This window comes from Lutra lutra, chromosome 4 (assembly GCF_902655055.1).
Source record: "Lutra lutra chromosome 4, mLutLut1.2, whole genome shotgun sequence".
Taxonomy (NCBI): domain Eukaryota; kingdom Metazoa; phylum Chordata; class Mammalia; order Carnivora; family Mustelidae; genus Lutra; species Lutra lutra.
In genome coordinates this window covers 164541610-164828781 of record NC_062281.1, presented here as the reverse complement: position 1 = coordinate 164828781, position 287172 = coordinate 164541610, and the positions used below count along the sequence as shown (strand labels likewise).

The window sequence follows — 287172 nt, the reverse complement described above, 5'->3', positions numbered from 1 at the left end:
CTTGTGTCTCTTTCCCAGCGTCTGTCTCTGTCAAATAAATACAATTTTAAAAATAAATAAATAAAAAATAAAAATAACACAGTGGGATAGGAGTTATCTCTTTCAGCTTCTATAATAATTAATAAATTGCCATATTTATTTTTAAATAAATTTTGACACCAAAAAATGCACCTTTACTTTTTTTTTTTTTTTAATTAATACACTCTTATAGGGTGCCTAGGTAGCTCAGTCAGTTAGGTATCTGCCTTTAGCCCAGGTCATGATTCTGGGGTCCTGGAAGCAAGCTCCGTGTAGGGTTCCCCTCTCTCTCTTGCTCGTTCGCTCTCGCTCAAATAAAAAAAGATAAAATCTTTAAAAAAAAAAAAAAAGTAATGCACCTTTAAACAGAATAAAGACATTACAAATAAGGCCATGGTTTCTTTTACCACCATCCCAATGCTAGTTCCCTCTCCCCACATATATTTTTTAAAAATTTTAAAGATTTATTTATTTATTTGAGAGAGAGAGTGGGGGTGGGGGCAGAGGGGGAGAGAACCTCAAGTAGACTCCCCACCGAGTGTGGAATGTGATGCAGGGCCCCATCTCATGACCCCGAGATCATGACCTGAGCTGAAAATCAAGAGCCAGTTACCTAACAGACTGAGCCACCCACATATAACCAAAGTAATATGGGTGCCCCTCCCCTTCCCCACACATAACGAAAGTTAAGACCTATGGCTATGGAGCGAGATTGTCCAAGTTCAAATCTTCTGTTTGGTTGGTTTGGGTTTGGGTTTTGATTTTTTTCTCTTAAAAAAAAAAAAGAACCACTTTATGGATGTATGATTAACATGTAAAAAGAGATATATATTTAATACATACAATTCAATGAGTTTGGAATTAAATATATGCCTGTGAAATCATTGCCACCATCAAACCCATAGATGTTTCCATCCTCCCCCAAAGTTTTCTCTTCCTTCCTCTTATTATTTTTGTTTTGTGTTAAGAACATTTGACATAGCATCTACCCTCTTACCAAAAACACTCTTTTTAAAAGATTTTATTGGGGCGCCTGGGTGGCTCAGTGGGTTAAGCCACTGCCTTCGGCTCAGGTCATGATCTCAGAGTCCTGGGATCGAGCCCCGCATCGGGCTCTCTGCTCAGCAGGGAGCCTGCTTCCTCCTCTCTCTCTGCCTGCCTCTCTGCCTGCTTGTGATCTGTCAAATTAAAAAAAAAAATCTTTAAAAGATTTTATTTATTTATTTGACAGAGAAAGAGAGAGAGAGACGGCAAGAGAGGGAATACAAGCAGGGGGAGTGGGAGAGGGAGAAGCAGGCTCCCTACCCAGCAGGGAGCCCGATGCAGGGCTCGCACCTAGGACCCCGGGATCATGACCTGATCTGAACGAAGGTAGATGCTTAATGACTGAGCCACCCAGGTGGCCCCTCTTAGCAAAATTTAAGTGTAAAATACAATATGGTGGGGTGCCTGGGTGGCTCAGGAGGTTAAGCAATCAATTCTTGGTGTGGTTCTCTGAGGTCCCCAGGACCCCATGATCTCTGGGTCCCCAGGACTGAGTCCCATGTAAGGCTCCACGCTCAGGAAGTCTGCTTCTCTCCTTCTCCCTCTCCCTCTGCCCCTCTGCTCTCTCTCTCAAATCAATCAATCAGTCTTTTAAAAATAAAATAAAGGGGCGCCTGGGTGGCTCAGTAGGTTAAAGCCTCTGCCTTTGGCTCGGGTCGTGATCTCAGGGTCCTGGGATCAAGCCCTGCATCCGGCTCTGCTCCGAGGGGGGCCTGCTTCCTCCTCTCTTTCCACCTGCCTCTCTGCCTACTTGTGATCTGTCAAATAAATTTTTTAAAAAATCTTAAAAAAAAATAAAATAGTGCTAGCTATCGGCACTATGCTGTAGAACAGATTTTCAGAACTTACATATCTTGCATAACTGAAACTTTGTGTTCTGTGACCATCACCTTCCAGTTTCCCTCTCCCCCCAGCCCCGCTAACCACCGGACTACTCTCTTCTATGAGTTTGACTACTTTAGATTCTACATATAAGAGACATTATTTACAAATTCAAATCTTGATTCTGCAACTTACTCATGACTTGAAAAGTCATTTAACCTCTCTCAGCTTCAGTTCACCATCATGAAGAAGATAGTGGTACATATCTTAGAGGGTCATTGTAAGGATTAAATGAGGAAAATCTTTCAAAGGGCTCAGAGCAGTTTTGTTGTTGTTGTTTTGTAGAAAGCACTCAATAATATACCATTATTGGTTATTATTTTCAGTTTGATAGGATCTCAGCCCTTACTCTTATGTTTTAAATATACACATTGCAGATAACATTGTTTTGTGTGAGGTTATTTTTACTAAATGATATCATACCAACCCTATTGGTCAGCAACTTTGTTTTGTCACCAAAAAAAAATTCTGGAAGTCATTCTCTGCAAAATCAACCTTTTCTTTAAAATTGTGCATAGGCAATCCACTTCCGATAAAACTTAAGACCTTTAAATTTTTTCCCAGTTTGTCCTATGATAAGCAATGCTGCAATGAACATTTTTATGTGAGCAGCTTGTCCACTTGTTTTTTTTTTAAGATTTAATTTATTTGAGAGAGAGAAAGATTGCACAAGCAGAGAGGAGCAGAAGGAGAGGGAGAAGCAGTCTTCCTGCTGAGCAAGGAGCCCCATGTAGGACTTGATTCTATAGACCCTGAGATCATGACCCAAGCCGAAGGCAGAGGCTTAACCAACTTAGCCACCCACGTGCCCCTGTTTTGTTTTGTTTTAAAGATTTTATTCGTGGCACCTGGGTGGCTCAGTCCGTAAGCCTGTGCCTTTAGCTCCGGTCATGATCCCAGGGTCCTGGGATTGAGTCCCGAGTCAGGCTTCTTTCTCAGCCAGAAGCCTGCTTCTCCCTCTCCCACTCCCCCTCCTTGTGTTCCCTCCCTCGCTATCTCTTTCTCTGTCAAATAAATAAAATCTTTAAAAACAAATAAATAAAGTTGTTATTCATTTATTTGAGAAACAGAGAAAGTACAAACCAGAGAGGGGCAGTGGGAGAGATGGGGATGGGGAGGGAGAGAGGGACAAGCAGACTCCGTGATGACCGATGACTGGGGAGCCACACCTGGGGCTCCATCCCAGGACATTGAGATCATGACCTGAGCCAAAGGCAGATGCTTAACCAACTGAGCCACCCAGGTGCCCCCAGTTTGTGCACTTGTAAATGCTTCACTATGGTAGATGCTGAGAGACGGAGCTCCCAGGTCATAGTATACACACATTTAAAATTTCAGGGAGGTCTGCCACTTGGCCTCCCAAGTAAGTGGCTGTGCCAATTTACATTCCTATCAGCAGTCTCTATGAAGATTAGGCATTTTAACTTTGTGAATGCTTTTCACATCCTTTCTAACACTTAATATTAACAATCTTAAATTCTGATCTAATAGGTGAATTTTTTTTTAAAGATAGGGCCCTAGTGGCAATCTAATTTTAATATCTTATATTTCTTTTTTTTTAAGATTTTTTATTTATTTCTTTATTTGACAGATGGAGATTACAAGTGGGCAGAGAGGCAGGCTTTGGGGGTTGGGGGGGAAGCAGGCTCCCTGCCGAGCAGGGAGCCCAATGTGGGGCTCTATCCCAGGACCCTGGGACCATGACCTGAGCTGAAGGCATAGCCTTTAACCCACTGAGCCACCCAAGTGCCCCTAATAGGTGAAAATTTTTTAAAAAGATTTTGCTTTTAAATAATCTTTACACCCAACATGCGGCTCGAATTCACAACCCTGAGCTCATGCTCTTTTAATGGAGCCAGCTGGGTGCCCTTGAAATTTATTTTAAATTAAATTTCCCTGATTCCTGGAAGACTCGGTCAAATGTGTGTTTTAACATGTATATTGGCCATTTGTGTTTTTCCATTTGTAAATTGTTGGTATCCTATTTTCTTGTTTGTTTATTAAATATAGGAGTTCCTTATACACAATGAGTCTTAATTTCCTAACAAATATACTACAAATATTTTTTTCTCAGTGTGCTGCCTTTAGCTTTACTTATGGTATCTATTGTTTTACAGAAGTTTTTACTAGTGATATAGTCAATGTATCACTTCTCTTTGAAGGTTTTTTTTCTATTTGAATCTCCCTCACCAAGATTTTCCTTACTCCTAAGGCCAAGAACATTTTTCTATAATTTGTTTTCTAATAATTTCATAGCATTTTTTTACATTTAGGTTTTTAATTAATCAAAAATGTATGTTTTTTGTATGCCAGGCTGGCTCAGTCAGTAAAGCATGCAACTCTTGATCTCAGGTTTGTGAGTTCAAGCCATGTTGGGTATAGAGATTACTTAAAAATAAAATCTTAAAAAAAATTTTGATATTTAAAATTAATTATTTAAATCTAATTTAACTTAAATTTAAATTTAATTTAAAATTAAAAATAAATTTAATTAAAAATTTAATTAAAAAATAAATTAAATGCACAAGTCAATGGTTTTTAATATATTCACAGAGTAGTACAATCATCACACAATTTGGGGAAATTGTCATCATCCCCAGAAGAAACCTCATCCCCTTTTCACTCCAGTCCTTCTCCCAGTCCTAGACAACTATTAATTTACCTTCCTTCTCTATAGATTTGCCTATTCTGGACAGTTCATATAACTGGGATCATACATGTGTCCAACATACTTTGTGTCCAACTGCTTTTACTTAGCAGCATGTTTCAAGAGTCATCCAAGTTGTAGAATGTATCAGTATTTCATTCCTTTTTATAACCCCAAAATACCACATTTTATTTATCTATGCATCAGTTGATGGACATTTGGGTTTTTTCCATTTTGGGGTTCTTATGAATAATGCTGCAAGGAGCATCACGGCCCCAGGCAATCACTAATCTGCTACCCGTCGCTGCAGGTTAGTATTCCCTTTTCTAGACTATCATATTAATAAAATCATATAGTATGTATTCTTTTGTCTCTGGCTTTTCTTGCTGAGCATAATGTTTGTAAGATTCATCCATGTTATCATACGTATCACGAGTGCATACCTTTTTATGGCTGATAAGCATTCCATTGTGTGGATACACCACCAAATTTTTAAATGTTGATGGGACCCAATGTACCAATTTTTAAATATTCCATGCATTTTGGATCTCACTCACAATCTGCCTTTAAAATTGATTCATTGGGGAAGCTTTCCACGCTGGTCCTGATGAATCTCGGGCATTCACATGACTCTTAGATAATAAGAAGATCCCATGGTCACAATAAATGACAGTGTTACTTCAGGCATGGGAATGCCCAGTTCCAGATAATAATCAAAATGCCAAACTTTATTAAAGGCAAAACTCCTCTCCTCTAACTTGGACTTTCTACATGAACACTTAAAACAGGACCTGAGGGAGGAAAGGAGGGGCACGGTTCTGCTCTCTTTTCCTGTCTAGGTTATCACCTCCTTTTCCAGGTGGCTCTCTCAGTTTTGGAACAGTCAAGTAAGAACTTTCTCTCAGGTTTGGGAAAGAAACACTTTCATTAAATAGTTTCAAGTTCTTCGGGACTGGCAAATAGTCAAACCGACCCTTTCCTTCTCGGCTATGTTTCCAGGTTGTGCAGAGGTCCCCAGTAGATACCTTCTGTTGTGCTTGCCACAGTGCAGGCAATACCATTTTCTTCCATTGGCTTCTCCCATCTCAGCTCTTGTGGTGGCCCTCTTCATCATGGCTCTGTCTTTTTTTTTTTTTTTTAAGGATTTTATTTATTTATTTGACAGACAGAGATCGCAAGTAGGCAGAGAGGCAGGCAGAGAGAGAGGAGGGGAAGCAGCCTCCCCACTGAGCAGAGAGCCCGATGCAGGACTCGATTCCAAGACCCCAAGATCATGACCTGAGCCGAAGGCAGAGGCTTTAACCCACTGAGCCACCCAGGAACCCCATCATGGCTTTTTCTGTTGGTGTCCCATGACTCTTCCAAGCCATTCTCTTGGGCAAGATTTAACAGGGGTTAAGCCAGCTCTCCTTCCAAAGAAATCTTCCACCCTAACTCTTGGAATGTAGACCTCTTGACATAATCATTTCCCCTCCTCCCGGGTGGTCTGAACAGCCAGCCAGCCCATCTCCGCTCTTCCCATATTGCAGACACAAGGCAGACACTGACCTACTACCTGGAGGAGTTATAGATCAAGGTCTCCAGGTAGTCCCATTGAAATGGTTCCCTCCTGACTTGAGAAGGGGAAAGGATCCCCTAGCCCTGCTCCCTGTGAGGGAAGGAGAGATAAAGCCTAGCTCTCTTCAGAAAAGTCCTCTTCACAAAGTTTTACAGCAACCTTTATACCCTGAGGGTGAGGGAGCTGAAAATGTGCAACTCATTTTTGACCATTTGCTTTGAGACTCCTACAAGATGGCCTGCTGACAACTTTGTTATCTAACATCTATTGCCTTAGGGTTTCTGGCTGAAACTTCCAATTTAAAATCCTATTAACACATGCATTTGTGAGCTAAATGCTACTTGGATGTGATGTATTATTCTTTTTACTGTCCTAATGGATTAAATTTGTCAGTGTTTTATTTAAGATTATGGAATCTCTGTTCATAAATGAAATTGACTATACTTGTGCTTTTTTGGTACCGACCTTGCAAGTATCATGCGGCAGGATAGAAATTTGCATACTGTGACTCAGATGTGAAAAAGAATACAATGTTCATTATTTTCTACAACTAATTCTGTCTTAGACTCAAGCCTCTACTTCTGCTAATAGCATGGGAAAAAAAACCTTTTAATTATGTTTATGTCTCTATGAGTTCAAATTGAATTTAGTCAATTCAGAATTATACTCCCTGCTGGCTGTTCCCCGCCCCCCCTCCCCCCCCACTCATGACAGCAGGGGAGGAACCCCACACTATCCTGTGACCTTCCCTGATCCCACTATTCAAGCCCGCTGAGGAAAAGCTGGTCCTACCTTATCTTTTGCAGAACTGTTCTGATGTCTACTACTGAGATCCAGCATCTCTGTGTTCTGGACTTCCCTGTGCCAGGACTTACCCCAGGCAGGGAAATAATCTAAATTATTAAGAAGAGAAAAATGCATCAGGAAGTATTTTCTAAACATTCTAACTAGCATCCTTGCATTTAAATCCAAGACATTCGGGGCGCCTGGGTGGCTCAGTGGGTTAAAGCCTCTGCCTTCGGCTCAGGTCATGATCCCAGCGTGCTGGGGGGATCGAGCCCCACATCGGGCTCTCTGCTCCGCAGGGAGCCTGCGTCCTCCTCTCTCTCTCTGCCTGCCTCTTTGCCTACTTGTGATCTCTGTCTGTCAAATAAATAAATAAAATCTTAAAAAAAAAATCCAAGACATTTATGGTTCTTATGCTTTTGTTGCTAAATCAAGAATCCAATCACACAGAATAGTTCCCAATTAGACTGATGGGGAAGCAAAGCTGCCGATTTCCTCCAAGTGCTATCCGCAGCTCCTCAGAATCCTCTCATGAAACCTATGCTAATAACCCTTACTTCTAAAAGCCCTGCCAGGTGCCTTCCTTATATTATTTTTTTTAAAAGATTTTATTTATTTTTTTGGCAGAGAGAGAGAGAACACAAGTAGACAGAGCAGCAGGCAGAGGGAGAGAGAGAAGCAGGCCCCCCACTGAGCAGGAAGCTCCCTGTGGGGCTCGATCCCAGGACCCTGGGATCATGACCTAAGCAGAAGGCAGCCGCTTAACCGACTGAGCCACGCAGGTGCCCCTTTATATTATTTTAAATTCTTGTTCTATAACCCAGTGGAGTACATAATGCCATTGGCATTTTACAGAAAAATAAATTGAGGTGTAGAAAGATGGCCTGTATTCCTTAGGATACAGGCTAACTTGTAACAAAGAGACAACAAAATACAGTGGTTTGAACAAGCTACAGGTTTATTTCTCTCTCACAGAACACAACAGAGACAGGCAGAAAGTCCAGGAGGGCGGGCGTCTCCGCTTCCCTCAGTTATCCAGGGACCCCGGACCTTCCATCTCGTTTCTCCACCGTTGAATCATCCAGGGTTCTGTCCTCACCTATTTGGTAAAAGCTGGCTCGCCACTACACACGCACGCCCCAGCCTGTGGGAAGGAGAAGGAAAGGATGAAGGACAGGCAGTTCCTTTAAGGAGAGTCCACACAAAGCCTTCAGTGTGTGTCCTGCTGTCCAGAAAGATCATAGTCACACGGCCACAACTGACTGCTGGAGGGGCTGAAAAATATAACCTCTACTCAGTGGCCACATGCCAAGGGGAAACTAGTGGTAGAGAGGTATGGTGGGAAATCCATTACTAGAAGAAGTTCGGAATCATGGACACTGGGAATGGTTTAGGGCTCTCTACACACGATCTAATATGACTCTTTCCTTCCAAATTCCGAGCAGCGTGTGCAGAGCAGAAACTACATTTCGCATTTACCCTGCAGATGGGAGCCACCAATGAGATGCACACAGAAGTCACTGTGGGGGGCTTCCAGGAAAGCGTTTGTTGTCCTTCTGCCTTTCGTCCTTCCCACTTTTTGGAAAGCAGATCCGGTGACCAGAGCTTCAAAAGCCATATTAGACCATGAGTGACCTAGAACATGCTAAAGATGATGGCGGCATGCCAAAAGGAAGAACCTAGAAATGTAATGATCAGGGAGCCACCATCCCCCTCCTGAACCACCTAACCCTGCACTTCCTTATTTTGAGGGAGAAACCAGCCTCTTTCACATTTCAGCGGCTTTATGACCTACAAGCAACCAAATATAATTCTTAACTAACTCAAATTGTTCAGTTAAGGAATGTTTTCACAGTCATGCAGCTAGGAAGATGTTGACACTCAGATTTACTGAGCTCTATAGCCCATATTCTTGCCCGTCCTGGATTAAATTAGTCTTTTACAAGACAAAATGGTATGCTTTTGTTAAGATTCTGCAATGCAATGAAGAAATAGTGGTAGGGTCCATCATAATTTAGCAAAAGATATTTATCCTTTACATCTAGAGTCCTTGATGTGATTAAAAGGGTCCGTAGACAAAAGGATGAGACTGATACAAAGCAAAGGTCAAGGAAAGCTTTATTTCGCGACAAGCATCGAGAATCAAACTGACTGGCCAGGGCCGTCTCTTGCAAAGAGGCGACCCCTCCCAGTCTTGCAGATTAACTTTTATAGAGTAAAGGCCATGTGGTTGAGCCTGGCCACACACAGGTGGCCAATTGAATTACATTCTACCCCATGATAGTCATCTAATTCAGCCAATGACCTTGTCTAGAATTGGCGCCTTTGTCTGGTGCCCCAAAGGGGGGGGGCTCACGCTCTCTGGCGGGTAATACCTGCGCTTTTACTTGATTGGCCGTCTCCACCTGGCCGGACACGTCCTTGGTGGGTAGGGAGGTAATACGTGCGCTTTCCCTTGATTGGACGTTTCCATCTGGCCGGACACGTCCTTGAATCTGGATTCTGTTATCGGGGGCTATTTGGCCGTATTTCACCAATTCTGTTTCTAAGCGCTTTCCTCTTGGGAGAAGGGGCAGGTTCAATCTAAGTTTACTGCATAAACAACAAAATGGCTCACTCTGTCTAAGTAGGCCCTTACAGTGATAAGGCATTTGGTTAGCAAAATGTTCCTCTGTTCGATGTATGGAACATACAATTACAGAAGAGCTCCATGAGCTGTCGAACCAGGCATGATCTGTTATTCTTTTTTTTTTTTAAGATTTTATTTATTTATTTGACAGGCAGAGATCACAAGTAGGCAGAGAGGCAGGCAGAGAGAGAGGAGGAAGCAGGCTCCCTGCTGAGCAGGAAGCCCGACATGGGGCTCGATGCTAGGACCCTGGGATCATGACCTGAGCCGAAGGCAGTGGCTTTAACCCACTGAGCCACCCAGGCGCCCCATGATCTGTTATTCTTATCTCTGACTTTTTCTATTAACTTTATTTTATTTTATTTTATTTTAAAGATTTTATTTATTTGACAGACAGAGATCACAAGTAAGCAGAGAGGCAGGCAGAGAGAGAGAGGAGGAAGCAGGCTCCCTGCAGAGCAGAGAGCCCGATGTGGGGCTCGATCCCAGGACCCTGGGATCATGACCTGAGCCGAAGGCAGAGGCTTTAACCCACTGAGCCACCCAGGCACCCCTCTATTAATTTTAATTGGCTTCCTGTTCATTCCTTTTGTTGTGAGCTAGCATGTGCTGACAGGCAAGCAGTAGGAGGCACCAGTGTTAAGGAAGATGAATGGGGAACATTTTTGAAATATATAATAATCTATTCATCACTGTAACTTTTGTTCCTATTTGGAAAAAGTCCAAATTATTTAACTTTAAGTCTAATACGGTGGGCGCACCTTATGGGACACAGAGTTGGAGAGTCTCTGATTGACATAATTGACTGATGGGCCTTATACTGTCAGGATGGAAAAGCACAGAAAAGGAACAGGTTATGAGAGCCATTATGGCCCTGTGAACCTGGATAAAGGCTAGGAAATCAACTACATGGACTATTTAACCCACATGTTCCAAATTGCTCCTAGGAATAATAGCTCTAAAATTAGTGAGGAAAATTTTGCTCATTTTTATGGGCAAAATACCAGAAAGTTGACATAAGTTGCTTAAAAGGGCTTATTAGAGAATTTTCTTATTATCTTCTTTTGAGAAAGGGAGAAATGATTGTCTGAGGCTGTCAAAATGTTTAGATTCAGAATGTCCTGTGTAGTATAAAGAAAATAGGTAAGACTGTGATTTGTCAGCAGATGTCACTTTTTCATCGTAGGGGTTTGTGGTAGATGGAATAACGAATGACCGTCCAAAGATGTTCATGTTCTAACCCCTGGAACCTGCGAGTACGTCGCCTCACATGGCAGAAGGGGTTTGGTAAGTGTGATTAAATGAAAGGTTTTTTTTTTTTTTTTTTTAAGATTTTATTTATTTATTTGTCAGAGAGAGAGAGAGAGAGAGCGAGCACAGGCAGACAGAGTGGCAGGCAGAAGCAGAGGGAGAAGCAGGCTCCCCACAGAACAAGGAGCCTGATGTGGGACTCGATCCCAGGACGCCGGGATCATGACCTGAACCGAAGGCAGTGGCTTAACCAACTGAGCCACCCAGGCGTCCCTAAATGAAAGGTTTTAAAATAAGAATAGTTTAGGGGGGTAGGAAAGGAATAAATGAAACAAGATGGGATCGGGAGGGAGAGAAACCGTAAGAGACTCTTAATCTCATACAACAAACTGAGGGTTGTGGGGTGGTGTTGGGTGATGGACATTGGGGAAGGTATGTGCTATGGTGAGTGCTGTGAAATGTGTAAACCTGGCGATCCACAGACCTGTACCCCTGGGGCTAATAATGCATTATATGTTAATAAAAAAATAAAAAATTTTAAAAATAAAAAAAATTTACTATAAAATAAGAATAGTTTAAAGGTTGTAGTGGTTGTTGTTATGCCACTGTGGAGGCCATGAGGCAAGGAATGTGGATTGCCCCTAAAAGCTAAAACAGGTCAGGGACTGATTTTCCAATGAGTTTTCAGAAGGAGTGAAGCCCTGTCGGCATTTGATTTTGGCACCATAAGGCCATTTTTAGACTTCTGACCTCCAGGACTGTAAGATAATGAATTTGTGGGGTACCTGGCTGGCTCAGTTGGCAAGGCATGTGACTCTTGACCTCAGGGTTGTGAGTTCGAGCTCCACGCTGGCTGTAGAGATTACTTAAAATAATAATAATAATAATAATAATAATAATAATTAATTTGTGTTATTTCAAGCCACAGAGTTCATGTTAAGTTTATGGTCATTTGTTACAGCATTAACAGGAAATACTACATGTTACAGCTATATTTGGAAACTAATATAGGTGTCAAACTTTTCTTGGGGTTAAGCATGGTAAAATAGTCGAATCAAGAAGTGGAGTCCATTCATTCTACTCCCAGCCTCCCTCAGCACTTTCTTTTTTTTGTTTTTCAAGATTTTATTTATTTATTTGATACAGAGAGAGAGAGAGAGAGTACAAGCAGGGGGAACAGAAGGCAGAGGGAGAAGGAGAAGCAGACTCCCTGCTGAGTGAGGAGCCCGATGTGGGACTTGATCCCAGGACCCTGAGATCATGACCTGACCCGAAGGCAGCTGCCCAACCAACTGAGCTACCCGGGTGCCCTTTTTTGTTGTTGTTGTTTTATTTGTTTGTTTTCTTAAGGTATAAGTAAAAAGGACTACAAACTTTATTGAAAGTCAGTAAAGGTAACATATAGTATGTACAGATGGCCCACGGTGTCAATTTCATTTGCAGTTATTATAGTACTCCAAGGCATGTTTACAAGTTACACCTTTGCCACAGCCTTGACTAAATCTTGAACTAGTGCAGAATTTAGCTGTGGCAGAGTGCCAACCTTCGTGTGCTTACATGTGGCATACTTGTTCTTGATGGTCATGTGCTTTGTAAGCCCACCATTCACCATGACTATCTTCTTAGCCAGGTGTTGTATAACACTTAGAAAGGACTCTTCAGGGTGTAATAGATAATGCTGTAGAGTTGGTGTCCATCACTGTTATTGAGAATTTTCAGTGCTAAGCGAAAAGCTCCTGCTGCCATCTGAGAAGGAAGAAAGTGCCCCGTATCATGGCCCAACACAGTTAGCTCCATCAGGGATTTGGCCAAAGGATGTTGCTCAACATCAACCTCTCTGAGCTTAGATGCAAGGGTAGCGGGCGGCCCAGACCAAAATTTAAAGATCTTAGAGTCTTCATTTCCATCTGTCTGATTTGGTGCTTAGTGTTAAGTGTTGTCAGTCACGAAGGCAAAGTCACCAGTTTCGGGGAGGGTACATTTCTTCATACTTGCTTGCAATAATCATGGCAGGGACACCAACCAGCTGCAGCATCTTCTTGGGCACACGATTATTCTGCATGAACCGATCAATAATGGAAACGGTCATGTACATGGTCTCCTGAAGGAACCTGAATTTCATCTGAACCTGTACTACCCAGTCAATAAGGAAAGCTCTCATGTTTCCAGTGACTTTGTGACCCGGTAGGTATTGTGATCTGATGGCTTGCTCTTCCTCAGGTTGTCTCAGATGAGCATAAATATCTTTCACATACTCGCTATAAAGATTTGGATCAGCTCCATCTTCGGCACTCACATCATTCACTGCAAGAACTACATCAGAGAACACCTGACACAGGTATTCTTTTTTTTTTTTTTTAAGATTTTATTTATTTATTTGACAGAGCGAGAGATCACAAGTAGGCAGAGAGGCAGACAGAGAGAGCAGGAAGTAGGATCCCTGCCGAGCAGAGAGCCTGTTTCGGGGCTCGATCCCAGGACCCCGGGATCATGACCTGAGCCTAAGGCAGAGGCTTTAACCCACTGAGCCACCCAGGTGCCCTGGTATTCTTCTGCAGGGGCACATCCAGATGTTTCCATTGGGCTTGGAGAGGGAGTAGAAACCAAAATAAGCTCAGGTGAAGGTTTTTCTTCTTTAACGGGCTCAGGTTCTGGCACAGGCTCGGGTGCCTTCTCCAGAGATTTAGGTATTTTTTTTAGCAATAACTTTTCCAGGAACCAAAGTTTTTGCTTCCTTTTTCAGAGGCAATTTGGCCTGTGTTTGTTCGCTGCCTTTGTTACCAATGTCTCCGAGGGCTGTTTTGGCCTCAGCCCGGGCTTGGAGGCTGCAGTCATGGCCAGAGGCATGCACTTTGGCCTGCCATGCTGATCTTTGCCGTATTTTCCCCAACAATAACTTTTGTGTTCCTGGTGACCCGGAGCGCCATGGCTTCTTCTTCACCAGGCAGCAGCTCAGTGGGGAGAAGCATGTTATACCCGAGTTTTCACGTCTGAGAGACCACCAAGGAGTCGACACCGATGCAATCACACGAGGGTTTATTCGACAAGCTTAAGCTTGGGACCAAGTACACCCGACACAGCAGAGTAGGGACTTGGAACCTGAGCTTAGTTAAGGCAGGGGTATTTATGGGTTCCTGTTACTAAAGCAGGGTGGGGATCCTTAGAACTAAAGTAAAGTAGGGGAAAGTTCAGCCCTTGGGCACAGGGGTCTGAGATGGTTGCCAGAAGCTAAGATGGCTGTACTTATGCTAAGGCTAAACCTGAGGTGGGATGGCCTTAATTTTTCTCGGCCTCCACATTTTCCCCTCTCAGAGGAACCTAAGGAAGGACCCAATCATGGGTCCAGGCTGATCTCAGCAACAAGGTCCGGTGGTTGGTATTGCTGTTTGAGTATCATGAGCTGAACTGTACTGACTCCGTCTTTGACAAAGGTAAGCAACATTAGTGGGGCAAGTGAGAATGGCGCAGTCTTAGCTTTAGGGGATTGTCTTTGTTGGGCTGACTTTTCCATTCTGGTGCGAAGTCCTTGAGAACGCCGTGTGGGTCAGCTGGCCGGACGTGGGTGTAGTGGACCCAGGGAGTAATCCCGTTGAACTTGAGAGCGGTGGGAGTGGTCAGGATTATGATGTAGGGTCCCTTCCAGCGTGGTTGAAGTGTCTGGTGTTGGTATCTCTGGACATACACCCAGTCACCCGGCTGATATCGATGGGGGCCTGGGGGGTGGCCCAGTCTTGTAGAGGGTCCTCAGCTTAGGCCACATCTATTCATGGGTTCGTTGTAACATTTGGAGGGAGAAAAGGAGTTGGTGATCATCAAACTCAGCAAGCACCACAGATTTTTTTTTTTAAAGATTTTATTTATTTATTTATTGACAGAGAGAGATCACGAGTAGGCAGAGAGGCAGGCAGAGAGAGAGGAGGAAGCAGGCTCCCCACTGAGCGGAAAGCCCGATGCGGGGCTCGATCCCAGGACCCTGGGATCATGACCTGAGCGGAAGGCAGAGGCTCAACCCACTGAGCCACCCAAGCACCCCAGCACCACAGATTTTAAATTGGGGATAATAGGTGGAGGAATACCGAACATGATCTCATAAGGGGTAAGTCCCATCTTATATGGGGAGTTTCGCACCCTATATAGGGCGAAGGGGAGGAGAGTCACCCAATCCCCACCAGTCTCCAAGGCTAATTTAGTCAAGGTCTCTTTTAATGTTCTGTTCATCCTCTCTACCTGTCCTGAGCTTTGGGGCCTATATGCGCAATGTAATTTCCAATCTGCCCCAAGTACTAGTGCCACTCCCTGTGTTACCTTAGAGATGAATCCTGGTCCATTGTCTGATCCAATCTTAACAGGAAAACCATACCTCGGTAAGATGTCTTCCAGCAGTTTCTTGGTCACGGTCTGTGCAGTTTCATGTTTGGTGGGAAATGCCTCTGTCCATCCTGAAAAAGTATCTACAAATACCAGTAAATACCTGTATCCGTATTTTCCAGGTTTTATCTCGGTGAAGTCCACTTCCCAGTAGGCTCCTGGGTGGTCCCCCTGGAGCCGGGTGCCTGGGTTAGATCCATGGGCGGTGGCATTAGTTAATTGGCATGCGTGGTAGCTTGTCACAATCTGTTTGATCTTTGATTGGCAATCTTTGATAGTGATCTTTGCATGTCGCACCAAGTCTTCTATTATTTTTGTTCCCATGTATGTACTCCTGTGCATTTTGGATAGGAGTCGCCGTCCCAGTTCCTCTGGTAGGATTATGCTGCTATCTGCAGCTCTCCACCAACCATGTAGGCATTGTGTTCTGGGCAGACGCCTAATCCATTGTAAGTCTGCGTCAGCGTAGTTGGGGTTGTCTGGCAAGCTCGGTGCTTCCGGATGGGGCAGTGTGGTCACTAAGACATGGTCCACTGAAAGAGCTGCCTCTTTTGCCTTTAAGTTGGCCAGCCTGTTTCCTCTGGCCACAGGTGTGTCTGCTTTTTGATGTCCTAGACAATGGATAATGGCCAGTGCCTTAGGCAGCCAGAGGGCCCTTAGGGGCTCGAGGATTTCTGCCTTGTTTTTAATAGTCTTTCCTTCTGCTGTTAAGAGCCTTCTTTCTCTATAAATGGCTCCGTGGATGTGGGCTGTGGCAAAGGCATAGCTGCTCTCAGTAAAGATGCTTATCCGCTTGCCTGCTCCCATTGTTAGCGCCTTGGTTAGCGCAATCAGTTCTGCACGTTGGGCAGAAGTCCCAGCCGCCAACGGTTCCGCCCAGACAGTCTCTGTCTCTGTGGTCACAGCTGCCCCCGCATACCTGATTCCTTCCCAGACAAAGCTACTGCCGTCTGTATACCAGGTGTCACCAGCATTCGGCAGCGGTTGGTCCTGGAGATCGGCTCTGACTCCGTGCACCTGAGCCAGGATTTCTTGGCAGTCATGTGGGGGGGGGGGGGGGTGGTGTGCTGTCAGGGTTAGGGAGCAGTGTCGCTGGGTTTAGGGCTGTTGGCACCTGGAACAAAATTCTGGTAGGGTTCAAAAGCAAGCTCTGATAATGGGTCAAGCGGTCATTGCTGATCCATTGGTCCAGGGGTTGTTTGAGTACCCCTTCAATGGCATGTGGGGTAGTGACGTATAGTTCCTGCCCCATAGTCAGCTTATCTGCATCTTTAATCATGGTGGCCACTGCAGCAGTAATTTTTAAACATGGAGGCCATCCAGCGGCCACGGCACCTAATTTCTTTGAGAGTTATGCCACCGGTCTCTTCCAGGGGCCCATGTATTGAATTAGGACTCCCTTTGCCACCCCTTCCTTTTCATCCACGTAAAGATGGAAGGGCTTAGTCAGATCAGGCAGCCCGAGTGCTGGGGCCGAAAGCAAGGCTTGTTTAAGGTCATTGAAGGCTTTGTCCATGGCCTCAGTCCATACAAAGTCCTGTTTTTGTCTCATGGCCTCGTAGAGGGGCTTAGCTATGTCAGCGAAACCTGGGATCCACAATCAGCAGAACCCAGCCGACCCTAGGAATTCACGTACCTGGCGGATGTTTCGAGGCTGTGGGATTCTCATGACAGTCTCCTTCCGTGCATCCGTTAACCATCTTTGTCCATCTTTTAATTTGTACCCCAGGTAGCTCACCTCCATTCTGCAGATCTGGGCCTTCTTAGCTGAAGCCTGGTATCCCAGAGTTGCTATCATTCGGAGCAAGTCCTTGGTGTGTTGTAGGCATGTTTCCTGGTCTTCTGCTGTCAACAGGATATCATCTACGTACTGTAATAGAGTCAGACTAGGGTGTTTGGCACGGAACTCACCTAAGTCTTCATGCAGTGCCTCATTGAAGATGGTGGGCGAATTCTTGAATCCTTGCAGTAGTCGAGTCCAGGTGAGTTGGCCATGGATGCCCTTCTCCGGGTCTGCCCATTCAAAAGCGAAGAGGTCTTGGCTCTTTGGGGCCAAGGGCAAGCTGAAAAAGGCATCCTTTAGGTCTAGCACTGTATACCAAGTCTTGTCTGGGGACAAGATGGAGAGGAGGGTGTAGGGGTTTGGGACTGTAGGGTGCATGTCCATCACCAGTCGGTTAACGTCCCTCAAGTCCTGGACCAGTCTATAATCATTAGGGTGTGGCTTTCGTATCGGCAGCAGGGGAGTGTTCCATGCCGACTGACAAGGCCGCAGTATGCCTGAGTCTAGCAGTCGCCGGATGTGTGGGGTGATCCCTGTCCGTGCTGTGAGAGGCATAGGGGTATTGGTGGACTCTGACTGGTTCTGCTCCTGGCTTTAATTCAATGTATATCTCTGGCCGATGTTGGGCCAATCCCATTCCCCCGTTTTCTGCCCATGCTTGGGGAAACTCCTGCAACCAGTGGTCAATGTTGGTCATTGGTTCCGGGGGTATTTGGTGAAGACGATATTCGTCCTCCAGGTTCAAGACAAGCACCTGGATCGGGTGTCCCTCTTTATCCAGGACCTTGGCCCCTTAAGGGTGGAAATAATTTGGGCTCCCATCTTGGTGAGTAGGTCCCGGCCTAAAAGGGGGTAGGAGCACTCAGAAATGACCATGAAGGAGTGGGTTACCGGGCCCACGCCAAGATCCACTGTTCTTCGGGTAGTCCATGAATATTGTTTAGTGCCTGTGGCCCCCTGTACCCATGAGGTCTTATTTGCCAACTTCCCTTGAGGTTGTAGCAAGACAGAGTGCTGTGCCCCGGTGTCTACTAGGAATTTAATTGGTTGCCCCTCCACTTTAAGGGTTACCCTGGGTTTGGGGAGGGGTGCCAAACCCCGACTTTCCCCTAGTCATCTAACTCTTCGACCTCCAAGATAGTAGTGGAGGCCTTTGGTCTTTTGTCGGGGGATTCCTTTAACCAGGGGCAGACCCTTGCCCAGTGGCCTTCTTTCCTGCAGTAAGCACACTGGTTTCTATTCAGTTTGGGGTGTTCTCGGTGGGGGCCGTCCCTCTTACCTTCTCCTGAAGCCAGCTTTTTGAGACGTCTCTGCTTTTCATGTGGGTCATCCGTGGTCATGGCCAGTAGGATCTTAGCCAGGTTCTGGGTCTGACGGTCACTTATCCTAGCCTGTTGCTCCTCCAGGGTCTCTCTGTTATTGTACACTCTTTCTGCCACCACTAGCAGATCCTGTAGGCTCTTCTCTCCTAGTCTTTCTACCCTCTGTAATTTCCTTTTCATGTCTGGAGCAGCTTGGTTAACAAAAGCCCTAACTATGGCAGCTTTGGTCTCTGGGGCCTCTGGATTCATAGGGGTGTACTGTCTGAACACCTCTATGACCCTTTCTAGGAATGCCGCCAGACTCTCATCTTTACCCTGTCTTACATCATATACCTTGGCCAGATTGGTGGGCTTGTGTGCTGCAGCCTTGAGACCCGCCATTAGAGTCTGGCGGTAGACCCGGAGCCTCTCCTTACTTTCTGCCGAGTTGTAGTCCCAAGCGGGGCGAGACAAGGGGAAAGCTACGTTTATGAGATCGGGGTTCTGAGCCGGCTGTCAGTCGTCATCCAGGATGGACTTCCGGGCTTCCATCTGGATTTGCTCTTTCCTCAGCGGTAAAGAGAACCTGCAGGTGCTGCTGCCCGTCATCCCAGGTGGGCTGATACGTGAGAACAGTATCCAAAAGACCAATCAGAGCTTTTGGATTATCGGAGAACTTTGCATGTTGAGTTCTCCAATTGTATAAATCACTAGTAGAGAATGGCCACTATAACATTGGTTGTCCCCCTGTTTCATTGGGAGGGTCCTATGGAGCGGAGGGGAAGGACAGTGGAATCGGCCGGTCCCAGGTTTGAGGCTGGGGCCGCTCGATGGGTCCGTCCACATGTCCCTGCCGCCGGCCCATGCATGGGGGCCCCTCCATCTGGGAGGGGGGTGGCACTCCCTCGACAGCTCCTGATGCCTCTGCTGGAGGGGCAGACGGGGGCTGTGAGGGGAGACCTGGTAGGAAGGCGGAAAAATCAGGTCCTCCATGGGAGTGTCCTGGAAGACCGGGTAAAGCAGAGTCTTTGGTTCAGACTCCGCTTTCTTGTTAGACTTAGGAGTTGGTTTCCGCAGGGCCAGGATCTTGGGTGTAGGTCCTGCTTTGGGAGGGAGAAAAGGTTTAAGCCAGGAGGGAGGATTCTCTATCATGTCTTACCAGACCAGTATATAAGGTATTTGGTATTTGGTTTTTCTCTGAAGGTGACGGCCTTAACCTGTAGGATAATAGGCAGTTGAAAGGTTCCCTCCTGGGGCCATTTTACATTAAAAGTTGGCCACTCAGACATGCAGAAAGTCTGAAACTTTCCCTTTCGTACGTCTGTGCTCAGCTTATGAGCTCTCTCCTTGACGTCGGAGAAGTGGTTAATCATCAGGGACAGGGGGGTAGTGTCTGTGTCTGTCCCATCACACCTTCAGTCCACATCAAGGCACAGACACTTACAACAATTAACAAGAACACACTCACACAGACAAACGATCCGGCGCGGCCGCGAAGACAAAACTGAAAGGAAGTTAAGGGAGAATCCAACCGCAACGGCAGCCAGCTTTCCTCACAGATGAGGATCTTGTCCTCCGGCGGGGGTAAGGGACACCTCTTCCAAAAATTCCCATAAACTTAACAACCGGCACAACAGACAAAATTCCCATACATTGAACAAACAGCACAACTGACAACAAAAACAAGACGCCTGACCGCCTAGGGGGACTCGAACCCCCTGGCTGCCTTGGGGGACCACAAACCCCCTGGTGACCGCCTAGGGGGACTCTAACCCCCTGAAATGGTGGGGGACTCGAACCCCCTGCAGCGGCAAGGGACATCTCCCAAGACCCCAGGTTGATGTCCCGCCACGCGTCCCCTTGAGCCAATGTCGACCCAGATACAAGTTGGAATTCCTACGGGTAAAAATGCAGATTGGAGCTCCCAAAGTATGCGTGCAAATAGATAAAAACGAGTCCACTCACCAGCTGGCGCAAGACCCTCCGGGTTGGGGTCCTGGGAGTCTCCCAGGTCTCGGTGGAACTTCCAAATGTTATACCCAAGTTTTCGCGTCCAAGAGACCACCAAGGAGTCAACACCGATGCAATCACACGAGGGTTTATTCGACAAGCTTAAGCTTGGGCCCAAGTACACCCGACACAGTGGAGTAGGGACTTGGGCCCTGAGCTTAGTTAAGGCAGGGGTATTTATAGGTTCTTGTTACTAAAGCATGGTGGGGCTTCCTATTACTAAAGCAGGGTGGGGGTCTCTGGAACTAAAGCAGGGTGAGGCTTCTTGTTACTAAAGCAGGGTGGGGGGTCCTCAGAACTAAAGTAAAGTAGGGGAAAGTTCAGCCCTTGGGCACAGGGGTCTGAGATGGCTGCCAGAGCTAAGATGGCTGTACTTATGCTAAGGCTAAACCTGAGGTGGGATGGCCTTAATTTTTCTCGGCCTCCACAAAGCAGAGCATGGGAGTCACCAATGAGCCGGGGACCTCAACCCAGCGCAGCTCGAAAGCCTCCTCAGCACGCCCTGTTGTTTGTTTTTAGTTAAAGATCTTATCTATTTATTTGAGAGAGAGAGAGAGAGAGAGAGAGCACAGAGGGAGAAATAGACACCTGATGAGCAGAGAACCTGATTTAGGGCTCCATCCCAGGACCCTGAGATCACGACCTGAGCCAAAGGCAGACACTTAATCACCGGAGCCACCCAGGTGTGTCATCGGTCACCACTTTCAAATGAGTTGATTTTAGATACAAACATGCAAATCAGGAATGAACTCTAGCTCCTTGGATGAACCGGTTGATCCCACCTAGCACTGGGATAGGAAATATTCAAGATGAACCTGAAGCATCTTAAAAAAAAAAAAAAAAGATTTATTTATTATTCAAGATGAACCTGAAGCATCTTAAAAAAAAAAAAAAGATTTATTTATTTTAGAGAGAGGGAGGGAGGAAGAACGCATGCACACAGGCTCTCGAGTAGGGGGAAGGGCAGAGGGAGAGACTCTTCAGGCAGACTCCTGGAAGAGCGCAGAGCCCACACTGAGCTCAGTCTCACAACCCATGAGATCATGACCTCAGCCAAAACCAAGAGTCAGATGCTTAACCAACCGAGCTACCAGGCACCCTGAGCCTGAACCATCTTGGTGCCAGAAAGTAATGAAGTGCTAACAGACAAAACAAAACAAAGAACAGTAAGATCATGATGGAGACCCATCAAAGAGACACAGGAACCACCTGAAAGAGCTTCTAATGGCCAAAGCTGGAACAATTTAAGCAACAAAATAAACAAATTAGTGTTGGGTTATAACCCAATGCACAGAATAAATATCCATGAGAATCCAGTGTGATTCTCTCCTAAATTCTGAGCATGTGACCAGAAAAAAAACTACATTTCCATTTCTTTTGCAGATAGGAATAGCAGTGGAATATAAGAAGTCCCTAAGTGATACCAATGATTATTGAATAAACAGGTTAACAAGGGGGAGAAGGGACAAATGTCCTGGGCAAAAAAAAAATCCAAATAATTTATGTAGATGTTCTGTCCTTCAGGAGGTAGAACTAAACTCCCCCTGAGTGTGCTGCACAGAGTAACAGCCTTCCAAAAAGTACAATATGGAAAGGGAGGGTAAAGAGTAATTTTACAGTAGAAAACCTGACAAACACTATCTCAGGTGACCAAGGTCAACATCAGTAGTAACAAGTCATATTGACAGTATATTCCCTTGATTTAATGTGATGAAAAATGGCATCTGTTAAAAAGAAAACCACAGGGGCACCTGGGTGGCTCAGTTGGTTAAATGTCTGCCTTCGGCTCAGGTCATGATCCCAGGATCTTGGGATCAAGTCCACATCAGGCTCCTTGCTCGGCGGGGATCCTGCTTCTCCCTCTCCTGCTCCCCCTGCTTGTGTTCCCTCTCTAGCTGTCTCTCTCTCTTGAATAGGTAAAATCTTAAAAAAAAAGAAAAAGGAAAAGAAAAAGAAAACCACATACCCCAAATGGTGTTACTTAGGCCAATTCACCAAACCCAGGCTTAATACCTAACCTAATTGCAGTTTCAACCTCCCCCCAGAAATGTAGTCTTAACAGGCAGTCAGGAATCTTCTGGGGCGCCTGCCTGGCTCAGCCAGTAGAGCATGAGACTCTTTGATCTTGAGATTGTGAGTTCAGGCCCCACGTTGGGCACAGAGCTTGCTTGAAATTTTTTTCTGATAAGCACCCTGAGATAATCTGTCACCTGGGCCTCTCCATCCTCCTCCCCACCCCCCAAAGAAAGCTGGAGGTAACCTGCATGATAAGACTACCTACTCTACCCTGAAGGAAAGTGACCTAACCCAAAACACTCTTTTCTTTCTTTTGCTAATAACTTCCTTGGCCCACCCTCCTTCTTACAAAAATCTTCTCTTCTACAACTCCTTCACTCCACCTAACACTCCTACTTGTTAGGTGGGATGCTGCCCAACTCATGAATCAGTTAATAAAGTGAATTAGATCATCAGATTTACCCAGTTGAAGTGTGTGTCTGTGTGTGTGTGTGTGTGTGTTTTCAACAAACCTTACCTCTGTGGTCTTCCTCCCAAAAGGCAATAATCTGGCTGGCTCAGTTAGTAGAGCATGTCACTCCTGATTTTGTGGTTGTAAATTTGAGCCCCATGTTGGGTCCAGAGATTACTTAAAAATAAAATCTTTTTTTTTTTTTTTAAAGATTTTATTTATTTATTTGACAGAGAGAGATCACAAGTAGACGGAGAGGAAGGCAGAGAGAGAGAGAGAGAGGGAAGCAGGCTTCTTGCTGAGCAGAGAGCCCGATGTGGGACTCGATCCCAGGACCCTGAGATCATGACCTGAGCCGAAGGCAGCGGCTTAACCCACTGAGCCACCCAGGTGCCCCTTAAAAATAAAATCTTAAGAAACAAAAAACAAAAACAAAAAACACTGACCAATTGTCCTGAAAACAGTGATGGTCACCAAGAACAAGGTAAGTCTGAAAAAGTGTCTCTTTTTTTTTTAAAGAGATAGAGCTTGGTGGGGGTGGGGGGGGTGGGGGAGTTGGGGGGTGGGCGGGGCATTGGGAGAGGGAGAGAGAGATTCTTAAGCAGACTCCATGGCCAGCACAGAGCCCGTCGTGGGACTCAGTCTCACAACCCTGAGATCATGACCTGAGCTGAAATCCAGAGTCAGACCCACTGAGCCACCCAGGCATCCTTCTCCTATTCTTGAGACAACTGTGGGGGCGTTTGGAACCCAAGCTGTGCTATAGGATCTGTGCAAAGTACAGATCATATCTTATGAACAGGAACAGGACCACAGATCAAGCAAGGCTGGGAGGTAACCAGTAACCTTTGGGCCACATTTGGGTACGTCTAGAATGGCTACAACAACACAATTCTTTATGCTGGTGTTAACCACTGGTCTGTTATGTTGTGTACAACCTCAGCCTCCATAGATACATGAAGAACTTGACTGTGTGAGTATGTCTTTTTGGACAGATTTCTCTAGAGAGATAAGAGACAAAAGGCAAAAAAAGCAAATCACAGATAATATTTAGATGTATCTTAATCTCACACCTAGACGGAAAGGAACGTTTAGTTTAGTGAACCCGGGACTAAGTATTTTCCCACTACCATCTGTCATGGCCACTGTGTCCAGCCATCACACTCCTCCCAGGAAAACAAGGGCAGACTTTGTGGCTGTCTCTCTGTTCTTCAGTAACTTGGGCTTGTTTCCTCCTTGTAGTTGGCCCAGTTCAGTTCATTTTCTCTTGGCTTCTGGTGTTTATCTATGAGTTTCTTGAATACCTAGTGACACTTCCAATGACACTATAGAATTATAATATTTTATTTTATTTTTTAAAGATGTTAAGTCAGAGGCACCTGGGTGGCTCAGATGGTTAAGCATCTGCCTTCAGTTCGGGTCATGATCTCCAAGTTCTGGGATTGAGCCCCATACTGGGCTCCCTGCTCAGCAGGAATCTGCTTCTTCCTCTCCCTCTACCTCTGCTCATGTGCTCTCGCTCTCTCTCTCTCACTCTGTATCTGTCTCCAATGAATAAATAAAATCTTAAAAAAAAAAAAAAGATGTTACATCATCTCTACACCCACTGCAGGGCTTAAACTCACAACATTGAGATCAAGAGCCCTGTACTCCAACGACTGAGCCAGCCAGACATCCCTAAATATGCTATTATATAGTATTTTAGAGCTGGCTTTAGAGGTTATTAATTAATTAGTTAAAATTTTTAAAATTAGTTATTTATTTAAGAGAGAGAGAGAGAGAGCACAGGAGAGAACACAAGTAGGGGGAGTGGCAGGCAAAGGGAGAAGTAGGCTCTCCGTTGAGCAGAGAACCCGGGCTGCATCCTAGGACCCTGGGATCATGACCTGAGCCCAAGGCAGGTGCTTAACAGACTGAGTCACCCAGGCTCCCCATTAATTAATTTTTCTAAAGATTTAGTTATTTATTTTAGAGGGGGAGGGGCAGAGGGAGAGAGGGACTGTCCCGCAGACTCCCCGCAGAGCCCAGAATCCGACATGGGGCTCCACTTCCATCCTGAGATCACAACCTGAGCCAAATGAAAAGTGGGACTCTTAACTGACAGAGCCACCCAGGTGCCCCAGAGGTTATTTAATTTAAATTAAGGGGTCTCTAATTTAAATTTCTTCATCTTGCACATAAGGCTAGTGAGGATGTGGTGACTTTTCTGACATCCCATTGCTGGCTACTCAGCAGTACTAGTGAGGTAGGACAAGAACTTGGGTCTCCTAATTTAGTGGTTTTTTTTTCCCTCCTCCTGGTGCTGCCTCCATATATCCCACCTCATATCTGCTGTGTCTAGTACTCTCTCTTCTACTGAACATGACTAAATTATCTGATGCATTAGCTGGCATCAAGATTTAAAAAATAATCCACAAGGGGTGCCTGGGTGGCTCAGTGGGTTAAGCCTCTGCCTTCGGCTCAGGTCATGATCCCAGAGTCCTGGGATCGAGCCCCGCGTCGGGCTTTCTGCTCAGCAGGGAGCCTGCTTCTCTCTCTCTCTCTCTCTCTCTGCCTCCCTCTCTGCCTACTTGTGATCTCTGTCAAATAAATAAATAAAATCTTAAAAAAAAATAAAAAATAATCCACAAGACACGACAAAATAAATACTGCACAGTGTGCTGCCCGCTTCCCAGGCAAGAAGGGACAGAGGCCATGACCCTTAGTTTTCCCAAGTCATGGGTGTGACTCATGCCCCTTTTGCTTTTCACTGCGGGTTCAGTTCAGGAGATATAGGACTGTTCTCTGCGGGCAGATCAGTTGGAAAAGGAATTATTCACAGCTGTGCCTCCCGTGCTGCCTGACTGCGGAGGAGCCTTCCAGGAAAAGAATTTGAGCCATAGCCACATTTTCTACGTCTGAGGGGCTCGGGGAAAGCAGGCGGGACTCCAGATTCCTAGGAGAGCTTTCTTCACGACAGGAAGGATGTGGGGTCAACAGCCACCTGCAGCATCAGGGCTCCACGTCTGGTTAGTATGGTAGTTCGGGGACCAACGGGCAGCTATTACCGACACTTGTCAAACGCAGCCAGTCGCCATCGGTGTCTTCCATATGTTCTGGGGAGCCGGAAAGGGGCACGTTTAAGCTGCATGTCACGTGGAAAGGCCTTCCTTGGTACATGGGAGAGCCGACTCAATGCGAATGTGTGACTAGATGTGAACATGGCTTACTCTGACGTGGTGGTGGTGGGTATCACCATGAGATGGTTCTCACAGTCTTTTCCTTAGGCTTTTCTTTTCTTTTCTTTCCTTCCCTTAGGTTTTCTTTTCTTTTCTTTGTTTTTAAAGATTTAATTTATTTATTTGACAGAGAGAAAGTGCACAAGCAGGGGGAACAGCAGAGGGAGAGGGAGAAGCAGACTCCCTACTGAGCAAGGAGCTCCTTGCGGGGCTCAATCCCAGGACCCTGGGATCATGACCTGAGCCAAAGGCAGACGCTTAATCGACTGAACCCAGGCGCCCCTAGATTTTATTTTCTATCTTGATAAGAAGTGTGCCTTTTTCAGAAAACATGGAACCCAAAATGCTTTATAATTTCCATAGCTGATGTCTGTGTGCTTTTGACAACTCTTGTCACGTTCGTGATGGTTTTTCATGATTTTTCGCTCTGGCATATTTGAAGGGCGTATGAAGATGTTATTGCTGGATGACAGGGTGGGGTGGGCCTGTGATCCCTGCGGATCCTGTGACCTTCCCACCCCCATTATGTTTAAGATAGTGGCATCTCTCTGATATGCTGACAAATGAGAGAGGGAGCTGTTTCTCTGCTTTTCAGAGGAAACCTTTGGAGCTGTGCTTGTGCTGGCCTAGGGGCAGTCACAGCTCCTGGGGGCAGGGCTCCGCACCCTTGCAGAAATAGAAGAAGCACTTCTTCCTCCTGGGGAACACATGTGGGTGGGTGGGTAGCTCAACTGGAGTAAACTACATTTCGTGCTAGACTTTGGTCCCCATGTGTGCCCTCACCCGGTGCCCTTGTGCACTGAACAACTTAGACAATGGCGCATAACTGCACAGCCCCATGCACTGGCCCCTGTCAAATCATCTGGGAAGCTCATGGGCACATCTCCAAACAGAGTAGTGCGAGGAGGTCCCGGAAAGAAACACAACACAGGCATTGGCCTGAGCAGCAGAGTGTGGCCAACCATGGTCAAGCTAAGTGGTATCAGCATAAGGGATAAGCAGTCTGAGGGAACCATGGAGCAGGGATCCACACAGCAGGCAAGCAGCGATCAGTGTGGAACAATATGAGTAGAAATGTCAGAAGTATGAAGTGAAGCCTGGATTGTTTGGTGGGAACCCTTGAAATATTTACAGCGGACCCTCAAGTGTTAAAAAGAAGAGTGTGGTGGTATTTCTTGTTTTGTCTGCCCTGTGTGAGTCTGGTGAGGCTGCCAAGGACCGCAACCCCACTTCACAGCCAGAGGACCTAGCCAACCAAGGAACCCCATGGCCTTAGCCATGATTAGCCCAGGGGTCAGTCAATCAAGTTCTTCTGGAGGATTGTTTTTTAATTAATTAATTAATTTTTTTCAAGATTGTATTCATTTACTTGACAGAGAGAAAGACAGCAAGAGAGGAAATACAAGCAGGGGAAGTGGGACAAGGAGAAGCAGGGAACCGAAGGCAGACACTTAAGACTGAGCCACCCAGGCGCACTGAGGATTGCTTTTTTATTGAGAGTAGAAGAAAAGTCATCTGGCCTTCCAGATAAAGGGCATTAAGAATGTGAATGGGGGCCATCTTCTCCACAGTGTAGAGGAATCTCTTGTAGAAGAGAATGGGGGTCAATGTAAGAAAGAAGCAGAGCGAGAGTGAGAAAAAGGAAGGGAAAGGGATTGCAAGAGTGAGAAAGACCAACCCAGAAAATATCTTTTTTTTTAGTCCCCTAGATCTAGCCATGACTGACATCCACTCCTACACTTCCAAGGGTTGTAAGCTGCAGCACATGCCCTTTTCGCTTATGTTAGTTTAAATAGAATTTCTGTCATTTATAAATGAATGACTTCTAACAAATATGGGCAGGGAAATTTGGAAGGGTTCTGAGCACCAGACCTATGCAGGTGAGACCTATCTCTAACTCTCAAGTGACCTTTTAGGGTTGGGAACCTTTAGTTCATTACAAATCAAACTGCCAATGCATCTTCATCTCGAGAACAATGGAGTTACCTGCTTCTCTGTTCCCTGGATATTACCAAGGTCTTTGGATGATTTGACCAAATTCCTGACTTTTCATGGTTCAATCTCCTTGCTTCTGACCCATTGCTTTGGTATTCAAAAGTGATGGTATACCAAAAAGCTTCGGTATACAAAAAACCCATCCATCTGAACTGGGAATTCTTCCTCACTGAACAGTCACTAAAGTTCTACCAAAAGAGGGACATAGTAATTCTTAGGATTTTACTGGTAAATTCTTTTGTAAAATAAAACATGTTTGCAAAATGAGTAACCTGCTCAATACACTGGTTTTGCATACTCAAATATTTATATATAAGCTATGTGTATATATATATATATATATATATATATATATACTTTTAAAAATATCTATTTATTTTATAATGTACATTATTTTATATAAGGTATGTAAATTATAAAATAAATAAAAAATATATTTTTACACTTGGATTTTTTCTTCCAAAGAAAGTCTGTATAAAGAAAAGTATATATCATTTTGTGCCAGTTATCGATATGCTACAAAGCTAAGAATCCATTCCTATCTTGGACCAGTTTATGTCAACAGAAGGTACCAAAAATACTTATTAATTCTTTTTTTAAATGATTTTATTTATTTATTTGACAGGCAGAGATCACAAGTAGGCAGAGGGGCAGGCAGAGAGAGAGAGGGAGGAAGCAGGCTCCCCGCTGAGCAGAGAACCAGATGCAGGGCTTGATCCCAGGACCCTGGGATCATGACCTGAGCTGAAGGTAGAGGCTTAACCCACTGAGCCACCCAGGCGCCCCTTATTAATTCTAACATGGGCAGATTCATTCATAGGTCAGGCATAACAGAACTTTACCACGATGACCAGTGTTGAGGGGAAAGTGGCCACAGCCCACTAAGAGCAGAACCGGGGAAAACTGACATAACTGAAGGGTCATTTGTCAATGTCCTGAGATAAAAAATATGCCAGGACTGGTTCCAGCTGGTCATGGTATCAAAGAGGTACATAGCAGGTGAAGCCTAGCAACTGAAGGGTCCAAGATCAATGGCAGGAAATGGCAGTTATACCCTGGTTCTAGGTTGGCAGTCAGCCCCTAGAAAGTAACAAGAACAGGTCCTGGGCTCCCCAGAAGGAGTGCAGAGAGCTAAAAGAGGATCAGGGTCTTAGGCCAGCAGGGGTTTCAGGCTAGTACTTTGTCCAAATGGGAAGAAGAAATGTCCACTTACCCAGCCTGGCCATTACAGATGAGAACTATAACTCAGTGGGCATGCCTATGGGGGGAGGTGGTCAGGCGATGGTGCAACTTACTTCATCCACCGGCAGGCAAAAGGAATTCAGCTCAGTTTAGGTAGTAAGGGTACAAATACGACTGAGACACAGCACAATTGCTCTCAAATTGCTTATAATCTAGATGGAGAAAGAGCATAAAGAGATGATCTCAATTGTGTGCAGATGCTGGAGGACTTTGGTGAGTGCCAAAGGAGAGAAATGCATCATGTGTTATGGGAGCGCAAAGAAGGGTCACTGACTCTAAACAAAGGGTTAGGAGGACTTCCTGGAGAAGACGTTAGTTGAGCTGATTCTAGCCAGCATGGGAAAGTGAGAACAATTTACCATGAACAGTCATGGAGGTGGGACATGGAGAAGCACATTCAGGGCATTTCAAGAAACTGGGTGTTACCTGAGTGGTAAGAATCTCCTGTGCCGGGCTTAGATGTTTTTCCCACAAGGGGGTAGGGAGGTATGGTGGGAGCTATTAACCATGTGCATGTCTATTTCTCCTCTTCCCTCTAGTGATAGAAACCCTTCTCTCCCCACACTGAGTTTTAGCTGAAATATACATCCCCAGTTAGGAAGTACAGTCTCCAGCCTCCCTTGCAGTAGATGCGACCATGGCACCAAGTTCTTGGGATGGAAGTTTGTGTGAATGGAATTTAGGAGTATAACATTCATGTTATAGCATTCAAGGGAAGCCACTCTTTCTCTACTTTCTTTTTCCTCTCTGTCTCCTTCCAGAGGTCTAGAACACAGATGTGGCCAAGAGAGCCAGCCTCAGACATGCCAACGATGACCACGCCCTGGGGTAGGTGGCACACTAAAGATGAACGGAACCAAGATCCTGGGATGAACCCGTAAAGCAGAGCACCCTCCTCATCCCAGACATCCCCTTTACTGAACTACTGAAGGAGAGAGAAATACATTTCTTATTGAGTCACCATCTTTGGGGTCTCTTACTACAGCATAGTGTGTACCCTAATGTGAGAGGGAAGGAAAGATGGTGTTAGGTTTTCTAATAGAATTTCTTATTTAGTCAGTAACAGCTAAGGAGCTAGGAAAGGCTGTCTTTAATGATGAGAGCTGAACAAGGCTGGGGCTGGCGGACAGCGGGATAAGCAATTGTGCAGCCTTGTCGCAAGAGAGAGAGAGGGAAAGCCCCTTGAGAACTATGAACTTCTTTTTTTTTTTTTTTTAAAGATTTTATTTATTATTTATTTGACAGAGAGATCACAAGCAGGCAGAGAGGCAGGCAGACAGAGAGGAGGAAGCAGGCTCCCTGCTGAGCAGAGAGCCCGATGCAGGGCTCGATCCCAGGACCCTGAGATCATGACCTGAGCCAAAGGCAGCGGCTTAACCCACTGAGCCACCCAGGAGCCCCGAGAACTATGAACTTCTAAACCTGGCTCTGAGAGCCAAGTTCATCCAGAACAGCCAGCAACCGGCAGTCAGTAAACTCCTGAACGTACTCTGCCTTGCAAAGCTGTGTCCGCTGTCATCTTCAAAAGCTGACTCCCACAAGCTTCGCCGGAAGCCTTCATGGACAAACCCCACTTAGTCATTTTGTGTTAATGATGTTTGCAGAAGAAAAATATTATTTATAATTGCCTTCTATTTCCTGAAGAGGATGCGTCCTCTAATTGGAAGAATTTCTGTTTTGCTAAACACGGGTGATTTGTCAGGCACAGGTTTGGAAAGTAGAAACTAGGATAAAAGGCATTTCTCTGCGTAATAAAGGGTTGAGGAATTTGCAGAGGGCTGGGGGTGGCCATGGTGAAGAGCAGCAAGGCTGGAGGCTGATGGGGGGGTTGTGGGGGGATGATGGGAAGAGACCCCTGTGGCAGAAGGAGAGAGAAAGAGGTATGTCCTAGGGGGTCTTCAGTCCCTGCAGCCTACGTGATGTAAATCATGTCTCCCCTTCAGCAAATTCTGTCTTGTTGGTATGAGAGGGCATAAGGGGGTGAGTCTGAGTGAGAGGATGAGGGAAATGCTGATGTCTGGATTACACACAGCAAAGAGAGAAGAAACTAGAACACAAAAAGTGAGAGTCAAAGCTGGTGATTAACGGTTCTAGAATTTCAGATAACTTCTGTTAGTCATTAATCCTGTGATTTGCGGGGCGCCTGGGTGGCTCAGTGGGTTAAGCCGCTGCCTTCGGCTCAGGTCATGATCTCAGAGTCCTGGGATCCAGCCCTGCATCGGGCTCTCTGCTCAGCAGGGAGCCTGCTTCCTCCTCTCTGTCTGCCTGCCTCTCTGCCTGCTTGTGAACTCTCTCTGTCAAATAAATAAATAAATAAATCTTTAAAAAAAAAAAAATCCTGTGATTTGCAATTATGTGTCCTGGACTGTCTTAATCTGAGTTACCATTCACCCAGTGCCCATTACTGGAACACTTACTCATTGCTAGCACATATTAATTGATTATGAAAATTCAGAAACAAAGAGCTTTCCTCTAGCTGAGGGTAGAGTGAATTGAAGAAAGGCAACATGACAGGAGTTGCATTTGAGCTGAGCCTTGAAGAATGGATAAGAATTGGTCATGCAGAGGCTTTTCAGAGGAAGGCAAGAACATGGACAATCTGACCAAAGGCAAAATCACACATTTTTTTTTTTCAATACATATTTAACAATGTCCACCGTGTGCCAGGCGTAGCTATGCAAGGTCCCAGGGATGTGAAGATGAGTTTGGCTACATAGTCTTCTGTTAATATATCCTGCTATTTTTCTGTTCATTCTGTTACCAGTTTTCCACATCTATCAGCTCTCTTTGGCTACATTTCTGCCAGACCAGTTCTTTCAGTGTATGATGCTTCTTTTGCTCCCTGGTGCATTTTAACCTGCCATTGATGACCATTTCTCTAATTTACTGAGGTCAATTGCATTTTGATCTTCTATATACTTGGCACATTCATCTGCTCGGGGTCATATGTAATATTTATGAAGACTATCACTTTCTTTCCATTGTCCAGACCCACATCTCAATATCCTTTTGTGCCAATATGTACTGAAGGTTAGAAGTAAGATGAGAAATATAGCTCCAGAATCCCGGGTTACAAGACCTAGTACACTTGACCCTTGAACAACAGACTTGAACGGTATGCATCTATTTATACATGGATTTGTTTCAATAAATATAATATAGTACTATAAATGTATTTTCCTGCCCTTTTGGTTTTTTTAAGTTGCCTTGAACATGGGGTTTGAACTCATGACCCTGAGATCAAGAGTCAGACACTCAACCGACTGAGCCACCCAGGCATGCCTCCTTTTGATTTTCTTAATAACACTTTCTTTTCTCTGGCTTACTTTATTGTAAGAATATTGCAGAAAATACATAAAATATGCAAAATATCTGTTGTTTACATTATCAGTAAGACTTCTGGCCAATAGAAGGCTATTAGTAAAGTTTTTAGGGAGTCAAAAATTATATATGGACTTGTGATTATGCAAGGGGTTGGCATCTCTAACTCTCATGTTACTCAAAGGCCAACTGTAAGGACACCTGGGTGGCTCAGTCAGTTAAGCATCTGCCTTCGGCTCAGGTTATTATCCCAGGGTCCTGGGATCGAGTCCCACATTGGGCTCCTTGCTCAGCGATGTGGGACTCGCTGAGCAAGGAGCCCAATGTGGGACTTGGCTTCTCCTCCTGCCTGCTGCTCCCCCTGCTTGTGTTCTCTTTCTCTCTCTGACAAATAAACAAATAAATCTCAAAACATACACATACACACACACACACACAAAGGCCAATTGTATATCTGTAATTGACCACAGTTTTGTCAACTGAAATCACAATGATGTCTCTTAATGACAGTCATCACTATTATCAACAGATACCCGAGTACCTACTACAGGTAGAAACAATGATACATGGCATCATGATGCACTGGCCCCAGTTCTTAAGAAGAGGCTTACAGTTCGGATGAGAAAGCAAATAGATGATGCCTAGTGGACTTTTCCATTCCTCTTCCTAACAAAGTAAGAGAGAACAGAATTGAGAATGTGGAACATAGGAAGGAATTCCCTTCTTTTCTGCCATGTCTTTTTTTTTTAAATTTTAAAAAAGATTTTATTTATTTACTTGACACACACAGAGAGAGAGATCACAAGTAGGCAGAGTGGCAGAGAGAGGGAGAGGGGAAACAGGCTCCTTGCTGAGCAGAGAGCCCGATGTGGGGCTTAATCCCAGGACCCTGAGACCATGACCTGAGCAGAAGGCAGAGACTTAACCCCACTGAGCCACCCAGGCACCCCATGTCCTGTCTTCTTAATGGTTTTCCTCAGAAGGAAGAACTTGTTAATCGGATTGGTCAGAGCCCAGGATATCAATGAATGCACGTTTTACGTAGCTGGTGTCACTTTGGGTTGAGAGGTCACATGGTCATGTGTTGCCTTGCTCCCCATTTCCTGCTGAATAGGCCCAGCTCAGTCTCCAGAACATACTTAGAAGAGTAAATCTGGTCTGCTTCGCAGATCTGATCATCTCCTCCCTCTTTCTGCAGGCACGCCCACACATCCTGGCCCCAAAATGTAGAGGGTGGAAGGGGAACAGGGAATTAGGAAGCAGCCTGAAACCTACGCCATGTCATTCAACCTCGTCTTCTGGCAGAGTTCTATTCTAGAGGTTACTGGGTGCTAGCTCAGGTATGAATAAAATGATCCTTTGGTTTCAATTCCAATTTCTTTCTCATGTAAGGTCCCCTTGGGAACCATAAGGAGAGGAGACACGATAAGCAGAGCAGGGTTTGACGATTCCTGGTCCTTGAGTATGGAAGACTCTATTTTTGGTTATGGTGGTTCACAAATGTTTGTGGTCCTTCTCTGTGGATGTCAGAGTTGGCCCGGTGAACCTGTTCTGACCAAGAAAATGTATCAGTTCCAGGCAGAGGTATGAAGAGCCAGTGTGTCATTCACCATAATCACTTTTCTTTCACGAGACCAACATTGTCCCGGATAAGGGTCACTTGATAAGCCTGGGTCACAGCACAAAGACAAACTAGAATGTAGTCAAGCTGACCGGCCATGAACATGTAGGGTATCTCAAGAAAAACAAAACAAAACAAAATAAAACACTTTCTTGTTATTAGTCACTTTGAGATCATTAGTTACCACAGCCTAACTTACCTGGCATGTTTACCCTATTACCATCTGTACCACCCTATTACCCTATTACCATCTGTGGTTCTTCTAACATCTTTTCTCCCTTCATTTCTCATAAGAAAACTCTCATTTTGCCCAGGTTGTTCACCTAACTCTACATGTGCTTGGGGGAAGGGATTCTAATTCCAAGCCACAGGGGCAAATCATAATTAATTTAAGCCTTTCATGATAGTTTCTTCCTTCTTGATGGCGACTGGTTTAGATGTGGGCATAAGAGACTGTGGGAAGTTGGCTTGAGGTCTTCCGAGACAGGTTTTCCGTGGCAATAAAAAGGGGCACATGGGAAGAAATAGTCTCTCTACTTCTGCCAGACATTATGTGGATGGATGTGTTAGGTGGAATTGTGGCAACCATTCTGTAACTATGAGGGACACTAACCTAAGAATATCAGTGTGAAAAGATGTAAAGAATCTGGGTCCCCTGATAGTGTTATTTAGCTGTTAAATGTTAAAAGCTGACCTATCTCTAAATTTCTTGCTATGTGAGATCATATATTTTCCTTATTGAGACAATAGAATCTAGAATGGAGGGGAAACAAATGAGTTTAGTATTAGGGATGTTGAGATGATGTCAGGACAGCATCCTTTCACATTGCTGAAGCTCCAGAGATGTCAAAATTAAACTTGAATTTGGGAGTCATCTACAGAGAAATATTATATAACAACACATCTGGGAAGATAATCCTATACCCGAAACAGTATCTCCGTGCTTGAGGAATTTTGGTAGTATAACAAAACATTATACCTGAACAAGTGTAGCCATCTCCTAACTGGATATGCCACTGACCCAGGTCCTCACCTGTCACCCATCCTGGGAAAGGAAGACCATAGGGGTGGTAGGAACCTGCTAGCAAGGGAGAGCAAAGACACTGAGGAAGTAATGACACCACCTGGGTCCTCAGACCCTGCTCTCCTCAAGCCTGGATATGGACATGCTTCTGCCTATGACTTACACATTCTAATTTTGCATAGATGACTATGAACACGGATTATAAGCAACTTCTAAATTTACTTTTTGTTTTTAAGATTTTATTTATTTGAGAGAGAGAGAGAGAGAATGAGAGAGACCATGAGAGGGGAGAAGGTCAGAGGGAGAAGCAGACTCCCTATGCAGCTTGGATATGGATGTGGGACTCGATTCCGGTACTCTGGGATCATGACCTGAGCCGAAGGCAGTCACCCGCCCAGCCAAGCCACCCAGGCACCCTAAATTTATTGACTCTTATCTAGCTTTTAGTAAACAATTGTTCCAGCAAACTATGGTTCATCCTCTCATAGACATCCTATGTGTGATACTGGGAAAGCCCCATAGGGAGCCCCAGAGTCAACAAAATGAACACCATGAAGTACCGAGGAAATGGTCAATGTAGCAGATGGAGTCTCTAGTGCCCAAGGTGATCCGTGGTTAGGAGATAGTTTTGGGGGCGCCTGGGAGGCTCAGTCAATTGAGTGCAGGGATCTTGATTTAGGTTCAGGTCACAATCTTTGGTTGGTGCCCCCCACCCCACACTCAGGTGGAGTATGCTTGAGATTCTTTCTCTCTCCCTCTGCCCCTCCCTTCACTCATGCGCTGGCGCTCTCTCTAAGATAAATAAATAAAATCTTAAAAAAAAAAGATTTTTAAAAATCTGATACAGAGAAAGAGAGAGAGCTGCAGGGGAAGAGGGAGAAGCAAACACCCCGCTGAGCAGGGAGGCTGGTTCCCAGGACCGGAAGATCATGACCTGAGCTGAAAGCAGATACTTAACCGACCCAGGCACTCAGACACCCCTAAATTAGATAAATAAAATCTTAAAAAAAAAAAAAAAAGAAGATAGTTTTGGAAGATACTATAGGGCACTAGTTTATTGATACTTTAAGAAAATATATGGGGATACTTAAAGAACTAATTTTTGAAATGCCGTTTAGATATAACTTTTATTTTTTAAAATTTTTTTTATTTTTTAAGATTTTTTATTTGTTTATTTGACAGAGAGAGACACAAGTAGGCAGAGAGGCAGGCAGAGAGAGCAGAGGGGAAGCAGGCTCCCTGCTGAGCAGAGAGCCCGATATGGGGATCGATCCCAGGACCTTGAGATCATGACCCGAGTTGAAGGCAGAGGCTTAACCCTCTGAGCCACCCAGGCGCCCCTAGATATAACTTTTCTAAAGGCATATCCAGTGGGTAAACGCACACATCTGCTTAATACTTACAGTGAAACCTATACTTTACCTGAGACATCTTAAAATGGGTTTCTAAGTTGTCACTGCTGGGCCTGCATTGAAATTACTCTTGCTTCCCTAAGCCCCCCCAAAAAAGACATTTTCATGAGCTGGAAGAGCAAATGCAATCTTAAAGATGGCTAACTTCAGCCTTGCAGTTATTTAGAAAGGATCTGGCTTCAAACATTGTTTGCAGGCAGGATTTGAAATTGGCTAGGACCAAGGCCGGTATTTAAAGATGACTCAGTGGTACGGCCCGGGGCGGGGGATGGTGGGGAAAGACCAGGCAGTGGTCTCTCTAAAAGAAGTCTTAGACCCGTTTTCACCATATTGAGGGTCTGAGGTCCGGAGCCGCCGCAAACTAGGAGGTGCTGTCCAGTGTAAGAATATCTGAGACCCTGAGAAATGCACCTTCAAATGATCCGAATGGGAGGCGGCTAAAACCCAACTCCCCTCAACCCCCACCCCCAGCTCCAGGCCAGGATTTCCGCCAAGAATTCCAAAGCCACGGTCCAACTTGGGGCCTAGCCGGGTGACCTTCGCCAGGCCCCAGAATTCCCCTTGGGACGTCCCGGAGGCCCTGGTTCCGGACTCTGCCGGGGCTCACCGGTGCCCTCGGCCCCGGATGCTCGCGACCGCCTTCGGGACGCATCCCGCAGCGCATCATTAGTCCGGGAGTCAGGGCATCCTCTCAGCCCTGCGGGACGCCGCCCCACCCAGGCCGGCGGCGCCACGCCCACCGGTGGGGGTCCCGGGCGGGGCTGGGGATGCCCTCCCGCGGCCGCGCCACCCCCAGCCGGCGGCCCGAGGGCTTCCCGAGGCCCGGAGCCCCGCCCGCCGCCCCTCCCCCGGCCGCCGCAGGCCCCGGGCCCCGCCGCCCCTCCCCGGGCGCCGCCCGCCGAGGCCGCCTCTGCAGCTGGCCGCGCGGCCGGCCCGCGCCCGCCGCCGCGCGCTGATTGGCTGACGGGGGCCGGCGGCGGCGCTGAGTGGCCGGGCAGATTCGCTGGGTCAGGGCTGCAGAGGCGCCTGGCGCACCGGCGGGAGCGGAGCCGCGGCGCGCGCTCGCCCCGGACGCCGGCCGGCCGGCCGCCCGCCAGCCCGAGCGAGCGGCCCGGGGCGTCGAGGGTGGCCGCGCGGCGCGCCGGGCGCCGCCGCCCTGGCCGCCATGTGCTCCCAGCTCTGGTTCCTGACGGACCGGCGCATCCGCGAGGACTACCCGCAGGTGCAGATCCTGCGCGCCCTCCGGCAGCGCTGCTCCGAGCAGGACGTGCGCTTCCGGGCGGTGCTCATGGACCAGATCGCCGTCACCGTCGTCGGCGGCCACCTCGGTGAGCGAGGCGGGCCCCGGGAGGGCGGGGAGGCGCGTCGGGGTCCCCGGGAGTCGGCCGGTGGGCGCGCGCACCCGGGCCTCCTCCAGCCAAGTCACCTTCGGGTCCCCCAGACCAGCAGCCCTCCCCCGCGAGCCCTCCTTGGGTTAGAGAAAGCCCCTAACCTTGAGAGCTTCCTTTGACCACCGCCGTCCGCCCTGAGGCCAAGATTTGAGAACGGGATTCCGCGTACTGAGGGGACTTTGTTTTGGGAGGAACTCAAATTCGCCTGAAGCTGCCTGGAGGTCCGAGGAAAATCAAGCTGCAAACCCCATATTTGCAAATTCTGCTCGCATTTCGTGCCCTGTCAGGATAGCTTTATAGAAACCCTCACCACATTTACGAAATTGCCATTACAATGAATGTTTTTAAAAGTTTTGCAGGAGTGTGTAAGCATGAGTAATGCACTATAGAATTATCATTCCCAAACTAGGAACCTACATAGGGGGAGAAATTTACAACTGGAGTCCCCTCTTGAGTGTGTAAGTGGGAGAGTAGACCGTTGATGGGTTTTTTAAAACTCATCCTCCTTCCTAAAAGTGTTGAATTCTGATTCCAGAAAAGCCAAGATTTCAGGTCCAGACCATTCTGGCCTCCTATTTCTCCACTGCTGTGTCCAAGAGACATTTTTGGGTAAGACATGGTTATCATTTGTGACCCTGACCTCAAAAGGTTAACTATGTGTTTTAGATATTCTTAACTATTTTTAATACAAGCAGTCTCCTCCTGGAACCGTTGGTTTAGGAACCCCCTCTAACCTGCAGTTTGAGTGGCTTCAGCCTCTACTCTGGAAGTAAGCCAGCTACTTCACTGGAAATCAGATGTGGGACTGGGGGCGGGGGGAATTTGGGCCCAGTTCAGGGTGCTTTTTTAACCATACCTAGTTAAATAAGCTTATAATTTGTTACTCTTCTTTAGCAGAGGAAAGGGATTCCTTTCCCTTTTTGAACAGGTGACTTAAAGGAGTTTCGAATATGTCCTGTGTATAAGGTATCTATTCTAGGTGTTTTATCCATAAATTTATCTAAACCCTTCATAAGTAATATCAGACCGTATAGCCCCCCTGATAAATATACTACAAGCTTTAGGTGTCATACGTTTAGTCTAAAACAGTGCGTCATCTGTAAGGGGTACTGTCTGTCGATTCTTGATTTGCTAAAACTCTTACAGTTAATGTAGAACTGGATTCCAGAACAAGCAGTCTGCAAATCTGGTTTCTTAGCACAGCTTTGCTGCTAACAGGTATCTTGGCTTTGCCTTGACGAGGTCACTTCATGTCTTTGAACCTCAGGTTTCTTGTTTATATAAAACTAAGGGTTAAGGTTGTTCTAGCTCTAAAATTGTTCAGTGGAATTATGTTATCTTTTACTGATCTAGATCTAGGATATACATCTTTGTACCCCCAGCGTTAGTTTGTTTCCTCTTCATTTTATTGATTTATTTTGCAGCAGGTAAAGATGCCATTTTTGAGGTACAGCAATTGAAGTTCCACATCATATTTCTGTTGGAGACCCATCCGGCATTCTGTGAAGGAGTAGGGAAAATTCTCTCTGTTCTGTGTCTAAAACCCCATTTGAGGAGCGCCTGGCTGGCTCAGTTGGTAGAACATGTAGCTCTTGATCTTGGGGGGGGGGTCGTGAGTTTGAGTACTATGTTGGGCATGGAGGTTACTTTTTAAAAAATTTAAAAAAACAAACCATTTTAAAGAATCGGTCCTAGAGAAAGAAAATTATATTCTTTTTCTGCAGGAAAACCCTTTAAACCCTTTTGTTTAGTGTCTTAAATTTTACAGGAATTCATGTGAGAATGTGTCTCTCTTTGCAAACCAGAAGTTACTTCTTTCTAAACTATGAGAAAATATAGTCGCTGGAGTAACTGCAGACAGGGATTTTTTGAAGGAGTTTTAATCTTTTGTTAATTCAGAGATACCCAGACACAATTCATGACACATAAAACAAACCTATCAGATCACTCTTCCTGCCATCCAAAGCAGTGATGAGATTTATTTGTCATGGGGGTGTGTTAATCGAAGCCCAAGGAGGTAAGCTCTGTGCAAAGAGTGAGCTCCTTTGCTTGTTCATTGCTGTAATCATGACTTGAACAGGGTCTTGCAGTAATAGGCACTCAGTGAATATTTTTTTGAGTGAATAAAGGTATGCGCTCTATTTCCCAGTTTCTTCTATCGTCAGACTACAGAAAAGCCTTGGCAATTTGCTGAGCCAAGTATTCCTCTGGAGTAAACTCCAGAACTTACTGGCTTTGAAATGCAGAAATAGTTACCGATATTAATGACATTTCCCATTCGCAAATTATTGAGGGTGAGAGCTGGGAAAGCCTTTAAGATCATCCATCCTGACCCTTTCATTTTATTAATGAAGGACCCGACGCTCAAAGATACTCAGTGCCATCCAGCTGGTTAGTAGCTGACTACAGTTCAAGACCCAATCTAATTCCTGTCTCTGGATACAGAATAAGCATGTGCGAGGGCATTTGCAGCCCATGGTACCTTTTTCCGTGGATGTGGAATTGAACTGAATTGAATTACCCTGAGGCTAGACAGTGACTTTGCAAAGTGATTTTAAAACTTAGGAAGTTAAGGCACCCCCTTTACCAAGTCTCCTTCTCGAGATTAGTGCAAGGGGGTCCATGCAGGAGTCCCTTTGGGACAGTTGGAGCAGGACATCAGCCAATTACTTAAATTCTTTCCTGAGCTTCCCTCTGTGGAGGCTAGTAGGACCCCAAATCCAGAAACCAAAATTTCAGGTTCTGTCTGGAAATAGGATTCATACAAGAGATGCAAAGTTTGGGATTTAAAGATTGCAGTTATTTAAACAAGGTAATACGAGTAAGCTGAAGATGTCGTGCACATGCAAGGTTTTGTGGTGAGTGATGTTGCTGCCCCAGCGTAGGTTTGCATGGGATGGGTGGGAATGGCCTCTGGGAAGAGTTAATGACCTTCGGGTGGCTGAAGCAGTCCTGCATGGAACTCTTTCCCTTCACCCTTCTGTGGGACGTGGCATAATGAGAGCCATGCCCATCTCCATTCCTTCTTGGAAACCGCAAGTTTCATTCGTTCAACGGATATCTCTTAATTACTCTCTACCGTGGGCTAGTGTGGTGGTGCGTATGTCACCCAAATACACAGTCAGAGTCAAAGCAAAAAACGCATGGTGTTTATCATGGACCAGGCAGAGGTCGGGGTTCTTTCTACAGATTAACTCTGTAAACATCAGTAAGGTGTCTGGCACGTAGTACTGGCTGGCAGGACCAGTACTCAGGAATTGTAGGCTCAGCAAACTTGGTTTCCTCCCTTCCACTCCACCCCATTGGTGCACCGCCTGCCCTGACTTCAATCCCCACGGTGCCCATGGGGTCTGCTCCCTCTCCCTCACCCGGCGCTCGCATTCCTCCTTCAGCTCAGCTCACATCCCTCATCTCTCCGAGGTCTTTCTTGAACTCCCTCCCCTCCCCTCCCCTCCCCTCAGGCAATCCCTTTCCCTTCTGCTGCCAAGTAACGTTGTTGAAAATAGCGTCCGTCATATTTTATTGTAATTTATCTATTTACAAAGTTTATAGTCTCTCTCTTTCGCCCTCCCTCCCTCCATGCCTGGGAATCCCCCAGATGCGTGCTCCGCAACTGGTACCCAGTAGGCCTCCAGTTAATGTTTGGATGGTTGAGTGAAGGGCCTGAGAGGCTAACTGGAAGCATAGGAGACTTTTGCCGTAATTGGGTTCTGTTTGGGAAATCATGTTTGGATGTCTGAATGTTTTTGTGATGAGCCATTCTCTGAGGGCACAGTCCCCCGTGCAAATTAAGTTCTTTGACCACCCACGGGCCTTTACAACGACAGTTTCTGGTCTCAGGAAACAAGTATAGTCACAAACTCAGGGACAGGCATCAAGACCGGAAAAATGCATCTGACCTGGAAACGAGGGTGTGTAGCAGTTTGTCTCTGAGGAGCAGAATGATTCAGCATTCCTTGCCTTCCTTTCCGAGCTGAAACCTTGGTGGCCATATGGTGATTTCTAGGTCAGGTTCTTTGTTATTTTTTTTACATTTATTTACTTATTTAATATTTATTTATTTATTTGGGGGGGGGTGGGCGCCTGTGAGTGGGGGGAGGGGCAGAGGGGGAGAGTCCTTTCAAGCAGATATCCTGCTGAGCGTGGAGCCCTTTGTTGGGGGTTCAGTCCCTGGGAGATCATGACCCTAGCTGAAACCAAGAGTCAGACACCCAATCGACTGAACCACCCAGGTGCCCCTAGGTCAGGTTCTTTAAATTAAGGTGTCTGGGATACTTTTCCTTGGTTCCTTGTAGTAATCAGCTGAGTAAGATTGAAATATTTGGGTGAGGGGAATCCTAACTGAATTGGAGGAAAAGGTCATATTGCAGACTTGCAGAAGACAACAGAGGCCTCATGGAGAATGGAAGGACTCCCGTTGCTATGTAAGTAGGCACTAGCAGACAAGGATACCATGCTAACCTAGGGCACAGAGGTGGATCTTTGACCTCGCTCTCTGCCAAAGGCCTGTGCCTGACACCCTGTAATCTGAATAAACCACCATACGGGACTAGTGGATAAGTCAGAGAGCGGATGCAGGCACCTACCGTGTACTGTTTCTAAGCGGATGTGAGCACTGAATGGATAATCTTTACCCCGAGCGTCCTCGTTTATATCCATGGGCCAATCTCAAGGACTGAATGAAGGTGGATTGGATGTGTAGTTTATGATTCTTTTTTTTTTAACAGTTTTTTTTTTTTTTAAGATTTTATTTATTTACTTGACAGAGATCACAAGTAGGCAGAGAGGCGGGTAGAGAGAGGGGAGGGGGAGAAGCAGGCTCCCCGCTGAGCAGAGAGCCGATGTGGGGCTCGATCCCAGGAACCTGGGATCATGACCTGAGCCGAAGGCAGAGGCTTTAACCCACTGAGCCACCCAGGCACCCCTCGTTTATGATTGTAACAGTAGTTTTTAGGGATACCTCATAAACTGTGTTGGAAAGAGTTCTAGAGCCAGTAGACTAGGATCCTGAGTAGATCTCAAAGCCTTACTTACAGATTTCTGGACTACCTCTTGCCGCTACCATCACACTTCCACCAAATTGGTTAGGCTTGCCTGGTGGGAGGGGTGGAGCCATCATCAGAGACGTCCGTGTCTTGCCCATCCATCTACACCTCCTCCTTGGCCCTCCCATTAGCAGGGAGTCCAGTGACATCCCGGTAGGGCACTGCTAGCTCACCACACTCCACCCCCTTCTCCAGGGGCTAAGTGTGCCACCTTGCCCACTTTGCTGAGAGACTTCACCTTATTATTTTAACACAAACCTATAGCGTGGTCTGAAGTTTTCCATCTATTTCTATTTGATCCTTCATTATCAAAAAGTAACTCAAGAACCCCCCCCCCCATACACACACCAAGAGAAAGTGATAAATTTAAGTTACTTTGCATTGAGGAACTAACAAGAATAATGGTTCTTTATTTCTGCAACTCTGTTATTAATGCTCCAATATCTTTTATGTGCCTTGATCTTCACAACCATCCTACTTGTTCCACAGCTGTTGCCTGCCCATCTCTGCCAGGCACTGTGCTAGGTACTGGAGGTAGAATGAAGAGGACGAACACAACCTCCATCCTCATTGTTAAGATTTCCTTCATTCACTTGGTCAGCAAATACCTGCTGATTACCTGCTGTGTGTAACATATCATTCTAGGTACCAGAAACTGACACCTGGAGAGACCGGGTGCCTCTCCAGGAAATTACAGTCTAGATGGGAGAGAGAGGATATAAACAAGATAAGTCAGATATATAGTATGTTGCTGAAAAGGGCTAAGGAGGAAAAAGCAGGGAAGGGGAATGGAAGGACAGGATGTTTCTGGAGGTAGAGGAGGGGATATAGTTTTGGATAGGGGGGCTGGGGTGATCCTTAGCTAGGAGCTGATGTTTAAGTAAAGACCTGAAGGAGGTAAGGAAGCAAGCCATTTAGGTGTCTGGGATTAGGGGCGCCCGGGTGGCTCAGTCAGTTAAGTGTCTGCCTTCAGCTCAGGTCAGGATCGTGGGGTCCTGGCATTGGGCCCCAGTTCAGGCTCCCTGCTCAGTTGAGAGCCTGCTTCTCCCTCTGCCTCTGCCCCTGCCCCCACTTCTGCTCGCTCTCTTTTCTCTCTGTCTCAAATAAATAAAATCTTTTAAAAAATTGATATCTGGGATTAGAGTAGTATAGGCAAGAGGGAGCGACAAACCAGCCTGTGGCCAGAGCGGAGTGAACCACCAAGGGCAAGTATTAGGAGAGAAGGTCAGAGAAGTAGAGGATAGGGGGAAAAGTGCCAATGTATAGGGCCTTGTGGGTCATGGAAGGATTTTTATTTTTTATTTGTTTAAGAAGGCTCCATGCCTAGTGTGGACCCCAACACGGGGCTTGAACTCACAACCCCAAGATCAACACCTGAGCTGAGGTCAAGAGTTGGACACTTAGCTGACTGAACCACCAGGTGCCCTGGTCATGGAAGGACTTTGTATTTTACTCTGGATGTGCTGGGAATCTGTTGAAGGGTTTTGAGCAGAGGGGTGACATGATCTCCCTTATGGTCACAGGGTCATTTGGGTCACAGTGTTGAGAACGGACAGATGGTAGTGAGGGCAGAGGCAGGGAGATCACTGAGGTCATTGCTACAATTCAGGTCTGGAGAGATAATTGTTGGATTAGAATGATTTCAGGGGAGGAGGTGCATAGTGACTGGATTTTTTTTTTTAAGATTTTATTTATTTATTTGACAGAGAGCGATCACAAGTAGGCAGAGAGGCAGGCAGAGAGAGAGGAAGGGAAGCAGGCTTCCTGCTGAGCAGAGAGCCCGATGCGGGGCTCGATCCTAGGACCCTGAGATCATGACCTGAGACGAAGGCAGCGGCTTAACCCACTGAGCCACCCAGGCGCCCCTAGTGACTGGATTTTGGATAGACTGAAGACGAAATTGTCAGGACTTGCCTACTGAATCAGATGTTGGATGTTCAGGAACGACTAGACAAGGAGGACTCCAGTGTGTCTGTCCTGAGCAGCTAGAAAAATAGTATGCCATTTACACGTATGGAAAGCGTGTAGGAGTAGGTTTGGACAGGTGGTGAGGATCAGGACTGAGTCCGAGATGCCCATGAGACATCCAAGTGGGAAATGTCACATAGGCAGTTTCATCTTGCTGGGGATACAGGCGCACGCCCTGGCCTGAAGATATCCAAAGTAAAAGCATCTGCAGACACCTGGCAAGGGATTGACTCCAGAGAGAAGAGAGAAGAGGTCCAGGGACTGAGCAGCCGGCGAAGAATCCTCAGTATATGGGCTGAAGAAATCCAGGAGTGAGTGGCATCTTGGAAGCCAAGTGGAGAAAGTAGTCGAAGAGGGAAGACGTGATCAGATGGTGTCAGGTTTTGCTGGTTGATCAAGTCAGATGAGGGGTGAGAATGGACCACTGGATTTAACAATGTGGCCTTAGCATCGGTGTCCCTGAGAAGTCTCATGACGTAATGGAAACCAGGGAATACACACTGTCTTAAAGAATCTTATAAAGGGAAGGCAAGAAATGCGTTGATAGCCAGCTGGAAGCTGAATTGTATTTCTACCCCCAATTTTCTCTCTCACTCTGCCTTCTGAGGTTAGAGCAAGAAAGCAGCTGTCTGCAAGCCAGGAACAGGACCCTCACCAGAACCCAGTCATGCCAGCACCCTATCAGACTTCCAGTCCCTAAAACCAGGAGGAATAAATGTCTCTTGTTCAAGCCACCCAGTCTGTGGTATTTTGTTATAGCAGCCTAGCTGACTCAGACCTTGCTCAGACGGGATATGGGTTTGGGAAGTTTTTCTTGAAGACGAGAGAAATAACAGCATGTTGTATGTTTGCATGAGTGATCCAATGGAGAGAAATTGATAATTCAGGGGAAAGAGGTGAATTGCCCAAGCAGTGTTTGAAGTGAGTGGGAGGGGTTGGGATCTATTGTGTATTTTCAAGGAATTAGCCTGAGCTAGGAGCAAGGGCACTTCAGCTGTTCTAAGAGAGAAGGTAACCTATAAGACCCAGGTGGGGGCAGGTAGGCAGACATGCTTGTGGGAGCTTGTAGAGAAGTTCCTTTCTGATTGCTTCAGTTTCTCTCCTCGCAGTAGGAAGAGGGGAGGGAGAAGGAGAAGGAGGGAGGAAGTAGCAGGATGAAAAGTGAAATAGTTGTCTTGGGTCAGGGAGAATGAACGGACTGGGGAAATAGGGTGCTTGCCAGGCGGTGGGAAGGATGCCCTTGAGACCAGTCAGCAGGTCTGTGTGTTTTCTCCGTATTCCATTGCGCAGGAGGGCACACGAGGTAGGCTGAGTTGGATCGGTCTAACCAGGGACATGGTTTAGCCAAGCAAGGAACAGGTACAGGATCTGAGGACGTACCGTCAGTTTGCAGATGCGTGCTGTGGTGTCCAACTGTGGACTCGAAATAGGTTAAGAGGGGAAGTGAGGGACAGTGCAAAGGCGGGGACCCATGCACGGTAGTTCCTGGGGTCAAAGATAGTAAGCCAGAAAGGGAGGAGACAGTGACTAGAATTATGAGTGCATGAAGTCTAGAATCACTCAGAGTCGTGGCTGAGGCGGGGTGGTAGATAGCGTCCTTGGAGGAAATGAGGTCAGGAGACGGGCCTGGGCATTGGAAGAATTCTGCCCAGGGAGATATATATATATCTGTAGGTATATATATACACACACACACACACACATTTATGATTTTGTTTATTTATTTGACACAGAGAGAGAGACAGCGAGAGAGGGAGCAGAAGCAGGGGGAGTGGGAGAGGGAGAAGCAGGTTTCCTGCTGAGCCCGGAGCCCTATGCGGGACTCCATCCCAGGACCCTGGGATCATGACCTGAGCCGAAGGCAGAGGCTTAACAACTGAGCCACCCAGGCACCCCTGCCCAGGGATATTGAAATCACCACCAGCTGTGACAGCGTGGGGGGCCTCTGAGTCAGGACCTAAAGCTCCAGGGACGGAGGTGGGTGGCTGGGGTTCCTGATGACCTGCACAAGGGGAGTGATGACAGCGTGTTGAGAGTCAGGCCAGGAGTTTTAGGGGAGGGAGAGCAGGATAATCTGGAAGTCACGGTGAAGAGCAAGGAGCATCTCTCCCACTGGCAGGCTCAGGAATCCCAGCGGCCAGGGAGAGAGAACAACCACAACTGGGAAGGGACATTGGGGAAGCAGCGTTACTGGGGAGAGCCGGGGTCAGCTGCACTCAGGAAAAGAAGGCGAAGGGAACACTCACTAGAAAGGTCAAGGATAGGGGATTTGCTGCCCCTTGCGTGCCAGAGGAGAGTGCAAAGGGGAGAAAGAGTGGAGGAAGGGAGCAGAAGAGACAATGTCAGACCAGGTGGGGTTTAGCATCTAGCGAAATGAGGCTGCCTTGGAGACTGGAGTCTTGGGTTATCGATACACGAAAGGGATAAAGGGTTTGCTGAGCTTTGTCTTCATGGTTGCAAGGAAGCTGGTGTTGGTAAGATGGGGGGTGGGATGGGGGTTGGGCGACGGTTGCCAAGTTCTGGGACTCTTCCATTTGACAGAAGAGGAATCTGATCCCCGGAGAGACGTGTGTCTTGCCAAGTTGTTAAATGACAATAAGGAATTAAGTCAAGTCTCTGACTTGGAGGCCAGTGCTTTATCCATTTCCCCATAATTGGCTTTCAGCTCAAGTCAGCCCAACCTCTTGCAATGCCTTTATAAATACATGCGCCCTGAGATATCCCTCAGCTCAGGGCTTTGAAGATGCCACGCCTTGACTGTGGATTTCTTTCCGAGAGGTAGACGTTATGCATTTATTTGTTTTACATATTTCTTCTGAGCCCAGAGGCACCATGAGTCAATATCTCCTTTCTGAAACTTTCTGTGGTTCTCTCTCAGAGATTATCCCTAACTGTTTCCTCCTCCTCTACCATCCCCGTACCCTGATTCATACGCCTGTTAGACCACTTCTCATAATGTGTTAGAATCAGTTGCCCCCTCTCCCCACCCCCTGCCCAAACCAGACTGGTAACTGCCGAACACCCAGGTGCTCTGCACAGGTCAACAGCATTCATCACAATTGTGTGTGGTCTTTCTTCTTCAATTCCAGGGATCACCCCTCCAGCCCCATGCCCAGCCTTCAAGATGGTGCCTGTTCCTCAGCTGTCATGGCCTTCTCATGTCCCTGTTGCCCTTACCATTTGGTGGCCCTGGGGCCCACATATGCATAGCAAGCTGGAGGGGCCAGGAAATTAACTACCTCACCACTGGAGCAGCTTTCAACCAAAGACAGTGGCTGTATAAAAATTACCGGTGGCCGGCTTCCTCTCCCCTCGTGTGGGATGGCTGAGACGTGTGCCCTAAACCATTGCTTGTTGTCATGAGTAAACCCCAGTTGCCAAGGGGGTCCCTCACTTGACAACACCTCCTGTCTTGGCCACATGTCTCTTCCACCCCCCACCTGGGTTTGCTGAAATTACCACCCTAATAATAAACTTCCTGTACTTGTCTCGGGGAGTGCTTCTGGCTGACCCTGGACTTGGCCCGGAGTAGGAGCTAGATAAATATTTGCTGAACAGATGTGTTGAGCGATGGACTGAATGAATCTTTAGGTTGTGTCTATATGTCCGTAAGGAGACAAGTTCCTCGTAGGTATAGATCACCTCGTTCAGCCTGGTATCCCTGCTTAATAGTGTGTCTGACTCATCCCAACAGTTCAGTAAAGGTTGAAGTGAATTAAATGACCTGAAAACAGCAGTTGGTGGGGAACAAAAGGGGCCACGTAATGACTGTGGGTTTTAATGAGGTGGAGGTAAGATTTCTTTGGGCAGTGAAACAAAGAGCTTTAAAAGGAAGGAAGAGTGGTGATAGCATGTACTCTCTAAAAATAAAAATAACTTCCTTATGAGAAAGTGGTGGGGGTAGGGTGGAGGGAAACCAGGGAAAACCTGGAACATCCCTGAGACGAGAGCCAGATCGTGTTTCAAATGACACATCTTCACAGCGCAGCAAGGTAATGCTGAGCTGTCCTTGCCTTATCCATTTACATTGTTTATTCTCTCGCCTCCTTTCTGACAACTTGCAGAGTGTCCCTGCCAGCCACTGTCGCGCGGTCCTGTGAGAATACAGGGGTTCTAAATGCTGCCAGGAGTGCGGTTCTTGCTGGCGTCATGCCATCATGTCCTGTGATTTTCTTACTTCTTTTTTTAAAAAAATATTTTATTTATTTATTTGACAGGCAGAGATCACAAGTAGGCAGAGAGCAAGTAGAGGCAGAGGGGAAAGCAGGCTCCCTGCTAAGCAGAGAGCCCAATGCGGGGCTCGATCCCAGGACCCCGAGATCATGACCTGAGCTGAAGGCAGAGGCTTAGTCCACTGATTTTCTTATTTCTTCCGCTTGCTCTGTACATGAAGGTTTTTTCCTAGTGCACTAGAAACTGGTTTGCTTTTGAAGCTTTCTCTTGTGAAGCAGGGGTTGTGTGTGCGCGTGCACACGTGTGTGTGTGTGCGTGCGTGTGCAGGCACAGGGGTCGGGAGGACAGTGACCCCTCATGCATCAGTTCCTCGTTAGCGTGGAGACTTGCAGACTCAGATCTGTTGCAGGGATCCATATGACAAGAAATCTTTCGTTTATTTATTTACCTAATTTAATAAAAAAAGATTGATTGGAGAGAGAGAGCAGAGCGGGGAGGGACAGAGGAAGACGAAGAGAGAAACTCTAAGCAGACTCAGAGCAGAGTGTGGAACCTGATGCAGGGCTCTGTCTCCCAACCCTAAGATCACAACCTGAGCCGAAACCAAGAGTTGGGGGCTTCACCAACTGTGTCTCCCCAGTGTCCTCTAAATTTTTTTTTTTTTTAAGTAATCTCTACACCCAGTGTGGGGCTCAAACTCACAACTCTGAGATCAAGAGCCACGTACTCTACTGACTGAACCAATCAGGTGCCATGAGAAATTTTTCATTTAAATGAGGTAAGACATGTGAAAGGTCTCAGCAAAGTACCGAAAACACAACAGGTGCTCCATAAAAATTCTCTACCAGATTCCATTCTGAGTGTCTGCATTGTGGATTGTCTGTATATTTTCTATTTCCCTCTATGGGTATGAAGGATTGAGGATGGTTCTTAATTTTTAGAGCTCTACTTTCTAAGAGTGATTTGCTTCTTTCTAAAGCTATTTCTCAGTATTACAGAGTACATTTCTTTGCTGTTGTACGTACAATGTGAAAGTCCAGTTTTGTAGAATTAATTTAATCTGATACATGAGTTAGAAAAGAAGAGGCCCAGTTCTTTGAGAAAAGTCCCATTTTTCTGGGGCACTTGGGTGGCTCATTCATTAAGTGTCTGCCTTTGGCTCAGGTCATAGTCCCAGGGTCCTGGGTTCGAGCACCATGTCAGACTCCCTGCTCGGCAGGAAGCCTGCTTTTCCCTCTTCCATTCCCCCTGCTTGGGTTTCTTCTCTCTCTGTCTCTCTCTGTCAAATAAATAAATAAATAATCTTTTTTTTTTTTTAAATTTTTTTTAAGATTTCATTAATTTATTTGACAGAGATCACAAGCAGGCAGAGAGAGAGGAGAAAGGTCCCCCGCGGAGCAGAGAGCCTGATGTGGGACTCAATCCCAGAACCCTGAGACCATGACCTGAGCAAAGGTAGAGGCTTTAACCAACTGAACCACCCAGGCACCTCCAATAAATAAAAAATCTTAAAAAAAAAAAAAAAAAGTCCCATTTTTCTATCTTGTTTTTAATGTAGTAAAATATTTCCAAATATAAGTAACACTCCAAAATGACATGAGAATATAATGAACCATGAAAGTAGATTATTCTTTTTAGAAGTAATACAGAGAAAATATTGTTGTGGCTTTAAATGGTTGATTTCGACTGGGTTGGCCATTGGTCACTGTACTAATTAGTTTATGGTCTGATATTTTTCATTGTCTTACTGACCTGTTTTGGAACAGAGTGATATAGTTAAAAAAAAAAAAAAAAAGAGTGGTTTGAGGCAAAATAGTACATTTCAAGCCCAGTGTAGGAGTCTGGGAGACCCCAAATAATATTCCAGAAGTAGCTATGCTCCCTTCCTCTTACCCTGTTCCCCATGACAAGGTGATGCCCACTGGGCACTTAGTCACATGAAATCCCTTGTTCTCTGAGGGCACGAGCCTCTCTGCTGAGCGCTTTCCCTACAAGCAACTGCAGCCAAGCAGAGCCCTGCCCGCCCGCTTGGCCTGCATCAGCTCTTCACTCCCTTGGCTTAAGGCCTATAGACGGCAGTGAAAATGTTAAGGACTTCAGGAAAGGTGACACATTTAAGCCGCATCCCGTATTAAGTTTACCAGGTCCTTTCCTGAGAGCAGATACGGATGGGACGAGGGGGAGCCATTACTAAGTGGCTTAAGGTCTCAGAACTCAGCAGCGGGTTTGCCAAGAGCCAGCCTCACACCCAAGTCGTTCTTGGCCGTGGCCATGTGGATCTGCAGTTCGTGTGGGTGCCACGGAAGAGTGGCCGCCTTTGGTCCCCTACTTTTAGAAGTGGTGATTTCCCTAGGAGTAGGTGGCAAAGAGAACGGGGATGAACGGGGCAGGCGAAGATACCCACGGATGCCGGCACTGTGAACATGGGTAGAGGAGGACTGTGCAGATCTGTTCCTGGGCCTCGCCCGGCCTTCAGCTCAGAGCTGGAAGCCGGCACGGTCAGAACCCACACCTGTCTGCTTGGTGTAGAGCCTCTTCGGCCCCTCTTTAACCCATGCCATTCTTCATTTATTGAAGGCTTCAGTTGGAATGAGCCAGGCCCAAAGATTTACCTTTGGAGGAGAGAGATGAAGTTCTGGTAAGATTTCCTAGGTGTCTGTGAACCTGCTTGGGGCTGAGCTGTCTCCGTCCACCTGTGGCTGGTATTTCCCGAAGCGACTGAATTCTTCTCTTCCCATTTAGAAGTTTAACTGTTCGTCTGGGGCCTCATGTTGGGATTTGAAAGCCACACATTTCTGCTGCTTCTCATTTCTCTAGGTCACTTTTCTGTTGCAAAGCCATCTTTCTCATCAGGTGGTGCAAGCCTCCCCAAGCTCTTCCCCCCATTCCCCTCCCCTGCTCGGTGGAGTGTGTGTGCCGTGGCGACGCCAGCCCCCCACATGTGGACGGCTCTGGAGAGTTTTCAGAGCAGATTTGCATATATCCCTGCATCCCTTGATGTCGTCCTGGGCTGTTGCTTCTGCCCTGAGTGTTTACTCACCGTTCTCACCCACTGGACTACTTTTCTTTCTTTCTCTGCCTATCAGTTTTGAGGATGCTAATACAGGGTTTGCTTTTTTCTCCTTTTATATTTTTTTCCCCGGGGGCTGTCATTGGCAAAGGAACAAAGCCCGTACACATGATGCTGTTTTCCGATGGCAAAGTGAAGATGACCTCAATGCTTTCTATAAGTCATCCCTGAGAGTTACGTTCCAGTCCCTCAGGTGCACACTGTCCGCAGAAGTTCTGGAAACGGCGTATCTTAATGATGACACCTGCCCCCTTGGGTTGAATTGACCGGAACATCTAGAATGGGAGGAAAGTGTGCAAGTTACATCCATAGAGTAGTTTTGTGATTTTGGTTTCTTTCTTTGCTTCCTTTTGTTTTGTTTTGCTTCGTGTTTTTGTATGGACATGATTCATCCCCCCAACCCATGGAGAAATAGTAACTTTTCCTCTGTATTTTTGTGTTCTCGGAATTTGGTTGCGTAGCCCATTGCTTATGGAATAGAAGACGCTGAGCTTAAAGCCTATCTATAAGATGGTTCTGACACGGTTTAAAAGGTTTTCTTTAAACCTTTTAAAGACTTTTAAACCTTTTAAACCTTTTAAAGACTTTTAAACCTTTTAAACCTCTTTAAAGACTCCTTTAAGGTTCCCTGAGTCCAGCCAAATCATCCCCTGAACTCACTTCTCATTACCCTTCCCATCCCATTTCTGGTCTCCATGGTTCCAGATCTGTCTCCCTGTGGCTTCTAGACAGTTCAGCAAACATCAGGTGCCTGTCGTGCCCCAGGCACTGTTCTGGGGGCTGGAGACGCAGGAGTGAACTGACAGAGAAAATCATACTCATGGATAGCTGTGTCTCTTGGGGTCAGAAGACAAGCCAAGTAAGTCTTCTGCATGGAAGCCCTACAAACACTTAGAGACTGAACTCCCCGGTCCTCCAGGTCTTCACTTCAAGCTCATGCTCCCAGTTTACCAGTGAAATACAGCTCAGGCCTTTCGCCACAGGGGCCGGTTATCTTTGGATGCATTCTACTTTTGATTGATACCAAATTGATTTTTAATAGATTGATTTTTTTTTTTATTGGAAGATTTTTGTTGTAGTTATAAAGGCAAATGCACTCGGAGATGTTTTAGAAACTACAGATAAGTATAAAACAGGAAATCACCTATTATCCCATTACCCTTTGTTAAGATATTGGTCTGTTTCCTTTTAGTCTTTTCTAACTTATATTTGTCATTTTGTGGGTTTTTTTTTTTCTACTTATCATTGGCATTTTTGCACTCATTATATTCATAGAAATCATTCAAGTGGTTACATAATTTTCCAGACCAATTTTTATCCTTTTTTTTTAAAGTAGAATCTCTGTGCCCAGCGTGGGGCTGGTACTCAGGACCCCAGGATCAAGAATCTCCTGCTCTACTGACTGAGCTAGCCAGGCGCCCCTCCAGACAGACTTTTAAAGGTTAAGTCCTAAAAGACTAGTAAGGAGCCCTTAAGTGAGCTGCACTGCTTCCTTTTCCTGACGTCTCCAGCCTCCTGACTCCACTACCCTCTGAGTAATACTCAGGCTCCGTGGAAGGAAGGTGCGGGACTCTATTACCTATTTCCTGTGGATTCTTCTGACTTGGATTATTGTCGATACGCTGCTTTTCCTTCTTCCCCCTGTTCATTCTTTTGTGTTTCCTCATGATCGTGCTCTGCCCGTCTGTGGGGAGTGTGGCATTGACCGTGGCTTTCTCGTTACAGCAAGATTTCCAGGGCCACCTTCAAGGCTGTCTTCTGCTGGGTTCAGTCTTGACGAGTCGGCTGGAAGCAGTTCTCCTGGCGGGACTGGCCAGTGGCCAGCACGGAGCTCACTCTTGTCCTTCGATTGCAGGCCTGCAGCTGAACCAGAAGGCGCTCACCACCTTCCCCGATGTGGTGCTCGTGCGGGTGCCCACCCCCTCAGTGCAGTCGGACAGTGACATCACGGTCCTGCGCCACCTGGAGAAGCTGGGCTGCCGCCTGGTCAACCGCCCGCAGAGCATTTTGAACTGCGTCAACAAGTTCTGGACGTTCCAGGAGCTGGCTGGCCACGGGGTTCCCATGCCAGACACCTTCTCATACGGTGCGTGTCCTTGGGATTGGAACGGACCTTCCCAAACCATCCTGTCTCTCTTGCTTTTCTCTCCCCAAAAGCCCTCTAGGGTATTGTTGATTTGCAGCAGGAATTGGCTCATCTCGGGATTCAGCGTCTCAAGTCCTTAACATGGTCATTCCCTCTGTCTTTAACTCACCGAGGCTCTGTGTGTGGGGTACGCACCATGTGCCCGGTGCCATGCGAGGTGCTGGGCTAGGGCGGTAAGTGACAGTGTCCTGCCCTGGAGGCACTCCCCACTCATCAGAGCCCGGGGTTGGGGGTGGTCAGTGAACAAACAGGCAGTGTCAGGGCAGTAAGTGCCATGATGCGTTAGTGCAAGGTGTTATGGGATATATGGACCGTATACACCATATATACAGTATATATCCTGCATATACGTATGTGTGGGATGTATGCAGCTTCGGAGACATCGAGGGAGGCTTCCTCAGAGAGAATAGCAAAGCTCAGCTGAAGTTATCCCGGGGAAGCAGTGGGGACAGGGGGGTAACCCAAGCAGAGAGCGGAATGTAGATCAACCTAGAGTCAAGTGAGAACGTGACTGATGGGTGGTATTTTTTTTTTTTTAAAGATTTTACTTATTTATTTGACAGACAGAGATCACAAGCAGGCAGAGAGGCAGGCAGAGAGAGGAAGAAACAGGCTCCCTGGTGAGCAGAGAACCCGATGCGGGGCTCGATCCCAGGACTCTGAGATCATGACCTGAGCTGAAGGCAGAGGCTTTAACCCACTGAGCCACCCAGGCACCCCAGATGGGTGGTATTTTGAGTAGTTTGTAGACAGATGGGAGGTGGAGCCGAGATGTAAGAGGAGCTTATATGGTGCGTGAAGTAGATAGGGCAAATCCAGAGACTTCAGGGTCGTGGCCTGATCAGAGTGCAGGATATCGCTTTGGCTGCCCAACGAGGAAGGAATCAGATGGGGCGGAGTGGAGACAAGGTATGTGGCGGCAGGCTTTTTAAGCTGTCCAAGTGAGCCATGACAGTCTTAACTGGGGGGGTGGGGGTGTGCATAGTCAGGATGAAGATAAGTGAAGAGATCCAGGAATTACAAAGGAGATCGCAGTAACAGGATGTGAAGACTGGCTGGATCTGAGGGTGTAGAAGGAATCCAGAGTGACTCCGGTTTCTGGTTTGGGCAGCCAGAGGGGAAAGCAGTCAGTCACTGAGAACAGAGACACGGGAGAGGAGAAGCAGGTTGGTGGGCAGGGCATGAGGGGTTATCCGGCAGAGATGATTTCAGTTTGGGGCACGTTTTTTTTGAGGCATCTATAGGATAAGCAAGTAAGACTGTTCCTTAGGCAGCGGATGAGTGGATCTGGAGCTCCTGAGAGAGGGGTGGCCTAGGGAAGTGGTTTTGGAAACGTTCATGACGTTAAGTGAAGTCGTCGAGAACAGATGAGATTGCTCAGGAGAATATATAGAATGAAGAGAGGGCTGAACTGGACACCTTTTCAGGGCGAGTTTTATGTACATTTTACCACAGTAAAAACGAAAACTCAGTGAGAGGGTTCAAGAGGGAACCCTGGAGAGAGTGGGTCAAGGAAGAGGAAGGTATACAGGAAACCAAGCAGGAGCAGTTGGAGAGGTGAAGAGGGAAAGGAGAGACGACAGATGCCAATGGAAAGAACATTCCAGGGAGGATGGTATAATTCAAAGTGTTGTCTGGTTCTGAAAGGACAAGGAACATAAGTGTTGGGATGTGTGTTGGATTTAGCCACAGGGACTCGGCGAATACAGCTGCGGTTTAGTGATGGGGAGATGGCCCAGACTGTCAAGGGCGAGGGAATGAATGAGAAGTGAGAAAATGCAAACCTGTTTGAGTAGCTTGATGGTAGGGATACCGCTTGTGGTTAAGGGATGAGGCAGGGGCAAGGAATAGGGATTTTGTTTGTTGACGATGGGAGAGAACGGGGCATGTTTAAAATGGCCATGGTGGGGCACTTAGGTGGCTTGAGTCGTTCAGCATCTGCTTTCGGTTCAGGTCATGATCTCGCAGTCCTGGGATCAGCCCCGCATCAGGCTCCTTGCTCAGCGGGGAGCCTGCTTCTCCCTCTCCCACTCCCCCTGCTTGTGTTCCCTCTCTTGTTGTGTCTCTATTTGTCAAATAAATAAATAAAATCTTTAAAATAGATAGGTAGATAGATAATCGCTTTTCAGCCTTTTGGCTAAGATCAAGTGTAGATAGGCAATTAAAATGGTGATGGAGGGGTGCTGGATGACACAGTCCATTAAGCATCTGACTCTTGGTTTCAGCTCAGGTCATGATCTCAGGGTCATGAGATCGAGCCCCATGTCAGGCTCCATTCTCAGTGCATAGTCTGGTTGAGCCTCTCTCCCTCTGCCCCTCCTGCTCATGCTCTCTCTCATAAATACATCTTTAAAAATAAATAAAATGGTGATGAAACTGGGAACTGGGAGGTTGAAGACCCATCAGAGAGAGCACACTTAATGATGCAAGATCCCCAGGGAGATGAGAGGAAAAGGGGTTTAGGGCACAGGTGCAGGGACAACCTAGGATAAGAAAGACCCCTCCTTCACTTTTATAGGGAAGGGAAAAAGGATAGCTGGAGATCAGGAAGCTGGGAGTGCCCTTTTCCTTGTTAAAGATTTATTTATGGGGCACCTGGGCGGCTCAGGTGGTTAAGTGTCTGTCTTCAGTTCAGGTCATGATTCCAGGGTCCTGGGATTGAGCCCTGCTTCGGGCTCTCTGCCTGGCGGGAGGCCTGCTGCTTCCTCTCCCACACCCCCTGCTTGTGTTCCCTCTCTCGCTGCCTCACTATGTCAAATAAATAATAAGATCTTCAAAATATATATAACTATTTATTTATTTATTTGAGAGAGAGTAGGGGGAGGGGCAGAGGGAGAGCATCTCCAGCAGCCTCCCTGCTGAGCGTGAGTGCAAGATCTCAGGGCCCATGACATCCGGGCCTGAGACACTTAGCTGACCGAACCACCCAGGCACCCCAGGAGCTCCCTTCTGATCATGTGTACTCTTTGTGCAGATGCCCCTGATGATGGACACAGCCTCATTGTGGTTGAGTGTCCGTCATTAACACTTTGCTGAACCGCAGCCATTTTACTGGGGAAAATTCCTGCCCTGCCTGTAGGGCTGGTAGGAGGCTTACATGAGCTAGAGCAGGTGAGGACTTTGCCACAGTCACGTACTTGATCTGTGTTGTTTTCCTTATCTACTCCCACGGATGTTACAGGTGCAAAATCCATGTCTGCCAGATGGCACGGGTCTGAGTTGCTTTAATCAGAGGAACCTGAGGCCCTCAAAGAGTTCGCACAGAGAGGCCGCGCCGGGCGGACATCAGCCTGACCTTCCCTGACTTTCACCTTCTCTTGGCAGGTGGGCACGAAGACTTTTCAAAGATGATCGATGAAGCTGAGCCCCTGGGCTACCCAGTCGTGGTGAAGAGCACTCGAGGACACCGGGGTCAGTGCCGCGCCTCCTGGCTTCCCTTGGGGCCGCTCCCCTGCTGGCCTCATCAGGCATGGCCCAGCGCTGCTTAGAGAAGTGGAGCGTCTCCTCGCGGGGCTTGCGGTGTTGTCTGTCCCCCGTTCCCTCCTCACTGCCCCCACTGTCCTTGCTACCTCAGACCCTTTTCGTTTACTCCCTGGACTCCTGACTTGACTCTGAGTGGTCTCCCTAGCCCCTGCCAGTGCGACCTCTTTTCTTAGGGAGTCATTTCTCTGAGACATCTGTCCTCCTCACTCCCTCACTAAAAAGCCCTTCCAAGAGCCTTGTTGCCTCTTAGACAAGGTCCGTGTTCCTCGCCATTGCCCTGAGGCCCGGTAGCTTCATCCTTCCTTTGCAGCCTTCTCTGGCCACGTGCACTCTCCGTCGTCCACTGTCGGCTACTTCACTAGCTAGACCACGTATTGTCTTTAAACCTCTGCCCTCTTCCCTTTGCTGGCAGTGCCGTCTTCCTGTGGCCTCTGGTGAACCTCTGCTCCCCCATGAGGGCCTGCTGGCCTCCCCCTCCGCTGTTGTTTCTTTCCGCTCCACGTGCCTGGTCCTCCTCCCTCCCCACCGGCTCTGCCTTTGTGTTTCCGTGGTGCTCGGTCCACGGCTCTAGCACAGCACTGCCCGTTATGACAGTTACAAGTGCATGCGCGTCTCCCCCTGGCTGGCAGGGCGCTGCTCAGGGGCGGGAATCCGGTCCGGGGCCTCTTGGTCCCGGGGACCCGCTGCAGAACTTGGTGCGGAGCAGGGACTGGTGATGGAGAGGAGCTCGCATGCAGTAGGAAGCTCTCCCGCAGCCTGGGGGCAGGTCCCCCGCCAGCCCGATGCGACTTCCACGCTCAGGGTGTCTGCAGTGAGGGGAGGCCCCCAAAACAGACCCGTGCTGAGCAGTTCCTGTGCCGTAGGGACAGGGCAGTGAGATGAACTAGACCTGGTCCCTGCTCTCAGAGAGCTGCAAGCGTGCAGGGAGTAGAGACGGTCGCGTCACAGGGTGATCACCCCCCTGGCAGGCTGGTCCAGCACCTGCTTGCACTGGACAGAGGCCACGGGGCAGGGAAGGCCTCCCTGGAGGAGGAGGAGACTGAAGTTGGAGAGTGGAATTCAAACTGGAGGAAGTGAGTAAGCGAGCATATGGAGGCAGGTGGGAGCCAAAGGGTCCCGTTGAGGAGAGAGGAATGAGTTTGGGGGCAAGGGGGGGCCCTTAATGCTATTCGGTAGATATGCTACAGTGCTGAAGTTCAATGTCTAATTTTTTTTTTATTGTGCTAAAGTATACATAATTGAGAATTCAACTAATATTTATTGAGTGCCCACAGAGTGCCGGGCACTGTTGTAGGCCCTGGGGATACAGAAAGGAACAAAATAAAAACTGTCCTCAAGGAGCTCCCATTGTGGAAGGGTAAAACAGACAATAAATGGAAATTAAATAAAATACGTGGTATTTTCAAACATTAAAAATTGAGCTGTAGGGGCGCCTGGGTGTCTCAGTCAGTTAAGCATCTGACTTTTGATTTCGGCTCAGGTCATGATCTCAGGGTCATGACATTGAGTCCTGCGTCAGGCTCGGTGCTGAGTGTGGAGCCTGCTTAAGATTCTCTCTTTCCTTCTCTCCCTCTGCCCCTCCCACTCCCACTTGCTTGCTCTCTCTCTCTCTCAAAATAGAAAAATAAAAAAAAAAATTAAAAATTGTGATGTAAGTCACATAACAAACAGTTCACCATTTTTAAGTGTACAGTTTAGTGGATTTTAGTATATTCACTATCGTGTCCAATCGTAGCCATTATCTAATTTCAGAATATTTTCATCCCCCCCCAAAAACCCCTGTACCTAATAGGGGCCAGTCGCACTTGCCTCCCCTGGACCCTGGCAACCACCCATCTACTTTGTGTTTCTATGGATTTGCCTATTTTGAACATTTCTTATCAGAGAATCGTCCAGTATGTGACCTTTTGTGTCTGGCTTCTTCTACTTAGCGTGATGTTTTCATGGGCCGTCCATGTCGTGGTGTGGATCAGTTCGGCATTCCTTCTTATCCCTCCGTAATAACCTGTTGTATGGCTTGCCCACATTTTGTTTATCTGCTCGTTAGCTGGTGGACATCTGAGTTTTTTCCATTGTGGCTTTATCAATAATGCTGCTGTAAACATATGTTTTCCTTTCTCTCGGGTATCTACCTAAGCCTGGAATTGTGGGGTCCGACGGTAACCCTATGTTTAACCTCAGAGGAGCTGCCGGCACTGTTTTCTACAATGGTTATGTCATTTTACGGGCCCACCAGCAATATATGAGGGTTCTGATTTCTCATCATTCTTAGTAATCCTTGTTTTATTCATTCACTTCTTTATTTATGATTGGGGTTTTTTTGGAGTACTAAATAAAACTTTTTTTTTTTTTTAAGATTTTATTTATTTATTTGAGACACATAGAGCACAAATAGGGAGGCGGAGCAGAGGGAAAGGGAGAAGTAGGCTCCCTGCTGAGCAAGGAGCCTGATGCAGGGCTCACTCCCAGGACCCTGAGGTCATGACCTGAGCTAAAGGCAGTCACTTAAGTGACTGAGCCACCTAGGGCGCCCCTAAATAAAACTTTTTGACTGTATATATTTGAACATTTATAGCCTGAAAAGTGGGCAGGCCTAACTCTTAGAATATACATATACGAATGTCCTCTTTGCCTTGACAAATTAAGCAAATAGTCACCATACTTCTACCATAAAAGCAAGCCACAAGCCAAAATACATGTTTCCCAAGCATTAGTAATATAGGGGCTCACTTCATTTGTTGATTTTTAAATGAATTCTTAAAATCTTTTTTGAGATCTGATTGGTTACAGTATAATGACTGAATGTATACATTGAAGAATGGTCAGCACAGTAAGTCTAGGTAACATCCATCACGTACAGAATCTTTTTCTTATGATGAGAATTTTTAGCAACTTGCACATTTGTGTTTTGTTTTAATTCTCACCATCCCAGTGAGTGGAAGGAGGCATCTAACTGTGGTTTTGCTTTCTATTTCCCTAATGACTAGTGATGTCGAGCATCTTTTCATGTGGTTATTAGGCATTTGTAGATCTTTGGACAACTGTGTATTCAGATCCTTTGCCCACTTTTCAGTTGGGTTATTGGTGTTTTGATTGCTGAGGTTTGTTTTTCTGTTTAAAGTTTATTTATTTATTGGGGGGGAGGGGCAGAGGGAGAGAGAGAGTGGATTCCACGCTGAGTGCAGAGCCCGCTCAGGGCTCAGTCTCATAACCCTGAGATCAGAGTCTGAGCCAAAGCCTGGAAGAGCTGGATGGTCAACCAACTGCACCACCCAGGGGCCCCTTTTTTATTGCTGAGTTTTTTTTTTTTTTTTAAAGATTTTATTTATTTATTTGACAGAGAGATCACAAGTAGGCAGAGCAGCATCAGAGAGAGAGGTGGAAGCAGGCTCCCTGCTGAGCAGAGAGCCCAAGGCAGGGCTTGATCCCAGGACCCTGGGATCATGACCTGAGCCGAAGGCAGAGGCTTAACCCACTGAGCCACCAAGGCGCCCCTATTGCTGAGTTTTTAAGAGTTCATAACATAACGGACATAATTTGAACATGTTTCTTCCCCACCCTGTGTTGTCTTTTTACTTTCTTGATAGTGTCCTTGGATGTAGAGAAGGTTTTGATTTCAATGGAGTTCAGTTCATCTGTATTTTTCCGGTGGCTTGTGCGTTTAGTTGTCATTTTGTGGCTACCTAATCCAAGGTCACACAGATTGATACTTAGGTTTCCTTGTGAGCGTTTTATAGTTTTAGCTCCTTCTTTGGGTCTTTGATCCCTTTGGAGCTAATTTTTTTATATGGCGTGAGGTAGGGGTCCAGCTTCCTTCGTTTACGTGTGGATATCCAGTTTTCCCGGTATTATTTGTTAAAGACAATTCTTTCCTTGATGGGATGCCTTTATAACTCTTGTCAAAGAGCCCCTGACCTCTGTGTGAGGCTCTGCTCTGGGCTCTCAGTTCTATTCCGTTGATCCATGTGTCTGCCCTCCTATGCCAGGCCACACTGTCTTCATGACTAACTTTGCAGTAAGTTTTGCAGTTGGGAAGTTGGACTCCCAACTTTGTCCTTTTACTCTTTTTTTCAAGATTGTGTTGGATATTTGGGATCCTTGCCTTTCCGTATGAATTTTACAGTATAATGTAAAATCTGCTTGTCAACTTCTGCAAAAAAGGAAGTCAGACTTTTGGTGGGGACTGTGTCAGATCTGTAGATCAGTCGAAGTGTTGCTGTCTTAACAATATTAAGTCCTCTGGTCCCTGAACAAGGGGCTTCTTTCCATTTATTTAGCTCTTTAATTCTCTCAGAAATGTTTTTTGTTTTTTTCTTTTTTTTAAGAAGCAGCTTTTTTTTTTTTAAAGATTTTATTTATTTATTTATTTGACAGAGAGAGAGAGAGAGAGAAATCACAAGTAGGCAGAGAAGCAGGCAGAGAGAGAGGGGGAAGCAGGCTCCCCGCTGAGCAGAGAGCCCAATGTGGGGCTCCATTCCAGGACCCTGAGATCATGACCTGAGCCAAAGGCAGGCAGAGGCTTAACCCACTGAGCCACCCAGGTGCCCCATCTCAGAGATGTTTTATAGTTTTCAGTAATAAGTCTTGTTCTTCTTTGGTTAAATTTATTCCTAATGTTTTTGTTCCTTTTTGATACGCTGGTAAATGGGATTGTGTTCTTATTTCGTTTTCAGGTTATTCATTACTGGTGTAATATGTCGTATCTTAGGGAAAATGGACGGGGAGTAGACAAATGATAGCGGTAGTTAGACCCTAGTATATGGAAATAAATCTAAAGAAAGCAGTGGAATGGTAGAGCTCTGCCACTGAGAAAGCTACTAATCTTGTAGACTTTTATTTCGCTCTACTGTAAAACAAAAATAACTATCCTGTCCTAATGGCTTCTTAGGGCTAGTATGAGGTGTAAATGAAATAATGAAAAAACAATGTGTTTGGCCCAGGGTGGATGATTAATCTTGGTCCTCTTTCCCACCCTCCCCCCCCCTTTTCCTCTGTGCCTGAAAACTATAGCTCCTTTATTAATTTTTTAAAAGATTTTATTTATTTATTTGACACAGAGAGAGAGCACAAACAGGGGGAGCAGCAGGCTCCCAGCCTGAGGGAGAGAGGGAAGCAGGCTCCCAGCTGAGCAAGGAGCCTGGCGCAGGACTCAATCCCAGGACCCTGGGATTGTGACCTGAGCCGAAGGCAGCTGCCTAACCAGCTGAGCCACCCAGGCGTCCCACTAAAGCTCCTTTAGTAACTGCAGACTAAACCTGCCACCTGCCAGGAACCAAGGAACCAAGTCCCTGTATCAAGCCCCCATCTCTGTGAAAATCATACTTAATGTCCAGGGAACCCCCAGGGCCCATACTTGAATCCCAGCCATCTGTGGTCAGATGCCAGATCTCCTGGTGCCAAGTGTGCAGTGATGGAGACGTGTGTTAGAGGTTACTTCTCAGTCTTCTGTACCACTAGAGGCTGATACCCATCACTCTTGTTACTAAGACTTCAGAAGGGTCCCACTCCTTTTAGTGTGGTGACACAAATCTTAGGAAAACCTTCTCTTTGTTCCATAACAGGAAGGCACAGACTGGGTGTGCTCGTGTCGGATTTGCAGAGCAAACCTCTGAGGAAGTCCTGCTCCGATCTGTCAGCTAATATGCAAATGGGAAAGCAGATGTTAAGTAATGATAAAAGCACTGGTGATTCAAGCAGAAAAGAAAGGATTTGGAGTCAAGCAGGAATTCTATCTCCAGATAGCAATAGAAGTATAGATCATTCCATTTAGAATTAAAACAGGTATAGCCAGATAGTTTTCTTACACTTTAGAGGAGGAGGGAGTCTGTCGGGGGCTCCCTCTTTGAACCCCATAGTGTCGGCATAGATCTCTGTTAATGTTCTATCATGTTGTATTAGAGTTCCCTTTTGTGGGTCTCTCTCTGCCTAGCCTTAGAATTCCTCTAAGTGTGTTCAGTTAATTATGTTCTGTAAACATGGATTGACACCTCCTTTGTTCTTCAAGCCCGATGTGAGGTTTGGGGGATTAACAAAGTGGGTTAGAGACGGACTCTGCCTCATCAGCATCCTGGAGTGATAGGAGATGCTGACTGCTTTTGGAACTGAGCTGACTAGATCCTCAGGTTTTTATTTTGGCCTTGCCTCTGTGTTTCTGGAATAACCTCATTATTCCATCCTGGAAAAAAAAAGGGTTGTGGTGAGGGGAGAGAGGGACGTGAGTAAAACCAAGAGAAAACAAGGTTCCGTGGCCATTTGGTAAGAACCAAGAGTCTGGTCAGAGAAACAGAAGGGGCCGAGGAAAGGCAGGTTCAGAAAGAACCGACAGCTGTGTGGGACAGGGAGACGGGAGGGCAAGGACTTGCCTCAAAGGCTTCTCTGACTACTCCTCTTGCTCTTTATCTTTCTTTTTAAAGGAAAAGCTGTTTTTCTTGCCAGAGATAAACATCACCTCTCCGACATCTGCCATCTGATCCGCCATGATGTGCCCTACCTGTTCCAGAAGTATGTGAAGGAGTCACACGGCAAAGACATCCGGGTGGTGGTGGTAGGGGGCCGGGTGATAGGCTCCATGCTTCGCTGCTCCACTGATGGACGGATGCAGAGCAACTGCTCCCTCGGTAAGGGACAAAAGCTCTCAGTCCATTTCCTCACTACGATTTTTCCTTAGGGTATTTGCACCCGTTCGGCACATGTGGATCCAGCCCTCCTATCTTGACAAACCCTCTGCTAGGCTCCAGGATCACAGATAAGGATTAGAAACAAGCCCTGTCCTGTCACAGCAAGCAGCCCAGGAAGGGAACAGATGGGTGTAGGTGCTGTGACAGAGGTCAGGCCTAGGTATCAGGGCACTGAGATGGAACCCTCTCTGGTAGGGGTTGGAACTCAGCAGTTGGGTTTCACCCAGGGAGTGACATGAGGATCCATGTTCGAGAAAAACCGACACGTGGGTAGAGAAGGGACTGAAGGCAGAGACAAGGCAGAGGAGTTCGGAAGATTTTTACAGTTGCTCGGGCAGGAGGTAATGACCGTCTGCACTGAGGCAGTGGCAGAAGGCAGAGCGCATTCTGCTTTTGCGTTGTCATCGAGGATTGGGTTTTCCTTACATGTTTGATACAGTGAGAAAGCTGCAGTTTATGTTTGGATCAGAAGCATAACCCCGTCTCATGAACCTCTTGTTCACCTTGTTTTCTGTCGTGGTGAATGGAGACATTGCAGGAGGGATGTAAATTCTTGTCCCCATCACAGAAAGCTTCCGTCCTCCTCACTGAACGAATGTGTCTGTTGGTAATACGATAAAACACATGCCCAGGGTTAGATCCTAACTGGCCCTGTGGGTGTACCAAGGCTAGTGAGGAACAGAGGCTGAGACGCAGTTCGGTCCTTCCTTCTCGAATACCGGTCGAGAGCAGTCGCCACCAGTGGACTCCATGAGAGTGCACTTAACAGAGAGAGTCCCTGCCCTGGGACAGCTGCGGTCCCACAGAGGACAAGACCCGAAAGCAGGTCATTGCAAGACACCGTGATGTAGTGTCGTGATGGGGACAGATGCCACGCTCAGGCTGACACAGTGATGTCCTTTCCAACATCTCCTTTTCGTGTGTGGTACCACCCCATGGAACCTGGTGTTTTATGTTGTCTTTTTTAGTCACCATATGATATGCATTCTTTAACGAGGTAGGAACCAGATGGTTTTGCCATTTATCCTTGTTGCTTTTCCTGGTGAGCTAGTCTGAAACTCTTTTATAGCCTTTTCCTTATGCATTCGAACAGGTGGGGAAGGGACCTGTTAAGGTGAAGGCATTAGTTGTTGGACCTTAGAATATAGGTCTTAAGTCCTTCCAAGGAGACTATTGAACCTGAGGTTAGCTCTGTCGTAGGTGAGGGCAGTCAGACTCTCTGTCTTTGGCATAGGATTTTGTCTCACAAGCCTTTCCATCCCCCTCTTCCTAAAACATAATGTTAATTTTTTTTCAGATTTTTTTTTTTTAGAGGTGGTGGGGAGGGGCAGAGGGAGAGAGAGAGAGAGAGAGAATCCCAGGCAGATTCCATGCTGAGCGTGGAGCCCGACATGGGGCTCAGTCCCACGACCCAGAGATCCTGACCTGAGCTGAATTCAAGAGTCGGACGCTTTACTGACTGAACCAACCAGGCACCCCAACATAATGTTAATTTTGCTTTTTCTGTACAAAAGGAATCCATTTTCACATAGAAAATTTGGAGAACATGGCAAAGTCCAATGAAAAAAATACTTATCATTAATCCCACCCTTTAAAGACAGGCGTTGTTAACATTTGTGTATTGTTCTTTCCGGCAAGATCTTTTGCACAGTTGTGGTCATGCTGCAGAGTCTTAAATCCTTCCAAGTATTTTTCCATGGGATCACCAGTGCTCTACGAGCATTATTATTCATGATTGTAAAATATGCTGCTTTCCTCTGTTGCGAGAGATTTGTGGTTTTTCATTTACTTACCAACAAATGTTTAGTGAGTGCCTATTATGTCTTGGGATTTTGATTTTCCAGTATTTTAAATAACCCTGCCATCAACATCTTGGTGCATAAAGCTTTTTTCCATTACATAAGATTATTTCCTTAGTGGTAGGTCAGAGGAAATAAACATTTTAAAAACTCTTAGATAAGAAATGGCCCTATTGTCTTCCCAAAGGGCGTCCTGATTTCCAAGCAGATCTTCTGTGAGTAATAAGAATGGCTGTCTCCCTGCCCCCTCTCCATATGGCCCCGTCTCTTCTTTGAAGGGTCATCATGTCCCTGGTGTTTGACGTCACCATTATGTCACTGTGCATTCCCCACAGGCGGTGTGGGTGTCATGTGCCCGCTGACAGAGCAAGGCAAGCAGCTGGCTGTTCAGGTGTCCAACATCCTGGGCATGGACTTCTGTGGCATCGATCTCCTCATCATGGACGACGGCTCCTTTGTGGTGTGTGAGGCGAACGCCAATGTCGGCTTCCTAGCCTTCGACCAAGCGTGCAATTTAGATGTGGGTGGCATCATCGCAGACTACACCATGTCCTTGCTGCCCAATAGGCAGACTGGCAAGATGGCCGTCCTCCCAGGACTGTCCTGTCCCAGGGAGAAGAAAGAGCCAGATGGCTGCGCTTCAGCTCAGGGAGTTGCAGAGAGCGTCTACGCCATCAACAATGGGTCTACCTCTAGTGAGAGTGAGCCTGAACTGGGAGAGATCCGGGATTCCTCAGTGAGCACGACGGGGGCCCCGCCCCCCATGCTGCCCGAAGCCGGCTACAACATTAACAACAGGATTGCTTCCGAATTAAAACTTAAGTGAATTCCTGCTTTTTGGCAGCATTTAAACCAAATCCTACTGCTTCCCTATAGTTTTGAGTGAATAAAATCTGGACTAATGTGATTTCATTTGCACAGAAACTAGAAAATCCCATCTGGGCACTCAGCATTCTTTCTAACGATGATTTAAGCGAACGGCTTAGCTTTGTGGTTTTTACAGAGACTAAAAAAACACTCACCAAGAGCAACATCCCGAGCTGTCGGCTGGAGACCGAGGCCTGCCGCGAGCACTTGGATGCTACGGCTGCCTCCGAAGGCGCTGTGCTGCTGCCTCTGGCTGTTACCAGCAGAGCCCAGGAACTCGGAACGGGTCCCGGAAGCGCTGCACTCAGGAGCCATCACCCGGTGGAGGGGGGGTGCAGAAGAGACGCAACGCGACTGCGCTAACGAGCTCTTCACCAAGTGTGTGTGTGTGTGTGTGTGATGCTTGAAGAATACGCAGTTCAGTCTCTGCTCCCTGTCAAATCACCATCTTGGCCATATTTCTCTGACACTCAGGATATGGTGTTTTAGGGAGCTTCCTCATTAGCATTTTCAATGAAGCACTTTGTAGAAAGTTTGAGAATGAGCGTTATCTGACGTCACCGGTTGGCAGATCTCCTGCTGCAGAACTGGGGCTTTCTACAAATTGCTTTGCCACGCCGAACTTACAGACCCTGCTTCAACTAATGCCAGCCCAGCAGCCTCTTGCACCTTTGCTGCCTTTGGCCTCAGCTGGAAATGCACTTCAGTGAGCTAGTGGCCACACACTTTATTTCTTAAACGTGCACTAGAATCGAATGCCATGAACTTTCTTGTCAGTGGACTCTGTTCATTTGTCATCCAGAAGCCGGTGGGTTTTTAATCACAGAAAGCTACTGGAAGATAATCATTTCCCCCTTCTCTCCTAAACTTTGCGTACTGCTTAGCTCTAGAAGGTTTCCTTGAATGTATTGGTGTAGTGGGCCTGTTGGGTAGATAGAGCCATTGGAAACACACTCTAATCGCCTTGACATTCTAGTCCTGGCCAGGTCCCTGAGACCTGTCTTTACCCACTTTTTCCATACTGGGGAGACTCAGGAATTACTCACTGCACCTTCAGGGGGAGGGCGGTTGGATAACGTAGGCGGGACACCAAGTGCTTTTCATTTCAACTGTTTAAGCAGTAGATAATGATCCTTCCCTTGGGTGACATCGTGGAGATGGAGTTTTCCATTTCTGCCTATGTGAAGTATGAGAATGAACAAGACTCCCTTTTCAACCAAATACACTAAAATGTAAGCACTCAAGAGTTACCATAATCCTTGTCATTTCCTTAGGAGACTATACTCTTGAGCTGTGATGTTGCATGTGCCCAGGACAGATAGAAGTCCTCTTTGGAATTATCTCTGAGGTCTTGCAAGGCAAGAGGCCTCACAGCCTTATAATCAGACTTCAGTTCTCACACCAACCCTCCCCAGAGGTGGTCCCAAACTCTGTCATCCTTTTTATTTTTCAGACTTACCTTCTAATGCTCTTTGGCTATTAAAAAAAAAAAAAATCATCCCTCAAAAAATAAGTCTACCCATAAAGGATAACAATGAGAAAGCATACAAGTGGACAGTTTCCAAGGAAGGATCTAGAGATAGTCACGGACTAAATGTCCATCTTCCCCAGGTGACTAGTTTGAAGGCAGCAACACCCATTTGGGTGTATAAATTCCTGTATTTACTCTGCTGTAAGTATAAAATGTGTATAAAGTCAAAACTATTAACATTTTTTTTCACAACACATTTAAATAGAAATTGGCTTTTAAAATACTGTGGCTAAAAGCACATCTCACCAAGTAACACTTAGACAATTGAAAAACTTTCAGCTCCATGTCCTGGAGATCCCGCCCTACACAATTGTAGTTCAGATGCTCCAACATAGGGTGCATGCCACTCAGTTGTAACTCTAGTAATGTGTCTTGTACAGTTGACAAATAATAATACTTCACTTTTATGCAGGTTAAGACATTTATTTACCTTACCTCTACCACTCAGGGTGGGTTTAGAAGGATAGTTCTAGTTCTGTTCTTGTTGGAATTGTCCGAATACTTTCTGTGTAAACATCTGAACCAAGTGATGACCTTCTGGAAGCTGCATTCACTCATTCCCACTGTTCAGTGTAAGCCCAGTCTCCCCACTTGATCTAAAAGAACACTAGAAGGCCCTGTCCTGAATGGAGCACCAAGAGGGTGCTTCCGGATTGACTTGTCAAAGGGGGCCCATTTTCCAGCTGCTAGTGACATCTATAGTCATTGGCACCATTGCTTGAAATCTAGCCCAGCCCGGAAGCAGAGATAGCTAGATCACACCTGGATCACAGCTCCTGCTTCCCTACACACCCGCCTCCCCCTGGATTTCCCAGACCGGCCATGGGCCCTGTGAGCCTTGGTCATGGGTCTAGGCCACACTCATTCCAGCTGTCTGCAAGGCCTGCTGCTGGAAGGAACATGGGACACAGAGCCAGTTCCTGGTTCTGGCTCTCCCCTTAAAGAGCTGACAACCTTGCACAATCCGGGAGGCTCTGCCTCCCATTTTCCCCCTTCTATTAGGGGAGATGGCTGTTTACCTCTTGAGGGTGCTTTGAGCTTGAAGTGAGTTGATCAGTGAGACTGTGCACCTTGCGGGAGGTAGTAGAAGAACACCTCCCACATCTGGTTTTGTAATTTTCTCATCATCCCTCTTCTGAGGGAGTCAAGGGCCATGAGTTCTTGGCATCAGCACAGTAAACAGTGGTAGGGGAGCCTGAAAAAAGGATGCAGCTTCTCAGAGAGCTTTACCACCTGGAAGGAGTAAGGCTCTCAGTGTATCCACATAGCCTTCTGGATGTATCTGAACCTGAACCTGAAACTCCTGACTCTCCTATACCAACTAACAGTCTTCCTTAATGTAACATAAATTGCAGTGTCTGTATACAGTCTTCCCATTACCTGATAGTAGCATCTTGAAACTGGTCAAAACTTGAATGCCAATAGCTCCATCACTCAGAATATATATGATTCTGCACTTGGGAAAAACGTCTTCATGCTATCTGATTGCTGCGGGGTACGGTTTTTCGAGAATGTGGGTCTGGGGCTTTAGGTCTTCAAAACCTGATAAAACAGTGAAAGTGGATTATAAGCTCTTAACCACCACCATGGTAGACTCCTTGCTCCCAGCTAACGGGAGTCGGTGACAACTGCAGATAGGGCGAGGAGGAAAGGGAAGGAGACAGGTCTTGGGGTAGTTTTGTGACATTTCAGGGGAAGAAATAAGAAATTGGAATCGTTTGAAATTCCGGGGAGAAGGAAGAAGAAATGGCTCTTCTTGGGGTTGTTTAAACGAAAGAATGATGCACTCGTATTCATTAGAGGAAGGGTTCCTTGAAACTATAAAGAAAATGAACGACATGGATTCTCATTAGCTTTGGGGAAGTGGGAGAGACATGCCTTGGCCCTTCCTTAAGTCCTGACGAATGCTGGCCCTGATGCAAGTCCAGGGAGATGGAGGTGACTTGCTGGGGGCTCCAGGGTCCCCCAGGTAACAGCTGGTCCTTCTGCAGAAAACCGTGGGCAGGCAGGCCTGGAGTCGCAGTACCCTCAGGTGGGTCTGAGGAGCCACGGCCGAGTGAACCCGAAGCCGGCACAACAGGGCACCTCGGCTGAATGCTTCCCTTTGCCCCCGCAGCTGAGGCTTCTCTTTGCTGTCAGTCTCTGCAGATGTCTGGGGATGAGCCCTGACAACAGTCATCTTTGTCACCGTCCCTGAAACTCGTGTCCTTCCGTCTGCTGCTACAGGCTAATAGCAAACCTCGTATTGTTCTTTCTCTGCAACTCGAGATCAGATCATGACTTTAAAATGCTTTTTACCTGGAAGGCAGCCTCCCTACCCGTGCCCCCCCAAACTCAGGAATATGTTGTTGGAATCGTTCCTGAAAACCATATTATGCTTCCACTCCAAGTCTCGGGCCAGACCCTGCAGCCCTCCCTTCTAAAACACACAGCTGAGTGCAACTTTGTTCCTTCAAGCTTTTCAGCTTCCTTCTCCTGGTGTGGTTCCCATGCCGACATGTGGCACTCTCCTGGGCCCTGTGCTGGTGTCCCCACCCTGTTTGGTAGTCTCAATGCGCCATTTGGTTCACTGTGGCTCCGAGGCAACACTGAGAACGTCACCCAACAAGTCAGCATAATTTTTTTTTTTTTAAAGATTTTATTTATTTGGGAGAGATGGAGAGAGCATGGGCAGTGGGGTGGGGCAGAGGGAGAGAGAGAAGCAGACTCCCCACTGAGCAGGGACCCTGGGATCATGACCTGAGCCCAAGGCAGAAGCTTAACCAACTGAACCACCCAGGTGCCCCATCAAGCCAGATTTGAGGACACAGGAGTAACAGCACTGTGGACACCAGTTCAGTCCCCATTTTATAGATGGAGGATCTGAATCCTAGAAGCCAAGGTCACTTAGCTAGTCCACAGTAGGCCTGGGATGCCGGCAGTCCCTTTTCCCATTCTGGTATAGCAAACTGCCCGAGGTGGCTGTGTTCTTAAGTGGTGCTTAGCACTTGCCTTCATCCGGGACTCACCCTCTGCCCTTTCTCCTGCCCAGCCTCTCTGGATCCATGTGGTGTTGATGGGCCGGCTCTGTAGGCTTCATCTCTCGGATGGCTTTAAGTGAGAGCCCTGGAGGCATATATGAGATTTCTAGGGTGCAAGCTGGCATATGGCTGGGCCTTCAGACCCACCAAGACCGTTTAGCCCCAGCTCACCCGATCCGTGCTCAATGAGAGGGGGAAGGCCCCTGCCGAGCTGGCTGAAGGCTCCTGTGGCTGACATTTCCCCACTGTGGAATGTCTTGGATGTATGGAGGACTCTGGGCTTCCGCGGAGGTCAAGGGCTTGAAGGCCCCAAACTTCTCCCACTGGGCACTCCAGCAAGGGGTCCTGATTGAGGCCCATGTTCCAGTGGCCGTGAGCCACAAAGTCCAAAGTGTCCTCCCACTTCAGTTCCGCAGCATGTTCACCTGCGGCCAGCCACTAGGCCAGATTCTTCCCTCCTGTAGCCCATACGTCAGCCGGGGCCCACGGAGCCCCTGAGATCCAGGCATTTCTGATAACTGGGCCTTTGATGTCTGTGATCTCCAAGGCGCTGATACTTGGGCAGCCACAGCTAACACCAGACTTCTGCTACCTCAGTTTAAGCCCTGATGGGGTCTCCTCCCTGCAGTCCATCAACGATACGAAGCTTAGTTCTCTCCCATTTCCACACACCACGAAATTCAAATGCGCCCGTGTATGTGGGCACATGTGTGTTGCAGTGATGTGGGAAGAGATAGAAATTACAGAAATGCAGACACGGAACCCCCTAAAGTGTTCTTTGGATACACCACCAAGGAGCCCATCACCTCACACCCCACCTGTCGCCCGGTTTGGGACAAAGCAAATCCACTGACGTTCTCCTTTGTAGCAGCATGGCCAGTCCTTTCCTAGCTTGAGTCCTGCCAATGCCCTTACCTTCGAGATTTCCCCTTTCCCAATGGGTGGCTTATTAAAAGCATTTTCCTAAACAAAGATGGCTCCCTCAAGAGGAACTCCAGCGTCATCTCTCAAGGTGTTACATTTTTGACTCGCAGTACGTTACCCAGGCACAGCAGCAACTAGAGTCCCTGCCGCCAGGGTCTTCACGCTCCATGGCAGGCAACACGGGCTAACGTCAATAATGCCAGTTTTGAGTTAGCCCTGGTGCCAATCCTGACTCCATAACCTGTAACTCGTGTGATCTCGGGAGAGGCCCTTGATCTTGCCAAACCTTCGTTTCTCTACCTACAAATGTGATAACACGCACTCGTGAGCATGAAGCATTGAGCCACACGCCTAGCTTTTCCCGCAGCATCTTTCCCGCTGTCAGCAATCACAAGCAGCTCTCGCCCGTGACCGTGGCTCCGTGCCAAGGGAGGAGAGCCGGCAGACGCAGCTTTATGGCTGGTGGGGGAGGAGGGCTGGCTGCTGCTCCTTCTCGCCGTGGTCCTGGCTTCACCATTGGAAGTTTCCGTCTGCCCTTGAGATCGGAGGATGCTATAGTGTGAGATCTAGATGGTGCATTTGGCTTAATGTATTTGAAGGAAAGGCTGCCTCGGACAACTGGGAGGCTGGGAAGCTGGCGAACAGCCTGACCTTGGGTGATTTAGCACCTGGTTTCTTGGGCTTTTCCCGTATGAGGTTTGCTGGCTTTGATTGGATGGAAGGAGGAGGTGCCAGGGACTTGCATGAAATCTGTCAAACAGAGGCCAGGGCTGTGCAGGGAGCTCCCATGGCCCAACAGCACCATCTGGACTTGGCAGGGCTGAGAGCCCTGAGATCAGGTGGAAGTCACCAATATTCCCGCTGTCCTGCGGCTGTCCTGCAGGAGGCTCCCGGAATCTCCTGTCTGGAAAGAATGCGCATCTCCTGTAAGGGGAGCTGGGGCTCTCCATCCCTCCGCAGAAGCAACAGAGGTGTCTGCGAAGACGGGATCAGCAGGTGGCTGGTGTGCTAGTCTCCCCTGGAAGGGGAGCCTCCTGTGCCAGCGGGGTGCTGGAGCCCACTCGCACTGGCCCAGGAGAGGGGATCATGAGTTTAGTGAGCTGGCTCTTAAACACAGCCATCATTAAAAAAAAAAAAAAAGAAAAAGAAATGATATCAACCTATGTTAGGGTCCGTAATTAAAGGAGCGAGACTGATACAAAGCGAAGGTCAAGCAAAGCTTTATTTCGCGCCAAGGATCGAGAATCAAACTGACCTGTCAGGGCCTTCTCTTGCAAAGAGGCAACCCCTCCCAGCCTCACAGACTAACTTTTTTTTTTTTTTAAAGATATTATTTATTTCAATCTCAAGTAGGTGGAGAGGCAGGCAGAGAGAGAGAGAGAGGAGGAAGCAGGCTCCGTACTGAGCAGAGAGCCCGATGCGGGGCTCGATCCCAGGACCCCGAGATCATGACCTGAGCCGAAGGCAGAGGTTCAACCCACTGAGCCATCCAGGTGCCCCACAGACTAACTTTTATAGAGGTAGTTTAGCCGGGCTATACACAGGTGGGCAATGAGATTGCAATACACAGAGAACACTGCACACTCATGCTAAGTCTGCCACACACAGAAAAAACTGCTAGGTAACACACGGGTGGCCAATTGACTTTCAATTTACCCTAGTAGATATATGTGCCCCACTGATTGGATGTCTTCCCTGGCCTGACCCGCCCTTGTATCTAGGCTTTGCGAGTAAGTTCCTCTGGGAGGGGCAGGGTCAATCTAAGTTTACTGCATAGAGTCAATCTAAATTCACTACATAAACACAAAATGACTCCCTCTGGCTAACCAGGTCCTTACACCTACAATGAAAGCATATTTCAAAAAATAAAATACATTAAAAACAGAGGCATTAGGGTGTCCGGGTCGCGCGGCTCGGGAGGAGGAACCATGACAGGCCCAACCGGATGCAGGGAGCGTGCACGCCTCTTCCGCCCTGGGCCCGGAAGGGTGATGTGGCTGGGGCTTCGCCGGCCTCACTATGATTGTTGGGTATATTTTGGAAATGCGCCAGAATTGGTGAACGGAAGAGTCCTTACGTTGCAGTATGCTGTATAGTGATGGCCTTCAGCATTCTCTTCATACAGTAGCTTGGAAGAATATCAGAATTTAATTGCCATCAGATTTCAGTATGGGAAAGGACTTACAGAAAATAATGGAGTGAATGGTTAACCCTTTTATCTCTGAACATTGAATGAGATAAATTTCCAGCTGCTGTTCTCTATTTTTATTATTGGACCAATGTTCTATATAAATAGGATGTAACCATTTAATACTCAAAGAGTTTAATATGTCTGTAACAATCAACCTCAGTACTGTCACTACAATATTACATTCTGCAAATGTTATTCTGTTATGTCAGATACCAGTTTTTCGTGAGGTATCTCTAAGGCGCATAATAGAAAACAAAATTGGTAAATGACCCAAGTTTCTTTCACTGTGATATGGGAATGATAAATCCTTATAGAATGAGACATTTTTCTGGACTAGCTTTTTTATTGGGGAAAAAGTTCAATTTGTGTTGGTAAGGATTGCATTCATATTTAATAATGCTTGCTTTTTCCTCTGGTCATACCAGAGCATTAACAGAGTACCTCGAAGCAGACTCGCTAGTGTATCACAGGTGTTTCAGCTATTTAAAACAAGCTATGCAGTTCTTAAGGAGGAAGATAAATGAGGTCAGACTTAAGAGTAGTACTGGGAAGATGTTCATATTTAGCATAAAAGAGTTTAGAATAACTGACTGGTATAGTAGCCTCTGAAAATCTGACTGGCTGTCATTCTCTAAATAAGACTGCGTACTTAGAGTGAAAATAGCAAAATAGAACAATTACAGAATGATACTCCTGTTTGTGTTTTTCATTCTTTTTAGTGTCAGGTCTCCACTTATTTTAACTGCCCCCAAACACAAAGTATTTTATTTGTTTTTAAATATAGCACTTTAATGTGTAAAAAAAAAAAAAAAAAAACAAAACAGAGGCATTAAATACTCAATGCTCATCACTTCCCAATTATTTTACTCCATTTTTCTATTATCCGTGCTGTCGAGGTTATGCTGTTGTATCCTTGAGGCAGAAACACCCTGCAATGAAGGGATGAACAGCGTGCTGCTGTGCGTCTCTGCCAAGGCCACCATTCGGTGACATCACATTGGAGGCTTGACATCAGCCTGGTGGGATATCTACCCCCCAGACATGGGCAGATGCCCCATATCAAGTTTCTGCCACCAGCGGGCTGGTTGTGAAACATTTACCAGCACCCAGCTGCTTCCTGGTGGCCAAGAGAGACATGGAGCCACACGAGTATTGGAACACCTCGTTCTGGGGAGGTTGGCCTGGGTGATGGATTTCTTGAAGCAGGTGTCCTGGTAGAATGCGCAAAACAGACCCAAGAAAAAGGCTTGAAAACGCTACTTCTCTGCTTGTTTCGTCTTGCCTCTGTTTTCCATGTGTGAGAAATGTGTTTCGTTTGCACCTACGCTTCTGGAGTGATTTGCAAGTTCTGTCTCACTATGGACTCAGTTTCCCTCCAGGAAAGTGACTTGTCATTTTCCCTGTGTAACCGGCCAACTGGAAATGGGCTACAAGGAATATATCTTTTTTTTTTTTTTAAGATTTATTTATTTATTTGACAGAGAGACAGCAAGAGAGGAAACACAAGCTGGGGGAGTGGGAGAGGGAGAGGGAGAAGCAGGCTTCCCACAGAGCAGGGAGCCTGATGCGGGGCTCGATCCCAGGACTCTGGGATCATGACCTGAGCTGAAGGCAGACGCTTAACGACGGAGTCACCCAGGCGACCCAACAAGGAATATATCTTAAGTAGGCACTGAGAGAGCTCATTTCCAAGTGGTTTCTACAGCAGCAACAGTGTTAACTTTTCCAAGAGAGAAGAAATCATTTATAAATGATTGTTTTGCTGTCTTTGCTTTTTATTAAAATGATTACTGTGGAATAAGATGCTTTGTTTGCCTTTGTTCCCCAAACTCTGCGCCTCTTGGTTATTCTTTTGAAGCAAGAGCCACATGCTGAAGCGACATTTTATTATTTTCATATCATAAAATGAGGGAAAAGCTTCACAGAAACTCCATCCTATTCACTCACACACCAGCTGCACTCTGAAAAACCATAATTTTCCTTTCAAACGCAGAACAGCGTCTGAATTGTAATATTGCCAGCGCTCAACTGTCAAGATGATGGAGGAAAATACTAATGCAGATGGTATGAGCTTGTCACTGGCCTGCTCCATGCTTTCGCCTGGGCTGACATTTGAATTGAGATTCGAAAAGCAAATGAGAGCTGGAAGCCATTAGCAATGGCCATGTGGCGCCGTACAGGCCCCAGGGGACAGAAGGAATCTGTGGACCCACCTGAAGAAGGCTCCTGGGTCAGGCCGAGTCACCCACTGGGACCTGTGTTTGCATGACACTTCACACATCTTCCTGGGAACAGTGACAAGACCTTTTAGCAACACACTCTGGTCAGCACCAGGCCTGAGACCCTTGAACAAAGGCTGTTCCCCAATTTGTGAGGGTCAGGGAATCTAGCCTGAGGCAAGAGATTGGCAGGAATAATGCTTGATGGCTGTATCGATGATTTGGGGGATGCTACTGTCATACCACTCATATGCTCTTTGACCCAAACCCTGGGGAATGTGCCCTATATATCTCCTTTTATTCTTTTTATTTTATTTTATTTTATTATTTTTTAAAGATTTTAATTTATTTCACAGAGAGAAAGAGAGAGAGAGAGAGCACAAGCAGGGGGGAGTGGCAGAAGGAGAAAGAGAAGCAGGCTCCCCGCTGAGCAGGGAACCCCTTGTGGGAATCGATCCCAGGATCCTGGGATCATGACCAAGAGTAGACGCTTAACCGACTGATTCACCCAGGCGCCCCTATTTTCATTTTATACGAAAATCAAAGGACACAAAAGTAGAGGAAATAGTTTAGTAAACCACCCAGATTTTAAATTACCAAGATTTTCTATTTTTACTACATCCACTCAGTTATTTTCTTTATGCATTTAAAAAATCCCACACACATCTCTTTATCCCCTGCAGTCTCCAAGAGCATGCATCTTCTTCTCCTTCTCCTTTTTTTTTTTTTTTTTTTTTTTTGAGTAGGCTCCACACCCAATGTGGAGCCCAATTTAGGGCTTGAACTCACAACCCTGAGCTCAAGATCTGAGCTGAGATCAAGGTCTGATGCATCGCCGACTAAGCCACCCAGAAGCCCCAGCCTGTATCTCTTTTAAAAAGAGGACATTTCCGGGGCACCTGGGTGGCTCAGTGGGTTAAGCCGCTCCCTTCGGCTCAGGTCATGATCTCAGGGTCCTGGGATCGAGCCCCGCATCGGGCTCTCTGCTCAGCGGGGAGCCTGCTTCCTCCTCTCTCTCTGCCTGCCTCTCTGCCTGCTTGTGCTCTCTCTCTGTCAAATAAATAAATAAATAAATAAATAAATAAATAAATAAAAGAGGACATTTCCATATGCCTTTACCACATCTAAAAAAAACTAACACTAATCCCTTGGTACCATTTACTTGCCATTCTATGTCAAATTCCCCTGATCGTTTCACAAAGAACCCCCATTTGGCTGCCTGTAGACCATGATATTGGATGCGGCAGGAGGTACAGGGAAAGGTTGGTGACTGAATAGCCAAACTATGGAAAGAAACTAGATGACCATCAACAGATAATGGATAAAGAAGATGTGGTCCATATATACAATGGAATACTATGCAGTCATCAAAAGAAATGAAATCTTGCCATTTGCGACGATGTGCATGGAACTAGAGGGTATTATGCTGAGTGAAATAAGTCAATCAGAGAAAGATAACTATCATATGATCTCCCTCATATGAGGAAGGGGAGATGCAACGTAGGGGGTTTGGGGGGTTGGAAAAGAATAAATGAAACAAGATGGGATCAGGAGGGAGACAAACCATAAGAGACTCTTAATGTCACAAAACAAACTGAGGGTTTCCAGGGAGAGGGGAGTTGGGAGAGGGTGGTTGGGTTATGGACATTGGGGAGGGTATGTGCTAGGGTTAGTGAAGAGTGTAAACCTGGCGATTCACAGACCTGTACCCCTGGGGCTAATAATACATTATATGTTAATAAAAAATAAAAAATTTAAAAAAAAGAAAAGAAAAGAAAGGGTGGTGACTGGTTCCTGGCCCTCCTGACTGGCTCCGACAGAAACCATGCCCACAGCGGAGACACCACTGGAGGGGCACCAGCTGGCTCCAGACACCTTCCCAAGCCGTTGGATCTTGGGGTTTCCTCTCCTCAAGGACAAGTCCAGGAAGCCCTTCCCCTATTGCTCAGGGTCCCGGGGTCTTCCCCTGAGACTCACCCAGCCCCCAAGCCACTGGAGGTGCCTGGCCGTCTCGGGGTGGCCCGCTCCACGGCTTCTCCTATGCTGTGTCCTTTCCCCGCAGGGGTTTCCTAAATCAGGGAAGAGACATCTCCCAAGGATTCCCTCTTCTACCAGCCTCGGGGAACCCAGCTCTTCAGATCTCCCAAAGAACCTGGGCCTCTTTGTGTGTTAGAAAATTTTGGCTGCATTCCTCCTGGGATACATGACAGAACATCTGAGTAGCAGCACGTCCCATCCCCTCTGAGGGCACACCCCGACCAGAGACTCGGCCGGCTGATGCCCCGCCTGCTCAGGGATTTTCTTTGGCTACAAAGAACGTGAAGATAGTTGGTGAAATCTGGAATAAGGTGTGTGTTTTATTATCTGATGGTGTCATATCCATGTTAATTTCCTGATTTTGATGATTGTACTGATGAGCCTGTCCTTGTTTTTAGAAAATGAACATTCAGGGTTGGTGTATCGGGTAAAGGGGTATCAGGTCTGCAACTTTCCAATGGTTTGGAAAACAGTGAATATATAGAGAGGAAAAATGATAAAGAAAATGTGACAAAATGTTAACATTTGGGGAATCCGGGTAAAAGGTACAAGGGGATTTTTTCGCATGAACAGTCTGGAGAAATCTGAAATTATGTCAGCCTCCTCTGCTGGGTTCGTTCCATGAATCCTTCTGTTTGGGGGCATTTCCTTGTCTCTCTTCTCTTCCGTAGGTGATCTCTATTTCCCTGGTATTCACTACCATCTGCGTCATACTCTCAAATTTCTCTCTTGAACCTCAGTTTCTTAATGTCAGACTGCACACGCTTTTCATCTCTCCTGGAATGTCTCACCAGTTCCTCAAACTCGCCTTGCCCCAGTCTGAATGCGCACTCTTCTCCCTTCACAAACCCTCTTGGATTCCAGGGCCCCTCGCCTGAGGGCGCGATGCCAACGGTCTGCTCAAACCAGAACAAAGTAAACCGAGACTCCGGTATTCGCTTTGGGCTGCTATCTTCCGCATTCCCCCATGTACACTTTTGTTTCTTGTAGGGAAACCTGACTCTCGAACTGGGAATAGCCTTTTGTCACTGCCTCGTTCATTAAGATGTTCTGGGGGATCTACAATCCTTACAAAGGTTTGTAAGCAAAGCACAACAATTTTATGATCTATAATCCCAGGTTCATAACCTAGTTTCAGTAGTAACCTTGTCCATATGCTTTTTTTTTTTTTAAAGTTTTTATTTATTTCTTTATTTGACACACAGAGAGAGATCACAAGTAGGCAGAGAGGCAGGCAGGGGGCGGGGGAAGCAGGCTCCCTGCTGAGCAGAGAGCCAAACGCGGGGCTCGATCCCAGGACCCTGAGACCATGACCTGAGCCGAAGGCAGAGGCTTAACCCACTGAGCTACCCAGGTGCCCCTGTCCATATGCTTTTAAAGACTGCTAGTATTTATTTAAGCATTTGTTACTTACCAAAACTGTATGTTTGTGTGGGCATATATTAAAATCTATTAAAATATTTATCTCCATCACATTGCCATCAATATTGATGAAAACCAGAAAAGACATAAATTTTCTATTGGACAAACTGATGACATGGTCTGCATTCAAGTAATCGTTCAAAGTATTTACTTTGTTAAACGTTTATTTTTCATGATCTGTTATTCTTTTTTTTTTTTTTTTTTAATTTTATTTATTTGTCAGAGAGAGAGAGCGAGAGCAAGAGCAGAGGCAGAGGCAGAGGGAGAAACACTCCCTGCTGAGCAGAGAGCCTGATGCAGGACTCCATCCCAGGACCCTGGATCATGACCTGAGGCTAAGGCAGCCACTTAATCAACTGAGCAACCCAGGCGCCCCTCTAGTGCACCATTTTAATTTGTCACTTTATAACTATTTTGCAGAGTAATTTTCTTGGTGATTGCTCTAGGAAATATAATGGACATTTACATCACAATCTACCTCAGATTAATGCTAACTTAATTCCAGCAGAATGGGAAAACTTTGGTCTAATATACCTGTATCTCCCACACCCTTCTGTGGCAAAGACCTGGGTGGCTTCTGGTAAACATAAACTGTTTGTGGTTTAATTCCAAATACCATATTAATGAGCTGAGAGCACATTACTCGAAGTCATACAAAGTCATAGGAAGCCAAGTACAAAGGTCATGATAAAGATCACTTTTACTGGGGCGCCTGGGTGGCTCAGTGGGTTAAGCCGCTGCCTTCGGCTCAGGTCATGATCTCAGGGTCCTGGGATCGAGCCCCGAATCGGGCTCTCTGCTCAGCGGGGAGCCTGCTTCCTCCTCTCTCTCTGCCTGCCTCTCTGCCTACTTGTGATTTCTCTCTGTCAGATAAATAAATAAAAATCTTAAAAAAAAAAATCACTTTTACTGATTTCTATGCCTAAAGCTCTACATTTCCTCACATATTCTGTGCAAGAATAAAAACATGGCTATGTGGGCAGGCCCAGGGGAAAAGGGCAGGAGGGTTGGTGTGAGCAAGTCGTGATACCTCAAAGCAGTTGTGCAAACTGGTATATTTTAGACGTTCAGTAGCCCCTTGAACAGCCCCCTGGTGCCGAGATCATGGGTCACTAAGTAATGGGATGAGCTTCCTCAGCTGAGATAAGACTTAGTAACTCTTCAATGGCGTCCTGTTCGTGGACACTGAGATTCTGTTCTTTGGCCAGACTGAAGGCTCTCGTGGCATATTCTTGTGCCTGGAATAGAATCGCAGTTACAAAGAGAAATTGTCATAGGAAAGCTTTACATGGGGAAGCCCCATCTCTGCTCAACCCAGAACCACAGGAAAGGACCTCTCCACTTCTCACACCAGCCACTGAGCTCGTGTTGGAAATGTGGGACTTACAGCTAGCCACACATGTGCTGGTTGGGGCATGGGGGACCAGAAAAACCCACCTGGCTTGACAAACTAAGTAAAAATTAGTACACCTTCTTAGCAGAGTGAGACCTCTGTAGGGTCTTCATCGGGACCCTCTGAAGCAACTCTGGGAGACGATGTGATAAGGGCCATCCTGGGGCCATCCTGAGGGCATGTGGTCCAGAGTTTTCACTGGGACGGAGATCTCACAGGATATCCTGGGACGGCCTCTGGGCTGGCTCTTCTTTCCCTCCCTCCTTCACCCTCTCTTCCTTCCTTCCTTCCAATAAATATTTATTTGTTTTATTTAAAGATTTTATTCACTTATTTGACAGAAAGAGAGAGCACACAAGCAGGGGAGCAGCATGCCCCACGAGGAGCAGGGAGCCCGATGCAGGACTCGATCTCAGGATCCCAGGGTCATGACTCGAGCTGGAGTCAGATGCTTAACTGACTGGGCCACCCAGGCACCTCCCAATAAATATTTATTACATGGCTACTATGTTCCGGGTACTGTGATCACAGGTCGAAATTCCTCCCCTCGTGGAATTTACCACACAGTGTGGGAAGAAGCAATAAACAAGACAAGCAAGTAAAACACCATCGTATCTTCAATAGGGATACATGTTAAAGACAAAAATAAAGTATAAAAGGGGGCTGGGAAGCACCAGTGGCGTTAGCGGGGTTTTGTAGCTTTCAATGCGGGCCCAGGGAAAGCTTCAAGGAAAAGACAGCTGAGTAAAGACCTAAAGGAAGTGAGGTGTCAACCTTGATGCGTCTCTATTCTCTAAGGACCTCTTGTAGATTGAACATCTTTCACACATGCCTTAGGGTGAGGACTTCCTTGAGTTCATGTGGAAAAGTGGACCCTGAACTGGAGGAAACAGGTTTTGTCCAGTATAAGCTTGGAAATTCAATGGAAATGTTTCCCTGTTCCCTAAGCACTCTTACCCCAACCCAGGTCTTCACTATAACACTCAATTATAACCCGCGGGCTGTGAACTCCTCTAGGTCTTGGCATACAGTAGGTGCTTAGTAAAGTTTGCTGAAGAAAGGGAGAGAGGGAGGGAGGGGGGCGGGAAGGGAATCCTAGATTTTCCATGACACTCACACAGAAAGGCCTCCTCCAGCCAGGCCTCCCTCTCTTTCTCTCTCCTTGCCTGCTTTTCTTTTTCTTTGAAGCGCTATTCACTATCTGAAATTATATTATGCATTGTCCCTTGTTTATTGTGACTTCCCCTCCTCCAAAAGAAATTGGGCAAACAATTCTGTGTGCCTCAGTTTCCTTATCTGTAAAGTGGGAATAATACAATACCTGCTTCAGGAAGTTGGCCTGACAATTACATAAAAGATAGTGCATGGGAAGTACTTAGGCTAGTGATGGGCATGTCCCTAGGAAAGAAGACAATGCAGTTTCCATGACGCAGGTGGGACTCAACAAATGAGAAACATCTCGAGCATCCAGACTGCTTTAAAATGACAGCTTACTCAGAGGGCAAAAGCCCGTGCAACTGGGCAAAATGCAGCCAAATTCAACTAGAGGAATTTCTACCTCCATTTTCGACAGGATGCTTTTCTGGGAACACTTGCCTTTGAAGAATTCATCATCAGGTAGTAAAGCATGAACAGGGTTTTCAGAACAAAGATCGTTTTTTGGGGGGCTGTGTCGGATGTAGATTCTCGAATGTTCCAGATTGAAGTCAGGATCTGAATGGCTTCTGCTTCCTGGGCTTCATCTGCAATGGTAAAGAAAGAAGTTGGGACGAAGAAGCAGGCCGTGGGGGGCTGTGGGGTCTCCCCTGAAGGGTGAGCCTGGAACTGTCAGGACAACGGCCCTCCCTTGGCACAAAGCACAGCAGGTTCCTCACCACGTATGAGTAGGAAGCCCGGCAGTTCCAGCAGCTCTGCATAAACCTGCTCACCCCCACAGGTCTCAAGGTAGCTACGGTTTGTCTCTTTTAGAGTCCCAAACTCTTCATTTCTTAGGCCCCCAGTGCAGGAAGCTGTCACAGCGGGATTCCTTGGGTCTCACTCAGCTTCAGCTGGAGAGCAAGAGCCCCGGGGACTGCTGGCAGCCAGTAACTTAATCCTCTCCCAAACCCAAGGGTGCTTGAGCACCTGGGCCTTTCTGCTTCCCCCCAAGTGAGTCCACTTATTCTTCCTCTGAGCATCTTCAGGTCCTACTCTCATGACCCCTTATTGACTTATTATGAGTTATTTGGGGCAGGTGTTTATAAGCACTCTTTAGATACCATGCTTAGAGAAGAAGACAGAAAGGACATACACCATAATGCTAAGGTTGGCTGCCTTTGGATGTCTATGATTTCCAAGTTTTCTGCTTTAACACACACCACTTTAAAACATTTATTTATTTATTTGAGAGAGTGAGCACAAGCGATGGCAGGAGAAGCAGGCTGCCCAGCAAGCCCGATGCAGGGCTTGATCCCAGGACCCTGGGGTCATGACCTGAGCTGAAAACAGATGCTTAACCGACTGAGCCACCCAGGTGCCTCTAACATAAGCCACTTTTATAATGAGAGAAAACTCAACAAATTTGTTCATTTTTAAAAATCTTAGCTCAAAACCTCTCCTCCAAAAAGTCTTCCCTCTTCAACACCATCCAACTGTACTCATCTCTTCCTTCTGGGACTCAGCTTGGAATATAATGTGTATTTGGTAGGAATTTCCTTTTATTTCATCTAGGTTCCATCCCATCAACCATACTGTATGTGTCTTTTGAGCAGAAACTAGGTCCTCTGTCCCTTTTTATTAGCTCAGAGGGAATGATGCTGTGCGGCACTCACTCTTTGCTGAGCCTGGGGACAGAGACAGGGATGACACCCAGCTCTGCCACTGAGAAGTTCACTGTCCAGTAAAGGAAGAGGAGAAGGCACCAGAACAAATGAGTAGTGTGACTTCTTCAGAGAGTTTACCCTGGCTTATGTGCCTTGGAGGAATAACCCATCAGAAGCGGAGGCACGGTAGAAATCACGGGGGGCTCTGGTGGGTCTTTCTCTCTCCACATCTGTCCCTGATGATACCCCCAGAAAGGCTGTGTGTGGTGCCAGGGATCTGAATTTTTCCCAACACTGGTGGAATCTTTTTGACTCCTCCCGTCTCCGTGGCCTCATCAGCAAAATACAGAAGATGGCACCGATGTGCTCCACAACAGGGAAAGTGGCTCTTCCTCATGGGGACAAGGTCTGTGGATTAGGAAGGATGAAGTCACTGCTCTGCTTTCCAGGGAGAGCTGCCACTTACCCAGGCCAGTGTCGGTCTCAAATCGTTTGCCCAGTAAGTCTATCTGCTGGATGCGAACCCGCGAGAGCACCTGGTAGCGATCGTTCAAGTATTTACTCCAGATCTCAGAGACCTGTTGGGAGAGCAGATCTGAGCCTAGACTATTTTGCTTGTGGAGAAACAGGAAGAAAGGAAAGTGGAATATATCATGTATCAGACTGTGTGATCTTGGGCAAGTCATTTCATCTCTCTGAGCCTCAAGTTTCTCATGAATGGTCTGACACCAGTCGTAACTTAGAAGGCCAAAGTACCAAGGCTCCATTCCCATATTCCCCAGCTCACCTTGGTGTACAAGGTGTCTGCCAGGTCCAACTTTTTAAGGCCATAGAAGATATTAGCCAGGTGGAAGTAGCCCCCTGAGGTCCTGATGTCCTCTGTTCCAAATGCACAACTGGCAAAATAAATCTATAGAGAAGGAAGAAGGGGCACTTTAGTTCTCCTGGGAAGTCATACATCTGATAAAGAACTTGTACACCTAGACTTTGTAATGAACTTTTACAACAGCCCAATTAAAACTAAAAAAATGGGCAAAGGCTCTGAATAGACATGTCTTCAGAAAGAGAGACCAATGGCTAATAACACATGAAGTGAGGCTTAACATTATTAGTCATTAAAGAAATACAAAATAAAATCACAATGAGATACCACTTCACACCCACCAGGATGGTTCGAAGGGGCAGAAAACAAGTGTGGGCGAGGACGGGAGGAAACAGAGCCCTCACACAGCGCTGGGGAGACTAGAAAATGATACAGCCTCTGTGAAAAGCAGTTTGGCAGTTCTCAAAAATCAAAAAGTTAAATGGTGAGTTACCATATGACCCAGCAGTTCCATTCTTAGACTATACCCAAGAGAAATGAAGGCATGTGTCCGCACAAAGACTCAGATACAAATGTTTAGGCAGCGGTATTAATAACAGCCAAACAGTGGGGACATCCCCAGTGTTCATCAAGTGATAAATGGCTACACAAATTGTGTATTTCCAGATGATGGATACTACGCAGCAGTAGAAGGAATGAAGCGTTGATAGGACAACACAGATGAGTCTCAAAGTAATTACACGAAGTGAGAGAAATCAGATGGAAAGACCACATGTCATTCTGTTTACATTAAATGTCCAGAAAAGGAAAATCTATAGAGACAAAGTGGTTGCCTGGGGTGAAGGGGGGGTCGGAATGAGAAATGAACTGCAGAGGGGTTGTGAGGGGCTTCTGGGGTGATGAGAATGTTCTAGAACTGGGTTGTGCTGATGGTTGCCCAACTCTGTGAGTCTTCTCTGAATCATTCATTTGTACACTTAGAGTGAGTGAATTTTATGGTATGTATCCATTAAGAAACGATTGTTTTGTTTTTTTTTTAAAGGTATCCCGAAGAATCTGAGCTTGATCCATTTCTTAACTGTGTGGCCTAACCTAAGACAGAATCTGTGTCTCTGCTTAATTTGTTATAAGTGAGAGTGCAGAGAAAACACAAATGAAGACATGTATTAGTCAGTCTTCTAGGTGGAAATAGATGGCACCCTCAAAGCACTTCCAGACGACGGTTTAATGAAAGGATTATTTCAAGAGACATACAGAGGTTAAGGAACCAAAAAGAGCTAGTGAAACAACAGGTCTATCAACAGAAGAGATGATTACTGTCCCGACTCCTGAAAAAGGAAGGGAGAAATCAGGGTCACCAGAGCCCCACAAGAGCGAAGAGCTATGGGAGAAAGCCACCTGCCAGGAGCTGTGGCCATGGAGGAATACTGCCCCTGCCAGAACTGGGATGAAGCAGAAAGGCAGAAGAGAGAGTAGATACCCAACCTCTATCTCCTCCCAACAACTACTCCCCTGCCATGCCTCTCACGCTCTAAATCCAACAGAAGCCAGAAGGCAATGGATTCTGGGTTGTGTAGTCCATAGAGGTCAGACTCCCAGGGCACAGTAGAGGAATGAATGGATTTGGGGTAAAGGGATATGGAGACTAACCAGCACAAGAATGTTTCCAGTGGATTTATGGACATTGTGCAGTGGAGGCAACCAGGGGGAGGGCTGCCCAGTGGAGAGGCTAAACAGAGAACCAATTGATGCTAAGACTACATTCTGACCCTAACCTCATCCAGATTTCAGGCTCAGGAACTTTTCTCTTTGGTCATATTGTCCACCACTGAAATCTTTATAGAAACCTCCATTAAATTTTGGAGGAACTGCTCCATCATCACCTTCATCATCGTCTTATCTAATGTTTGTACGTAGTTTTACAGTTTATAAAGAACGTTCATATACAAACAGCTGGTTTAAATTGAACAACCACACACTGACGTAGAAACATTGATATTATATGTAAAACTGATAGCAAATCTCTGCATATACAGTGCCCTATTATTAATCTCTTCAATGACCCAATGAGACATACGCTATTTGATGATTTCTGTCTATGCTTGATGAAAGAGGTAAAATAATTTGTCCAACAGTATGTTCAAGAGTAGAAGTAAATCCCTTCTCTTAACAACTGTGCTTTTCTACCTTTATTTCCTCAGAGCAATTGACCTTGGAGAAGTGACATGACCTGGCCAAGGATGCACAACCAGGAAGTGGAAAGGTTAGAACTCAGGTTGTTAGAACTGTGTTCTTGGGAATACCTCAGCAGTCAGTTGTCAACAGAAAGTTTTAGAGAAAGGGGGTAGGAGAAGAATAAATGAAACAAGATGGGATTGGGAGGGAGACAAACCATAAGTGACTCTTAATCTCACAAAACAAACTGAGGGTTGCTGGGGGGAGGGGGGTTGGGAGAAGGGCGTTGGGGTTATGGACATTGGGGAGGGTATGTGCTATGGTGAGTGCTGTGAAGTGTGTAAACCTGGCGATTCACAGACCTGTACCCCTGGGGATAAAAATGTATTATAAGTTTATTAAAAAAAAATTTAAAAAAATTTTAAAAAGAAAGTTTTAGAGAAATGCTCAGATAGAAAAAACAAACAAACAGGGGCACCTGGGTGGTTTAGTTGGTTAAGCGTCTGCCTTAGGCTCAGGTCATGATCCCGGAGTCCCAGGATTGAGCCCCTCAGGGTGCTACCTGCTCAGCGGGGAGTCTGCTTCCCCTCTCCCTCCGCCCCTCTCCCCAGACTCATGCTCTTTCTCTCTCTCTCAAATCAATAAATAAAATCTTAAAAAAAAAAAAGAACAAAACTAAGCATAGCTGTTCCCAGAAACATTCAGATGTTATAATTTAGCTTGTTTACATCATTGGCCAGATGATAACGGGCTTCCTCATAGTTTTCCTTAGCTATATAGAGAAGTCCCAGGTTCCGATGCAGCAAAGATTGGGTGGCAGAACAACATTCACTTGATTTGAGGACTGTCCACTGGGCTTGGGATAGATACTCCTCAGCTTGGACAATGTGGCCCAGACCTGCCCAAAAGAAGTAAAGAAGGTTAAAATTCATATTCTTGCCAGAGGACACAGGATGAAATGTGAGTCAGCACCCATTCTCCCTTATTCATTGACTCAAACATTTATTGACACACAAGAACTTGCACATGAACTTTCATGGCAGCCTCGTCATAACAGCCAAAAAGTAGAAACAACCTAAATGCTCATCAGCTGATTAGTAGATACACAAAATGTGGTCGATCCATACCCATGAGTGGAATATTATGCGGCACAGAAAGGAATGAAGTATAGACATATGGAACAACAGGGTAAACCTTGAAGACATTTCATGAAGTGGAAGAAGCCAGACACAAATGGTCACATATTGTACAATTCCATTGATAGGAAACCCGCAGACAGAAAATGGCGGCCCGGGACTGTGGGGAGGAAGAATGGAGTGTGACTACTAATATGGGTATGGGGATCTATTTTGGGGTAAATAAATGTTCAGTAATTAGATGTAGTGATGGTTACATAATCTTGTGAATATACTAAAACCACAAGATTGTACTTTTTTTAAAAAAAGATTTTATTTATTTATTTGACAGACAGAGATCACAAGCAGGCAGAGAGGCAGGCAGAGAGAGAGGAGAAAGCAGGCTCCCTGCTGAGCGGAGAGCCCAATGTGGGGCTCAATCCCAGGACCCTGGGATCATGACCTGAGCTGAAGGCAGAGGCTTTAACCCACTGAGCCACCCAGGCACCCCAAGATTATACTTTTTAAAAGAGTGGATTTTATGTATGTGAGCTGTATCTCAGTTAAAAGTACATGTACCACTTATACTTCATATCTTTTATGTGCCAGGCCTTGTGTTGAGAGATGAGGATTCCAAGATGAATCAAAGGCATTGCCCTTATAGCTGGGTTTAGGGAATGCATGGGTGAAAATATATTTATAACATAGCAGACGTGCAGTAATAGTAGCATCATAAGGTTTGGAAGTGGTAGAAAGTAAGAGGTGTTTAATTCTATGGATGGGCCGGAGAGGGACAATGGAATGGGGTGAGGCGAGGCCAGTGCTAGGGACTGAATGTTGTAGCCCCCAAAATACATAGTTGAAGCCCTGATCCCCAAAGTGATGGTATTTGAATGTGGGGCATAATTTGGTCACGAGAGTGGAGCCCTCTGAATGGGATTAGTGCCAGAGAAGAAGAGATACAAGAGGGGCGACCCCTCTCTCTGCCATATGAGGGTAAGTGTGAAAGTGGCTGTCTTCAAGCCCAGAAGTGGGCCCTCACCAGACACCGAATCTGCTGATACCTTGATCTTAGACTTTCAGCCTCCAGAACCATGCGAAATAACTGTTTCTTGTTTAAGCCCCCCAGTCTGTGGTGTTCATTATAGCAGCTGAACTGAGACCGGAAAATCTGAGCTGAATTTTGTGGGGGTTTTTTAAAGTTTTTATTTATATATTGGACAGAGAGAGATCACAAGGAGGCAGAGAGGCAGACAGAGAGAGAGGGTGGGAAGCAAGCTCCCTGCTGAGCAGAGAGCCCGATGCAGGGCTCGATTCCAGGACCCTGGGATCATGACCTGAGCCAAAGGCAGACGCTTAACCCACTGAACCACCCAGGCGCCCCTGAGCTGAGTTTTGAGGATGAATAGAAGTTTTCCTGACAGATAAGGGAATGCGGGCAGAGGTAACACAGATGCAGAACCATGGAGATATGCAAGAGTGGGCTGTGTTTGGAGAACCACGTATGGGTCTGTGATGCTAGAGCACAAAGTGTGAGGGGTCAAGTGGCAGGAAACGAGGCTGAAGAGGTAGTCCGGGGAAACGGGCTGAAGAGGTGACAGAGGGCTGGAGGGCTTAGTGAGTTGTGCCAAGGAGCAGGATGCATGTGCGTAAGAACTGGAGGATTTTCAGAAAGGGGGAGGGAATTGGATTTCGATTTAGAAGGATTCCCAGGAGCCAGGGTTGAGGAGGGAAGAGAGGGGAGGATATAGAGTGAAAGCCTCGCTAGAGGACTTTTGAAAGAGTTTAGGCAAGGACTGGTAAGAGCCTGAACTAAGGCAGTGAGTGAAGATGGGGCCGATACAGAAGAGACATTTAGGAGCTAGAATGGACAACACATGGTTCCCAAGTAAAAGGCACCTTTATTTCTAATATTCAAATACTGTTGACACTTAAAACTGTTGTTTGGTTGTAAAGATGCATAACAGTTTCCTGCCTCCCTGCTTGCCTCCTTGGGAGGCTGTAAGAACTGGACAGGTAACTACTCTGCCAGCCTTCTGCACAGCAGGAGGTATGCTCTGGGTGCGAGGTATTTCCTGTGGTGGGTGCCAGGAAAGGTCAGGAGAGAAGGACACAAAGCCCTCGTAAGTCAATCTTTGTTCTGTGTGTCCTCCCTCCCAGGCCTAGCTCACATGCAGACGTCACTTACTCTAGCTGTAATCACAGGTCACTGAATCAAAGGAGAGCTGAAGAAGCAATCGAAGGGAGGAATGAAGCAAGTTCACTTGACTGAGGTTCCAACTAAAATGGGAAAATACTAGATTAGAAGCAAGAGGCGGAGGCCGAGGATCCTGGCTCATGCAACCATGACAAGTCACATCTTCCATCTGGATTTTCTCTATGAAATAAGAGCTTTGGACGGAGCAAATGACTCTCAGCAAAGGTTATTTAGATGGGGAGAAAACTGGCAGGGGGCGCTGACATGTAGTGGAAACTTTTCACCTTCATCGTGCATTTCCCCTTCAAAAAGGCAATGCCAAAGAAGGAAGGCCCCAAGGCCAAGCTGAACCAGCAACTACACAAGCATCCCAGAGGAAGAGACATACTTGGGAGAAAAAAGCCTTGAGGCCCTAAAGCCAGAGAGCGGGTATATTGAGGTAGGAGGAATGTGCTGCTCCCAGCAGGCAGGAACTTAGACTGGCCGGTGAGTGGGTAAGTTTAGGTGTGACTTTCCTACATGGTGCTTGCCTGGACAGGTGTAGTCATGGAGTGGAGGTACTAGGTACACAAAGTTGCCAAAGGAAGTGAGACTATCCTAAAGGGTCACGTTTCTAGCGTTACTAGCGTGTGGAAGAGAAAGAGAAAGGATAGCCAGTTAAGGAGTAAGGGCTCTTGTCTGCAGGGCGAGACAACAGGCCTACCCTGGGCTAGCAGCTGATCTGAGAGACGTGAAGGGGGAAGATTTCGCAAGGCTTGATGATGAAAGCAGAGGACCACAGAACAAAGCAGCCAAAGATAATTATCCCTGAGGCTGGGAGGCACCCAGGGGAAGGAGAGGGAATTCGCATTTGCTGAGAGCCCGCTGTTTGCTGTAGGCACACTATGCTAGGCCATTTGCATCTGTGATCTAAGTCAGCCAACAACCCTGTGAGATAAATATCCGAGGAGGAATGTACAGAGGAAACTTCATTCATTTGTCCAACCACGCATTCATATAATTTAGAATCTCTACCACTTCACTAGATGCATACTAGTGAGCAAAACAGACATGATCTCTGACCACAAGGAGCATATAATAAAGGGAAATAAATACAATAAACAAAGAAAAATAGGGGTGCCTGGGTGGCTTAGTCAGTTAAGCCTCTGCCTTCAGCTCAGGCTATGATCCCAGGGTCCTGGCATCGAGTCCCACATCGGGCTTCTTGCTCAGTGGGGAGCCTGCTTCTCTCTCTCCCTCTGACTGCTGCTCCCCCTGCTTGTGCTCTCTGTCAAATAAATAAATAAAAGCTTAAAAAAATAAACAAAGAAAAATAAAGTGCTAGGAAGGAAAGGAACAGAATACAGTCATCCAAAAAAGCAGGAAGAAACCTACTTTGATTGGATGATTAGAGAACACCTCTCTGAGAAGGTGATATTTAAGTAGATACCTGATGATAGGAAAGAAGCCAGCTATACGTAACAGAGGAAAAAGCATTCCAGGCAGAAGGAAGAGCACTTAGTAAGAAGAGTTTGATAGCTAGCGTCACCCAACCAGTAAAGAAAGGGCTGGAGGGGTCCCTGGGTGGCTCAGTTAAAGAATCTGACCTTTGATTTCAGCTCAGGTCATGATCTCACGGTTGTGAGATAGAGCCTTCTGATGGGCTCTGCGCTCAGCAGGAAGTCTACTCGAAGATTCTCTCTCTCTGCCTCTCCCCCCACTTGTGGGTGTGCTTGCATGCGTGCACTCGTGCTCTCTCTCTAAAGTAAGTAAATAAGTAAAAAAAAAAAAAAAAAAAAAAAAAGAGTTGGAATTTGAACCCAGATTCCCTGGTTCCAAAATCCTGACTGGAGTGGGGGAAGATGAGTAAGGCGGCTCTTTTATGTTTGTTTGTTTAAAGATTTTATTTATTTACTTAATTGACACAGAGACAGCGAGAGAGGGAACACAAGCAAGGGGAGTGGGAGAGGGAGAAGCAGGGTTCCTGTTGAGCAGGGAGCCCCGGGTAGGGCTCGATCCAGGACCCTGAGATCATGACCTGAGCCAAAGGCAGATGCTGAATGACTGAGCCATAAGTAAGGCGGTTCTTTGAAGTGTTACTGAAAATATCATCTCTAGTTGATTAAAATTCCAAAGTTTTACCAAAAAAAAAAAAAGAGAGAGAGAGAGAGAGAAGAGAAGAAAGGAAAGGAAAGGAAGGGAAAGAAAAGGAAAGGAAGGGAAGGGAAAGGAAAGGGAAGGGAAGGAGGGAAAAAAAGAAAAGAAGAGAAGAGAAAGGAAAAGAAAAGAAAAAAAAGAAAAGAAAAGAAAAAGAAAAGGAAAGGCTAAATACCTCTTATTTTTTTCCACTCCAGTCTGCAGGAATCTCTTAGATGAGGAAGAGCCATGTGCACAACGAATGTGATTTATTTAGACTTTCAAAAAGGTTGGCAAGGTTCTCAATGACTGGGGGAGGTATAATGAGAACTTCATTTAGATGGGACTTTCCAGCTTGCAAAGCACTCTCATGTTCATTACACACAAACTCATTTAATCCTCAAAACAATTCTGTGAAGGGGACTCAGATTCACCAAATGCTTTCACAGTGCCCACCAGATGTCAGGTTTTATGAGAAGAGTTTTTGAGCACCTCCTCTGTGCTAAGAGCTATTCTGGGTGTGAAGTCACTCTGATGAGTAAGAATAGGGACAGTTCCAGTTCTCCCTGAGCTTATAGTCTAGTGGGAAAGAGAGACTTTAATTAAGTAATCTCATCAGTGGATGTAGAATAATTAGTAGTAGTATTTTGGGTTTTTAAAAAGATTTTATTTTAGAGAGAGTTCACGTACAAGATAAGGGAGGGGCAGAGGGCGATGGAGTGGGGAAGAATTTCAAGCTGATTCCCTGCTGAGCACAGAGCCCGATATAGGGCTCAGTCTCATGACCCCTAGATCAAGACCTGAACTGAAACTAAAAGTTGGATGCCTAACCGACTGAGCCACCCAGGTGCCTCTGGTTATAGAATTATTATTGAAATAAGTGCCCACAAGACAGGAAGAGGTTTTTAAGGGGCGGGGGGTACATAAAAAGAAACCTGGTCCAGTCTGGGGGCTTGGAGAGGGTTCCAGACAAGGGGGTGGTAACTCTTGAGCTAAGGCCTGAAGGATGAATAGGAGTTATTTAGGTGGAGGGGCGTGGAGGAGAGGTGGGGACCGTGTCTCAAGAAGAGCCTTCCAGAACAGGAAGAGAGAAGGCCAGTGTAACCAGAAGGGAGAGAAGATGTAAGATGAGGTGACAGGACTCTTGAAGGCTGGACCAAGCTGCACCCCATTGGCTGCTTAGGGAATCTGGTTTCTCTTTGGTGGAGGGATTTGATCCACATTTTGTGTAGAGACCAGAATGGAAGGAGGCCAAAGAGGTGAAGAGTCCAGTTAACAGGCAATAATCCAGATAAGAATGATAAGACTCAGGCCAGGGTGAACTTTTCCAAAATCCCACAGCTAGTCAGTGTCAGAAATACACAGAACCTGGGCTGTATTTCCTTGTCTGGTGCTCTTCCTAGTAGTTTTGATGGAGGGAAGTCTGAAACGGGGAACCAGACTGGAGCGGGGTGAGGGGGGCATTCTTGCGGTTATGTGGCCTGGTGTGGGGGAGTCAGAGCCCAAACCAGTGAGGAGGGGATCCATGCAGAAGAGGCAGCCCTGAATGAGGAGTCAGAGCCCATGGAGAGAGAGAAGGGCATCTGCAAGGGGAAAAAGTAGGCTCGGAGATGGGAGATTGGTTCATACAGAGGAACTGATGAAACACATAAATACATTAATGAAAAAGGAAGCCAGCATTCTCACTGTCAGACAACTACAGCCATAGAACGGGAGGAAATCAGATCGAACCCTGTAGTGGTGTTGGACTGAATTTAGAAGTACTGGTATGTCATATCTCTATCTGTATAGAGAGAGAGTAAGAGAAGATGAATTTAGATGTAATGTGTGTATACATTATTATATTTATACAAATTCCCTCTGTCCCCCAAGAAGGTACAGGAGCAACCCGATACCAGTAGCAACACATACGTCTAGTGCACAACTCCTGCTTTCTGAATTCCATTTCTCACTAAAAAAAAAATAATAAAAAAAATAATAATCAAGGCTCCTAGGAGGTATGTTCCAGAAAGCAGGAAGGTGATCGAAGAACAATGGGGATGTGTCAAGGAAACACGGAAGCCAGTCTGAATGGGCTGCCACTTGCCAAATGCAGGAATAGCCTAAGCATTAAATTAAAGATAGTAACAAATTATTGATCCATTGACCAGACTAGGGAACCAAGAGTTCATACTGATATAAATGCATAAATGAATATATTGAAAGTCTGATGGAATGGGATACTTACAGTTTCAGAATACCCCGCCCATAAAATACTTATTAGTTGAAAAAGGAGAAAAGGTATACAAAGAAGAAACCTGGCAGATATCACCTTAATAAACTGACTTAACTGGGTGTCATCAGGAATGGGACAAACTGAAAACACGTGCCAACTTGCAGGATGGGGTGCGAACAACACAGACAGAGCCTGTCTTCTGACACTCTTGCCAAAGGGACATCGCTTGAGTCCAGCCGTGAGGAGACTCAGAGAAACCCAGATTGAGGGATGTTTTATAGAACACTTGGCCTTTAATCTTATGTGTCAGAGTCATACAGGTTAAGGAGTGATTGAGAAACTATTCCAGAATGAAGGAGACTAAAAACACACGGCAACAAAATGAAAAGCGTGATTTTGAACTGTATCCTTCTGTTCTCAAGGTGTGATTGGGACAACTGGAGATGAGTGAATGGGGTTGGCTTAGTAGATGATGGAAGATGATAGTAGACGATGGTTGTACAGTGGATACATGGAGAATGTCTAGGAAATGCATCAGGCAAGCAACTTACTCTCATGCAGTTCAGGGGTAAAGAGGTTCTGTGTACTGCATTTCCAACAGTTTTGCTTTTTAAAAGTTTTTAAAAAATAGAGTGGCTATGAAGATAGAAAAAGTGGTTGGAAAGTAACTAAGACGCTGCAGGTCTCAAAATGTTAGTTCCCTTCCAAGATGTTAATTCTCTTCTTGTAGCAACCGCCATGTGGGATGGAGCTCTGCCGAGTCTGTGTTCCCACTCTCATTCACGGCATGAGAAATACAGTTCTTTTTCCCTCTCCCATCCATAGAAGCAGGTTTCTATAATCCCGTTTGAACCATGTGAGCCTGACACAAAGGTAAAGGTAAATAGTCAACACAACTCTCTCTTCTAGGAATTTAACACTGGAAATCAGATGCTAATTGTTTCTTCTACCTTCCTTGAACCTGGAGAACATGGAAATTCCATGGAAATTCAGCTACATCTGATATTTTAGGGTAGCTATCTTCCATGGTGGGCATAGGGCAGAAAAACCTGGTCTGCAGAGAGGGTAAATAAAGCAGATGCAGAGATAGAAGCCGAGACAAGATACAAGGACCGAGAGAGAGAGTCTGTTACAACATTCTGGTTCTAGGACCTCCTGAAGCCTTGATCCCCCTGGGACACTCTAGTGTCCTAATAAATGTCCTCCTTTTCCTTAGGCCAGCTAGAGTGGAGTTCGGTCAGTAGTCGCCAAAAGTTGACATCTGCTTCCCCACCTTGTGCCAAACTTTACGGCAACACTGCTCTTTTATAAAAGGCTGTCTTGGAGCCACTACCAAGTCTGTACCCTTTGGCCACTGATTGATCCCAATAGAGTACTCCTTAAGGGGCCGGGGTCAGGGTGGGGGGTCCCCAGGTCAATTCACTTACCAAGGCTCGCCTCGGCCAACAGCAGGTAAGCAGGGACAAGCTCTACGGAACTCAGGCCATGCACATTCATGCGGAAGCGAAGTGAGTGCAAAGCTGCGGGAACAGCAGCTGCATGTTTTCCTTCAAAGAGGTATTTCTGGGCTACGGTGTAGCAGAATTCAATCAAATGCTTCTGTGGAAGAAAAAACTAGACCATCTGAGACCGTGTAAAGCAAAAAGGCACTGGTAGGCACAGGTACACTTGGGCTAGGGCCACAATCTCATGAGCTGGTTGAGGGCACCTAGTTAACCTGCTTTTACTAAGGTGGACATGAGACCCAAAACAGGTGAAATTAAAAAGGGAAACCTGGGTTGTGAGCTCCTCGAGGTCCAGGAATAAGTGTCTTTTCACCTTGGCTCATTTATCAGCATAAATGAGAGCTCAGTATAAAGTTATTAAATGAATATTATTCTTGTGTTTGTAATAAAATTGTAGTTTAGCAAAACTATCACATCTCCAGACATTCTAAAACTTTCTGACTTTCTATTTGAGTTATAATTTTGAGAGAAACATCTTCTCTTTCTTTCTGGAGTTATCTTGCTTTCCAAGTATCAGAAAGAATGTCGACTCTGCATTGCTCCAAAGCCCTTTTCAAAGCCTTTCTCAAAAAAAAACAAAAAAAAATTTTTTTTAAAGACTTTATTTATTTATTTGACAGAGATCACAAGTAGGTAAAGAGGCAGGCGGGGGCAGTGGGCGGGGTGGGTGGGGGAAGCAGGCTCCCTGCTGAGCAGAGAGCCAGATGTGGGGCTTGATCCTATGACCCTGAGATCATGACCTGAGCTGAAGGCAGAGAGGCTTTAACCGACTAAGCCACCCAGGCGCCCATAATAGAAGTTTTTAAATCTCCTTTATGAATTCATCAGTATATTCATACACCATTTTTTTGACCTCCTACTAGGTACCTACACTCTTATCAACATACTTGGCATATATGGACGTTATGGCCGAAACTCATATGTGGAAGCCCTCATACTTCAACCCTTATTACCTGAGAATGTGAGTGTATTTGGAGATGGAGCCTTACAGAGGTGATTAAGTTAAAATGAGGCCATTAGGGTGGCCCCTGATCCAATTTGGAAGAAATTCGGACACCAGGGATGCACCTGCCTTCAGGAAACCAAACCTGCTGACACCTACCCTTGATCTTGGACTTCGACATTCCTGTCCTTTAAGCCATTGTGTGGAGTAACGCCGTTTGTTACAGCAGCCCTTGGAACCTAATACAGTAGGTATTCGGTAACTACGTGGAGAACGACTGACTGAGGACATAAAGGCATAAAACAAAGTCTCTGTCCTCAAAGAGGTTCTGGTTTGGTGATCCCGACACGGGACACCCTTTGTCTGGGGCAGACCCTGAGCTCAGCCTGTCCCAACCCTACAGGACCCACCTGTCGCTGCTGTAGCTGTTGGAGGCCGTGCCGCCGCTCCTCCTCTGAGTTGTAGAAGGGCATGGAAGTGCGCAGCGGAATCAGCAGCTGACATATCTTCTCATGGATGCTGTTCCAGTCTGCTCTTTGATGAACCACACCACTGACAACAAAAACATGGACTTCGTTATCTTTCCCTTTGACCTGGCCTGAGATTCTAGCAGCCCCCCTACTGGCCTTGCCCTAAAAACTAGAAAAGGCAGGCCAACACCTATCAGGCAGGGAACCCAAAGCCCTTTCTGACTCAAATCTCTCCTTTTACACGTGGTTCTTTGGTGGTGTAATGACTAGTGGGGGTGGGAAGCTGCTGTCTCTTCAGGCACAGGTCACACTGAAGTCACGAAGGCACGTGGTGATGCTGTGGGTGATCTCCTCTTCCGCTTCGTTAATAACCTTGTTCTAAGGCCATTTTCGGAATCTCTGGCCATCACAGCTGATGGAAGTGAGGGTCTTTTTCTTGGGGAAGGGAAGGGAATTTCCATTTGCTGAGGCTCTAGAGATGTTCTCCTGGAACGAGTGCCGTTGTGTGGTGTGGCTTCAGAGAGCACCGCTGACACTGTCTTCTCTGCTCCAAGGGGCACACTCACAGGAACACACTAGGAATGATCCCCAATCCCAGAGGGACAGCAGGTGCTTTTGCTAGTAACTACTCAACTTTTTGAGAACAAAACAAAAGCTATTCTTTCAAAGATAAGGGAGCAGAGGAGTGGAGAGCTCAAGTAGTTACTCTAAGCCTGTACTCCGGAGCCAGCTAATTTTTAGCTCTCCAGAAGGAAGCACGGTCACAGCTTGGTAGAGAGCTTTTCTGAGTTTTACATACAGATTTAGCATTTTTAAACACGTTATTGAACAGGACCTCAGTCCTACAGAGAATCCACTCTCACTCCTTAAATACCTGCCGCTATGACTGATTCCCAAATCTATTACCCGATCCTGACCCTTTCTCCAATTACTTTTTTACACTTTTAAATCAATACCTAACTCAAATACCATAGAAAATTCACCATTTCCAAATATAATTTAAATTCAGTGGTTTTGAATACATTCACAAGGTTGTAAAAGCATCACCCTATCTAACTCCAGAATAATGTCATCACTCGAAAAAGAAACTCCATTTGCTGTAGCTGGTTTTTTCTTTTCTCCACCCACTGGTGCTCAGAAGCCTTTCTGTACACAGATGTACTTTCTCTATGTATTTGCCTGTTTGGGACATTACTATTAATGGAAACAGACAACATGTGACCTTCTGTGTCTGGTTCCTTACCCTTAGCATAATGTTTTCAAAGTTCCTCCCATTTCATCGCATATATTAGTATTACGTTCCTTTGTACGGCTGAGTAAATATTCCACTGTACGGCTGTACGTTTACCCACTCATCAGTTGGGGGGTATTTGAGTTGTTTCTATTTTTGGCTATTCTGAATATTGCCACTATGAACATTTGTGTATAAATTTTTATGTGAACACGTTTTCAGTTCTCTTGAGTATATACCTAAGAATGGAATTGTTGGGTCATATAGTAACTCTATGTTTAACTTTTTGAGGACTGCCAAACTGTTTTCTACAGAGGCTGTACCATTCTTCAGCACAGCAGCAATACAAAAGGGGTTCACTTTTTCTCTATCTTTGCCAGCACTTGTTATTCTCTTTTTTCACTACAGCCATTTTAGTGCGTGTGAAGTGGTATCTCATTGTGGTTTTATTTTGTATTTCCTTAACAACTATAACTTTCAGCACCATTTCCTGTGCTTATTGGCCATTTGTATATCTTCTTTGAGAACTGTTTATTCAAATCTTCTGTCCATTTTAAACTGGGTCTTTTATCTTCTTTTTGTTGAGTTTTAAGAGTCTTTTACATACTCTAGATATAAAATCCTTATCCGATATATGATTTGTATTTTCTCCCATTCTGTGGGTTGTCTCTTCACTTTCTTGATAGTGTTCTCTGATGCACAGAAGTTTTAAATTTTGGTGGAGTCCAACTAATCTATTTTCTTTGGATCCTTGTGATTTTGGTGTCATAGCTAAACTGTTGCCTAATCCCAAATCACACAGATTTCCAACTATGTTCCCTTCTGAAAGTTTTGCTTTTAGCTCTTGCATTTAGCCCTTTCTATGGTGAAAGGTAGGAGTCCAAATTCATTCTTTTGCATGTGGCTATGCAGTTATCCCACCATCATCCAGAAGGGACCATTCTTTTACCAGTTGAATGGTCTTGGTACCCTTGTTGAACATCTAGTCACCATAAATATACAAGCATATTTCTGGACTCTCAGTTCTAGTCCATTCATCTATATGTCTATCCTTATGCCACTACCACAGTCTTCATTAGTGCCTCTTTGCAGTAACACTTGAAATTGAAAAGTATCAGTACTCTAGCTTTGTTCTTTTTTTTATTTTTTTAAAAGATTTAATCTATTTTTTTGACATACACAGAGAGAGATCACAAGTAGGGAGAGAGGCAGGCAGAGTGAAAGGGGGAAGCAGGCTCCCGCTGAGCAGAGATCCTGATGTGGGGCTCGATCCCAGGACCCTGAGACCTTGAGACCATGAGACCATGACCAGAGTTGAAGGCAGAGGCTTAACTCACTGAGCCACCCAGGCACCCCGTAGCTTTGTTCTTTTAAAAGACTTTTTAGCTCTTCTGTGTATTTTGTCTTTTCATTTAAATTTTAGGATCAGTGTGTCCATTTATACAAAAATGACAGAATTTTGATAAGGATTGCATTGAATCAATAGATCAATTTGAAGTGTTATTATCTTAACATTAAGTCTTCTAAACTATGAATATGGAATATCTTTCCATTTATGTAGGTCTTTAATCTCTTTCAAAAAAAATTTTTTTGTTTGTTTGTTTTTAGTTTTCAGTGTATAGGCCTTGCCCTTCTTTGGTTAAATTTATTTTTTTTTTTTTGGTGCTATTGTAAATGGAATGGCTTTCCTAATTTCATTTTCAGATTGTTCACTGCTAGCATGTATAAATACAACTGATTTTTGCACATTGATCTTGAATTCTGTAACCTTGCTGAATTCATTTATTAGTTCTAATAGTTTGTTGTGCTTTTTTCATAGGTTCTTTAAGGATTTCCCTACAGAAGATCATGTCATCAGCAAAATAGAAGTACTTTTACTCCTTCTTTTCCAAGCTGGATGTCTTTTATTTCACTGTCTTGCCTAAACTAGCATTTTTAGAAGTGTTGAATAGAAGTGATGAAAGCAAAATTCTTGTCTCATTCCTGATTTTAGGGGGGAAAACTTTGTTTTTGATTTAGTTTTGTATTTCTCTCTAGGTTATTCATAGCTACCTCTTACCAAGTTATGAAAGTTCCTTTCTATCCCTAATTTGTTTTTATCACAAAGGGTACTGGAGTTTATCAAATGCTTTTTCTGTATCTATTGAGATTATTATGCGTTTTTTATCTTCTGTTAAGATGAAGTCTTACATCGATATTAGTATGTTGAGCCAACCTTGAATTCCTGGGAGAAACGCCACTTGGTCATGAAGTATAATTCTTTTTATATGCTGTTGGATTTGGCTTGCTAGTATCTTGTTGAGGACTTTTTTCATCCATATTCATGAGGGATATTGATCCATAGTTTTCTTTTCTTGTGATGTTTTTGTCTGGTCTGGTATAACACTGGCCTTGTATAAAATGAGTTGGGGATTTTTTCTTCCTCTTCTATTTTTATGGAAGACTTTTTGAAGGATAGGTAATAAATCTTTTTTTTTAAAGATTTTATTTATTTATTTGACAGACAGAGATCACAAATAGGCAGGCAGAGAGAGAGGGAAGCAGGCTCCCTGTTGAGCAGAGCCCGATGCAGGGCTCCATCCCAGGAACCTGGGATCATGACCTGAGCTGAAGGCAGAGGCTTTAACCCACTGAGCCATCCAGGTACCCCGGTAATAAATCTTTTTAAAGTATTTGATAGAATTCACCACAGAAATCATTTGGTCCTGGGCTTTTCTCTGTGGGAAGTTCTTGATTGCTAGCTACTCTTTAGTATCTGAGATCTACTCAGACACTTTTTTTCTCCTGAGTCAGTTTTGTAGTTTGTGTCATATTAGGAATATATTTCATCTAGGTTTTCTAATTTGTTGGCATACAATTGTACATAATATTCTCTTATAATCCCTTATTTCTGCAAAGTTGCTAGCAATGTCCCTACTTTCATTTCTGAATAATAGTAATTTGGGTGTTCTGTTCTTGGTCAATCTAGCTAAAGGTTTGTCAATTTTGTTAAGCTTTGGTTTTGTTGATTCTCTATTGCTTTTCTATTCTCTATTGCACTTATCTCTGCTCTAATCTTTTATATTTTCCTCCTTCCACTAGCTTTGTGTTGAGTTTGCTTTTCTTTCACTAGTTTCTTAGAGTGGAAGCCTAGGTTACTGATTTGAGATCTTCCTTCCTCTATAATGCATGTGTTTATAGCTAGAAATTTCCTTCTGAGTGCTGCTTTCACTGCATCCTGTATGCTTTAATATTTGTGTTTTTGTTCTCATTTCATCTTGAAAGCATTTTCTAATTCCCCTTGTGATTTCCTTTTTTGCCTACTGGTTGTTTAAAAGTTATTTCCATATATACATAAATTCCTCACATTTCCTTGTTATTGATTAATGTCATTCCACTGTGGTTCCAGAACATACTTTGTATAATTTCAATCCTTATAAATTTACTGAGACTTGCTTTATGGTCTAACACATGGTCTATCCTGGAGAATGTTCCATATGTGCTCGAGAAGAATGTATATTCTGCTGTTGGTGGTGGTGTCTTATAGACGTCTATTAGGTTTGGTTGGTTTATAGTGTTGTTGAAGCCTTGTACTGCCTTTCTAATCTGTTCATTATTGACACTGGAAAACTGGAAAAAGTTGAAGTGTTCAACTATTATTTATTTCTCCCTTCAATTTGACAGTTATTACTTCATGCATTTTGAGACTCTGTTGCTGGATACATAAATCATGAATTTTTGCATTTCTTTTGCTTACTGTATATTTTTACTCAAATGTGCTTAAGTTAGCTTTTTGATTCCAATTATACATATTCTAAAACTGGTAACAATAACCAAGCACAGGGTCAGCAAAGTTTTTCTGCTAAGGGCCTAATAGTAAATATTTTAGGCTTTGAGAACTACATGGTGTCTGTTGCAAAAATTCAACTCTTTTGTTGTAGCAGAAAAGCAGTCATAGACAACATACACTTTTGTTCAAGCACTCTCTCTCCTTCCTTCTTCTGGGACAACAGAAATGGAATAAAGTGTGTGTATGTATTTGTGTGTGTATATATAAATATAAATATAAAAATATTTATGTATATACATATATAAGTAAATATATTTTTATAAATATAATAGCATAACAAATATATTTTTATAAATATATTATATATATATTAAACAAACAAGCAGGGAAGAGGGTCAGAGAGAGAGGGAGAAGCAGACTCTCTGCTGAGCAGGGAGCCAGACATGGGGCTCGATCCCAGGACCCTGAGATTACGAACTGAGCTGAAGGCAGACACTTAACTGACTGAGCCACCCAGTAGCCACTGAAGTATTTTTTTTCATAAACTGCAGCTGCTATCACAGAAATGATAAAAGCATTAAAAATTTTTTAATAGAGAATTATTGTAAACAAATCCATAAAAGCACTTAACAGCTAGGATATAGAAATAGTTGAGTTCCATAGGGTATTTATTAAATAGGGGCTTCTTGAGTAATTGTGTGAGCAATGGAAATAGTACTTAACTACCCAGACTTTTGTTCCACTGAGAGCATTTGACGTATTTTGCTTTTCCAAATAAAATGAGCATTATTTATATATGCATGAGCTCTTTCCTTATTCGTCTTATTTGTTCCCCTATTTGTTATTTCCTTAGTCATCTGCCCCACCCCTAACACTCAACACAGGGTCATGCATAAAGGAGCTGAAAATGATGCTTTCAGTCAAGGCTCACAATCAAGTAGCTTGTGAGCCAAATGTGCTTTGTTTGGCTATTATCCTGTTTTTAAAACTGAATTTAGATGTTATCAGGCAGGACATTCATTCTGTAGTTTACCAAAGATCCTACTGTCTCCTACTACTGAGTACCACTTCACTGCTGTTTTCTCTTCCTGGCCAGTGAAAGCATTTTAATTTGTGCCCTGTGTGTTCAATAAAAGGAAAACTTATTTCAAATTACTCTTATCTATATGCTATGATTTGCTCACCTATAGTACATGCCTCTTTTACCATCTGTAATGTTTCGTGTGTACTTTAATAAAACCGTCCTTTTTTTACAAATGTTCAATTCCCTGGGAACATTCTCACAATCCAATACAGAACAATATGTGCAAGATTACACAGAGTGTATAAAACAGATATATGTACAGGAGAAGAAGATAAGGAAATTGATCAAAATGTCAGGTTATTAATTTCTGGGTTGTGAGATTATGGATTACTTCTCTTCTTTATTTTTTATATTTTCAAGTTTTCTACAGTGAGCATGAGTTACATTTACAATCGGGAAAGAAACTCTTTTGCAGAAAAAGGAAAAAAAAGTTTCACAAATTCCAAATGACTGTCTTTCCTGCTCCTTAAATTGGAACAAGAAGAATATTTATTGAGTGCCAACTTGGTCTCAGGCATGATGCTACATGCTTTACATTCAACCACAAAAACCTTGTGGGGGAGGAGTATTAAAGCTCCCATTTCTGAGATATAGAACAATTACCTCAGCTTTATTTTATGGAAAAATCTTGAAATTGCGAGGACACAAGGATAGAGAAATCTGGAGAAAAGAGGCAGGGTGGGGTGGAGGGAGAAGAGAAGGCCTTAAAGAGAATTAAAGGCAGTGAAAGATAAGAAAGGAAATAATGGTGGATAAGGGCATAGGAAATAATGATTTATTTAAGCATTCATCAAATATTTAGTTTCAACTATTTTAAGACACTTTGCAAGAGACTGTAGGGTATACACAGATGGGTATGACACAGATCATAAGATAGCATATGAATGACAGTCCTTCAATATGCATTCAATATAATACCCTGCATTAATGGAACATAATAAAATTGACCTAACACACTTGCCGACAACTGAAATGAAAAAGGGAAATAAGAGTCAACCGAGAGTACAGAGTGAGAGGAAGAAGGAATTATTTCTGGGTGTAGGTATGAAGGTGAGAGGGAAAGAGGTAGAAGGTCATACCAGCCAAAGGACTCCAATCTCTCCGTTGAGTGCCAGGGCTGTACCTGAAGTTGTTCACTAGCCATCTCTTCCAAGTGACTTGAAGGCCCTCAAACTCTGTGTCCCCAACCCAATCCATCACCCACCACCATATCCCTCTGTGTTAATAGGTTTACTATCCATTCAGAAGTTTGCTTATTCAACAAATGATCACTGAGTGCCTGGTATGTGGACCAGTAGGTTCAGTAAAAGATAGATATTACACAAGCAAACATAAAATACAGAAGTACAGGAAAAATGAAGAAAAGGTGAGACAGAAAAATAAGAGAAGTGTATTTTCGGAAAGACCTCTCTGAAGAAATAACATTTTTATTTTTATTTTTTTTTAGAAATAACATTTCTGAGAACTGAAGGATGAGAGGGCTCTAGGAATATCTGGGGTTGAAATTGATGTTCCCAGCAGTGGGGACAGCCTAGGCAAAGAAACGGAGGGAGGAAAGGACTTAGGAAATCAGAACTGAAAGAAAACCTCTGTAATTGCATCAAGGAAGTGAGGGTGAGTGTGGTAGGACATGCAGGTAGAGAGCTGACCAGCGCTTTGTAGTTTCTCCTACAAACTCTGAACTGTATTCTAAATGCAATGAAGAAACAGCAAAGAAAACACAGATGCCATCTCTCCGTTCATGGGATATACAGACCTAGTGAGGAATAGAGACTATTAAATGACTGATTTCAATCTGTGTCACAAGTTTTAGGATAGGGAATATATAGAGTACCCTGAGAGCAATGAGGAGGACACTTAATTCAATCTGAGGAGGTATATTCACTCTCCACTGGGACCACTGCAACAAATTCTTTATCATTTTTGCAGCCTTCAGGGTCTACCTGAATTTTATCTTTTACCTGTCATCTTTCCTTAACACAAGTGAGAGCCCGTCAAAACCTCCCAGAGGATAAATTCCAAACTTCTTGATCTCATGTCACCATGTGGCCCTAACCTCTGTCTTCTTGGTTTAAACGCCTCCTCCTACCTATCACAATGGTTTTTAAACTTTCTTTTTGTAAGAAATATTTTATCATTACAAACACCACATAAAACACTAGAAAATTTCAAGAAACAATTCAAGTAGGATTACTGTGATACTTTCTATTTTATTCTACTTTTTTCCCCTAAAATGTTTGTTGATTTATTCTTGACCTGCTCCTGGGTCTAGTCTGCAGTTTGAAAATCAGTGACTGCTTCTTCCACTACTTCTTTCTCTACTTCAGCTCTGAACAAACTGTTCTTTCACGGTTTACCGAAGCAGACCTGGAGGCCAGGAGTACCCTGCCCTTCTGTCTTCCTTGTTCATTCACCTAGCAACTTCCTACTGACCTTTCAAGAGTCATCTCAAACATTATTTATTCAGAGAACCTTTCCAGATATCTGCCCCAGTCACCATGCTTCCATCCTCTGAGGTCCCTGGTAACAGCACAACCTGAGTAACAGTACTTGTCACGCAGGGTCTATATAATGACTTCAAAAACAAGGTAGTCTGCTCTGGACTAGGTTTCTGGACATCAGCAACTTAGCTGTTTATCTCCGGTCCCACGTAGGGTCTAATTGGAAACAAAAGTCAGGGGATGTTAGGTTGAATAAATGAAAACTCACCTCCCCACACTCTCAGCACCTTGGCTGTGCACTTCTGGTTATTCCTCAAGCACACCAATCTGCCCTCCAGAGCCTTCCTCTATTCCCAGTACTTCCATCCCGGGCTCTTCCTACTTTTTATCTTCAAATCAGTATCTACCCTTAAGAAGGCCATCCGTCCATACTCCCAACACATTTCCTTTGTCTTCACAGCATTTATGACTCTCTAAAATGATCTTTCCTTTTTGTGTGTTTGTTTACTTATCTATCTTCCGCATTGGTATGTTAGATCTTTAAAGGGTACTGATCACCTAGTATTCCTCCAGTAACTTCGGCTGCTAGAACAATGCATAGCGCACAGTAGATGGTCAACAAAACCTCAGGTAACCAATGGGCCAGTGGGAGAAGAAGCAGACAGAGAAATCTGTCCCGAAACCGCCTTGAGTGTTGCCCGGCAGAGCCGGTGCTACGGCTTAAGCAAGGCACCCAGGTGCCACATTTCAGGGCCTACCAGTAGTAAGTGACCGTGCAGGCCGTGCACACCCGCTCGGCCGGGGCTTCGCACACCTCGCAGCAGAGCCGGCGCCCCTTGGGCACCGCCAGCGGGTAGATGATGTCCATCTTGCAGCCAGCAGTGTCGGTCTCCAGGACGGTTGCCCGGCAAGGACACGCTGGACGCCGGCGTCACGTGACCGCCATCAGGCTGCCTCGTTCCCAGGATTTCAAGCGCAGGGAGTAGGGGCGTGGCTCCACTGACATGTAGAGTGCATATGTGGGGTTAAAAACAACAACAAACAAACCAAAACATAAAATTCCTCCCCGTAAGTCCCGAGGTTAAATGGCCGGGCTGTCGGACTCCAGGGGAATCTAAGTCCTGAAAGGCCGATACGGCGGCCGCTGAGAGGCAAAAATGGCCAGTTCTCTATCCGAGGAGGAAACGAACATGAGGGAAGGTGGCACTTCCAGACGCCCGCCCAGCCGACAGCTACTCAGTCAGCTCAAGGTCACCTCTGGGAGGCTGTGGGACAGAAACTGCGCACAACCCCACAGCAGAGAAAGCCGGCGCCGGCGTACGGCGTGTATGGGGAAGCTCCGCCCCCTCCTTAGTGCGGCTGCGCGGGGCCCGGGATTCGGGCAGGGCCGCAGGGCCGCGGCGCCGCGGGCAGCGGGGCGTGCGCGAGTGCGGGCGCGCCAGGGGACTGATGGCGGAAGTGGACCTGGTCGCCGAGTTTCCCAAACCTGCGAATGCTGCGCGCTATGCCGAGGTTATGGGTCGCTTCGTCGCCAGGCTGGGCGCGCAGGGCCGGCGAGTGGTGTTGATCACGTCCGGCGGCACCAAAGTTCCCCTGGAAGCCCGGCCAGTGCGCTTTCTGGACAACTTCAGCAGCGGTCGGCGCGGCGCTATCTCGGCCGAGGCCTTCCTGGCCGCGGGTTACGGGGTCTTGTTTCTCCACCGCGCTCGTTCCGCCTTCCCCTTTGCCCACCGCTTCCCGCCCCAGACCTGGCTGTCGGCGCTGCGGCCCTGCGGCGCAGCCCCTTCGGGCTTGCTGAGCCTGGAGGCCGAGGATAATGCGCTTCCGGGCTTCGCGGCGGCTCTGCGGAGCTACCAAGAGGCTGCGGCTGCCGGCACCTTCCTGGCCGTGGAGTTCACCACTTTGGCGGACTATTTGCATCTGCTGCAGGCTGCGGCCCAGGCGCTCAATCCGCTGGGTGCGTGCGTTTAGGAGTTCAGGGTTTCCTGCAGGCAGAGCCTTTTTCCCCAGACACTTTCCCCCCAGACACTTTTGCCCTCACCTTTTCATTACCCGCAGTCTAACAGCCGGGGAGCCTGAGTTGAAAGGAGCTGATCCCATATCCCACTCCGATTTATTACACCCTGTGCTTCTCTCTGCAGGCTCTTCTGCGATGTTTTACCTGGCTGCGGCCGTGTCAGATTTCTATGTTCCTGTCTCAGAAATGCCTGAACACAAGATCCAGTCATCTAGGGGCCCACTGCAGGTGATGGGCGCTTCTCTTCCAGAGATCCGATCCCCTATAATCAGTCTTGGGTTAATTTCCTCTTGATCTGGAGATGGCCTTTCAGCATTCCATATGTGATAGGCCCTAGGGATACAGAGATGAATAAGACACCGCCCTCCCTCAAGAACCTCACAATCTAGTGAGGGAGCTGGATACAGACATAATTACAGTACAGAGTGATAAATGCTCTAGTAGAGGTACGTACAAAGTGAAGTCAGAGCATGGGGTGAGTGAATCTTGGGGAAGACAAGGAAGGCTTCTTGGAGGAGATGACAAACTGGGTTTTATAAAAAGATGTTCTGAGAGTCTAGCAGACAAAGTAGGGAAGGTCATTCCAGAAAGAGTACAAATTGGAATTTGGAAATGAACAGTGTGCTGTGAACTGAAGTTGTTCGATAAGGTTAGAGAGCAGGGAGAGAGGCGCCCAAGGTGGGTGGGCAGACTGAAGAGAGCTTATTTCGTAGAAGATTTTGTGTTCCTTCTTAAGTAGCTTGGACTTCATCCTGTGGAGCTAAGGAAAACAAGTAGGAGAATGAGATAAACTTTTTGTTTGAAAAGAATATTCTGGCATCAGTATGAAAGGTGAATTAGAAGTGGGTGCAGATTAGGTGATGATTGCTGTAGTTTAAGCAAAGGGTATGGAGTGGCTGGCTAGTGGTGTGGTTGAGATCTTGAGGTGATCTGGCATCCTGGAACCTGAGACAATTCTTAATCATTTATGTTCAAGCGGAATTTGAATAGGAGAAACTACCTTTGAGACACTTGCTGACTTTGGGCTTCATTTGTTCATCTCTGCAACAGATATTTATTGAGTACCTACTATATGCCAAGTACTGTAGTAGGACCTGGAGATAAAGCAGTGTTAAACATACTGTGCCCTTAGTTGCATATACTCTTCAGAGACCGTAAATATGTCAAATGCATACTATGTTAGATAGTGAAAAATGATAAGCAGAAAAATTAAGTGGGGAATGGGAATATAATCCCTCTCACTGCTTGCTAACTTTCTGAAATCCTGATATTATCAGAGTAATTTCACACTTTGAAAATTTTGGGAGCTTTAGTTTATCCTGTTTTTTTTTTTTAAAAGATATATATATTTATTTATTTATTTGACAGAGATATCACAAGTAGGCAGAGAGGCTGGCAGAGAGAGAGGGGGAAGCAGGCTCCCCACTGAGATCCCAATGGTGGGAGGGCGGGGGGTGGATCCCAGGACCCTGAGATCATGACCGGAGCTGAAGACAGGGTTAACCCACTGAGCCACCCAGGTGCCCCACTCCTGTATATTTTAGTTCTTTCTTGAAAGTACACAAACCAACTCAGCATTCTTAGATGGCATCAAGAATGGTATAGTAGGAATTTTGATCAAGTGAAAATAAAATCAGTTCTCTTTCTTCAGTGCTAAAATATGTTGAGTGACAGTTTTAAAATGGAATCCAGTAGCCATTCTACTGGTACAAGGAATGTTTTAGGCTAAGAGATTTAAAAACCCAGCATTATACTTCTGCCAAAGTTAATTTGCATTATGGATTTGTGTGAATCAATTTGTTTATTTGAGTCTTTGGTTTAAAATAAGGGGAATACTTAAGAAAATATAATGCTGTTTTTCAGAGCTCTGTTAATGGTGATGAGGGTAGGAGGGCAAGGTTAATTCATAAGACATGATTTGTCTCAGAATTTGTATGAAGCCTTGGAATTAGGTATCCTTATTACAGAGGATTATCCTTAGCTTAGAGAGCCAAGGCTTCTAAGCTAAGCATTTAAAATGCTCTGAAAAGTTTGACAATAAAAAATCCCACTTAAATTTGACATCGCCAGAAATCTGAGTCCCTGCTTCCTTAGTTTCCCATGAGACTGACCTGGTAGATATTGACCTTTGTTTGCTTATTAAGCTTTTCTTTTTCCAATACAGATAACAATGAAGATGGTGCCAAAAATGCTTTCTCCTTTGGTTAAAGACTGGGCTCCCAAAGCATTTATAATTTCCTTTAAGTTGGAGACTGACCCTTCCATTGTAATTGATCGTGCACGGAATGCTTTGGAAGTTTATCGACATCAAGTGGTGGTGGCTAATAGCCTTGAGTCACGACACTCCTCTGTGGTTATTTTAACGAAAGACTCCGAGACCAAGATATTGCTATCAGAGGAAGAAATAGAAAAAGGCATAGACATAGAAGAGAAGATAGTGAGTGATCTTCAGTCTCGACACACAGCTTTTATACATGACAACTGAAGTTAAAGGCCTTTGTAGGATCAAAAATTGTTCAGTGGGAAAAAAAAAATTGTTCAGTGGATCAGGACTTGTTTTCTAAGTGGGAAAAAAAAGTCCTTTGCTTTCATGAAGACAAAATATGAAGGGAAAGAAACAGTGAGTGGTATGCAGGTGAAGGTAGTTTGGTATTTGTCTACTAAAGGTCATTTCATACACAATAAGAATGAAAACAAAAGCAAAGCAATTATGACCAAACCACCTGACACACTTATCTGATTATCACCTGGATTTTGAAAATGAACACAAGCTGTCCGTCACCTTTAGAAAAAGAGCTTATTGGGAATTATATTCCCCAGCGTATACATGTGAGGCCTGAATATCAACCTTCTTACTATGAGAAGGATTATGGATGCATGAATGGCCATGCCTTAAAGATCAAATATTTCTTGATGCCTGCTATGTGGTAGGCCCTGAGGATTATGAGGATTAAAACGATGAATGAATAAATATGTCTGTCTGGGAAATGGGTGTATGAAAAATAAAGTGCAATAAAGCGTGTGCCCAAAAGCCAACATGATGGAAATGATGTTTTTTGGGAATTCATCGAAGGGGAGTACAAGAGGACACTTCCCTTAAGATAGGTTGCCTTTAGAATGATGAGCTTCCCATACATTCACTTTGCTCCTTTTCCTAGGTTGAGTATTTGAGTTAATAGTTTACCTTTCAAATATTTTATAATTGTGCTTAGTGGAAACTTGGCTTCTACTTGGGGCAAGGAAGGGGCCTATTTGTGATTTCTGCCCTGAGGGAAGCTTTACTATATGGTAAGGAGTAGAGGCTTTGGAGCCATCTCAGCCAAGTTGGGCCTTTCGAGCTGTTATCACCTGTTAGTTTTGCAAGCTCAGACTCATGACTTAATCTCAAGTTACTCATTTATGAAATAGAGATAATAAGCCTCTCTGCTGAATAGTGCCCTTTGTTGTGAGGCTTAAGTAAAACAGTGAAGATAAAGCATTAGTCATCTGGTGTCTGGCATGTACATTTTTTACCTGCATATAAATTTTTCTCAGCAAGGCAGTATTCTGATGGTGCCTTGCTTGATCCCTGAATTCTTGAGTTTTCAAAGCTTCTGTTACTGTCCTAGGCTTTGGGTTGGGAGTGCACGAGAAATGTGGCTCAGAAAAATCCCCTAAATGATCTGTAGGATGGTCCAGAGTGCATGATGAGAAACCACCATTAATAAATAGGTAGAAGCGGGAAATACACTTCACGTATTTGATTTAAAATGCAATTAGCGATATTTCATGGAGTTGGGAAGAGTAACCCAATGTGATGGCAGTGGTGCAATAAATTGCAGTTGAAAAGATTTGAGCAGAGGTGCAAAGAGGCATTGAAATAGATCACTAAATCAAGAAATGTGACTTAGAAGCAGAGGGAAAATAACTGCAGCAATCAGCACTGTTCTGGAAGCAGCAGTCCCATGGAACAAAAATTTTATTTATTTATTTTTTAAAGATTTTATTTATTTATTTGACAGACAGAGATCACAAGTAGGCAAAGAGGCAGGCAGAGAGAGAGGAGGAAGCAGGCTCCCTGCCGAGCAGAGAGCCTGATGTGGGGCTCGATCCCAGGACCCTGGGACCATGACCCGAGCTGAAGGCAGAGGCTTTAACCCACTGAGCCACCCAGGCGCCCCTGGAACAAAAATTTTAACTTAAGGTCCAATTAGCAAAATCTCAAAGACAGGCTCTGTCAGAGTGGCTTCGGTACTGAAGGGATAAGAAGCGAAAGACTGATTTTCTTCCTTACATCTATAGCTTCATGTGGATGATGACTGTCATCGTGTTTGAATGTCCAATGAGGGTAAATGGAGTGAAAACTAGAAGTGATGTTGGTTTCTACCATCTATTACTTCCCTTGGGAACCATTTCCTATACTGTATTGTTAGGCTTAAACAAACATCTTTTTCCTACATGGAATTATTTAAAGTGTTTTCCAATTCAGTTTAATTTCCATTTGGAGCACTTAAACAGTATTACACATGTTAAAATTCCAGGAGGTTTTTTGTTTGTTCGTTTTAAACAGCAAATAGGAGCGTGCAGAGAAAGAAAGAATGAAAAGGAATGCGAGTCAATGAGAGCAAATGGGAAAGCACTTGATCTGGATTGTAGGACCAAAAATTGTTTCCCTGAGGAAGTGATACTTGATCCGGTAAGTAGGAGTTAAGTGGACTGGAAGTGGTGAGCATTTTAGATCAGAGAAAACACACTTGTAAGGTGGAAATGGTTGAAGTACTTCCGTAAAGTAAGGGGTGAGATCTGTCCAGATAACTAGCAAAGTTTTGGAAAGGGTCCTATGTGGAACTAGAATAAGACTGAAATGCGGGTACCTAGTTAAGATATCAGCAAAGCAAGGACCCCCCAAAATGGGTCAAATCAAGCTTTGGTGAATTAACCAGAATCTTGCAATTAAGAGCATTTAAATGAACATGTTATATACCAAGCCTCTCTTAAGTTGTCAATTTGAAATTTTATTTTGCACAACATAGGTGGAGGACCGGTTCACTTAAACTGAATTTTCAGTGCTTAGGACTTCTAAAGGGCTTCTGTCTTAGGGACAATTCTAGTCAAATTCAATTTCTTCATTTTTATAATAATAAAGCCAGATCCGAAAAATGTGATTTGTCTTAGGCGCCCCAGGTAGTGACAGATCTAGGCTTAAAATTCACAATCCCAACCCTCTCCCTTTTAAGAATGAAGTTACTTCTAGAGAAATAGAACCGAGGTTATTAAGCCGGGTCTCCACTTATGGCCTGGCGGGAAGCTATTTGAGAGTTGTAAATGCCCGGGACAAAACGTAACTTCGAAGTAGGAAAAGCGCTCCTATGTTGTTACCATGGTTACTGCAAAGCCAATGGAATGAGGCGTACTTTCGTTTCTGTCTAAAAGCCCCGCCCCACGACCCGACGGCCAATGGTGTGCACTGTCTCCACAGGAAGAGCATCCCCTGAGCCAATGGTGCGCGTCGTTTCTATGGTTCCCGCCGGAAGGACACCTCGGCGTCTCTGCGGCAATCGCGGTTGCTATGACGCCCGGGCCTGGGTAAGCACCTGCTGCTGGCCGCTGAGCAGCTGTGGAGCCGAGTGAGCCAGGACGCTCGCGGCACTCTACGAAAGTTTCCGGCCTGGTTCCTGAGGTTCCCGCGGTTCTGCCTCAGCCCCGAGGAGGAAAGCGCCTTCTCTGCGTTCTTTTTCTGCATTCCAGGTCTTTCCCGCTTCTCCCGCTAGTGTGACCCGAAACCGGAGAAGAGCCTCTCCTGGCGCCACCTTTATAGTGGCGGGCTGGAGTGATTCTGCTTGAAGAAGGGACCCAACCGTCACAGGCCTTTAGAATTAGGCCGTCTGCCCTATTTAGAGAGGGCTTCAACCCGTCGGTTAAGTGGGCGTCCCTTTTCTCACTGCCCCCTGGTGAAGACTCAGCCCTGCACAGACCACTGCGCCTGGTGGGCCTGGCCCGTGCCGAGTCCTCCAAGCTACAGCTTCCCCTGGTCGTAGGCTCGTGAACAAAGAACTGCCGTTTTCTGCTTGTTCGCCCTATGTTCATCATGCAGAACCTTAAATGCCGATGAAGCTCTGGAGAGGCCTTTTGTATCCTCAGCATCGGACGTCATCAAGTCAGTTACCTTCTGCCTTTCGAGCTACGATCTCATCCGCTTCTCTCATCACCCTCAGCACCAGTTTTCTCATCCTGCTCATTCCACAGCCATTTTCACCCTTTCTTGTCCGCGCTGCACATCACTGAATGTCCATTCGTCTCCACCACCTCTGCCATCTGTAGACCACCTCCCTCTGATTTCCTGCTACAATGCTTTGGGTAGCTAAGTATCCCACATTCTTCAGCTCTGGAGTCCTTTGGAAGATTTTCTTTGTTTCTCTGCACTGTGGCCAGCTTCCTGTCTTGGTTAAACTAACTAACATGGAGAAGCGCACTTTGGTAAATACAAACAGTGAATTCCTACAAGCATAGCGTGTTTTGAAACTGAGGGGAAAAAATCAAAATGCGTTTTTAGGCCCATCCCAGGCTTTTTTTTTTTTTTACCCCCCGAGCCCCCCACCCGTTTCCTTCTCCCTCAGGCTTATATAAAGAAAGATTGTTTCTTGCTCAAGTGAATACTCTGTTAGATTTACATGATGTATTTATGCATGTGAAAAGATCATTCAGAATGATCATGCAATCAGATTTCAACTTTAAGCCGATATGAATGCAGTGCCTTGATACCATCAAATTTTCTGGAGGGAAGATGCTTAAAATAGTTCTTGTGCCTTCTCTTCATGTCAGTTTCTTTTCTTTTCTTTTTTTTTTTTTTCTTTTTAAGATTTATTCATTTTAGAGAGAGTACACATATGTATGGGGGAGGGGGCAGAGGGAGTGGGAGAAACAATGACAATCACTGAGTGGGAGGATGGGGATCCCCTAGGACCATGAGATCAAGACCTGAGAGGAAATCAAGAGTTGTCTGCCCAACCCACTGAGCCACCCAGGTGCCCCTTCATGTCAGTTTCTTTTTTTTTTTTTTTTAAAGATTTAATTTATTTATTTAACAGAGAGAGAGAGAGAGAGATTACAAGTAGGCAGAGCAGCAGGCAGAGAGGGGAGGAAGCAGGCTCCCTGCCAAGCAGAGAGCCCAATGTGGGGCTCCATCCCAGGACCCTGAGATCATGACCTGAGCCGAAGGCAGAGGCTTAACCCACTGAGCCACCCAGGTGCCCCTTCATGTCAGTTTCTTAATGGGAAAACATTCTTTATGAGCTGAGCCAAGAAACAGAAACAATGAGGAGGAGTGATTGGAAACAAATATTTTTGGCAAGGAAGCAGGCTTAATAGTCCTAAAAAGACTGGAACATAGAACCTTAAAAAAATAGAATGAGATCCATTTAGAGCCAGTGCAGTTTTCTTTTAGTTGAAAAACTTTAATTTGTCTTAAAGTTTGTGTTCCTCGTTGAGTCTCACTACTTATTTTTCAGTATTCAGGTTTAAGTGTAAACTTATTTTGAAGATATGTACTTTTAGCAGGTACTTTGGGGTCTTCAGCTTTCTCTTCTATAATGGACTGGAGAAGAAAAAAAAGTTCTAGGGATACCTGGGTGGCACAGTTGGTTGGGCGTCTGACTCTTGATTTTGGCTGAGGTCATGATCTCAGGGTGTTGAGATCAAGCTCCAAGATCAGTGTGGTATCTGCTTGAGATTCTCTCTCTCCTTTTCCCTCTGCTCCTCCCAATGCTCACACTCTAAATAAATAAATAAATAAATAAATAAATTCTTTAAAAAAGAAGAGAAAAAGTTCTGAAACTTTATCCATTTTTCACATTTAATGGATAAATTCTAACTTTTGAAAAGCACAGTGTTAGGTGCTGTATTTTAAGGATCTTACCTTTCCCCTTCCAGTATGTATTTACTGCATAAACATCATTAGGGCAGTACTGAAAAGTAACTTTTTAAGAACTTTCCTCTCACCCTAGGACAGTGGCTCTAAACTCAGGAGGCGATCTTGTTCCCCATGAGACATTTGGCAAAGGATGGAGATACTTCTGGTTGTCACAGCTGGGGATATGTTATTGGCATCCACTTGGCACAGTACATCCTGCTATGCACAGAACATCTCCCAACAACAAGAATGATCCAGCCCAAATGTCAGTGACACCGAGGTTAAGAAACCCTATCCCAACATATCAAGTTCATTTTCTGTTCTGGGTCAGCCCTTGCTCATGAGTGTACATTTTTACATAGTGTACATTTTTGCCTTTCTTTTCTTCTTTATTTTATATTTTAAGCATTTAAACATTGCTACATTGCTTTCAGTTTTTTGAAAAGTATTTTTCTCCTCATTTTACTTGGGAATTGAGAAGGAAAAAATTGTGTATAACATGTATCATATTTAAGATGGCTAAAATTTTAAAATTATATTTGTGTAGAAGGGAGAAAGACGGTTAAGGTGAACAGCCTGTCTGGGTATATCAGTTTTTGTGGCCATGCTATTTACTTTTGTTCCTTAATGTCACTGTAAGACCATGAGATCCAAAACTTATCCTTTCCTCAGAGCCAAAAGATGTGCTGTAGCACGAGATACGGTCCTGGCTCCTTCATTGTACTTTGAGGGCACCTGTAAGGGAAATAAGAACAAGAAACAATGACTCTGCGCCCATTCTCCTTCCCTTCTTTCCATTTAAAATTCTTTGTCTCTGTCTTAGTTTGTCTTGACAACTTTACCAACTCATTCTTTACATCTGGAAGTTGGGGTGGGGGGAGCAAAAACTTTTTAAGGTAGTTAATGAGCATTTATTCAGTATCTAGTCTGGAGAGAATAGTTTGTGTGTGTGCTTTGTTATGTGGGTTATTTTACGTGCAGTTTAGATGTTAGAGCATTTATAATTCAAATAATGGATTTTTAAAAAAGATTTTATTTGAGAGAGAGAGAGAGTGAGCACGAGTCGGGGTAGAGGCAGAGGGAGAGGGAGAGGAAGAAGCAGACTCCCTGCTCAGTGGGGAAATCATCAGAGACTCAAAGATTGCTTCTCTCGTGATATTATATTATCTGTGGCAGTTTGCTTCTACCCCATGTATCCAGGATGGCTGCTCAAGCTTCAGCAATCTTATGTGTATTCCAGTCAGTAGAATGGAGGAAGTAGTGAGGAAGAGTGATCCCATTCCATTCAGGGCACTTCCAGAGGTGGCACACAATTCCATTTGCAACCCCATTGGTCAGAACTTAGGCCACGTGGCTGTATCTTCCAGTAAGGCAGGCGGCTGTATGATCATTCAAGAAACCAGTTATCTTATGCTGCGGGAAAAGGGAAGAATAAATATTGGGGGACAACTGGCAGTCTTTTCCACTAGCACTTGTGTTTGTTCTAATTTCAGTGTGTTTCTGTTTCTTCCCATTTTTTTTTTTTCTAGATAGAGCTGGGGCTTAGCAAAGATGGATTATTATTTAACCCTAACAACCCCATGAGGTAGGCATTGTTATTAATCCATTTTATTTGGGGGTAGATAAAAGCTTAAAGAAGTTAGGTGACTTGCTTAGTCACAAAGCTATAAAGTGGCAGAGCCAGGGTTTGAACCAAGGTATGTCAGACTCCTATATCCATGCTGTTAATCACCATGATGGTGAGAAAGGCAGAGAGCCAAATTCAGGATTCTTAGGAATGGCAGCATCTCAAGGGGCTGTGGAAGAAGAGGAGCCCAGGAAAAATGGAGAGAAGAAAAGGCCAAAGAGGTAAGAGTAAAAACAGGAGAAAGTGATGACCCAGAACAAAGAAAGGAAACATTTTCAAGAGAGTAGTGCAGAGAGATCATATATAAAAATTACAGAACCATGTCCAGTTTGACTGGCATTTTGGGAGTTATTGGTAACTGATATTTTGAGTATAGTGGTAAGAACAGAAGTCAAAATGCAGTTGAGGAGGGGAGGGGAAGACAATTTGGAAGGAGGACAGTAGCTTCAGAGAAATGTGGTGGGGTCAAAGGAGGGTTATTTTTGTATCTTTATTTTTAAGACCAAAAACATCCCTTATTTTTGAGAGAGAAAGGGTGAGAGCCTGTGTGGGGAAGGGCAGAGAGAGAGGAAGAGAGAATCTTTTTTTTTTTTTTAAGATTTTATTTATTTATTTGACAGAGATCACAGGTAGAGAGGCAGAGAGAGAGGAGGAAGCAGGCTCCCCGCTGAGCAGAGAGCCCAACATGGGGCTTGATCCCAGGACCCTGGGATCATGACCCGAGCCGAAGGCAGAGGCTTTAACCCACTGAGCCACCCAGGAGCCCCGGGAGAGAGAATCTTAATTAGGCTCTACATCCAGCGTGGAGCCCGACTCAGGGCTCGATCTCACGACCCTGAGATCATGACCTGAGCCGAAATCAGGAGTCCGACACTTAACCGACTGAGCCATGCAGGCAGCCCAAGGCCAGAAGCATCTTGAGTGAAGGGCAAGAGATCAGTAGTGAGGGAGATGATGAGTATAAAGAAAAGAAAAAACTTCCTTGAAGAACCAGTATGGGATGGGATCTCGAACACAGGTGAAGAGACTTGCTTTGATCAGGAGGATGGAAGTCTCCTCCACTGAGCAGAGAAAGAGAACAAGGTCTCTCAAGATAAAGGCTAATACCTCGGTATAGAAGCTGACAGAGTTTTATGATGACTTTGGTTTTACTAGTGCTGTGGGAGACAAGGTCATCTGAAAAGAGGGGAGAGATGAGAGTGGTTGGAGATTGATGGGAGAGATGGAAGTTCTGAGTAGTTGCCGAGTGAAATGGTAGCAGAATCTGGCAAAGAATGCATGGACTGATCTAGCAAGACAGAAGCTTGGCTCAGGTTGCAGACCATGAATTTGTAGTGCCTCTAGTCTGCTCCCTTGTTTTATTTTTCTCTATCATGCCTCAGCACATTAAAATAGATAAAGAACAGTTAAATGGTCAAACTTTTCCAGGGCTGGGATTTTCAGGGAAGGTGGTTCGAGGGGCAAGATAACTGGTGATATTGATGACAGATTGCAGTGATCAGCTGTTGGCTCCAGACTTGAGGGGAAAAGCCAAAAGTAACTGGTAGTTTGAGAGATGTAATGGTGGAGGGACTGAGGTCTCACTGTCATTGTAGAATAAGCACAGTTTAAGAAAACAATCACTTCACCCCCATCAGTATGGCTTTGTTATATGTATAAAACAAATATAACAAGTATTGGCAAAGATATGACAATGGAACCCTAGCATTGTGTGGTGGGAACATAAAATGGTGCAGCTGGTTTGGAAAACAGTAGGGCAGCTCCTCAAAGATTTGTTAAACAGAGTTATAGGACAGCAACAGACAGCAATCTAGTTTAGGCATATACCCCAAACAACTGAAAGCAGGGGCTTAAACAGATACCTGTAACCCGTGTTCACAACAGTGTTCATTCACACCAGCTGAAAAGTAGAAATAGCTCAACTGTCCATGAACCAATGAATGAATAAACAAAATGTGATACACACACACACAGACACGCTCACACACGCACCCATCCACACACCGGAATCGTATTCAGCCTTAAAAAGGGAGAAGGAAAATACGAGTGGGGACCAGATGATGGAAGTGAGGTGAGGAGCACAAGAATAATTTTAGCTCTAAGTCATGAGGCAAACACATGGGGTACTAAGATTCAGACCTGAATCCTTCTTTCTTTCAGCGTGAGATTCAGATGATAATTAGAATTCTATATATTGTCCACTTAAACTGCTGATGTGAAAATAACACTGAAAAACTTAGTAAGAAAGGAGAAAAATAATACAAATAATGAAGAAAGCCAAACAGTATAGTTTGTGTGGACTATCTGCAGTACAGTAATAATTATGCAGATCACTACAATTTGGTCAGATTAACTTCATTAAAAGTTGTATCTGGGGGCGCCTAGGTGGTTGGGTCGGTCAAGCGTCTACCTTCAGCTCAGGTCATGATCCTGGAGTCCTGGGATCGAGCCCCGAGTTGTGCTCCCTGCTCAGTGAGGAGTCTGCTTACTCCCCCACCCCTTGTTCCTCCCCCTGCTTGTGCTCTCTCTCTCCCAAATAAATAATCAAAATCTTGTAAAAAAAAAAAAAAGCTATGTTTGATTATAACAGCAAGTCCTAGTCACAGCTAGAGATTCTAGTAACAGAGAAACACAGATAAAACTTCAATCAGAAATTTATCTTTCACCTACTATTATAGTGTAAGCTCTTTTTTTTTTTTTTAGATTTTTATTTATTTATTTGACAGAGATCACAAGTAGGCAGAGGCAGAGAGAGAGAGGAGGAAGCAGGCTCCCCGCCAAGCAGAGAGCCCGATGTGGGGCTCGATCCCAGGACCCTGGGATCATGACCCGAGCCGAAGGCAGAGGCCTTAACCCACTGAGCCACCCAGGCGCCCCAGTGTAAGCTCTTTTGTAGCTTAAAGAACTGAAGATAATATTGATGACAGGCTTATATCAAGAAGTTCTGGAAGAGAACTGAATGATTTGAAAGTCACCAGAAATTTTAAGCCATATTCAGTGAGTACAGTAATCCCTTGATAGTACAGAATCAGTGAGCTCTCTAGTTTCCAGAGGAGTCCTTTTATCTCTCAAATTCAACTGAGGGGGAAAAAAGCTTCTTTGGAATTCATAACTTTTCAAGGGGCCCTTGGGCAATTTTCTGATTACTAAATTGCAAACTTCAGAACTGGGCATACAGAAAAGCTTGTATTTTTTTTTTTAAGATTTTTATTCATTTGACAGACAGAGATCACAAGTAGGCAGAGAGGCAGGCAGAGAGAGAGGAGGAAGCAGGCTCCCTGCCGAGCAGAGAGCCCGATGCGGGGCTCGATCCCAGGACCCTGGGATCATGACCTGAGCCGAAGGCAGAGGCTTTAACCCACTGAGCCACCCAGGCGCCCCAAAAGCTTGTATTTTTAAAAAATACACATTTGCATTATATATAATGTCATCATTTCTTATTTTAGAAGATGTTATGAAGCTGTTCGAAATTTTAATTTTCTTTGTGTTATTGGATATTCATGTAAATGTCCATCATAACTGGATAAGATACCCGTTAATTAACAGGAGAACTAAACTACTTTGTACAGAGTCTAACTCTAGGTATACATGCATGTCAGCTTTCTTGTGTGCTCAGTTGTGTGTATGTGTGTTGTATGCATGTATGTACATACACATACACTATCTCTTTTACCAAGGGAGAAGTTCAGAGAGAATATGTATTTCACCATCTTGAGAAAGAAGGGGTTGAATCCCTTGTTGCTACAGAAGAACCACTCTATTTTATTTCGTGCTTATTTCAGAACAGTGAAGACAGGCTGAGCACTGCTACCAGAAATTTAGAAGAGCTAACAGCGAAGCACATGGAAGAAACGGAAGAAGTAAGAACTAATAACATAAAGTTTTAAGATACTGTGGTTTTGTTCATTGTCCTTCATTAAACCGACATGTTAAAAACCAACATCTGAATATTGCTGTGTAGTTTGCAAAAGTACTTGCATGTACTTTTTTCCCCTAAAATGTTCCAGTAGTCTGTATCCATTTCCTATAGAGATGTACAAGATGTTACCAAGAGATGACTGGTTGGACATCCAAAGGGGTCTGCTCAAGGTGGTTTTCATTATCTTTGTAAATTCATCCTGTTTCAATAACCCACCCTTTAGCTGACTCTCTTGCTTGTCACTTGCGGGCTTAGAAACCTGATTAGTCAGTGGATCTGTTTCTCAAAGGTGACCTTATATTAACTACACTCACAGAGATGTTTGTGAAAAAATAGATACCAGCTTACTAGTGGGCAAAAAGAAATGTAATTGCCACAAGAACCAGACATGCATGTCATGTGGCTGATGGATTCTTTCTCTACAGGTACACTGCATTACAGATGTTTACTTGCGGAACAAATATTCTAATTTTTTTAAATTTCTTTTCAGCATAACAGTATTCATTGTTTTTGCACCACACCAAGTGCTCCATGCAATACGTGCCCTCCGTAATACCCACCACCTGGCTCCCCCAACCTCCCACCCCCCGCCCCTTCGAAACCCTCAGGTTGACAGAGTCCATAGTCTCTCATGGTTCACCTCCCCTTCCAATTTCCCTCAACTCCCTTCTCCTCTCCATCTCCCCTTGTCCTCCATGTTATTTGTTACGCTCCACAAATAAGTGAAACCATATGATAATTGACTCTCTCTGCTTGACTTATTTCACTCAGCATAATCTCTTCCAGTCCCATCCATGTTGATACAAAAGTTGGGTATTCATCCTTTCTGATGAGGCATAATACTCCATAATGTATATGGACCACATCTTCCTTATCCATTCATCTGTTGAAGGGCATCTTGGTTCTAATTTTTATAGCACTGACTGAGATGGCCTGATTTCCACAATAGGTCTCTCTATACCTGCCTTTATTTCTGGACCTTTTATAGACTAGAACGTGGCAGGGTATCTAGCTAGCCCTTAGAGGAGTAGATAGTGACATCTTTTGACTTTCTTATCACTCTTTTGGTGTTTCCAATACTGGTTAACCTACTTTTTTTTTTACATATTCTTTCTTTAAATGAGTTAAGAAATTCTCTCAAGTTGCTTAGAAATCATTCTGTTGTGTTTCAGCATCTCAGCTCAGATAGGCAACTTACTGATGTTTAAATTTAACTTTTAGAGGACAGTGTGATTTCCAAACTCCTAAAGAAGAATGCAGCTCCTTTAGAACAAAAGCAGGACAACATAATAAACCATGAACTTTAACATTAGGCAAATGGATGTGAAAAATTGCCTTTAGTACTGTCTTTCTGTGTAGCCTTGGGCAAGTTAACTTTTTTGAACTTGACATTCCTCATAGGTAAGATGGGGATGATTACCTCTTCAAAGAGATGTGTGAGGTTTACACAGGTTAAGGTCCATAAAACATTTCACGCACAGGTGTTGACTCCTAGCAGATATTCAATCAACTACAGCTGTTAATTATTAGAAATAGGTGTTATTGTTCCTGCCATTTTGAAGAGAAAGAAACTGAAGATTAGCAGGAAGATATGAACTTGGGTGGCAATGCCGAGTTACTTCTGCTATATACCATTCAGCTCTTTGTTCATTTTATGAGGGGTTGTGCAATAGATTTCAACACAATTCAGCAAAATGCAATTACTTTGTTAGCATACTTTTTTTTAAAAGATTTAAAAAAAAACTGACAGAGAGAGATCATAAGCAGGCAGAGACTAGGCAGAGAGAGAGAGGGGGAAGCAGGCTCCCTGCTGAGCAGAGAGTCCGATTCGGGGCTCGATCCCAGGACCCTGTGATCATGACCTGAGCGGAAGGCAGAGGCTTAACCCACTGAGCACCCCATGTTAGTCTACTTTTAAGCAATTTCGCAGATAGGTAAGAGCTTAGCCTCTGGGTCTAGCCCTGCTGAGTGTGAAGTCTAGCTCCTCTCCTTATTTTCTGCATGACAGTGCAAATCTCTTGGCTTCTTAACAGCCTGCTTCTTCCCCTATAAAGTGGGAGGATAACAGTCTCAGAGGATTGTGGTGAAAATGAAATATTTGATGTCCTTTATACACTGCCTGGGGCATTGAGCTAGCTTTTAATCTATTATTATGAGCCACATAAAAGTGCCTTTTATGAAGTTACCATATTAACCAAAAGCTATTTTTAAAAATACCCCGTATTTTAGTACAATATTCTATTAACATTTCAGACATCTTAATCATCATTGTTAGCACAGGACGGTAAACAATTATTGTGGAGATTTTTCTCTGTTTGTGGGTATCATGCTATATTGCCTATACCGTAGATAAGGAGACTTGATTTGAAACCTGGCAAGTTAATGGGAAAAAAAATTAGAGATTGTGACTGTCCCAGAAATTTGTAGAGCTGTGTCATCATATCTTCGGGTAACAGTGTCTGATAAAATGAAACGGCTGGAAGGAAATTTAGGGAGGGAGGCTCACACTTAAGGAAAGCCAAGTTTTCTGTTTATTTCTTAGATTATAGACAGGATCGTATGGTGATCTCTCAACGATTCTTTCATTCATAGATTTGATATGGGTTACTGGGTGAATCACGGACTAAGAGTAAGAAAAAACGTATTATTTTCTTTTTAGGTGGAAAAGTATGTAAACCATGTCCATAACTTAACAGAGGAAAGAGAAGCATCGTCTCACAGTTGTGAAGAGGAAAACAAAGAGCTTAGAAATGTGGTTAAAGAGCTCCAACCGAAACAGGGTATGTTTCCCTTTTGTTAACAGTGTGAAGCTTATATATTTTTTTCTACTTCTAGAAAGAACATGTGACAATTATAGAAATTTGGGAAATGTATAAAAGTAAAAGGAAGGGGGAAAATTATAATCTTCCACTCCAAGAAAAGTACTTATCCTGTTTGAGTGTATTTTCTGCCTGGTCTTTTTTTTTTTTAAGATTTTTATTTATTTATTTGACAGACAGAGATCACAAGTAGGCAGAGAGGCAGGCAGAGAGAGAGAGGAAGGGAAGCAGGCTCCCTGCTGAGCAGAGAGCCCGATGTGGGGCTCGATCCCAGGACCCTGAGATCATGACCTGAGCCGAAGGCAGAGGCTTAACCCACTGAGCCACCCAGGTGCCCCGTGCCTGGTCTTTTTAAACTAACTGTTCTGAAATAGCCGGGAATGTGTGTGAGAGAGGACAAGATGGTTATTTCCTCCAATGTCTATTCTAGCACTTAACACACTGTGTCACAGTGACCTGTGTCAGCTCCACTGGGGCAGAGATCATGCCCTGGTCTTAGTGGTTTCTGGGTTTCCCACAGCACCTGCCTTGTAAAGCACCTAGCATATTAAGGACTCAGGAAATATTTATTAAGTACTACAAAGCTGCAAGGGAGAACATGGATAGGACCCCTTTAGAATATTCTAATATTCTGCTGATGGAAGTTTTTTCTTTATTTTGAATATCAGGTTTGGAAAGGTTGAGTTAAGCATAGGACCTATTTCATATGTACTGCACTCTTGTTTCATTGATTTTCCTGTCTTCTTTTCCACTGAATATACGGAGTTTTCTTCTGCTGATTTAAAAGTTTGCATTCTATTTTTGTCTGTATAGTGGTTGCATTTTTAAGAGTTTTCAAATTTCTTCTGGCATTCTTAGTTATTCTCAGCAAGAGGGTTGTTCAGGGCCCTAATCTGCCATTCTGTGAGAAATGGAAGATACTTTGTGTCCTGCTGCCAGTATGAATTAGTTTATGAAGGATTGGTAAATAGGGGAATTATGTCATTTTATTGTTATTTATTTATTTATTTTTAAAGACTCTTAAAAAAAAATTATTTATTTATTTATTTATTTATTTGCCAGACACACACACACACACACACACACACACACACAATGAGAGAGAGAACACAAGCAAGGGGAGTGAAAGAGGGAGAAGCAGGTCTCTTACAGAGCAGGGAGCGCAACATGGGGTTCCATCCCAGGATCCTGGGATCAGGACCTGGGCCAAAGGCAGATGCTTATGGACTGAGCCACCCAGGCTCCCCTGAATTAATGTCATTTTAATGCAGAAGTTCATATACAGCATACCCCAGCATGTTAATGGTTTGAGCTAATCAGCAAGGCTTGGAGTTCATACATGAAGTTCATCTGTCCCACATTCTTCTCTGGGACTCAGTTCGGCCACATGTTTCTCCTGGGAAGTGCTTATTGCAAAGGTAGCCCTAATCTTTGTGCCTTTGGCTTTGTTTCCATAACTCCGCAGACTCAGCTCTTTGAGCTCACCTTTATAGCAAGTCTGAGTTTTTAAAAAAAGACAAAAGTCCTATATTTACTATAGTATTTATTTTTTAGGAATTTGATATATCTCTTTAAGTGTACCAGTGTAATTACTAGGATTGCTGGTGTTTTTATAGCACTCTCATTGCACAATGACAGAAATTTAGAATTGTCTGTACAAATCTGGGTTTTCAATAAGCTTCATTACTTTTAGTGAGCAGTTTGCAAAATACAAGTTTATTTTAGGAGCATCAAACTTAATCACTTGAGAAATGCTTATATAGTTAAACAGTATTTTTTGAAGATAGAAATAATATGATTTTGTAATGAATTTAATGTTGGGTCGGAGAAAAGGGGAGAAATCATTGGTGACCCAATGCTTTCTGGCCTGAGCAGTTGGAATATTAGAGTTACAGCTACTTAGGTTAAGGAGGCTATGGGAAGACATTTGGGAAAGACAGTAAAGAATTTGCTTTTGGACATGTACCTTTTGATGCATGCATTAGACATCCCAGTGGAAATGTCAAGTACACAATGTTGTATGTTTGGAAGGCACTGCATGCTAGAGCAGTGAATCTGAGAGTCATCAGCAAATAGCCAACACTTAAAGCCTTGGGACGATAGGCGATTACCTGGGGAATGAAAAGAAGACTGGGCCCTGGGCATTTCTATGTTTATAGAGGTTGGAAAGGTGAGAAATTAGCCAAGAAGTCTGAGAAGGAGTGGCACGCATGACAGGAGGAAAACCAACAGTGTGTGGTGTCCCAGAGAGACATGATGAAAGCATGTTGTCTTTGAGATAAGTGGGAATGGAAGTGGGAATGGGATCCAGCACACAAGGGGAGAGTGTGGCCTTAGGAGCAAGGATAGTTTGTTAAATCTCACAAGAGGGAAGAGTATGTGGGAATTGGCAGATTTGGTAAGGAGAGTTTGTGGAAGCTGGAGTGCTGCTTTTTTCTCAGTGAAATAAGAGGCGGGGTATTCAGCTGAGAGTGAGGATGGGGAAGGAGGCGTTGGAGACTGGAGGAGAGAGAGGAATCAAATAATAGTCTAGATCGCTGGAAAATGAGAGAGAGAATTCCAGGGACCTGTGGGAGGATTGGCGCACAATAAGGACCCACTTGAGGTGAATAGACACGAATTTAGGTGAAATCAATCAGCACTGGCTGTGCAGTTTTCTCCAGCTATACTTTGCTTCTGGAGTGAGGGGCAGGAGAGATGAAGGGTTGATTTACGGGCTAGAGTTCTGTCAGCCAAGAATAATGGAAGGAAAGAGGGGCATGTGTATGTTTTCAAGGGGGGGGTGATTATGATGATGAATTGCTTAGCTCAATCTAAGAAAGTAAATGGGAATGGGAGTGGGATAAGGAACATTGAAAAGGGTTTAAAGTTAGTGGATTATAGTTGTCAGTATAGTCAAAAACTTGTTGACATCTAGCTACTAGATGAAGTATATAGGAAATGGTGATTGGAGACTGGGATGTTTGAAATTGAGACTGGGGAGTTGCTGCTAACAGCAAGGTCTAGAGAATTACTGTGGAGTAGGGACTGAGATGGGGTGGAGGACTCAATCTTTGGAAGTTAGTTGGTGAGACTGAGAAACCAGGGCACTAGAATAATCTACCTGAATATTGAAATCACCAAAAATTTTGGCAGGACTAGTTAAGTAACCTTACACAAATTGGTTGGCTTGTTGGTGCCTGCATCCTTGTCTCATAAAGGATAATCATGTTTCCTACCTCAGTGAATTGTTGCACAGATGAGATGACATAAATTTATCTTAAGTGCTTGGTATAATACCTAGCACATAGTAAGCACTCAACAAAACAACAATATTTAAAGTTACATAACATTAAGAATATTTACTGCTTTTGAGAACCCCTTTCCACTACTTTTTTGGTTATTTTCTTTTCTGAAAGTTTGCAGACGCCCTGAAGGGATGGGCAGAAGAGTGGTAGTAGCAATATAGCTGATTTTTTAAAAATTAACTTGCTATTTCATTAAGAACACATTTAACATTTTATAACACCAATTATTTGCCGGCATTTCTTTTAACAGCTTTGTTTCTGTTATTTCTTCCTAACAGAAGTGCGAATAAAAGAGATTGAAGAAATGTTGTATAAAGAGGGCTTATCTGAAATAGCTCTGAGCAGCCCCAGTGAACAGATTATATACTTACTGGTAGAAAGAAGTACACTCTTGAGGAAACTGGAAACTGGGAGCCCCAAACCAGAGTCACAAAGATGTATGACCAGTAACCTACAGAAAGGACTTGCCCAGGTATTCTGAAATTAACTAGATAATTGAATAAGAGTCAGGCCAGTTTTTTGTTTCTTTAATCATTCATTCATTAAATTATTAGGAAGCCAGTTGTTTTTTTTTTTTAAGATTTTATTTATTTATTTGCCAGACAGAGATCACAAGTAGGCAGAGAGGCAGGCAGAGAGAGAGGGGGAGGCAGGCTCCCCGCTGAGCAGAGAGCCTGATGCGGGGCTCCATCCCAGGACCCTGGGATCATGACCTGAGCTGAAGGCAGAGGCTTAACCCACTGAGCCACCCAGGCCCCCCTAGGAAGCCAGTTTTAATAATGCTTCAGTAAGTTGGTATTTTTTTTTTTTTTACAGATTTACTTATTTATTTGATAGAGAGAGTACTTTTCCAAGTGAGTGGGGGAGGGTCAGAGAGAGAGGGAGAGAATTCTGAAGCAAATGTCCTGCATGCCCTGGAGCCAGATGTGGGGCTCGATCTAAGGGTCCTGACCTGAACCAAAGCCAAGAGCTGTCCACTCAACCGACTTTGCCAAGGCACCGCGAGTATATAGGTTTCATTTTTGGATGGATTTCTCTGCCACTTGTTCTTGGTATGAACTTGAGCAAGTTAGTTAACTTTTGTGAGTGTTGATTTTCTCATCTATAAAATCTGGGATTGACTCAACTACTCCACAAGGCTCTCATGAAAATGAAATAACATATATAAGTCTCTCGAATAGTACCTCACACATTAATTAGCATTATTGTGGGGGGTTTTTCCTCCACAGAAATCTGTAGTAAAAGGTGAAAAATTTATGCCATCTGAAGAGAAACCGGAGTACGGGGCGCCTGGGTGGCTCAGTGGGTTAAGCCGCTGCCTTCGGCTCAGGTCATGATCTCAGAGTCCTGGGATGGAGCCCCGCATCGGACTCTCTGCTCAGCAGGGAGCCTGCTTCCTCCTCTCTCTCTGCCTGCCTCTCTGCCTGCTTGTGATCCCTCTGTCAAATAAATAAATAAAATCTTTAAAAAAAAAATGAAGAGAAACCGGAGTATTAATTAGCATTATTGTTATTGTTTATTGAGAACTTTCCATGTGCCAGGCTCTCTGCCAGCGAATGTAGAAACACAGTCAAGTTAGACATGATTTGGACTTGCAAGCTTACAAGCTAATGGAGGAAAGAAAAAAGCCAGTGATTATAGTTCAGTGTGTAAAGTCCCTTGATAAAGGAAGGCCTAGAAGTTTCGAGAAACTCAGAGGAGGGTCTGAGTCAGATGTAATGGGTCAGGGGACTGAAAAGCCTTCCAGAGGAGATGTTGAGTAGTATTTTGAAAACTGAGTATGTGTTAGCTAGATAAAGAAGCTAGGAAAGGCATTCCTGGCAGAGGAAACAGTATATATCACAGACTGGTTCATGTGAGTGAATGCTGAAAAATGTGGCTGGAGATATTTTCAGGAACCACATCATGGTGAGATTCATATGCTAAGCTAAAGTTTGGACTCAGCACCCAGCAATGTTCCTGAACCATACTAGGGGCATAAACACTTTTTTTTTTTTTTTAAGATTTTATTTTTCAGTAATCTCTAAACCCAGCATGGAGCTTGAACCTACAACGCCAAGATCAAGAGCTGCTGGCTACAAACCTTCTGAGGCAGCCAGGTGCCCTAAGGCATAAAAACATTTGATGGACTTTGTTATAGACGGTCTGGAGAGTCACACTAAATAATTTTAAGAGGAAAGAGTAACATTCCGATTCATGTTATTACAAAATCTGGGATTTTGGTTTTTGGTTGTATTCAATCAGTTTAAGAGGAATTTACTATCAGGACTCCTAGGTGGCTAAGTGGTTGGGCGTCTGCCTTTTGCTCCGGTCATGATCCCAGGGTCCTGGGATCGAGTCTCAAATGGGGCTCTTTGCTCAGTGGGGAGCCTGCTTCTCCCTCTGCCTGCTGTTCCCTCTGCTTGTGCTCTCTCTCTCTGACAAATAAATAAATAAAATCTTAAAAAAAAAAAAAAAAGAGGAGGGACACTGGGTGGTTCAGTGTGTTGGGCCTCTCTGCCTTCGGCTTGGGTCACCTTCAGCTTGGGTCATGATCTCAGCGTCCTGGGATCGAGCCCGCATTGGGCTCTCTGCTCAGTGGGGAGCCTGCTTCCCCCCCACCCGCCTCTGCCTGCCTCTCTGCCTACTTGTGATCTCTCTTTCCGTCAAATAAACAAATAAAATCTTTAAAAAAAAAAAAAGAGGAATTTGCAATCTAAAATATTGATGTGATCTGTGATCATAGAATATCCATGTATTTTTTCATGTATATATATAAGTAAAGTTTTATGATTTTCCCCACAAAATCTTACACTTGTTGTTAACATTTATTCCTAGGTATTTCATATTTTTGGATGCTATTAAGCTATCTTTTTAAAAAGGATTTAATTTTCTAACTATCTATTGCTGGTATTTAAAAGTATAATTATTTTATATACCGACCAACACTTGTTGCTAAAACTTCCTATTCATTTTACAGATTTATTTATAAAATAAATAAATAATATTTTAAATTTATTTTTGCTCTTTATTTTTATTTATTTATTTTTTTAAGTAGGCTCCACACCAAATGTGGGGCTTAAACTCACAACCCTGAGATCAAGAGTCATGTGTTTACTGACTGAGCCAAACAGGCACCCCTCTTATTCATTCTAATAATTTTTTTGACGAATTAAAATATTTTCTACCTATACAATGATATTATCTGAGAATAATGATACTTTTGTTTCTTCCTTTTCAGTCCTTATTCCTTTTAGTTCTTTTTTTTTTAAGATTTTATTTATTTGACAGACAGAGCTCACAAGTAGGCACAGGGAGAGGAGGAAGCAGGCTCCCCGAGGAGCAGAGAGAGCCCGATGTGGGGCTCAATCCCAGGACCCTGGGACCATGACCCGAGCCAAAGGCAGAGGCTTAACCCACTGAGCCACCCAGGCGCCCCGCTTTTAGTTCTTTTTCTTGCCTTATATTGGCTAGGCTCTTTACTGTTATCTTGAAGTTAGTATTATTATTAGTATTATCTAGTTTTATCATTTTGTTATTAATATTGGAGAAAGCATTTAGTGATTCACTATTATGTATGATGTTTGCTGAAGGTTTTGTTTTAAATGGTAGTGTTTATTTATTATTTATTATTTACCCTCTTATTCCTAGTTTGCTAAGAGCTTTTATTAGGAACCAGTGGTGAATATTATAAACTGTTTTTTTGTAGCCATTGATTATGAAATAATTTAGAACTTGAATCTGTAAATGAGAGAATTTCATTGATTTATTTTTCTAATGTTAAACCTGTTGTTGCATTGCTGGGATGAATCCAACTTGTTCATGATATGTTATCCTTTCTAGATATTATAAGATTATTTTTGATAAAATTTTGTTTATGATTTTTAATCTACGTTTATGAATAAGAAGATTGCCCTGTGATTTTTCTTTCCCCTGTTATCTTTGTTGGGTTTTGTTTTTTTGTTTTTTTTTAAAGATTTTATTTATTTATTTGACAGACAGAGATCACAAGTAGGCAGAGAGACAGGCAAAGAGAGGGGGGAGCAGGCTCCCTGCAGAGCAGAGAGCCCAATGCTGGGCTCGATCCCAGGACCCTGGGACCATGACCTGAGCCAAAGGCAGAGGCTTTAACCCACTGAGCCACCCAGGTGCCCCTGTTGGGTTTTAATCTCAAGGTTTGGCTAGCCAGTGTTAGCCAATCATTTTTCATTATTGCCTCTATAATGACACTTTTTAGATAATTTTTCCCAATCAGTCCCCCATGAAATTTTAACATTACTGTAGAGTTCTGTGTACTGTAGGCATATCATGCTTTGTACATAAAAAGAGTAAGATTTTTTTGTCCCCATAGGAACCAATTTTCATTCCCTTGGGTGTGATATTGTCTCATTGAAAATGCATTGCCTAAGCTCATAAAATGGATTGGACTGTGCTCTCTTTTTTTTTTTGCTTTTTTAAAAAAAAATTTAAATGACATTTATGAAGACTGACTGATGTAAGTTTCATTTATCTCATTATTTATTTAGGAGAAATTTGAGCAAATTCATCAGCCTCTGCAAAGAGAACATGAGAAATATCAGGTACCTGTGCAGCAGCCTGGAAAAACTCTGAGTGAGGTAAAAAAAGAAAAGAAAAAAGAATCCTTTGATTAGTAATAGCAGCTAATTACACATTATTATTTTTTTTTATATAAACATATAATGTATTATTAGCCCCTGGGTACAGGTTTGTGAATCGCCAGGTTTACACACTTACACACATCACAGCACTCACCATCGCACATACCCTCCCCAAAGTCCATAACCCCACCACCCTCTCCCGACTCCCCTCTAACACATTAGCTTTTAACAAGTATTTTGTTTGAATATATTAAAATATAAATCCATGCTGTGAAGATTATAGAATTGTACATAAATGTATAAATACATCACAAAGATTTGGGAAGAAAAAATAAATAGCTGATTTTTTTTTTGAATGTATAAAAATTTAAAATCAGTGTGTGTTACATCCTTTGAAAAATCACTTTGGGATAATCCTTCTCAAATATGTTTGGAGTCCTTTATTTTGGATAGTCCTTTAATATATATAGCACATTATTTTAAGTATAACCAATTCTCTTCATGGAATTAAATTTTTTGCTCTGGGGAAATGTTATTAAGAGCTAAATCCAGCAAATAAAGTATATGCTAGGAATTTAACCACAGGAAGTAACCCAAGATAAATGTATAAGGATAAAACTGTCTATCATAGTATTATTTTAGATAGCAAAAATTGGAAACTACCAAATGTTTAAATGATTATATAAATCATGTGACACCCACTACAGAACATTATATAGCCTTTAAAAATTATCATTACAGGGGCGCCTGGGTGGCTCAGTGGGTTAAGCTGCTGCCTTCGGCTCAGGTCATGATCCCAGGTCCTGGGTTCGAGCCCCACATCGGGCTTTCTGCTCAGCAGGGAGCCTGCTTCCTCCTCTCTCTCTGCCTGCCTCTCTGCTTACTTGTGATTTCTCTCTGTCAAATAAATAAATAAAATCTTTAAAAAAAAAATTATCATTACAAAATCTGTACAATTTTTGTGGGAATGTTTCTCATATAATGTTAAATGAAAAAGAGAAGTACAGAGATTAGGATTATGACTATGTGAAAATGTATACAAATAAAAAATACTGCAAGGGGGACGCCTGGGTGGCTCAGTTGGTTAAGCAGCTGCCTTCGGCTCAGGTCATGATCCCAGCGTCCTGGGATCGAGTCCCACATCGGGCTCCTTGCTTGGCGGGGAGCCTGCTTCTCCCTCTGCCTCTGCCTGCCATTCTGTCTGCCTGTGCTCGCTCGCTCTCCTCTCTCTCTGACAAATAAAATCTTTAAAAAAAAAAATACTGCAAGGATTTATACCGATGTGCTAGAAGTGGTTTTGTTATGCAGATGGTATTTTGGTTGTCTTCTTGTCTTTTAGAAATATTTGTATGATAATTATATAAATTAATACATATTTGGGGCATCAAAAGCAAGATATAATTGAGACTGAATTTCTTAACTTTTAAAATGCTTTGAAAATAATTTCAGAAAAGGAGCTGTAAACATGATTTGAGTGTGTGCATACCTTGACATTTAATGAAATATTCCATGTGAAAACATTTTGTAAACTGTATTTAATGGGCCATACACATGAAGAGTTTTTTTCTCTTTTTCGCCAGATGATACTCACTTTTATGATAAAATTTCTATTTTGATAATCACATAACCATAAACTCTTAGATATATTAGGTTGAACTATAAGAAGTTGTATGTCCATAGGTGAAAAAATCAAATGTCACCAATTTTACATGGTTTCACTTAATAAAAGAAATGCATACAAATGAAATATTGTTTGCTGTTTTTCTTTGTTAGCTTTCAAATGCTTGTGGGAAATAGTGCAGTGTTATAAGAGTACATTTAATTTTTGTTTTATTACTAACAACACTTTTATTTCAGTCCCATAATGAAGACCTGGAAAAAGATAAAACTTCACAAAACTGCCTGGAGAGAAATGGAGAAGAAGCAGCGGAGAAGTTAGGGATGGCCCAGAAAGAGATCCGAAGGCTCACTGATGAGCTACAGGAGAAGGAGAAAGAACAGGGGAAATTAGGTAAGCTATGGTTGCAGAGGAATGGTTTTGATGATGCTTTAAATGTATTGATCTTTTCTCAGGGCGGAACATGAGTACATTGAGGGAAAAAAATCTAAAACACATAAAGTTTGATAAACAGCTTCTTTTTGTACAGTGACCAGAAATTTCTACTGAAGCATAAGCATAATATTCCACCCAAACACGCACAACTCTTGAGTGTACATCATGGGGTGCAAGGTGCCCCCAGCATTCCAGAGCCTCCTTTGTTTCTTCTCACTAGGTCTACACCCTCTCCCACCCAGAAGGAACCACTATCCTGACTTTTCACTCTCTTTTGGAGTTTTGACTGCAGGCAATATGCATTCTTAAATTTAGTTTTTGTTTTTTTTTTTTTAAGATTTTATTTGTTTGACAGAGACAAACAGCGACAGAGGGAACACAAGCAGGGGGAGTGGGAGAGGGAAAGCAGGCTTCTGAGCAGGGAGCCCAATGTGGGGCTCGATCCCAGGACGCTGGGATCATGACCTGAACCAAAGGCAGATGCTTAACGACTGAGCCACCCAGGCGCCCCTAGTTTGCTTCTCTTGTTCAATCTTACGTTGGTGAGATTGGCTCATGTTTTTGCATATAGCGGCACTTTGTTGACTTATGCTGGTTGTATAATAGTCCGCTGAATGAACACACTACCATTCATTTTATCTGGCTGTTCTACTGTTGATGGACATCTGTGTTGCTTCCAGTTGTGCTCTCTTATGAATAGCGCTGCTAGGAATATTCTTAGACTTACGAACACATTTCTGATTGTGATAGACCTAATGATTGGATCAAAGGGTTATGTGCATATTCTACTTTGGTAGATAACTGTTACAGTGTCTTCCAATAGTTGTATCAATTTAAGCTTGCTTCAGTTGAATACTGAATCTCAGTTGTTACTGCGATTTTGGTTGCTCCACATTCTTTGTCAGTATTTGGCATTGTCAGTCTTTTTAATTTGGCCTTTTCTGGTAAGTGCGTCATCGTATTTAGTGATGGCTTTCATTTGCATTTCCCTGATGGCTGATGAAGCTGAAGACCCTGTCATCATTTCTTGTTACTCTTGTCGTTGCTCATTTGGATACACTATTTTGTGAAGTACCTGCTTAAGTCTCCTGTACTTTTTCAATTGGGTTGTATCTTTTATTAATTTGTAAAAATTCTTTATATACTCCTGGAGCACCTGGCTGGCTCAGTCTGTAGAGCATGTGACTCTTGATCTCAGGATCATGAGTTCGAGCCCCACATTAGGCATAGACATCACTTATTAAAAAAAAAAACACACTTTTAAAATTCTTTATATATTATGGATATGAGCCTTCTGTTGGTTATAAATGTTGTTTTGGGGGGTTTTGCCATAAAGAAATGCTAATATGTATCAAGTTGGGTTTAACAGAGTTATTCTGTAGGGCTTCTGGGTTTTCATGTATAAAAGCCTTTTCTATATCACTACAAGGTTTTTGAAAGTGTTCATCTCTATAGTGTTTTATTGTGCTTTTATGGTTTCATTGTTTATATTTAAATCTTCCCTTTATCAATAATTTATTTTAGAATAAAGTTTAAACTTTAAAAATTATCCCCTTTCTATATTTATAATTTACAATGATTAAGAAATTGGGCCAATTTTCAAATGCAGTATATAAGTTACTTTAGGATCATATCTTTAAAGTATTAAATGTTAAAATAGTAATGATTCTGCCAAATTGACATGGATTTAAAAACAAAGCATATCAGAAGGGTTGAGATTTTGTTAAGAATGTGTTTTAGACAGTGAACACAAATGAAATTTTTGGAATATGGAATTGTTCTATATCCTGATAAGGTTGTCAAAATTCACTGAACTGTGCACCTAAAAGGGTGAATTTTACTGATATAAGCTATACACCCAGTTTTAAAAAAAGAAAAGAAATTTGGCTATGGAGTATGAGGAGAAGCAGTCTCTGCTCCCTGCAATACAGAAGGAGAAAGGAAAACCAGGACCCGCATTCCCCTTAGTTACATTTGGACACAACAGACCACCATCACACGGCCCCCTCTTCCATGGTCAGTCTGGTAGCTCCTAAACTACTAACTGAAAACTGTCTCCGCAGTAAGTATACTGGGGCACTGTTGGGAAGCTATAGCAAGTCCTTTAAAAAACACATGTACTATCAAAAAATAAAATAAATAAAATATATTAGTACCAATGTATGCCCTATGTATAACTTCTTGTGTCATCAGTTTCTAAGTTAGAATGTATTTCTGGGTAACTGTGTTTACCATTAGCCTACTTCTTTGACTACACTCTTTTATTTATTTATTTATTTATTTTTAAAGATTTTTGTTTATTTGAAAGAGAGAGCAGGAGCAAGGGGGAGGGGCAGAGGGAGAAGGCAAAGCAAACTCCCCTCTGAGCAGGGAGCCCGATGTGGGGCTGGACCCCAGGACCCTGAGATCATGACCTGAGCTAAAGGCAGATGCTTAACTGTCTGAGCCACTCACGTGCCCCCAAAATGACTTTTTTGGAAGAAGTTATCCAGTTTTTTTTTTTTTTTTAAGGTTTTATTTATTTACTTGACAGAGATCACAAGTAGGCAGATAGGCAGGCAGAGAGAGAGGGAGAGGGAAGCAGGCTCCCTGCTGAGCTGAGAGTCCGATGTGGGACTCGATCCCAGGACCCTGAGATCATGACCTGAGCCGAAGGCAGCGGCTTAACCCACTGAGCCACCCAGGCGCCCTCAAGTTATCCAGTTTATTTTCTAACTCGCTCTGTATCATATCCAAAAAATTTGGATGGGAATTAAAAATTTTGGATAATAACAAAGATATTTTTTAGGAATAAAAAAGAATTCATGTCAAATATTCAGAGTATTCTTTAATAAATTGAAAGAAAAAGATGATTTTTATAATTTAAAGGAATTATTAACCAATTGTAATGTGGCCTTTACTGGACACTGATTCAAATACATTTGTAACATTTGTGAAATAATTGGAAATGTGGATATGTACTGGGTATATAAAAAATTGTTAAATTTCCTGAACCACATGTGGCGTTTAGGTTTAAAAAGAGTTCTTTGGGGCGCCTGGGTGGCTCAGTCATTAAGCGTCTGCCTTCTGCTCAGGTTGTGATCCCAGGGTCCTGGGATAGAGCCCCATGTCTGGCTCCTTGCTCAGAGGGAGTCTGCTTCTCCCTTTCCCACTCCCCCTGCTTGTGTTCCCTCTCTCACTGTGTCTCTCTCTGTCAAATAAATAAATAAAATCTTTAAAAAATAAATAAAAATAAAAAGAGTTCTTGTCTTGCAATTTAACTATGAAGTAAAATAATGAACAATATTTAATTCTTATCTTTTAGAGATATATAGTGAAATATTTATAGATGAGTGATATGGTTTCTGGGATTTGCTTTTTAAAGGCCTTTACATCATACCCACACAAAAATTAACTCAAAATAGACTACAAAGCTAAATGTAAGAGTTAAAACTATGAACGTCTCGGAAGAAAACAGTAAACCTTCATGATCTTGGATTAGGCAATGGTATGTTAATTCAGCACCAAAAGCAAACATGGTAAGAAATCCAAGATCATCTCTAAGAGTCCCACTTGGTGTACACATAACTTTTCCCAGTTATTCAGTCAAATACAATATAGATACTCCTGTGAAAAGCCTTTGCAGATGTGGTTAAGGTCCCAAATCAGTTGCCTTTAAGAAAGAGAGATTATCCTGGATGAGACTGACCTGATCAGATGAGCCCTTAAAAGGGGTTAGTTTTTTTCCTGGTGAAAGATATTCAAAGTGTGAGAAGGATTCAATGTGAGGGAAATTCTCTTTTGCTGACTCTGATGATGGAGGAGACCAAGTGGCCAAGAACGTTGGTTGCTTCTCAAGAGCTCAGAGAGCTTCCTGGCTAACAGTAGCAAGGAGATGGTGACTTCAGTTCTAAAACCGTGGGACCAAATTCAGCCCGTAACCTGAATGAGCTTGGAGATGGATTCTTTCCCGAAGCTTCAGAGAGGAACACACCTACCTCACACCTTGATTTTAGCCTCATAAGACTCTTATCAGAGAACTCAGCCATACCATTTCTGGACTTCTGATCTACAAAACTGTTGGCTGAAAGATGGATGTCGTTTTAAGTCACTAAATTTGTGATGATTTGCTGTACAGCATTAAAAAACCATTTAAGTATGTAATATTTAAGTATGTAAATGAAACAAGATTGACTATAGCTTGACAATTGTTAAAAGCTGGATGATAGATATAGGTATTCCCATAACTGTTCATAACTTCTTTATCTACTTTTATATATGTTTGAAATTTTCCATAATAAAAAAGTTCCCCCCAAAATTATCGAGGGTAACCACTAAAGGAATAGACTTAAAAAGTAAAACTGTCAAACAATAGAGAGGTCTCAGAAACTTACAGCCAACACAGTTTTAGAAATATTACTAGTTTAAGAGTCATGATAGAGAGCTATGATTTTCAAATATCTGCATAAACATGGCAGGAGAAGCTAACTTGGCAACATGAGTTAATGTAGTTGGTGGTCTCTGATATATCTGAGTTTGGTATATGATATATTTGGCTGTTTTTTTTTAAAGATTTATTTATTTATTTATTTGACAGAGAGAGATCACAAGTAGACCGAGAGGTAGGCAGGCAGAGAGACGGGGGGAAGCAGGCTCCCTGCTGAGCAGAGAGCCCGATGCGGGACTCGATCCGAGGAACCTGAGATCTTGACCTGAGCCGAAGGCAGCGGCTTAACCCACTGAGCCACCCAGGCGCCCTGGCTGTATGTTTTATTGTGAAAATAGGTTGTTTGGGTTTTTTTTTTTTTAAGTGGAAATCTAATCAAATGTTTGCAGAACTTCTCAATTACTTCCTTGGTAATTTAAACTTCCATAAAAAATTTATTCTGTAAAATAAATTCTCAACTCTCTAAGGCCTTTCTGGTTTGGCCCTTGCCTGTCTATCCAGCTTCATATCCCACATTTCCCATAACCCTTTGCACTATAGGCCCAAGCAATATTAGACTACATGTTCCCAGAGCACTCAGTGTTTTCTCCTACCCTCTCCCCTCCACGTATGCTTTCCCTCTTTCTGGAACACCCTTCCACCAGCTATCATTCTACTCCCTCTCCTTCTGTAGATGAACACATCACAAAGCCATAGTTTTAGTAAAACAGCACTATTCTCACATCTCTGGCACAGTGTACTCAAACAGACCTGAGTGCAGGTCCCAGCTTTACCATTTACTAGTTGTGTGACACTGAGCCAGTTGTTTACTTTTCTGAGCTTTCCCTTATCTATAAAATGGGGGTGCTAATATTTACTTCGAAGATTTATTATAATGTTAATATGTCTGAGACTAATAGCTGGTGCCATTGATAGCAGTGGCAGGTATAGTATTGTTATGGTCAGAAATATAATTTTAGCTGAATCTGGTAGATTAGACTGTGATTTACTCCAAAGAATTGAGTGCTTTGGGAGTAATAACAAAACATGCACAATTGTGCCGATGTATTTACTTCGTGATAGGAATAATCTCTTATAAGGTTCACGTTAGTCTTTTATTTCTGGGAGGTTCTTTATCCTGACATAGGAAACCCACCAAACATATCACTGGTAATGACTAGATCCCAGGAGGCAAAGTGATAAAACCTGGATTAAAGAACCCAAATCCAATTGACTCCAGTGTCCCATGCTCTTGCCCTGTACCATTCTGCCATCTTCACATAATTCTTAAATAGTATCCAAAGGTATTTCCTGAAATTTTGTTGTCTTGATATTTCTAGCAACTACTGATAAAATTCTTTTTTGAAAAAAGATTTACTTTATTTTACTTAGAGCACATGTATGGGGCAGGGGAGGGGCAGAGGGAGAGAAAGAGAGAGAATATCAAGTAGACTCCTTGTTGAATGCAGAGCCCAATGTGGGGCTTGATCTCATGACCCTGAGATCATGACCTGTGCCAAAATCAAGAGTTGGATGCTGAGCACTATTGGTAAAATTCTAAGTATTACTAATTGCAAGAATTAATTTTAAGTATTTCTGAGTGTCAGGGCGCCTGGGTGGCTCAGTGGGTTAAAGCCTCTGCCTTTGGCTCAAGTCATGATCCCAGGGTCCTGGGATCAAGCCCCGCATCGGGTTCTCTGTTCAGCAGGGAGCCTGCTTTCCCCTCTCTCTCTCTGCCTGCCTCTCTGCCTACTTGTGATCTCTGTCTGTCAAATAAATAAATAAAATCTGTTTCTGGAGTGTAATTAAAGCTGATAGTACCATGCTTAAAAAGTTGAGTTGGTCCTATTGATTATAGTGGTCCAAGATCTTCAACATGGACTCTAGTTAGGGAAACAGTAATATTATGAGATCACATAATCAGGAATAATGATAGGGTACAGTAGGAGCACTAAGAGGATACATCTGGAAAAGTTTTCTGGAGGTGACATTTATGTAGAAACTCAAAGGACAATCAGCAGAAAGGGAGTGTTCCAAAAAAAGAGAATAATTTTAAATGTGATCATCACACTAACCATTTGCTCCTTACAGAAATATTTTCTTGTTCCTTTAGATTCTGCACTTCAGAAGGCTCAGCTAGAAATTGAGAAACTGAAAGAAAATTTGACAAAGCTGAAAGAAAAAGGTGAGCCGTGCATGTTAGCAGATATATTTAATATACATTAATAGCATAAATTTATTTTACATGTTTTAACATAGTATCTTCTCTAATAATAATAATAATAATAATAATGCCTATTGCCACTGTTATTACTTATTTCTACTACTATAACTACTACTACCACTTACTAAGTGGTAGTAGTAGTTATACCTATAAGTACTACTACCACTGGCTGAGTGCTTACTGAGTAACAGATGCCGTATATATATGAACTCTAATCCTCACAACAATTCCAAGTAGTGAGTATTATTATTTCCATTTCATAGACAAAGAAGCTGAGTTATGGCAAGGTTAAGTGAGTTATCCAATAGCTACATTAAGTATTAATGAATTAAGTAATGTAGAGCTGGTATTTGAACTCATAGATATCTGACTCCAAAACCTGCGGTCAATAGTACATACACTGAGATCAAGACACCTTATGATGAATTCAACAATACCTCACACATACTTGTTTACCTGGAAGCCAACAGGCTTCGAATCCATGATGAATTAGTTAATCTGACCCTAGTTTGACTATGTGAAAACGCTACCAGCTATAAATAATACAATGAAATTTGAGTGTTACAATGGTAGCAACTACAAAAATAATTAAAAACATGTCACCCATTTTTTTAAATTAATTAATTGATTAATTTATTTGTTATGTTATGTTAGTTACCATACAGTACTTCATTAGTTTTTGATGTAGTGTTCCATGATTCGTTGTTTGAGTATAATACCCAGTGCTCACCGCAATATGTGCTCTCTTTAATACCCATCACCAGGCTCACCCATCCCCCTCCCCTCTTCCCTCTGAAACCCTCAGTTTGTTTCCTAGCATCCATAGCATATTACCCATTTTAAATAATTCTAAAACTAGGTTTACCCGGTGCTTTATAATAAGAAATATATATTTGGTCTTTGTTCCTCTTTTTAAAAAATTTTTATTTTAATTCAGTTAATTAACACATAATGTTTTATTGGTTTCAGAGCTACAGGTCTGTGATTCATCAGTCTTATATAATACCTAGTGCTCATTACATCACATGCCCTCCTTTATGTCCATCACCCAGTAATCCCATCCCCCTACTCCCCTCACCTCCAACAACCCTCAGTTTGTTTCCTATGATTAAGAGTCTCTTACAGTTTGTCTCCCTCTCTAGTCTCGTGTTGTTTTATTTTTTCCTCTCTTCCCCTATGATAGTCTATTTTGTTTCTTAAATTCCACATACCAGTGAGATCATATGATAATTGTCTTTCTCTGATTGGCTTATTTCACTTAGCATAATAGCTTCTAGTTCCATCCACATCATTGCAAATGGCAAGATTTTATTTTTTTGATGGCTGGGTAATATTCCAGTGTGTGTGTCTGTCTGTGTGTGTGTGTGTGTGTGTGTGTGTGTGTGTATACCATATCTTCTTTATCTATTCATCTGTCATTGTTGGCCCCGTTTCTGCCACCAAGCTTCTAAAACCCTTGAAATTTCCTGGGATGGGAATGATAAAAAGTGTCTTTTTTTATGTTAATGGGGACTGTTGGAAAACCTCTAGGTTATCAGAGGCTGGAAGGGGACATTGGTTAGAGATTGAGTTCAGCCACCAATGGCCAGTGATTTCGTCACTCATGCCTATGAATGAAGCCTTTATAAAAAACCCAAAGGACAGAGTCTGGAGAGCTTCTGGGTTGGTGACCACATGGAGATTTGGGAAGAGTGGTATGCACAGAGAGGATATGGAAACTCCTCACCCCTTTACTTATACCTTGCCCCATGCCTCTCTCCCATCTGGCTATTCTTGAGTTATATCCTTTTATAATAAACTGGTAATCTAGTGAGTAAAATGTTTCTGTAAATTCTGTGAGCCACTCTAACAAATTAGTCAAATTAAGGTGGGGGTCATGGCAACCTCTGATTTATAACCAGTCTGTCAGAAGCACAAGATGGTAACAAGATGGGTTTGTCATTGGCATTTAAAATGGTAGGCATTTTTGTGGAACAGAGATAGTGTCAGAATTGAGTTGAATTATAGGATACCCGGCTGGTGTCCAAAATTGCCTGGATGTGTGGGGAAAAAAACCCCACACATTGTAATTGGTGATCAGGATTGTTAACCCTTCTTTTCTTAATTTGTGAATACTTATAGCATGAACACTGCTTTCTTAGCAACTAATAAAACAAGGAAACAAAATCAGTAAGGATAAAGACTTAAGAATAGTACCAACCAACATGACCAAATTGATAATTATAGAAAACTCCACCAAATCACAGGTTCTTTTCAAGTATGCATGGAACATTCACAAGGAGAGGCTGTACTGAGCCATAAAACAACTTTCTGTGGAGGAACTGAAGTCACACAAATTGTGTTCTCTGACCATAATAAAATTAAACTAAGAATCAATAACAGAAGTATGTTTAGACAATCCCCAAATATTTGGAAGCCAAACAAGATATTTCTAAAAAATTTTTAGACAATCCCCAAATATTTGGAAGCCAAACAAGATATTTCTAAAAAATTTTTAAAGGATTTTATTCTTATTTATTTGTCAGAGAGAGAGAGAGAGAGAGAACGTGCGCAGGCAGGCAGAGGCAGAGGGAGAAGCAGGCTCCCTGCCGAGCAAGGAGCCCGATGTGGGACTCGATCCCAGGACATTGGGATCATGACCTGAGCCAAAGGCAGCTGCTTAACTGACTGAGCCACCCAGGCGTCCCCAAATAAGGTATTTCTAAACTGCCATGCCTTCAGAGAAAAAATTATAAGAGATGTTAGAAAATATTTTCCATGAACTAACTTGAATGAAAATGAAAAAAAAAATATCAATATTTGGGGGAAGTAACTAAATCTGTGCTTGGATGAGAATTTATACCATTTAATGCTTATACCAGAAATTGATAAAGGACTCAAAGTGATCCAACCTTTCACCTTAAAAACCCAGCCAAAAAAGTGAAATGAAAGTGGTATTAAAAATAAGTGTTGAAGTCAAAAAAATTAAAGACAGAACCACAAGAGAGTATATTGTAGAACAAGAGTGGTTCTTTGGAAGGATCAGTAACACTGGCAAACTTCTAATTTGATCATGAAAAAAAGAGAGAAGACAACAAATCACCAATACAAGAAATTACAGAACATTTCTACAGATCAAAAAGATAACAAGGGAATATTTTGAACAACTTTATGCCACTATATTTGATGACCTGTATGACATGAACACATTCATTCAAAGACAAACTACTAAAACTCACTCAAGAAGAAATCTGCCCAAGGAATTGAATTTGTAGTTAAAAATCTTCCCATGAAGAAAACTCTAGGCTCAGATGTCCTCACTAGTAAATTCTAAAAAAAAAAGTTTTAAGAATTAATAGTACTGGGCACTTGGGTGGCTCAGTGGATTAAACCTCTGCCTTCAGCTCAGGTCATGATTTCAGGGTCCTGGGATTGAGCCCCACATCAGGCTCTCTGCTCAGCGGGGAGCCTGCTTCCCCCTCTCTCTGCCTGCCTCTCTGCCTACTTGTGATTTCTCTCTCTCTGTCAAATAAATAAGTAAAATCTTAAAAAAAAAAAAAAAAGAGAAGTACAAAGAATAAGAAGTAACTTTTGGGGTAACAAAATTAAGTTGTATTTATCCACAATGGATTGGCTAACTAAGTGACTGTGTATCTATTAATAAGGACATAAATCTACGTGCACAAATGTGAATAGATATCTGTGATATATTATCAAGTGAAAAAAGCAAGTTGTATATGTGGTATAATGCTATTCTGGTTTTTATTTTTTGCATATGTGTGTCTGTGTGTGTATGTTCACAGGACTGCTATGAGGTGGTACACATTAATGTATGGCAATAAAGTTGTGAAGACACTGGAATAATTTTGTATCAGTTGTAAATAGCTGCTGGCCTGAGTCTTTCAACTGTCTGTCACCTACTCCAGCTGGCCAAGCTCCTCCCTGCCCCTTGTCTTCCCAGCCACTAAACAGATAATACTTAGCAATTCTCTAGAACTCTTCTCTGGAGCTATGTTCTTATATGTGAGGGGCCATGATTTAGGAGTTATTGCATATTTTTAGTACAACCCTTGTCTGAAGAATATGCATATAAAATATTTTGAAGAATATTTACTAAATATTAACCATATTATTTTGGGTCAGGGTGGTGAGTAAGGGTTAGATGAGAATATTCACTTTGAACATAACCGTATACTTTTTTCTTTTTAACAAAAAGCCTATGTTCATTCATATTGTGATCAGCAAAACAATATTGCATTTAAAACAAGTCATTATTAGGGTGCCAGGGTGGTAGAGTTGGTTGTGTCCCACTCTTGGTTTCACCTCAGGCCTGACTGATCTCAGGGTTGTGAGACTGAGCCCTGTGTTAGGCTCTGCACATACTGTAGAGTCTGCTTGGGTTTCCTCTCTCCCTCTCTCTCTGCCCCCCCCCCCCCTTACTCTCTCTCTCTCTCTCTAAAATAAATATATCATTGTTTACAATGAGCCATTATTCAAATGCATTTTTAAGATTTATGAAAATTGAAATTCTCGTAACATTCAGTGTGGAGAAATGGGCGGTGTCATTGCACAAAATGTAACTTTCTACAATCTTTTTAAAGAGTAATTTGGGGGGCGCCTCGGCGGCTCAGTTGGTTAAGCATCTGCCTTCGGCTCAGGTCATGATCTCAGGATCCTGGCAGGGTCGAGCCCCGCATTGGGCTCCCTGCCCAGTGGGGAATTTGCTTCTCCTTCTCCCTCTGCCTCTCCCTCTGCTTATGCTCTCTCTGTCTCTTGCTCTCTCTTGAATAGGTAAAATCTTTTTTAAAAGTCATTAAAAAATAAATAAAGAGTAATTTGGCAATATCTATCAAATTTCCTAAATGCACATATCCTACAATCCAGCTGTCCCATTTCTGGGGATTTATTTTTTGGAAATAATGTCATAAATGCCTACAGATTGATAAACAAGGATAACAATGTTAGAATTGTTTGTAAGAGTAAAGTATGGGCAACACACCTGAATCTTCCTCAATAGGGGAAAAGTGACACACATTGTGGCACATTGGGACAGTGCTGCACTGTGCAGAACAAAATGAGAGACTGGATGAAGACTGATATATTAATAAGTGGTATATGAATAAGATGGACTAAAGAGTAGAGAGGAATAAATTATCGATATGACAGATGGCATCCCCAAAATATATATTGAGCAAAAGAAGCCTGACACAAAAAATACATATATTAAGATTCCATTTATAGGAAGAGCAAGGACCAGTAAAACTAATCTAAAAATAAGACAAGCCGTAAGAGACTCTTAATCTCACAAAACAAACTGAGGGTTGCCGGGGGAAGGTGGGTAGGAGAGGGTGGTTGGGTTATGGACACTGGGGAGGGTGTGTGCTATGGTAAGTGCTATGAAGTGTGTAAGCCTGGCGATTCACAGACCTGTACCCCTGGGGCTAATAATACATTATATGTTAATAAAAATTTTTTAAGGGGCGCCTGGGTGGCTCAGTGGGTTAAGCCGCTGCCTTCGGCTCAGGTCATGATCCCAGAGTCCTGGGATCGAGCCCCGCATTGGGCTTGCTGCTCAGCAGGAAGCCTGCTTCCCTTCCTCTCTCTCAGCCTGCCTCTCTGCCTACTTGTGATCTCTCTCTGTCAAATAAATAAATAAAATCTTTAAAAAAAATTTTTTTAAAAATAAATTTAAAAAACTAATCTAAAAATAGTTCCAAATGAGAAATGGAAAGTGACTTTATAAGGATTTTCCTGTAAAGACATCTATGACATAGTCACAAGTGGTAAAGTTGCAGACAGATTATGTAGCATTGTTTAAATCTTTAAAAACTGCGCAGGCAAAAAACTGTCTCTGTCTCTCTCATTATATATACGCATCCACTCACACATACAGGGTGGGATTATGAATGATTTTTTTTTCTTTTTGGTGTGTTTTCAACTTTTCAAATAAAAAAATGACATATGGGAGAAAAAATAGGAAGGGGACAAAAGAAAAAAAAGAGGAAAGAAAAAACACAAGGAATAATTGATACAGAACAGGTGATGAAGAAGGAAAACAAAGGAGACTTGAAAGCAGCAGAAGAAAAATAAGAGAAGTATGAGTAGAAGTAGCTTAAAAGAAACAGCTACAAATTCAGGAAAGTCTCAGGTAGCAAGTTTGCAATACTGAAACTGGTGATCACTGGAAAGAGCAGGTCTTACTTTGAGGTGCTAAGCTCAGAGAGGACTACCATTTTATGGGCTGTGGGGCAGACAGAAAGATGGCTTTGGTGCATGAACTTGATTTAGCTAGGAAAATCTGTCCATTCAGTGCTCGTGGCTCAGCATTTGTCATCTGTGGGGCTCTACTGTTGCTGAGTAGAAGATATGTGTTTAGGAGTATATATGGTGCATAAGAAAGGACCACAAGCAAGATGGGAAGATAATTTTCTCGTTTGTATAAATCTTAGAACATAGGTTCCACTGCTTTAAGTCAAAGAACCTCTATTGCTGGAAATCCTATTCTCAAAAAATCCAGCTCATTAGTTTGGTGTGAGAAAAAATTCTGTTTTGATAGGTTTGTAGAATATTGTAGGGCTGGACTTGAGAGTAGCAGCTCTCCCGTGCAGAGAGTCACATGCGTAGAGACATGGAAGGACTGACGAGAAGGCAGGAAACAACACTTCCTTGGTTTTTAAAGTTAGTCCCTCAAATTGAAACTTTGATCCAGTTGAGCCAACTGTGCCCTGTTCTCTGTTTTAGATTCGGTTGACCTACAGAAAGCAAGGGAACATAATCAGAGACTGGACAAGGAAATTCTGGCTTTAAGAAATCGGGTTCGATCACTTGACTCAGAAAAAAAAGTGCTTGGAGAAGTGGTAAGTTGTTTAATGTAATTTGTTTTTAGAATGTATGTATGTATGTATCTATTTATTTATTTAAAAGATTTTATTTATTTATTTGACAGAGATCACAAGTAGGCAGAGAGAGAGAAGGAAGCAGGCTCCCTGCCAAGCAGAGAGCCCGATGCGGGGCTTGATCCCAGGACACTGGGATCATGACCTGAGCCAAAGGCAGAGGCTTTAACCCACTGAGCCACCCAGGCGCCCCTAGAATGTATTTAAATGCATATAAAATAACAATCAGCAGCTAAAGCACTACATATATATCATTAGTGACGACCAGTCCTGGTGGCTAGAGCATCCCAGATAGATGCCATTCCCTGACCTTGATACAGTCTATCAGTATTTATGTTTATACATTTTAACTACCCGTGCTAAACAGTAATGCCCGTGCTAAACAGTAATGTTTTGCTATTGTGTCAATTTAGGATCTTTTTTTTCTTTTAAGATTTTTCTTTTTTTTTATTATTTAAAAGATTTTATTTATTTATTTGACAGAAATCACAAGTAGGCAGAGAGGCAGGCAGAGAGAGAGGGGGAAGCAGGCTCCCCGCCAAGCAGAGAGCCCAATGTGGAGCTCGATCCCAGGACTCTGGGATCATGACTTGAGCCGAAGGCAGAGGCTTTAACCCACTGAGCCACCCAGGCATCCCTAAGATCTTCTCTTTTCTTTTCTTTTTTTTTTTTTGATCTTTTCTTTTTAATATAGATTTAAGTTTGAGCTGTGTCACATTTGTGAACCATTTCTTTTTAGTAATTTTTGATTTTTAATACGTACTTCCAAGTTCTGGGTATATGTGTATTCGATTTTAGTTTATATTCATTTTACAATCATATCTCTAGCATCTCACACAACACCTGTGTATCACATGATAATAAGCGCTCAAGTAATTTTGTTGCAAGAATGAATAAATACCCATTAGATTGGCTCTCATCAAAGCAACAGAAAATAACAAATGTTGATGGTAATCTGGAGAAATTGGAATCCTTGTGCCTTGTTGAGAATGAAAAATGATGCTGCAGTCACTGTAGGAAGCAGCATGGCACTTTCCCTAAAAAGTAAATGTGGAATCACCATATGATCAAGCAATTCTGCTTTTGGGTATATACCCAAGGAGTTGAAGGTAGAGACTTGAACAGATATTTGCACACTCGTGTTCATAGCAGTGTTATCCACAACAGCCCAAAGGTTGAAGCCTTTGAGGGATGAATAGATACACAGAATGTGGACTATACAATGGAATTTTATTCAGCCTTAAATAGGAAGGAAATTCTGACCTATGCTGGAAAATGGCTGAAACTTGAAGACATTATGCTAATTGAAATGTGACAGAAAAGGACAAATAGTATATGATTCCCCTGTTATGAGGTACCAAGAAGTAGCCAAAATCATAGAGACAGAAAATAGAATGGTGGTTGCTAGGGACTGGAGGGAGAGAAGGGCATAATAGGGAATTCTTGTTTAATGGGCATAGAGTTTCAGTTTTGCGTGATGAAAAGAATTTTGGAGATCCATGATGGTGATGGTACATAATAATTAGAATGTACTTAATAATATTGAACTGTGCACTTGAAATGGTCAACGTGGTAAGTTTGTATTATGTATATTTTATCGTTATTTTTAAAATGCAGTCCTGTATTTTTTAAAATACGGGACGCCTGGGTGGCTCAGTTGGTTAAGCAGCTGCCTTCGGCTCAGGTCATGATCCCAGCGTCCTGGGATCGAGTCCCACATCGGGCTCCTTGCTTGGCGGGGAGCCTGCTTCTCCCTCTGCCTCTGCCTGCCATTCTGTCTGCCTGTGCTCGCTCGCTCTCCTCTCTCTCTGACAAATAAATAAAATCTTTAAAAATAAATAAATAAATAAATAAAATGCAGTCATAAAAAGAATGAGTAGACAACTGTTCAAGTTGTCTTAGTCTTTTTACATTTTTACATTTATGTATTTAATACCAACATATACTTATATATGTAATACATACACACACATACATGATAAAAAGTACAAACATTGTTGTACTTCTGGAAAGGGAAATGGGATTGTGGGGTAAGGTTATGTGAGGGAAAATTTCACTTTTTACTCTATATACCTATATGTTGTTTGAAATTTTTTCATGAAGAATGTATTCGTGTATTACTTATATCTTTTGAAAACAAAGCAAACCACCTCCCCTACCACATCCTCTCGTACTTAAAATACTTTTTGCATTTAAGGTTGAAAGACTTAAAGGAGAGATCTGTGAATCTCAAGAGAATAAGCAACTTGGAAACCACTCCCCTGGGAAAAGTGTGGGTGCTGAACGGAGAGAACAGGTATTTTAAAAAGTTTATTCTTTCTGATTTCAAATTATGAAGTGAGTCATATTTTTGCAGCATACACTGAGTGGTTATACTAATTATTTGCTTCTCTCCTCTTATTGCTTGTCTTTTTCTATTGCTTGGCCAATTAGAGTAGAGGAAGAAATTGGGGTAGAGAGGATGTGTTTCTGTTCACATCTCCCCCACAGGGAAAATTTATATGAAGAATATAATAGACTATATTCTTTTTTAAAGAAAAAAAAAGGAATTGTACAAAGATATAACTAATTTGGGCATTTTTAATCATCAAAATGAAATTGATTTATAGAATCAACCAATGATGATGGAGTGGGTATTTGGAGTCCCACTTAAAGTAACAAACTATGGTAAAGAAGCAGAAAGGCTTAGATGCTGTGCATGGTCTCTGGTCTTTTCATCATGATCAGCCTCTGCAGTGGTGGGCAAAGCAATCACCATCAAGCTGGAATGCAGTGGGAGCCCCTATGTTTTAGATAGGGCTGTGTGAGACACTCAGGGCAAGGAGCTAGACTGCTTTGGGGGGGGCTTTCCTCTTACTTACCTAAGACGAGTGACATCCCTTGTGGCTGAGCTAGTTTTTATTGTAGCTCCCTCGTCCCTATAGCCCAGATCTCTTATATTAGGTCCGTTATTAAACGAAACGAGACTGAGACAAGTGAAAGTTATTTAAAGCTTTATTCTATGCTAAGCATTAGACATAAACAAAGTTGAAGTTATGCAAAGCTTTATACTATGCCAAGCATTAGAAATCAGACTGACCAGCCAGGGCCGCTCCGAGGAGAGTGACCCTTCCCAGCCTTACAGACTAATTTTTATAGAGCAAAAACCTGGCCACATATAGGTAGCCAATGAGATTGTAACATTGTATAGTCATGTTAGGCCACGTGCAGGTGGCCAATTGAATTACAATTTACCCTATAGTAGCTGTTTGACCTAACCTATTACTCTGGTCGGAATCGGTGCTCAAGGTTGGCGCCCAAACGGCGGGGTTTACATTCTTTGGTGGTTAGGGGAAAAGTATGTGTGTTTCTTACTGATTGGATGTCTCCACCTGGCCTGACTCATCCTTGTATTCTGGACTCTGTTATCGGGAACTGGCCGACCTGGCCTTGTATTCTGGGCTCTGTTATTAGGAACTGGTTGACCATATTTTACTGGCTTCTAAGTAAGTTTCTCGGGGGGGGGGGGGGGCAGGGTCGGTTTAAGTTTTACTGCACAAATAATAAAATGGCTTTAAACCAAGATGGAGTCGCTCTGGCAAAATGGGCCCTTACACTTAGGTATCATGGAAACTACAGCTATAGGATTTCTTGGCTCTGACCCAAGGAACTGTTATCTTTCCTTCTCTTCCAAAACCCTCTTACATAGAAGCAGTGCGTTTTTATAAGAAGGAAGGGAGAAAGAGCAGAGAAGGTGGAAGAGAGGAGTGGAGGGAAGGAAAGAAGGAATTTCCAGGCAAGACTTCAGTAACTTTTACCAAAACTATTCCCAAAGAGCTCATTAGTGCTCAGAGTGCCTGGTGGCTGAGTCGGTTGAGCGTCTGACTCTTAATTTCGGCTCAGGTCATAATCTCAGGGTTGTGGGATTGAGCCCTGAGTCAGGTTCCCTGCTCAGTGGAGGTCTTCTTGAGATCCTCTCCCTCTTTTTTTTTTTTTTTTAAAGATTTTATTTATTTATCTGACAGAGAGAAATCACAAGTAGGCAGAGAGGCAGGCAGAGAGAGAGAGGAGGAAGCAGGCTCCCTGCTGAGCAGAGAGCCCGACGCGGGGCTCGATCCCAGGACCCTGAGATCATGACCTGAGCCGAAGGCAGCGGCTTAACCCGCTGAGCCACCCAGGCGCCCCTGAGATCCTCTCCCTCTTCCTCTATATCTTCCCCTGCTCACACAATCCCATTCTCTCTAATATAAAAAAAAAATCTTAAAAAAAAAAAAAAAAAGAACTCAGGGTGCTCTAATTAAAAGCAAGTTGAGGGGCACCTGGTTGGCTTAGTCATTTAAGCATCTGCTTTTGGCTCAGGTCATGATCCCAGGGTCCTGGGATGGAGCCCCGCGTCAGGCTTCTTGGAAGGTCCTAGGGGAGCCTGCTTCTCCCTCTCCCTCTACCTGCTGCTCCCCTTGCTTGTGCACTCTCTCTTTCTCTCTCTGTGTGTTAAATACATAAATACATAAATACATAAATAAATAAACAAATAAATAAATAAACAAATAAATCTTTTTTAAAAAGGCAAGTTGATTTTTAGTAACCATTTTGATTAGTTTCTTATTTATCCTTCCAGTATTTCTTTATTCAAATATAAAAATTTTGAATATTTATTCAGATTTCCTCCTTTCCTGGCTTCTTTTTCTTTTTACTAAGATGCTCCTAGAGATCCTTCCATATCATACAAAAAAGTCTTCCTCATTCTTTAGAGCAGTCTTGCTTTCTATTGTGTGGATGTACTATGATTTATATAACCAGTCTCCTTTTGATGGACACTTGGGTTGTTTCTGGTCTTTTGCACATATATGTGGGTATTTCTGTAGGATAGTCACAGAAATGGGATTGTGGGATTAGAGTAGATGGATCTACAATTCAGGTAGATACTGTCTGATACTCCTCAGAAAGAATTGTACCATTTTCCTCTCCTTCCACAATGCATGTAAAAATCAGTTTCTTAAAGAATTCACCAGCTGAATATATTGTCTACTAAATGAGAGCTGAGAATGGGTATCTAAGTATAGTTTTAATGCACCTTTATCTATTTATAGTGAAATTGGGAATTTTCATATGTTTAAAAGTTATTACATTTCTTTTATAAAATTTGCATCATTGAAATGTTTAATACAATATAAACATACATATTTTAAGAGTTGAGTTCAGTGAATTTTGACAGGTGGGTATACCTATAACTATAGCCTGCAATCAAGTTATAACTATATTCAAGCTATCAAGTAATCAACTTATAACTATATATAATGATAATCAAGTTATAACTATAACTGCAATCAAGAAAGAAAACATATTCATTAATCCATAAATTTCCCTCCCCCTTTGCCATTAACCCCACCTCCCACCAGTCTTTACTCCACCATCTTCTATTATCATACCTTTTCTAGAATTTCAAATAAGTAGAATCATCTAGTATATACTTTTTTGTGTTTAGCTTCTTTCACTTATAATGATGCTTTTGATATTTATCTGTGTTGTTGCCTGTGTCAGTAGTTCGTTTTTTATATTGCTTAGTAATATCCCTGTATTCAGATATACCAGAAGTTGTTTACCCACCCGCTGGTTGATAGACATTCAAATTGTTTTTAGGTTTTGACTGTTACAAATAAAGCTGCCACTTATATCCTTACACCTGTTTTTTTTTTTTTTATTCTTGGATAAATACCTAGTAGTGAAATTATCAAGTCATAGAGTAAATGTATGTTTAACCTTATAAAAAAAAGTGCCAGACTGCTTTCTGAAGTGGCAGTACTATCTTACATTCCTACCAACAATCGTATGGAAGTTTCAGTTGCTTCTCATTTTCGTCAACATTGTTATTGTCAGTCTTTTGAATTCTAGATATTCTAGGGACATGTAGTTGTATCTCACTATGGTTTTATCATTTTTTAAAGTTTTATTTATTTTAGGGAAAGAGAGTGCGAATGGGCAGAGGGGCAAAGGGGGAGGGAAAGGGAGAGAGAATCTGAAGAAGTCTCTGCATTGAGCATGGAGCCAGACGTGGGGCTCAATCTCACGACTCTGAGATTGTAACCTGAGCCAAAATCAAGAGTCAGACACATAACCAGCTGAGTCACTCAAGCACCTCACTGTGGTTCTAATTTGACTTTTGAAAGTATCTAATGACAATGAGTATGCTTTGATGCGCCCATTAGCCATTAGTATATGTTCCTTTATGAAACCTCAATTTAAATATTTTGCTTGTTTTTAACTGAATTATATGTATATTAAGTTTAGGAATTCTTTACATATGTTGCATACTAGTCCTTCATTAGATATATGTACTTTAAATATTTTCTCTCAGTCTGTGACTTGTCTTTTCATTTTTAAAAGTGTTTTATGAAGAATAGTTGTTTTAAAATTTTGATGGAACCCAATTTATCAAAGTTTTCTTTTAAAATTTTATTTTAAAAGGAAATATAAGCCAAAAGGACATATAAGCCATCTAAGAAATTTTGTCTATACCAAGGACACAAAATATTTGTCCTCTCTTTTCTTCTAAAAGTTTTAGAGTTTCAGCTTCTACATTTAGGTTTATGATCCATTGGAGATAATTTTTGTATATAGTGTGAGGTGAGGTTTGAGGTTCATTTATTTCCAAATGTATATCCTGTTATTTTGGAATGATTTATTGGAAAGAGAATTATTTAATTACTTTGGTACCTTTATAAAAAATCTGTTATTCAGCTCAATTTCTGGACTCTCTTCTGTTCCATTAATCTACACATTTGTTTATAGGATAATATCATGCTATTGTTTTATTGTAAGTCTTGAAATCAGAAAGAAAATCTTTCCAACTTTTTCTTTCAAAGATGTTTGGACTGTTCTAGGTTCTTTGCATTCATATACATTTTTTAAAAGATTTTATTGATTTATTTGAGAGAGAGAGAGAGAGAGAGAGGCCTGGGGACCCTGGGAGCATAACCTGAGCTGAAGGCAAATGCTTAACTGACTGAGTTACCCAGGTGGCCCTTCCATATACATTTTAGAATCAGCTTGTCATTTTTGACAAAAATGCCTGCTAGGATTTTGATTGGGATGGCACTGAATCTGCAGATCAACTGAGGCAGAATTTATATTTTAACAATATTGGGTCTGCCAATGTGTCAACATGATCTATATCTTTCTGTTTATTTGAGTTTTTATCTCAGCAATGTTTTATCGTTTTCAGCACACAGTTCTTACCTATGTGTAATTTCATTTATTCTTTGAAAAAATTGAAGTATAATTTACATACCATAAAATTCACCCCTTTAAAGTATATTGTTCAGTGGTTTTTAGTATATTCACAAAGTTACACAATTATCACCACTATCTAATTTCAGAACATTTTCATCTCTCCAAAAGAAACCCCATATCCATTAGTAGTCAATCTCCATTCCCTTAGCCTCCAGACTCTTGGCAACCACTAATTTGCTTTTTGTCTCTAAGAATTTGCCTATCTGGTACATTTCATACACATGGAATCATACAGTATGTGGTCTCCACATCTGGCTTCTTTCACTTGGCATAATCTTGTCAAGCCTGAAGCATATTGTAGCATGAATCAGTACTTTATCTCTTTTTATGGCTAAATAATACTTCATTGCATGGGTTACAACACATTTTGTTTATCCATTCACCAGTTGATGGACATTTGGTAGTTTCCACTTTATGGCTATTATGAATAATGTTGCTATGTATATACATGTACAGTTTTTTTGTGTGGACATATTTTCGTTTCTCTTGGGTATGTATGTAGGAGTGGAATTGGTAAGTCATATGTTAATTTTATGTTTAACCTTTTGAAAATGTCAGGCTGTTTTCCAGAGCAGCTGCCCGATATAACATCCCTATCAGCACTGTATGAGAATTCCAATTTCCCTATACCTTCATCAATATTTGTTATATTCTGTCTTTCTTATTATAGCCATCCTAGTGGGTGTGGAGTAGTATCTTAATGTAATTTTGACTTGCATTTCCCGAGTGATATTAAGCATCTTTTCTTACACTTACTGGCCATTTGTATATCTTCTTTAGAAAATGTCTTTTTTTATCCTTCGCCAATTTTTAATGGCATTGTCTTTTTATTGCAAGGCTCTTTTTATATATTCTATTTATTAGTCTCTGTCATAGACTAACTGTGCCTCCTCTGAAATGTGTTGAAATCATCCTAACCCTCGGTACCTGTGAATACAACCGCATCTAGAAACAGGGTCTTTGCAGATGTAGCCAAGTTAGAATGAGGGCATTAGGATGGGCCCTACTCCAATATGACTCGTGTACCTATAAGAAGAGGAAATGCTGTGTGAAGACAGAAATGCACAGGGAGTGCCATGTGCCGACAGAGGCAGAGGTTGGAGTGATGGGCTGCAAGCCAAGAAATGCTAAGGATTGACAGCCACCACCAGAAGCTAAAAGAGGCAAGGAAAGATTTTACCCAGTGTCTCAAAGGAAACTTGACTCTGCTGACAGCTTGATTTCAGAATTCTGACTCCAGAGCTATGAGGAATATATTTTTGTTTTTTTAAACCTCCTAATATGTGGTACTTTGTTATGGCAACCCTAGGAAACTCGTTGACATTTTGGTACCAGAAAGTGAGGTACTTCTATAACAAATACCTAAAACTGGAGAAGTGGTTTTGTAATTGTATTATATGTAGAGGCTGGAATAATTTTGAGGTGCTAGACAGAAAAAGCCTGACTTGCCTTGAAGGGACTGTTGGTATAAATATGACCTTAAAGGTGGTTCTGGTGGGAGTTCAGAAAGAAGTGAGAACTACAGGGAAAGCTATTGTCATCTCAGAGAACACATATATTGCCAGTATCTTGCTAGAAATATGAACGTCAAAGGTGCCTCTGGTGAGGCTTCAGAGAGAAATGAGCAACATACTGTTTGACTCTGGAAAAGAGATGATCCTTGTTATAAAGTAGCAGAGAATGTGGTTGAGTTATGTTTTACCATTTGGTGGAAAGTAGAACCTTTAAGTGATGAACTTGGATGTTTAACTGTGGTGATTTCCAAACAAAATGTGTAAGGTATGGTTTAGCCTTGATGCTTATGGTAAAATGCGAGAGGAAAGAGGTAAGTTGAATTAATGGTTAATAAAAAGGAACAACACTTGTTGTTCTAAACGCTGTAATACATTGTTATTATTTTTCCTTAGCCTATTACCTTTTATTATTTTTTTATTTTTTTAAAGATTTTATTTATTTATTTGACAGAGACACAGCGAGAGAGGGAACACAAGCAGTGGGAGTGGGAAAGGGAGAAACAGGCCTCCTGCTGAGCAGGGACCCCCCCCCCCACCGCCATGAGGGGCTTTATCCCAGGACCCTGGGATCATGACCTGAGCCAAAGGTAGATGCTTAACCGACTGAGCCACCCAGACACCCCAGCCTATTACCTTTTAAAGGGAAAACAAGTCTTTCACATTTAACCACATATTGACCATTTCTAGAGCTCATCATTACTTTGCATAGACCCAAGTTTCTATCTGGCACCATACTTCTTTAACCTAAAGAACATGAGTCAACATTTCTTCTAGTATAGATCTACTAGTGATAAACTTTCTGGTTTTCTTTGTCTGCAAAACTCTTTGTTTTGCTTTTTTTTTTTTTTTCCAAAAAGCCTTTTACCATGGTAAAATGCACATAACAGAAAATTTATCATGTTAACTATTTCTTTTTAAGACTTATGTATATATTTTAGAGAGAGAGAATGCAAGCAGGGGGAGGGGCATAGGGAGAGGAAGAGAAGCAAACTCCGCACTGAGTGCAGAGCCCAAGATGAAGCTCAGTCTCACAACCCTGAGATCATGACTTGAGCTGAAATCGAGTCAGATGCTCAATTCACTGAGCCACCCAGGTGCCCCTCATGTTAACTACTTTTGAGTGTACAGTGTACAGTTCAGTGATAGTAGCATGTTCACGTTGTTGTGTAGCAATTACTGATATCCACCTCCAGAACTCCCTTCATCTTGTAAAACTAAAACTATATATTCATTAAGCAGTAACTCCCCTTCTGCCTTTCTCCCAGGCACTGGCAACCACTATTCTACTTTCTATCTCTATGATTTTGACTACTCCAAGTACCTCATAAAAGGGGAATCATATACTATTTGTCCTTTTCTGATTCACATTTCAATCAGCTAATGTCTTCAAGTTTCATCCACATTGCAGCATTATGTCAGAATTTCCTTCCAATTTAAGGCTGAATAATATTCCATTGTATAGTCCACATTCTGTGTATCTATTCATCCCTCAAGGGATACTTGACTTGCTTCAGCCTTTTGGCTGTGTATTCACTGCCATGAACATGAGTATGCAAATATCTGTTCAAGTCCCTGCTTTCAATTCTTTTGGGTATATACCTAGATGTAGAACTGCTGGATCATATGGTAATTCTCTTTCATTTTATTGAAGAACCACCTTACCATTTTGCATAATGACTGCACCATTTTACATTCTCACTGACAGTGCACAAGGGTTCCAATTTCTCCATATCACCATCAACACTTGTTATTTTCTATCTTTTTGGTGCAAACTATCCTAATGATGCAGGGTGGTTTCTCATTGTGGTCTGAGTTGCATTTACATAATAATTAATGATGGTAAGCACCTTTTCATGTGCTCATTGACTTTTCATATGTCATCACTGGAGAAATACCTATTCAAGTCCTTTGACTATTTTTTTTTAAAGAATTTTTTATTTGTTTCTCAGAGAGAGAGAGAGACAGCAGGCACAAGCAGGTGGAGCCTTAGGCAGAGAGAGAAGCAGGCTCCCTGCTGAGCAAAGAGCCCTGTGTGGGACTCAGTCCCAGGACCCTGGGATCACAACCTGAGCGGAAGGGAGATGCTTAACCGACTGAGCCACCGAGGCGTTTCCCTCCTTTGCCTATTTTAACTCATGTTGTTTTTATATTGTTGAGTTTTAGGAGTTCTTTACATATTTTGATTATATGAATCCCTTATCAATATATAACTTGAAAATCTTTTTCCATTCCATATATTTCCTTTTCACTGTATTGATGCACAAAAAATTCTAGATTTCATGAAGTCCAGTTTGTCCATTTCTTGTTTTATTGTCTGTGCTTTTGGTATCATATCCAAGAAATCATTGCCAAATCCATTGTTGTAAAGCTTTTCCCATTTTTTCTTCTATGAGTTTTACAGTTTTAAGTCTTACACTTAAATCTTTGATCCATTTTGAGTTAATCTTTATATTTGCTGTTAAGGTACAACTTCCTTCTTTTACATATGGATATTCAGTTATTCCAGTCTCATTTGTTGAAAAGCCTGGCCTTTTCCCATTGAATGGTCTTGGCACACTTGTCAGAAATGTTTTGACCATATACATGAAAGTTAATTTTTGGTCTCAGTATTTTATTCCATTGTTCTATATGTCTGTGTTTCTGCCTATACCACTATTTTGACTACTCTGGCTTTGTAGTATTTTAAAATCTGGAAATATGAGTCCTGAAGCTTTGTTCTTTTCCAAGATGATTTCAGCATACGTTGAGATTCCATATGAGTTTTAGGATGGGTTTTTCTATTTCTGCAAAAATGATATTGAGATTTTGATAGGAATTTCATTGAATCTGTAGATCTTTTGGGTAGTATTGACATCTTAACAATGTTAAGTCTTCCGATTCATGAACATGGAATATGTTTCTGTTTGTTTTCTTTAATTTTTTTCAGCAATGTCTTGTAGTTTTCATTGTATGAGTCTTTCATCTCCTTGGTTAAGTTTTTTTGATGTTACTATAAATGGAAGTGTTTTTGCAATTTCCTTTTGAGATTGCCTTGTTGTTAGTGTGTAGAAGTGTGTTGATTTTGTATCTTGTTACTTGGTAAATTCATTTGTTATGTCTAACTGTTTGTAGAATCTTTAAGGTTTTCTATATAAGATAATATCATCTGCAAATAGAGATAATTTTACTTCTTCCTTTCTAATTTGGATGTCTTTCTTTTCCTTGCTTAATTGCTCTGACTAGAATTTCCAATACTACATTGAATAGAAGTGGTGAAAGATTTGTTCCTGATCTTATAGGAAAAGCATTTAATCCTTGACCATTAAATATGATGTTCCCTGTAAGTTTCTTAAAAATTTCTTATTATGTTGAGATAGTTTTCTTCTATTCCTAGTTTATTTCATGGGTTATTTTTTTTTTTAATCATGAAAGGGTGTTGGATTCTGTCAAATGCATTTTCTGCATCAATTGCGATGATTATATCAACGTTCCCTCATACTTTTAATGTGGTATATTGCATTGCTTGACTTCTGTATGTTGAACCATACTTAAATTTCAGGACTAGATTTCACTTGGTCATGGTGTATAACCCTTCTAATATGGTGTTAAATTTGATAATATTTTGTTGAGAATTTTTGCTTCAATGCTCATAAAGGATACTAGTCTATGGTTTTTTTCTTCCATTTTGTATCTTTGTCTGACTTTCATGTCAGGGTAAGCTGGCCTCACAGGATGAGTTATAAAGTGTTACTTCCCTCTCAAGTTTTGGGAAAAGTTTGAGAAGGATTGATGTTCATTCTGTTTTAAATGTTTGGTAGAATTTACCACTGAGGCCATCAGGCCTGGGCTTTTCTTTGTACCTGAGCTTCTTGATTACTGAGTCAGTATCCTACTAGTTATAGCATGATTCTATTTTTTTTTTTAAGATTTTACTTATTTATTTGCTAGAGAGAAAGAGCACAAGCAGGGGGAGCAGCATGCAGAGGGAGAAGGAGGCTTCCCACTGAGCAAGGAGTCTGATGTGGGACTTGATTCCAGGACCCTGGGATCATGACCTGAGCTGAAGGCAGACAACTAACTGATTGAACCACATATGTATCCATGGTCTTTTTTTTTTTTTTAAGATTTTATTTATTTATTTGACAGAGAGAGAGATAACAAGCAGGCAGAGAGACAAGCAGAGAGAGGGGGGAAGCAGGCTCCCCATCGAGCAGAGAGCCCAATGCGAGCCTCGATCCCAGGACCCTGAGATCATGACCTGAGCAGAAGGCAGAGGCTTAACCCACTGAGCCACCCAGGTGCCCTTGTATCCCTGGTCTTTGTTGGTTTTGTGTTTCTAGGAATTCATCCATTTTATGTAGGTTATCCAGTTTGTTGGTGTACAATTGTTCAACGTACTTTCTTCTATGCTTTTTTATCTATAAAATTCGTAAGAATGCATTTTAACTTTTATGTTAGTGTTTTGAGTCTTCTCTTTTTTCCTTAGTCATTCTAGCTAAAGGTTTGTCAATTTTGATCTTTTCAAAGAACCAACTTCTGGTTTCACTGATTTTCTGTATTGTTTTTCTATATTTTATCTGTGCTCTGACTCTTATTTCTTTTTGCTGTGTTTGGACTTAGTTTGTTGTTCTTTTTATACTTCTTTAAATCATAAATTAGGTTGTTGATTTCAGTTCTTTCTCATTCTTTAATATAAGCATTTATAGCTATAAATTTTCCCCTTAGCACATCTTTCATTACATCCCCTAAGTTTTGAATGTTGTAGTTTCATGTTTTATTTTCATTCATCTCTGGATATTTCCTGGTCTCTCTTGTGATTTCTTCTTTATCCATTGGTTGTTTAAGAGTAGTTGTTTAGGGGTGCCTGGGTGCCTCAGTGGTTTAGGGCCTCTGCCTTCAGCTCTGGTTGTGGTCCCGGGGTCCTGGGATTGAGCCCCGCATCTGGCTCTCTGCTCTGCAGAGGGCCTGCTTCCCCCTCTCTCTGTCTCTGCCTGCCTCTCTGCCTACTTGTGATCTCTGTCTGTCAAATAAATAAATAAAATCTTTAAAAAAAAAACAGTAGTTGTTTAATTTCCATATATATATATGTATACATATATATATGTATATATGAAATTTCCAGTTTTCCTTCTGTTATTAAATCTGTCTCCATCCTACTGTAGTTGGAGAAAACATTTTGTATCTATTAAGACTTGGTCTATTGCCTAAAATATGGTCTGTCCTGGAGAATGTCCTGTGTGTACTTGGGAAGAGTATTTTGCTGTCATTGAGTAGAGTGTCCTATATATGTCTGTTAGGTATTATTGCTTTATTGTGTTCAAGTTCTCTATTTCCTTACTTCTCTTATATCTGTTCCATCCATTATTGAAAGTGGGGTATTGAAGTTTCCAACTCATTGTAGAAATGTCTACATCTTCTTTTAATTTTGGCCAATTTTGCCTTATATATTTTGGTTGGTGATTAGGTACTGTTATATCTTATTGCTGTATTGAAACTTTACTAATATATAATGCCCTTCTTTGTCTCTTATAATCTTTTTTGATTTAAAATCTATTTTGTCTGATATTAGTTTTACTAGACTTGCTCTCTTTTGGCTACTATTTGCATACTTTTGCTTGCCCCTTCTTTGCATCTTTGGATCTGAAGTGAATCTTCTGTGGATAGTATATGGTTGGACCATGTGTTTTTATTGAGAGATTACATTACATTTAAAGTAATTATTAAAGTAGGACTTCTGTCATTTCATCATTTGTTTCTATGTACCATATAGCTTTTTGTTTTCTTCATTTCCTGCTTAAGTGTCTCTCTTGTATGTAGTTGATTTTTTTGGGGGGGTAATAAAACATTTTAATTCCTTTTCATTCCCTTTTGAGTATATTCTGTAACTATTTTCTTTGCAGTTACCATAGGGATTGCATTTAACATGCTAAAGTTATAATACTTTAATTTGAATTTATGTCAGTTCAACTTTAATAATATGCAAAAACTTTGCTCATTTACAGCTTTGTTCTCAGTAATTGACATCACAAAATTATATCGTTTTTTGAGAATTTTTGAAAGATTTAAAAAAAATTTATTTGACAGAGAGAGAGCCAGTGAGAGAGGGAACACAAGCAGGGGGAGTGGGAGAGGGAAAAGGAGGCTTCCCACTGAGCAGGAAGCCCGATGCAGAGCTTGATCCCAGAATTCTGGGATCATGACCTGAGCTGAAGGCAGAGGCTTAACGACTGAGCCACCCAGGTGCCCCACAAAATTACATCTTTATATATTGTGTATCCAAAAGCATGAATTAATAATTGCTTTTTAAAATGTTTTAGTCTCTTAAATTACATAAAAGCTGAATTATAGAATTAGAGTGAAAGTTCCAATAATATTAGGTTTTAGGGTAATAATAATTTTTAAAGCAATATACCAATCTCTTAAGTCATGTAGAGAACAAAATTGGAGTTTTAAACCACTGTTACTATAACACTAGCTTTTATCATTGTCCATATATTTACTTTTACTGAGATGTTTCTCTTCATATGGCTTTGAGTTACTGTCTGGTATCTTTTTATTTCAACCTGCAGAACTCCTTTTAGGATTTCTCACAGGGTGGGTCTAGCAGTGACAAACTCCCTCAGCTCTTGTTTATCTATGAATGTCTTACTTTCATTCTCACTCTTGAAAGGACAGTTTTGCTGGTTATAGAATTCTAGGCCGACAGGTTTTTTTTTTTTTTTCTTTTAGCATTTTGAATATATCAGCCCACTGCCTTCTGGCTTCCAAAGTTTCAGATGAGAAATCTGCTGGTAATGTTACTGAGGATCTCCTATAAATGACAAGTCACTTCTCTCTTGCTGCATTCAAGATTATCTCTTTATCTTTGGCTTTCAGTGGCCAATTTATAATACGTCTCAGTGTGGGTCTCTTTGATTTAATTCTTCTTGCGGTTCAGTGCACTTCTTGAATGTTTATATTCATGTCTTCAACCAAGCTATCATTTTCTTTTGTCTTTGATGGTGACCATGTCTGTGACCCATTCCTTTTTCAGTTACCCATATATCCACTGGGAGGAGGCTGATCTGGGAACCAGGACCAAAACTAACCTACAATTACAAGAGAGTTATTGGGGGTGCTACCTGAGAAAGATCAAGGGAATGGCAGCTGTGGGCTAGCAAAGCCTTTAAGCTTATGATGCAGGTCTGATACCCATTAAAAAAGGAGAAGGAAGGAAGATTGGATAGGAAGAGCCTCAGACTGTGGTGTAACTCTGAGAAGTCTCATTCAGACCAATAGGGCTTTGGCACAGTGATAACCTGTGAAGGAATTCCACATTAACCAGAAATGGACAGGTCTTACTATCCCTACCATGCTTAGTCATTCATTGGAGGCTACCTGGGAAGAGTGTGCCAAGTTCTTTCCTGAAGGGAGAGATACCTACCAGTGGTACACTGCCATGTGGCTCTCTGTGTCACAGAATTCTTGATGGTAGAAAAGATCCTTGGAGAGTGACTGGTTAATCCACCTCCCTCTATGATAGATGTCATCTATGACATTCTGAATAAATGAGTATATGTCATATTTTAAAACATGTTTAAAAAGATCATACATATCCCTCTCACGCTTAATTTTAAGTACCAGAAGTTTTTTCTTTGTGTAATCTCAGTCCTCTAGGCTGCTTTCTTTACTTCATCATCAAGACTTAAAATATGTGATTTCTAAAATAATACTGAATAGATTTTTATGATCAAAGTTCTCTCTTGATCTTCCATGAAGAAAAAGACTCAAGCTTTCTCGATCAAGTTTAGCGCCAGGCAATGGAGATATCACTAAGATATCAATAAGGGCTCATTCTCAGCTAGGGAATTGAGTGAACTGAGTGCTGTAATCAGTAGGTTAGGAGTTTCAGATCTTGATGCAAGGCCATGCTCCCCTCAGCATGGATCTTCAGCTTTTTAGTGAGTGTGTGGGTGCCTCATGCCATCATTCCTGGTCTCTTATTACTTTACTTTCTGTTCCCTACAAAAAGGAAGTTAGAGGATGGAAACTAAGATTTCAGTGCCTACACAATGTTGTAATGACTTTGCTGTGGGTTTGATATAATTCATTTAATGTTAACAGAGAATTCTGGGAGATAGGTATCATTCACCTCCCTGCATAAGTGAGGAAACAAAGATCACAAATTCATAAATGTAAAGATTTCAAATTTCTTTCTTTCTTTCTTCATTTTTTTAAAAAGATTTTTATTTATTTGACAGACAGATCACAAGTTGTCAGAGAGGCAGGCAGAGAGAGAGAGGAGGAAGCAGGATCCCTGCCAAGCAGAGAGCCCGATGTGGAGCTCGATCCCAGGACCCTGAGATCATGACCTGAGCCAAAGGCAGAGGATTTAACCCACTGAGCTACCCAGGCACCCCTCTTCCTTTCTTTTATACAGAGAGAGATATTGAGGGCAGAAGCAGGGGGAGCAGCAGGCAGAGGGAGAGAGAGACCCAGGCTCCCTGCTGAGCAGAGAACCCTATGTGGGGCTTGATCCCAGGACAGTGGGATAAAACCTGAGCCAAAGGCAGATGCTTAACTAGCTGAGCCACCCAGGTGCCCTGAAGATTTCAAATTTCAACTGACTACAAAACATGTTTTTGCCACTGTGATTTTCAAACTGTTTCAAGGATCCTTGATGTTCCACAGATGCAGAGTTCTAGGTCTTCTGCCTCCACATCAACCTGAGAAGCCTCCATTTCTGGGCTCCCTGTAGACAGTTTCCCCATAAGAATTCTTTTGAAAATAAATGGGAGGGGATGACTTTGAAAAGACAAATAATTTAGAAAACCAATCCCTTAAATTGTGCAGGCTCCTCAAGACAATGACCTGTATTCCTTACCTATTTCTATATGTAGACAGCTTTACCACTAATTAGACCATCTTAATGCTGCTAACATGCATATTCTCAGAGAAAATGCTTGAAAAGAAGAAATTCTAGGTATCTGGTAAGAATGATAATTGCTGGGGTGCCTGGGTGGCATGGTCGGTTCAGCATCTGCCTTCGGCTCTGGTCATGATCCCAGAGTCCTGGGATGGAGTCCCCCATAGGGCTCCCTGCTCAACTCCCTCTGCCTACCACTCCCCCTGCTTGTGCTCTCTCTTTCTCTTTCTGTCAAATAAATAAGTTAAATTAAATTTTAAAAGGAATTATAATAGCCACAATATATTGAGCATCTCTCATATGCCATGACATGTTTACATAATCCCAATAATCCATGCAACAGCCCTCCCCAAGGTAAATAGGGCTATTCCCATTTCATGGTTGAGAGAACTTAAAGGGACTTGAACAAAGTGAGAGGCAGAGCTAGGAGTTGTTCTGGGTTTGTCTGGACTTAGAGCTGATTATGTACATCAGATCAACTCTTCTTTTTTTTTATGTTCAATTAGCTAACATATAGTACATCATTAGTTTTTGATGTACTATTCAATGATTCATTAGTTGCATATAACACCCAGGGCTCATCACAACACATCATGTCAACTCTAATGAGGATTTATGGAGGGTTTATATAGGGGATTAATTATACCTCCTGGGCGTTACAACATGCTTCACACTGAGCACATAAATCATGTCCACCTGGAGGTGGTGACTGCACATGTTCCATCCTGCCCACTGCCTGCACCTGCCACCCCACAGACTGTGGCTGCGAGAGGGCGTGGGCAGAGTGCAGGCACGTGGTGGGGGTGGTAGTAGCACTTGTCACACTGCGCCTGGGAGGCACAGTTTGCTTCAGAGCATTAGACGATCCCCACCTTTGGGACAGTAGAACACTGAAAGTGGAAAATTCTGAGCTGTTACACCTTTCTCCAGAGTCGTTGGTGGCTACCCCATGCCAATGGGGTAATTCCCTAGCAAGGCTGGTAGCTTCCCTTTGCTTACTGCTGCCTGACAGGTGAGGTAGGCTACCCAGAGCTCTCTTTCTACCACTGCTCATTTCTTACAGTATTTGCTGCCCCTCTGCTGCATTTTTCTGCTTTAGACTTCGGTCACCATGCAGTACACAAAGGACACACATTGCCAACATGCATAACCATCATTAATATGCCACAAATTATGTTAAATTTCATATATATGTTCTTTTGAAAAGCTAGCTTTTAAAAATTATAGCATTAAAATACATGATGTTCTTATACTGAATTACACAAATGAAAACACGAAGGAAATGATGGGAGTTTTCATTTTTAAGGGTTGAAATGGTTCTCGCACTTGGCACTGAAGCATCTCAGGTGATACAGGGTGGAGCCAAGGAGATTCTTGTTTGGGTGCTGAATGCATCAGCATTCATCTGTGGACCTGCAGAAATGTCCATCAGGACAAAGGGGGGCTGGTGAAGGGGAGAAGCTGTCCTGAGGGAAAACTTTACCCTCTCCTATTTCCTTGCCCAGTCCTGCTAGGAAGTTGACCTAATTCTTAACCGGGTCTTTTTTCTATACCCCAGACAGGAGGAGTTGTAAAAGTTACACTGGGGTTTCAGCATCCATTTTTACTGTTGCCTGTCCCATTCTTTCTAACCCATCGCTTCTTATTAAACACGAGAAAGGTAAATTACTGATAAGCAATAATAATAAATAGTATTTATTAATATTAATAAATATCAGTTTATTAATAATAAACTATTAAATTATTTTTTGAAAAACCTATTGGTTAATTTAATACATATCTGGCAGTAAATATGAATCCAGAAGGACCAGCAAAGCCCCAGAATACTTTTCTCCAAAATTTAATTAGGGTAGAACTCTGGTGGATCAATGCTTTCCTCTTCAGCTTAAGTAAATGAGTGTTTTTGTCTCTGAATTAAACTAAAAACTTAATTGAAGATTCTGTTGAAACCGAATTCTGAGAAAAAGTAGTATCAGTGTTGGTGTCTTCTATTTCTAAATTACATCTAAATACTCAGAAGCTTCCTTTGCCTATAGTTTTGTTAGTGGGCCAAACCTACAATGAAATTACTTTTCAAACGTGAAAAAAAAAAAAAGGGCACATTAGCAACTTACATCAGGACAATGAAGATCCTGTAGTATATTTTTCTAACACTTGGTTCCTTTGGTTCAGCTGCCAAACAGTAGTGAGGGCTCGAACACTTCATAAAGCCACTCTCCAAAGGATCCAAGACCAAACAGGAGGTGAAACTTGTTGGTACAGAAAGTTTTCAAGTTGTAGCTTCAGGGAAGGATCCTTAAAACCTATAGCTTATTTTTTCAGTATTTTTTTTAGAATAACACATGTATGTATGTATTTTAACTGATGATTTATTTGGATTAAGACTTCCCTCTTCGAGCCTGAGTTATCAGTAATATAGGAAAACAGCAGAGAACCCCGTATGAAAAGTCAAGAGACAGTGCAAGTACAAGATTTAAATGAGGTAAGACATAAAAAGGTCATTTCCATTGACAGCTGCTAATTCAGTTGCAGCACACTCCATAAGGATGCTTAAAATAGCTGAATATAGGCAAAGGGAGAAAATACACCTGCAGGAATGGTAAACCTACATCCTGTGATTGTCGTCAGTGGTTACAGGTCAGTTAGGAAGGAGCCCAGTAAAATATATTTTGGATAAACTATTGTGTTGAAATTGGAAGGGTGTTTAAAGGTACTGCCTTGCAACTGAGTAAACGTGAAAATTCAGAACAACCCAATAACACAAACCACCATTTACAGAGCACTGCTGTAAGTGAGGTGCCCACATGTACGTACGGATCATTGTCCTCAATTTCTGATAACAAAACTGAGTCTAAGTTAAGTAACAGACTCAGTTTTCCACTGTTGGTAAAGAACAAGACCAGTAAGACTTTTTTCCCACAAATCATTCTTGGTTTCCCAAGTTGGAGAGTAGAGACCTATCAATTTCATGCTGCTCCCTAGTGGGGTGGTACAAAGGAATAGTTAGCTCACCTGACAGGCGTGCTCTGACCAACAAGAAGGGTCCACAGCTTGATGGCAGTATTATGAGAATTGGCTCAAGTCTCAGTCCATAGCCACCAAATTGCATTTTATATAACCTACTAGGTTTACAAAAACCTACTAGGTTTACAAAAACCTACTAGGTTTTTGTAACAAGAGAAAATATGCTTTGGTAAGTTCAAATAGAGTAGATATTAAAAGTAAGGGCTTATAAGTTAAATTTGGTTTGAATCCCAGTGTTGATCTTGGGAAAAATATCTAATATAGCCAAGCCTCACCTCTGTTCTCTGTTAAAAAAAAAAAATATATATATATATATATATATATATAAAATATATAATTCTATATTATATATAGAATATAACTTAATTATGTTTATAATTATATAACCTTATATTTATATAACTATATCATATAACTTAATTGTATTTATATATTATATGACTTTATATAAATATATAATATATTATATAGTCTATAACTTAACCGTATATATATTTTATATATATATATACATACATATATATATATGTATATTCCAATTTCATAGGGGTCCTGGAAAACAAAATGAGATAATGCAAGTAAAGCATGTATCATGATGTCTGACACACGGCAAGCACTAACTAGTAATTACTTTCATTATTATTGCAATTATTATTATCAATTAATCTGGAAAGATTTTAACAAGACTTTATATCTGATAGCTGCTTAGCAAAATACTTTCAAAATCTCACTTCATTCCTACTCTGATGGTTATAACGTATATAATAGAACAGTGTCAGCTCCATTTTACAATTGAGAAAGAGGCTTAGAGAGAAAAATGTCTCTTATGAGCTATGGTACCATGAATTACTTTTCCCAGCTTCATATCTCCCCTAGATGACTTTATAATTGAGTTAGGCAGGAAATTACTATTATCAGAATCTATACATGATTTAATTTAAACATTATTATATATAGAATTAATTATATAAAATGCTTTTTGCAGATTTTGAAAATGAGCCAAGAAAAAATTGAAATATTTGAAAGTGAGTTGTCAGAAGAAAGGCGAAGGCAATTGGCATCTGATTTTACTACTATACAGAAGGCTTTGAAAGTTAAAAGTGAGGTATTTTGCCACTCAGGATGTTATTTCCCTCTTTTTGCATTCCTACTTTAGGGATTTCATGTTGCCATTTATTTTGGTTTTCAACTAAATCGTGGCTATAGAATACGTCTTTCTGTTAGTAATAATGGGGGGAGTGTCCTTTCTAAGCTGAGTTCCAGCACCAGCCAAAGAGGGGCCTTAAGTACCAGGTGTTTGATTATTATGGTGGTCATAGAGTCATGGACTTGTCTCTCCTTTTAAGTGCTTGTCCTACCATCTTGGAAAGGTCTATCAGGAGACAACCAGCCTATATTTGGAAGAGAGACCTGGATGTGAGTCCATGGAAGTCTAGATCACCAGTTTAGAGGACGGTGACACTTAATCAGTTTACAGGGTGGGTGACAGCCCGTGCAATGCCCCAAATCCCATCCTGATTACCTACAGGAATTTTCAATGCAATGAGGCAGGAAACTGATGCCACTTGCCCTCTTCCTGTGGTTTTGGGTGGCCACTCTCCATTTTCTCTCCCTTTTGCCCCACACCTTCCTCATCAACACTGTCTTCCCTTTCTGATCTCAAGGCTTTGGGAAAATACCAAGTAACTCCTCTCCTAAAGTAAATTTCATATCACCTGTTCCCTTCATAGGGTACCACAGATTCTCAGGTCCCAGTCATCCATAAACCAAAATGTATATTCCGTATCATCAGTGTAGAAATTTGGTAAGAATCTACATATAAGTGTTTTCTCTCACAGACATAGAAAAAAATCAGAGTTGATTAAGTCACTGAATGTACATTATTAAGTAAGGCAGCATACTTTGTAGTTAAGAACACAGAGTTTGAAGTTGGTCAGACAGGTGAATCTTAGCTTTACCACTTCCTAGCTATGTGAACTTAGGCAGGCCACTTACACTCTCTGAACCCATATCAGTAACCGGACTGCATGGGGTTGTCACAAAATTAAAGGCATGGTTGTTCTGTAAAAGGTAACTTTAAAAAAAAGATATATTTTAAAACAGGTAATATAACTAATGCAGGAGTTGCTGAAGAATTTAGCTGTCTAGAAGCCTTGCTGAAAGTAGGAATGGCTCTAGAAACCCCGTCCTTCAACCTGTGAATGATAGAAACTAGGAATGCTCAGTTTAATTAATTGATTTAAGTAAACTTTAATTATTAAGAAAGTAGTTCTGCCGGAAGAATAAGTCGAAATATTTAAAACAACAAAAGAAATTCTAAGATCCCTATTTAGAAGTATTATACCTTTTATGGGAAAGTCTTATTTTATTTTATTAAATATCTTTATTTCCTAATCAGGGATTGCAAAAATCAAAGTCAGAACTTATATGCCTTTACAATGAAATTCAAAGTATTCCAGGGGCATCAGAAAGTGGAGACTATTTTTTAGTAACATATAACCAGCTACAAAGAGAGAATTCTGAATTAGAAACAAAGGTGAGACTGAATTAATTCTTTAAATGGTCAGTGTTTGTCTTTATCTTTTATTAGGATAAGATAAAAGGAAATTAATTTTCAGGAAAAGGTGACTTGGAAATTGGCCTATCTCTTACTTATATAATTACATATATATAAAATTATATAATTTATAGAATAAATTGCCATATTGTGTAGGTTATAAGCCAATCTGCATCTCTGAATAGACTTCAGTCTTCCCTCTTAGGATTATGCTGTTAATTTTTTACTTTAGATCAGTTTCCAAACAGTTTAATTTTTGGAGTACATATTATAATGTAAAAGGTTTACTTAAAAATAGAACTACCAAATGATCCAGCAATTCCACTATCTGGATATATACCCAAAGGAATTGAAAGTAGGGCCTTGAAGAGATAATTTACACACCCATTTTCATAGCAGCATTATTCACAATAGCTGAAATGTGGAAGTAACCCAAGTGTTTATTGACGGATGAATAGAAAAGCAAATTGTGGTATGTAACACACAATGGAAAGTTATTCAGCCTTAAAAGAGGAGGGAAATCCTGCAGGATGCTACAACATGGACGAATCTTGAAGACATCACACTCAGTGAAATAAGCCCATCACAAAAACACACACACTGTATGATTCCAATTATGTGAGGTACTTAGAGTAGTCAAAATCATAAAGACAAGAAGTGTAATGGTAGTTTCAGGAGCTGGGGGAGGGGTGAGGGTGAGTTATTGTTTAATAGGTATAGAGTTTGTATTATAAGATGAAGAGTTCTGGGGATGGTTGATGGTGATGGTCACACAACCCTGTGAATGTATTTAATACCACTGAAGGCACACTTCAGTGTGTAAGGTTAAGATGGTAAATTTTATGTTATGTGTACTTTACTACCCCCCCCCCCCCGAAATACAAAACAAACAAAAGTTTACTTAGGTATCTTCAACCTTAAACCTTCAAATCAAAGCATTTTTTTTTTCAGTTATACTGAAGATCAGGTTCATACTTAGAATTAGGAAAATGTTTAAATGTCCTGCCCCCAATACGTTCCCCAAGTATAAAAATGGCTACCAGACCACAGTTAGATGGAGAGGTTGCCTGCAGGGTAATTCCTGGAGTCCCACTTATTAACTACTCCTGGCTGAAAATTCTCTTCCTTGGTCATTCCCTTGGTCTTGATTAAAAAGGTAGGGAGGAGTGAAGGCTTGAACACACAACCAAAATATATTGGGTTATATTTTCATAGCACTTGTGAAATGAAGGACTAAGCCCAGGCCTCATTTATCCTCTGTGAAGTTGTTATCCTGAAAGCAGGGTGCAAGCTGCTGAGGGATTGGGATATGGATCAAATAGTATATGACCTAGTAATGGAAAGGTCCAGAACACGGGGTTTGCTACCTGGAAAGGTGGGTACATGGGGCATAGCCTAAACTAAGCTTTGTTGGAGGACCTTGTCAGCAAAGTGGGTTGTCATCACACTGTACAATTAAAGGATCTTGTCTTATAAAATATCACTGGACAGTGCAACACAGAAGATGAACCGTGGCAACAGGAATAGAATATAAAAACAAAAGATTCAGATCACTATCCTGGTAATCTGGCTCTCCCTTGCTCGCTCTTTTAAAAAGCTTTTTATTTTGAAATAATTTCAGGCTTACAGAAAAGTTTTAAAAATCGTACAAAGAATTCCCATGTACCTTCACTCCTCCAGTATTAGCATGGTGTACTACATTTGCTTTATCATTCTCTCGCTATCTTCCCTTCTCCAAAGATACCCTTCTTTAAAACCACGGATTTATGCATCCTTATGCCTATGGTAAAAATGGATTAGATTACATAATGACAGCAAAGTGTTAAGTTAAATTAGAAGATGACTTCAAATAGGATGTCAATTTATATTATTTGTCAATAATTATTTAAACATTTAATAGACTCAATGTACTTTCTCATAATTATATATTAGAATATACAAAATAGAATATTTGTCTTCTCACTTTACAGGTCCTGAAGCTTTCACAAGAATTTGAACAATTAAATCATTTTACTGTAGGGAGAAATACTGCACCTGCTAATGTAATTGCAAGTGAAAATATCTATAAAGATCTTGTGTCTAAACTAACAGTTTTGGAAGTAGAGATTCAAAGCCCAAAGGAAGAGAAAGAGGAACTCTGGTAAATTGAGAAAGTCCCATATCACATTAATTATTTTGGGGGAGAGATATACTTACTTGATTTGGCTTGATCGTTGTAAGAATTTGACATTCATTTCTAAATGGTGTGAGTGGAAAAATTAATTATAAGCAAGCATTTCCCCCAAGGAGTTTGTCTTTTGATATGTTCCTACGTTTTTAAATTTTATCTTGCTTTTTAAAATAAATTTATGCATTTTGAGGAAAATTTGGAAAGCATGGAAAAATAAAAGGAATGATAATAACCCTTAGTTTCACTAAGGAAATCTGTTAATGTCCTAATTTAACTATACTCTGCCAAGAGATTTTTTTTGCTGTTTTTATTTAACATCATATCTGATAATCATTTTGATAACCTTCTCTCTTTTTTATTATGTTATGTTAGTCACCCTACAGTTCATTACTAGTTTTTGATGTACTGTTCCATGATTCATTGTTTGCATATAACACCCAGTACTCCATGCAACCCATGCCCTCCTTAATACTCATCACCAGGCTCACTCATTCCCCCACCTCCTTCCCTTCTAAAACCCTCAGTTTGTTTCCCAGAGTCCGTATTCTCTCAAGTGATCTCTCAAGTCCATAGTCTCTCATGGTTCGTTTTTGATAAACTTCCCTCCCTTCCTTCCTCCCTCCCTCCCTTCCTTCCTTCCCTCCTTTTTGGTTAATCTTGCCCTCAAACTCTTGTATTTCTGCTTTTTCACCAGAAGTGTCTTTCACAGAAACTTTGGAGATTTGGGGCTAATGCATTATTCTGCCACAAAAACGAATAGAAGCAATCAAATTTTGTCTGGGCAAAAGCCTAGAACTAGATCATCAGAAGGAACAATAGATGGCAATTTTGACTTATACACCATATACTGAAGGATACATCATCAGTGAATTAGGGAAATATGGTCTAGGTGCAGCCTAAGCTCTATCTTTGTAAATGTTTTAATGTAGAAGGAGGGTTTTTTGTTTGTTTGTTTGTTTGTTTGTTTGCTAGTTTTGGACTGCTGAATTTTATGCCTTCCCAAAAGTTGCTTTTAACTTTAGAATGTGCTCTGAGTCCAAGATTCACAATCATGAAACCTAGTTGCAGAAGTGGGAAAAGCATGTTGGAGACATGGTGGGGAACAAGCATGATAGTGGTCACAAGAGTGAAGAGCCAAGAAGCTTGGTCACAGCATCTAGGTTTGCTATAGGGGAAAGTGGAAGTCTTGTTCTTGAGCACTAGAACAGTGTATTACCAGGTTTTAAGGGAGATTGTTCTAGTTCTCTAGAAGAGATAAACTGAAGAAGAACAGACCAATTAAGCCAGATATGAGCCATAGGTGAAGAGATAGTGACCTAGATTGAGTAGGTGGCAATGGAGTTGAAGTGGCCAATCTTCAGAGGAGATGTTGACATTAATTATCAAAGCTGACAAAAATCCACCCAGCTGACATATAGGATCATTGGTAGGGATATTTGCCACAGGGAAGAAGGCTGTGGCCTTAACTCAGTTGGTGGTGGGGAACCTTGCCATTATAAAGATACTAGACTTCTCTCTAAAGAGCTCCTTGTTGCCACCTGTTTCCTTTACTTGGTCCAAATTACTTCCCATCACTGGGACTGTGAGAAGTCTGTGTATCTGCACTATGCTTCCCTCTCTCCTCCTCTTGGAATGTTTCCTTGCTTACTTATCTCCTGTGCCCTACTTCCCAGGCTCCATTTCTCTCAGATCCATTACATAATCACATTTGACAGTAAAATTGCATATCTACCATGTGCCAGGTACTGTAGAGAGATACTGAGAATACATAATAAGACATAGCTCTTACCTTCATGGTCCATGTTGCCTGCAGGAGGAAGATAGACAATTAAACCAAGCAGTATTGGATACTATGGGAGCACAAAGGAGGTGCCCTGGCCAGGCTAAGAAACCAGAAAATATTCTTTTTTTTTTTTTAAGATTTTATTTATTTATCTGACAGGCAGAGATCACAAGCAGACAGAGAGGCAGGCAGAGAGAGAGAGGGAAGCAGGCTCCCTGCTGAGCAGAGAGCCCGATGTGGGACTCGATCCCAGGACCCTGAGATCATGACCTGAACCGAAGGCAGCGGCTTACCCCACTGAGCCACCCAGGCGCCCCAACCAGAAAATATTCTTTTTTTTTTTTTTTTAAAGATTTTATTTATTTATTTGAGAGAGAGACAGTGAGAGAGAGCATGAGCGAGGAGAAGGTCAGAGAGAGAAGCAGACTCCCCGTGGAGCTGGGAGCCCGATGTGGGACTCGATCCCGGGACTCCAGGATCATGACCTGAGCCGAAGGCAGTCGTCCAACCAACTGAGCCACCCAGGCGTCCCCCAACCAGAAAATATTCTTAAAGGAAGTAACAGACTGAGTCCTAAAGTATAGATAACCCAGGGCCAAGCAAAAAGTGAGGGAGTAATTTTCAGGGTGGATATGACATGTGCAAGAGAAGGAATGATTTGTTTGAGGAACTCAGTGACCTCGGTGCTGCTACAGCGCAGAGTGTGAAGAGAAGAAATGGGGAAGGGGACAATGAGAGTGAGGAAGTAGGCAGGGACCCTGTCACGAGGGAACATGAGTACCGCATGGGGAAGTTTGGACAATAGGAAACTCCCTCAGTGTTTAGTAACATGGAAGAGACCAAAACAGATTTGCCTGTTCACTTGGCCTGCTGTGTGGGAAATAGGATTGAAGGTAGTGAGACTAGTTTAGAAGCTGTTGCTATAATCTGGGTGAGAGAGGATAGTGTTGGTGAGGTTAGAGAAAAGTGGATGGAAGTAGATCAACAAGACTTAGGAACTAATGAGTATAGGAAGTGAGGAAGAAGGGATGGTAGGCAGGGACTTGGGTGTCAGCAGAGATCAAGGAAGACTTTCAAGTTTCTGGTTTGAAGGTGTCATCCATTGAGTTAAGAAACATAGTTTTGAGGGAGGAGTGAAAGGAGTACGGCTTTTGATCTGTTGACTTTGAAGTTCTTTAGAACAGCCATGCTAAGAGTGAAGCCTGGGCTGGAGGTCAACTTGAAAATCATCAATAAATAGACCTTAGCAGAAGTCCTGTGATGGATGAGATGGTCCTGTTAAGTCGCTTGACGAAAGTACCCAAAGGTAGAAATGTAAGGGAAGCCTCTCTATAAGAGACAAAAATAATTATTCCAAAGGTAACTTAGACAAAACAGCCAGAGAAGTAGAAGAAAAGTCAAGAGAGTGTGTGCTACAGAAGCCAGATTGAAGAGTGTTTCAAGAAGAAATAGTAAATAGTGTCATGTATTGCCAAGAAAAGAAAGAACAAAAGGTGACTATTGAATTCAGGTTTAAGAATGTGGTTGAAGACTTTAGTAAGAGTTGTTCCAATGAAGGGCAAAAAACAAATGGCTTCCTAGATCACATCTCATGGGATGGTAAATGGGAGTGAACTGAGGAGTGAGTGAAATTTGAGGAAGTAAAAATAGTGGGTTTGGATGCCTTCCAAAAAATTTGGTTGTGAAGGAGAGAAGGGAATATGGAGCTGAGGCAAGAGGAAATGTGTTATGTTTAAATTCTGAGAAAGAGTCCCCAGATGGACAGGTTTAGGATTCCAAATACCAGAGGGGGGCTAGCCTTAGGAGATGGGCCAGCTGGTCCATTGTAACAGGACAAAAAAAGGGAGGATAGGCAGAAATCCAAGTGAGTTTTTAACTTGAGAGGGAATCAAAGTACTTATTTGGTAGTTTGTGTCCTCCGTGAAGTAGGAAAGAAAGTCATGTGCTGAAAGAGAGTAATAGAAATATCAGAGTGAAAAAAGTTTGAAATAATAACTGTGGCAATTGGAAAGAAAAGCTTACTAGGGAGGGCAGGTAATCTTGTGGGCCCACTTGAGGCTAGAGACTGTGACTTTATATGGCATTTGTCTTTGAGAATATGTAAGGGAACATATGTGGGACAACATTTGGTATAGGCATGCAAAGACAGTTGGATTTGTCCAGGGCTAAGGTTTTGCCACATGAGTGAAGTGGAAGAACAATGGGGGAAGAAAGTTGAACATTTTATTTAGACAATGATTAAAATAATGAACACTAGACTTGGGGTGTCTGGGTGGCTCAACTCAGGTCTCGCTCTGTGTCATGAGTTTAAGCCCCTGCACAGGCATGGAGCCTACTTAAATAATGACAACGATGATGATGATGATGATGATAAACACTGGGCTCTACATTGGATAAAGAAGCAAGTAATGGGAGCTGATAGAAAAAGAGACAAGGAATTGAAGGTATTTAGGTAAAAATTATGTAAAAAGGAAAAGCTGGAATCTGGATATCTGATTTTAGTTATTTCAGAAGTGAAGTGTTTGCTGCTGATATACCCCATAGTGTGGTTATTCAAGTAGTTGGCCAAGAGGGAGAGATGAGGAGAGAATAGGAGATAAGGAGACTGAGGAAGTGAGAAGCCAAGGCATTGGTGGGTGATCTGTATGGTCTTTGGAATCTTCCAGGATGATGGTAGGATTTGGGGTGAAGAAGATACCAGAAAGCCATGAGCCAAAATCTTCCACTAAAAAGAAGCAGAAAGTGTTACAGCTCACCTAGCATGGTCCCATGCACATAGAAGGGGCTCCATAAGCCAAGGTGATTGATTCTCGTAGTACATCTCTTCCGCTAGATTTTAGCTCCTTTAAAGTAATGGACTATGTCTTGTTTTTCTATTGTGTATGTTGCTTTACTTATAGAGTAATGAATCTTAGAACAGGAGGGACCTGCAGATCTTCTTCTAGTGGTTTTCACACTTCAGCCTTCCAAAACTCTAGGAGCTCTCTGCGGAGCTCAGAAACTGCCTTTGGAGATGAGGAAAGACTGATGAGTGGGACTGGGAGCCCTCCATCACATTTCAGCCAGAGAAGACCTACTTTATCTGTTTCATATGTGGAAATCTGTATAAGATTCTACTTCAAGAAAGGGGCCACAGCTAAAATGTTTGAAAACAACTGCTATTTAGCTGGTCTTTTCCTTTCACAGCAGAGGTCTCTGAGACCAAGAGAACTGAAGTGACTATTTTGGTCACAGTCTCATACTGAGCAAGTTATCATCAAGACTATGGGAGGTCCCAAGTCTCCTAACTCTAAGTCAGAGGTTAGCAGTAAATCTACTCTGGAGAGAACATAGTCACAAATATCTCAAGGGCAAGAAGGTGCTGGGACACTTGGGTTCTAGGTAGTTGCTATGAAAGTGAGCTTAATGGTATTAAAAATTGCTCAGCTGATCTCAGCCTGGGTTTGCTTTGTTAGGAAGCGTGGGCCAGAGGAGCTGGTAGCTTCTCTGGACCTTAATGTCTTAATGAGCTATATATTTTTCTAGCACACTCTCATTTACTATGTCCTTGCATTCTTACTACCTTTATCAAGAATTATTTGATAAATGTTCAAGTTTATTTATATTTCCAGTTCAACTTGACAGTGAATTTATATCCATTTCAGAGACTACTGATACATTTTTCCTCTTCCTCTAAGCTATTTCTTCTCCAGTCCAATCCATTCAGTGTAGAGCCCCCTCCATTCACCCAGTTGATCAGACCAAAACCTAAGGAGTCACTGTTGATTCCTCCCCGCAACTAAACTGTCACAAATCCTGTCATTTCCACCATGAAAATAAAGAATATTTAATCTGTTTATTTCTACTATAGCCACTGCTACTACTCTACTCCATGACACTGCTATCACTCACTTGGACTATCACAATATCTTTTTAACTGACCTACCTGCTTCCATACCTTATTACCAGTTCATTCTCCATAAGAATAGCCAAAGTCGTCTTTGAATAATGCAAGTTGAATGAGATTACTTCTCTCACAAACCTCTCAGTGTTTTCCCATTGCACTCAACATAAAATCTAAACACTTACCATGACCTGTAAGGCCTTCCATGACTTAGCCTCTGTCCATCTCCTCAATTTCATCACTGTACCACTCTCTGCCTTGTTATCATGCAGTCTTTCAGAGTCTCTAGCCCTTAAAGCACTTTCCTGCTTTAGGAATTTTGCACTGAAAAGCTGTTCCTGCCCAGAATGCCCCTCGCCCAGGTTTTCATGGGGCTAACTCCTTTGCACCTTCTCAGAGAGGTAATCAGTAAATATCACATATGGGGAAATCCTAGCTCCTGCTCTACCATGTCACCTTATTTGTGACTTATAATTTAATTATCTTGTTTACTTGTTTGTTGTTTGTCCTCATATTCCTCCTATGGGTGTGTGCTCTATGAGAGCAAGGATCTGGCTCTTTTGATCACCATTAACTTTTTAGCACATAGAGCAGTGCTTGGCGGAGCGCCTGGGTGGTTCAATCAGTTGAGCATCTGACTCTTGATTTCAGCTCTGGTCATCTTCTCAGGGTTGTGGGATTGAGCCCCACATCTGGCTCTGTGCTCGGTGGGGAGTCTACTTGAGATTCTTTCCCTCTGCCACTCCCCCAGCTCACAGGCTCTCTCTCTTTCTCGCCAAAATAAATAAATAAATCTTGAAAGAAAAAAAAAGAACAACGCTTGACATGTAGTTGATATTCAATAAATATTTGATGAATAAATGAATAAATGAATCTTTTCTTTTCCTTCCTCTCTGGAAACAGAGTTCTCTTGCTACCCATCCCTATTCTGTTCTATTAGGCTTGAATTCATTTTAATCACACATTATACTTGTAGGTTTCCAAAATTTTGTCACATTTTACTTCATAAGATCCCAGTAATCTTATGAGTAAGGCAACTCAAGAGACTAGGACTCTGAGAAATTGTGCTTGCCAAAGGTTATGTGAATAGTAGATAGAAGATCCAGGACCAGGACTCACAGCTTCTACTGCATCACAGTCTCTTTCCTGAATCTCTCTATGTGTTCAAGACTATGTATCTAGGTTACTAGAAAAAGAACAGGGTAGGGGTGCTCCCTAGGCACCTCCTACCAGCTGAAGCCTCGTGACAGTTGCACACTTATAGCATGACATAAAAATAACAGAAGGGGTGGGTTTCAGTCAGAAGTGGGCAACAGATCCTTTGAAATAAAGATTAAGAACCAGGGGGGTGGGTGGAGATGGGTGAAACAGGTGATGGGGTTTAAGGAATGCACTTGTTGTGATGTGATGCGCACTGGGTGTTGTACGGAAGTGCCAAATCATTCTATTGTACACTTGAAACTAATATAGTTTAGTTTCTAATATAGAAATATTAGCTAATATAGTTTAGTTAACAAATGGATTAAAGCAAAAAGTTTAATAAAACATAAAAGAAAGATGTTCCTGGGGCGGGGGGAAATAGGTCTGTGTTAGAGGAGAAATTTGAGTCATGGTGAGTTTTCCAGGCCCTAAAGTACAGGTGTGCAGGACTGAAAGACATGTTCTCAGCAACATGTCATTTCTGGCTGGTGGTCTACTTTTGCCCATACACCTTTTATGTTATTATCATTATCATTATTATTGTCATTACTACTACTACTACATAAAAGTAAAATAAAGTAATACATAGTAGTATGTACTACTTTTAAAAAAATCTGTTCAATTTACCTTTTGTTTCTAAATTGCACATTTTCTCTGTGTCTTTTGAAAGAATAAAACCTGTTCTTTTTGGAGGGCATTTATTTAAAGGATAATTGTCCTCATGTATCAAGAGCACTTTAAATTCCCATATTTCAAGATATTACTAATTCTCCTTAATCAACTAACGAATTCATGTGAATACTGTTAATTTCTTCAGACCTTTAATGAAGATGTAAAATGGCATCAGCCCCAGGATTGTACCCTAGAGAGCACTTGCTTATCATTCCCTCCAAGTCAGAGAAGACTTACTGACTGCCTTGCAATACAGCTTTATAGGCACACCTCATAGACCTACCTGAGAAGAAGACCATTTAAACTTTATCTTTGAACTATAGAAACATAATGAAGGCTAATTTTCTTCTGTGTCAACATGGCCGCTATGCAATTATAGAAGGAATTTACATTAGGTCTGGCTAAGTTTACTCTTGATAAAGTTATTTACCCTTCTAAATGTAACAAATCAAGCAATCTGCATACATATGAAGCCTAAATGACCAGTTCTTATTTGCCATTTTTTTAAAAGAAAGCTTTTTATTTTTAGGTACTTGTAGATTCACATGCATACGGTTGTAAGAAATAATGGAGAGGTCCCATGTACCTTTTATCAGTTTCCCCCATTGGTAAAGTCTTATAAAATTATAGTATAAAATCGTAGCCTGGATATTGACATTGCTATATTCAAGGTACAAAACATTTCCATCACCACAGAGATCCCTCATGTTGCTCTTTTATAGACCCTCCCTCCCAACACTCCCCCTATCTCACCCACTTCTTAACTCTAGGCCCTATTCTAATTCAAATTAGTCTATTCTCCATTTCTGTAAGTTTTTCATTTCAAGGGTGTTATAGAAATATAACACAATATGTAATCTTTTGGGGCCTGCCTTTTTTTCACTCAACATAATTCTCTGGAGATTCGTCTAGATTTCTGAATCAACAATTGGGTCCTTTTGACTGTTGTATAGTATTCCACGGTATGGCTGTTCCACAGTTTAACTGTTCATCCATTGAAAACATCCGGTTTATTTCTAGTTTGGAATGTTTTGAATAAGGCTGCTATAAATATTCAAGTTTTTATATGAACATAATTATTCATTTCTCTGGGATAAATCCCCAGGAGTGCAATTTCTGGGTCACATGGTAACTGTATGTGTTTAGGGTTTTTTTGTTGCTTTCAAGATACTGCTAAACTGACTTCCTCCAGTGGCTATATCATTTCTGCATTCCCACTAGCAATATGGGAGAGATCCAGTTTCTCTGCATCTTCTCTAGCATTTGGTATTGTCACTTGTAAATTTGTAATGTCACTTGTCATTCTCATAGGTGTATAGTGGTATCTCATAGTAGTTTTAATCTGCATTTTCCTGAAGGCTAATAATGTTGAGTATCTTTTGATGTGCTTATTTTCATCTGTCTGTCCTCTTTAGTGAAGTCTCCTTTTGTGTCTTTGCCTATTTTCTAATGGGTTTGTTTTCTCACTGTTAAGTTTTGAGAGTTCTTTATGAATTCTAATATTAGTCCTTTGTCAGGTATGTGTTTTGCAAATATTTTTTCCCAGTCCATAGCTTGTTGTTCTCCCTCTTACGAGGATTTTCTCAACATGGAGTTTTTCATTTTGATGACATATCAGTCTTTGCTTTTATGGATCATACTTTTGGTGTTAGGTCTCAGAACTCTGCTTAACTTTAAATCTTGAAGACTCTCCTTGTTTTATGTATATTTTTATAATTTAAATCCATTTTGCATTTGAGTTTTTATTTTGATTGTTGTACTTTTCAGTTCTAAAATTTGCATTTGGTTCTTCCTTATATTTTCTATTTCTGTGCCAAGACTTTCTAGTTCTTTTCTGAGACTTTGAGTGTTTTCATGTGTTTCAACTATGTTCATAAGTGCTCATCAAAACATTTTTATGATGGCTGATTAAAAATCTTTGTCAGATAATTCTGACATGTTGGTTTTATCATCTATTTTTACCTTTTCTCATTTTCCTGGGTGTTGGTATGAGGAGTAATTTTAGATTAAAATCTGAGTATTTTGGGTATTATGAGACTCTAGGTCTTATTTAAACCTTCAGTTTAACTGGCTTCTTCTGATACCACTCTGGCAGGGGGAATAGGAGGGTGCTGTCTCATTACTACCCCAGGTTGGGGGTACAAGTTGAGCTTCCCCACTCAAACTCCATGGACACCCAAGGAAAGGGGGGCACCTCATTACTGCTGGTGAGGGTGGGAGGCCTCCGCTTATAGTGCTCTGGCTGTGAGAGGGAGGAGTGCCTTGTTATTGCTATCCACTGGGTCTCCATGATACCACACAGAGGTGTGTAAGGGTGGTCTTGTTAGTGAAAGTCCTTACTTTCCACTAGGCCTCATCTGACACCAGCCCAGAGGAAAAGGAGCAAGGTGTCTCATCACTGCCAGGTGCAGGTGAAAGTCCAGACTCCCCGTGTCTATTACTGCCTGGCAGGGATGAAAGTCCACGCTCCCTGTTGACTTGTGACACCACCCCAAAAGGGGTGCCTCATTATAGCCTGGTAAAGGTGGAAGTATAGGCTCCTGACCTTGGCTGACATGGGTGGGTGTGGGGGCATAGATTTTTCCTGTGGTGTTTGGCTAGAGTAAAGCAGTTAAAACCCAGGAAGCCCACAGTCATGTCACTCCTCAGGTCCTGAGTACCCTAGTTGGTCTACCTTCTCTCTACCTTTCAGAGTCTTCTTATGTTGATTTTATATATAATGCCCAGGTTTTTAGTTGCACTTGGTTGGAGAAGCAGGAAAAAGTAGATTTATTCCATCTTCCTGAAAGCAGAGGTTAGTTTTTCCATTTTAAAAATTATGTGGTATATGTTTGCATTTTCCCCAGTCTTCTAAGTGTATCTGGCTTCCACTGGGAGTAGGAAAAGGAAAAAAGTTCATGGAAGATAGAAAAAAATCATTGTTATTTTTATCAGAAATTTATTTTTAAAGGATTTTAGTCTTTATTTCATATTGTCTGGGGGTGACCCTGCCTAAGATTCTCTCTCTCTCTCTCCCTTTGCCCCTCCCGTTTTTTCCCTCTCACATTCTCTCTCTCTAAACAACAAAAACAAAAACAAAAAACGTGCTGAATCCAAAATAAAATATTTAATTCTTTTTTTGTCCCTGCCAAAGGAATTTAAAAAGGGAAAAAAAACTCCCTAGCCATAATTTTTCCCCTCTTCCTTTCCAGTTTTTTCTATATATACATTTCCCATGGTATTATGTATGTTTATACACATACATATACATTTATATAGTTTATTGTTCTACCATTTTATTTTAATAAGTATTTTTCACGTTGATGAATATCTTTATACCACTTTCAAGTTGATTTATCTTTAATTCTCTTAGCCATTTCTGTGTCTCCATTTAATCACTGTTTTAAATAGCATGCTTATGAGCATTATTATACATTCAGCTCTTTTCATCTTATGAATTATTCTATTGCAGTAAATTCATTGGTATTCAATTATTCAGTCAAAGGGTCTGAACATTTTTATGGCTCTTGATCTGTATTGCCAAACTGCCTTCTTGAAGAATTTGAGCACCAACTATAATTTGTGAAGCACGCTATCTCAGCTCCGTGGTAGCTAAACAAATTTAAAATGAACAAATAAAAATAAACTCAGCATATTTGTGTCATCCACACTGCCTGACCGGTGAAGGTACATTCCCTCCCCTTGGCTTCTGCGGCTCACAGTCTCTTGGTTTTCCTCCTCCCTCTGGCTTCTCAGCCTCCTCTCCAGGTTCTCCTTCCTCTGCTTGTTCCTTACAAGTCTTCAGGCATCTGTCTAGAATGGTCTTCTCACCTTCTCCCTTCTCCTTGGCTCCTGTTACCAGATCCTGAGGTTGCTGCTCACATTCTTCCGCATGTTCACCAGAGTCAACTCTGCAACCCATGTCCACATTCCCCCTTCTTGGTCTATCACCCACTTGCCTATTTGCCACAGACAGAGCCCTAGGTGTCATCCATTATACCTTATTCTTCCTCTCCTGCCACATCAAATTCATGACAAATCTTATCAATATTGTCTTGTAAATATCTCTAGAATCCACTGTTTGTTTCCATCCCCACATCCTGTTCTAGACATCACTGTTAATCGCATCAATCACTAACCATCTCCGGCTTCCCCACTCCGTGACGTCCAGATGGTCTTTCTAAAGGACATTCTCTCTTTCGCCTCTAGGCTTTTAGGCATTTTATTTATTAAGGCATCCTGGAGCACCAGGATTTATTTTTCTCTGTTCCCATCTATACCAGCACCTTCACCCATCATACCCACACACATGCTAGTATGCACACACCGGTACCTTTATGTTTGCTTGGTTTGTGCCTAGTCATCCATCAGGCCTCAGATTACTTACTAGGAGTGTAATCTACTCCCTTATTATCCTTATTTCTCACCAAACTGTAAGCCCTCTAGGGCAGGGATTATGTCCTACTGTCGTCCCAGTGCCTGCCAAAGTGCCTGGAGCTTACTGAGTAAGGAAAAAATCTTTATAAGCTGTGTCTGCCCAGTGCCATACTTACTGTTGAAAAAGTGAAAAGTTCCCTTAAACTGGTTGATTTGGTATAAACGAAACTCTCTGATGGGTCATCTCCCTGAATGTGAGTAAAAAAATATGACTCATTTGTTTTAAAAATTTCTGTATAAGAGTAAGAGAACAGTTCTGCTACAGAATTCAAGTTGAAAGATTTGCTTGCAGTACTGGTTGATTTTTTGGGGGAGGGGTTCATATTCTGCTACTATAATGAGAATTTTGACAGTTTTCTGTTGTTATATTTGTACCAAGTCCTGAACAAGGAGAAAGTAAGCAGAAGGAAATTGCAGAGGAGTCAGTAAAGGAGGGCACTTTGCCAGGAGAGAGGCAGGAAGAGGAGGACTCACAACAGAACCAAAATATGGAGGGTGAAGGACAGCAGTTGATCTTGAAGCCTGAGGAAATCAAGAGGCTTAGAGAAGAGCTGAATCGTATAAATCAAAGCCTCCTGCAATCTCAGAGCTCGGGGGATAGTTCAGATGACAATAGTGCCAAGGTAGGTGCTGTAAACACGTACTCTGATTAGGTCCATTTCCTCTGGCCAGCTGTGGATGTAAGTACCATTTTTATATCAACATTCATGAAAGTTGTTAAGCAAGATCATCACCATGGCCTGAATGGTGATAAAATAGTCAACAGAAACACTTTGTTCTAAAGGGTTCTTAGGCTCCAGTTAGGTTCAGCAGGAAGAAATACCGATTGGTCCTTAACATCTCCCACAGGGAGGCAGGGTAGGGAGGGGCAGGATTTGTGCCACATTTTCTATTCATCAGTGCCTGGCTTAGAATTACAAAATAGTTAGTTTGGGTGGGTAAAAGACCACAGACTTGGAATTGTTTGGAGTTTGGCTTTTGCTACTTACTCAAGATCTGCCTGCTGGAGAAATGCCGGGAGTGACTCCCAACATGCCTTAGCTCTTACACCTCAATTTTGCAGGTTCCCCCTAGTACAATTTAAGATTTCTGTATACATGCCTTTCTAGGAATTATTTTGAGATCCACAGAGGGAGGCCTTCGTACACGTACATAGGCCAACTTCAAAAGACTGATAATACGCATTTAAAAATGGCTTCAAATATACATAGGAAAAAAAAGCAGAGAAGAGTAAATGAAACAAGATGGGATTGGGAGGGAGACAAACCATAAGTGACTCTTAATCTCACAAAACAAACTGAGGGGTGATGGGGGGAGAGGGGTTGGGAGATGGGGGGTGGGGTTATGGACATTGGGGAGGGTATGTGCTATGGTGAGTGCTGTGAAGTGTGTAAACCTGGCGATTCACAGACCTGTACCTCTGGGGATAAAAATATATTATATGTTTATAAAAAATAAAATTAAAAAAAAAGCAGAGTAATAGTAAAGGAAGTCAAAAGTACATTTGAAAAGAAATGCAGATATAGGGTCTGAAAACAAGGCAAGTCACAGTAAAGAAGGAAAATAGATCCCTGAAAGGAGATTCACACACGTTTGAAAGAGAAGGGAGCCATTGCATTTATTGAGAAGACCAAAGGGGGTATGACATCCAATGTTCAAAAAAAGGTTAATTTTAAATTCCCCAGGCAGTCCCTTTATTGGGCAGTGAGCAGCATAGAGGCTTGGGCAGAGGATGGACATTGTGGTCACATAGATTATAAAATCTGGGTTTATGAGCTTAAAATGATCAAGGCATTTACTCTCCAACAATGAGTTGCAGAGTATGACAATTAACACCCGGGTTCATTTATTAATTTTATTTAATGTACCCTTTCTCATTATTTGAAGAATCATCTCTCAATACACAGGAGGGAGGTGAAAAATGATTAAATATATAAAAATTATGTAGGGCATCTGGGAGAAGAGCCACTTTGTAAAAGGACAAATGGTCCTTAAACCACATAGCCTCTAGAGTTTCACTGAATTCTTGCAGAGTTCAGTAATTTTGCTCCATAGTAATTACTTCGAATGAGTGAAAGAGGGGTAATTTGCTCTTACTCGTTTTATCCGACTGTTATTAATGGAGTATTTATGACCTGCCAGGACCTGTGTTGGGCCCCTGTGTTATAGCAGGAAACAAGATAGATGTGGGCCTCTTGGGAAAAAATAACATATTTATATTTTGAACTTTACATGTCCCAAAGCAGTATCACACATACTATTTCACTTCTTTAAGCAGGCAAGGGAGAAAAGACATTTTAGACAGGTTTTTGTTTGTTTCCAGGGTTCTGTACAATGATAATTTCAGAAACTTTATCTGTGTAGAGGGTACCTTGATGTACTGGTGGCTAGAAATTGTTCTGCCTTTTAGTTCTTGTGTATGTGAAGTTTTGGGTCTTCACCCCTCTTGTCCCATTAGTGTCTAGTGCCTACCTCCTTTTTGCTCTGTTGTCTTAATCTAACATACACATTTAAGCAACTGTGGCTTGAGACCAGATGTCAAACTCTAAAGAATGCTTATAGATGGCAAATACATAGAAAAAGAACTGTGAGTTCCTCTTTTATGAGTAAGTAGGTGAGCTCTATTGCTCTTATGTATTTGTGACATCATTTGGGGGTGCTGATCACCTTTGGTGCCTTAATTTCTGCTGTTCAGCAGCATTCCAGGTAAGGTTGTAAGAGCTGAATTCAAGATTTTTACTTCCCCAATGTTTGTGAAACAAACTGCAATCACCATTAATTAACTTAATTTTATAGGTTTAAAAATCTAGCTTCATGTTTTTCCATGACATCATTGGATATTTGCTCTGTTCCAGGCACTACACTAAATACCTTATATATATTAAGCAACACAACAAGGCAGGATGGTGTTGTTGCCACTTTACAGATGAGGAAACTGAGGCTTTAGAGAGGTTAAATAATTTTCCCAAAATGACACATAGCGGTGGAACCTGGGTCTGTCTACTCTAGAACTTGACCTGTCTTAACCCCTGTCATTTGCCTCCCTTTGCTGAGAAAGTCAAAGAAAGCATACGGTTCTCCTATAAAGCTAATTTCCTAAGGAAGGCTGGCAAGCCATCTTCCAAAAGCCCTCCCAAGGTGTCTGTTATTGATTGTCTTAATGAATTTATTTGAGGTTTGACCCTTAGGCTCACAGGCTCTAAAACTTGATGCATTAGTCCCCCTAGAATAGATCTGTATCTTAGGGGATAAATTCACATTAAGCCAAACTTTCAAGACTATTGGCTAAAGCCAGAATGTCAGTTATTATCTGTAATAATTAGTTATAAATAGCACTTGAGCAGGTTTAAATGAACACATGTTTACCTGTAGAGAGCTCAGAAAGAAACTCAAATCTGAAGAATGTTTGATGAATAGGGAGTCCGAATAAGTGGACTTGGTTTGATGCTTGACATCTTGGCAGGCTGGATAGCCTGTTCCATCCACACCCACCGAATGAGAGTATTGAAGGCTCATAGGCTTTAATTGTTTCCACAAAAGGAATGATCTTGTCATCGGTACCAGTATATGGATTTGGTTCATATTAAATTTTTATTGTGTGAAGATAATATTTGAAAATATTAAAAGCTAGATCTTAAGCCTATAAAATTAAGATAATTAATGCTGGTTCCAATTTGTTTCATTTTAATTCTTAAGGAATTATGAATTGAGGAGACATTGTGTACGGATCATCTGGTCTTATGCCTTTAATTTGCAGATGAGTCAGCTGAGACTTGGAGAAGATAATTGGCTTAATAAATCTGTTGATTGGTCAAGAAAGGAAGCTAAGTACTTTCCTTTGCAGTTCTACATGGTTCCTAGTAGCCTGAGTGAGTCTAAATGTCTCTGTAATAACCTTCTGCCTGGAAGCCATTTACACGTGGGGAAAATAGAGACCCTTTACATTGGCCACTTGACTGGTTGCCTGGTAGCTTCTTTACTAGTTAGTTGCCTTTCATGCAAAATAATTTGCATTTCTGCCCGGGCTAAGTGACTTGACTAGAAAACGTAGGCCAGAAGAACTTTTGTTCTGGCTTTTCTCATCTTCAAAACAGGTTAAAAATTTCTGTACATTGGTATTAAGGGGGTGCTTCTCTTGTATATGTCTGTTTGGGCATGTTCAGTGGCCATATGGGCTGCTGGTTACCCATTGATTATTAAAAGCTGCTGTCTGATAATAAGAAGCTACATTGGTGATCAAGGGTTTCCAGGTTTCAGAGAATTCTTGTTTTCAGATGGAACCAGAAGGCAGTTAAAATAAAGCTGGGTAGCACCCACAGTCCTGGGTCATGTTACTGAGTGCTTATTGTGTGCCAGGCATCATGCTAAGTGCTTGCATGCATTATCTTACATATCCTTTACTCCATCCAGCAGTTATCATTATTATCCCCATTTTCAGATGAAGGAAATAAAAAGCAGAGAAACTAACTTATTCAAGATAGATTCAGGACTGAAACTAATTCCAAAGCTAGGGTTCTTAATAATTACATTATAATTCTATTAAAGAATTTTTTCTAGGGATCTTAGACACTTGCAGCTCTAGGACAAGCAAACTGGATTTAGACTGTCTTCTTGACTAAATCAAGATAGGAATTAAAGGACTTTATAGGACTTGGGGAATTCTGTGTTGCAATTCTGTTGTAAGCAAGAAAGAACTGAACTAATGACATGGGATTTCCAGAAAGTCATGGGCAGGAAGTACACTGGACCAGGACTCAGGAAACTCTAAATATATGTTATCTATTGAATTGGGTAAGGTTGAATTCTTTATCTACATAGCACACCCATGTGAGACTACCTTTTAGAAAACCCCATGATTCCTCCTTTGATCAAGGTGGTTTTACTGCTCTGGAGACCTGCAGGAGAGTGTGTGGTTGCATAGTAACTGAAGAAGAATCATGTGAAAGTAACAGGAAAGCAATGAGGAAGACTGGGAATTTAAGATCTCCTGCTAAATGTTCTCTTCCTTTTTGCCAACAGATACCACATACACACACACACACACACACACACACACAATACGTACACATTCACACTTTTTCCTTCTTCACATATTGGCTCTTTGAACTCCCCATTTAAAGCATGTTTTACTCTTAAGTGGTCCATGCTTCTCTTTCCCTTCATTCATAAGAAATGGAAGTTAATTGTCTATGCTTAACTGCTTTGCTCAAATAATTTCATTGATATTTTCACTCTAAAATAACGGGAGTTAAATTATGTGAACATGTACCAAATGGCCATAAGTATAAAAGAGAGTAACTTGCTGGAGGTAAGCCAACTCCAAGAATATTTACGTGTGAATAGTTCTGACATTTCTGCTTCTGAGCTGGAACCCATGTTTTACCAATATTCTTTCAAATTGCCCATGTTTCTCTTTTAAAATGTTTGTTTAGTGTCCATCATCTGGAGAGAAGGTGAAATACCAGCAGCAAGATGGTGTAGACCAGCTTCGTCAGAATTTGCACCGGCTCCAGATTCTGTGTAACTCGGCTGAAAAAGAGCTCCGGTATGAGCGAGAAAAGAACTTGGACTTGAAACAGCATAATAGCTTACTTCAGGAAGAAAGCCTTAAGGTGATTCTCAGGGCATACCCTGGATCGGAGGGTCTCAGTTGCTAATCAGCCCTAGAGATAAACGCGTTCTCATTCCCCAGCTGCATAATTCGTGGTAGGACCCCCAGATGTGTGGGCGATGTGAACTCTCTGATAACTCACTCTGACTCTGCCCCACCAAGTAGGCTCACAGTTCAGTTGTTTCCCTGCTGCTGAAGGTGTGTGTATACTGTCAACTTATAAAGGAGACAAACTTTTTAAAGTTACACAATCTTTTGAAATCATTAGCTAAAACTTTTAACACTTAACTAAATTTGAATGACCTGATCCCAAAAGCTGAAGGTCCTGCCCTAGTTCTATCTATAAGACTTATTTATCCTTAAGAGCCGTATCCATTATTATTGATTGAATCAAATATCAATTGCACCAAGGTACAATTCATAGGAGGGCAAACTTGTTCTATCAGAAAGTTAGGAGGACATCTCCCAAACATGCTTGTTCTAAAATAATCTATGTAGAACTGCCAACCACGGAGTTCATCTAAATTTTATGAACCACACAAATATTCAAACAGAACCATCATATAAAAATAGTGCTTCCTTTTAATTGAGGTTCAATTCTGTAAACATATATTAGGGACCTAGTTTTCTATAAGTCCCTATCTAAAGTTCTGGAATTCAGCATTCAACAAATATGTACTAGGCATCAGTCATAATCCAGGCAGGCAATCTTGTTGATACTGAAGGTTTAACCGTAGGTAAAACCGATAGAGGGCTTATCCTCTGGTCAGTAGGAGTCCATGGGTCAAATTCTGCCTGCCTCTTGTTTTTATAAATAAAGCTTTATTGGCACACAGCCCCACCTGTTTGTTTACATATTATGGATGGCTGCTTTTGTACTGTAATATATAATAGCAGATCTGAGTAGTTCTGACAGAGACCATGTGGCCCACAAAGGCTAAAACATATACTCTCTGGCCCTTTATAGGAAAATTCGTCACACCTAGTGTAACGGGAACAAAGTACCTTCTTCAAAAAGTGATCTAAAAAGAGATTAAGAAGGGTTCCTCCTTTTTAGGAACTCACAACACAGTGGGGGAGATACAGAGGAAAACAAGTAGTCATTTACGTCAAACTTGAAAGGAGGCCCTTCTAGAGAGTCCTAGTATTTCAGGATTATTTGAAGAAACTGCTTCCTTATTCCTCACCCTTCATGATTTTTTGAATATTGACCATATTCCCTCAAGCCTTCGTAGTAGTAAATTAAATTCCAAATCTTGATAATATTTCCTTGTAAGACAGCATTTCCTTTTCCTTTCAAACACATTTCTGAGATAATTTTCACTGTCTAACTCTGAACATATTCAAGCAATACTACATCTTTCTCAAGGTGTAATGACCAGAGCAACACAGATTATGACTTGACAATTTTTGCTAATCTCATGTATGTGTATTGCGGTAGTTCCTAGCAGTTTTTTTTAAAAAAAGATTTTGTTTATTTATTTGACAGAGAGAGATCACAAGTAGGCAGAGAGGCAGGCAGAGAAAGAGGGGGAAGCAGGCTCCTGCTGAGCAGAGAGGCCAATGTGGGGCTCCGTCCCAGGACCCTGAGATCATGACCTGAGCCGAAGGCAGAGGGTTAACCCACTGAGCCACCCAGGTGCCCCACTCCTAGCAGTTTTAAAGTGCGTTTCCCTGTTTACAAATGAAGTTGAGCAGCTTTCTATATATTTCTTTGACATTTGAGTTGCTATTTTGTGAAGACCTGTTCAAGACTTTGCTTACTTTTGGGGGGCTTCTGTCATTTTCATTTTCCCATTAATTTATAAGAATTCTTTATATATGAAGCTTTGATCAGGTGTGTATTACAAACATCTTCTACTCTATGGCTTATATTTTCACTCTCTAAATATATGTTTTGAGGGACGCCTGGGTGGCTCAGTTGTTTGGGCATCTGCCTTCGGCTCAGGTCATGATTCCACTGGGATCCAGCCCTGCATTGGTCTCCCTGTGCAGTAGGGAATCTGCTTCTCCTTCTCCCTCTGCTCCTCCCCTTTACTCTTGCTCTCTCTCTCTCTCAAATAAATAAATAAATAATCTTTAAAAAAAGAAAGAAAGAGTTCTCTGTCGACTTCAAAGTCATAAAGATATTCTCCTATATTACTATATTGTTACATGGGTCACAAGAATATTGGCATATGGGGCGCCTGGGTGGCTCAGCGGGTTAAAGCCTCTGCCTTCGGCTCAGGTCATGATCCCAGGGTCCTGGGATCGAGCCCTGCATTGGGCTCTCTGCTCGGCAGGGAGCCTGCTTCCCTCTCTCTCTCTCTCCCTGCCTCTCTCTGTCAAATAAATAAATAAAATCTTTTAAAAAGAAATATTGGCATATATGTGGTCTGTTTCCAAGGTCTCTATTCTGTTCCATTGTCCTGTTTTGTCTATTCTTGTGCCAATAACATGCTATCTTAATTATGTTAGCTTTATGTAAATCTTAATATTTGATAGAACACATCTTTTCATCTTGTTCTTATTCTAGGATGCCTTGGCATTCTTGGCCTTTGAAATTCTATAAAAATTTTATCAACAGCTTGTCAAGTTAAATCCACATACCCACATGTACTCACACACACATATATACACAAATGACCTTTTGAGAGTTATACACTGAATTTGTACACTGAATCTATAGATAAATTTGGGAAGAATTCTTTTTTTGAAAGATTTTATTTATTGCCAGAGAGAGAGAGAGAGAGAGAGCACAAGTAGGGGGAGAAGCAGGCAGAGCAGGCAGTGGGGGAAGCAGGCTCCCTGCTTAAGCAAGGAGCCCAATGTGGGACTCCATCCCAGGACCTGTGATCATAACCTGAGCCAAAGGCAGCCACTTAACTGACTGAGCCACCCAGGCGTCCCAAATTTGGGAGGAATTTAAATCGTTGCAGTATCAAATCCTCTGCTAAATGTGTGTGTAGGGACACCTGGGTGGCTCAGTTGGTTGGGCCGCTGCCTTTGGCTCAGGTCATGGTCGGGTTTCCCCTGCTCTGCGGGGAGCCTGCTTCTCCCTCTCCCTCTGCCTCTCCCCCTGCTTGTGCTCTCTTTCTTTCTTTCTGTCAAATAAATAAATAAAATCTTTTTTTAAAAGTGTGTGTATTATATTTAGGTCTTCTTTAATTTCTCCCAATATCATATTTTTCTTTGTATAGGTCTTATACATCTTTTGCTAGACATATTCCTAGGTGCTGATACTTTCCACACTATTGTAATTGGTAACTTTTTAAAAATTTCACTTTCTAGCTATTGCTAATACATAAAAATGCAATAAATTTTTTCTAATAAAAACCTTGCCATACTTTAAAATTACTTTTTAAAAAAGATTTTATTTATTGATTTGACAGAGAGATAGAGAGAGCACAAATAAGCAGAGCAGCAGGCAGAGGGAGAGAGAGAAGCAGGCTCTCTGCAGAGCAGGGAGCCTGATACAGGGCTCCATCCCAGGACCCTGAAATCATGACCTGAGCCGAAGGCAGATGCTTAACCAACTGAGCCATCCAGGCGCCCCTAAATTACTTCTTATAATTTATGTTTCTATCATTTTGTATTTTATATGTAAATAATCATATCTAAGAATAAATATAATTTTCTTTCTTTCCTTCCACAAGTTACACCTGTTATTCTTTATTTTTGTTCAAAGCAGTGGCTTGTATAGTGCCAAATAGAGCTGGTGATAGGGGTATATTTTCTCCTTCCTTGTCTCAAGGGGAAAGCTCTCAAATTTCATTTAGTATGTTTTTAGAGGTTTTTTGTTTTTTTCTTTTTTTTTAAGTTTTGGAGACCAAGGCTGGTTCTTTTTTTTTTTTTTTTAAAGATTTTATTTATTTATTTGACAGAGAGAGAGACAGCAAGAGAGGGAACACAAACAGGGGGAGTAGGAAAGGGAGAGACAGGCTTCCCGCTGAGCAGGGAGCCTGATGCAGGGCTCGATCCCAGAACCCTGGGATCATGACCTGAGCCAAAGGCAGACATTAACAACTGAGCCACCCAGGTACCCCTAAAGGGTTTTTTAAAATAGATTTTTAAGAATCACATTAAGAAAATTCTTTTCTAGTGTTCATTCAATGTTTTATGATGAGCACATGTTCAATTTCATCAAATTCTTCTTCTGCATATTTTGATTTTTAAATCTGTTATTATGGTGAATTACATTGACTGATTTTCTAATGTTAACTCAACTTTGCATTCCTGGGATAAACCCAACCTCATCCTAAATCATTATCCCTTTTCTACATTCCTGATTTTAGCTTGCCAATATTTCTTTGGAATTTTTGCATCTTAGTTCACAAATGACGCTGGCCTGTCTTTTTCCTTTCTTATAACATCCATGTCAGATTTTGGCATTAAGGTTACCCTAGCCCCTTAACATGAGATGAGTAACATACCCTCTTTTTCTATTCTCTGAAAGAGTTTGTAAAAATAAATTACAATTATTTCTTCTTAAATAATTATAAGAACTCATTTCTGAGTCCTTCTGATTCTAGAGTTTTCTTCTGGGAAAGATTTTCCATTACTGATTCAATTTCTTAATAATTATAAGAAGTTACATTTTTTAAGAATTCTTGTATCAACTTTGGTATATTTTATTTTTATAGAGATTTTTCATTTAAATTTTCAAAATTTTTAGTTAAGTTAGTCATTAGTTTTTAAATATAGAGATGATCCTTTTTACTTTCATGGTACTAAATAACTTGTGATTTAAATAAAAGAGGTTGGCGAGGGGAAAAAAGGAGGGAGGCAGCACCTGGTTGGCTCAGTCAGTTAAGTCTTCAACTCTTGGGGCGCCTGGGTGGCTCAGTCGTTAGGCCTCTGCCTTTGGCTCAGGTCGCGATCCCAGGGTGCTGGGGTTGAGCCCTGCACTGAGCTCCCCATCAAACCTCCCATTGAGCTCTTCATCGAGCCCCACATGGAGCTCCCCATTGAGTACTCTGCTCTGCATGAAGCCTGCTTCTCCCTGTTCCACTCCCCCTGCTTGTGTTCCCTCTCTCGCTGTGTCTCTCTCTGTCAAAGAAATAAATTAAATCTTAAAAAAACCAAAAACCTCCAACTCTTGATTTTGGCTCAGGATATGATCTCAGGGTTGTGAGATGGAGCCCTGTGTCGGTTCCCTGTTGGGCATCAAGCTGGCTTAAGATTCTCTCCCTTTCACTCTCTTCCACCCACCCCTAACCTGTGTACTTGCTCTTGAAAGAAAGAGATAAAGAAGGAAGGAAGGAAGAAAGGAAGGAAGGAAGGAAAAGGAAAGGAAAGAAGGAAGAAAGGAAGAAAGAAAGAAGAAGAAAGAGAAAAGAACACTTGGTCTGCAACGTAGAGAACAGATGGAAGTGGCAGGACCACGTTGTTACTGTGATGACCCAGGCTAGAAATGATGGTGTCATAGACAAGGGTGGTGGACTCGGATGGGCAGATGCAAGACATGTTGTTGAGGCAGCATGCCAGTGGGTGCCGAATGGGCTCATGATAACTAAGGAAAACTCAGGATGACTCTCAGACTACTGGCTTGAACAAAACCTTAGATGGTGGCATCATTTACTGAAATCAGGAAGACAGAGAGAGAAAAATTATGTTTGATATGGACAGACTCAAGGAGTTTTATTTTAGCAGTTATTGGCATGAAGGTGGTATTTCAAATCATGAACCTAGGGAGAGAATGAGCCACTCTCAAGGCCTACAGTAGTCCAGTGATATTTAGAAGTTGAGTTGCATTAGAATAGTCTACACAGGAAGAACCAGGAAGGAACAGCAAAGAGGTAGGAGAACACCAGGAGATTTCAGTATCATAGACTCCAAGAGAACTTTCTGAGATGGAGGGCATGAACGCTACCTAAAAGCTCAGTTGTCCATTGGATTCATTTTGCAGTGGGGAGATTAGTAGTGCCCGTGGCATAGACAGTTTCACAGAGGAGTGGGAATGAAAACCAGCTTGCAGTCGATAGAACAAAAGGATGGAAAGTGTTCAGACCATGCATGTATAGAAACTCTTAGGAAAATTCCTCTGTCCAGCTGCCATCTGGCTAGATAGACTTTGGCAAGCCTTCCTAACACATGACAGCTCTGGAGAGGTAATCATGCATGTGACACTGGTTATTTGTCAGCTCTTGGGGGACAGCACTACTATGAAAAGTGCTTGTTCTGGCTCACATTCACCTTTTTGCCATGCTTATTTCTATCACTCTTGTTTATTCCCCACCTCCAGATCAAAATTGAACTAAAGCAGGCCCAGCAGAAGTTATTAGATAGCACAAAGATGTGCTCTTCACTCACAGCAGAAAGGAATCACAGTCAGCAGAAAATCAGGGAACTGGAGCTGGAGGGACTTACACAGGCTCAGAGCATCAAATCCCAGAACAACCTGCAGGAAAAGCTGGCTCAGGAGAAATCAAAAGTTGCTGATGCGGAGGCAAAGGTAATTATCCTCATGCTTAATAAATAGCGTGCACTGGATTCCACTACTGAAATCCCATTTCCCTAAGGAGTCTAAGAAGTAGCTGCGATGCAGACTTGATAGAATTCTAGGGTTTTTCTTTGCTCTTCTATGCTCTCCTCTCTCTTGACTTCACCTGCTCCTGCAGTTTCAGTAAATGCTCGTGTTTCTTTAAACTGCATGAACTTAAAAAAAAAAAAAAAAAAAAAGGTAGGTTTAATAAAGCTGTAACATGAACCTAAAGTAACTGATTGAAGCCATATGACTTTTGCTTTATGCTTTCAACTTTTAAAAAACTGATTCTCCTCTCATTTGTCTGTTTATATGATTTTTAATCTTGTAACTTGGGGGGGGCAATTTGTGTTGTGAAAAGGATGTTTGGAAATCATGCCCCTGCATTTCATACTGCCTAACACCAGGTGGCAGTGGTATGTAACAGTAGCACAGTTTGATTTGTGGGTTTGAGAGTCCAATCTCACATAAAAAAATAAATCATAAAATAAGTAAATCATTTCATCAGACCATATAAACATAAAACCAACATCAAAAAGTAGATGATAGCAACCTTAATTATGCTTGGAAGCCTAATTTTGAGCTAAAGAAACCAGAACAAGAGCGTTCATACTGTGTAATTTCATTTATATGAGGTTTAAGAATAGACAAAACTCAGCTGTGATCAGAAGATGGTGGTTGTCTTTATGAGGGTTTCTAATTGGGAGAGAATGAGAGGGAATCTTCTGTGGTGCTGGGAGTATTGTATATCTTTTTTTTTTAAGACTTTTATTTATTTATTTGACAGAGAGATCACAAGTAGGCAGAGAGGCAGACAGAGAGAGTGGGAAGCAAGCTCCCCACTGAGCAGAGAGCCCAGTGTGGGCTCCTGGGATGGCATGACCCTGGGATCATGACCTGAGCCGAAGGCAGAGACTTTAACCCATTGAGCCATCCAGGTGCCCCGGAGTATTGTATGTCTTGATGTGAGAGGTGGTTGTTTAAGTAAAACTTCATTTGGTATGCTTAAGATATGCACACTTTATGTATGTTATTACTCCATTTAAAAAGTAGTTGGTAATTACAAAAAAAAAAACCCAAGTTTAGTAAAAAAAAAAAATGCAGATTAGTAAAACAAACAAACAAACAAAAAAACCTGAATTTAGACAGTACTAAATATTGGTGAGGATTTTGTGAGACAAGGACTCATTTATTGACTGCAATTGGGAGAACAAATTAGTACAAACACTCGGGGGGGGTTTAAAAGATTTATTTATTTTAGAGAGAGAGCACACATGAGAGCGGGGGAGAGAGGCAGTGGGGGAAAGGAGAGAGAAAATCATCAAGCAGACACCCTGCTGCTGAGCACAGAGCCCCATGTGGGCCTTGACCCCAGGACCCCAAAATCACGAGCTGAGCTGAGATCAAGAGCCAGACACTTAACCATCTAAGGCACTTAGGCACCCCAATATAAACACTTTGGAAAGCATTTGGCATTTGTATTTAGTTACATTAAAGATGTATATACCATACAACCCAACACTTCCGCCAGTAGGCAGAAATACTGGAGAAAATGTCATATTGCACATATGTGTCAGGAGATAGGAATATAATCATTTTTGTAGGAACATTGTTCCAAATAGCAGAAAACTGGAAGCAACCCAAATGTCCACTGACATAAGATAGAATAAATAAGCTGTATATTTATATAATAGCGTAAAACAGTGAAAATACATGAATTATAGGTACATATTGTAGTTCAACATATATTGAATAAAAACCAAATCACCAAGGGGTGCCTGGGTGGCTCAGTGGGTTAAAGCCTCTGCCTTCGGCTCGGGTCATGATCTCAGGGTCTTGGGATCAAGCCCCGCATTGGGCTCTCTGCTCATCAGGGAGCCTGCTTCTCTCTCTCTCTACCTGCCTCCCTGCCTACTTGTGATCTCTCTGTCAAATAAATAAATAAAATCTTTAAAAAAAAAAAACAAAACCAAATCATCAGAAACACAGTACAAGTCCATTGATACAAAGGTCAAAATGGTATACAATAAAATCCATGTTATATAGCTTATATATTAAAGAAAAACCAAGGAGATGGTTAATACAAAATTCAGATACTGGTTTTCTCAAGTGGGGAGGGGAGGGGGCTAATCAGCAAGGTCTCGGATTAGACTTCAAAAGTATTGGAAATGTTATTTTCTCTTTTTTTAAGATTTTATTTATTTGACAGAGAGAGAAAGCACAAGTAGACAGAGAGGCAGGCAGAGAGAGAGGGGAAACAGGCCCCCTGCTGAGCAAAGTGCCAGACACGTGGCTTGATCCCAGGACCCTGAGACCATGACCTGAGCCGAAGGCAGAGGCTCAACCCACTGAGCCACCCAGGCACCCTGAAATGTTATTTTCTTAAACTGGGTGACAGGTTCAAACGTTTGCATATGTCCTTGGTAGAGAAGCCAACAGGGTGATATTGTCATTTGTGGAATTAAGAATGCATATCTTTAAGGAATCATTTTCCCTAAGCAGAACTAAGTGGGGCAGCTCAAAGGAACTTGAGCTGACCTCATGATGACTGGCTGTCCACTACCATTGCCCTTGAATCATTCTGCATCTTCACCTCTCCTATGGTTCATGGGCTCTGAAAGGATCTAGGGCTAATGCACAAAGCCCTGCTTTTAAAAAAAGGAGTGCCATCCACTGGCATTCAGTGAATGGTTGTGGGGAATGTGGTGCCAAACCACTGTAAAGCATGCATTGTCAGATCAAGAATACATTTGAGAGATAATGACTATTTTGCTAAAAACTATTCATTCAACAAATATTTATGGAGCATCTACTATGTACCAGTACATAGTATACAAAATTGTGTCACGATTTTGGGTGACACAAGGGTTTATAAAAAAATAAACAAAAATAGACTTACCTACCAAAAAAAGTTTTTAATGATACTTTTAATCTAACATGTAAATTCTAAAATAAAATGATACATCTCTCTATCAAATTCATAAGTCTTATTTTTAGTTCTACCAGTACATTGAACAATGTATTACTGATGCTAGGTGATATCCTAATAAGTACTTGGTTTGTAAGAGACTTCTGCTTTATTTTAAAATCTTGTTGTGAATCTGGCTACACTGTAAAGAAACTACACACGCTCACACATTGCTGTTGGAAGTATAAATTAGCCTAATACCTATAGAGCCAGGTTGGCATTATCAATTTTTTAAAAAGATTTTATTTATTGGTTTGAGAGAGAGAGAGATCACAAGTAGGCAGAGAGGCAGACAGAGAGAGAGGAGGAAGCAGGCTCCCCACCGAGCAGAGAGCCCGATGTGGGGCTCCATCCCAGGACCCTGAGATCATGACCTGAGCCGAAGGCAGAGACTTTAACCCACTGAGCCACCCAGACGCTCCTGCATTATCTATTAAACAAATAAGTAATAACCTTTGCCATAGCAAATTCTTATCTCATAATTTACTCTAGAACAATTGTTTGTAATAGCAAAAGATTGGAATCAACTTAAATATCCCATCAGTAGGGATCTACTTAAGTAAGTTATAATATATCCTTATGGTAGAATAGTATGTGGCTATAAAAGAGAAGGCAATTCTACATAAACATGTAATACAGAAAAATCACCAAGTGTATTATTTTTAAAAAGCAAGGTGCAGGGGTGCCTGGGTGGCTCAGTTGGTTAAGCCTCTGACTCTTGTTTCGGCTCAGGTCATGGTCTTGGGGTCATGAGATCGAGCCCTGTGGGGGGGCCTCTGCGCCTGGGTGGAGCCTGCTTAAGATTCTCCCTCTGCCCCTCTACCCCCCCCAATTTTTTTAAAAGGCAAGGTGCATAAGTACATAAGATATGCCATCATTTGTGTAAAAAAATATGTGTATGGGAGAGAACTACATAATAATATTTATGTGGGCATCAATAAATCTCTGGAAAGGTACACAAGAAACTAATAGCAGTGATTACCTACATGATTGAGGAAAACTGGCAGGAAGACAGGATAGAGATGAGAAGGAGTTTTCACTATATAACTTCGTTTACACAAACATACACTAAACTATGTGAATGTATCATATAATGTAAAACATAGGTAATTTATTTTAAAGTTAAAATAAACTTGGCCGTGCTCTTTACTTTAGACCAGATTTGTTTGTTAGCACGACGTTTTCTGGTTGCTCATGGGGTATTTCCTTAACTGGAAAAAAGGTCAGACTTTTCTTAATGTTTTATTCACGAAATACTTCCTTCAAGATCCTGGATCTGCAGCAGAAATTAGAACATGCTCAAAAAGTCTCTCTCTCCGACACTTATATTTTGGGGATGAAGCAACTAGAGCAAAGGATAAAAGAAGCACTGGAAAATGAAGCTAAAACAAAGCAGCAATATCAGGAAGAACAGCACAAGAGGTAAGAGGAACAAAGATGTCAGTGTCACAGGGTCTAACCACTGAGCACACCGGCCTGTCAGCGTTCCTGTGCATTTCCTCACTGTTCCTGCTGATGTGAACTCCGTGGCGCAACTTCTTATCACACTGTATTCTAGTTGCTTTCCTTGTTTGCTTTTCACACCAGAGTGTCAGATTTCTTCAAGGCTGGGATTACTTCTGTTGCTCTGAGACACATACAGTGCACCAGTCAGTTTTCTTGAATGACTGGATGACCTATGAAATATGCTACTCTGGGATTTGCTTTTCTAGTTCTAGCATGATTGGTGTAAAATGCAAATTAAATGAAATTGACTTTTGTATTTATCAGCTGATTTTCTTCAAAGAATTTCCAAGTACTTTATAGGCATCGTTCTTGATGATTACATCAAGAATCTGTGACCAGTTAGGAGCTTTCATTTTTTTTTCTCTAAAATTATTACTATCACAATTCTTACTTAAATGACCTTCCTGGATGCCCTAAACTTCAGGAACCGATGCTTCCTACTTCTATGACACTCCGAGTGATTCGCATATATTTTAAGAAAAATATGGTTTTAGCCACTGAAAAGACATGCGGACATTCACACGTATTATGAAGCTGAGAAATTTACTTTCAGTTTTAGTAAAAAACGCTAGCATAGGGCGCAGTACTCAGTAGGTACTCAGAGATCATGACTGAATGAATCTTTGAGTAAGTAAATGAGTGAATATATGAATGAATAATGAGTTCCACTCAGTGAGGTACAGTAGAAAAACACTTGTCTCACTGCCGCATCTAACAGGATGGTAGGCCATCCTCCTGTTATGATACAGCTAGATCCCGAATAAACCATTGAGCATACCTTTTAAAGTATCAGCCACGATAAAGCAAGAGAAAGCACTAACAGCAAACATATAATAAGCTCAAACAAAAACAATGAGTGTAAATAAACTTCTAAGTCAGGGAGCAATTAATAACATCAGCCCCAGGTTTGGGAAAAAGTTGCTGAGGAAGTTTGCCCCAAAGTGGGAGAGGTGAGCTAGAGACTCTGATATTAAGCTGGGAGTCTTGAAGTGTTCCCCAGTAGACAGCCCCCTGGTTTCCCCAAATTGTCTCTGGGGGAAAGCAACTCAGTTTAGGTATTAAGGATTCCCATATTATAAGTTTTTTATTTTTTTAAAAGATTTTATCTATTTATTTGACAGAGAGAGAGAGTGAGCACAAGTAGGGGGAACAGCAGGCAGAGGGAGAGGGAGAAACGGGCTACCTGCCGAGTAGGGAGCTCAATGTGGGGCTCAACCCCAGGACCCTGGGATCATGACCTGAGCCGAAAGCAGACATTCAATGACTGAGCCACCCAGGCAACCTTGATTTTTAATTCCATGACATTATTTTAAACAGTTGTATAGCATTCTTTACATAGATATACTATAATTTATGTAAAATGCTTCTTAGACATTTTGTTACAAATAATGCTGCAATGAATATCCTTGTGCGTAGACTTTATGGTGAGCATTATACTAAGGGAGGTTTAGGGTGCTGTGACAGTGCATAGCAGAGACACTTAATCTGGTCTAGGGAGCTCAAGAAAGCCTCGCTCAAAGAAAGCTATTTAAACTGAATGTGAGGTATTTGGGGTGGATGGCTCAATAGAGAATATTAGGGGAAGGAAGCCCTAGGAGAGGAAGATAAGGAAAAGCTTGGACTTGTAGGGGAGGAATAAGGGTAGAGGATGACTTATTTCAGGAAGTGAAAAAAGTTCATTTTGCCTGTAACAAAATGTTTGGGGATAGAGTGAGTGGTAAGAAAACTAGGCTGGAAAGCTGAGCTAGCTAACAAGCTCTATTGAAGTGCTTGGACTTTATGATATGAGAAGATTGTGATATAGAAAGAGTACTCTGGTTGCTACATAAGGAATGGATTGAGAGGTTGAAGCTGTTGGGGAGATGGGGAGTTCCTCAATCTACTGATTTCTTAATTTCTTTTTTTTTAAGCTGGGTACAGTATACTTTATTGATGGAACAGGACAATGTAGGGCTGCCCAAGCCCCTCCCCTTCTTCAAGGGGTCTGTGATGAAAACTGTGGTGGTCAGGAGATTTTCAATGTGTTGGGAGATGAGTTGGGACAAGGAGTCCCCTGTGGTTGAGGTCCTCTCTCTTCTTGCTCTCGCTGAGGCTCTCGCTGAGGTGGTCAGGGGGCTCTTATTCCTTAGAGGCCATGTGGACCATAAGGTCCACCACCCAGTTGCTGTAGCCAAATTCATTGTCATACCAGGAAATGAGCTAGACAAAGTGGTCATTGAGAGCAATGCCAGCCCCAGGCCTGACGGTGGAAGAGTGGGTGTCACTGTGAAAATCAAAGGAGACAACCTGGTCTTCAGTGTAGCCCAGGATGCCCTTAAGGGAGCCCTGCGATGCCTGTTCCACCACCTTCTCAATGTCATTGTATTTGGCAGCTTTCTCCAGGCGGGAGGTCAGATCCATGACTAACATGTTGGGGGTGGGTATGCAGAAGGCCATGCCAGTGAGCTTCTCAGTCAGCTCAGGGATGACCTTGCCTATAGTCTTGATGGTGCCAGTAGAAGCAGATGATGTTCTGAGCAGCCCCTTGGCCATCACACCACAGCTTCCCAGAGGGGCTGTCCACAGTCTTCTGAATGACAGTGATGGCATAGACTGTGGTCACGAGTCCCTCCACAATGTCAAAATTGTCATGGATGACCTTGGCCAGAGGAGCTAATCAGTTGGTGGTACAGGAGGCATTGACAGTCTTGAGGGAGTTGTCTTATTTCTCAAGGTTCATGCCCCTCACAGACATGGGGGTATCAACACAAGGGGCAGAGATGATGACCCTCTCGGTTCCCACCTTTCAAGTGAGCCCCAGCCTCCTCCATGGTGGTGAAGACCCCAATGGACTCCACAACATACTCAGTACCAGCATCACCCCATTTGATGCTGTCAGGATCCTGCTCCTGGAAGATGGAGAGGGGCTTTCCATTGATGACAAGTTTCCCATTCTCAGCCTTGCTTATGCCATGGAATCTGCCATTGGTGGAATCATAGTGGAACATGTAGACTGCGTAGTTGAGGTCAGTGAAGGGGCCATTGATGGCGACAGTATCCACTTTGTCAGAGTTAAAAGTAGCCCTGGTGGCCAGGTGCCCAATGTGACCAAATTCGTTTACTTGGACAATTGTGTCTCAGGGACATGGCTGGCACTGCCCTGGAAGATGTGGCTGTCAGTCTAATGGAGAGGAGCAGAGAGCCTTCTTAATTTCATTCATTGGCATAACTGGTTTATCTCTTCATCTTTGCTCAAACTATATGTAATGTGGGAATTAATTTCTAACATATTCATCAATTGCTTTTTAAATTTTGACTTGCTATATTTCAATGACAATTTCCAACTCCTAAATTCCATTGTAGCTAACTCAAGTTTCTTTAGTGCCAGCAATTTAAAAACCTCCCTTTCAGCTCAAAATCTTATTACTTAGTCTGGCCCCTTGGTCAGAAATTCAGAATGGAACCAAAAAAGAAGTAGACAATAAGAGGCAGGAATTGCTCAGGTCTGTAATGAATGAAATGAAAACAGAGATGAAGAGGGCAGTGCTGGTGCAGGAGTGGATGTGAATGGCAGGAGGTAAGCTTATGGAGCCTGCGCTTATATCAGGAACCACAACAAGAATTGGAGGTACTGGAGGTTAAGAGGTATGAGTCCCATGTCTCAAATATCTCAATCTTTCCCAGGAATCCATTGGTTTTTCAGAAAACTGAAGTTAGAGAAAGTGAGCTCATTTGTCCAATATCAGTAGTGACCTAGCATGTAGGTACTACTCCATCACGCTTATCGTATTCTTCTAGATAATCTCCTAAATCCAAAGAGTCTTTTTTTTTTAAAGATTTTATTTATTTGACAGACAGAGATCATAAGTAGACAGAGAAGCAGGCAGGGAGGGGGGGAAGCAGGCTCCCTGCAGAGCAGAGAGCCCGATGCGGGGCTCAATCCTAGGACCCTGGGATCATGACCTGAGCCGAAGGCAGAGGCTTAACCCACTGAGCCACCCAGGCGCCCCTAAATCCAAAGAGTCTTGTTGGAAATCTTCAGAAACTCTTCCACAAACTGTGGTCTGATGAGATTCCCTCTGAAGGAGTTAAGTACTTATGCCCCTTCTGGAAAAGGGGGAACTTCCTCATCAAACACAGGCTCATTTATGATTCAGCTTCTGCAACATTAACACGTGTGCCTTAGTCTCAGTAGTGTGTGTAACGAACAGCACCATCCTGAACCAAGATCAAGGGACTCAACTTGTAAAGCAGTGAGGATGAGGGGAAAGAGTAGAGAATTCAGGATTAGAGCCCTACATCCATCTTGTTCTAGCAGGTTAATAAAAACTCTCTGGGCCACAGAGAAATAAGGGAAGTTACTTCCTTTTCAGAGGGTTGTTTTGATGAGTGAGAGCAAGAACTAAGAAGAGCATCTGCCACAAAAGAGGTCCCCTATGTTGGTCTCTTTATTTTATGAACACATATCCTACCTCATTGAACCAGTAAAATCCCTTGTGATGATATAATAATTTTAGGTCAAAGAATTTCATAAATTCAGTGTAATTTAATGTACATTAATTGCCCTCAGGAGACTCCTGGGTCAGAATTTAAAAGAGCTACAAAAGCAAGTGAGAATCTTACAAGATAAAAGGAATCAACTGGAAAAAACCAATTCTCAGCAGCAATCCAGAATTCAGCAACAGGAGGCCCAACTCAAACAACTGGAAGAGGAAAAAAGAAAATCAGAAGAGGTAAGAAAGTAAATGGATGCACTTTTCAGTTTTCCTATTCCTGTAGACCCGAGTCACAGCTGATCGTTATTGACGGCCCAGCATTTTACCCCTTAAGTTTATCAGGAAAGCAGAATCTACTCTAGCTATCTCAAGCAGGAAAGGATTGAACACAGGGAATAACATGCTTACAAACTGTTGGAAGGGAGATGCCGGGATGAGGAGAATGTCAGAATGTCAGAACTTTGGGTAACTCCAGAAGTCCAGAAACCCCAGGGAAACCCACTTCTGCAGCCCCAGAGAGAGGGAGTTGCAGGAACACTTCCTGAACCCCTGCAAATGCCTCCTCTGCTGTCTGCCTGGTCACCTCCCCACTAGAGCTGGAGGATGACGGCTCTCCCCTCCCACTGCCCTCTAGACTGTGTACAAGTGCCTCTCCTTTGTTGGAACTCTGCTGTCAAGGGAAGTGTAGTTTTCAGACTTCTAATCTTGCAGCACAGAATAGTCTCATTAAAAAAAAAAATGTTTTTCAGCATCTCAAAAGCAACCGAGAATTATCAGAAAAGATATCTGGGCTGCAGCAGGAGAAGAAAGCGCTCTGTGAAGAATATGGGCAGTTTCTGAAGCAGCTTGATGTCCACGTGAGGTAAACGAAAACGAGTTCCCTCCAAATGGGGAGTTCATGCTTTTCCCCAAATAGACCCTTTTCATTTGCCTTCCTGCTCTTCTCCGCTCGCATTCTTCGCTCTGTCTGACCACCCTCTCCTTGTTTCAACTCCTCATTTCAACTCATAATTCTTAGACTAGGAGTCACCTTCTCCAAGAAGCCTTTCTCGACACCACCAGCCTGGACTGGGTGAAGTGCTCATTCTTTGTACACTATAGCCTTTGTACATGCCTCTTTGTATTTATTTCAGAACTTGCCACATTCTTTTGAAATAGTATGTTTCACTACCTGTCCTCCTCACCAGACTGTAGGCTTTTCAAGGGTCTGGGCCATGGTCTTATGCATCTTTTTATCCATAGTCTCCTGTATATAGTAGGTGCTCAATAAAAAATGTGTTTCTGAACTTCTGGTTCTTTCTTACATTCCCTGCTCATCATTCTACCACATTCCTCCCACTCTCCTCCTTTCTGGAATGTAGCATAGTAGTTCAGAGTATGGACTCTGGAGCCATATTGCCTGGGTACAAATCCTGGTTCTACTAGAAACTAGCTGTGTGACCTTGGATACGTTATGTACCCTCTCTGTGCCTGAGGTCCTTCATCTTTAAAATGGACAAAATAACAGTACTTTCTCATAAAGCTGTTATGAGAATTGAATAAATATACATAAAGCACTTGCTTAGATCAATGTCTAACGCACAGCTACTATTATATCTATTTTTTTTTTAGTTCCTTTTCCATGATCCACCTCTCTGCTCCTAGCTCTGTAGTCTTCTACTCTATTCCTTCAATTAGGCTGAAATTTCTTATTCTTTTGTATTATTACTCACCTACGATGTTGATAGTATTTTTTTTAAAGATTTTATTTATTTATTTGACAGACAGAGATCACAAGTAGGCAGAGAGACAGGCAGAGAGAGAGGAGGAAGCAGGCTCCCTGCCGAGCAGAGAGCCCGATGCGGGACTCGATCCCAAGACCCTGAGATCATGACCCGAGCCGAAGGCAGAGGCTTAACCCTCTGAGCCACCCAGGCGCCCCCGATGTTGATAGTATTAATGATATTGATTTAAAAACCACTGTTTACTGCTCTTTAAGGTATTTTTGCTATTCCTTATCTTGCTTTGATTATCACATTACTGAGAAATGTAGAAACCATGGTCAGGGGAGTATGCGTGGTTCCGTTCATGCCGCTTACAAATCTAAGGCTAGAACTCAGTCCTCTATAACCTCTATAGTGCTCTTTCCACCTCTTATCTTGGTATTAGAGTTGGAAGAATGAAGTGCTAGATCCAGAGCATATGAAATGCCACAATGCCTGCCAGATGTGCTGATACTGAATCTAAAGTGTATATCCATTGCTTGCCCAGAATCCTCCCTGTGTTCACGCCTAGTCTATGGCAATAAACACAGTTTTGTGATTTTACTATTATAGCTTGGGTACAATTTTACATTCTTTTCCTCTTCGTGTTTTCTCATATAAGCATTGTGCTTATGTTGCTACAGTCTTTGAATTTGCTTATTTCTGTAGAACATAATATTTCGTAAAGTTGCTATGCCCTTGCACTAATAGCAGCAGTTAAATGGTTCTGATCGCTAAAGAGGACTAACAGAACCCAGGTACTAACAGTACCTTCCAAAGGTACAGCTCATTGCAGGAGAAAGATGCAGTAGCACAACAGAATTAGGGTCAGGACGTGCATTGCCTCCCACGGCAGGCTCACGGCAGACAGTCCCAAGAGGTCCCGCAGGGGCCCCCAGCCGCACTTCCTATGTTAGGACCATGCTGGGATCCACTGCCTCTCTGGGGGTCAGGAATTACCAACGTGTGCACCGAACACCTCACAACTGGGGATCCCCAATGGAGTCTCAGCTGAGATTTTTTTTTTTCCTGCTGGTCATGGGAGCATATTTCTGCTAGGTAACCAGCCTCAATAGCACAGCCTTCCGGAGGTCTGCTGAGACCAAGTACATATCCTCAGTCTCACTGTTATCAGGAAACAGTGCTGACAAGCTGGGGCAAACTGCCATCAGACTCCTCAGTCCTGTGATTACAAACCAACGTGGCTTTAATCAGCATGTCTCATTGCTTGACCACTGGTCAGTGCAAGCAAGAACTTAGCTAAACAGCTCAGGTCAGTTCTAGGCCTGCTGGAATTAACCCTCACAACACAGTCCTAATTGAGTTAAGAATTATTCACTGTGGGGCGCCTGGGTGGCTCAGTGGGTTAAGCCGCTGCCTTCGGCTCAGGTCATGATCCCAGGTCCTGGGTTCGAGCCCCACATCGGGCTTTCTGCTCGGCAGGGAGCCTGCTTCCTCCTCTCTCTCTGCCTGCCTCTCTGCCTACTTGTGACTTCTCTCTGTCAAATAAATAAATAAAATCTTTAAAAAAAAAAAAAGAATTATTCACTGGTCCTATGAATGGTATTTTTACTCCGAATAACAGAAAAAAAGTATTTTGGTTTGTGTATGCATATATAAGTACATATGCACTTTTTGTATACATATCTATATGTGCATTTTTTTATATGTATGTGTGTATACATAAAACCTGGAACACTGGATCTTAAAAGGTATTGACAAACATTTGGAAACATCCCGCCAAAATTTTCTGCCATTATCATGTAAGAGTAGCAATTACACCATCCTCATTAGCATTGGGTGCTGCTATTATAGGGAGGGCTCTGATGACATTTTCCCCAATATTCTTTGCTTTAATTGAGGTATAATTGGCATATAATAAAGGCACAGATTCGGGGCGCCTGGGTGGCTCAGTGGGTTAAGCCTCTGCCTTCAGCTCAGGTCATGATCTCAGGGTCCTGGGATTGAGTGCTGCATTGGGCTCTCTGCTCAGCAGGGAGCCTGCTTCCCCGTCTCTCTCTGCCTACTTGTGATATCTCTCTCTCTGTTAAATAAATAAATAGATAAAATCTTTAAAAAAAAATAAAGGCAGAGATTCGAATGTATACACCTGCATACCCACTACCCCATTCAAGATCCAGAACATTTCCATTATCCCTTAAGGTTCTATCTGGACTTTTTGGCATTAATCTGCATCTCCTGAGTACCCCGCCTCCTCCCAGACATCCACTCTTCTGAGCTCTGTCTCTTCTAGCACTTCATTTAAATGGATTCTTACCACATGTAATTTTTTGTGTCTGACTTCTTTTGCTCAACCTATTCTGTGATTTTTAATGCTCACTTATGGTCATAAATATTTGTCATTTTATTTTAAATTTCTTTGATGGTTAGTGAGACTGAATATTTTCCCATGCTATTTGACCATTGCCTTTACGACAGCAGGTCCTAACCCTAGTTGCATGTGCCTGGGCCCCAACATAGGTCAGTTAGATCAGAATCTGTGGGGATAGGGCTTAAGGATCAGCATTTTGACAAAAGCTTCCCCATGTGATTCTGATGTGCCATCCAATGTCAAAAACACAGCTTTAGGAAAGAAAATGGAAGGAATTGTCAAAACTCTAGGTTCGTTTTTGTTTTCGTTCTCCTGATCCCAGCCCTGACCTTTACAGGAAATGCTTGTTTTTTCCATGTTTTCCCAACCACTCTTCCAGAGGAACAAATTCCTTGCCCTTTTGAAAGAAAAATAATAGAAAAGTCTATCTGGTTTTGCTTAAACATAAGCAAGAAATTGTCCCTAAATTTTAGAACATGAGTATTGTGCTGCCTCATAGATCTAGTAGTTAATAAAGCCAAAAATAAACTTAGAAAACCCACATGTTCTTCAGGCAAGTTGGCCAACTGAGCTTCTGCCCAAACCAAGAAGTATGCCAACGAGCCAGCCAGCAATGGCAAGAGAAGGCTCCCAGCCCTCACCAGCTGTACTGCATAGACATACTCTTCCAGCCATGCATTACACTACAGACAGAAGCCTGAGTATCCAGCAATAGGAGCTAGTTAGGTCAAGTGTATTATACTCACCTGACAGAAGTCCCATCAACTGAAAAAGATGGGGGCCCTGAAGACTAGACAGTGGCATGGGGAAATGCTTACAATATAATAAACGGAGAGAGTGTAAGATGAAAATTTTAATGTAGGCAGTGTCTAAACAAAAAACACTTATAAAAAGACTAGAAAGAAATACACTATTTTTTTAAAGATTTTATTTATTTGACAGACAGAGATCACAAGTAGGCAGAGAATCAGGCAGAGAGAGAGAGAGGGGTAAGCAGGCTCCCCACTGAGCAGAGAGCCCCATACGGGGCTCGATCCTAGGACCCTGAAATCATGACCTGAGCCGAAGGCAGAGGCTTAACCCACTGAGCCCCCCAGGCGCCCCTACAACACTATTTTAATACTGATCATACTGGGAGTTGGGTCTTCTTCCCAAATTTTCTATAGCATATCCTCTTAGTTTTAAAAATAAATTAATTTCAGGGCACCGGGATGGCGTAGTTAAGCATCCGACTCTTGTTTTCAGCTCAGGTGGTGATCTCGGGGTCATGACCTCAAGCCCCACGTGGGGCTCCGTGCTCAGCGGGGTGTCTGCTTAAGATTCTCTCTCCCTCTCTTCTTGCCCCTTCCCCCTCAAATAAATAAATAAATTGTTTTTAAAGATTAGTTTCTTAATAGGCCAAATGGCAGAATAAAAAAGAAAGCAGCTAAGATTTGGGTTTTAATATCCTCGGGCAGGATGGGTAAAATAAATCCCAGAAATACACGCTGTGTTTCAAATGATGTAAAACATCAGAGTAACCGTGAACAGCTGAGAAACTTGGAGGACCACAGGAAGGTTGTTTGTACATTGCTAGATGTTACACCTCTGAAGCTACAGACCAGGGGTGCTGAAACCCGGTGATATCTTCTGCTAGGCTCTTTCTAGTAAAAAGGGAAATAAGAACATTGATGAGATGTAGACATCTCCCTGTTGAGAACCCAAGTCACAGCAGCAGTAATCGTGAACACAGTTCTGCAAAAGTATGTACCTCCTCTTATGTGGTTACTACAAGGGTCACAGAACTGAGCAGGCATGGGGCCGTTTTATGAACTCAAGTATCTAGACCAACTCTATTAATTAGGATGTAGGCTGAGTTGCTGGAGCAGAGACCCTGAATAACAAAGTATTTTGAAAGGAAAAGGTTTCTCTCCTGTATAACAGCACAGACATAAGCAGTCCAGGAATGGTTTGGTGCATCAGCGTAACAGGAGTCTAGACTCCTTTATCTCATTGCTCCAGCATCTTTAACATGTTGACTTTATCCACATTCAAGCCAACCAAAAGGAAGAGGGGAAAGCAAGGATGTTCCATTTGCCTTTGGGACACACTGCTTCAACTCATGTCCTATTGTCCAGAACTTACTCACATTTCCATTCCATCTACCTGTAAGGAAAGTCAGGAAGAGTAGTTCATTTTTTAAAAAAATTTATTTGACAGACAGAGATCACAAGTAGGCAGAGGGAGAGAGAGAGAGAGAGAGAGGAGAAGCAGGCTTCCCACTGAACAGAGAGCCCTATGCAGGGCTTGATTCCAGCACTCTGGGATCATGACCTGAGTTGAAGACAGAGTCTTTAACCCACTGAGCCACCCAGGTGCCCCAAGAGTAGTTCATTTTTATGGGCAACCAAATGCCCAGCTGAAAGTTGGGAGGTCTATAATGGCAGAAGAAGGAGAACATGGACTGGGGACAACCCCAGCAGTCAGTCACTGCCAAATACACTGACATTCTGTATCAAGCCTGGTATGTACGTCTCTGGCCTCCAGGAATCCGAACTTCTCAGCTGGGTGTCTGGCTAACAGCTAAGTTAATCTTCTAAGGGAAAGCATGCAAAATGATTCTTTCCTGTACAATCAGCAAGTAGGAAAGAGAGGGATACTATTTTGAAAATTGGAAGAGTCTTGCAAAAACATTTTTCGGGGTAAGACATAATTTGCAAGACCAGAAGACACTCTTGGAGTAGCTCTTCCATTACAGTTTGACTAGAATTAGTTTCTAGATAAGTCTGCTTTGCTCCTTCCCTCCCATCTGGTTCCTACCTAGTTCTTACATAAAACAAAATATTGAGCACATACAAATATCATCAATTAATTTACGACAAAGAAACCAAGAATATACAGTGGGGAAGGGACAGATGCTCCAATAAATAGTGTTGGGGGAAACGGGATGGCTACATGCAAAAGAATGAAACTGGACACTATCTTATACCATACACAAAAATTTGCTCAAAATGGATTAAAGACTTGAATACAGGACCTGAAATGTAGGCCTACCTACATCGAATATCATATTCAATGGCGAAAAGCTAAAGCTTTTCCTATAAGATTAGGAGGTATAAACTTTCAGATATAAAATAAATAAATCATGGGGATGTTATGTATAGCATGGTGACTATAGTTAGTGATATTATATTGCATCTTTGAAAGTTGCTAAGAGAGTAAGTTTTTTTTTCTAAGAGAGTAAGTCTTAAAACTTCTCATCAGAAGAAAAAAATTCTTTGTATGGTGACAAATGTTAATTAGGCTGTGGTGATCATTTTGCAATATATACAAATATCAAATCATCATGTTATATACCTAAAACTAATATAATGTTATATGTCAATTATACCTGTTTATTCTTTTTAAAAAGATTTTATTTATTTTTTAATTAATTTAATTTAGTATTTACTTATTTATTTATCTCTCTTTTTTTAAAGATTTTATTTTTTTGACAGACAGAGATCACAAGTAGGCAGAGAGGCAGGCGGTTTGGGGTGGGAGAAGCAGGCTGCCTGCCGAGCAGAGAGCCCGATGCGGGGCTCGATCCTAGGACCCTGACATCAAGACCTGAGCCCAAGGCAGAGGCTTTACCCACTGAGCCACCCAGGCGCCCCTTATTTACTTATCTCTTAGAGAGACTAGTGAAAGAGAGAGAGTGAGCCCGACCAGAAGGGGCAGAGGGAGAGGGACAGAGAGAATCTTGAGCAGACTCTGTACTGCCCAAGCGGGGGTTGATCTCACAACCCCAAGATCATGACCTGAGCCGAAACCAAGAGTCAGACGCTCAACCAGCAGAGCCACCCAGGCATCCCAATTTTAAAAATAATAAAATTTAATTTAATTTTCAAAAGTTAAAAAATTGATATGTTACTGTGAGAAATCAGCAGCGTCTGGTTTGCTTGGCTTTGCTGTTATTATAGCATTGCTGTATAGTGGGAGATCACAGGCTCTGGGGTCAGATTCTCTCTGTAGGAGTAATTCCTTCTGTGTCAGGAGGCCCCAAGAGCACCCTCAGGTTTGGTGATTTATCAGGACTCACAAAACTCAGAAAAGCTGTTATACTCATGGTTATGGTTTGTATTACAGTGAAAGGATACAGATTAAAATCAGCAGAGGAAAAAGGCACATAGGATAGAGTCCAGGAGAGACCAGACACAAGCAACCTTCCCGATGTCCTCTCCCAGTGGAGTAGAATGGGCAGTACATAATCCTCTCGACAGTGGCATATGCCAACATGTATGAAGTATTCCCAACCATGAAAACTCACCTGGGCCCTAACATCCAGAGATTTTATCAGGGGTCAGTCACAGAGACGTGGAGTGCCCCAGTGATTAACCTTAACTACTCAGTCTCTAGTCCCCCAAATGCCCAAGGTCAGATTGACACAACATGGTCCAGGGGTCTAGGTGAACAAAAATGCACTCACCATAAATCATACTGTTAGCATAAAATATTGGTGTGGCCCAAGGCCACAGGTGAACAAAGTTGTTATTACCAAGCAGCATATTCCAAGGGCTTAGAGATTGTCTCCCAGAAGCCAGTCAAGGAATGTGAAGGGTTTGGATATCCCTATCCCACCAAGTTAACATTCCTGCACAGCCTGTCTCTTGATTCATAGAGTATGGAGATGGGCTACATAAATTTGTTTTAAAATCAAAGGAGGTGTCTTGTGAAAAGCCTGGAGTACAGGTTTTTAGTTAGTTCCCTTCACTTAAGTTAGGGCTTCCCCCAGTTTAAGTGTCAGAGGTAAGATCGGGTAAGATCAGATCATGGACATGTGCAAACTGCCTGCCACCACAGGCCTGACTATGCCCTCAAGTGCCTACAGTAACAAAGAATAGCTTTCTCATTCCTTAAACACTTTTATTTTCTCATTCCTTAAACGCTTTTGTTTTCTCATTCCTTAAACACTTATTTTTTTTTTCAATTAGAATGGCATTACCTAAATGTCTAGCCATTCAGGGAGAGTCAGGGACTATAGAGACCATTAGAATAGTTTTTTTAAGATTTTATTTATTTATTTGAGAGAGAGCACAAGTGGGGTGGGCGGAGGAGCAGAGGGAGAGGAAGAAGCAGACTCCCCCTGCTGAGCAGGCAGCCTGTCACGGGGCTCAATCCCAGCACCCTGGGGCCATGACCTGAGTGAAGGCAGACGTTTAACTGACTGAACCACCCAGGCTCCCCTCATTAGAATACTTTTTGCTTTCCCTCCAAAAGTTGAAACTACCCTATGACCCAACAATTTCACCATTAGGGACTTACCCCAAAGATACAAATGTAGTGATCCAAAGGGGCACCTGCACCCCAATAGTTATAGCAGCAATGTCCACAATAACCAAACTATGGAAAGAATGTAGATGTCCATCAACAGATGAATGATTAAAGAAGATGTGGCATATATATATACATACATATACATACAATGGACTATTACTCAGCCATCAGAAAGAATGAAATCTTGCCATTTGCAATGGATGTGGATGGATCTAGAGGGTATTATGCTGAGCAAAATAAGTCAATCAGAGAAAGACAATTATCATATGATCTCATATGTGGAATTTAAGAAAAAAACAGGATCATAGGAGAAGAGAGGAAAAAATAAAACAAAATGAAATTAGAGAGGGAGACAAACTGTAAGAGATTCCTAATCATAGGAAACAAACTGAGGGTTGCTGGAGGGCAGGGGTGTGAGGGGATGGGGTAACTGGGTGATGGACATAAAGGAGGCCCGTGATGTAATGAGCACTGGGTGTTATATACAACTGATGAATCGCTGACCTCTACCTCTGGAACTAATACATTATATATGAATTAATTGAAATTACAAAAAGAAAGAAGAAAAAAAAGAAAACTTAAGGAAAAATCAGGTTTCTATTGTTTTCTTTTTTTTATACAAATGTCTCCCAGGATGTTTTCCACATTAAACTAAGTTATATACCAAAAAAGAAAGAAAGATTTTTCTTTAGAGTAGTTTTATTGTTTTAAAAATAACAGGATGTAATTGACTACAAAACAAAACAAGAAAACCCACCTGACATATATTTAGACTGAAATTTTTTTCTCATAGAACAAGAAATCTGGAGGAAGGTAATTGCTGAGGTAGATTCTGCGGCTCAGCAGTGTTGTTAGGCACCAGGCTCTTCCCTTTGTTCTGCTCTGCCATGCTTGGTGGGTCGGTCCCTTAGTCTTTAGACTTGTCATATCATGGTTACAAGGCAGTGACCGCAGTTGCCAGTGGCGCAGCCCCAGCAGAGGGCAGCCAGGGCAGAGAGGGATGGTTTCTCAATTCTTAGAAGTGCGCAGCAGGTGTACCTGTCTCACAAACCCATCCCCCAGCCACACACACACACACACACACACACACACACACACACACACACCTGCACCCTACCCACTTTTCTTGAGATCAAGGGCTCCCTGAATGAAATCTGGGTTTTGTTAGCAGGAAAGAAGAAAGAATATATGCCTGCACCTTGTAGCCCACCACAAGTAGTCTGTTTATAATGAAGTGGAAGTGATGAGTGGCTCCCTCCCCAATATGCCCAGAGCTTTCTCTCAAGCTTGAGCCTGCACTGGAATCCCCGGAGGACTGCTCCACTCCCAGAGTTTATGATTCTGTAGTTCTGGGGCAGAGCCTGAGACTTTGCATTCCCAGCAAGTTCCCAGGTGAGGCTGATGTTGCCGATCAGAACACAGTTTGAGAATCCCTGCTGTAAGCTTAGAGAAAAACCTGTTTAGGAATGTTAGCTGCCACAAGGGTTCTCAGCGGGCAGCGGTTTGCCTCCCAGGACAAGGAGACATTTCACAATGTCTGGAGATATTTTGGGTTGTCACACTGTAGAAGGTACTACTGGCATCTAGTGGGTCGAGGCCAAGGATGCTGCTAGGCATTCTGCAATGCACAGTTCAGACTTCCGCAACAAAGAAGTATCTGGCACAAAATGTCAATAGGACAGAGGTCAAAAAATCCTAGTTTAGAGTGATTTTGTGTTATCAGACCTAATAGGTTCAAAGCAAAATTTCTCCGCAATTTTTCATTTGCAGAAGTGCTTTCTGAGTAACAATATTCTTATTTGGAAAGCATAGTCATCTTCAAAGAGGTTTGACTAGTGGTGGTATTGAGGCTTTAATCTGTTTTCTTGTTTACTCAGGTTAGCTGTAACAGCAGCTTGAAATGGTAATGTAGATTTTTGTTCTTTTTTTTATAAACACTTATTGATATAATTGACATACCATACAACTCACCCACTTAAAGTGTACAATTCAGTGGCTTTTAGTGTACCTCCGTCACTGCAATCAATTTTAGAACATTTCATTACCCCCAAAAGAAACCCTTTAGTTATCATCTGCTATCCCCCATCTCCTTCCCCACCTCCAGCCCTAGGCAACCAGGAATCCTCTATATTTGCCTCTTCTGGACATTACATAGAAGTGAAATCATAGAACACGTGGTCCTTTATGAGTGACTTCTTTCACTTAGCATAATCCTTTCAAGTTTCCTCTATGTCGTAGTGTGGATCAGCACTTCATTCCTTTTCATGGCACAATCATGTTCCACTGTACAGATATTCCATGTTTTGCTTATCCTTTCATCAGTTGTTGGTCTTTGGGTTGTTTCCACCTTTTGGCTATTGTGAATAGTGCTACTATGAATATTCACATGCAAGCTTTTGTGTGGACAAATGTTATCATTTCTATAGAGTAGATGCCTAGGAGTGGAGCTGCTGGGTCCTACAGTCAGGCTTTTTCCAAAGAGGCTGCACTGTTGGACCAGAAGTGTTTGAGAGTTCCAATTTCTCTACATCTTTGCTAGCACTTGTTATTGTCTTCTTTTTTATTTTAGCCAGTCTGGTGGGTGGGAAGTAGTCTCTCACTGTAGCTTTGATTTATGTTTCCTTAACAGCTAATGATGTTGAACATCATTCACGCACTTATTGGCAATAAGTCTGATTTATGTCAGAATCTGAGTTAGAGTCTTGAACCAGAGACCTGCCTAGAATTGGCCTCCAACGTCCAGACTCGGAGCAAGGACCAGGAGTGGACTCAGTTACCAGAGACTGAAGTGGGTTATATCATTGTCCAAGGGTATAGACAAGAATTCGAAACTTAAATTAACGACTGAACTCCATGGAACAGGATTCAGAATTACAGGGATCAAAAGTCAAGTTGGGGGTAACTAAAGCTGGTGCTGTTTAGGGGGTTACCCTTAGTCCATTCCCCCACGTGGGGGCCAGAAGTCCTGCAGATGGAAGGCAGGAAAGTACCTACCTCTGGTGAAAGCAAGAGGAGAAAACCCAAGAAAGGTGCACAGTGAGAAAGCAACATAAATGTCCACGGTGCTCAGCTGAACCTCTATTTAAATTTACTTTTATAGAATCTGTAATGAGAAACGTCACCATCACAAAGCCAAGCTTTGCAGAGTCAAGGACCGTTTAAGTCACAAAGTAGAACTACGAGATAAGAGAATTGAACAACTGGAAAATGAAATCAGAGGTCTGCGGCAGCAAATGGAAAAGGTGAGCAGAAAGGTGAAGAGCTCCCCAGTGTGCTGTGGCTCAGCTCGTTCAAAAAAACCCACTCATGCTTTGACTCTCTTGTGGCCTCTTCATACCCTAGGTTCCCATTTCCTTCCTTTGTACCTTCTTTTGATGTGAGTAATTCTGCTAAAAAGTATGTAAGACTCATGGTGCTGGTAAACTGAATCAGACACTGAAAATATCCTGCACTTCCAACTCCGGTCAGTGTCTTGTCTTCAAATGACAATGTCTGCTCTTAAATATCCGTTAGCAGAGACTTCCAGACGGCCCTCCATAGCGCATTCCTACTTCACATTGCCCTCATTTTGCCTCAAACTTCCATCAGTTTTAAATGGCAGGAAAAACTGGTGACCCCTATTTATCAGTCCCTGTATAGTACCTGCAGGCTTTTTTTCTAAATATCTATGTCTCCATCTTTGTCCCATTGCCCCTGTGACTTACTGGTAGGCAGGAGGAAAGTGAGACCAATGGCATGGAATCAACTGCAGAACAGTCTTGAGATATTAAACTACATGAATTCAACTGACTAGGCCAGTGATGCTTTCCCTTCTCGAGATGCCTAGCCCATCAGAATTTTGAAAACTCTGTGCTCACTTCTAAAATACTCATTTTTGTGTATGTGCCAAGGATCCCCAAAGAATTCATGTAATTTCAGTCATTCCATGGGCTATTATGGGATGGTTAAGAATTCTAGACTACACACAATAAAACATTTTTGGATTATAACAGATGGGTCACCAATGTTTAAAAAAAATTCCTCCTGATACTCCACACTGTAGTGAGAGAGGAAAATAGTTGGATTTTGCAATATCCTTCTCTTTGGGCAGTCTACTTCTGCATTACCACTCTCTTGTACTGCCTGCCTTCCACTCTTAGACTTACATGACAGAAACAGCCCCCTACTTCTTTCTTCCTGACTGTACTGGGTTGAATTGTGTCCACCACAAATTCGTGTCTATCTAGAACCTCAGAATGTGATCTAATTTGGAAATAAGGTCTTCGCAGGTGTAATTAGTTAAGATGAGGTCATGCTGGATTAGGGTTGGCCCTAAATCCAATATGACTGGTGTCCTTATAAGAAGAACAGTCACACGTAGACACATGGAGGGGAAGAAGGCCACGTGACAATGCAGGCAACTCTCAGAGGGATACAGCTATGCCAGGGAGCACCAGGGATTGCTTGTAAACCAGAAGCTGAGAGAGAGGCATGGAGCCCCCAGAAGGAACTAACCTAGCCAAGACTCCAATTTCAGACGTGTAGCCTCCACAAATGTGAGAAAACCAATTCCTGTTGTAAGCCATCCAGTGTGTGGTAATTTGTTCCAACAGTATTGGGAAACTGATACATCTACCCGGAGAACCACAGATCTCCAGGAGAGATGGCAAATAAGCAGAGGCTAAGGAAGAGCAGTTGGTCCCTTTGCTCACTGCCATTGAAGGCTGCTGGGGGCTTTGGCCATAGGCAGATACAAAATCTAGACCTGCCACTTCATAGTTCTGTGGCCTGGCACAAATCTCTGGGTATCATTTTCCTTGTCCATGAAATGGTGGAACTAATCCCCACCTCATGAAGCTTTTGTGCAGTTAAAATAGGAAATGCCCAAAGTGGCACCTAACACAGACAACTTTCCAGAGGTGTTCTTTTCTTCTCTTTTGGTGTAAGCTCTCTTAGAAATATACTGATTGGTAGATGTACAGTTCACAAGAGAAATTGTTAATAGAATAGGAAATACTTAACCTAGAGAAGACTGGTATGAGATCTTTTAATGCCACAGTGCTACAAACCTGAAGGTTTTATTTATTTTATTTATTTTAGGGCCCATGGACCAGAGCCACAAGCTTAAAAAATCTGGGCTCACCTTCCAAGCACCAAGTCTCCAGAAAGTGATGCCACTTTTTTGGGATTTCATTCCTTCAGCCTTCTCTTTATACAGTGAGCCATTGAGTCTCCTGACTGTTGTAAACATCCAAACCAGATTTCTCCAAATATTTTATCCTTTTATTAAAGCAGGCATCCTGATTTTCTCGTTCAAAAAAAAAAAAAAAAAATAGGGCACTTCCAAGGGTAGAACGTCAGTAGTCTGCCCCATCCGGTTTCCTTTCTAATCCAGTTGTAACCACAGAGTAGTGTTGGTAGGATGACTGCTTCTATTCTCAATCCTTACCAAAAATGTATTTAAATAAGAGCAGACAAGACTGCTGTTAGACATGGAAGGGTCCTGGCTGTGGAACTTAAAAATCTGGAATGGTTTGTTTCAGAACATAATGTAATATCCTCTCTTACCATTCTTGAATAATAGATGGCATCTTTTCTGGATGATCTATATTAGTGCCTTATTTAAAAGAAAGAAATGAATTTGCCGCTCTTAACTCGATGATTCACCAGCTGCCAGCAGCTCATTATCCTTCTCCCATCCCCACTCACTCCCACCTTTGGCAGGTGGGGTGTCAACACAGAAGGGTGAAGGCACTTACCATTGACAGGGCATCAGTGAAGTGAGAAGGGCAATTCTACACTTTCGAGCTTCTAAACTCCTCACCCACTGTGATATTTATTAATAGCTACTGACTCTTTCAATACAAGAACATTAGTATTTTTTCACAACATACACTCCTTTGTCATTTTAGCTATAACTTTGCTAGCTATTGCTTTCCGGGGAAATTGTTGGTAGAAGATGAGACATGGTGTCAAGTTAGAAGTCTTTTCAGCATGAGCACTGTAAGGATATTCTCCATAGCCACCTTACCTGCTCCATGTGCCAAGGCAACTGAGATCCTGATGCTGGTTGCCAAGTGTGGGGGCTAAATTTGCATCTCCTCCCTTTGCCTTAAAAAGACTATTGCCACAATGCAGATGGAGATGTATTATATGGGAAAATGTCAAACTGAAGCTTTGGGGGGTCCAGTTGCATTTGGTAGTGATTTGATACCTATGGTGTTAGAATACACATGAAAGCCTTGGTACCTTCTTGGAAGTTGAGTGCTCAGATATTTTAAAATGTTAACCCAGGAGAATGATTAATTGTTCAAAGAGAATACAGGACCTAATATAAACAAAATAAACAGAAGAACTATCCAGCTGACAATGTCAGCAAACAGGTAAAAACAGACGAGGGGACAGGAGAGGAAAAGTAAAGAAGGGAAATTTGGTGTCAACTTCATAATTCTTCCTCCTGCTGTGGTAATGAACGGCTCTGTTTTCTCTAGAAAAAGGCATTCCAGGATGAGGTCACTGCTCAAAATAATATACTGCTCCTAGAGAAAAGGAAACTTCTGGAACAAGTCACAGAGCAAGAATTAATCCGCAACAATAAATTGATAATATCTTCAGTCCAGATCAGGTAGGTGTGGTCCTGCCTGAGGAGCCAATGAACTCTGCAAAGATGTTTCTCCCTCAATGAAGAGATTGTTCCAGAGACTATCCTTTGGGTTTGCAGCCTGTCTCATAATTGTTGCTCTGCTGCCTGCTGTTTTCAGCAGTTCATGGAAATGTTATGAAATTAAAGAGAAAAAGATCATGGAGGAGATGGGTCAGCTACTCAGATGGGCTCTTGCACGTGGGCATTGCCTGACTGAGGACCTAGCTGTGCTTGTCCTGGCCTGTTGCTTCATGTGTTGACACTCATTTTTGTCATCTGATACCTGTGGAATCAAGGTAGATCAAGAGAGGAACAGTCATACTAGTGACTTAAATTCATGAAACCCTTAGGATACCAATTGTATTCATTTATAATGAGAAATAGTCCCAGCAGAGAAGAATTCACACATCAGCCAGCCCAAGTGCTCTCTCCTCTATTAGGAAACTCCAGTTACAATGAAAAACTTGCTTGGAGCACAGAATTAGGGCAAAGAGAATGGTTTGATCTTAACACATAGAGTCACCAATAATAACTATAATGATTAATATTTTTTGAGCACTTACGATGTGCGAGGCATTGTTCTAAGCTCCCTCTCTCTCACCAGTCCTCACACCAATCCCACAAGGGAGGCTCTGGGACTAGCCTTATTTTATGGGTGAGAAAGCCAAGGTCCAGGGACACTTGGGAACTCAGCCTGGTCAGGGCCAGAGTAGTGTATGAACCTCAGTAGCTTGGCCCTAGAGCCCACAGTACCACAGTCTGTGGGGAGATCTGCCCACGAGAACTCTCCTTTCTGCTGTTGTGGGCACACACTTCTCAGGGCAGGCCTGGAGAGTCTCTGATGATTTCTTACTCTCTGTGTCTCCCTTTTTGTATACTCTGTATAAGCCATTGCCCTTCTCAAACTATGTCATTGATTCTGACATTCCCAACACAACTGACTTATTACCCGTGCCTTAACATTAATGATGTTCCTATCTTGCCCTCCTAATGACACACCCTGGCCATCTGGATTGGACTTGTATGTTTTCCTTGGAATAAGTTTCTTCTACAGGATGCTTCTTTCTTTCACAGATGAGTAAACCGAGGCTCAGATTTGGTAACTTGCCAAAGGTCACAGAGCTAGTACGTGACAGAACCCAAACTCAAACACAAATCTCTGATTAACACTATTGTACCACCTTATGTCCCAGATAAACCATGACCCAGGAGAGCGAGTCTGATAGAGTGGGTAGGAACTCAGGCTTAGACATCTAAAAGAGCCAGATTGGCATCTCAGCTCTATGACTTTCTGGGTTTTGGTCCTTAAAACAAGTTGCTTTTCTCTGGGCTTCAGTTTCCTCATCTGTACAATGGGCTCTATAACAATATCCATTTCATGGAGTTGTTGCAAGATCAGATGACACAATGCATGAGCAGGTGTAAGTGTTTACTCTGTGGATAAGGCATGATGCCAAAGTACATGGTAGGTACTTGGTAAATGGTTGCTGCTGCTGCTGCTGCTGCTGCTGCTACTGCCACTACTACTACTGCCACTGTTGCTATTTCTACCACTATTGCTGCTACTACCGCCGCTGCTACTACTATTACTACTGCTGTTGCTGCTACTACTGCTACTACTATTACTACTGCTGTTGCTACTACTATTGCTGCTGCTGCTACTGCCACTGCTATGATTATTACTACTGCTGTTGCTGCTACTACCGCTGCTGCTATGACTATTACTATGGTTATTACTACTATTGCTACTGCTACTGTTACTGCTACTACTCCTACTACTATATTACTACTACTGCTGTGACTGCTGCTATTTCTACTGCTCCTAATATTACTATTACTACAGCTGCTGCTAATACTGCTATTATTACCATTACTACAGCTGCTGCTATTACTACTGTTATGACTACTGCTGCGCCAAGTAGTCAAGTAGTACTGCTGTTATGACTAGAGCTGAGCCAAGATGGAGAGGAGGATGCCCAACCAACTGAGCTACCCAGGCACTCCTGGGTCAGCTTTTAGTAAACACTCTCCTCCTATGTGATCCCAAAGAGATTGTGCGTGTCTCATATCTTCTTCAACAGTGTATTACCATTGTCTTTTTGCTTCTCTATCTCATCAAATCAGCAGTGAGATCCTGGAGGGCAAGGATTGTATCTCATATGTCATTTTAGCTATAGACAGGTGCTCTATAAATATTTGAGAATGAATGACTACTAAATATTTTCACATGTATGCCTCATTCTCAACCCTGTTTGCCATGGATGATTCTAGCTCTGTCTCAGAAATGAGCAAATCTGAGGCCTTGAGAGGTAAATGAAGATAGTCTGGTCTGGCAAGTAGTCAAGCCTAAGGTCAGAGTCAGAGAAAAGCAATGATGTTACAAAGATCCAAGCAGACAAGTAGTCAAGTCCAGATAGATGCAGCCAATAGTATAGGCTCAGAGAAGGTCCAGAGTCTGGCTGGTAAATGTGTCAGGGAGAAGGACTTCAATGAGCAGAGTTGCATTCTGAATCTAAGATAGAGGCTGCTTGCTTTCTCCCCTAGTTTGTATCACCTGCTAGATGTTTACTTCCAGGATACTTATGTAGATCCTGCCTGTTGGGTGCTATTGCTGTGAACATAAGACCTACATCTGGCTTGCTCTCAGAAAGGTGATTATTTCTGGGGTGGCTGGGTAGCTCAATCGGTTGGGTGTCCAACTCTTGATTCCGCTCAGGTCATAGTCTTGGGGTCCTGGGATCAAGCCCTGTGTTGGGCTCTGCACTCAGCACAGAATCTTGGGATTCTTTCTTGCCTTCTCCCTCTTCCCCTCCCCCAACCGGTACACACACTTCTCTCAGATCAATAAATAAAATCTTAAAAAAAAAGAAAGGTGATTATTTCCAAACTATATGAGTTATTTCATAGATTTTATCCAAATTCGAACTGCCAGATTATGCAGCTTAATTTCCAGTAGTTTATTTTTTTTGCTTGAGCTACAGCTGTTCTCAACTATGCTAAGTCCTAGGGATATGAAGATAGACTGTGTTTCTGGAAGTCTTTAGTAGAGAAAGACAGAGACATACATGAATAAACACTACAGTATTATAGTTGCTGAGTCTTTTATTTTATTTTATTTTATTTTATTTTATTTTTTAAGATTTTATTTATTTATTTGACAGAGAGATCACAAGCAGGCAGAGAGGCAGGCAGAGAGAGAGGAGGAAGCAGGCTCCCTGCTGAGCAGAGAGCCCGACGCGGGGCTCGATCCCAGGACTCTGAGATCATGACCTGAGCCGAAGGCAGCGGCTTAACCCACTGAGCCACCCAGGCGCCCCTATTTTATTTTTTTTAAGATTTTATTTATTTATTTATTTGACAGAGATCACAAGTAGGCCAAGAGGCTGGCAGAGAGAGAGGAGGAAGCAGGCTCTCTGCTGAGCCGAGTCGATGGGACGCGATTCCAGGACCCTGGAATCACAACCCAAGCCAAAGGCAGAGGCCTTAACCCACTGAGCCACGCAGGCGCCCCAATAGTTGATGAGTCTTAATGGTGTATATACTAGACCTGATAGCTTTGAGATCCACAACATTACCCTCAAAGAAGATAAAAATGTGATAGGGGTAAGGACTATAGTACGTCAAGCTCCACATTTCATATGTGAAAAAAGTACCAACTGGTAACATCTTCATACATGTTAACTCCAAAATTATTTTTAAACTTAGAATCTTAAGGATCTTCCAATTCAATCTCCTCATTTTATACAGGAGGGAGATAAAACTCAAGAGAGGCTAAATGGTATGCCTGAGTCACACTGCTAACATTTCCCACATCTCCTGATTCTCGGTGATTGAGTATCATACTACAAACAGATCACTATATAGATCCCTGAGATCAGACATATCCTAGATCTTCTCCTTCCTTGCAACACCTTAGAGGCTAAAATGGTAAGAGCTTGACATTTGTTGAGTGCTTGCTATGTGCCTGGTACTGTGCTAAGCATTTTATGTACATTATCTCATTTAATCTACAAACTATTCTGCCCATTTTCACAGCTGAGGAAACTGAGCTCTAGAGAGGTAAAATGACATCATTGGCCAAGGCACATCGCCAATAAGTAGAAGAACAGGGACTGAAGCCAACTCTCTGTGGTACCTTATTCTTAGCCACTATCTCGTAATATCCCAACTCTACTGTTTCCCTTTCAGGATATGGGGGTAACCAGGGACATGGCCTTGTAAGAGACCATGTTGCGTCCTGCGTTGTAATCCCATCTTTCCTCTCTATTGGATTATAAAATCTATAAGAGCAGGAACTATGTCCATCATGTTACCCTCTGCATCCCAAGGACTTAGTACCTGGGTTAGAGCAACAACTTAACTCATCTCCTTTCAGTCTTTCCTCCTAATCTGTCCTGCCCATGCTTCCAGACTAATCTTCACGAAGCACTGCCTGCCTTCATAGTACTTCATCCCATAGAGTTTCAGAGACTTGTTTTGTCTACCCGATAAAGTTTATTCATTCAGCAAATATTTATTAGGCATATACAGAGTGCCAGGCCTCATGCTGCCCCTCCCTTGTGGTTTGGATATGGTGATATACAAGATAGAGTGTCTGCCCTCAGAGAACTCAGCCTTGATGAAAGTGACCATCATATAACCAGCAACTGCCATACACTATGTGAGTTCTACCATAATGGTAGGCCCAGAATGCTGTGAAAGCAGGAAGAGTGGCATCGAAACCTGTCTGGGGTGGTTAGGGAAGGCTTTCAGAGCTATACTTCCAGAGTTAGAAGAACTGAAGCCACATAGGAACTTCCCATAGTCCAAATAACTTTCTGACATCAAACAAGCTTGATCAAAGGAAACCAATCTGTTTACTGTTTCCCCCAAAACTCTGGTTTCCTCCCACTAGATCGTGTATTCCCCTTACTTGGAAAGACATCCCATCTTCCTTCCTTCTTTCATCTTCCTGGCTTTTGTCTTTTGAAATCCTATTGTTCTGCTAGCCTATAGCCAGAAGGGTCTTTACAAAATATAATCTGAGCATATGACCCAAAGCCATACAAGGACTTACCGCAGTCATCTTTAGGCTCTTGGAAATCCCTCTCCTTCCACTGCCTTCTCTCATGACTTCCTTGCCCCAGATTTTCTCTTGGCTGTTTCCTACTGTCCCTCGTAATTTAACCTAAATACCTTCTCTTCCATAAAGCTTTTTCTGAATCCTCCCATCTACAAATATAGCTTTGTGTCCTTGATAGGACTTCTCACTGCTCCTTATGTCCCAAATACTGGCTCAGCATTTTACTAGTTGTGTGGAAGGAGGAAACCTCATTTACCTTATAGTTCCTTCATCTGGGAAAATGAAGTTATAATATTCAAAGGTGGCCGTTCCTCACCAAAATCTACATATGAATATTTATAGCAACATTATTGATAATAGCTAAGAGGTGTAAACAGCCTAAAAGTCTATCAACTGATGAATGGGTAGATAAAATGTGATATATCCATTCATACAATGGAATATCATTTAGCCACAAAAAAGGAATGAAGTATTGATCCATATTATAACACAGATGAACTTTAAGGATATTATGTGAAATCAGAAAAATCCAGTCACCATATATTATATGATTCCATTTATATAAAATGTTCAGAGTAGACAAATATATAGACATAGAAGTAGAGGAGTACTTGCCTAGGGCTGAGGCATTGGAAGATGGGAGGTGTAGTTAAAGGGTATTAGGTTTATACTGGGGGTGATGAAGATATTCTAAAATTTATTGTAATATGGTTGTACAACCCTGTGAATATACTAAAAACCATTGAATTGTGTACTTTATTTTTATTTATTTATTTGAGAGAGAGAGAGAAAAAGTGCAACTGGGAGGAGGAGCAGAGGGAGAGAGAAGCAGACTCCAAGCTGAGTGAGGAGCCTGACACAGGACTTGACCCCATGACCTGAGATCACGACCTGAGCCAAAACCAAGAGTCAGATGCTTAACCAACTGAGTCACCCAGGCACCCCAAATTATGTACTTTAAATGACTGAATTGTATAGTGTGTGAATTATATCTCCATAAAGCTATTACAAGAGTGAGTGAATGAATGAATGATTGAATTTCAGAGATGGCTACTGGGGTTAAAGTAGAATAATTAAAATAATGCATATAAAGTACCTGGTGTATTGCTTGGCAAATTAATGGCACTCAATAAATACAGCTTCTTTCTCTCAGTGAATACACTTGTTTCCATATTGAAAACTTATTGAGTTCCTCCCATATGTTAGGTATGTTTATATTAATTAATTTTTGCAATAACCCTGAAAAATTAGTGATTAATTGTTATTCTCACACTTTAAATGTAGGAAACAAAACTCAGAGAGGTGACGGGACATATCAGAGTCTAACTAGTCTAACTAGTAGAGCCAGAATTCAAATTCTCTGAATGGTAGTTTTTTCCTCCTTATAGAAGCTCCTCATTTATTTCAGGATAACTAAGAATTTCTCACAGAAATTGAGTTGGTGTGTATCAAAGTGTAAATAGAGGTCCAAGTTTAGGGGAATCGGTAAACCCCATAATTGTATGTAATATTTGATCTGTGTTGATCAGTTTCTATAAGAAAGGTATTTGGTTTTTAAAGTCACAGATCTTTCAAAAAAAAAGATACTTTTTTTCATGATTTAAAGGGACAGAAAATGTTTACCAGAGTATTAAGTAAAAACTCACCTAATAGAACAGAATGATTATATCAGCTAATATGAGGTAATACACATAGGACAATAGATATAATAAGAAGGCTTACAATGAAAGTGCTAATATAAAAGTATAAGATTTATATTTTTATAATTACTAGATATTCTATAGGTATTTAGGGATTACATTTTTTCAGTTTTATTAAGATGTAATTGACATATAACATTCATTGTATAAGTTAAAAAGTATAAAAAAGTAAAACTATTTTTTTTTCCTGGCAATGAGAACTTTTTAAGATCTAGTGTCTTAGCAACTTTCAAATATACAGTACATTGTTGTTAACTATAGTCTTCATGGTATACATTACATCCCCGGAATTTATCTTATAACTGGAAGTTTGTACCTTTTGACCACCTTCACCTAATTCCTCCATCCACAACCCCCTCACCTCTAGAAACCACAAATCTGATCTCTGCTTCTATGAGTTTGGTTTTTTTTTTAGATTGTACATATATGTAAGATCATGATGCTATGAATATGGGGTGGAGTACAGATATCTTCAGGCAGTGATTTCATTTTTTCCAGATACCCAGAAGTGGAATTGTTGGACCGTATGGTATTTCTGTTTTTAATTTTTTGAGGAAACTCCATACTGTTTTCCAAAGTGGCTAAACCAAAGTACGTGCCCATCAACAGTTCAACAAGGGTTTCCTTTTCTCCACATCCTTGCCAGCATTTGTTATCTCTTGTTTTTTTTTTTTTTTTTTTATGATAGCCATTCTAGCAAGTAGGAGGGGAGGGGATTAAATTTTTAACCAAAAATATCTATAAAGTACATGTCTTAGGATCATATTGCCAATGGCTTATAATTATAATTTTAAATATTCATCCTTTTTCTTTCAGAAAACAATTTGTGACATCCCTGAATTTGAATTCTTGAATAAAATCTTGCCCTTACAAGACTCCTTGTTAGTAAAGTCAGGACAGTAATCTGCAAGACTGAGAGTCATGACCGCCTAACTCATCCTGAGTTGCTGGCTTAACAGAGCATACATAGCATTTGGGAGTAATGTTTCTATATTTAGTATTTGAATTTTTTCCAGTCCCTTCTCTTTTTCCACCTCCTCACCCCCACACCTGACAGGATCTCGAATCCATACACGTAAGTTTAAGGTAAATGTTATTTGGTTTCCTTTGTGTAAAAAACTGAAATCCTATGGCTGCCTTGTCCCTGTAACCCCAAAGTGCTACCAAGGGATCCTGTTTTCACAAAATCCTCACATATGGCCATTCTTAGTTTTTCAGGAACAGGTTTGGTAGAGTCGGGCGGAAGTCCTCAAGAGATTACAAAACATAAATCAGAAGCAGCAACGATAAATCCCAATTTCCGTGAGTCTCTTTCGTGTTCACAGAATTCTGAAGCTGGATATATGAACGTGGCTTTTATGAAAGAGACACATCACATCCAAGAACAAGACCAAAAATCAGAGCCATAAAATCACTGGTGGCCAAAACTAGACTGATAAAGCTGCTAACTCAAAGCTTGGGCATGAGGGTGGAACATGACACGTAAAAGAGTTACCAAGGATCCCCACTGGACATCAATGAAGAGTCCTCGTCCTCAGAATTGCTGATAAATTTATTAAACTAGTTGTAAAAATGGATTTCTCAAGTTTGTTTGATATCCTCAAATATCCTTATATTGATCTGAAATAGTGACTTAAGCTCAATGGTTTAATTAGGGGTCTGTTCAGTAGAGCACCTATATAGCTAACTCAGCACTTTCCCCCTATTATCATGGATATTATTTATTTTTTAAAAGCAAAAACAATGTAATCATATTAAAGCAAATACTTTAAAAAGAAGGAGAAATCTCCTATAGCCCTGCATTCTCAAGACAACTATTTTCATTTTATTCCTTTTTGGTTCTTATTCAAATGCACATTTTTTTTAAATTTAGAAACAAATTTTATCAAATGCATATATTTTTAAGTGATTGTTATGTTGTATGTTCATTTTCACAGTCTGATTTTTAGTTTAACATACCATAAAACATTTTTCAATATTTTAATAGTCTTCGTAATTATTCCTTCAGTAGCCACATGATGTTTATAAATTCTTTCATTGTTTGCATTCAAGTTGTTTCTACTTTTTCACTATTTGAGATTAAGCTGTGGTGAAAGTCTTTGTGAATGTAGCTCTTCTTTTTCTCTTGAGTTATTCCAGAAACAATTGGCATAATTGGGTTGGAGGATACAAAGGTTATATAGTTTGGTATTTCACTTGTGTTGCTTTAAAAAAAAAATCAACATGATGTTTCCATAGTCAACCTCTTTATTTTTTTCTTTTCTTTTCTTTTTCTTTATAAGTAGGCTCCACGCCCAGCATGGAGCCCAGTGTGGGGCTTTCACAACCCTGTAATCAAGACCTGAGCTGAGACTGAGTGGGATGCTTAACCAACTGAGCCACCCAGGTGCTCCTATAGTCAGCCTCTTTAAACTTCTTGATCCATAAAATGGGCACAGTAGTCGTTCCTGTCCCATATAGTTGTGAGGACTATATGAATGAAATGAAATGTATATTTAGAACTTAGTAGCTACTTAAGAAATGCTAGGTATCATCATTTATTTTCACTGGCACTTTGTACTGGCTTTTCCACAACCTCATCAACATTGGATATTTAATCAATTCAAAAAATTTATTTTGAAATAGTTGCTATAAGCTATACTAAAGGGTGATTTCTGCTGTTCTTTCTTTGCATCCTTATTCTCCTCCTCTTTCTTCTTCCTCTTCAACTGGAGATAGAGGAGACCAAGAGAAAAGGAAAAGTAACCAAAAATTAAAAAGACACTGTGAGTTGAGATATTGAATTTTTATATGTAACCCTTACTTCCTCAGATGACTGACCCAGAAGGGATGATCAATGGATATAGGACATAATAGCTATGATAACAGATACATGCTCTGACTCCAAATCTTGCCCAAGGTCACCTTCTTTCACTCAGTTCATTGAATCTATTTATTGAATCCCTACTATGGGCTATTCAATAGTAGGCATTAGAGCTACACCTGTGAAGACGGTTTCTGCTTTTCTGGAGTTAATATGCTATTAGGTTGGAAGGTAGATATGTGTGTGCAACAGGGACACATAGGCGGGGTGACAGACCATATAATTTTGGATGGTGAGTGGCATGAGGAAAATAAACCAGTGATGCATCTAGAGGAGTGACTGTGGGCTGCTTTAGGTTGAGTGACCGCTGAGCTGAGCCCTGAGCTACAAGGAGCACTCCCTACCTTCATTAAGATCTAGAAGAGTATTAAAGACTGTTAACAGTTGGTACCAAGACTCTAAAGAGAGTATCAATCTCCATGACCTCAAGGGACAGAAAAACCAGAGAATCATAATGGAGGGTGATACCGGATGAGGCCAGATATGTGTGGCCAGATAATGTAATGTAGGTCTTTGTATGTAAGGAATTGGATTTTATTCTAAATATGGGAAGCCACGGATGATTTATAAGCAGATTTATTTAAAAAGCTCTAGCCGCTCTACAGGAATGAATTGTAGGTGGCAAGAGTGGAAGCTTGTGGCAGAACTAGAACTAAAATTCTGGTGTACTGACTTAACCGAAGGTCTACATATACCAGGCTATTCCAAGTACCTTCGTGGGGCTCACAGACTAATGGGCAGGGATCAGACCGGTCGCACGTAGGATGGCTCAGAGGTCCTGGTCCCACGTACTGCCACAACGCCCGGTTTCGGCACGGGAGGTACAGAGCTCTTGGCAGCCGGGGCGGGGCGGGATTTCCGGGAGGCGGGGCCTGGCCTTGGTTGCGTCGTGCGCCTGCGCCGGCGCACAAACCCGCGAAGCAGGGGATTAGGTTCGCCGGAACCCACGCCTCGGTCTTCTGCTTCCGGGTCGCAGCCATGGCGGTGGCAAATTCAAGCCCTGTCAATCCCGTGGTGTTCTTTGATGTCAGCATTGGCGGCCAGGTGAGGTCCATGCAGCCACGGCGCCGAAGGGATACTGCACGGGACCAGCCGGGAAGATCTCACCCACCCAGGGATAGCGGACTGGAGAATCCAGGAAACGAAACTGGTCCAGAACCTACCGACCTGCGGGGCAGGGGCACGGGCACGGGAGGGGGAGAAGTCTTGCCCATTCTAGCGCCGCGCAGCGGGAGGGACGGGACGGCGGGGAAGGAGAGGCTGTGGAGGTGGAGGTGGTAGAGACCGAGTGGCATGGGGGCGAAGAGGGGTCAACCGCTCCAGTTCCTGCTCGTCGAGGCCTTCATGGTCTTGGACCGGGTATTCTGACCATCTCTCGCCGCTTGCAGGAAGTTGGCCGCATGAAGATCGAGCTCTTTGCGGACGTTGTGCCTAAGACGGCCGAGAATTTTAGGTAAGGAGATGTTACAGCTCTGCTGGGTTAACCGAACCAGAAGCTGGAACCGGTAGACGTTATCCTCTGCCTGCCTCTGTCTGTCCACTCATTGCCCTTGAGATCGGAGTCTTCTCTGTAGCGCTCTGAATAGTCACCGTTTTTACTCTTCCCATATCAATTTTGTTAATTTGTATGCTTAGGTGTCTGGACGTCGGCTGGCCCTTTGGTGGGCTTTCTGGCGCTAATGTCTGTGCTCCCCCCATCCCCACCCGAGTAGGAATGCCCTCAGCTGTGATGCCATGGTAACTGATTCGTTCACTCTTTTCCCTTTAAGGCAGTTCTGCACTGGAGAATTCAGGTCAGTGTCAGACATGGTCGATTTCTCTGCTTGCTCCTCAAGGGTGTCCTGGGGCTGCGGTGGGGTTTTGGGGAACCATCAGCAGGCCTTGAATGATTGCTGGTGACAGTAATAGAAGGTAATACCCCAATATCTTCAGTTCATTTGCCTTCTTTATTTCTCTTCTCCCGACCATCTTTAGGAGAGTTCCTTGGCTCTAGTGGGTGGTAAACTGGACAGGCCTCTGATTACCTATCATCATTCCAAGTGTCTTTCTTTTTGGTTATAGAAAAGATGGGGTTCCGATAGGCTACAAAGGGAGCACCTTCCACAGGTAAGGCCTTGGCAAGCCATCCTGCAGGCTTTTAGAATTACTTCCTTTGGGGATTCATCTCTTTAGTGGGAAGTAAAACCATGGGACGATTCCTAGATCTTGAGAAGGAATGTTTTTGTGAACTCAACAATCGATTTGAAGGCTTATTAAAAGCCAGGGTGATAAACATTTTATTTTTAAATCAATGTTAATCTAAAGTATAATGACTAAAGCAATGTTTTTCTAAATGACAGAACCTTCTCTCAGGATCCTTTATTCTTTGTTTCAGGGTCATAAAGGATTTCATGATTCAGGGTGGGGATTTTGTTAATGTAAGTACTATTTCTTTACTATCAAAGCCCTTTAGGAATATTGTTTTTTGTTATTGCTGCTACTACTACTTCTACTACAGGACTCAGTCCTAAGGCTCGCAACAGTAGCGAAGTTTTCTGAAGGAGTGGGGGGTGGTGATAGGAATGTCCTTTAGAGTTACTTGCTACTACTCTTTATACAACTAGATGAAGACATTAGCACTTCGAGTCACGACTTCCAAATTTCAGCCTTTTAGAGCCAGAAACTGAACTTTCCCAGCATACCTATAGATGATCCTTGAGAGATACAAACTAGTTAGTCACATAACACTTGGGTAGACATCAGATGAATTTTTTTTTTCCTAAATGGCAGTAGTTCTTTTTCATGGAGCTCAGTGCTTATGCTCTAATTCCCTTCTACCTCTGGTATCACAGTGCCTGAAAAGTTGCATTTTTTTTTAAGATTTTATTTATTTATTTGACAGACAGAGATCACAAGTAGGCAGAGAGGCAGGGAGAGAGAGAGAGGAAGGGAAGCAGGCTCCCTGCTGAGCAGAGATCCCAATGCGGGGCTTGATCCCAGGACCCCAAGACCATGACCTGAGCCGAAGGCAGAGGCTTTAACCCACTGAGCCACCCAGGCGCCCCAGGAAAGTTGCATTTTTCACCAGAAATCAATTAGTGGGCAAAGAATCAGAGCAACAGAGGCAGATGGTTCTGGAGAGATATTTCCTCTATTTACTAACAGAGCCCAGTAGAATAATTCTTCACTGTGAAGTACAAATTTCTTGTGACTAGACTGTATGTGTCTTTCATACTAAGCCTCTTCTCCTTCTCTGGCCTTGGAGGGTGCTGAATAAACCATATCTCTTCTTAGACCTACTTTTTTCCTTAGCCAACCACTTGCATGCATGTGCATGGTGGTCTTTCTTATTAATACCATTTGGTTAAAACAAATTGCTATTTTCTTGAATCTGAGAAATGTTCTTTCTCCTTCATGTGTATATTTATTCAGCTTAACTCTTAGGAGTTTTTAAAGACCTATTTCCTGTCTGGGTAAAGTTACAAAGTGGCAGATTTTAGGTCAAACCAGGCTTTTAGATATGGTTTGTTTCATGTGTGTTACGTTGTAAAACTGGGACATTACACCAGGACCCTGGTATCATGACCTGACCTGAGGGCAGATGCTTAACCAAGTGAGCCACCCAGGTGCTCCTATTCAATTAATTTTAAGTCGCTTTCTGTTGTTTGCTCCGAAAATTAATTTTGTCATTTTCCCTACTCTGGTTCCTGGAGAGCAATAAATAATGAAATCATAGCAAAGGATGCAAGAAGTGATCTGTCCCCCAGGTTTATTGGGAAATTGGAAGTGAACTTGTTTTTCTCTTCTTCAGTATGTACGTAGGTATTTGTGTGGAATTAAAGATATAATAGCTCTGGGCGCCTGGGTGGCTCAGTGGGTTAAAGCCTCTGCCTTCAGCTCAGGTCATGATCCCAGAATCCTGGGATCAAGCCCTGCATCAGGCTCTCTGCTCAGCAGGGAGCCTGCTTCCTCCTCTCTCTGCCTGCCTCTCTGCCTACTTGTGATCTCTGTCTGTCAAATAAATAAATAAATTCTTAAAAAAAAAAAAAAGATATAATAGCTCACATTTACTATAGTGCCATATCAATTGCAAGGTCTTTTCTGATTGGGTCTTCCTGGCAGTGGTGTAAAGAGCTGGTGATTTCATCTTCACTTGGTAGCTGAGAGAAGGGAGGCTCAGCAGTGCAAAGTGACTTTTCCAGCTCATAAAGGATTGATCCAGAACTCACATCCAGATCTTTCCTCTACACAGAGTTTGGTTTTATTAATTTGTAATCAAATAAAAGTTTGATTTTGACAGTTTTTTTCCTTGTCTGGCTTATGTTAATTGTCTTTGGTAATCTTTGTCCCAATAAGGGCCCCTTGATTCTGGCCTACATCAGTGCTTTCCCTTTCTGCCATGCACCCAATATCCTTTCTCTTTACTAACTGGCTGGAAGAGATTGGTCTTTTGACACCCTCTCAGGTATTCTGTTTAAGGTACTACAAATATGGCTGTAGCCAAGTTGCTTTATCACCCTGACTTCAGTTGGCTTACCTGGAAAACGAGGACAATAATAGTGCTTATTCCATGTGGTTACTGGAAGCGTGAAGAGATAATGCTAATAAAGCTAGTTTAAGCAGAAATTGGGGATTTATGATAAGGCGTCTCATGAAATCCAAAGGAAGAAACAAACTAGGAACTAGTAGGCCACATAGAACCAAGGCAGTCCTTTCTTTCTGTTTCTCTAGTGCTTTCTATGCAAGTGTGTTGCCTTCTCTTTCTCTTCTCAGACCAGACGATGGTCTCTGGCAGCTTCCAGGCTCACATGATAACTTCAACCTCAAAGAGAGCATCAGTCCTGCTTCACAATTCCCAGAGAAGGAACTCCATTAGTTGCGCATCCTCTCTTGGACCAATCAGCTTTGGTCAAGAGGGTGATATCTGCACAGACGAGGCTTCCAAGAGCCTATCCACTTGCATAGCTTGGAGCAGGGATAGTGGTCAGTTAATTGGATAATTCTATATGCCAACGGGCATGAGAGTCTTTGGGAGTGGCAAGGATTATGTATGTGATCATTGTACTGTCATTCCCTACTCTGCCTGTGTCTTAACTGAGCTTTCTAGAGGCCCAGCTGTCACCTATTTTACTGAACCTGTGCGTTGCCCTGGCCAGTGCGTGGGCTGCAGGTTGCCTAGGATGCTGCTGGCTTTGATTATAAGATAGGGTCCGAGAGGTGTGATTGGCAAAGTGACCTTCAAGCGTAAGAGTGCACCTTAAAAAGTTGGTTGTGGTGCGGCAGCATCCCTCCTCTGGGTTCCAGGATGGGGGAGGAGGGGCAGCACTCAAAACTTGTCAACACTTCCTTTTTTTCTGCTCAGGGAGATGGTACCGGAGTTGCCAGTATTTACCGGGGGCCATTTGCAGATGAAAATTTTAAACTCAGACACTCAGCTCCAGGCCTGCTTTCCATGGTAAGTAAGATCCAGTCAAGGTTTTGGGTTACATTCGTATTCCCCAGGTTCTGGGCCCCTCTTGAGGCCCATTGTCATCTCTTAGGATGGAAGCAAATTCTTTACTTCTCTTGCTTGTCCCAGGACTCACCTCTGCCACACACACACCTCCTTCTTCAGTTGGCTTTGATTTTGTTGAGCTGGGCCCCTAGCAGTCTGGGGAGCCAGAGTTGAACTCTGATGTGTGTTTTCTTACCTCTGTTTGAGCGGGGAAACGTGCTCAGCATCCAGCCCTGTTGCTCAGAGTGTGGCCAGTTGTGCTTTCAGCGCTCCATCCATCAGGATTCCCCCCGCACCTATCCACTCATGCTGCCACCTGGCTTGTCCCCCTCTGGGCCCACTGACTGCTCCTGCTCCTTTGGACCGGCTCTCCTTTCTACTAGACCTGCTCCCATACCTCACTCCTTTCTCAGCCCCCACCTGCCCCCACTTAAACCTCTCATCTGCCCCACTCATGCTCACTCTCCTGCGTGCTCACTCCCCCATCTTCCTCTTATTCATCCTGCCCTCCTTTTTTTTACTCATCCCATCCTGCCTCCCTCTCACTCTCCAATCCCCTACCTACCTCCCCTCATTACCCATTTCCCTGGCAGTGCCCCCATTCTCCCTCCCCAGACCCTATGTTTACAGGCACACACTCTGCCCTGCTTGCCTACCCTTCCACTTATCTACGCAGGCATTCATCATGTGAAGGTTTGCCAACACCCACTCTGTTTCAGGCCTCAGGGTAGGGTACAGGGATATAGACCTGATCCCTGCCCTTGTGACACTTAACATCTAGTGGAGGAATCACACATGCAAACTGACAAGCCCAGCGTAGGGTAGTCACACCACCGTCTATTGAGGTAAGGGCCCCTCAGCGTATGTAAAAGTCCATGGGGTGCCCCATGGAATGAGAGGCGTCATTCCGAGGGGTCAGGCACGACTTCACGGAGGAGGGTGGCATGGTCAAGGAACAGAGGGTGAGGAAGGATGAGGACATAGGATGTGAGTAAGGAAGGGAAGGGCCAGTAGAAACACTAGAGAGAAGAGTGGGTCTCAAGGCAAGGGCTTCAAATGCCAGAATTAGAGGTTATGGTGAAGTACAGGTTATGGTGAGCTGGATGCTTTTTTGAGCAGGGTCGATCAACTTTGTGATTTAGAGAAAAGCCCCCGGCTGCGGTGTGAGTGGCAGATGGGAATAGAGAGGTGGAGGTAAAAGAAGCCCGTCAGGAGGCTGCCGTGAGAATTGAGTGAGACCTGCCCAGCAAACAGTGTGTAAGCCCCCTTTTCGGAGAGCCAGGCTGGGCAAGCGCAGGAGTAAATGCTGCAGGTGAGCTCAGGTGGGCTTGGATCTTCGCCAGGAGGGCTAGATCCTTCTAGGGGCATGCCATCTGTGGAGGAGTCAGGAAAATGGAATGAAACGTTGGTCTCTGCTCCCTCAGGCTGACGCTGGTGAAGCTGTGCAGTCACAGATTGTGTGGCACAGTTGTTTTTGTTTCCATCCTCCCCTAAATCCTAAGTTCCTCAAGGGCAGGGACTGGGCCACAGGGGTGTCCAAGCCCTACTACCTGATAACAGAAAGGAACGGAGCAGATACCGATGAATGACGGAAATTTCGATCATCAGCGTGATTGCTAACCTCTACTGGCCAATTGCTCGACAAACACCATAGGAGGGTTAATTCCTTTTAATCTACTCAACATCCCTTTGAGATAGGTACAAATGAGAACACTGAGGCCTAGGGACGTGATGTGACCAAACCGAGGTCACACGATCACGAGGCCATCGTCTGGCTCCAGAGCTTACTCTTGAAAGTAGTGAGCTGTACTGCCTCAAGAGAATGAGCAAACTGAGGGCCTGAGGGCAGAGAGTGCCCCTTGAGCCATAAAAATGTATATGACTGTTCTGCCTGTCTGCTTGCTATCAGTGTCCCTGCACCAGCCGCAAGGGAGATTGAGTGATTGCTTGATTGACTGGTCAAAAGAAGGAAGCAAAGAATTGGGAGCCCCCGGATGTCTGTGCCTCATTCCACAGCATGTGCCTCCTCTGACTGGCTTAGGCATTCCCTTCCTTTCGGGTAGGAGTTGTTCATAAGTACATGCACAAAACCCACAAGTAGCCTCATCTTACGTGGGGCATTTCTAAGTATAACACAAAATCTCTGGTGAGGCAGTGAGCGTTCCCCTGGACAGTGCTATGAATGTATTTCATGCACACGTTTGTTCCTGCACAGCCCAACACAGAACCAACTGATTTAAATCCATGTAGCATCCTATTACTGCTGTCAATCCGTCTCATAATTTCCAGTCCTGCCTCAGTCATGGTTATCGTATGAGACCTGTGCTTTTAATAGTACTCTCAGTTTCCCATGGTCGACTCCTTTTTTCCAAAACAAGGGAAGTATGCGATAAAGCGTCCACAGAGACAGACACTGTTGCAAGGCAGTGCTACTGAAAGGTGACTTGGACTTGCTGATGTACAAAAGCCTGAATTTAGCATATTAAAGCCAGTTTTGGGGTCTCAGCATAAAAAGTACAAAAGTACACTTCATAAGAAAGTCAAATCTCTCCTTACAAAGCAGTACAGCTAACTGCTTTCAAGAGTAAGCTCTGGGGTGCCTGGGTGGCTCAGTGGGTTAAGCCTCTGCCTTCGACTCAGGTCATGATCTCAGGGTCCTGGGATCGAGCCCTACATCGGGCTCTCTGCTCAGCAGGGAGCCTGCTCCCCAAACCTCCACTGCCTGCCTCTCTGCCTACTTGGGATCTCTGTCTGTCAAATAAACAAATAAAATCTTTAAAAAAAAAAAAAAGAGTAAGCTCTGAAGCCAGACGATGACCTCATGACCGTGTGACCTTGGTTTGGTCACATCACCTTTCTAGGCCTCAGTGTTCTCATTTATACCTATCTCAAAAGGATGTTGAGAGGATTAAAAGGCATTAACCCTCCTGTGGTGTTTGTCAAGCAACTGGCCAGTAGAGGTTAGCTATCATGCTGACGATCTTTTCGTCATTCATCGGTATCTGCTCCGTGCCTTTCTGTGCATCATAATCATAGCCTGTTCTTTTGTAATGCATTGTGAAATGTGATGATGTAGAAACAATTTCAAGGGAAGAGATGGGATAGGGCTAGAGACTTTCAGATTCTCAATTTAAAAAAAATAACTTCTTAAAAAAAAAAAAATAACTTCTTGGGGCACGCCTGGCTGACTCAGTGGGTGAAAGCCTCTGCCTTCAGCTCCGGTCATGATCCCAGGGGCCTGGGATCGAGCCCCGCATCGGGCTCCCTGCTCAGCGGGGAGTCCGCTTCCCTTCCTCTCTCTCTGCCTGCCTCTGCCTGCTTGTGATCTCTGTCTGTCAAATAAATAAATAAAATCTTAAAAAAATAAAACAAAAACTTCTTCCTGTAAAATTCAGTAATACAGGTTTTGGGGTATAGCTGTAAAAAGCAAGCACCATTGATTAAATAGCGTCTTTTCCTAGCGTGGCGCTAGCGTAGCGACTTTTCACACCTCCGTACGGTCTTTCATTACCTTTGTTATGGCGCAGTACAAAGCCATTCAGTCAAAAGAGCTTATGGCACAGGCAACAGGCTTTTTCTCCAGCGTACCTAACTTGTAACTGTAATGCAGGTATAACCAGCGTCGGATTAAATACAGCAGATCAGTCCCTGCGAACAATTGTTCCCATTTTAAAAATCCAGGCTTCTGGAGAACTGTACATTCATTCAAGGATCTAGCTCCTTGAGGCCAGTGATTATGTATCCTGTTTCTCTCTGTATCTTTGGATCCTAGCTTAGGACCTGGCTTATAGTAGTTAGTAAGGTTTGCTGAAAGAAAGGAATCAGGGCTACAGGCTCTTTGGGGAATCTTTTTTTTTTTTTCTTTACAATTTTATTTATTTGTCAGAGATAGAGAAAGAGAGCAGAAGCACGGGGAGCAGCAGATAGAGGGAGAGGGAGGAGCAGGCTCTCCACTGAGCAGGGAGCCTAATGTGGGGCTCGATCCTGGGACCTTGGGATCATGACCTGAGCTGAAGGCAGACGCTTAACTGACTGAGCCACCCAGATGCCCCTCTTTTGGGAATCTTGCCCTCTGACTAGCATGGCCAGGAAGACTCACTAAAGGTGTACTTGGTTTCTGTCAGGCAAACAGCGGTCCCAGTACAAATGGCTGTCAGTTCTTCATCACCTGCTCCAAATGTGATTGGCTGGATGGGAAACATGTAGTGTTTGGTGAGTCCTCTTCCTGTCCCAGAGTCCTGGCCCCGTTCACACAGAGTGGGACTTCTAAAGGAGGCAGTCCTCAGACTCTAGTCCCAAGAGTGCTTGACTGATGTAACTGCTCTGGGAAAGTGGAAGTGGTGGGAGATGGGGAGAACTTGTGGTTAGAATGCTAGAGGGAAGGATGGAGGGACTATCTGATGTAGTGTGTAACCACTGGGGTGATCTGTATGTCTGGGAGGGAAACCCGGATGGTGTCACTTAAGGAATGCCACACAGAGGGAGCACGGTATAGTAGGGCTTTGCAATTGCCCAAACCTGTCCGTGACTCCTTCTTATCTCTGACCTTGGGCAAATCATTTCACTTCCATCAAATCTCAATTTTCTGATGGTAGTATGAGATTCCAGGGAGATGCTGGCTAAGAGTGGACATTGGAAGCTGGAAAGTGCTATGCAATGAGAATAATAAAGTCTAGTTCATACTCTTCCTACAGGAAAAATCATTGATGGACTTCTAGTGATGCGAAAGATCGAGGTGAGTCCTGTTTTGATTTCCTCTATCTTGCCCATTCTGGTCTAGTAACATGAGAGTGTTAGGCCCTGTCTTTACTGCCTCCAGTTACTTGGGCTCCCTCAGAAAGAACGAGGAGTCTAAGCCCCCCCCCCCCCACCACATTTTTCTGGCCTGAAGTTTGCCCCTCTGGTGCTCACTGAGGTTTGGCTTCTGGTGGCCCCTTTACCTACTTGATAAAATCTTACTCAGCACTGAATCCAAGGTCCTTCATGACCTGGGCCCCGCTATGTCTCCATAGCCCCTTCTGCCACTGCTGCGTCCGTATTCCAGTCTCGTCAGGCTACTAGCTCTCCTGGGAATATACCATACACATTCCTGCCTCTGAGCATTTGCCCGTGCTATTTCCTCTACTGGAATGCTCTTCTACTTTTCCTTCCGGTAGGATCCCATTCATCCTCCAAGGCCCAGCTCAAGTGTCCCCTGTTTAAGCAGTGGTTGCTTCCTCTGCTCTGTTGTGTCAACTCTGTCTTATAATTTACTGCATTGTTTCATATCATAGGTTTGATTTTTTTTAAATGTTGGACATTTTCTCTTTGATCTGGATTATCTTTACCCTTCAGCTAGGACATGGACTGTTAACATTTCAGTCCCTGAGTCCTCAGTCCTTAGCACAGGGGCTGGCAGCCATCGCTCTGTGTTTGGTGAGTGTGTGTGTCTGAGCCGATGAATCTCCACTGTGCTTTCTCTCCTAGAATGTTCCCACAGGCCCCAACAATAAGCCCAAGCTGCCTGTGGTGATCTCACAGTGTGGGGAGATGTAGTCGAGAGCAAGACTGATCAGGTACGTGTGCCTTTCTTCTCTTGGTTAGGAGTCACCAGTGAAGACAGCATGGTCTAGCGGAAGGAACTATAGACTTGAAAACATGGGATTGAGCCCTATTTCCTGTCTGTGTGACCTTGGGGATATCACTTCCCTTTTCTGAGCCCGTTTCCTTATCTGTCAAATGGGGACAATAGCTTTCTTAGGCTCCTTGTAAGGATCAGAAGAGAAAGGTTTATTAGGGCATTTAACTTTTCTACCACTTTGTGGTCTACAAAGTATCAACCTGAAAGCCAGTGAGCGGTCTCACAGCACTGTCAGACTCTAGTTCTTTCCTGTGCCCCTGCTGGCAGGACCTGGCTCCACCCCTGGGCGACTCCAGGCTGGGAGCAGGCTGGGCGGCTGGGAGACACAGCCGTGGTGCCTCTTTCATTGGAACTGATGCTCGGTGTGCCTGGGGGGCTCTGTCAGTTAAGCTTCTGCCTTCGGCTCAGGTCATGATCCCAGGGTTCTGGGATTGAGCCCCGAGTTGGGCTCCCTGCTCAGTGGAGAGTCTGCTTTTTCCTTTCACTCTCCCTCTGTGCTTGCTCTCTCTCTCAAATAAATAAGTAAAATCTAAAAAAAAAAAAAGGAAGTGATGCTCATTTCCAGGGCCTGACTTTGTATCTGCCAGACTCATAAGTGAACGCAACCCATTTCCCAGCCTGCACCGGCTAACTTCCTCCCCTTCCTCCCCTTCCTCTGTCTTTCAGGAGCTTAAAGGGAATAAGACACATTCTCAGAGGTGATCACTAGTAATATAACTGACCTTGCTAAATGTTATCAGAGTTCAAGGGAGAAATTGATCACTTCAGCTAGGTGTGGGGTGGTGGTGCCTTTTGCCTTGTTTTTCTCTCTCTCCCTCCCTCCCTCCCTCCCTTCCTTCCTTCCTTCCTTCCTTCTTTCTAATTCTCAAACCTGCAGAAAACTTGAAAGAAAAGTATACTGAACACCCATTTCCCTTTTGCCCAGGTTTACCAATGATTAATATTCTTGTGTTACCATTTTACTTTGACATTGGTTTTTTCTCTCCCTTCTTCCCTCTCCTCTCTCCTGCTCCCCTTCTTTCCCTCCTTTTTACCTTCATTCCTTCCATCATTTTATTTCTTTCCCATTTGAAAGTTGAAGACTTCTTGACACTTTACCCCTAAATACTTCAGCAGAGAACTCCTAAAAATAGCATCCTACATGACCACAGTAATACTATTTAATATACGTGTTCCAACTTCCCCAGCTGTCCACATAGTAACTTTAATAGCTCTAAAAAAAGAAAAATTCAGTGAAGGTTCACATATTTTATTTGGTTGTTTTTAATCTTAAAAATAACATAATATAATCTCAAGGAAACAGTTCCAAGTCCTTGTCATTGCCTGTCCTCCCCATCCAATCCCACTTCTGTCCGAGGAGGTAACTGCTTTCGGTTTGATGTATGACCATCAGGGCCTTTCCTATGCCTATCTTATTTTAGGAGGTTTTGTTTTTCCTAAATGTCATCATACTATTTTGTTCATTTGTTTTCCATTTGGCAGATGTCTTGAAGACTTCCTCTTCCATCACATAAAACTACTTCATATGAAAACAAACTGACAGTATGCTGTGTTTTTAGCATATAGCTTATGTTATCCTTCTCTGACGATTTGAACAGTTAAATGTTGTGACTGTTTTGTCCAGAACACATTTTAAGCGAAAACTGACATTGTGTTGCTTATCTTAACTTTGGTGATATCCTTTGTTAAACAGAAACTCTAAATTTTGATGAGGTCAAAATTATCAGTCTTTTCTCTTACGGCTTTTGTGGTTTTATCTTGTTTTAGGAAGGTCCTTAGTATCTCAGATCATAACGTCTTTTGTATTTTTTTAATATTTCTATGGTTTTACTTATATACTTTAAAATTACATAGAATCTATTTTTCTTTTCTCTGCCTTTTTTTTCTTTTTTTTCTTTTCTTTTTTTTAAAATATTTTATTAATTTGTTGGACAAAGAGAGATACAGTGAGAGAGGGAACACAAGCAGAGGGAGTGGGAGAGGGAGAAGCAGGCTTCCCGCCAAGCAGAGAACCATGTGCAGGGCTGAATCCCAGGACCCTGGGATCATGACCTGAGCTGAAGGCAGACACTTAACGACTGAGCCACCCAGGCGCCCCTCTCTGCCTTTTTTTCTGAATGGAGATCTAGTCAAATGCCAGACCATTTATGAACTGTATATACCTCTATCTGTGACTTACTCTGTGTTCATAGCATCTGGCACTTACAGGCATTCATCAAAAATTTATTACATGAGTTAATAGAGAAAGAGAATGTCAGGCATTTTAGGCAGAGAACTGGCATGAGCAAATGCAGAGGCGGGCATGCACAAGTGTGTGCTAGAAGCTGCACGTGGTCCTCTCTCTTCTCCAGCCAAATAGTCCCTTCTGAGGCACAGTTGACACCCTGAGCTTTCTTTCCTGCCTAGGAGATCCCTAGGGCTCAGCCTGTTCTCCTCCTTCAGTAGTGGCTAGCATTTCCCTCCTTCTCCTTGCTGAACCTGAGTTGAGCTACTAGGTCCTTTTCCTTCTAAGGACTGACCACTGATCACTACCAGAAGACAGAGATAAAAAAAGAACAGTGTTTAAGAAATTTTTCAATTGGGGCTTTCCTGTATTTTTCTGAGTCCCTTCTAGAAAGTTAATGGAAATCCTTGTCGAGGGCTTGATTCCTGACGGTGGTGATTACAACCGTCCCTTCCTCATCTCTTATTAGCAAAGGGCAAAGTAAACCTTTGCCCCCATGGAAGCCTCTCTTCTCAGCCTGCAACCCAAGCAGAACAAATTCCACAAGGGCCATTTGACGTTCCAGAGGCTTCTTAGACCAGAACTGTCCAATAGAAATTCCTTCCTATGATGGTGGAAATGTTCAATATCTGTGTTGTCCATCATGCAGCTCCAGCCACATGGTGCCAGTTGAGCACTTGAAATATGTGGCTGACGTGACTGAGGGACTAAATTTTTTATTTAATTTTAATTCAATATAAGTGTGGTACTTCCAATTCAGTCTCCTACCCGTGACTTGCTCGGAACTGAATCTTTCATAGCTAATACTTAGAGGCAGTATCATAATGGCAGCTGTTTATTGCATACTTCTTGTGCTCAAATATTGAGTTAAGAACTTGAATTATCTCATTTAACTTACCAAAAAAATCTTTATCATAAGTTTTAAGGTGTTAGGGAATCTAGGTGGCAGTCTGACGTAAAGTGTCCCCACTTTGGGTTTCTCAGTAATGTGATTTGGGAGAAAGTAAGGAAAAGTGGAGATTAATTCCCTGGGGAGCAGAGTATCATCCCATAATTTTTCTTGCCAGCTGTAAAGTTACAAGCATCTTTAATTCCTATGGGAGTGTTTCAGATCCCTCAGGTTGTTCAGGGCAGGATGATGGCTAACAGCTAATATAAATGCTGTTTTCAGACCCTATTGGGCAGTATTCTCAAACTTTAATGCACGTATGAATCACCAGGAGATCTTATTAAAATGCTGATTCTGGCTCAGTGGGTCCGGATGGGGCCAGACATCTTGCATTTCTAACCAGCACTCAGCAGATGCTAATGCAAGGCTGTAGTGGAATAACAGAGCCTGCTTTTTAATCGAAAGGCCACCATATTCTGATCAGAAAAGACCCAGAAGGTGATCCTCTCTTGGTGGCACTGGTCCCGCAGGAATCTGCTTCATTCAAATCAAGATATCACCTAATGACGCACGGGAGGCCTTGTGTCTAGGCACTGGAAATAGAAGAAGACGGGAAGGAGATAGAAGACAGCTCAGTGACATGATCAGCTCTACCTCCCAGGAAGCACTTCTAGAACTTTTTCTGGTTTTGCCTTAGGCCCTGACTTTGGTTTTAGTGAACAGGAAGTTTTCTGTACAACTCTCAATGTAGAGACCATGGTTTTATCTCAGTGGGTCCTGTGAAAGCTTTTTATGATGCATTTGGTTAGGTATCCAGAAGTGAACCTTGGCCCTCAGGATTCTCCTGCTGTAATCTGGATCAGGTTCTTTGCTACTTACAACCACTTGGGGGCTGGTGGAGCTTCTGTTTGGAAAGCTTCAGAGTCTCTTGGAAAAGGGAGTGGCTCTGAGCTCTGGCAGCCCAGCTAGTCTGAATTGCTGCTCCTCCAGTTATCCCCAAGCCTGGTACCTGTAGCAAGCAGTAGGTTGCTTTCTTCTATCATTGTTTCCCAAATTTCCCCAAAGAAGCCAATCACTTGGGAGTATTTGTTAAAGCAACTAATTCCCAGATCCCTTCCCTGGAGAGTTTGAGTGAGTTTGAGGTAGGATCCAGGATAGCTATGTCTGTAACAAGCATCTCAGATGCTTCTTACCAGAGAAACAAGGTTCACACTGCTGTAGGCAGTACTGTGATGAGTATCCTTTAACATTGCATCTTAGAAAAAATACGTAATTAGTGCGACACACCATTTTATAGTGAGGCATTATTAAAGGTCATATGGTGATTAGGTTAAAAATTGTGCCTGTGGATGGTGGCTAAAACGGTGGTGAAGGTGCTGTGGGAATGACTGAGCTTTATAGGAAGCACTGTCTCCCATTCTGGGATTACCCGTAGACGTGATATATTCCTATAGAGGAAGATGATGGGACATGTTGATGGCACAGGGACCAATCCTTCATTCCTTCCACAACTATGCTCTGTTGGAATAAGATGAGTCCTGTGCAGCATAGGCAGCTGCAAATTTAAAAAGCCCAGTTCCTGCCTTAAGGAACTCAGTCTCTGGGGAGACTGGCCATGGCAGCACAGTAAAGCCCTGGACTGGAGGCTTCAGAACAGTGAGGAAAGCTGGAGCGCCTGGAGCAGTCTGAGGGGACTACAGAAGAGAGGATGCTATGGCTAAGTATGTGAACGAAGAGAACTTCTCAGGTGGCTAAAATGGGAGGGCATTCCATGCAGAGGGAACAGCATGAGCAAAAGCAGGACACAGCAGGAAGTGTAAGGGAAACTGCACTTAATTCCATATTAGCAAAGGGTAAGAGGTAAGGCTGGAGGAGGCCAGGGCCAGCTGGGAGAACCAGCGCAGGCTGAGATACTCATGTGTTATCCTGAGAGTGGGCTTCGGGCAGTAGGCACATTTTTTTCCCCTGGGGTGAGAGTTCATCGGACTCCAGAAATTGTCAAAAGGGAGCCTAGTCCGGCCCTCCAAAAAAAGCCAGGCCAGCAGGAGCCACTGGAGGATTTTGAGCAGGAAAACACTGTAATTGAATTTTCTTATTCCATAGAGGACTCTGTCAGCAATGTGGAGGAGAAGCTGAGGTCAGTGAGGTGTCCACTGCAGCAGGCCAGGCGAGAGACAAGTTTCCACGTGAAAATACAGGTGTAGGGAGCGCCAGAGACTTGGTGGCAAATATTTGCATGCCTGCTGGCTGTGTGACACTGTTGTGCCCTGCCCTGAAAGAGAGAAGGCCTGCCAGCTAAAAAGGGAGGGGAGGGGAGAATGGCTTCATTCCAGTCCCATCCAGTACAAAGGCAGAGCACCTAGCGTCTTAATCAGGTCTCACACACGTTGATGTACGCCAGTTGGTGAAATACCACATAGCCTTATAAAAAAAAAAAAAGGGTAGATCTGTATGTATCAGCAGATTTTTAGGGTGCGTTAAGTGACAAAGTCAATATTTAGTACATTTGAATAACTATTTCAGAAGTTACTATAGTGAAGTACAGCCAACTGTTAGTAATGGTTACTTGTGTAGTATAGAGATAGCAAGAGTTTTTTGTCCCCCCATTTCTATTGTCCCGTATGTGCTTGAATTTTCCATATTGAGCGTGTATCTCATGATAGAAATACGTACTGTATCTACATATTTAACTGATCCTAGTTGCACCCAGCTGCTCCCAGAGCACGTGGCTAACATCAGTCTGAATTGCTCCCTGGTCCCTTCATCTCCTCCTAGGTTTAGGTCTGGGACAGTCAGCGGTGCCTTGCTGGGTGCTCCCCCAGTACTTGGTTCATTTCTGTATACAGCAATTAACATAGCATATCACAGATGTGTTGGCCTGGTTTTCTCTAGACAGAACACCTTGAGGCCGGGACCATGCTGACTAACACAGTGCCTGGTCTAGGAGAGAGCTTGGGTCCTGGGGCACCATGGAACTTATAAAGTGCATTTATGCAGTTCTTTATATTCTGCTTGGGGGTCCAGGATTAAACTTCTAAGCCTGAGCCTGCAGTATGACACCAGGACTCTTTGTCCCCTGGAGGGAAAGGGACATGGCCATGTGTAGGGGGAGGGAGACAGAGTAGTTTCTGAGTGTACTCACTCCGTTCATTAAGTAACACTAACTACCAAGGCCATAAACAGAGGGTGTGGACTTTACTTTCTCTATAGCACTGGAACCAAAACCTGTAAGGAGGAAGGATTGCTCTTTGTTCTAGAGCTCCACAGAGAGCCATCGAAGTCTGGCAAAAAGCACACAGACTTTGGAGCCAAGTAGACCAGGAAGCCTTATCAAGCCATTAAACCCCTTGGGACCCTAGTTTCCTCTTTTGCTTGATTACAGATAATATATACCGCAGAGAATTTGTGAATGGTAAATAGATGAGATGATATGTGTGGCCATAAATGTTAGTTTCTTTCTTTTTGTTCTTGTGTAGTATACTTCTCAACTTTATGCTGGGGAACCAAAGGTCTGATGGAGGGCAAGAGTGAGACCAGTTCTGCTCTTTTGGGAAAAGCAGGTTAGGAGTGTAGAGAAGAGCTAAGAGTGTTGTCTCTCATGGAATGTCCCCTTCCAGTGCCTCTGAGCTGCTTATCTCTTCCATCCCTAACAGACCTTCACCTCTCTGCCATTGTGGGCCTTCCTTGCTCTGGGTGACGCTCTTGAGTAAGATAATCCGGATTGGCCCCTGTGTTTGCTTCCCTGCCGCTGCGGCCCTTTTTGATCAAGAGACCTTGGAAGTGTCACAGATTCAGAACCCAAGATTTTCTGTTTAAGTTTTCAATTGTAAATAAAGTTTTCTTTTGTTTTGGTATATGTGTTGTTTTTAAATGGTTGTAATGATAGCCTGTCTCCTCACGCCTTAGCTTCAGCCAGAAGGACTGGGTCTCACCAGAGGCTAGCATGGACCAGAGCCAAATCATCACCGTGGTTAGGTGATGCCTCAGGCTTGCAAGCAATTGTAGTAGTCCCCTCTTGGGCTCCAGTTGACTGGGCAAAGAAGGCAAAGCCCCAGGGCTTTAAGCACAATTTATTCCAAGGATGTCCCCAGTAGGTTCAGTGTGGTTGGTTCTAGAGCCTTTGAGGAAAGGGTCACTAACTTGGGATATTTTTGGATCAGAGGCCATTTGGTAGAATGTGTCTCAATCACAATGAAGTGAGAATAATTTACTCAAAAATCTAGGTTTCAATCTGGGGTCATTTTTTAAAAAGTGGAGGTTTTGAGAAGTTCTCGTCCCCTTTCAGAGCCTCAGTCTTCTCATCTGTAAAGTGGGAATAATAATACCTATCTACTTCATAGCATTGTTGAAAAGGTCAGATAAGCAAATGGATATGACGGTTACTGGTAAACAGTAACATGCCTGGAAAATGCTTATCTTGAAAGGACATAGCTCAATATTGAAAGATCCCACTGAGCATTATGTTCAAGAGGTAAAGAGAGTTCCATGGTGTTCCTTTCATGAGGGCATTTCTATGCCATTCCTACTTTTTTTCTCTCGGCTCCTGGGCAGGGATGACTTATAACTCCAGGCAGTGGCAGAGGTAGCACAGAGCTGAATTCTGTGACAGAAGAGAACCTGGTTAAAAGTGCCATTTCAGGGGCGCCTGTGTGACTCAGTGGGTTAATCCTCTGCCTTCGGCTCAGGTCATGATCTCAGGGTCCTGGGATCGAGCCCCACGTTGGGCTCTCTGCCTACTTGTGATCTCTCTCTCTCTCTCTGTGTCAAATAAATAAATAAAATCTTTTTTTTTAAGTGCCATTTCAGTGTTTTGGGGTACAAGGAGCTGGTGAAATGTACAAGGGCTCTACAATATAGATATCTGCAACTCTCTCTAGCTAAGTAAACAGGGTGGAGGGACAAAGTGAAGAAAAAACTGACCTAGTGGAGGGGAAATCTTTAACTAGACAAGGTGGAACTATAGAGCGAGAGGAGGGAGGACGAGCAGCTCAGATCCTGGACTGACGTTCTTACGATGGGCCATTCAGTTGAATTCAGTTACACTTGGCACCTGCATTCTCGGCCAGTCTCTGTCCTGGGCACAGGAGCCGCAAGATGAGTAGGATTGGGCTTGTGACGGGAGATGGGTACATTTCAGTTCAGCATGGTATTAGAATGTGAGCGCTTACGATGGCAGGAAATTCGGTTGTGTTGTTTTGTTTTCTGTTTTGCTTTGTTGCTATGTCCCCCAGCACCTAGAAAAGGTAAGTATCTAGTACCTAGTATGTGTTCAAGAAATAATTGTTGCATGAATGGTATGTACAATGAATGGTATGCTGGGGTGGGGGGAAGAGTAGCATGAAAGGAAGAGGTAATATTTGAGGTAAGTATTGACAGATCGGGGGCTTTCTAGGAAAAGGAACTCTGCTCTTGGGCCAGAGTCTGTTAGAGATGGACGACAAGGTGAACATTAGTTTGCAAAGGAGACTGATGGAATGAACCTTGCCTTTCAAGTCACTTAAGGGTAGCCCTGGAGTTGTCTAAACTGTGCTCACCACACTGGGCAGGGTAGCAGGGGCTAGCGAAACTGGAGTGGACAGCTGCCACCTTGGCACAGGGGTTGAATTTTGACAGGAGCTACTTATCCTCTAGTGCTTCCGTGCCATCTCTGCAGCGGTATGGAGGCGGCTACAAGGAAACTAGTTTCTTAAATAACTCATCTTTATGCTCAGTGAGCATGAAGAGAGAGCTTAATGAAATAATCGGATAAGTAAGTAATGATACTTTTAAGTAACATTTTAAAGATTTTTATTTATTTTATTTGACAGAGAGCTCACAAGTAGGCAGAGAGGCAGGCGGAGGCCGGGGGGGGGGGGGGGGGGGGGCGGGGGAGACAAGCTCCCTGTTGAGCAGAGAGTGGGCCTAGATCCCAGGATCCTGAGATCATGACCTGAGCCAGAGGCAGAGGCTTAACCTACTGAGCCACTCTGGGGCTCCTTAAGTAACATTTTAAAGACAAATGTTACAGAATTGTTATTTCTGTTTGGGAAGCCATCCCTTCAAAGCAGTTACATAGGGAAGATTGCTCATTTACTTACAGAGGTGCTGCTCCCATTGTTCTACATGTCTTTGTAACTCCACCTTGGGAAAAAGGCCTCAAACCCATAGGGCACACTTTTAAATGTCCCCAGTATTGGCAGACCTGCCTTTTGAGAAAACATTTTCTTTTCAACAGTCAAAAGTTACCTGGAGCTGGAACACATGAATAGCAGTTCTAGAATCCGCCTATTCCGTCCATACGCATTATTGCTGCAAGCCTTTTTCACTGGGTGTTACTGGCACAGTTGCCCAGACCACCTCTCTGGTGCCAGTACCTTCTCCTGTCCATTCTCTATACCATGTTATTCACAAAACAAAATTATTAACGTACCATGTGTCGGGTACCAGTCCAGATGCTTCAGGAACTCAGTCTGAGGAGAGGAAGATTTAAGTAATGCAACACAGTGTGTTAGGATAGGAGGGTCTCCTAACACAGTAACATCTGAGGCAAGACCCAAAGGATGAAGTGTTAAGCAGGAAAAAGAGAAGAAGGGAGAACGGAAGAGTTATATGTAGAGGGAATAGTATGTGATAGCTCAAAGGAAGCAGTGGCTAAAAGATCACCTGGAAGGTTGAACGAGGAATGTGAAACAAGTGTCAGAGGTTAAGTTTGGAGAAGTCCTACACGGTCCTATAAAGCACAATAAGGAATTTGGACAAACCTAAGGGTTGTAGTATTAAGACTGTCATGATCAGAGAGACATTTTCAGAAGAACACTCTGGATGTTGTGGTGGTGAACATTAAAGAAAGAAATAGAGAGTGGCTAGGAGGCCACAGCAGTGCTCTAAAGTGAAGGGTCAGCAAAATATGGTTGGCAGGTCAGATCACACACCCTGTTTTTCAGTGGCTTATAAGCTAGGAATAGAATGTTTTTTTTTTTTAATGTTTAAATACTTGAAACAAAAGAATATTTTGTGATATGTAAAAATATGAAATTCTAATTTTAATGTCCACAAATAAAGTTTGTTTGGAACACGGGTGCACTCGTTTATTGATTGTCTGGCTGCCTTCAGTCTCTGAGGTTGAGCAGTTGAGACACAATCATCTGGCCTGCAAAGCTTAAAATATTTGCTATCTGGCCCTTAGAGAAAAAGTTTGCCTACTCCTGCTGTAAGGAATAGATGATTGCCTATACCAGTGTCATGGCAGTAGGAATGAGAGACCTTGGTTTGGTATTTAGAGATTTTTAGGACTGGTTCAGGGGAGCCTTTAGGAGGTGGAATGGACAGCCTAGATGATACTGCACTGGCCTACTGTCTCCCAACTTCCATTTTGTCCCTCTACAACCCCTTCTCCACTCTAGCCATTATTTTTAAAAAATCTTGCCACTCCCTACTTCCAGTTCTAAAATTACCCTTCTCACTGTTGCCCTTAGGATAATTTCAAATAAAATGTACCTAATATGAACCTGCCTACCTCTATAACCGGAGGTCTTCATTCTAGTCTTAACTACTTTACTTCCATTAGCCCTCTGTCTTCCTGCCTTTAGGCTTTTGCATAAACCTCCTAGTGCCTGGAGTCAGCAGCACTCCACCTTCTTCCCACCTCCACTCCCCAAATGCTTTGTGCTTTTGCAAAGCTGGAGTGTTTGGAGTTTGGGGTATTTAAATTTCTGCCTTCATCCCTAGACTGAATTTAAGGCAGAAACTGAGTCGCGAACTAGTGCATCCCAGTCGATAGCAGACACTTAATGAAGAACGAATGAAAGTGGAGGACTTCGGGTACATCAGGTGGCAGCCTCGATTATAAATCGTTTGTGAGATGAGGATTGTAACCCCTATTTCACATGGCTGTTGTACGGATAAAGCGCAAGGAAAATGCCCAGCTTGCTCAATAAACGTGAACTGAAATTAAATCTGATTTGTGACCAATAGAGAAAGACGTGGATACTTAACAAGACAGTTCTATGCCTGGTAAGAAGGTTCAGAAAGCAGGTCCCCGTGGAGTACACCACCGCCCTCCCCTAAATATGCTGATCAGGGGCGGTGAGACGAACGGCGTGGTCCCTCCAAGGTGACTGCTCCGCCAAAACGGACGCTCTTTGAATGCATACGTTCTATGTTCAGTTCTAGACACCCTCGCTGTGCGGAGAGTACATGGCCATTGTAGAAAATACTGTTGTATCTGCAGTGATGGTCTGAAGTCACAAGGACCACATTTAAAGCAGAGGGAGAAAGGAAGGCCTTCCCTCGACACAAGGCTAGGTGTCGTCCCGTGCCCTTCCAAGACCCCGGGTCAGACCAGGTAATCCGGTCAAGCGTCTGACGGTCCCCTTCCTTCGGCCAGGATCTAGCCCTGGACTGGGGGCCCTCCCGCCCGCGTTGCAGCCTCGTGAAAGTCACGTTCACTCTGCCCGTCCTTTCGGGTACTCTATGGTTCTCGTGGTGACTCTACTCTAATTCTAGTTCCGGTCTCTATGGCGGCGGCGGAGGCAGGAACGGTTGTAGGTCGGCCGAATTAGCCGCCTAAGAGCCAATGAGAGTGGAGGAGTGATAAAGTATTAGCCAATAGAGTTCAGGAGTTGGGGTCAGGTGGTGAGATTGACAGCAGTGCTGGCCAGTGAACGATGCTTGGGGCGGGTCGATCGCAGGGCTTATCCCGCCCGTCCCGCCATTCTCGCTAGTTCGATCGGTAGCGGGAGCGGAGAGCGGACCCCAGAGAGCCCTGAGCAGCCCCACCGCCGCCGCCGGCCTAGTTACCATCACACCCCGGGAGGAGCCGTAGCTGCCGCAGCCGGCCCCAGTCACCATCACCGCAACCATGAGCAGCGAGGCCGAGACCCAGCAGCCGCCCGCCGCCCCCCCCGCCGCCCCCGCCCTCAGCGCTGCCGACACCAAGCCCGGCACCACGGGCAGCGGCGCAGGGAGCGGCGGCCCGGGCGGCCTCACATCGGCGGCGCCTGCCGGCGGGGACAAGAAGGTCATCGGTGAGGGCTGGACGGGGACGGGGGTGGGGCCGTAGGGAAGTCTGGCGGCGGAACCGTTACCCGAAGCGTGGCGAGCCGGCGGGCGCGCGGCCGGCGGGGACCGACTCGGCGGCGCGCGGCCGCCCCTCCCCCAACCCCCCCACCGCCACTCGCGCCCTCGCGGACGCCGGCCCGCCCCGGTCCGCGTGCCCGGCTGGCGCGCGCGCGCGCGCGTCTCCTCCCGCGCCCCCTGCGGACCCCGCGCGGTCGCGCGCCCCTCCCTCCGGGCGGCCGCGCGCCGCCGACCGCGTGTGCGGCGGGGTCCCTCCCCTCCCCGGCGGCCGCGTGCGCTCGGGCCCGCACGCCGTTGTTCCGTCCTCTCAGCCCGCTCCCTTCCGCGTGTACCCTGAGGGCGCGGCGCGCCGCCTACGCAGGCCCGAGTGGGCCGGGCGCTTCCCCTTCCCTCACGTGCTCTCCGCCCCGCAGCCGCGCCCGCCCGCCGGCTCAGCGCCCCGGGCCTGCCCGCGGGCCTCCGCCGCTCCGAGCCCACCCACGTGTGCTGTGGGGCCCGCGTGCGGCCTCGGGAGAGAAAGGTTGTCAGGTGGTCGCGGGCCTCGGCGGAGCGCGTGCGGGGCCGGGTGCCCAAGCGTGGCGGGTCTAAGAAAGGACATCTGGTAATCGTGGGGGTTTTGTGTTTGTGTTTTTTTTCCCTCCAGCAACGAAGGTTTTGGGAACAGTAAAATGGTTCAATGTAAGAAACGGATATGGTTTCATCAACAGGTGAGATGACCGCCACCGTAGTCTCTGTCCTACCTTTTGCATCCTCTGCTCCGTGGGTAGGCTCTGTGTGGACGAAGAAGGGTGTAAGCATGTGTAGCTTGTTACTTCTTGGCAGTGAGTCTGTTTTCCTCGAAGATTGAAGAGATTAGGGATTTAGACAAGGTCTTTGTTTTGCAGCTAAATATTAATTTAAAATCCGTTTCAGAGGCTTCTTAGGTGAGGAGCAATTTAAAAGGCAAGTGCAGTGAGTGAGCCAACTCTTCACAGAGCAAATTGAGGAAACTGAGGTCTAGTCTAACTGTCTTAACGATTTTTATTTTTGTCAACCCTTTTATAACTTTATGAAATTGGTAGTGAAGAACGTGATGTGACCACTGATTAGTATATATAGGTTATTTCTAATGCGTTAACCTTTGGAGGTAACAAGATTTGACAGTGCAGGATTTGTCATCTTGACTGTTAAGTTTATATGGTCTTTGTTTAATGTTTTCAGTATATGTTGTCTTGAATGCTTTGGATAAATTTCACATTAGGACTACAGTAGTTTCTGTATGTTCCTGTAGTACCATCTGGAAAAAGCCTCTTTTCCTTTCTCAGTTTTTATTTCTCATACTTTTTGGGCTCCATCTTTAGGATTAATCTTTAGAATCGTTTGTAGCAATAGTGATGGTAATGTGCAGTTTTACATACTGTACTCTTCATGGTCTCCCTTGTGAGCCGGGCATCATTTTCAAGATGGCTGCCAAGCAAGGCTACTGGTGCAGTTGCATATGGGTGTAGAGCATGGTGTGTGCTCATAGCATATTAGCCTTACAGGTAGGATAGTGTCCTCTCAGCATTTTATTACATTCTTACTCTAGAAGGCATTAAACAACCAGATGTTTTAAAAGAAGACCTAAGAGTAAGAAATAATACTGCATGCATGTGAAATGGACGCTACTGCAAGAAACCCAAGTGGGCAAGATCAAGCTTAAAGATAGACCTAATTGGCTGGTGAAAAACCTTTCATTACTCAACCCTAAAGTATTGTCGAAATGTTCAAAGCAGAAGAGAATTTAAGCGTTTGATGGCCTGTTTTCCACAGTTGCAGTTGTGAGGAGACAGTTCTCTTTCTTCCAAAATGTTTGGGAATTTCTACTCTTAACACTGCTTTTGTGACAGGCCAAGGCTACACTTTTCATCAGTTTTTTAGTAATGGGTTACTAGAGCTGAAGGAAGGGAATGCATGGCTGCTTATATTTGACTACTACTTAGTTGATCTCTCAATGTTAGGATTTCAGTTTGTATTTCCCCTCTTACTCTGACTCTTCTTACTGTCCTAACCCTTAAACCAATAGTTTCCAAATTAAAGTGGGCTTATTGTTCCTCAAGGTTGTTAAAAAATACAAATTCCTCAGTTCTTTGTTTCCAACCTGGATTCATTGGGTCCGGGGTACATTTTTAACAAGAATTCCAGGTGATTATGTTTGATGGGCCATACTTGAAAAACTGCCATTAACCCTTTACCTAATGGAATGCTTGTGTACACATTAGAAGGGACTGTAATTTGCAACCTTTTCTGTGGTTAGATTGTAGTTTGTGTGTGCTTTAGATGTTGTACCATGTGCCTTATGTTTTCCTGCATAACAGAGGTTTTGATTTTTGAAGTGAACAGTTGATAATCCAATATAAAAGAATTGACTTACCTATACTCTAAATTATTTTATGAGATGCCACTCCTTGAGTATCTCCTTTCCAACTTGGAATCAATCCTGTTGGTGGTCCTCCAGGGCACATTAAATGTAGATAGACTTTTGATCATCCTTTGTTTGGACTGTCCTAACCTCAGCTATTTTGTCAAGTTAACTGGTTTAAATGTGCTTTGTGTTTCTAAACTGGTTATCGTAGTGATTCTAAGACTTTAGAGTCACTGTAAAATGTGACAGCAATTAAGTCCAGGAGAGGTTTGCCTTGATTAAGGGAAAATATAGGTCTTAAAAAACTATAGTCTGGTACCAGTTTCCAGGTTGGTTAGGTATGTAGGGACTTGGCTCTTGGGGGGTTTTGGGAGGAAGCAGACACATGCTGCTTCTGTAGAAAGGAGAGGATGTAGTGTTTGAGATGATTGCTGTGACTGTAATTTTAACCTTGGCGTTCTATGAATTACATTCTGGTTCTTAAGAGTTTTGTAATGAAAATAGAAGATAATTTTTATGTAAACTTTGATTTTAAAGAAATCTGTTTTCATTGCAAATAATTTGATGTGTAAATGACTACTTGTGAAAGTAATGTTGTATCCTTATCAAAATTATTTTTTATAGTGTTTTCTCCTGGAGGTTTTCTTGGGTAAAAGGTGCTAAATAAAAGTGTGTAGAGCTTTAGAACTTCAAACATTTTGGCTGCTTTTTTTTTTTTTTTTTTTTTTAGGTTACAGAATCTAAGAATTCTGAGAAATTTATGGTTAGTCCTTAAGTATGCTGTGTCTTGGAAACAGTGGTTGGATTACGTGATTAGAGGGGTTTATTAACCTGTCCCCATTTCATTATTATTGAAAAGCTTCGTGCTCGCTTCGACAGCACATATATTATTGAAAAGCTTCACTCAAAACTGTTGAAGATGGCATTAGACAGATGCTACAGGGGTCAGTGGTTTCAGGGTTTGGTTCTCTGCTTTTTAAATCTGGAAACCCAATTTTGTCTTTTGCTTCCTGTTGTTGAGGATTAATCCATGCTCATGAAATTTGTGAAAAGTTGGCATGAATCAGTAACAATTTTAAAAGGTTTTCATTGGGCAGTGCGTCTTTCATAGTGACCATAATAGGTATACTTCTCTGTTCTCCAGAGTACTTAAAAATGCTTAATCAATCATTCTAGAGTTTTGGGGTGGGCAAGGAATTCAGAACAAAGAGAATCCGATAGGTAAGAGGACATAAATTGGTGACCAACTAGCTGAATCTACCTTCAGATGTTTTGTTTGGATAACACAGTCTCTGGGAAAGAATTGGAATGAGTTGGTGATACTTAAAATTGGGGAGATAATCTCCAAAATAATCAGATTACTATCTTTTTAAGATCTGAGTTTTAGCTTTGGGACCTGAAGTCCCATGTAAATAAAATCAGCTGGCCATGAGTAGTATTGACACCTTTAAATGGGATGTACATTCTCTGTACCACAATATGTCAGGTTTGGTTTTCTCCTGTGTTGACTTCCCTTCCTGCCTGGCCTCTGTACATTTGAGTTGATTATCCTAGGAAGAGGTATAATAAACTAAGCCAAGGAAGGGTTTAGCTATCTTCGGGAAAAATACTTAGTCATGGCTGTCAGGTTTAGTCTCTCTTTTGGGGATTCCCTGTGTATACAACTGATGAAGGTGACTTCCTTCACACAGTGGTGACACACAGAAAAGTGGCTAATGTTTTTCAAGCACTTACACCAGGCATTACTATAAATGCTTTACATGAACTAAGCTATTTAATCCTCAAAATATTTGAGGAGTCAGTATTCTGAGGCACAGAGAAGTTGAGTAACTTGCCTTGTGAAGCATGGAAAGTGGCAGGGCTAGAATTTGAACTCTCATTTTCTGCCTTTGGAGTTTGTTCACTAGCAGCTATTAACACTGTTCCTGAAAATTGGCCCTGGTTCTCTTCAGTTCGGTTGGTGTCCGCAGTTAAAGATTATTTTTTAGGTTGGCTGTTCTTAGCCATCAAAACACTATACCTAAATGATACCTAGCAGTCACTGGAGCTCCTCTATGTGCTGACTTGGTTTTCCAGATTTGAAAAAATTTGCTTTTTTGCACTGCCTATTACGTGCAGTTAGGTAGTGCTGTAACAGAGTTTAGTGCGGATTGGCTTTACAATTAAAAAGGATTTCCTTAATATAGTTAATACTAGGATGCAGTTGAGGAATTAAAGGAGAGAGCTTTTGACCCTTATATTACTTGTGAGTCTTTAAGGGTTGTTTAAATAAGACTCTGTGACTGACGTGGCCTAAAATATTTACTCCCTGGTTCTTAGTTCTAAAAATTTGCAGACCTGTGGGAGAGTGATTACCAAGTCTCCTGGACTGTTAAAATCAGACTGAATTTGATGACAAATGGTAAGGGGGTATCTATATCATAGAAGGCGTGGATAATCTGTAACATAATTGACTACATGCTGTGGCACCAGGGAAGACTTGCTGGATACTGTTAAGGAAGGATGGGTGGGTGGAAGCATTAAAAAAAAAAAATTATACCTAAGTAGTCCCCAAATACGGTGTATCACTGGCAGTCTTGAAAAAGCACTGTTACTGGTTGTCATTTTGGGTAGGGGGTGTGTTTGTTTTGATCTCAGAGCTGAGGCTCTTCAGAAGGTGACTTCTATATAAGGCACTTCAGGATTGATTTGCATGCTGGTTGTGTTAACTACTGATTTTAAGCTGGCCAGAAGTCATCCTTATTCATCAAGTCACTGATAGATAAAAGATTTCATCTTGAAATCTAGAGTAGAGAATGAGCTTACTTCTGTTTACCAAGTATTGGGGCTGTTATTGCTGGATTTTCCACCCTTCAGTCTTGGCCCTTGGAAACCTCTACAATCCAGCTCACTGAGGCAAAATGATAGAAAATAGTGGGGGAAATAGGGGCCTGCTGGCCCATAAGAAGTGTTTAATAGAAAACAAGTAAAAAGAGAAGTAGGGTTTATTATCTTATGGCCATCTGCAGAAGTTGGAAATTGGTGTCCGGATGCTTTGGGTTACGGAGCATATATGGATGCTAAGTCCTAGAGGTTTTTATGACTTAGAGTTAATAATTTGTGCCCTTGGGCAATTTAAGCTGTTGAAAGGGCTTGGTGTGGTATTCTGCAACAAGATAATAGGATAAAAGTATTTAGTTATGGATAGATGAGCTTATATGTTAGGTTTCACTTAACACAATGCTGTGGTTTGGCAAAAGAGTTCCTAAAATTCTAGGACATTTTGAGACACTTTTTAATCTGTATAAATTTAGTAGTATAGCAGTTTAGTACTGGCTGCATGTTTTTACCTTCATTGTGCTACATTGGGAACTTTTAAGAGACTTCTATTTGTAAATCCCAGCAGAATTTCTTTTTTCTTTAGCATTTTCCAAACTTAAAATGGTAACCCCTTTTTTTCTTCAGCCTCTCGCTATCTGTGATTCTTTTTTCCTTGAAGTTCATACTGTGGCCTCATTTGCTGAATAAGGACAATATTACTAGTCAGGTGAGAAAACCTCAGAGGAAGAGTGTTTATGAAAAATTTTCAGTGCAAATAATGCACTTAACAGCAAGAAGAGGAGTAGTAGAATCCAGCAAAAAGCATACACCTGAGTGCAGGAGGACTGTGCTGTATGGAGTGACACTGTTGGGATATTGTCGGCCTGTGCTGTCCAGTACAGTAGCCATTAGACTTGTAGGAAAATGTGGTTCTTGCATCTGAGAAACAGATTTTTTTTTTTTAACTGAATTTTAAACTGATACCCAATTTAGTGTTTGTTTTGAACCACTTTCTTATGAACAGCTTGCGTTTGTGAACCTACTTTTCAGAAGTGTAAAATATAGAGCAGATTATGAAGGCCTAGTATGAAAAAAGAAATGTAAAATACTTCAGTTTTTTATATTGATTTTTATACATGTTTAAATGGTAAAACTAATTTTTACCTGCTTTTACTTTTTTATTGTGGCTACTAGAAAATAAACATAGATACAGATTTCTGCATGCTATCCCAAAGTGTACTGCATTCCTGTGAGACCTCTCATGAAAGTGAAGTGGCATCAAGTGAACTTTCAGATAACAGGGCAAACCTGTATTGAGCTTGCATTTTATTTTTTTCGGACAACAGTACTAGGCACTGGGCTGCCAGTAAAATAATGTCTCAAGTGGCAGCAGTACGGATGGGCTTGGGTTTGATTATAGTATGGTTTTTAGGTAAGTGTTATTTTACCCCATTGTCCAAATAAGGCGACTTGGCCCAAATCGGATAGCCAGGATTCTAACCTTGGCTCCAGTGTTTATAGTAAGGAATGCTGAACCACACTGGTCTGTATATACACTGCCTGCTCTTTCCTTTTCCTCCCCTCTGATCAGTAGGACTTAACATACTATGATATATGGAAAACAGTATTGGGTAATTCAGCTGCTGTGTTGGATCAAAGGTGGTGGCCTTCTAGGTTGAAATACTTGAAGATAGGCCATGTGTTCACTTTTACTACTGGTGCTTAGCACAGTGCCTAGTTAGTTAGCTGCTTTTTAAGATTTATTTGTTTTTGGAGGGGAGGGGGACAGGGAGAAGGGAGAGAGAATCTTAAGCAGACTTCTTGCTAAGCACAGAGCTCAACACGGGACTGCATCTCATGACCCTGAGATCAGAACCTAAGCCAGAACCGGGAATTGGACACATAACCGACTGTGCCACCCAGACACCCCTAGTGAGCTAGCTTATTACTGTACTAGTCTGCCCTGTCCATAATTTTCCACCCTCAGTAAACTAAGGTAAAGTTAGAAGGATGTCTCTTGGTTTTCAGCATATACCACAAAAGATATGAATGCCTACCTTTCTTTTAAAGATTTTATTTATTTATTTGACAGAGATCACAAGTAGTCAGAGAGAGAGAGGAGGAAGCAGGCTCCCCACTGAGCAGAGAGCCCGGGGGCTCAATCCCAGGACCCTGAGATCATGACCTGAGCCGAAGGCAGAGGCTTTTCTAATTCCTTTTATTACCACCTTGAAGTAAAATCTGTAGATAACTACTTGCATTTTTTTTTTTAAGGTTTTATTTATTTGACAGAGCAGAAGCAAGGGAAAGTGGCAGGCAGACGGAAAGGGAGAAGTAGGCTTTCCACTGATGGGGGAGCCTGATGTGGGACTCCATCCCAGGACCCCGGGATCATGACCTTAACTGAAGGCAGACGCACATCTGACTGAGCCACCCAGGCGCCCATCTTTTTATTGTATAGCATATTCTATGTGTACATAGCTATTTGCAGCTGTATCAGAATACATGAATAGTGCTACCACAGAGACCAACTGTTAAAAGAAATTATGTGTTGGCTACCCAGATAAAAAGTGGCATTATCATTAAATGAAAATTTCTCTCCATGGAAGTTGCATTTTTAGTAAATTTAATGTATGTTAAAACTAAAATACTAGATTCAAAACTCAAGTTATAATAAATGTACTTACATGAAAGTCCACTAGGATACCAAATAATTCTTTGGCCTCCAGCAAGTCTGATATCCTTCACCCCAATTATGGCAAATCGTGCCCGTCTTTGGAACAATTAAATGGCCTATGGTGGTCAACGCTGCCCCTGTTGAGAGTTCCTGTTCTAGACTTAGCCTATCTTTCCTACTCACCAGACTTTTGTTGCACTTCTCCTTAGGGCCCCAGGGTTTGGAATTCAGTCCCAGTATTGGAGATGAGAACTTAATAGTGATGGCTATGGAACTTTGTGGGATGCCTGTAGACCTATTTGACAAGCATTGTGGCAACCATTTATTCTGTAGGTTTTCTAGTATTTAACTAGCTTGTAAAGGTCAGTTTTTAATCAGTTGCCTTGAATAGCTTAAAATTCTGTTCCCATAAGTGAAATGTCCTCATGTTATGATAGTCCAAGCTGTGTGGGTTCTTTGGTGCATTTCTTCCTCCACAGTTCAACAAGGAGCCAACAGTCAGTAAGTCAGTCAGTCTAGTTCATTGCAACCTTTGTTCCTTTTGTCATTAAACATTAGAACTCTTATTGAGCCCATTTTCTCTCTGACCTACTGGACAAAATGAAGAGGGAGGTTTGGGAGGTCAGTAAAGGTCTGAAAAATGGATTCTCCTGTGGTTTTTGCTTATATAATCTTAATCCTAGTGTCCCAGCTAAAATAAGCTTTTTCTCCCATTTCCCCCTCACTTCCATAATCCATGTATCCATATAGTTTTCCCATTTTTACCACAAGAAAGAGATCCTTAAATACATTCTCTCACACATAAGCCCTGTAATTTAAGCTTCCATCAGTCCTGGTCTGGGCTTCTAGGCTATTCTTTAGAACTAATTGGGCTCCTCTTGTATATGAAATTTCGCCTAATAGCCACTAAATTTTAACATCTGATGATGCTATGCCATATTCGTCTACTCAAAGGCCTTTGGTGCCTCCTCTACCTACATATTGTTTAGCCCCTATTCTTTACCCTCCCCAAGCCACAGCCATATTCCTCATGCTCCAGCCAGTTTGAACTCCGCTTTCATTGAATTTATTAGCTGCTGCTTTACCCAGATCCTTGACTTCTTTTCTCTCTACCTCTGGAACGTCTTTCTCATTTTCCAGTAAACTTCTTTAAGACTTAAGGCAAATGTTCCCTCCTTTAACACTACTTTTAAAGTCCTAAAGCAGATATTTCAACCATATTTCTTTAGTAGTTTGACCCGATATTTAATGATTACTGTGAAATGGTGTCTGGTATGAAGTGAAGGGGTTGTGTATGCTTGTAGGAAGTTGTCTCATTCGTCCTCGCCACCTTAGTTCTCCAGGACAGTGCTGTTGCCACAGGAATGAAGTTAAGAGTGGTGTATGCTGGGGCACCTGGGTGGCTCAGTGGGTTGAGCCGCTGCCTTCGGCTCAGGTCATGATCTCAGAATCCTGGGATCGAGCCCCGCATCGGGCTCTCTGCTCAGCATGGAGCCTGCTTCCTCCTCTCTCTGCCTCTCTGCCTGCTTGTGATCTCTCTCTGTCAAATAAATAAATAAAATCTTAAAAAAAAAAAAAAAGAGTGGTGTATGCTAGAAAGTTGTTAATATTTGGTAGGATAATGAGTGATAGTTGCTAGTCGCTTAAACCCTCTTAATAGCCTTAATGGCTTAGTAGGTCACACTTAGACTTTTTTTAATCCTTCTGCAGATAGTAAGGTTACAACTGTTGGCAACTGCTTAGTCTCAAAGAAAGAAAGAAACAAAAATTATGTTTCTGCTTTAAATTTCTTGGGGGCTGGTTGGCAGCCAGAAAGTCTCTAACAGTAGGGAAAAGAGGGGGGAATGCACAAAGAACCGTGGTTATTCTTAACCTTTGGCAACAAGAAATGTATTTCATTTATGACTTGTTCAACTTGGTTCTGTCTTGCAGGAATGACACCAAGGAAGATGTATTTGTACACCAGGTGAGTGCTCGTGTGAATGTTTACAGTCCTAGTTTTAAGGGTTGTGAGAAGAAAGAAAGGGGTGGATGTTCTCTCAACTGTTGTTCCTTGCAAAAAGGTTATTATATCCAACCACCAGACAATTTAGCTCCCACAGGAAGAGTGGGAGCATGCTTAAATGTATACGTTGAAACATTATATTGGCATATTGGCGGTTTACTTAATTAAAATAGGTGTTTCAGATGGGTATTTTGTTAATAGCTGTAGCTTTTTTAAATGAGGAAATGTGCTCAACTCAGACTAAATTTTTGAAACCCAGTTTCAAAGGAAGAAAAAAGTCTCTCCATTAATCTAAACTTGAACTAATTTTGCTATAAATACACAGGAACTTTGGTGGGGTTGTTTTCAAACACTGTCACGTTTTAACCTCTATCATAAGGACAAATCACAATGATCATGGGGAAAATAGGACTAAACTGCAAAACCTATCAATTTGGAGCGAACACTATAACACCAACAAAGTTAGCCTAGGTCCTTCTGTTTATTCTAAAGCACTTTGGATGGCAGTTATCTTTGAGAATTTTGGTTGGCTTGGAAAATTGTGACAAAGTTGGTAATTATGCATTAAAAATTATTTACATTGGCTTCAGTGTTTTAAGAGAAAAAATTAATGGGATTAGGTGCCATATGCTGAACTTTCACAAGTACATTTAAGAAAAATATTTTGGAGAGTGATCATTAAGCATTACTTTTATTAAAGTAAGCCACTGCCAAGTAAACACTAGTATCTCAAACTTAAGTATCTCACGGGCTCCTCACAGGTGTACACCGGTTAGGAAGAACACAGCTGTGTATGTGTAGTTGTGTGCACTGCAGTTTTTTTCACCAAGACTGTTGAAATATTGTTACTGTATATTGAAAATCAGTCTTAAGAACTTTTTAACCACTTTTTTTACTTTCTGTCCAGACACCAAAAGATACAGTTTTCACACGCACACTGTTACTCAGGCAGGTGTGAGCTTGGATTGGCAGCATGTTTTCCTTAGGAAGGGCTCTCTGAAGTTGGTGCTTTGTTGCTTTCTGAGGTACAGCATTCAGTGGCAATCCAGGGAGCCAGATCAATTTCTAGTATGTCCAAAACCTTATCAAAAATCTCAGGGTCAAATATGTAATTTTGGAAACGTTTTAATTGTAAACATATGGGCACCTGGCTGGCTCAGTAGGAAGAGTGTGAGACCCCTGATCTCGGGGTCATGGATTTAAGCCCCATATTGGGTGTATAGATTACTTTTTTTAAAAAATGAACTTTAAAAAAAAAAAAAACATAAATATAGGACTGCTCAATGTTATTTTTAAAACAAATGTTTTATAAAATCGAATGCCAACTCCTTTGTGTTCCTTCTGCATATTCAAAGGAATATGCACATTTCGGAACAAGAGACAGCAAGGCTGGTCATTCTTGTTACTTGTTGGCAGCACAAAAGGGTTTGGGGAGATCGGGGGTGTTCTGGAGATGCTGACCAAAGTAAGCTTTGAAATTGTAATTATCCATACTTCTGCTATCCCCTATGACTGCAGGTAATTGAGAGTTGGCTATATATGGAAGGTATGAAAACTTTGTGACAGTTTAGATGACAGATTGAGATCAATTATTTGGCTGAATACATGTCACCCACTTGGTACTGACCCACAGGTGTCACCAATATGCTTTCCTCTTTATTTTGGAAGTGGTTCAACATTTAGTTGTTTCTTGGGACTTTGGATGCTCAGGTCTTAGTGTATCAAGGAGACTGCAGTTCTGGGCAACTTAGCTTAATTGGCTTCAGCTTTGTTGGTTGTCCTGCCTCCTATGGAATGGAAATGCATGAGTGACCCTGTAATGGATACCGCTGTGATGTAGTAGAACGAACATGGAATTTGGAGTCCCAAGACCTGGATTTAGAAAAGTCCATACTGTGCCACTTAAGCTGTGTGACCTTGGGCAAGTCACCTAACCTTTAAAAGCCTGTTTATTTGTTAAAAAAAAAAAAGGGAGTAATAATACCTCACATTTGTCAAAATGAGATTGATTAGGTAATGCATGAAGGAACTTTACTGTATTAAACTCAAATGTGAGGGGTTATTCTTCCCTTTTTACTTAGTTGTAGCAGTCTAGAGAACAAGTAACAATGTGAGATTTATTGTACGTTGAGGAGGTAATAACTGACTATCCCATGTGGTCAGATAATGTAAAGAGTGGCGCATGGTCAATACATGTGAATTGCATTTCCATTGAAGTATTATCACAGACCAGTTGGAAGGGATTTTGGTTGACATTTGTAATTGAGTTTGATATGGTTAACACAGGGACAAAGTTGGTTTGGTCAACTTTGAAGCATGCAAAACTAAACTCGCCTGTCATCTAAACTGGCCCTGTGTGGGGCTAGCTTCTACTATTAAGTGCAGTCTTTGGGGGATAGATGGATATCCTCATTTTGTATAAAGCTACATATGATGCTTTTGCAAAAGGCATTTTTAAAAAAATACATATTGTTGTGTCTTGAGTGTTAAATTACTTGTTTTAGTTTGGAAATAGTGGTAAAATGCTGGGGCCTTGTAAGATTAGAGCATTTTGGTTGAGGTTGGGGGTAGCATTGGTCCCTGTTTTCCTAAATTTATTGACGGTTTGGTCTTATTTAAAGCTAATTTTAAGTGTATATCCAAGCTAAAGTAATATTGACTCTGGTACATTTTGAATGAAAAAGCACATTATTCTCCCCTGTTAATCTATTTTTGGAATGTGATATTACTAGACTGCCATAAAGAAGAATAACCCCAGGAAGTACCTTCGCAGTGTAGGAGATGGAGAGACTGTGGAGTTTGATGTTGTTGAAGGAGAAAAGGTGAGGATGCTTTTTGTGTAAAGGTTTGACTTCAGTATGGAAATATTTTGGAGATCTCATCCGTTAGGATGGTGGCTCTAATGTGGATGGCTGGGTCAGGTGACCACATGAACACAGGTGCATCAAGCCTAATGTGCTGGCTGCAGTTAGAGGGCAATCTCTTCAGAACAGTGAGGAGCTGATGTTTAATCATTTCTATGCACCCCTGGCCACATAGACCCTTTTTTATTTGTTTTGTGTAAATTTTGGTAAGTGTACTTAATTCTGTTGTCACTGTCAATATATGATGGCTTTTGTAGGGTGCGGAGGCAGCAAATGTGACAGGCCCTGGTGGAGTTCCAGTGCAAGGCAGTAAATATGCAGCAGACCGTAACCATTATAGACGCTATCCACGTCGCAGGGGTCCTCCACGCAATTACCAGCAAAATTACCAGAATAGTGAGAGTGGGGAAAAGAACGAGGGATCGGAAAGTGCTCCCGAAGGCCAGGCCCAACAGCGCCGGCCCTACCGCAGGCGACGGTTCCCACCTTACTACATGCGGAGACCCTATGGGCGTCGACCACAGTATTCCAACCCTCCTGTGCAGGGAGAAGTGATGGAAGTAAGTGTTCAGTTTTCACCAAAAAGTAAAAGAAACAGCATGTGATAACTTTAAATAAGACTGCATTTTAAGCATTTTCTGGGTGTCTCCCCTATGTTGGAGTAATTAATCTTAATGGGAAGCATTTTTTTTTATTTCTAGAAGATTAATTTATAATTATAGTTATTAGATGGTTGATTTATTTATTTTATACTCCTGTATGCAGACTTTGGATTTGTCTGATTGGGTTTTTACTCTGTTACTGTTTCAGTCAGCTTGATTGTCTTTTCAGGGTGCTGACAACCAGGGTGCAGGAGAACAAGGTAGACCAGTGAGACAGAATATGTATCGGGGTTATAGACCACGATTCCGCAGGTACGGTTTGTATTAAATTTCTCAAGCATATGTTGGGACTCGGCGGCATCCAGCTTCTCCTGCAGCCTTTTGGAGTCATCTTACTTGTTAACACTTAACATTTTCTTTTGTCAGATGCCAAAGAGGTGAACCCGAAGTCAGTTATCTTTGAGAATGTGTTCTTTGCTGGCACTGGTTAAAAACAGCTTGTGTAGATGAGGTCTACTTTATATTCAGTTGTGGGTTCCCTCCCCCCCTGAAATGAGGTTATGGAATTTCAGTTTTTCTGTCTTTGAACAGGTAAGAGAATAGTTCAACCTGTGTTGTATGTTTCAGACCTACTTCATTGGGAGGGAGAAAGGTAAAGGTAAGAATTGCCTTTAAAGCCTTAGGAGTATGTGAACCGCACCTTAGTCATGAATGAAGACTCAATAGTGTTACCTCTGAAATGGCATACTTTTCCATTAATCACTTCTCAGTGTAGGGTTTTTGTCACCCTTAAGTTGCAAAATGAAATCACTCCAATAAAGTACATAGTAACTGGAGAAGACTTCCATGAGCCAGATGTGTTTAGTGTATAAACACATGATATATTTGAGGCAATCAGTGTACCAGTGGGTGGATAGAATGGTGTTAACAGCTGTTTCTTTTAAGGGTCTTTTCATTAAAGCATTGAGTCTCCACATGTGATCCTTAAAACTAACGGGTTGGATACTTAAGGCAATACAGTAATAATTCTTAACTGATCACTTATGTAACAGCTTTAACTGTACATACCCAAGTAAGTTTGAAGAAATTCCTTCCTATAAAATTATTCATAATACAAATAGATTGTATACATTGTGACTCTGTAAGAGGTTTCCAGACAGGGACACACACATACACACACACACACACACACACACACACAGACCCATACCCACGTTTAAAATACTTTAAGGTGGAGCACTGAAGCTTTAGGAACTAGGAGCCCAGCTGAGGCTGCAGTACACATCAGTATGTGTGCATTGAGAGATTTGCAGTAGCTAGTGTCCATAATTTATTCTTTTCTTATTTCTAGAGATGTGTGTTGTGTCCTGAGTTTTTATTTCATGAAAATGGCCTGGAGTTCTAGCTCTGCTTCATTAAAATCTCCATCAGGAGATTGTGTTAGCCATGTGCTGGATGTTGGAGATCAATGGGTTTTCCCTGTTGAGTGGGGAAGATTATTTTTGATGCTGACTGATAAGCTTTGTTGATCCTGAACTGAACTATTATTCAAACTAGTTTTAAACCTAGACAGAGATACCTTGTTAAAACATTGCAAATAATATAACAGTATCATTTTTTACAGTGTTCATTGTTTTTAAAATTGGTCTAAAGTGGGCTCTCATGGCAGTCTATACATTACATCCATGGGTACCAATGGCAGAAAGTTTACCTCTTTGTTACACGATAAAGCTGCTTAAATTTTTTGCCTAACTTCATTGATGTCTTTAAAAGATAGCATGTGAGTTTTTGTTGTTGAGTGCTTCAGTTTTGTTGTTTGCCTTTTAAATTAGACATACTAGTCTCATTTGAATGGATAGACAAGTTGATATGCTGATTACAAAGTATAAGGGAGGAGTGGTGTTAAGAAAGTACTTTTGTTTGAGAAATTGGGCATATTCGTAGGCTGGAAAATGGCAGCAGAAGATGGTTTGTAGAAAGCAGCTGCTTAGAATTGCCTGTAGATAGGATAGGATTTCGTCCATAAGTGAGTGGTGGACCCTTTGCTAAGACCTGGGTGTTTTGTGTGTAAGGAGCCAAAGCAAGTGGGCACTGGAGGGCTAATGGAGTCAGAGACAGAGAGGTAAGAGGTATGGGGAATTTTGGACAAAGAATGTGAAGTTATCTCTAGAAGAGGAACGAGAGGAAATCAAATAATAGAAAATGGTTACAGGGTCCACCCAGCATGCTTGTATTTTGCGGCCATTTTTGAGCAGCGGGCTCAGATTGAGCAGAGTTGAATTAGTCCAGCGTTTGTTGATCCAAATGTAGATCCTAATTGGTCATAATTAATGGTGGGCTTTATACTTGGGTAGGAAGGGAGAAAAATATTGAGGAAGAATGGGAGATAGAGTAAGTGATAGGAATGTTGGATTATAAATCCTAATGGAAATAAATAATGGGAGAACAAGAAGGAACTAAACTAGGAGAACAGGAAAAGGAGTGTTTGGAGAGTGGAGTCCTTAAAATTGGGAGAACCCAGATAGGAAACAACTGGTTGGGAGATAAAGAGTTTAAATGCCCAGGTTATTTGGGGTTGTCAGGATAACTACAACAGGAAAAGCATAGTAAATGGAACATAGCCTAACATAAGATTTGAAAAGCTCAGAGTTTTGGAAAGAAATGGGGAAAATTGACTTAGAAGCCACAGTGATTGGATAAAGCAGCTGCACGTGAAGGCTTCAGGGGAGAGCTGGAAGAGTTTTGCCAAAGACTGTCTATGTGGTTCCAAAACTAGGGAAAAGGGTCTCAGGAAAAAGGGAGGGGAATTAGTTGGAGCCCATGATGACCAGTAGGTATAAAACACACGCTACAGTCTTGATGTTTCTGGGGTGTTGTGATTATGGATGGAGGAAAGGCCAAGAAAACCGCTTTCTGACATTTATAGTCATCAGCAAAAGCAATTCTAATCTTTTCCTTGGTGTTAGAAATCTTGATATGATACTTTTTTTGGTCCTGATATCTTTAATTTCAGGCTATTAAATATAATATTATTAGAATGTAAATTTGAACTTTTTTCTAAGTGTACAACTCTGGATTTTAATATTCACACAGTTATGCAACCATTCCCACACTTTTTCTAATTACAGACTTTTTCACTCCTTCCCCCCCACCCCCAGCCAGAAAAATACCCTTGTGTCCATTAACAGTCTCTCATTTCCCTGTACCCCAAGCCCCTGGCTGCTACCAGTCTACGTTTTCATGGATAAGTCAGGGTCCACCACATGGATGTGCTATTTTGTTGAAGATCTTCATTAGTCAGCTAATGGGCACCTGGGAATGCTTAAACATTTTTGTTGCTGGTAATCACGAAATGGATACTTTGTAGGTATATATACCTGTGAGTGGAATTGCTGGGTCACATGGTGAGTGACTCTTAACATTTTGAGGAATTGCCAGGCTGCTTTCCAAAAGCTGCTGTACCGTGATTATATTCCCACCAGCAACGTATATGAGGCCTCCAGTTTCTCCACATCCTCACTGGCGCTGGTGCTTTTCTGATCTTTGATTGTGGCCATTTTGGGAGGGTGTGAAGTGGCCTCTTTGTTTTGAATTGCATCTCCTTAATGACTAATGGTTGCTGTGTGTTTTGATTTACATAGAGCATCTTTTCTTTTTGATATCCTGCTTTTTTTTAGCAAGTGCTCATCTATCTGTAAAGGATTAGTAGCACTTGGTTCCAAACCTGGCTATCATGGAGCCCATTTAAAATGACATCAAAGTGTCTGGTGTTATGCCACTTCCAGTCATGTAATGATGAATTTTGTAATAGGTTATATACTGTGAGTAAGTTTGCTAGTCCATTAAAACCAGTTTTAAATACACATCCTCTAATTTGCACTTCAAATCCTTGCACAGACATCCCATCCAGTTTGTAAAATGGGAACCAAGTTTGTGCTTTTTGGTTTTTTTGATAAACAGGCCAGATGTGATGTTTAGTTGACTGACCCAGTGAGAACACTGGTGGGTGGGTTAAAGAATGAAGGTTTTATCGTTGCAACTTTGCACAATGTTCATTCCAGGGGTCCTCCTCGCCAAAGACAACCTAGAGAGGATGGCAACGAGGAAGATAAGGAAAATCAAGGAGATGAGACCCAGGGTCAGCAGCCACCTCAACGTCGGTACCGCCGCAACTTCAATTACCGACGCAGACGCCCAGAAAACCCTAAACCACAAGATGGCAAAGAGACAAAAGCAGCCGATCCACCAGCTGAGAATTCGTCCGCTCCCGAGGCTGAGCAGGGCGGGGCTGAGTAAATGCCGGCTTACCATCTCTACCATCATCCGGGTAAGTAGGCATAGGTGGCCTTCTGGCCTCTGAGCAGTCATGAGTGGTGTCCATTCATGCAAGAGAAAAATCCCGGTTCATCAGGTAAGATGAACCAGTGTTCTTTAGGATGTCTTTCAGCCATAGTCCTTTTCAAATTACCTAAGTATCCAGTTTGGGTAATGGCAAGTATCAGGGCCATACTTGGCCTATCTAAATCTTGAGTATTAGAGCCTTTATCAACTGTTCTGAACAGAATCTGTGATTTCAGTAGTGAGCTGAGTTACGTCTTGCTATATAACTACCCTAAGAAGTATGATGATTATGCTGTGTTTATTTTTAAAAAGAGGTGGGATAGCTTACTAGAATAACCTGCGTGGTGATGAGCAGTATAGTCTCTTTGGGGAAAGTGGCAGGTTTTAACATTATATCAGGTCTAAAGTTAAGGGATTCCTTTGCGTTCAGTTTTTTACTTGTTACTGAGAAGCCTCTAATTGTCTTTGTTTGGCTCTGGAATTGTCATTTCTAGCCAGCGATACTTTTGTTTTTTTCCCTTCTATTATATTGTGGGTGGCAAAAGGTCATCCAGAACTGACAGTAGCCATTCTTGTCACAGAGCATTGTTCACTCCTGTTGGATCAGTGTCTTGGGATAAAGAAATAGATTTGTTAATGCCTTCCCTACTTAGCTAATGTAATCTGGAGCAATTTGGTATATACTAAAAGAACATTGTAGTCAATTGTGCAAGATAATCTTAAATTTAATTTTTTTTTTTTTTTTTTTTTTTTTTACAGTTTAGTCATCCAACACGAAGAAATGAAGATGAAATTCCAGCAATAAGAAATGAACAAAAGATTGGAGCTGAAGACCTTAAGTGCTTGCTTTTTGCCCATTGACCAGATAAATAGAACTGTCTGCATTATCTATGCAGCATGGGGTTTTTATTATTTTTACCTAAAGACGTCTCTTTTTGGTAATGACAAACGTGTTTTTTAAGAAAAAAAAAAAAAAAGCCTGGTTTTTCTCAATACACCTTTAAAGGTTTTTAAATTGTTTCATATCTGGTCAAGTTGAGATTTTTAAGAACCTCATTTTTAATTTGTAATAAAAGTTTACAACTTGATTTTTTCAAAAAAGTCAACAAACGGCAAGCACCCGTTAATAAAGGTCTTAAATAATTGTCTTTGTGTATATTTTTGTCTTGTCTTAATTTTAGTTTAAGTCCTTAGTTGGCCATAGGAACCTTAGCTTAAACCTAGCTGCAAATAGATGGTACTCACCGATTAGTTGGGAATTTCCTTAAAATGTGTAATTCTTCAAGTGACATACCTGTTGGCTCGTACTAAACATCAGAAAACATTTACTAGGATGATTTGGCCATTTTCTTTTTTGTAAGTTGTTTTTGCTGAGGGACAGTGGCAAAGGGGAGAGAGCATACATGCTCCAGCTGGATTCTGCAAGCCTGCGGCAGACCCTGGCTATCCTCTGTAAACAGGCTCACTCCTGTGTGTGGCTGATCCGAGATGGTAACAACAAATGGTAATGCCTGTAGGAAGATTTACTAAACAGTTATGGAGATTGGTGAAAATAATTCTGTGGTCTCAACTCCCTTCTAACCTAAACCTGTTCTGGTTATTCTTGTACAGTGTCTCGCTAGATGTTCATTTGGGATCATCCTGACCAGTTTTTTTGGGCCCAGAGAGAAAAGGTGCTGGGGATTTAGGGTGGCACTTCCAGGGGTCCTGCAGTTCTGTGTAAGTCCAGGTGGTGGTGCCCCTTTCCAGAACTTGCTCACATTTCACAACCAAGGTTGTATTGCCCTGGTACCTTTAATTCTAGGGGACTGGTGAATAAGGTGGGAACATAATGTTTAAGTAGACTAGTGTCTTTCAAACTCCTAAACTTGGAGCCTTTTTTTTTTTTTTTTTTTTTTTTGCCTTTTTTGAAGATGCTCTGTACTGACAAGAGTACAATGGAACAGATTTGAATACTGTTGATGGTATGTAAAGTATACTTTCTATAATTGCATCCCCAGGATATGTATGTGTCATGGAAATGACAAAAACAATATTGGTTAGGGGCGCCTGGGTGGCTCAGTGGGTTAAAGCCTCTGCCTTCCGCTCAGGTCATGATCCCAGAGTCCTGGGATCAAGCCCCACATCGGGCTCTCTGCTCAGCAGGGAGCCTGCTTCCTCCTCTCTCTGCCTACTTGTGATCTCTGTCAAATGGATAAGACAACAATATTGGTTAAATATCCAATACAGGTATTCACCACTTTTCAAAATTCTGCATTATACCTTAGCACTTTTCTTTTAAGGGAAGACTTACATTATTGCTTTTGCTGACCAAGAAATCTGACAAGAATTTCCACTTTTATGAAAATAGCATTTGTTGTTGGATTGGCTGCAGTGAACTGTATACAGAGGGCAGTGCATTCTGAGCGGCAGGGGTGGGGCCACCAAGCTCCTTCCCTGAGAAATCGCATTCATCGTGTTGCCATAGCTTGGAACTGTGTAAGTATCTGTGCTCTTTGTTTTTTAAATGTATTTATTTGACAGCGATCATAAGCAGGCAGCCAGAGAGGAGGAAGCAGGCTCCCCACTGAGAGACAGCCCCATGTGGACTCCATCCCAGGACCATGACCTGAGCCGAAGGCAGAGGCTTTAACCCACTGAGCCACCCAGGCACCCCAGCATCTGTGCTTTTTAAATTCAAGTTAACATATAGTATGGTATTGGTTTCAGGAGTAGAATTCAGTGATTGATTACATAAAATACCCAGTGTTCATCCCAACAAGTTCCCCTCTTTTTTTTTTTTTAATTTATTTGACAGAGATCACAAGTAGGCAGAGAAGCAGGCTCCCCACCGAGCAGAGAGCCCGATGTGGGGTTTTTTCCCAGAGTCCTGGCACCTGAGCCAAAGGCAGAGGCTTTAACCCACTGAGCTATCTAGGCACCTGACAAGTTCCCTTCCTTAATGCCTGTCACCCATTTAGTCCACCCCCCTCCAGCAATCCTCCATTCTCTATATTTAAGAATCTCTTCATGGTGGTTTGCCTCCCTGTTTTTATCTATTCTTTCCCTTCCCCTACATTCATCTGTTTTGCAGGAAATCATGTATTTGTCTTTTCTCTGATGTCTTTTACTTAGTGTAGTACGCTAGTTCCATCCACATTGCAAATGGCAAGGTTTCGTTCCTTTTTAATGGCCAAGTAATACTCCATTTTATATATGTGTGTGTATATATACACATACCACATCTTTATCCATTCACCTGGACATTTGGGCTTTTTTACTTTTTTAAGATTTTATTTGACAGAGATCACAAGTAGGCTGGGTTTTGGGGGGGGAGCAGGCTCCCAACTGAGCAGAGAGCCCGTTGCAGGTCTCGATCCCAGGACCCTGAGATCATGACCTGAGGCAAAGACAGAGGCTTAACCCACTGAGCCACCCAGGTGCACCTGGACATTTGGGATCTTTGCATAATTTGTTGATAGTGCTTGTATAAACACTGGGGTGCATGTGCCCCCTTCAAATCAGCATTTTTTAATCCTTTCAAGTAAGTAAAAAATAGAGAACATCTCATGAATTTGTATGTCATCCTTGGGCTGGGGTCCCGCTAATATGCTCTTATTCCAATTTTAGTACATGTGCTGCTGAAGCAAGCATTCTATTTTTACATCCATTAGCAAAATATATCCCAAAGTATTAGAAAAATCTAAGAGATAATTTGTTTCTGAGAACACAAGTTTTTCCATATAAGTTAGTGGTAATTGATTCTTCACTTTACACTATTTAGCTTAGAGAGGATTCCATAGGAATGGAGTGCTTTCAGACAGGCAGGAGAGACCTGTAATGTTAAAATGTGATTTTGAAAACCACAGCAAGGAAGAAAGTTTCTTGTGATACAGTCTTGATGCCAGTGGTGGAAACAAAACTACCTATGTACTTTTTCATGTATCTTGTGTTGGCCAGCAGTTAATGGATGTCTTCACCATGTATAAGGAGTAGATAGCCGATGTGTCTTAGCCAACCCAGAGAATGCATTCTTTCTACAGCCAGGGTGCAGGGGAGAACCTGGCCTGGCAGTCAAATGGTGCAAGCATGAGGCCTGGGAGAAGTTAGCACTTGGCTATAGGGGAGAGTGGATGCATTGTTTTGCCAAAGCAGCAGCAATGGTTTCCTCATCTGATAACTACTGCCTTAGTGTTTGGCACTCAGCTTTGAGCCCGATGCTCCAGCCTTAGCAATTAAAAATATCTCATCCCTTTGTAAGAATATGTGGCTGCAGCAGAGTAAGTGTAGGAGGAGTGGTAAGAAATGGGTATCCTATGTCAGGCCTGTGGTATGCTCTGTTTTAATCAAAGTGAGGAACAAGGTGACGATGCTTGTCATGGTTTCTGTTATAAGCGTTGTACTTAAGGGCCTAGGTAGTACATGGAGATGGAAACATGTGAAGATTGGAAAGGAAACCGTGGCAGGCAGCATGGATGATACTGGTAACAAAAAACTTGCTGCCAGTTTAAGGATGGAGAATGTGTTAGTAAATGTTAGTAAATGGCTAAAACTTATTTGTATATAATGGCTAGTAAAGTTTTGCTTCATGGTAGTATCAAGGAAATGTATTTAGAGCCATACCTGAAACTCTTGATCTCAGGGCTGTGACTTTGAGCCCCAGGCTAGGTGTAGAGATTACTTAATAAAGTTGGGGTTTTTTTAAGCTTTATTTGAGAGAGAGCATGAGCAGGGGGGAGGGAGAGGGACAAGCAGACTTCCCACAGATCCTAACATGGGGCTTAATCTCAGGACCCTGAGAGCAGACACTTAACCTACTGAGCCACCCAGGTGCCCCATTTAATGATAAAAATCTTAAAATATATGCCATTTTCAAAATCAGGGCAGAAGCAAAACTCTTGAAAGGTATTCAAAGAAAATGGAGGTTTCCATGTTAATGGATATTGAGGCTTGTCAATTTGTCTTCAAATTAAGTTCAATAAAAATTTGAAAAGTTTTGGGTTTTGTTTTTTGTCTGTTTTTTGATGGGTCTTAGAAAAGGGAGAAAAGATGTTAGAAGTTTGATGAAAGAAAAATGTAGGAGCGTCCACCTGGCCCAGTTGGTGGAGTGTGCGACTCGATCTCAGGTTGTGAGTTTGAGTCCCACGTTGAGTATAGAGATTACTTAAGACTCCAAAAGAAGAAAATGTAAAATAGTTATCTTGGAGAATGGGAAAAAAATGTTCCAGGGAAATACAATTGCCAGGAAGTAGAGCATTTGGCAGCTGAATTCAACAGAAGAAGAAAAGTGCAAAGGTGTTAGAAGTGGGCGCAAAATTACAGTTGACAGTAATGTTCCCAGCATTCATTCCCCCTGTCCCTACCTAGGGATGGATCCTGATTAGCCATAACTAGTAAGAGCATAACATTGTCTGCTGAGTGGAGTTGGTATGTTCCACATTGACTTGGAGTAGAAGTATTTATTTAAGAGGAAGACATGCTCAACCTTGAGATGTGCAGTGACTGGTAATGACTGGTGATGGTCATGTGAGTCAAGATGGGAGGAGGAAGAAAACGTTACTAGAAGTGAAAATGTCAAAAATCAGTGCTGTTCAGTGGATTTCTGTGGGTTTTGAAATTGCTGCAAGTGATGGTAAAAGTAAAGTAGTGGGCATGAGAAGTTGGTGCTGGTGATTCTGGAGTTAAAAATCTTAAATGCTGCTGGTAAAGGAAACAGTCAACAAAACCAAAAGATGACAGAATGGGAGAAGATAATTTGCAAATGACATCAGATAAAGGACTAGTATCCAAAATCTGTAAAGAACTTAGCAAACTCAACACCCAAAGAACAAATAATCCAATCAAGAAATGGGCAGAGGACATGAACAGACATTTCTGCAAAGAAGACATCCAGATGGCCAGCAGACACATGAAAAAGTGCTCCACATCACTCGGCATCAGGGAAATACAAATCAAAACCACAATGAGATACCACCTCACACCAGCCTGAATGGCTAAAATTAACAAGTCAGGAAATGATAGATGTTGGCGAGGATGCGGAGAAAGGGGAACCCTCCTACACTGTTGGTGGGAATGCAAGCTGGTGTCCCCACTCTAGAAAACAGCATGGAGTTCCCTGAAAAAGTTGCAAATAGAGCTACCTTATGACCCAGCAATTGCACTACTGGGTACTTACCCATCTAAAGATATAAATGTAGTGATCTGCTTAAGAGTTGGAGCAAGAAAGTCAATGCAAATGTTCGAAGAAGTGGCCCCAGAGGATGCTGGGGACAGATCCAGATGGCACAGTGGAAGGTTCAGGGAGGAAGCAAACATGGGTCAGATTCGGAATTGGAGAGAGCTTAACTGCTGCGCAGGGTGTGGGGAGCTTGAACATCCGGCTGAGGCAGTTCAGCCAGGAAGCGTCCCACGGGACAGGCTTAGCACGGAGCTTCTGTCAGTGGAAGGGCTAGGTTGACTTGTGGCTCTGGAAAGAGCAGTCAGATTAGGAGCTCTGCCGCTCCCTTCTCTGATGCTGAGTGGTGAGTGGTAGAGGGGCCCTTGTTCGTGGACCTTCAACCCAGCCTCCAGTTTGTAGAGGCTACAAATAATACAAGTGAGTGGACTGTTCGCTCACACCACAGTCACATCTAGAGTGATGGTTTAGCACCTCTCCTAGGGCAGTGAGCTCTACAGCCCTCCTGCGTTTTCATTCCTCTGGGCCAAGAAGCTGATAGGGGGCCTGGATTATCTTTAAGTAGAATGATTTTCATTTTAGAAATAATACTCTAGGGGCGCCTGGGTGGCTCAGTGGGTTGGGCCTCTGCCTTCGGCTCGGGTCATGATCCCGGGGTCCTGGGGTCGAGTCCCGCGTCGGGCTCGCTGCTCAGCGGGAAGCCTGCTTCCCTTTCTCTCTCTCTGCCTGCCTCTCTGCCTACTTGTGATCTCTCTCTGTCAAATAAATGAATAAAAATCTTTGAAAAAAAAAAAAAAAAAAAAGAAATAATACTCTAGAGGGGAAAAATAAAGTTTGACCAGAAAAGTAACCAGTGTGGACATTGTTGCAGAGACCAAGTTAAATCTGTATGAAACCTGTATCCTAGATCTGGCAGTGGGAAAGGTCAAATTGGAGAAGTTTTCAGGAAGGGAGTTGACAGATCTAGGTGACTAGCTGAGTGTGGGGACGAGGAGGAGAAAGTCCAGCATGACTGCAGAACACCAATGCCGATGGTGCCATCTGCTGGGGTAGAGGATGCACAAAGGGGAGGGGCCTTTTTGGTTCTAAATATATGGTGTTTGAGGGGAGTCTGGGAAGCAGATTTGGAACTAAAGAGTGAGCTGTAGGCTGAGGAGAATGCTTGACACTCAGGTGGCTTTTGAAAGCTGTGGTCATGGATGAAATCCCATCACTCAAGGAGCATCTGTGATGCCTGAGGGTAGAGGCCCAAACTTTGGGAACAAGACCAAGGATGTAAAAGTGATGGCCAGAAAGAGATGTGAGAAGTCAGAAAGGGAGGACATCACAGAATCCTAGAGCACAAAATAACAAATGATTCGTTTGGCATCAGAACCAAGAGGTCCAAGAAGGTGAAGGTGGGAAAGTGTCCACTGGGCTTGGCAAGGAGGCTAGGGAGAGCAGCAGTGGAAACAGAGGGGTGGGCCCCAGGCCGCCGCAGAAGCAGTTGAAGGGCTGATGCCCTCACAGTGTTCCATCCCAGTAAGAGCCGGCCCAGCCTTCTAGGTCCCTGCCAAAACCCTCAGTGTCCATCCTGACTTTATCTTTTCTTCCTCACACTCCACATCCAATGAGTCTGTCAATCCTGTTGATTCTGCCTTTGAAACATCCAGAACCTGACCACTTCTCAGCATCTCCCCCAACATGGGTCTAGGCCTCCACATCTCATCTGGATTATCAGTCTCCCAGATGAACTCCCTGCTACCTTCCTTTGTATCCTCCACCTCTCTGCTGTCAGTTTTCAATATAAGGGCTAGGGTCACTTGAGCAGAAGCCTCCAGAGGCTTCCAGTCTCACTGGGGCAGAAGCCAGCATCCTACGGGAAGCTTCACCGGGTACCCCCATCTGTCTCCCATTTGCTCTGCTCTACCCCTGGTTTACTCCAACCTCATAAGCTGCCTTTTGCTGGGAAGACAATTTCCCCTGTTAACCAAATGGCTTTCTCTTTCAGTTCTTTTTTTTTTTTTTTAAAGATTTTTTTATTCATTTATTTGACAGAGAGAGATCACAAGCAGGCAGAGAGGCAGGCAGAGAGAGAGGAGGAAGCAGGCTCCCTGCTGAGCAGAGAGCCCAATGCGGGGCTCGATCCCAGGACCCTGAGATCATGACCTGAGCCGAAGGCAGCGGCTTAACCCACTGAGCCACCCAGGCGCCCCTCTCTTTCAGTTCTTTCAGGTCTTTAACGAGAAAGGCCTTCCCTGCCCGCTGCTCAAAATAGCAGCCCTTCCTGGTGGCCAGATCTCCCAACCTCCTATATCACAAAAATAAATTCTGTATGATTCCACTAATGTGAGGTACTGAGATTAGTCTAACCAGGCACAGAGAATAGGCTGGCAGAAGTGGGGAGTTAACATTTAATGGATATAGAGTTTCAGTTTTGTAAGGAGAGAATTCTGGAGATGAATAGTACTGAACGGTTGCGGAGCAATATTAATGTACTTAATGTCACGGAACTGTGTGCTTTCAAGTGGTTAAGGTGGTAAATTTTATATGTATTTTACCACATTAAAAAAAACTGGGGGGACGCCTGGGTGGCTCAGTTGGTTGAGCAGCTGCCTTCAGCTCAGGTCATGATCCCAGAGTCCTGGGATCGAGTCCCACATCGGGCTCCTTGCTCAGCAGGGAGCCTGCTTCTCCCTCTGCCTCTGCCTGCCACTCTGTCTGCCTGTGCTCACTCTCTTTGACAAATAAATAAATAAATAAAATCTTTTAAAAAAAAAAAAATTGGAGGGGGCGCCTGGGTGGCTCAGTGGGTTAGGCCTCTGCCTTCGGCTCAGGTCATGATTTCAGGGTCCTGGGATCGAGCTCTGCGTCGGGCTCTCTGCTTGGCGGGGAGCCTGCTTTCCCCCTCTCTCTGCCTGCCTCTCTGCCTGCTTGTGATCTCTCTCTCTCTCTCTCTATCAAATAAATAAAATCTTTTTTAAAAGTTGGGGGGGAAATGATGGGAAGGATGTCGAATAAAGATGTAAGAAAGAAAGAGAACATTGAAAATAAAACATTTTAGGGTCTTGCAGTGATTGTCAGTTTTATAGAAGGAGAAGTTAGATGGCCTGTCCAAAGAAGAAAAACTAGTGGAAACTTTCAACTGATATTTAAAGGCCATTTTATGAGGCTTTGTCATTTGTATATTGTCTTTTCCATTTTTGTAAAAACGTCAAATAACAAGGTTCATGTGCTCATTAGATAATTTTTGGAAAGCATATTTAAATTAAAAACTCCAGGGCACCTGGGTGGCTCAGTCAGTTAAACATCTGCCTTCAGATTGGGTTGTAGTCTCAGGGTCCTGGGATGGAGCCCCGAGTTGGGCTCCCTGCCCAATGGAGAGCCTGCTTCTCCCTCTTCCTCTGCTGCTTTCCATGCTTGTGCTTTCTCTCAAATAAACAAAAAAAATCTTTTTCAAAAATTAATTAATGAGGGACGCCTGGGTGGCTCAGTTGGTTAAGCGGCTGCCTTCGGCTCAGGTCATGATCCCAGAGTCCTGGGATCGAGTCCCACATCGGGCTGCTTGCTCAGCAGGGAGCCTGCTTCTCCCTCTGCCTCTGCCTGCCACTCTATCTGCCTGTGCTCACTCTCTCTCTCTCTCTCTCTCTGACAAATAAAAAAAAAATTAATGAAAAACTTTCAGGGGCTCCTGTCTGGCTCCTGTCTGGCTTAGCTCCTGTGACTTAGATCATGTGATGCTTGATCTTGGGGATGTGAGTCTGAGCCCCTGAATCATGTGACTCTTGATCTTGGGGTTGTGAGTCTGAGCCCCACATTGGGTGTAGAGATTACTCAAATAAAAAAGATAAATATTTGAAAATGTTGAAACTTTAAAAAATGAGGTGATATAATTTTACACCAATTCTGGTAAATATTTTAACATCTAATAATTCTTTCGTTAATTTGGATTGGTCATGAGCAGTCACTTATACAGAAGAAGAAATAAAAATGTTCTACTTTAAATCAGAAGGTTTAAACGTTCTCTCAAATTATATGATAGCCTTTGGAAAGATGACTCTTGATTGATTTCCACTTGGGGGTAATATTGGTCCAACTCTTCTACTGAAAACAGCTAAGAACATTAGACAAAATATTTTCTAGGACCTTTCTAAAATTAACAAAACACTGAGGGGTCCCAGGCTGGGTCCAGGAAGAGGAGAATAATGTAGAAAATTGAGTCTGATGCTCAAGGGTTACTTCTTCCCTGGATATGTTTGCAAATCTGGAACAGGTAAGTACTCGCCTCTGATAGGATGTGCTGAGTGCTGATGTCAAAGTGTTTGTCGACCTGGAAGAAGTAGTTGTACAGGGCTGGAGGGAAAAACTTGTAAAGTCCAGCTCCAGCAATTGTGGGTGCCCTTGTAGACTCTGTTAGGCTTGGAGTTGGGGACCCGGAATGGTTGTGCCGTGGTAACTAACTAACCCAACCCTCACACAGATTGCAGCCTGACTTGGAGTCACATGGGGAGCCAGAAACCTCAAGTCCTGAACTTGGATAAAGGTGATCCAGAATAGCTAGGGCCCCCAGGCACAGGCTAAAGCAAATAATCCTTGGCCTTACATGATTACTACACATATTTTACAGAAGCCTTATCAGACACATATTCAGAGATAACTAGGTTTACAAGGAGACAAGGAACCATGATGAACAAGGTTAAAACAGACAAAAAGGACCCACAGAAACCCCAGATAGCAAAGATAATAGACACAGAATGTGAAGCAATTATGTTTGCAGTTACGTTTATGCAAGGGGAAACTTGAAAATTCTAGGTGTTGTGAGCTGAATTGTGTCACTCTCCCACCTGAATTCATATTTCGAAGTCCAAACTCCACTCCCTCAGAATGTGACTATTTGTACATAGGGTATTTAAAGAGGTGATTAAGATGACATGAGGTCACTGTGGGAGGTCTTACTCCAATATGACTGGTGTCCTTATAAAAAGAGGAAATTAGGACATGGACAGACACACGGCTGAGGGACCACACCACAAGAAGACAGCCTCCTACAAACTCAGAAGAGAAGCCTCAGAATGAAACTAACTCTGCTGACACCTAGATCTTGGACTTGTAGCCTTTAGGGATGTGAGGAAGTAAATTTCTGTTGTTTCAGCAACCCAGTCTGTGGTAGTTTGTTGTGGCGGTCCTGGCAAACTAATAGAGAAGGGAACCAGAAACTATAATGGACCCAGCAGATTTTTTTTAAATCAACCAGGTGGGAATCTGAGAACAGAAAAATAGAATACCTCAAAGAAATCAATGGGTGTATTCGGAAGCTGATTAAACACAACTGAAGATAAAATTAGTTAACTGGGAGGTAGTGGAAGGAAACTACTTATTATGAAGTACCTAGAATTTAAAAATTGGAAAACAAAAGAAAAGCTAAGAGACTATTGTAAGAAAATCAAGCAGACTATAATTGGAGTCACAGAAGAAAGGGAAAAGAGGATTGAAGAGAAAATGTCTGAGACTTAACCCAGAACTGATTAGAGGGAAGAAGACACCAAAAGAAAGAGTCAAGAAGCTGAAAAGCTTACATAAAAAATTCACATCTAAACACATCAATAATGGTACCACAATTTTTAGAAGACAAGAGAGGAGTTGGGGGGAAAGGATTACTTTGAAAGGAATGACATTTAAGCTGACATTTGATTTCACAGCAGGAAAAGTGGTCACGGGGCACCTGGGTATCTCACTCATTAGTGTCTGCCTTTGGCTCAGGTCATGATCCCAGGGTCCTGGAATTGAGCCCTGTGTCATGCTCCTTGCTCAGTGGGGAGTCTACTTTTCCCTCTCCCACTCCCCCTGTTTCTGCTCCCTCTCTTGGTGTCTAACTCAAATAAATAAAATCTTAAAATTGTCACCTTAAAACTGTGGAATGATATCTTCAGGGATCTCAAAGAAAATAATTGCCAACCCAGGATTCCTTTACACAGTAAGATATGAAGGTAAAAAAAGAAATTCTGAGTCAAAAATGGAGAGCATTGGGGCACCTGGGTGGCTCAGTGGGTTAAGCCGCTGCCTTCGGCTCAGGTCATGATCTCAGAGTCCTGGGATCGAGCCCGCATCGGGCTCTCTGCTCAGCAGGGAGCCTGCTTCCTCCTCTCTCTCTGCCTGCCTCTCTGCCTGCTTGTGATCTCTCTGTCAAATAAATAAATAAAATCTTAAAAAAAAAATGGAGAGCATTGACAAGCAAGCAGCAGACTTGCACTAAGGAGCAAAAGAAAACCACCGTATCGGAATACTAGGAGATACACAAGCAACGAAAAGAAATGAAGGACGTCCCAAACAAAGGCTAGGTACTTCTGAGGTGAGTCGAAGCAAAAGCTAACCTGCCCCTAGTGGAAAGTAGCAAACTCTTTCAGAACCAGGAACTTGCCCTGATACAAAACAGAAGCTTGCTGCCGGGCGGGAGGGCAGGAAATTCACCGCCACCCAAGACACACCATTAATTACATGCCGAGGTCAGATGCTATGTGGGGAGGACAAAGCCCTACCCCGGAGGCTCAGGGGCACAGGACCTGTCTACAGCTAAGGCTGGTGCAGGAGAAAGGAGAACAACTCTCCCATCACCAACATGAGACTTGAATCCTAAACAATGGCAAATTGCTGCTGGGGAAAGAGCAAGAGTTTGGAGGGGGAGTCCCTCTCTGGTGCAGGCATGCAAGGACTGTTGAATGCTGAGGTACACCCAGACTCCCGGGATTACAGGTCTAGACTGAGCACAAGGTAGCAGCAACCCACTATCAGAACTGAGATGCTCTGATGTGCTTATCAAAGGACACAGCAGAGGAAAGAATTCATGAGCTTGATGACAGGTCAGTAGAAATTAATCCAACTGAAACAGAAAAATATGGAAAAAATAAAACAATAATGTTTAATAGCGGTGCCACAATAGCAGGCATGTAACTGAAGTAGCAGAGGAAGAGAGAAAATATGGCAGAAGAAGCATTTGAAAAAATAACAGCTTGAGATTTTTCCAGAATCAATACAAGATAGCAAACCACAGAGCCAGGAACCTCAGAACACCCCCCAAGGAGAACAGAAGGAAAGAAAGGGGGAAGAAAAAACAACAAACAAACCCATACCCAGGCACTTCATAGTCAAACTTCTGAAAACCAAAGATGGAGAAAATTTGGAAAATAACAGAGAAAACAAAGGAAAAACAACAACAACAAAAAGAGTTAAGCAGGCTTTTCATTTAGATATTATTGTATAAGCCAAAAGACACTAGGATAACATCTATAAAGTTCTCAAAGGAGGAGACTCAATCCAGAATTCTATACCTAGCAAAAACATCTTTTAAATATGATGGTGAAATAAAGATTTCTGCTTGTGTTCACCAGAGGTGTGTCCAAAGCTTTCCTCTCCACCACCATCTTGGGAGGCGTCTACATCTACGTTTGTCTGGAGTTTCAAGTGCCTTCTGAGAAAATCAGTGTCTCAGTGTTCCAGCTTTCACTTAGACGTGTTGAAAAAAAAAAAAAACAACCCTCTATCTTGAAATAATTTCAAACTTCAGAGAA

General features: G+C 42.7%; 7 protein-coding genes and 3 pseudogenes across 26 annotated transcripts; 5 read left to right on the top strand and 5 right to left on the bottom strand.

Annotated features, from left to right (window-relative positions):
• Positions 1–12289: 12289 nt before the first annotated feature.
• LOC125098202 (G2/mitotic-specific cyclin-B1-like) lies at positions 12290–13742 on the bottom strand (annotated as a pseudogene).
• A 514-nt stretch (positions 13743–14256) lies between these two features.
• On the bottom strand, positions 14257–18669 carry LOC125097407 (uncharacterized). Its single transcript, XM_047724945.1, is given in 8 exon segments — positions 14257–14526; positions 14528–14632; positions 14830–15575; positions 15672–16245; positions 16247–17524; positions 17526–17741; positions 17744–18075; positions 18246–18669. Coding segments are annotated over 8 exon segments (3945 nt in total).
• Positions 18670–37581: 18912 nt separating this feature from the next.
• On the top strand, positions 37582–70197 carry RIMKLA (ribosomal modification protein rimK like family member A). Of its 2 annotated transcripts, XM_047727293.1 has the most exons (6): positions 37582–37905; positions 53558–53665; positions 54080–54310; positions 57695–57781; positions 64267–64470; positions 66665–70197. In XM_047727293.1, exons 1-6 carry the CDS (start codon positions 37743–37745, stop codon positions 67153–67155), a joined length of 1284 nt encoding a protein of 427 aa, XP_047583249.1. In that variant the 5' UTR covers positions 37582–37742; the 3' UTR covers positions 67156–70197. The 2 variants fall into 2 exon arrangements, with proteins under 2 accessions (XP_047583249.1, XP_047583251.1); XM_047727295.1 differs by lacking the exon at positions 53558–53665 and having other exon boundaries at positions 37587–37905.
• An 11248-nt stretch (positions 70198–81445) lies between these two features.
• ZMYND12 (zinc finger MYND-type containing 12) lies at positions 81446–108188 on the bottom strand. 2 transcript variants are annotated; one of them, XM_047727101.1, is made up of 8 exons: positions 107576–108188; positions 98233–98374; positions 96802–96973; positions 88461–88630; positions 85522–85644; positions 85201–85312; positions 83530–83675; positions 81446–81778 (listed from the first exon to the last, which is right to left on the bottom strand). In XM_047727101.1, the coding sequence occupies exons 1-8, from the start codon at positions 107683–107685 to the stop codon at positions 81653–81655; spliced, it is 1101 nt and encodes a 366-aa protein (XP_047583057.1). In that variant the 5' UTR covers positions 107686–108188; the 3' UTR covers positions 81446–81652. The 2 variants fall into 2 exon arrangements, with proteins under 2 accessions (XP_047583057.1, XP_047583058.1); XM_047727102.1 differs by lacking the exon at positions 96802–96973 and having other exon boundaries at positions 107576–107705.
• A 9-nt stretch (positions 108189–108197) lies between these two features.
• On the top strand, positions 108198–111870 carry PPCS (phosphopantothenoylcysteine synthetase). Of its 4 annotated transcripts, none has more exons than XM_047727105.1 (3): positions 108198–108329; positions 108959–109062; positions 110999–111870. In XM_047727105.1, the coding sequence occupies exons 2-3, from the start codon at positions 108970–108972 to the stop codon at positions 111317–111319; spliced, it is 414 nt and encodes a 137-aa protein (XP_047583061.1). In that variant the 5' UTR covers positions 108198–108329; positions 108959–108969; the 3' UTR covers positions 111320–111870. The 4 variants fall into 4 exon arrangements, with proteins under 4 accessions (XP_047583061.1, XP_047583059.1, XP_047583060.1 ...); XM_047727103.1 differs by having other exon boundaries at positions 108267–108774; XM_047727104.1 differs by lacking the exons at positions 108198–108329; positions 108959–109062 and adding an exon at positions 108482–108774.
• Positions 111871–114381: 2511 nt separating this feature from the next.
• CCDC30 (coiled-coil domain containing 30) lies at positions 114382–231475 on the top strand. 12 transcript variants are annotated; one of them, XM_047727754.1, is made up of 20 exons: positions 114382–115290; positions 118252–118307; positions 118498–118570; positions 122132–122209; positions 124928–125048; positions 128653–128846; positions 132880–132969; positions 134830–134983; positions 141544–141615; positions 148375–148490; positions 150727–150825; positions 191334–191513; positions 197736–197945; positions 202211–202365; positions 206999–207161; positions 207674–207786; positions 219394–219535; positions 222764–222897; positions 230494–230554; positions 230884–230967. In XM_047727754.1, the coding sequence occupies exons 1-19, from the start codon at positions 115162–115164 to the stop codon at positions 230528–230530; spliced, it is 2316 nt and encodes a 771-aa protein (XP_047583710.1). In that variant the 5' UTR covers positions 114382–115161; the 3' UTR covers positions 230531–230554; positions 230884–230967. The 12 variants fall into 12 exon arrangements, with proteins under 12 accessions (XP_047583710.1, XP_047583711.1, XP_047583720.1 ...); XM_047727755.1 differs by lacking the exons at positions 118498–118570; positions 222764–222897 and having other exon boundaries at positions 114382–114970; positions 230884–231475; XM_047727756.1 differs by lacking the exons at positions 118498–118570; positions 222764–222897 and having other exon boundaries at positions 114954–114970; positions 118256–118307; positions 230884–231475.
• Positions 204544–205786, bottom strand: LOC125099163 (glyceraldehyde-3-phosphate dehydrogenase-like; annotated as a pseudogene).
• A 1949-nt stretch (positions 231476–233424) lies between the features above and the next one.
• Positions 233425–250600, top strand: PPIH (peptidylprolyl isomerase H). Of its 3 annotated transcripts, none has more exons than XM_047724135.1 (10): positions 233425–233584; positions 233929–233993; positions 234253–234333; positions 234602–234646; positions 234915–234957; positions 237882–237974; positions 242138–242225; positions 242708–242748; positions 243480–243568; positions 250400–250600. In XM_047724135.1, exons 1-9 carry the CDS (start codon positions 233519–233521, stop codon positions 243546–243548), a joined length of 591 nt encoding a protein of 196 aa, XP_047580091.1. In that variant the 5' UTR covers positions 233425–233518; the 3' UTR covers positions 243549–243568; positions 250400–250600. The 3 variants fall into 3 exon arrangements, with proteins under 3 accessions (XP_047580091.1, XP_047580092.1, XP_047580090.1); XM_047724136.1 differs by having other exon boundaries at positions 233426–233584; positions 234310–234333; XM_047724134.1 differs by lacking the exon at positions 250400–250600 and adding an exon at positions 245116–245339 and having other exon boundaries at positions 233428–233584.
• Positions 250601–255438: 4838 nt separating this feature from the next.
• On the top strand, positions 255439–274618 carry YBX1 (Y-box binding protein 1). Of its 2 annotated transcripts, XM_047724132.1 has the most exons (8): positions 255439–255751; positions 256447–256510; positions 265595–265628; positions 268400–268489; positions 268789–269091; positions 269363–269445; positions 273195–273460; positions 274234–274618. In XM_047724132.1, exons 1-7 carry the CDS (start codon positions 255586–255588, stop codon positions 273427–273429), a joined length of 975 nt encoding a protein of 324 aa, XP_047580088.1. In that variant the 5' UTR covers positions 255439–255585; the 3' UTR covers positions 273430–273460; positions 274234–274618. The 2 variants fall into 2 exon arrangements, with proteins under 2 accessions (XP_047580088.1, XP_047580089.1); XM_047724133.1 differs by lacking the exon at positions 268400–268489.
• A 2386-nt stretch (positions 274619–277004) lies between these two features.
• Positions 277005–277103, bottom strand: LOC125099516 (uncharacterized; annotated as a pseudogene).
• Between the last annotated feature and the right edge of the window lie 10069 nt (positions 277104–287172).

Coding starts and splice junctions, on each gene's coding strand:
- RIMKLA (XM_047727293.1), top strand. CDS start 37,743: ATGTGCTCCCAGCTCTGGTTCCTGACGGACCGGCGCATCCGCGAGGAC. Junction 53,666..54,079: donor CTCCAGACAGACTTTTAAAG/GTTAAGTCCTAA, acceptor CTTCGATTGCAG/GCCTGCAGCTGAACCAGAAG. Junction 64,471..66,664: donor GCAGAGCAACTGCTCCCTCG/GTAAGGGACAAA, acceptor CATTCCCCACAG/GCGGTGTGGGTGTCATGTGC.
- ZMYND12 (XM_047727101.1), bottom strand. CDS start 107,685: ATGGACATCATCTACCCGCTGGCGGTGCCCAAGGGGCGCCGGCTCTGC. Junction 96,974..98,232: donor AACAGCTACAGCAGCGACAG/GTGGGTCCTGTA, acceptor TTTCTTCCACAG/AAGCATTTGATTGAATTCTG. Junction 88,631..96,801: donor GTTGGCCGAGGCGAGCCTTG/GTAAGTGAATTG, acceptor TCTTTTGGGCAG/GTCTGGGCCACATTGTCCAA.
- PPCS (XM_047727103.1), top strand. CDS start 108,267: ATGGCGGAAGTGGACCTGGTCGCCGAGTTTCCCAAACCTGCGAATGCT. Junction 108,775..108,958: donor CCAGGCGCTCAATCCGCTGG/GTGCGTGCGTTT, acceptor TTCTCTCTGCAG/GCTCTTCTGCGATGTTTTAC. Junction 109,063..110,998: donor CATCTAGGGGCCCACTGCAG/GTGATGGGCGCT, acceptor TTTCCAATACAG/ATAACAATGAAGATGGTGCC.
- CCDC30 (XM_047727754.1), top strand. CDS start 115,162: ATGCTTTGGGTAGCTAAGTATCCCACATTCTTCAGCTCTGGAGTCCTT. Junction 132,970..134,829: donor CTGGAAAAACTCTGAGTGAG/GTAAAAAAAGAA, acceptor CTTTTATTTCAG/TCCCATAATGAAGACCTGGA. Junction 222,898..230,493: donor ATATCTTCAGTCCAGATCAG/GTAGGTGTGGTC, acceptor TTTTTCTTTCAG/AAAACAATTTGTGACATCCC.
- PPIH (XM_047724135.1), top strand. CDS start 233,519: ATGGCGGTGGCAAATTCAAGCCCTGTCAATCCCGTGGTGTTCTTTGAT. Junction 234,958..237,881: donor AGGGTGGGGATTTTGTTAAT/GTAAGTACTATT, acceptor TTTTCTGCTCAG/GGAGATGGTACCGGAGTTGC. Junction 237,975..242,137: donor CTCCAGGCCTGCTTTCCATG/GTAAGTAAGATC, acceptor GGTTTCTGTCAG/GCAAACAGCGGTCCCAGTAC.
- YBX1 (XM_047724132.1), top strand. CDS start 255,586: ATGAGCAGCGAGGCCGAGACCCAGCAGCCGCCCGCCGCCCCCCCCGCC. Junction 268,490..268,788: donor ATGTTGTTGAAGGAGAAAAG/GTGAGGATGCTT, acceptor TGGCTTTTGTAG/GGTGCGGAGGCAGCAAATGT. Junction 269,446..273,194: donor TATAGACCACGATTCCGCAG/GTACGGTTTGTA, acceptor TGTTCATTCCAG/GGGTCCTCCTCGCCAAAGAC.